The sequence below is a fragment of the Pan troglodytes genome, chromosome 20, assembly GCF_028858775.2.
Source record: "Pan troglodytes isolate AG18354 chromosome 20, NHGRI_mPanTro3-v2.0_pri, whole genome shotgun sequence".
Taxonomy (NCBI): Eukaryota; Metazoa; Chordata; class Mammalia; order Primates; family Hominidae; genus Pan; species Pan troglodytes.
The window spans coordinates 40,040,525-40,288,229 of NC_072418.2; the positions used below are offsets into that span (position 1 = coordinate 40,040,525).

At 41.7% G+C, this 247,705-nt stretch overlaps 6 protein-coding genes, 1 long non-coding RNA gene and 2 pseudogenes across 35 annotated transcripts; 5 read left to right on the top strand and 4 right to left on the bottom strand.

Moving 5' to 3' along the window:
* Positions 1-4,730: 4,730 nt before the first annotated feature.
* Positions 4,731-29,454, bottom strand: ZNF382 (zinc finger protein 382). Of its 7 annotated transcripts, XM_016935797.4 has the most exons (6): positions 28,921-28,997; positions 26,643-26,713; positions 24,761-24,794; positions 24,209-24,335; positions 23,519-23,611; positions 6,036-8,186 (listed from the first exon to the last, which is right to left on the bottom strand). In XM_016935797.4, exons 4-6 carry the CDS (start codon positions 24,240-24,242, stop codon positions 6,766-6,768), a joined length of 1,548 nt encoding a protein of 515 aa, XP_016791286.1. In that variant the 5' UTR covers positions 24,243-24,335; positions 24,761-24,794; positions 26,643-26,713; positions 28,921-28,997; the 3' UTR covers positions 6,036-6,765. The 7 variants fall into 7 exon arrangements, with proteins under 7 accessions (XP_524236.2, XP_003316392.1, XP_009433717.1 ...); XM_524236.7 differs by lacking the exon at positions 24,761-24,794 and having other exon boundaries at positions 4,731-8,186; positions 24,209-24,360; positions 28,921-29,053; XM_003316344.7 differs by lacking the exon at positions 24,761-24,794 and having other exon boundaries at positions 4,731-8,186; positions 28,921-29,005.
* ZNF529 (zinc finger protein 529) lies at positions 28,862-88,148 on the top strand. Of its 9 annotated transcripts, none has more exons than XM_063801558.1 (7): positions 29,025-29,142; positions 43,042-43,128; positions 76,607-76,700; positions 77,692-77,818; positions 80,531-80,631; positions 83,166-83,288; positions 84,199-88,148. In XM_063801558.1, exon 7 carries the CDS (start codon positions 84,276-84,278, stop codon positions 85,650-85,652), a length of 1,377 nt encoding a protein of 458 aa, XP_063657628.1. In that variant the 5' UTR covers positions 29,025-29,142; positions 43,042-43,128; positions 76,607-76,700; positions 77,692-77,818; positions 80,531-80,631; positions 83,166-83,288; positions 84,199-84,275; the 3' UTR covers positions 85,653-88,148. The 9 variants fall into 9 exon arrangements, with proteins under 9 accessions (XP_063657629.1, XP_063657628.1, XP_016791278.1 ...); XM_063801557.1 differs by lacking the exons at positions 29,025-29,142; positions 43,042-43,128 and adding exons at positions 59,450-59,602; positions 60,351-60,410; XM_016935789.4 differs by lacking the exons at positions 80,531-80,631; positions 83,166-83,288 and adding an exon at positions 60,351-60,410.
* LOC104003366 (uncharacterized) lies at positions 54,823-59,393 on the bottom strand. Of its 4 annotated transcripts, none has more exons than XR_010153842.1 (4): positions 59,217-59,393; positions 57,852-57,924; positions 55,512-55,608; positions 54,823-54,947 (listed from the first exon to the last, which is right to left on the bottom strand). It is a non-coding gene; the product is annotated as an uncharacterized LOC104003366 (long non-coding RNA). The 4 variants fall into 4 exon arrangements; XR_010153844.1 differs by having other exon boundaries at positions 54,823-55,235; XR_010153843.1 differs by having other exon boundaries at positions 59,187-59,393.
* Positions 88,149-103,447: 15,299 nt separating the features above from the next.
* On the top strand, positions 103,448-121,247 carry ZNF260 (zinc finger protein 260). Of its 5 annotated transcripts, none has more exons than XM_524237.9 (3): positions 103,448-104,266; positions 107,117-107,335; positions 116,570-121,247. In XM_524237.9, exon 3 carries the CDS (start codon positions 117,031-117,033, stop codon positions 118,267-118,269), a length of 1,239 nt encoding a protein of 412 aa, XP_524237.2. In that variant the 5' UTR covers positions 103,448-104,266; positions 107,117-107,335; positions 116,570-117,030; the 3' UTR covers positions 118,270-121,247. The 5 variants fall into 5 exon arrangements, 4 of the variants coding, with proteins under 4 accessions (XP_524237.2, XP_016791287.1, XP_003953529.1 ...); XM_016935798.4 differs by having other exon boundaries at positions 103,794-104,266; positions 107,117-107,339; XM_003953480.6 differs by having other exon boundaries at positions 103,802-104,266; positions 107,117-107,316.
* Positions 121,248-135,257: 14,010 nt separating this feature from the next.
* Positions 135,258-136,744, top strand: LOC134809108 (C-terminal-binding protein 2-like; annotated as a pseudogene).
* LOC134809019 (uncharacterized) lies at positions 136,067-142,954 on the bottom strand. The gene is made up of 3 exons (XM_063800404.1): positions 142,810-142,954; positions 139,939-142,313; positions 136,067-136,376 (listed from the first exon to the last, which is right to left on the bottom strand). Exons 1-2 carry the CDS (start codon positions 142,952-142,954, stop codon positions 141,553-141,555), a joined length of 906 nt encoding a protein of 301 aa, XP_063656474.1. The 3' UTR covers positions 136,067-136,376; positions 139,939-141,552.
* Positions 142,245-184,521, top strand: ZNF566 (zinc finger protein 566). 5 transcript variants are annotated; one of them, XM_063800244.1, is made up of 6 exons: positions 142,245-142,385; positions 155,225-155,292; positions 158,388-158,514; positions 158,837-158,935; positions 173,909-174,030; positions 180,421-182,456. In XM_063800244.1, exons 5-6 carry the CDS (start codon positions 173,931-173,933, stop codon positions 181,443-181,445), a joined length of 1,125 nt encoding a protein of 374 aa, XP_063656314.1. In that variant the 5' UTR covers positions 142,245-142,385; positions 155,225-155,292; positions 158,388-158,514; positions 158,837-158,935; positions 173,909-173,930; the 3' UTR covers positions 181,446-182,456. The 5 variants fall into 5 exon arrangements, with proteins under 5 accessions (XP_063656314.1, XP_063656313.1, XP_009433639.1 ...); XM_063800243.1 differs by having other exon boundaries at positions 158,840-158,935; XM_009435364.5 differs by lacking the exon at positions 173,909-174,030 and having other exon boundaries at positions 180,421-184,521.
* A 22,919-nt stretch (positions 184,522-207,440) lies between these two features.
* On the bottom strand, positions 207,441-208,779 carry LOC129138063 (peroxisomal succinyl-coenzyme A thioesterase-like; annotated as a pseudogene).
* A 2,859-nt stretch (positions 208,780-211,638) lies between these two features.
* Positions 211,639-237,962, top strand: ZFP82 (ZFP82 zinc finger protein). Of its 4 annotated transcripts, none has more exons than XM_524462.8 (5): positions 211,639-211,843; positions 220,443-220,529; positions 222,303-222,429; positions 224,321-224,413; positions 235,820-237,962. In XM_524462.8, exons 2-5 carry the CDS (start codon positions 220,521-220,523, stop codon positions 237,187-237,189), a joined length of 1,599 nt encoding a protein of 532 aa, XP_524462.2. In that variant the 5' UTR covers positions 211,639-211,843; positions 220,443-220,520; the 3' UTR covers positions 237,190-237,962. The 4 variants fall into 4 exon arrangements, with proteins under 4 accessions (XP_524462.2, XP_009433737.1, XP_054529362.1 ...); XM_009435462.5 differs by having other exon boundaries at positions 211,670-211,843; positions 224,318-224,413; XM_054673387.2 differs by having other exon boundaries at positions 211,677-211,833.
* The last annotated feature ends 9,743 nt before the right edge of the window (positions 237,963-247,705 follow it).

Below are 247,705 nucleotides of genomic sequence, written 5' to 3' on the forward strand. Positions count from 1 at the left end.
ATCTGGATGGAGTTTACAAATACGGGCTAACTGTAATGTGTTACTTGTGTTGTGAGTTGACCTGCGGAACAATGATGAGACCATGTGGCAAGGCCTGTGTGTTTGTAGGCTGACTACTACTGGATATGTAATTCAGAAGCCAGTCTAAAGATATCTTTGAAGACACAAATCAGGAGGTACTGCTGCTGATGAAGCAGAGCTAGGGATTTTTATTTATTTAAAAAAATTACAGACAGTACAATTCACTTTTTTGTATGTATACTTCTATTTTTTACACATGCATAGATTTTTTATCTATGACCACAAGCAGGATACAAAACAATTCCAACACCTCAAAGAATTCCCTCGTGCAACCCCTCTGTATTCAGACCCCACCCCACCCCAGACACTCAGCAACATTTGATCTGTTTTCTGTTGTTATATTTTCACCTTTTCCAGCATGTCATATAAATGGAATCATACAGTATGTAACTTTTTGGGACTGGGTTCTTTCCTTTAGCGTAATGCATTCGAGGTTCATCTATGTAGTTGCATGTTTCAGTAGCTCATTATTGTTATCGTTGAGTAGAATTCCATCTTGGCAATGTACCACAGTGTATCCATTTACACACTGAAGAACATTTGCTTGTCTCTAGTTTTTTTTTTTTATTATAAATAATACTTACAAACACTCATGTACAGGTTTCTGTGTGCACATAATTTTTCATTTCTCTAGGATAAATACTTATAAGTGGGATTGCTGGGTCATATTGGATGTGTAACTTTTTGAGACTGGCATATTGTTTTCCAGACCGGCTTTACCATTTTGCCTTTCCTATTAGCAATGTATGAAAGTTCCAGTAACAAATCCGCACCTGTACTCCTGAATCTAAAACAAAAGTTAAAAAAGAAAGAGTTCCAGTTGTTCCACATTCTTGTCAGCACTTGGTATTGTCACATATCTAGGGTTTTGAAAAGTCCGATTATAGGCCGGGTGCGGTGGCTCACGCCTGTAATCCCAGCACTTTGGGAGGTCGAGGTGGGCGGATCATGAGGTCAGGAGATCGACACCACCCTGGCTAACACAGTAAAACCCCGTCTCTACTAAAAATACAAAAAATTAGCTGGGCATGGTGGCAGGTGCCTGTAGTCCCAGCTACTCAGGAGGCTGAGGCAGGACAATGGTGTGAACCCAGGAGGCGGAGCTTACAGTGAGCCAAGATCGAGCCACTGCCTCCAGCCTGGGCGACAGAGCGAGACACTGTCTCAAAAAAAAAAAAAAAAAGCCTGATTATAAACTGATGAATATCTAGAACATCCCAGGTGAATGTTGTAGACTAGTGTTGGAGCCTGTGCTTTTGCTGTTGCACATTACTTGTGAAGCAGGACATGGCAAGCCTGGCTCTATTGCTAGACCAGAAACTGAGTGGAGAAATTCAAGCATTAGCTGACAAGAAATGATCACATTTGAGATGTACTGTGCACTATCTGACACCGGGGACACAGAGGGTGAGGAGATATGCTTGTTCACATACATTATCAGGAAATACACAGCAGTTATAGGAACCATGTTTATAAGATGGAGCTGATTTACAGTCAGACTGCAAAGCTCTAAAATTATCTCCACGATGCCCGGATGTCTGGCTCTGACTCTTGGTTGGGATAAGGCCAGTGAGCTATACAAGGTACTAGTTAAAGTCTGATATTCCCTGGGAGACTCCCAGAGCCAATTTGTTTATGATGGCTTTTTAACTTTTTTAAACTTACATAACCAGTTAGATAGCCTGGCTTGACTATGTAACCAGTGAACAGAGAAGCATAAATACCCATGCAGTGGCTGGGCACGGTGGCTCACGCCTATAATCCCAGCACTTTGGGAAGCCGAGGTGGGCGGAGGATTGCCTGAGGTCAGGACTTCGAGACCAGCCTGGCCAACATGGAGAAACCCTGTCTCTACTAAAAACACAAAAACTAGCTGGTTGTGGTGGCACATGCCTGTAATCCCAGATACTTGGGGAGGCTGTGGCAGGAGACTTGCTTGAACCTGGGAGGCGGAGGTTGCAGTGGGCTGAGATTGCACCATTGCACTCCAGCCTGGGTGACAGAGCAAGACTCTGTCTAAAAAAACAAAACAATGACAACAAAAAAACCCATGTAGAGAAGTTCTGCTGTCAGCTCTCCCCAAATCAAGTTTGATACAGGTCTTAGTGCTTCAGTTCAGAGACAGTGTGCAGTCTGTGTGTGAATAAAACCACTGAGGAATGTGCAGCTAGATGATTCTGAGCCCTAATGCTTACCTTCCCTTTCTTTTGCTGAGCCACATCCTTTGCTTCTAAGTAAAAACATTTCCTGGGTATGCTCTGTGGAGTCCTGTTAGTCCTCTGAACTGATGAAATCATTTTGCATATGCCTTATGACCTTGCAGTTAGGTCTACAAAATATGAATTTGTAAAATCACTCCTATTTTGTCATATATGTTTAGGTCAAGTTGACTTAGATTCTATAAACATGTTTGCTCCTTAGAGTTGCCCAAACTTCATTGAGCAATATATAAGTTAGATGAAAAATACTCATGCACCACATGACATTTTGGTCCATGATGGACTGCATATATAATGGTGGTCTCATAAGATTATAGTACCAGCCAGGCATGGTGGCTCACGCCTGTAATCCCAGCACTTTGAGAGGCCGAGGTGGGTGGATCACGAGGTCAGGAGATTGAGACCATCCTGGCCAACATGGTGAAACCCCGTCTCTACTAAAAATACAAAAATTAGCCGGGTTTGGTGGCGTGCACCTGTAGTCCCAGCTACTCAGGAGGCTGAGGCAGGAGAATCACTTGAACCCAGGAGGCGGAGGTTGCAATGAGCCGAGATCACACCACTGCACACCAGCCTGGGCGACAGAGTGAGACTCTGTCTCAAAAAAAAAAAAAAAAAGATTATAGTACCATATTTTTACTGTACCTTTTCTGTGTTTAGATAGGTTTACATATACAAATAATTACCATTGTGTTACAATTGCCTATAGTATCCAGCACAGTAACATGCAGTACAGATTTGTAGCCTAGGAGCAACAGGTTCTACCATATAGCCTAGGTGTTTAGTAGGCTGTACCATCTCGGTTTGTATCAGCACTCTGTGATGCTTGCACGATCATGACACTGCCTCATGATGCATTTCTCAGAATGTATCCCTATTAAGTGATGCAATGCTGTATTTATCAATTCATAAAGTGAAAATCTCTAAAGTGAGTGAAGTGGCTCACACCTGTAACCCCAGCATTTTAGGAGGCCGAAGAGGGAAGATTGCTTGAGGCCAGGAGTTCAATACCAGCCTGGGCAACACAACGAGACCCCATATGTATAAAAAATAAAAACATTAGCTGAGAGGAATGGCGCCTGCCTGTAGTCCTAGCTACTTGGGAGGCTGAGGCAGGAGAATTGCTTGAGTCCAGGAATTCAAGTCTACAGTGAGCTATAATGGCACCACTCTACTCCAGCCTAGGTGACAGACTGAGAACCTGTCTCAAAAAAATAAAAAAAAATGCAAAGAAAATTTCTGATTTCTTCAAAAGAAATCTTCAAGCAGGATTCTGGAATACAGCCCAATGCTGTTTCATGCCAAAATATAAACCACAGGACCAAATTTTCCTAAGGAGCGGCAGCTTATATGTAAATAGCTTTAGAAAACACAATTTCGGCTGGGTGCGGTAGCTCACACCTGTAATCTCAGCACTTTGGGAGGCTGAGGCGGGTGGATCGCCTGAGGTCAGGCTTTGGAGACCAGCCTGGCCAACATGATGAAACCCCGTCTCTACTAAAAATACAGGTGGGCGCCTGTAATCCCAGCTACTTGGGAGGCTGAGGCAGGAGAATTGCTTGAGGTAGAGGTTGCAATGAGCCGAAATTGCGCCATTGCACTCCAGCCTGGGAAACAAAAGTGAAACTCTGTCTCAAAAAAAAAAAGAAAAGAAAAGAAAACGCAACTTTATTTAGACTTTCTTTAAAGCATTCAAAAGTACCTCCTTCACGGACATTCATTAGATTCCATACCTTGATTTCTCTCTGCGCCTTTGTTGAGAAATGACAGCACGGGGTCTTTTGAGGATAGATCGCATTATCCTGCCTTTCTTTTGGGGGCTATTTTCATTTTTTGTGTGTGCAAAATTGGGACGTATATGATGAATATGATTTACTGCCAGAAAATGAGAAAGAATATATATGGACCCCTCAATTGAGTTGTAATTATTAAGGTATGTAATCGTAAGGCAAAAATGCAGCCAAATCTTCAACTGTATTTTATGGCCAGTTTTTCTTCATTCCAAAATCACCTATTAGTAACAACAATACCTTTGCTCATTGACTCTAGAATCCATATATTTACACCTTTATGTATTTATTTATTTATGAGACAGGGTCTTGCTCTGTTACCCAGGCTGGAGTGCAGTGGTGCTATCCTGGCTCACTGCAACCTCCGCCTCCCGGGCCCAAGTGATCCTCCCACTCAGCCTCCCGAGTAGCTGGGACTACAGGCATGTGCCACCATTCCTGGCTAATTTTTTGTAGAGATGGGGTTTTGGCATGTTTCCCAGGCTGGTCTCGAACTCCTGGGCTCAAGTGATCCTCCCAACACCTCCCAAAGTGCTGGGATTATAGAAATGAGCCACCAAGCCCAGGCTTATACCTTTATTTTTATTATATATTAACAGATACTAAAAAATTACTTTTCCCTTTTAATAAAACAATCAAGTTAAATAAAAACTTTTTTATTAAATAAAAAATAAAACTGTTTGTAGTTAAAAAGCCTGATGATTTTGTTGGCCAGGAATTTGGGAAGGCCTCAGCTGGGCAGTTCTTGCTTGAGGTCTCATTTGTGGTACCAGTTGGGTGTTAGCAGCGTCCACAGTCATCTGAAGGCTTGACTGGATGTCCAAGAGGCCTCACTTACATGGTTGGCAGCTGATGCTAGCTGATGGCTGGGAGCTCAGCTGTAGCTGTTGACCAGGGGGCCTACACATAGACTTCCTAGCATTATGGTCTCGGTATGGCTAGATTTCTTTCATGAAAGAGAGCTTTCCCCAGAGTTAAAAGTCCTTGTAATCCTAGCACTTTGGGAGGCCGAGGCAGGCAGATCACCTGAGGTCAGGAGTTCGGGACCAGCCTGGCCAACATGATGAAACTGTGTCTCTACTAAAAATACGAAAATTAGCCGTGCGTGTGGCGCGTGCCTGTAATCTCAGCTACCCGGGAGGCTGAGGCAGGAGAATCACTGGAACCTGGGAGGCAGAGGCTGCAGTGAGCCGAGATCATGCCACTGCACTCCCGCCTGGGTGACAGAGCAAGATTCTGTCTCAAAAAAAAAAAAAAAGTCCCAAGACCTATTTGTTTCCTTGTAATCTTCCTTTCTTTGGTATTAATTCTTTGATGGTGTAAAAGAAATGAGCAACAGTTAAAGTCATTCTTACAATCATTTCATTTGAAGAGTTCTCATCCTATGTGAATTCCCTGGTGTAGTATAATATATGAACGATGGCTATAAGCTTTTCCATATTCATCATTTGTACCTGACCAGTAGATACAGACCATAGGTAAAGACTATATTCCTCCCCACGCCCTAACTTCAACACAGTCACAGGACTTTTCTCTAGTTGGAATTCTCTGATGTTGAACAAGGGAAATGCTGGATGCCTCTCCTCTAGTAGACTTTTTGATTTCAAATAAGGCATTTACTGTGGCTAACGGCAATGTCACGTTTATTACATTTGCCTGGAAGATTTGGGCTGTGGCTAAATGTTTTTCTACATATATTACATTCACATTACCAGTTTTCACAATAACATTGATTGAGTTTCCCTGCAGCATGAATTCTCTGGTTTGAACCAGCACCATATTGATAAAATTTATAGCTGTTTCCCTTCAGTGTCAATTATCTCATGTGGTGAAAGTTCTGAATTGTCTGCCAGTATCTGACTGAATACACACATGCTCTAAGACCCAGCGATTCCACTCCTAAGTATATACACAAGAGAAATACATGTATGTACACCAAGACAAGTATGTTCTCAGAAGCATGATTTATTATGACCCTAAGCTGTAAACAATGTAAAAGTCCATCAACAGTAGAATGGATAAATTGTGATATAATCATATAATTGAATTCTATACTGGATAAAAATAAATAAACTTCTGCCACATGTACTAATGATTAGACTCACGGACATGATGAAGGTAATAAGCTGTATATGAAAGAATACATGATATATAATCCAATTTATAGAAATGTTTATAATAGTAAAAACTAATTTGTAATGTTAGAAGTCAGAATCGTGGTCAACTGTGAGGAGGTAACAACTAATTTTTATTTTGTATTTGCAATGAGAAATACAGTTCATACCTCCTTCTTTTAAAGAACCTCTACTCACTGTGTAGTCCATGGACCACAGTCAGTTGGCCAACTAGTTATTACTGATGAACAAAAAGATATGTATGGAAATGGAAAATGTGATTTTAAATGTTTATAACACCTTGACAGAGGAAGTTTTTGTCTGCTGAAGCTAGTAATAAAAAAAGTTTGGACTTCTTAATGATTTTTGTCATGTAATTTGTCTAATAATATTTGTGTGTGTGTGTGTGTGTGTGTGTGTGTGTGTGTGTTTTACAGGCTAGCAAACAGTAGGTTACCATGTGGTATAGTACCTTAAACTGTTGGATATTACGCTTGCAAGCAACATCGTCTACAGGGTTTACTATGACTTAACATTTTTTTACAAAAAAAGTCACATTACTTACTGAATTCCCGTGGTTTCTACCTTGTGAGTTTTCTGATGGACAATGAGGTTTGACTTACAACTGAAGAACTTCCCACACTGTTTACATTCATATGGTTTCTCGCCTGTGTGAGTTTTCTGATGGCGAATGAGGTTTGATTTCCTACTGAAGGCTTTCCCACACTGAGGACACCCATTGGATTTTTCTCCTGTATGTATTCTGTGATGAACAGTGAGGATTGCCTTCTGGCGGAAGGACTTCCCACATTCATTACAAATATAGGGTTTTTCCCCCGTGTGAATTCTCTGGTGGAGAGTGAGGGTTGTCTTTTGGCAGAAGGACTTCCCACATTCATTGCAAATATAGGGTTTCTCTCCTGTGTGAGTTCTCTGATGAACAGTGAGGGTTGTCTTCTGGATAAATGCCTTCCCACACTCATTACACTGATACGGTTTCTCTCCTGTGTGAGTTCTCTGGTGATCAATGAGGTATGACTTCTTCCTAAAGGCACTTCCACACTGAGGACATTCATAGGCTTTCTCCCCCGTATGTGTTTTGTGATGTCTAGTGAGGGTGGCCTTCTGGCGGAAGGACTTCCCACAATCGATACAAATAAAGGGTTTCCCCTCTATATGTGTTTTCTCATGAAGGGTGAGGGCTGTCTTCTGACGGAAGGCCTTTCCACATTGATTGCAAACATAAGGTTTTTCACCTGTGTGAATTCGCTGATGTTCAATGAGGTATGACTTCCTTCTAAAGTTATTCCCACAGTAAGGACAGTGAAAGGGTTTCTCTTCTGTTTGAGGTCTCTGAGGCATAATAAAAACAGGCTTTCTGCAGAGGAATTTCCCATATTTGTTGTAGGCAGAGGGCTTCTTTTCCATAAGATTACTTGGATGGACACTGAGGCTTGACTTTTCTATGAAGGCAATTCCATCTTTATTGTATTCAAAGGTTCTTTCTCCTCTGTGAGCTCTAGTATGTGTAAATAGCATTCCTTTCATCAGGAAGGATTTTTCACATTCATTATGGTCAAATGGTTGCTCTGGAGCTTGAACCTTCTGATGCTGAATAAGCTCCTGTTTACCACTGAGAACTCTTTCTGTTTGTTTATGGAGATTCACTGCAGGATGAATTTTCTCATGCTTGGTATTGAGGAGTGATTTCTCCCATCCAGTACTGTCACCAAACTTCTCTTTTATGGGGCTTATATTTCTAATGACTAGTTCTGAAATATTTTTCAAAACTTTTCCATCAGGTTTATATTCACATAGTATTGTTTTTGAAATACGGTTCCTGCCTAGAGTAAATGTTTTACCATAAATATTACTTCTCTCCTTAATTAGTTTTTTGTGGTTGATTAATATGAGGGGTCTAGAATGCCTGTCTTGGTATTCTTTGAACTTCACTAAGACATCTTCAGTTTTCCCATCTTCTTCTAGAAAAGAATACCATTAACACTGTGAGTCTTCACATAAATGCTATGGATTGGGTATACATACAGACAAGCTATGGTGGAACTATCTCACTACTGTGATCTACAAAAAGGCCAGAATAAATTACCTCTTGGTAGGGAAAATGTATAAACATAAATACAAATCTTGCTACTCTGTTAAAATGAAGAAAAACTGGCATAAGCAAAAAACACTCATATCTTTGGCATGTTATAAATATAAGCTGCACTGAGAAGGTATAAGAAACACAAGGATGGCCGGGCGCAGTGGCTCATGGCTGTAATCCCAACACTTTGGGAGGCCGAGGCGGGTGGATCACCTGAGGTCAGGAGTTTGAGACCAGCCTGGCCAACATGGTGGAACCCTGTCTCTACTAAACATTCAAAATTAGCTGGGCATGGTGGTACATGCCTGTAATCCCAGCTACTCAGGAGGCTGAGGCAGGAGAATTGCTTGAACCCGGGAGGCAGAGGTTGTAGTGAGCCGAGATTGTGCCATTGCACTCCAGCCTGGGCAACAAGAGCGAAACTCTGTCCCCCCGCCCCACCCAAAAAAAAAAAAAAGATAAGTGAGCAGAAGAGAAAGAATGAAGAAAGAGGGATTCTACTTGGAATGGAAGATTCAAAGCTGCTGAAGTGAGCCTACCAAGGGTGCTGAACAGTAGGCAATGTGACAAAAAATTATTTAGGAAGAGATGAAAAGCTATACATTTATCCCCTCACGACTAAATGTGTTATAAGTGCTTCCAATTCTTTCTTCTTCACTTGCATTTAGCCCATGAATGGTAAATGAACTTTCTCAGCTCATTTCCTAGTGTTTACAGAAACATTAGTCTACAGTCTAGGCCCTAGATGTCCATATAACCGTAATTTATTTTCTCTTGAAAGCAGAGAATCTGGAAAACATATTCCCATGAGGAATTATAAAATACAGCAAAAGACAAAATATATTTCCAACATGAATATAATCACTGTTGTGTATACATTATATATATATATATATATATATATATATTTAAATTCATTTTTATTTTTTTGAGAAAGGGTCTCGCTCTGTCCCCCAAGCTGGAATACAGTGGTTTGATCCTGGCTCACTGCAGCCTTGATCTCCTGGATTCAAGCAATCCTCCCACCTCAGCCTCCCAAGTATCTGGGGCTATAGATGTGTGCCACCATATCCAGCTAATTTTTGATTTTTTTTTTCACAGACGGGATCTTCCTATGTTGCCCAGGCTGGTCGCGAACTCCTGGCCTCAAATGATCTTCCAAAAGTTCTGGGATTATAGGCATGAGCCACAGTGCCCGGAAACTGTAGTATTCTGATTGCTGTTACCATCAATTTATTCAATTTATTCTGCCAGAGATGGTCAATAATGAAATTCTCCTGACCAACAATTCTAACTTCATTCCTTAAATTTGCCAAATTACTTTTTTTCAGCTTTAGGGAAAGGTAGGTTTGAGTTTTCCTCCCAATACATCACCTACCTTAACTCTGCTATTCCCTACTGGAGCTGTAAAGGACTGGATTCTTCAATGTATGTGCAGAGCACTGATTAATCTTAACTATTTAAAAAAAATTATTGTATATCTTACTATTGTTGCCTTACTACCATCCATATTTGGGAGGGCAATTTAAAGATGGATTCATCTTACCTATGATTAACATTGTTATTTATAATAGCCCCATACTGGGAACAGCCCAAATATCCATCAAAAGATGAACAGGTAAAACTGTGTCATGTATTACACAATAGAATACTACCTCAGCAATAAGAAGAAACAATGCTGATACACAATGACAACAAGAATGAATCTCAAATATTTTGCAGAGTGTAAGCTTTATGAAAAAGAATACATATTATACAATTCCACTTATGTGCAGTTTGAACATGTAAAACTAATCTGTATTGGTAATTGGAGTTACATTGCCTCCCTAAGAACTTCAAACACCTCCAAGTATATGCTACTATCCGATTTTTCGTAAAGTTTTCACATAGTCCTTCCTTTTTTTTTTTGAGACAAAGTCTCACTCTGTCACTCAGGCTGGAGTGCAACAGCGTGGTCTCAGCTCACTGCAACCTCCGCCTCCCAGGTTCAAGTGATTCTCCTGCCTCAGCCTCATGAGTAGCTGGGATTACAGGTGCCCACCACCACACTTGGCTAATTTTTGTATTTTTAGTAGAGACAGGGTTTCACTATGTTGGCCAGGCTGGTCTCGAACTCCTGACCTTGTAATCCACCCACCTCGGCCTCCCAAAGTGCTGAGATTACAGGTGTGAGCCACCGCGCCCGGCCCCTTTTTTTTTTTTTTTTGAGACAGAGTCTCACTCTGTCACCCAGGCTGGATTGCAGTGGCACAATCCCGGCTCACTGCAACCTTAGTATCCCAGGTTCAAGCGATTCTCATGCCTCGACCTCCTGAGTAGCTGGGACTATAAGTGTGTGCCACCAAATCTGGCTGATGTTTTTTGTATTTTTTAGTGGAGATGGGGTTTCACTGTGTTGGCCTGGTGGGTTTTGAACCCCTGGCCTCAAGTGATCCACCTGCCCTGGCCTCCCAAAATGCTGAGATTACAGGAGTGAGCGACTGCTCCCGGCTAAGCTTTCACATAGTTTTTCTACCTTTCAGTATCCCGTCTGTCTGAAATTGTAATATAATTATGGTCTGGAATATTCACTTCCAGATATTTTCCAACAGCCTAAGATTTTAACACGATCATTCTATGTAAAGTCCTCGATTTGATAATACAGTATTGCTTTCCCAACTAAAACTCATGTTTTTGGAGGTCAACATTTTATTGACAATTTTCTCTAAAATCTTCTGAGTATACGTTTACACACTGTTATCTGAAGTTAGGGGATAAAATGCTGGCAGGTACACCTAAAAAGAACTTAGTAGTAAATGATTTCTAAATGGATGAGAAAGACATTTTCGCTTGCATGGCACGACAATCAATAAGATAACTACTGGATACATGGCCTCTGTTACAAGTTGCAGTAAGGAAAGGCAAAAGAGAGGACCTTATTTTGGGGAATGATTATAACCAAATAGAGAAAGAAGTGTCATATAAAACAATGTTGAATTAGGTACCAAATTACTAGATCATATCAGAGGACATGTCTGCTCACATGTTACAGATGTTAAGTACAATGGAATGCATAAAAAACAGAAATAGACATAGTCTATACAGTAGTCAAGGTATTTCATGGAGGAAATGAAACTTGATTTTTTAGCTAAATGATATATTATATAGTATTGTGTGGTAAAGAATTTAACCCTGCCAAATGAGAGGCCGAACCTTTAACTTCAGTTTCAGGGTGATAATTTTTAAGGCCTTTGAATGTCATGGCTAATAGGAGTTTATTTGTTTGCTGGGGAGTCTTTGGCTGGCCAGACAGTAACAATACGATTTAGGGTAGGGGCTTTGAGTCATGCAGCAAGCATCAGCTCAGCTTCCTAAGGCACTGGAAACTGAGCTCAGCCACATGGGCAATCAGGCCTATTTGATGGAGCCCCAATAAAAACTTTGGACACTGAGGCTGTGCTGAGCTCCGCTGGTTGGTGGTACTCTGTATGTATCGTCACATAGTGTTGCCAGGATTGATATCCATGACTCCACGGCGATAGGGCGACTAGAAGCTGCATGTTTGGCACTTTCCCAGACTCTGCCCATTTCCTTCTTCCCTTGATTGATTTCAATCTTTTCCTGTAGCAAACTGTAACTGTGAGTATAACAGCTTTCACTGAGTTCCATGGGTCTTTTCAGCAAATTATCAAACCTGGCCGGGTGCGGTGGCTCATGCCTGTAATTCCAGCACTTTGGGAGGCCGAGGTGGGTGGATCACTTGAGGTCAGGAGTTTGAGACCAGCCTGGCCAACATAGTGAAACCCCGTCTCCACTCAAATACAAAAATCAGCAGGGTGTAGTGGCACATGCCTATAATCCCAGCTACTTGGGAGGCTGAGGCATGAGAATCGCTTGAACCTGGGAGGCGGACGTTGCAGTGAGCCAAGATCACGCCACTGCACCCTAGCCTGAGTGACAGAGTGAGACTATCTCTCAAAAAAAAAAAAAAATAATCGAACCTAAGGGCAGTCTTGAGGATCCCTGAATTAACAGCTGCTGTCAGAAGTAAAGGCAGTCTTGGATGGATTACTGTACCCTCTAACTTCCTAGTTGGCTAATTTTGCAAGTATATATGGAACATATAGTATCCATCATATAAGGAAAGGTCCAGCTGTGATGAATAAAACCAATTACAGTTTTCCCTCATTATCCAATCTAAGGGGACAGGTTCCGAAATCCCCAAGGATACTAAAATCCAAAGATGCTCAAGTCCCTCATATAAAATAGTGTAGTATTTGCATATGACCTACACATATCCTCCTGTATACTTTGAATCATCTCTACATGACTTATACCTAATACAGTGCAAATGCTATGCCAACAGTTGTTATACTATACTGATTTTTATTTGTATTTTGTGTGTGTGTGTGTGTGTGTGTGTATTTTTTTCTATTTACAGTTGGTTGAATCTGCTGATGTGGAAGCCATGAATTCGGGGGGCTGACTGTATATGAAGTATATTTAGTAGTCTTGAACAAATAGAGATTATCAAAAGTTCTTAGTCACAGACAGAAATACATTTGGAATGACCAAATCGGGTATGATCCTGTCACCCTTGAAAACAGAGGGATTTAAATTTCATATTAAAAAGTGTTATCTTTTTAGCATAATGACAGAAAAAACTGAAAAAAAAAAAAAAAAAAAAAACTAGGGAAAAATCATGGCAAATCCAAAGATTAATTACAGTAGCCCACACCTGAAATGATATGGCTCTCATTTTGGAAGCTGTCAATGGCAAATCAGAATATAAGAAGATGTAAAGATATTTTACAGAGTGAGATAATATAACACATTGTGGAGAGATCATTAAGAAAGTATAACAGAGATGATGGACTCAATTTTATACTACTTGGGCTGATTATGGGAACAACAGAATACAGAAACAAACAATAATAAATAAGATTATGGGAACAGGCCGGGCGTGGTGGTTCATGCCTGTAATCCCAGCACTGTCGGAGGCGAAGGTGGGCACATCACTTGAGACCAGGAGTTCGAGACCAACCTGGCCAACATGGTGAAACCCCACCTCTACTGAAAATACAAAAATTAGCCAGGCGTGGTGGCACGTGCCTGTAATCCCAGCTGTTCGGGAGGCTGAGGAGAGAGGATCACTTGAACTCGGGAGGTGGAGGTTGCAGTGTGCCCAGATCATGCCATTGCACTCCAGCCTGAGCAACAGAGTGAGACTCCATCTCAATTAAAAAAAAAAAGATTATGGGAACAAAAGAATAAACAAATAAGAGTAAAGATAGCAATTATTATTTCTGATATATTGGAAACCAAAAAGGATAGGACAATTGATAGTCATATTTCTGTTGGCAGATTAAAATATACCACTACAGTTGACAAGGGAGAAATGGGCTGAAATGTCTATTTGAAAGCAATTCACATAAAACAAGGAAATCAATTTGAGAATTCATCAGATGATTGTAGCTTGCAGGACTTTCATAAAGTCAAGAACTGAGAGTGAATAAAATGCTTTAAGGACACATCAGAAAGGACCAATGAGAGGCCTAATGAAACAAGATTCATTTAGTCAACAAATATTTATTGTCCTAGACAAGGTACATAAAGGGGATAAAAGCAAACAAGATGTGAAAAGGTACTCAGGGAAATAGGATGAGAATGAGTTAGTATTTTTCACCCAAATCCCACAACTATCCCTGGCAGATATCAAGAATGATGCTCAGCATTATGATATGAAACACAAAAGTTTACTGGAAAGAAATTGTGATCTTCAAATTACCATTTTGGTCCCAGGCATATGGATTTTGGAACCTGGTGGTAGGTCTCATGGTGAGAATGGGATGTGAGACTCAGGCAGGAAACAAAGAAATAATCTTTCTTTGCCCAGGGAAAGAGAAGAAAGTGAAAACTATGAGGAAGATAGATATTAAACAATGATTTTTATTTTTCTGATAGGTTTAAGAAGGCTCTCTCAGGCCAGGCGCAGTGGCTCACTCCTGTAATCCCAGCACTTTGGGAGGCCGGGGCGGGCAGATCTCGAGGTCAGGAGATAGAGACCATCCTGGCTAACACGGTGAAACCCCGTCTCTACTAAAAATACAAAAAAATTAGCTGGGCATGGTGGTGGGTGCCTGCAGTCCCAGCTACTCAGGAGGCTAAGGCAGGAGAATGGTGTGAACTCGGGAGGCGGAGCTTGCAGTGAGCCGAGATCGTGCCACTGCACTCCAGCCTGGGCAACAGAGCAATACTCCATCTCAAAAAGAGAAAAAAAAAAAAAAAACTCTTTTAATTTCTGAATAGTGTAACCAAGTAACCCAGCCTCAAACATACTTTAAAACGTTTTTTCCTTTCTTGCTTTCAACCTTGAGACACTTTAAAACGCTTTGTCACCTTCTCACCTGGCACTTCCATGTGAACAGTGTTTACTTATCTAATTATGTGCTTGCTTAGGAATTCCAGGGGCCAATTTTGAAACAAACCAGGCAGAGACACCCAGCTGCAGAATCCTCCCCACTTAGTGGGGGTTACAAATAGTTAGCCCACCACTACCAGGCCAAAGTCAGAATGATGCAAACTGGACCTCCGGAAGAGCAATTACTCAAGATAAGCATCGGAACAAGACACACAGGCCTGTGCCCTCCTGCACCACCCTTTCCACATCCTTTCCTTCACAACCCCCTTCACTCAGCCCAAAAGGTAGAGATGGCTTCTTTGAGGCAGAAGCCTTGCCAACTCCCATCTGCTGGCATTTAATCAATCAAGTTGCTTTCCTTTCACCATTCCTCACTTCTCATGTTTTTGGTCTCTAAGCAGTGAGCAGCTGGACTTAGGCCAGTTACAATGCCATACACACAGACATATGCGCACAAAGTTCTTCTAAGTTCTTAATAACTTTAAGATTTTAAATATGTCTAAGACTAGAAAGTTTGAGAACTGCTGGTCTGGACATCTAGATTTATTTATGTATTTACTTATTTATTTTTGGAGACAGAATCTTGCTCTGTTACCTATGCTGGAGTGCAGTGGCGCGATCTACCTCCACCTCCTGGGTCCTAGCAACTTGTGTGCCTCAGCCTCCTGAGTAGCTGGAATTACAAGTGGGCGCCACCATGCCCAGCTAATTTTTGTATTTTTAGTAGAGATGGGGTTTTGCCATGTTGGGCAGGGTGGTCTGGAACTCCTGGCCTCAAGTGATCCTCCCATCGCAGCCTCCCAAAGTGCTGGGATTACAGACATGAACCACTGTGCCCGGCTGACATCTAGATTTTGGTAAGACAAAGAAGTTTGTATCAAAACAATCCTCCAGCTGATAAAAAAAAAAAAAACCCACTTATTTGAAGGCACTAAAGAATGACCAAAAGTAGCCAGAAGCTGAAGTGGATGCAATCTTTGAAAGAAAGAAACCACACTGCATAAGAGCTACATTTAGCCAGGTATATGTTCTCAGTAGTTCAGGCAGCACAGAAGAGATAGATCTCCAAGAGAAAGCACAAGTCATCTGTATAGGGGAATCAGAGGTTAGAGTTCAGAGCTACCCTAACTTGACAAAATCTGGGAATGGAGAAGTCAAAAAAGCAGAGCCCCAAAGTTGGCATAAGCCATCCTCAAAGCCTTGGTTAACTACATTGCTGCAGGGCAAGACTGCAAGGAGCCCAAAGAGGAAAGAAAGCTAGAGCCCTGAAGGAACTGAGCAAAGAGTTCAGCGGCTGTTTAGCTCTGAAAAAGAGTTTGCAATTCTAGCCCTGTGCCAACAAGAACCTTGTTAAAACCTTGGTCCCAATATAAGCAAACTGGAAATGTTATATTAAAAGAGAGTAGTTCAGCATGGATTCATGAAGACCAATATGGGGCAGTCCCTTTCTGGTATTTTTAAATGCACTGAAAATTTTAAAGCAGAGTGGAAAAACAGGCAAACAAAACAAAACAAAAGAACAAAAAATCCTGGTCCATTCATTTTTGTCCTGGGCTAGGTGAAAACAAAACAAAACAACAAAGCACAACAACCTTGGTCTTTCCATCGAGACTCCAGAAGGGCCACATTTTAGGAGTAAAGACTGCATCCCAGGACTCAGGACAATACCATAAAACTTTAACCAATTAGGCCCAGTCCTTGGGCATGTCCACCGAAGGGCCCAGTTTTAGCGAGAATTCTGTCAAGTCGGTTTAGCTGGAATCCCCCACTCTCAATATCTGATCTCTCTTCTCACCAACCCCTCCAGGTGATATCTGATCACCATGACCTGCTTTCAGTAGGAATCCTGGTAGGTCAGCTAAGCAAGATTACCCTATCCACTCAGTAATTTCCCATCACTGCCCCCTCCCACAACTATAAATTTCCTCTCTTCCTTATCGTATTCAGAGTTGGCCCATTCTCTCCCCAGTACTTCAAAACCCCATTGTAGCAGTCCCTGAGATCTGCCTTACAAGTGTCAGGATAATGTTTTTCTTTAGTATTTATAGTAACACAGCTTGGATAGGAACAGATTGATTATTGGACCCCTTGGCATCTCACCCAGGACCCCAAGTGCACACCTTTTGAGCCTTGGTCTTCACTCCTGACTGACTGGGGACCCACTGGTGAGTCAGACTCCTGGTCCACTACTCTGGACAAACTCCCATTGAAGCTGGTACAACATTTTGATTCCTTAGATTCTGAGCATACTCTAGAGGCTGGGTTAGAATCCTAGGCTCCTCTTGTTTATATGAAGTTGGGTTACAGGCACCGGCTTCTTTGTTTAAAAGGTACCTGCTGGGCTAGAAGTCTTTCTTCCTGGGTTTTTCTTTTGGGTGGGAATTTACTTCCTGACTCTCAGGGCTAGAAAATTCCTGACTCTGTGAGGCCTGTTTGATCCTGTTTCTCCCATGGGAACTTCTCAGTTGATTGATGGTGTATGTTCCCCTGTTGGTATACGCTCTGCCAACTCCCTCTACTTCCTTTCTTCTTGGCATTACTTTACTAAGGATTCTCTACACTGGCTCCTGTAAGACCTCTCTTTTCCCACTGCTCCACTCCTCCTTCCTCCTCTCACCACCTCTGATTGTCCCTTCAGTTCCCCTGAATCCTTTGACAGGTGGCCCTTCAGAACTCCTCCATCCCTCTGTCCACCCTGCTGACCTTTCCCTTCCCACTCTAGCCCCTACAGTCACTTGAACTTTAGGTGCCCTGCCCCACATTGGGGGCACTCAAGGGGCCCCTAAAAGAAACTACCTGCGGCTGAGAAGGACAAAAGGGCTAACTGGAAACAAAGTGGATATTTTATTCACTCAGCCAAGCTTTGGAGACATCCAGATAGCTCAGTTGCTCACCTAAAATTTAGTCCACAGCTTCCATAAGATTATATAACAGGGCAAATGAAAATCTGAAAAACTCTACAAATATTGGCTAAAAAGCATTAGCCCACATATTGAACAGCTAACCTTGTTCCATGTGTCAGAAACACTATTCAGATAAAAATATAAAGTGGAGCAAAGATGAGAGTGTAATACTATTTTACTGACTCCTGGCTAACATTTTAGAATGAAAGTTATAAGATCTCTGTTTGGGTCTGTCCGCCTATGTATGTCTATGTATGTATGTTATGTATATGTGATATTTTCTTACCTCTAGATGGTATTAATTAATTATTTAAACATTTTAGTTATTTAGAGACGAGGTCTCACTCTTGCCCAGGCTGGAGTGCAGTAGTGCATAGCTCACTGCAGCCTTGAACTCCTGGGCTTAAGTGATTCTCCTGCTTCAGTCTTCTGAATAGCTGGATCTACAGGTGCACACCACTGCACTGGGATACATTTTTTCAGAGACTGGGTCTTGCTATGTTGCCCAGGCTGGCCTCACACTCCTGGCCTCAAGCGATCCTCCTGCCTCAGCCTCCTGAGTAGCTGGAATTACAGGTGTGAGCCACAATACTTGGCCAAATTAATTTATAAACTCCCTTAAAGAGTTTATTCAAATTGTTTTAAGAGAAAAATGAGTGTTTATATAAGTGAAATGTTCCTAACACCCCCAGAAATGTAGGAACTAACCCAAAGGCCTTTCAAGTTCATGTGACTTGGGGTAAAATTTTGATAACTAAGATGAGTTTAATATTGTTGGTTTAATAAAAAGAGGTGCATCTATGAGCACATATTTTTATTCTACTTGGCTTTACTAGTCAAATAAGTTACTATTATATTTACTATGTTTAAAACTATAAAAACTATAAATTCAACTTAAGAAAAAAATGCACAAATAAACATATAGTAAAAATGAATTGTCTGATATCTATTATTTCATATACATCAAACACAGCAGGAAAACAAAATAAACAAACCTATGTATTTAACTTTTCAGGTTTTCTTGATTTGCCTTTAATTGCCTTTTACTTGTATGTGCTATAAAAACAGTTAACAAGGAAATGACTTGAGAGGATGGCTAGTTTTGTTTAATGTATTATGAAATTTTCATGAACAATCCAAACATAATAAATACTATCTGTGTAGGTCAATATAAGTGGAATAAGAGTTTTGGATAAGCTCTTTGGATCTGTTAAACACTAAAAAATTGTACTATGAGGAAATATGTATCTATAAAGTTGTAAGATGATGTATTCATAACATTTGCCAATCTGTTATAGAATGCTAGTATGTAGCAGATAATTCACAACTATCTACTTCTTAGTTTACTCTGTTAAAAGGTTACTAATGGTTAAAATTATAACTACTATATGTAATTAAAACTACTAAAAATAGTCGGGGGGCAGTGGCTCATGCCTGTAGTCCCAGCACTTTGGGAGGCTGTGGCGGATCACCTGAGGTCAGGAGTTCGAGACCAGCCTGGCCAATATGGTGAAACTCAGTCTCTACTAAAAAAATACAAAAATTAGCTGGGCATGGTGGTGCCCACCTGTCATCCCAGCTACTCCTCAGGAGTCTGAAGCACAAGAATCATTTGAACCCGGGAGTCGGAGGTTGCAGTGAGCCGAGATCATGCCACTGCACTCCAGCCTGGGCGACAGAGAGAGACACTGTCAAAAAAAAAAAAAAGAAAGAAGGAAAGAGAAAGAAAGAAAGAAAAAGAAAGAAAGAAAGAAAGAAAGAGAGAAAGAAATGGTTCATTGCAACCTCCAACTCCCGGGTTCAAGCAGTTCTCCTGCCTCAGCCTCCTGAGTAGCTGGGATTACAGGTGTGTGCCACCATGCCCAGCTAATTTTTGTATACTTTTAGTAGAGACAGGTTTTTGCCACGTTGGCCAGGCTGGTCTTGAATTCTGACCTCAGGTGATCCACCCACCTCAGCCTCCCAAAGTGCTGAGATTACAGGTGTGAGCCACCATGCCCAGCCACTCTTACTATGTACAATAGAATCAGAAATATTAAAAGCTTAGAGAGAAACTTAATGAGCAATATGTAAGATTTCTATATCAAAAATAGGAATTGCTTTCAGGAATTAAGAGAAGCTAACTAAAATGGAAAGTTATAGCATTGTCATGAACCACAGGACTCAATATTGCTAAGACATTAGCTCTCACTAATAAAAAACCTAGCACGTTTATCTAAAGAAATCAAGAAGTTGATTCCAAAATGAATTTGAGAAGAAAATGACATAGAATAGCTAAAAGTTGTTTTCATTTGTTTGTTTGCTTTTTTTGAGATGGAGTCTCACTCTGTTGCCCAGGCTGGAGTGCAATGGCACGGTCTTGGCTCACTGCAACCTGTGCCTTCCGGGTTCAAGCAATTCTCCTGCCTCAGCCTCCCGAGTAGCTGGGACTACAGGCATGTGCCACCATATCCGGCTAATTTTTGTATTTTTAGTAGAGACGGAGTTTCACCATGTTGGCCAGGCTGGTCTTGAACTCCTGACCTCAGGTGATCCGCCCGCCTCAGCCTCCCAAAGTGCTGGGGTTACAGGCATGAGCCACCATGCCTGGCCCTAAAAGTTTTTAAAAAGCATAAAGTTAGAGGACTTACTCTAACTGACTTCCAGACTTATTATAAAGTTACAGTAATCAAAGACCAGGTGGTATTGTCAATGTGACTTAAAATATGTCCAAGGAAACAACAGATTGTCCAAAAATAGACTGATACAAATGTGATCAATTTTCTCTATGATCATCATAGTAATTCAGTCAATAAATACTGATGGAACAAATTGATAACCATATAGAAGAATAGACTCTCGAACCCTACTTCACATCATAAACAAAACATGAGGTGGACCACAGAACTAATCTTAAAAAGCAAAATATACAGCCGGGCACAGTGGCTCATGCCTGTAATCCCAGCACTTTGGGAGGCTGAGGCAGGTGGATCACCTGAGGTCAGGAGTTCAAGACCAGCCTGACCAACAAGGATAAACCCCATCTCTACCAAAAATACAGAATTAGCGGGGCGTGGTGGTGCATGCCTATAATCCCAGCTACTCGGGAGGCTGAGGCAGGAGAATCGCTTGAACCTGGGAGGTGGAGGTTGCAGGGAAGCGGAGGTTGCGGTGAGTTGAGATCACACCATTGCACTCCAGCCTGGGCAACAAGAGCGGAACTCTGTCTCAAAAAAAAAAAAAAAAAAAAGCAAAATATACAAAGAAATTACAGAGCACTATCCTCATCATACCTAGAAAAGAGAACTATCCTCACTATACCTAGAAAAAGACAAATATTTGTTTGAGAGGTCAAATAATTAATGATAAAAGAAACAATGATTAAGTGAAATTCAACAAAGTTAAAAACTTTTGTTCATCAAAAGACACCATTAAAATGAATATGCAAGTCATAGACTAGAGAAAATATTTGTAATACATACATTGAACAAAAGATTTCTATCCACAGTATGTAAAGAATTCCTACTACTCAAGGAAAAATACATACTACCTAAATAAAAGATGGATAAAACATTTGAACAGGGCCAGGTGCAGTGGCTCACGCCTGTAATCCCAGCACTTTGGGAGGCCAAGGTGGGCGGATGACAAGGTCAGGAGTTTGAGACCAGCCTGGCCAAAATGATGAAACCCCGTCTCTACTAAAAATACAAAAAATTAGCCGGGTGTGGTGGCGCATGCCGTAATCCCAGCTACTCGGGAGGCTGAGGCAGGAGAATTGCTTGAACCCCGGAGGCAGAGGTTGCAGTGAGCCAAGATTGTGCTACTGCACTCCAGCCTGGGCGACAGAGTGAGACTTTGTCTCAAAAATTATCAAACAAACAAATGAACAAAGAAACAAACAAAACACTTAAACAGATGCCTCTGATATAAAATGCACTTGAAAAAGTTTTCAACATTATTAGCTGTAAGATAAATCTAAATTAAAACTGCGAAGTTATACAACCAGAATGGTCAAAATGACCAGAATGGACAAAATGAACATAAAATGTAGAAAAGAACGTGGGGCAATCAACATTCTCATACAGTGCTGATGAAAGTCTAAAATGGTATAGTAGTTTTAGCTACTAAACTACCAAACCAAAATGGTAGTTTCTAAAGAAATGAAATACGCATCTGCCTTATGAATCAGCGATATCGCTGCTAGGTGTTTACTGAAGAAAAATAAACATGTATGTCCACAAAAATATTTTTACAAGAATTATTATAGCAGCTTTGTTCATAATAGGTCTAAACTAGAAACATCCCAAATGTCTTTCAACAAGAGATGCATAAACTGGTATACTCGTACAATGGAAAACTGTTCCACAGTTAACAAACTACTTATGCATGCAGTAACATGTATAAATCTCTCAGACATGAAGCTGAGCGAAAGAAAGCAGACATGAAAAAGGTTTGCAATAGACAAAATGAATCTATGTTGGTAGACATCACAACTGTGATTATCTTAATGGGAGGGACTGAGTTGGAAGAGGCCTGGTGGAACTTAATGGGTTAATGAAACTGTCTTTTATCTTGATTGGAGTGTGAGATACATGGGTTTATCCTTCTGTCAGGATTCAAAGAACTTTACACTTTACATCTCTATGTACATTATACCTATAAAACATGGAATAGATTCTTGGTAAGGTAATAGCAGCAATATTTCCACAAACCCAGGCAAACAACGAAAAGATTTACATGGGGAGTGATATTCATACCTAGAATTTACATTTTAGAGGCATGAAAGTCAGCCATGTATAGGCACTTTACAGATCTCAGGTCTTTAAAAATAGATCACTAATAGGATGGATACTACGAAAATACAGAAAATAACAAGTGCTGGTGAAGAAATTGTAACCTTTGTACACTGTTGGTGGGAATGTAAAATGATGCAGCTGCTATAGAAAACAGTATGGTGACTCCTTAAATATAAACACAGAATTACCACATTATTCAGCAATTCCACTTCTGAGATTATACCCAAAAGAACTGAAAGCAGGGACTAAAACTGATATTTGTACACCCATGTTCATAGCAGCAATATTCACAATAGCCAAAAGATGGAAGGAACCCAACGGACCACTGATGGATGAATGAATAAGCAAAATATAGTATATACATACAACAGAATATTAATCAGCATTAAAAATGAAGGAAATAGATGAACCTGGAGGACATTACATTAAGTAAAATAAGCCAGTCAGAAAAAGGATAAATACTATGTGATTGCACTTACAAGAGGTACCTAGAGTAGTCAAATTTACAGAGACAGCAAGTAGAATGGTGGTTGGCATGGCTAGGGAGTAGGGATAAAGGGAAGTTATTTTTATTTATTTATTTTTTTTTGAGATGGAGTCTCGCTCTGTCGCCTAGGCTGGAGTGCAGTGGTGTGATCTTGGCTCACTGCAACCTCCGCCTCCCAGGTTCAAGCAATTATCCTGCTTCAGCCTCCTGAGTAGCTGGGATTCCAGGTGCCCACCACCATGCCCGGCTAATTTTTTTGTATTTTTAGTAGAGACAGGGTTTCACTGTGTTAGCCAGAAACGGTCTCCATCTCCTGACCTCATGATCCACCCACCTTGGCCTTGGCTTCCCAACGTGCTGGGATTACAGGCGTGAGCCACCTCACCTGGCCATGGGAAGTTATTGTTTCATGGGTACAGAGCTTCAGTTTTGCAAGATGAATAGTTCTGGAGATGGATGGTGGTGATGGTTGCACAACAGTGCGAATGTACTTGATGCTACTGAACTATATGCTTAAAAAGTTTAAGATAGCATATTTAATGTTATGTGTATTTTACCACAATAACAAAAATAGATCCCTAAAAACATTCAAAGGCTTCAACTACTTGACATTTAATGTTCACTAGACTTCATTTATAGACTCACCTAGGTAGCTGTAACTTGGAAAAATTCTCTGTGTCCATAGCTCTTCTCCTTGTTCCAACTTGCGGATCATATCAGGCTTAGCCATGTGAAACCCTGATGATGGAAAATGAGACTTTTGGTCTAAGCTGTTTCGACTTTAAAACTATTGAAGTAAGATAAAGATACAACTTCAAGGTAGTAAATGAGGTATACATTAATGTCTTACCAAAGTTAATACCTTACACTACACAAGTGATGATATAATCATATTTTCTTTTCTTTCTTTCCTTTCCTTTTCTTTTTTTTTTTTTGAGACAGTCTCACTCTTTCACCCAGGCTGGAGTGCGGTGGTGCAATCTCAACTCACTGCAACCTCGTCTCCCAGGTTCAAGTGGTTCTCGTGCTTCAGCCTCCAGAGTAGCTGGGATTACAGGCATGTGCCACCACACCCAGCTAATTTTTGTACTTTTTAGTAGAGACTGGGTTTCACCATGTTGGCCAGGCTGGTCTTGAACTCCTGGCCTCAAGTGATCCACCTGCCTCGGCCTCCCAAAGTGCTGGGATTACAGGCGTGAGCCACTGTGCCTGGCAATATAATATTTTCTGCCAAAAAAATAATCACCTCTAATCTCTGAAATTCAAAGTCCTATATGTTTCAGGAATTCTTAGAAGGAGATGCATGACAGTGAAAGATTCAGGAGTGTTTCTTACCCACAGATACGAAGTGGCAATAGTTTTCCAACATCACATCCCTGTAGAGCGCCTTCTGAGCAGGGTCTAGTTGCTGCCACTCCTCCTGGGTGAAGTCCACAGTCACATCCTTGAATGACACTGATCCCTGTAAGGGCATACTCTAGTTCATCCTGAAGTGATCGGAAATGTGTGAGAACTAGATATTGGAGACCTAGTACTGACAATGTTTACTGGTCAGACTAGTTTCCTTATTTATGTTTTATATTGCATAAAATTCTCTCTGAAAATACATCCATTTGTATTTACTTATAATCTCATGCTAAACATACTGAGATCACACTATTTGTCCTGAATGTGACTGGTTGCCTGGTAGACCAAAATGAACAAAACCCTGACCCTGCTCATGAGAAGTTATAGGCTAAGAGAGGGGCATACATGTAAATACATGCACTTAGTAGGTTTTACAGATGCAATGACAGAAATACGTACAAGGTAAAGTGTCACAAAACAAGGAAAAATTTCATTTTGTACTCCGAGGCTTCATTGAGGACATAAAAGTTTTGTACTCACAACGAATTTGTTTTGTAGGAATACAGGGCATCAGCTTTTAAAAATTCATGGGGAGAAAAAAACCAGTTAGTAAATCAGGAAATAGCAAAAGGCACAGTATGTTAGGAAACAGTCTTTGAGCTCTAAGAAGGAAAAGGTATATGGAGATAGGCAGTGGGGATATTATGACATGATACTAGATTTTTTTTTCCTACAGAACAGTGGTCTTAAAGATATACTGAACACATTCCCAACATTGTAGCTATTTATAAACCATCAATAGGCATTTATGAAAATCTACATTGTTAATGAATACTGCTGTCGAATGTAAATTGTTAGTATTTTATTTCCTTCCAATAGACCATCTTATACATTCTACTGTGAGGCATGCCCTACTTTGGGTCTGTTGCTTTAAGGAATGTAAAGAACATCAATAAACATAAGTTGACACACGTTATGTGATAAAAGTTTTGAGGTAATACTCCTGAAGACTGGAAAAGGCTTATCACATGTTAGGTGGAAATGACAATTAAGTAACCATGGTTAGAAATGTCTCCTAGATTAAGGAAGTGTCAGCGGGCTGACAGAGGACAACTGCTCCTACATGACCACCATTACAACAGAGATGGTCGTAAATTGGCTGTAGAGTGGAAAAGATACAGGCATGTTATCTGCATAGGCAAATGCATGGCTGCTGGGACTAGAAAGTGAAAATGGGAAACAGAAGAAAATGTAAGCTGGACCAAAGGAAGTAATGAGGTAAGCTTTGGAAATGTACTTTGTCTGTGGAACATACAGGTGGTGATAGCTACTGGAGGTTGGATATTCGGTTCTGACACTCTGGACAGAGGTCTAGAGTGGAGAAGGGTATTTGAGAGTCACTAGAATCACACTAAGTGTAGCCTTCAGAGTGAATCTGATTGTGCGTAGAGAAAAACGGACTGTGAAGAAGAAGAGAACCAATTAGCATCTGAGGAAAACCAGTATTTTAAAGGTTGGTGGATGAGCTAAAGAGGAATTTTCTGAAAGATATGAAAAGAGGACAAAATACTGTTTGATCAACAATAGAATATTTCAAAAGTGGCCTGGCATATGGATTTCCTTCTCCTGCACCCGCAAATAAAAAATTAGAAGAAACTAAAAAGAAAATAACAAATCTCTAACAGCATTGGAATACTGGAAAGGTTTTCACTGGCAGCCCACAATTTGTAGGAATGGCTAGCAGACATGAATGAAAAAAGAAGATCAGAGAGGAGGAACATAAAACCCGTTTCCTTTACAAGCCTGCAATCAAATTGCTATCCTAAACACCTCACAAAGCAGGACATCTTTCCAGAAACGAATGCTGGGATCTACCACTTCTATTTCCCAACGTATCATTGCAAAACCTAGGCTAGCGGAGATAATCAAGGTTTTTCCACGTCTGCTCCATGACTACTCACAGCTTAGGTCTCAAATCAGCATCAGGACAAGTTAAATTCATTCAAGCCATATATTCCCATTTAAATCAAGACAATACCTTTCTATTCCAGCAGTTTGTTTGTGAGAAGACTGAGAAAGGAGATGATGAATGATATACCCAATGAATATGTACAACCAGAAGGTACACTTGGGGAAGGCTTAAGTTGATTTGGTTGGAATGGAGAAATTGTGAACCGGGCTGGATATAGGGTGAGGCAGGTGAGGCACCTAGAATGCAAAATTTAGGAGGGCACAGCCCTGAGGGTACCCCTTAAATATTTCACCTCATGCCACTTGCCTGCCTCAGCCTAATCTGGCCCTGACTGAAGACTAATTTCATGGAAGCAAATCCCAATATCAGGGAAGGTTAAAGGACAGTGAAGCTCATGTTCATACACCATGAAAAAAAGTTATTTCAGAAAGAGAGGAAACATCATCTCACCTGAGACATGGCTTTGAGATTTCTAGATGAACTTTCTCTTTTGAGCTCCTCTTTTGGAAAAAGAAACAGTCCTGAGAAAGCAAAGATGGAGGATATACGTATGTGAGACCATACTTGACTCAGAACTCCCAGAATTAACTCAGTTAAATCTGCATGAATGTTCACTATTTCAGCACTTGTCCACCCTGTGTACCCTTCAGATGTCCAGGATGGTAGTTAGTGAGAAAACAGACAAATCAGGCTCCCTCACAAACACCAGAAACCCAGTCTCTTGGTAAAGTATACAGGATTCTGGGGAACCTGTTTTAGCTTGAAGAGAGGGAACACTGTGTTTTTCCCTCTGCAGCTCTGCCTTCCATCTACCTCTAACCACAGGTTTACTGTGTATTTCCAAATGGTTCTTCTTGGACTTTTTGCCAATTTACACTGATAGTAGTGGATGAGAATACCTTCCCAAGCCCTGATGAAGACAGTTGACAACTTTTAAATCTTTGCCTATCTGGTCTATATTGTAGTTGAGAATAATCTTTTTTTTTTTTTTTTGAGACAGAGTTTCACTCTTGTTGCCCAGGCTGGAGTGCAATGGTACAATCTTGACTGAGCGCAACCTCCACCTCCCGGGTTCAAGCGATTCTCCTGCCTCAGCCTCCTGAGTAGCTGGGATTACAGGCATGCACCACCATGCCCGGCTAATTTTGTATTTTTAGTAGAGATGGGGTTTCTCCATGTTGGTCAGGCTGGTCTCGAATTCTCGATCTCAGGTGATCTGCCCACCTTGGCCTCCCAAAATGCTGGGATTACAGGCATCAGTCACTGCACCAGGCCCGCAAAATAACTATTTTAATTACTACAGTGAGACTGGACTTATTTAAAATCTATCAAATACTTTTTATTATCTTAGCAAGCCTAAGGGAGTAGGAAACCTCACTCATATACAAGTGTTGAAAGTGGTAGTTATGCCAGGCACAGTGGCTCACACCTGTAATCCCAGTACTTTGGCAGGCCGAGGGGGCGGGGGGAGGGGATCACTTGAGGTCAGGAGTTCAAGACCAGCCTGGGCAACATGGTGAAACCCCATCTCTACTAAAAATACAAAAACTAGCTAAGCGTGGTGGCACAAGCCTGTAGTCCCAGCTACTCAGGAAGCTGGGGCAGGAGAATCACTTTAACTTCAGAGGTAGAGGTTGCAGTGAGCAGAGATCATGCCACTACACTCCAGCCTGGGCAAAAGAGCAAGACCTTGTCTTAAAACAAACAAAAAACAACAAAAAAAGTGGTAGTTATGGTAAAAAAAAAAAAAAAAAAAAAAAAAAATTTCCTGCATATCCCCAATGGAATGCTATTCATTTCAACATATTGGTTTTAGTTAATATGGTGTTTCCAGGAAATGAATCTGGGAATTATGAAAATCATCTCTTCCCCTCTGATACTGTTATCTCTATTTTATTTGCTAAATTGCTACTTAGTTACAATTTTGGAGGCAGGCTTAATGGCTACTATTCAGATAATCAAGTCTTACATAACCAACTAGCCATGGTCATAACAGAGTTCCTCAATCATTCAAATATTTAGGTCACCAAGGCCACAAAACCACCAGAAGTAACAGTAGGTTACAAACACATGCAGAGTCACAGTCAATCAAACATCCTTCAGAGAACCACCAACCTACAGGCCCCACTTGTCATTCACAACCTCAGACAGCAGCTAACACGACTCCAGGCAGTCACAACCACATCTACAAATCACTTGCAATTCTCCACATTCAAAGGCAGTCTCAAATGCGACTCACACCTAATCTAAAAATAGACACACGCAGAGGAAACCTCGCGCAGCAACACTACTCCGTTCACTTTTCACACACAATCGGCCACAACATCCCAAAGAGAGGCAAGCACCTAAAATGCAGCAGGTTGGGCGCAGGAGGCCACCCCTATTCAGCGCGCGCCCGCGCGCGCGAACACGCAGCGCCCGCTCCGCGCGGGGACCCGCCGCCAGCGATGGCGCTTCCGCGGGATTAGAACGGGCAAAATCCCCCTTCGCGGAGCTCGCTCCGGGTCACCCTCAAGGTCACGCCCACGGACCACGCCCGAGGCCCGGCTCGTACAGATCGGAGCGTCTGTATACCGCGGTCCCGGTTCCCTCCTCAGAATTTCCAGGCCCGGCTCGGACTCTTGGTTACCTCCCCGGCCTCCCCACCCGGTTCCGCGTCCTTAGACAGCTCTCCCGGAACGGAGCTCCCAGTGCCCTCCTTGGCCTCCTCAGCACCCCTGGCACCCACCAAGCCTCACCCCCGGCCCAGGGTGAGTCGTCTGCGCCTGCGCACTCGCGCGTGGGCCTGAGCTCCCAGGAGTCTCCGGGGCGGCCCGTTAGGCGCCGCGCGGTGCTAGCTGCTGGCGCTCCCCTCCGTTTGCACCCACGCCCGCCCTATTGCGGCTGGCACTACGCTTCTGCCAGGACCCCGGCTCCCTTTTCCGTTGACCTGGTGTTCGTTTTCCATGTGGTGAGTTGAGGTGACCCGGGTCTGGATGCGAGAAGAGCTCACGGCAGGGGACCTGGGTTCATGGGACGCGGAGAGGGTTTGTGGAGGCAGAAGCCCCAGGCCTGTGTGCAGGTCACCTGCTGGGGAGGGAGACTGTGTGATTGTGTTTGTGTGTGCCGTACTGTGGCTGCGTCCGTGTGTGGTGGTGTGAGTGGGCGCGCCTGTGATGGTCCCGGGGGGGCGGGGGGTGTGCACAGCAGGGGGTGTGTGTGCACAGCAGGTGCACAGCCGGGACAGCCCTGACTGTCCCCGATTGGGCCCGCGGGACTGAGTGGGGGCGGGGCCGTTTGTGTGACGGCGCTGAGCAGTGACTATGAATGTGTCATGCTGTTATCAGTGATCCTGTGACAGCGCTGTTGTGACCCACTGGAGACTGTGATCAAAACTGGCCTGGTGCAGCTTTTGTAGAGTTTGATTTCTGCAGTTCTGGGGCTCAGGAATACGTGGACAAGGTCCCCGTATGGCTCGATCTGTGTCTGTGGAAGACACTGAGACCTTCTGTTCTAAAGCATGGCCCCTGTCGCTTTCATAATGCATAATACACAGTGGCATGCAGCCTCGCCAACCTCTGGGGCCAATTTTAAGTTACGTGGTTTCTTGGAGTTTGTTATACTGGGATTTCTTTCACTGCCTCAGTCATTTCACCTTATAACCACGTTGCACAGTGTGCAGTCAAATGGCTATCGAAAAGGAAGTTGGATATTTGAGATCCAGAATGAAGTTTCCAACTGAAAAAGCACAGCCTTGTGTTTCACATGGACAAGGCTGTGTTCTGATATGCACAGCCTCGTGTTTGATATGGAGATGTTAGAGCTGGAATTGCTCCCAAGGCAAGGTTCTGGGAAGATATGATATTGAGGCCCCAAGAGTAGGATTCGTTTCTCCAAAGATTTTTTGTGTGTGTGTGAGATGGAGTTTTGCTCTTGTTGCCCAGGCTGGAGTGCAGTGGCGCAATCTCGGCTCATTGCAACCTCCGCCTTCCGGGTTCAAGCAATTCTCCTGCCTCAGCCTCCCGAGTAGCTGGGATTACAGGCATGCACCGCCATGCCCGGCTCATTTTTGTATTTTTAGTAGAGACGGGGTTTCACCATGTTGGTCAGACTGGTCTCGAACTCCTGACCTCAGGTGATCCACCTGCCTCGGCTTCCCAAAGTGCTGGGATTACAGGCGTGAGCCACCGTGCCTAGCCAAAAGATCCCTTTTGGAAGCTCTGTGGGGGCAAGTTGAATATTGCAGATCCACAGCATTTTCATAGCTGTCTAAAGGAAATTATTGTGAATACAGAAACATTTCAGTCCCAGGCTTTGGTGAACCTGACTTTTCTTTATGAAGGGAAGAGTCAACAATATTCCAGTCTTTCTCATACTTCCATCTGGGCATGTTCAGCATGGGTTATGGAAGCTTGCCGGTGGTGAAGAATGTGTTCTTATTTAGCCTGTCTGGGCTCCAAGAAAGGCTGAGTATATTGTGATTCCCTTTCTTTCCACATTTTGCTGTATTCCAAGAGAAGAGCTCTGAGAGAAGAAAAGCATTGTAGTTGCACATTTTAAAGCCAAGCTGGAGGTCATTTTGAATTTTTTCTTTGTTTTATGAAATGCATTTTTGTTTTTCAGGATGTGGAATAACTTCATTTGAAATGCTCACCAAATAGTGACTTATCTATTTACCTAGTCTCTAGTCCTTCTCTTCCCAGTTACTGATGACATTGTGAAGACAGATCTCCTTCTTTCCAGTACCTCATCAGATGCCCTTCCTAGAGTTAATTTTCATATAACACCTTGACAGTATGTTCACTTCTCCTGTGTGCTCTTTTTGTTTAAGCATTCTCATGACATAGAAATAGTCTTCCTTCACACGGTTATTTGTTACGGAGGAGACCAATTGCTTAGGTAGAATTACACATTAGATAGTTTAGATTTTCTTCAGAGACATGAGTGGAAAAACAGCAAGATAGGAGATCGTTTGAATGGTTATAGTAACTTTTTTTGTTTTAGAGGACCTTAGGAGTTAGAATATTATTGCAGAGTATGTGCAGAGAGAGCTGTTAAGAAGGGCAGGAAGTTTTTCCTAGGGGATACCTTAGGATATTTATATGGTACCAGCTAGTTCTTGCATGAGGTTTGGCCACATCAGGTGTTTTTTTTTTTTTTCTTTTGAGACGGAGTTTCACTTTTGTTGCCCAGGCTGGAGTGCAATGGTGCGATCTTGGCTCACTGAAACCTCCGCCTTCTGGGTTCAAGCGATTCCCCTGTCTCAGCCTCCCGAGTAGCTGGGATTACAGGCATGCGCCACCATGCCTGGCTAGTTTTGTATTTTTAGTAGAGACGGGGTTTCTCCATGTTGATCAGGCTGGTCCTGAACTCCCCCCACCTCAGGTGATCCACCTGCCTCAGTCTCACAAAGTGCTGGGATTACAGGCGTGAGCCACCGTGCCTGGCCAGGTGTTTTTTTCTTTTTTTTCCCCCAAGTCACATAACTGTGTAGACTGTGTGAGTATGGTATAATGGTCTCTGGGTCTAGAACAGGGGTTTGCAAACTATGGCCCTGTGGGCCAAATCCAGCCTGTAGCCTGTATTTTTGTATGGCTTGTGAACTGATTGATTTTAACTTTTTCAATAGTTGACAACAAATCAAAAGGAGAATAATATTTCATGACGTGAAAATTATATGCAATTCAAATTTGTGTCCATAAATAAAGTTTTGAATTTGGTCAATTAAAAATTTGTGGAGTTCAAGTGCAGTGGCTCACAAATATGCTCTGTCTAGAACAGGGATACTTCACCTGGAATAATTTGCCTTGGAATTATATACCTAATTATTGTATGTTTATTTTATTCATGCATATTTTTTCCTCGGCAAAAGTCTCTAATTTTATGAGAGTATTAAGGGTATATACAACCCAAAAATGTTTTGAACCACTGATCTATAACACCTGGAAATGAACTTTAGGAGGAGTTTGTCCAAAAACAATTTCCTGTATTATGTAAATATTAAGTCAGTCAGTTTACATCCAAGTGATGTAATACTACATAGATAATAAGAAATAGGAGATACTAATATAAAAAATATAAGATGGAATATCATATAACATTCATATTTGTGAGCAAAAGTACACAATGAATTGCTAAATTATAAATCAGTTGAACTATGATAGGCGTTTATTAGCAGCTTTTCAAGGATTATATTAACTGGTCATTCAGTAAAGAAAGGCAATGATAAAACCATATTTGTTAAGCCTCCACTGTGGCCCAAACAGTATTTATTCAGTGTGAAAGGGCCACTTACCTCAATTTTGCACATCTGAACAAAAATCTTAATATTGGAAATGTCTCAGTACATTGATGAAATATGGGAAGAGAATGTACAAGACTTGGTCAGGCACGGTGGTTCATGCCTGTAATCCCGGAACTTTGGGAGGCCGAGGTGGGTGGATCACCTGAGGTTAGGAGTTCGAGACTAGCCTGACCAACATGGTGAAACCCTGTCTCTACTAAAAATGGAATAATTAGCTGGGCACGGTGGCACATGCCTGTAATCCCAGCTACTCGGGAGGCTGAGGCAGGAGAATCACTTGAACTAGGGAGGCGGAGGTTGCAGTGAGCCAAGATCATGCCACCACACTCCAGCCTGGGCAACAGAGTGACACTCCTTCTCAAAAAAGGAAACAAAAAAAAAAAGAATGTGCAAGACTTGGTAGGCTTGTTTACTTTGGTCAGTTTGGTTTTAGTGCTGCTCTATGTCATTTTGCCAGCCTGTTTGCTCACAGTTTTCTTAATAAGTAAAAGATAGCTTTCCCTCCCAGCTCTTTAGAAAAATGCTTTAGGTTTTATCATTCCTGATGATGGAATTAATGCAGTCTAATTGAAAAAAATTCAGTAACCTAAGTTGACTTATAAAATAGAAAGTTGTAAGTACTCATAGTTTTATTATCTAGAAAATGTTCACTATTAATATTTTGGTGTACATTCTTCTCAATTTTTCCTTGTAGATATGTTAATATGTTCTTGTTTTTTTCAGAAAGATTCACATGAATTAGTCATTTGAATGAGAGAAGACCTCTCTACTCTTAGCTTGAAAAAGAAATTCAAATCAGTCATGCTTTTGTTAGACTTCCACGTGTGTAGGGATAAAAAGGAAGTGTCATTGATGCCCAACTGATTTGACAAACATTCTGAGTATTTACATCTTTTAGAATTATATACATATCAATTTATGCATAATTACCAGGAGAACAGGTAGGCAGCTAAGTAAGGTAGCTAGTCAGAATTATGTATGTATGTATGTATTTGTACAGATTTAGGTAACTTTCACAAGACAGCATTAATCTTTCAAGACCAGAAGTCTTAGGAGACTTTGTTATATAAATCACACTGCTGAGGATGGGTTTATGATTTCTGATAACAGAATTAGATGTTAGTAGTTACAAATAGGCATAAAAGACTGGATTGGCCAAGGAACAAGACTGATCTTTGGTTAATATTTTCAATTTGTTAACTAATTGGGTCAGACTCTCTGAGCTATGTTTATAAGCCGAATGATTTCTCTCTAGCCGCTGTCCTTTTCTTTTTGAAAAAATCTGTGGGTAATGTTGTTAGTGAAGACTAATTACATTTGCAGGCTGTGCTTTGTAAGATATTAGCTTTATAAGAAAGAGCAGGCCTCAGAAAGCATGTTAAGGACAGAAGACACTTTTCTTTAATACTAATAGATTATATGACATGACATAGTCTTTTCATCATCAATACAAATAGATGATATTTATTAGGTGATTTTTAGGTACCTATTATGTGCCATGGAAGTGATTTGTTGTTAGTTTTTTTTCCACTTAATTCTGACAACTCTGTGAGGTACAAGGTGCTGTTGTTTTTCTAATTTTATTGATGAGGAAATCTAGTTAATGCCAATAAAATACTTGTCAAAGCACAGAATTAGTAACTTTCAGAGCTAAGATTAACATATTGAAAGTTTTAATCACATCTTTTGTTCTTATTTGCAACTGTACATAACCTCCCAACCATTTTTTTTTTTTTTTTAAGAGACAGGGTCTTGCTCTGTCACCCAGGCTGGGTTGCAGTGGTGCAATCAAGGCGCACTGTAGCCTCAAACTCCTGGGCTCAAGCTACCCTCCTACCTCAGCCTCCTGAGTAGCTGGGACTACAGGTGCGCATGTCACTCGGCCCGGCTAATATTTTTTACTATTGTAGACACAGAGTCTCACTATGTTGCCTAGGCTGGTCTTGAACTCCTGGTCTCAAGTGATCCTCCACCCTCAGCCTCCCAAAGCGCTGGGATTACAGGAATGAGCCACTGCACCCAGCCAAGAAGTAGTCTTAAATGAAAAGAAAACCATAGAGAATACAGAGAAGCAATGCTAATATAAGGATGCATAACCAGTCAGCTATTACTAGAGTCAAAGCTGAATCCTACCCAGGCAATTCCTTGTACTGGCTGTGCAGCTCTCGTGACCTGACCAACTTTATACCTGCTTCCAAGACCCTCTAGGAACGTGTGTCTTTGTCATTTTAAGTATAGATATCTACAGGAATGTGGCATGGGCTTTTGGTGGGTGAACAGATTGCAGCCTGCTCAAATCTACCTGTTCAGGCAATAATGTAGGATCTGGATAATTTATCCAGTCTCCTGGGGTCCCACTGAATAAAAATATTTCCTTCATGTACCTCTCCTTTTAATATCTACCTATTTTAACTTCTCATAAGTAAAATAATGTTCTACTCAATATCTGTGTAAAATTCATCCATGTTGTTCCATATAGCAGGTACCTGTTCCTTCCTTTTGCTGTGTAGTATTCCATTGTAGGATGTGGCACAGATTATTTATCTGTTCTATTGTTGGAAATTTGAGTTGTTTCAAATTTTTCTATAGAAATACTGCTAGTATGACCATTATTGTCAAAATATGGACAAAGACATGCACATAAGTATTAATCCTCTCCCCCACCCCTGCACACAGACATTATGGAGATAAACAGGGGTAGAATTGCTGGACTGTATGATGTATGTATGTTCAGTTTTCGTAGATACTGCTAAACAGATTTCCACTGTGGTTGTACTTATGCTGTCAGAAGGACTGCATGAGAATTTTAGTTGTAACAAGTTAAGCACAGTATTATAATCTTTATGGTAACTAAAATAATAGTGCATGACAGTATGAACTAATATGGCAAACTAGAATAATAAAATTATTTGACCAATAAAATAAAAGGTAAGAATGGGGGAATAAAAGAACAGCAAAAAAAGAGGGGGACACATAGAAGTAAATGTTGATGAACTTACCTCCAACGTAGTAATTAAATTAGTAATTTACATTACATTAAAGAAATTTAATGAAACTGGACTAAACAATAAAAAGATTAACTATTGGCTGGGCACAGTTGCTCATGCCTATAATCCCAGCATTTGAGGGGTGAGATGGGAGCATTGCCTGAGCTCAGGAGTTTGAGACCAGCCTGGGCAACATAGTGAGACCCCATCTCTACAAAAAATTAAAATTAGCTGAGTGTGGTGATGCATGCCTATAATCCCAGCTACTCAGGAGGCTGAGGCGGAAGGATCACTTGAGCCTGTGAAGTCAAGACTGCAGTGAGCTGTGATTGAGCCACTGCACTCCAGCTTGGGTGACAGAGCGAGGGACGAAAAGAACAAAATCAACCATATGCTTTTAGTAGCTAACACACTTTTAAGTATAATGACATAGAAAAGTTGAAAGCAAGGCTGGGCGTGGGGTCTCACGTCTGTAATCCCAGCACTTTGGGAGGCTGAGGCGGGCAGATCACTTGAGGTCAGGAGTTCGAGGCCAGCATGGCCAACGTGGTGAAAACCCCATCTCTACTAAAAATTAAAAAAAATTACCTGGGTGTGGTGACACACACCTATAATCCCAGCTACTCTGGAGGCTGAAGCATGATAATTGCTTGAACTGGGAGGCAGAGGCTGCGGTGAGCTGAGACCAAGTCACTGTACTCCAGCCTGGGTGACAGAGTGAGACTCCATCTCAAAAAAAAGAAGAAAAAAAAAGTTGAAAGCAAAAGTATGAAAGAGGTAATGCAAACACCAACAAAAGCTGATGTTTATTTATGTCAAAAAAATAGAGTTTAAGGCCAAAAATATTATGAGAGATAACATGGAGGCAGCTCATAATGATAAAAGTTTATACCCAAGGCTGGGTGCGGTGGCTCACGTCTGTAATCCCAGCATCTTGGGAGGCTGAGGCAGGTGGATCACGAGGTCAGGAGTTCGAGACCACCCTGGCCAACATAGTGAAACCCTGTCTTTACTAAAAATATAAAAATTAGCCAGGTGTGGTGGCACACGCCTGTAGTCCCAGCTACTCAGGAGGCTGAGGCAGGAGAACCTGGGAGGTTCTTGAACCCAGGAGGCAGAGGTTGCAGTGAGCCAAGACCATGCCATTCCACTCCAGCCTGGGTGACAGAGTGAGACTCTGTCTCAAAAAAAAAAAAAAAAAAAAGAGCTTCAGGATATAAAAAGGTCAATAAAAGAGAAAGGATGAATAGACAAATTCAGTCATCATTGGGGATTTTAGCACACCTTTCAGTAACTGTTAGAATAAGAAGACTAGAAATTATTAATGATAGAGGTGAGCAAATGACCTAATTGACATATATAGAATACTGTATCCAACTAGATATAGTACCATATATATTTATTTATACTTCTATATAGATATGTATAATGTAGATATATGCTATCTCCAACTAGACAATATTATATGTATATTGTAGGTATATGCTACATCCAACTAGAGAATATAAGTCTGACACTTATTGAAATTTAGGCAAATTACTTGCCCTCTTTGTTTTTTGTTTTTTGAGACAGACTCTTGCTCTGTCATCCAGGCTGGAGTGCAGTGGCACAATCATGGCTCACTGCAGTCTCAAACTCCTGGGCTCAGGTGTTCAAGTAGCTCAACCTCCAAGAAGCTAGGACTACAGATGCACACTACCACACCTGGCTAATTTTTTAATGTTTTGTTGTAGGGACAGGGTCTTGCTATGTTGTCTAGGCTGATCGCGAACTCTTGGCCTCAATCCTCCCACCTTGGCCTCCCAAAGTGCTGGGGTTACAGGCATGAGTCACTGCACCTGGCTTACTTGCTTTCTTTACCTTTTGTGTCTTGCTCTGTTGAATGGAAATAATGTATTAAATTATAGAGCTGCAATGAGGATTAAGTGACAAGGTTTATAAAGCACTTCTCAAGAGAGTTCTTTGTAAATATTGTCAAGCTGCAGAGGTCATAAATTCACTCTTCTTCAACTTGGATACTGAGAAAAGAGGTAGTGACCAATGCTACTGAAGGAAGTTGTGTAGTGATTGTGATTGAGAAATAGGAGGCCGGGCATGGTGGCTCACGCCTGTAATCCCAGCACTTTGGCAGGCCAAGGTGCGTGGATCACAAAATCAGGAGTTCGAGACCATCGTGACCAACACGGTGAAACCCCGTCTCTATTAAAAATACAAAAATCAGCCAGGCGTGGTGGTGCATGCCTGTAATCCCAGCTACTCAGGAGGCTGAGGCAGGAGAATCACTTGAACCCAGGAGGCGGAGGTTGCAGTGAGCCGATATTGCACCACTGCACTCCAGCCCGGGTAACAGAGCAAGACTCCATCTCAAAAAAAAGAAAAAAGAAAAAAGAAATAGGAAGTGCTGAGCTAGAAGCAGTTGGGTTGGCTGGGAGGCAGGATTCCATGTGGCCCAATGCCATTTTGAAATGGCATTGTTTTCTGCTTTTGTGTGTGTGGTGTGATCAGGCAGTTCCAGTTGCTGCATGACAAACCACCCCAAAACTTCGTGGCTTAGAACAATAACATTCTTTTTAATTATGAATCTGCATATTAGAGCATTGGGGGACAGCTAGTCTCTGCTCTACTTGGCTTCAGCTGAGGTGGCTTGAAGGTTGGGAGTCGGAATCATCTGAAGACTTGCTCGTTTTCACGCGTGGTGGTTGATGTTGGCTGTTGGCTGGAGCTTCAGCTGACTACAGCTGGAATATCTAGTTGTGGCCTTTCTATGTAGCTGCTTGGATTCCTCACAGCATGATGGCTGGATTCCATGGGGGGCATCTTGAGAGAGATTAGGATGAAGTTCTGTTGCCTTTTTTAACCTAGCCTTGTTAGATACACAGTGTCATTTCTGTTGTATTCTGTTTATCAAGGGAGTACCAAAGGCCTACCCAATTTCAAGAGAAAGGGAAATAGACTGTACCTCTTGAAGGGGTTAGTGGCAAAGTTTGGAAGAGCATGCAGGACCAGAAATGGTGTTATTGGTCTCACTGGAATTTATGGTCTCTGATCATTCCTGATGCCATTCATGCAGTTCTGGTGTGGATGGTGTCATCCCTTTGCAACCCTAGAAAGTCAAATGGAGGGAGCATTTTCTCCCTCTGTTATCTCAAGATAGGGTTGAGTGGCTTAATTTTAGGTCCAGGTCAGCATTAGCAGAGTGGGGGATGGGCCAGAAACTTGCTGTCTGGACCCTACTTTTAGATTATGAGGATGTCTGCTTGGTGTCTACATCTGTCTGCTGGACTCCTTGTGGGTGCAGGGTTTCATTTTGTCCAGAATCCCTCTTACCTCCCCGATTTTGGAAGCTGAGAGGCACATCTCATCTCATGGGCAGTTTTCCTTCCCCAGCTCTTGCCTCTGTGGTCTCAGTGCTTCTGCAAAGAGAGGACCCCTGAGGAAGACTGACAAGTTCTTAACCATTTTTAGCCATGGTTTTGGTGAACTGTTTGTCTCTACTTCTTAAACACAGTCATATTTTAGATCACGTAAACATTATCTTATCTTGAAATGTCCTATGTAACAGAGATCTAAGAAGTTGTCCCCAGTTCCAGTGAGTGATGATGCCAAACAGCCCAAGATTCTCCTAATGGATCCCTCTATTTTCCCATTAATATTTAGCATCCACTATCGGTTCAGCCCTTTTTTTTCGGAACAGTAAAATGAAAGCTCTTGAAGAGGTATTGGACCGTCCAAAAGATGGTGGATGGATGATTAAAAGAAGCTGATTTCATTCGATTATAGATTGGGACCTATCCAGGCACAGTGGCTCATGCCTGAAATCCCAGCACTTTGGGAGGCCGAGGCAGGCAGATCGCTTGAGCCCTGGAGTTCAAGAGTAGCCTGGGCAACATGGTGGAAACTCCATCTCTATAAAAAATTAGCCAGGTGAGGTGGCGCATGCCTGTAGTCCCAGGTACTCTGGAGGCTGAGGTGGGAGAATCACCTGAGCTGGGGAGGTCGAGGGTGCAGTGAGCGGTGATCGCGCCACTGAACTCCAGCCTGGGTGACAGACTGAGACCCTATCTATAAAAAGAAAAAAGAATCTACTCTTTAGGATTTTTAAGTAAATACTTGAGTCATCTACAGAGGAAGTTTTCTTCTTTGCCGGTATTTATAGGTTTCATTTATTTTGTTGCCTTATTGTAATCGCTAGGACTTGCATTAGTAGTCATAGATAGGCATTGTTGCCTTTCTTATCATAGGAGGATTGTATTTAATATTTCATCACTATATTATAGCTGGAAGTTTTCATAGACTATTGAATTGAACAAGTTCTCATCTACTTCTAGCTTGCTGAGAGTTTTCATCATGAAGGGATATTGTATTTTGTCCGATAATTTTTTGTATACTAAAGTGATCATATTTTTTTCTCCTTTATTCAACTAATATGAATAAAATTGATTTTTAAAACTGTTAAGCAGAAAACAATGCCATTTCAAAATGTCATTGGCCTACATGGAATCCTGCCTCCCAGCCAACCCAACTGCTTCTAGCTCAGCATTTTCTATTTCTCTTTTTCTTTTTTGTTAAATCTTGTATTAGTGGTTTATTTTGTAACCTTTTTACATATTTCTAGATTAAATTTGCTACCATTTTCTTTTTTCTTTCTTTCTTTTTTTTTTTTTTTTGGAGACAGAGTCTTGCTTTGTTGCCCAGGCTGGATTGCAGTGGTGTGATCTCGGCTCACTGCAACCTCCACCTCCCAGGTTCAAGCGATTCTCTTGCTTCAGCTTCCCGAGTATCTGGGACTACAGGCACGTGTCACCACGCCCAGCTAGTTTTTTGTATTTTAGTGGAGACGGAGTTTCACCATGTTGCCCAGGGTGGTCTTGAACTCCTGAGCTCAGGCAGTCCGCCCGCCTTGGCCTCTCAAAGTGCTAGGATTACAGGTGTGAGCCACTGTGCCAGGCCTTTCTTTTTTTTTTTTTTTTTTTTTTTTGAGACAAAGTCTTGCTCTGTTGCCCAGGCTGCAGTGCAGTGGCATGATCTCGGCTTACTGCAACCTCCGCCTCCCGGGTTCAAGTGATCCTCCCACCTCAGCCTCCCAAGTAACTGGGAGTACACGCATGCACTGCCATGCCTGGCTAATTTTTTTTTTTTTTTCTGTATTTTTAGTAGAGACAGGGTTTCACCATGTCGGCCAGTCTGGTCTCCCAACTCCCGACCTTAAGTGATCCACCCGCTATGGCCTCCCAAAGTGCTGGGATTATAGGCACGAGCTGCTATGCCCAGCCAAATTTGCTACCATTGTCTTAAGAATTTTTGCATGAGGTTTTTGGTCTGTCATTTCTTTCCTTGTAATATCTTTATCAGGTTTTGGTATTAGGGTAGTACTGGCCTCAAAAAATGAACTGTCCTCTCCTTCCCTATTTTCTGGAAAAGTCTGTGTAAGATTGGTATTATTTGTTCCTTAAATTTCTGGTTGAATTATCTGGCAAAACCATCTAGGTCTGGAGATTTCTTTTTTTGATGTAATAAATTAAATTTCCTTTTTTTTTTTTTTTTTTTTGAGATGGAGTTTCGCTCTGTCGCCCAGGCTGGAGTGCAGTAGCATGATCTTGGGTCACTGCAAGCTCCGCCTCCCGGGTTCACACCATTATCCAGCCTCAGCCTCCTGAGTAGCGGGGACTACAGGTGCCCGCCACCACGCCCGGCTGATTTTTTTGTATTTCTTAGTAGAGACGGGGTTTCACCGTGTTAGCCAGGATGGTCTCGATCTCCTGACCTTGTGATCCGCCCGCCTCGGCCTCCCAAAGTGCTGGGATTACAGGTGTGAGCCACTGCGTCTGGCCTCAATTTCCTTAATGTATCTGTTTCATCTTGTGTGTTTCAGTAAGTTATATATATATTTTTAGAAATTTTGTCCATTTCATCTGAATTCTCAAATTTGTTGACTTAAGTTGTCTATAATAATTATTTTCTTTTTTTTTTTTGAGACAGAGTCTCACTCTGTCACCAGGCTGGAGTACAGTGGCACAATCTTGGCTCACTGCAACCTCTGCCTCCTGGGTTCCAGCGATTCTCCTGCCTCAGCCTCCCGAGTAGCTGGGACTATAGGCGCACACCACCATGCCCAGCTAATTTTTGTATTTTTAGTAGAGATGGGGTTTCACCATGTTGGGAGGATGGTCTCAATCTCTTGACCTCATGATCTGCCCACCTTGGCCTTGCAATAATAATTCTGTTAGACTTCTAATATCTAAAATGCTCCTTAGTGATAAGTTCTTTCATGTAATTTGTCTTTGCAGTTTTTAAATTGATAATTCTAGCTAAGGTTTTTATCAACTTTTTTTTTTTTTTTTTTTTGAGACGGAGTCTTGCTCTGTTGCCAAGTCTAGAGTGCAGTGGCACTATCTCAGCTCACTGCAACCTCCACCTCCCAGGTTCAGGTGATTCTCCTCCCTCAGCCTCCAGAGTAGCTGGGACTACAGGCGCATGCCACCATGCCTGGCTAATTTTTGTATTTTTAGTAGAGATGGGGTTTCACCATGTTGGCCAGGCTGGTTCCAAACTCCTGACTTTAGGTGATCTGCCTGCCTCGGCCTCCCAAAGTACTGGGATTACAGGCATGAGCCATCATGCCCACCCAAGGTTTTATCAATTTTGTTGATTTTTCAGAGAATTCACTTTTAGTTTGGCTAATTATATATCTATTTCATTTATTTTTTTCTCTCATCTTATTTCCTTTCTTCTGGGTACCGAGGGTTTACTCTGCTTTTCCTTTTCTAGCCTTTTAAAGTACAACCTGTAGTTATTGATTCTAGGCCTTCTCTTCTAATATAAGCATTTAAATCCAGAATCCCTACTTTAACTCCATTCCACAAATTTTCTTTTTATTTATTTATGTATTTACTTATTTATTTTTGAGGTAAAGTCTCACTCTGCCACCTGGGCTGGAGTGTAGTGGTGCGATCATGGCTCACTGCAACCTCGACTTCCCGGGCTCAAGCGATCCTCCTGCCTCAGCCTCCCACATAGCTGGGACCACAGCCATGCAATTGCACACCACCACATCCTGTTAATTTTTGTATTTTGTAGATACGACGTTTCACCCTGTTGCCTAGGCTGGTCTGAAACTCCTGAGCTCAAGCGATTCACCCGCCTTGGCCTCCCAAAGTGCTGGGATTATACATATGAGCCACCATGCCTGGCCCCACAAATTTTTATATGGTGCATTTTCATTATCAGTTAGTTCAAACTATTTTCATTTTCCCTTTGATTTCTTCTTTAACCTATGGATTATATAGAAGTGTGTTTAATTTCCAAACATTTGTGGGTTTTCTAGGTACTTCATTGTCAGTGATTCCTAATTTCATTTGACCGAAGAACACATTGTGTATGATTTTGATCCTTTGAAATTCACGGATGCTTTTTTTATGGCCTAGTATGTGGTCTGTCTTGAATATAACATGTGCACTTGAAAAGGACATGTATTTTACAGTTGTTAGGTGCATTATTGTGCAAAATATTAATTTTATCAAATTGGTTGATAATCCATATATCTTCACTGATTTTTTTGTCTTTTTTTTTTTTTTGCCAGTTGCTGAGAGGTGGATGTTAAAAATCAACACCAGGACTACAGTAAGGCTGAAATCATTGAAGTGCTTGGAGTGCAGAACTGAAAGAGGTACTTACTAACTTTTAGGGCTGTGTAAGTGTAGTGTTGTTTGAAGCTCTGTGTGTGTTTCTGTAAAGACTGGTCTGGAAAACTGACCAGAGGAAAACATTTCCTTGCTTTTCCTCTGCTCTCACATGAAAACAACAAACACAGTAAGAGTCAACACCAAAGACTTCAATGACCCCCAGATATGTGGGGATTTCCCCCTACCAGCAAGCAAGCAATCAGTTCTAACTGCGTATCCTCCAATTTAATTCTGACACTATCTGCCTGGAAATAGCATCAGATCCCTCAGGTTGAGGGCTTAGTCCCCAAGACTGCCATCCCTTCAGACACCAGTTGCAAGTCTGGGCCTCTAGAACTTCTGACCAGCTGGGCTTCAAGTTGGCATTCCCAGACATTTACAGTGGCTCATGGCTGGAGGATCACTTGAGGCCAAGAGTTCAAGACCAGCCTGGGCAACAGAGTGAGACCTGTCTCAAGAAAATAAAAAGTAAAATTAGCTGTGCCTGGAGGTACAAGCCTGTGTAGTCCTAGCTACTTGGGAGGCTGAGGTGAAAGGCTCACTTGAGCCCAGGAATTCAAGGTTACAGTGAGCAGTGATCTGTGCCATTGCACTCCAGCCTGGGCGACAGAGCGTGATCCTGTCTTAAAAAAAAAAAGAAAAAAAAAAAGATGGGGTTCTCACAACCCCCTCTTTGGGTTCAATTAATTTGCTGAAGTGCTCACAGAACTCAGGGAAACACTTATGTTTGCTGGTTTATTATAAAGGATATTACAAAGGATACAATTGAAGAGATTCGTTGGGCAAGGTATGGGGAAGGGGCATATTGTTGGAGGCACAGAATAGGCAAGACTTCAGAGAAAGTTTCTCTTCTCTCCCCACTTCTTGCTGCCATTGTCTGTTAGGTTTGATCCACAATGGATGGATCTCATTCTACTTTTCCATTTCCCTAATATTTGTCATGGCCCCTTTGAATCTTGCCATTCACTGTTCTGATTTTCACAGTGCTGGGGGTCATCAGTATGTTCCTGAGGTGGAATAGCACTCATTTCAGAACAAGGATGACAGAGGTGTGGGGTGCAAACATACACTTAGGGAACAGGGCAGACCAAGTGAATGACAACTCTCTTTCCATCACACCTATCCTCAAATCATGAGATACTTATCCACTTTTACCTCTGAATACAGGACTGTGGTTCTCCTATGCAAAGACAGCAGGGAGTGGACACTAGGAGGGTAAAACAACGCTCTGAATAAAGCTCAAGAGATCTCCCACGGAATTTCATTAAACCACTACTGGAGGCCATATACTAAACTAGTAATCCCTTAAGGCATGAGACACATTAAAACCACTTTATTGAGCCATAATTCATATACAATTCACCCATTTAAAGTGTACAATTCAATGGATTTTTGTATATTCACAGTTATACATTCATCACCACAATTTTATTTTATTTTGAGAGAGTCTTGCTCTTTCACCCAGGCTGGACTGCAGTGGCATGATCTCGGCTCACTGCAACTTCCTCCTCCCGGGTTCAAGTGAGTCTCCTGCCTCAGCCTCCCAAATAGCTGGGATTACAGGCACATGCCACCACACACAGCTAATTTTTGTATTTTTAGTAAAGAAAGGGTTTCACCATGTTGGCGAGTCTGGTCTCAAACTCCTGGGCTCAAGCATCACCACAATTTTAGATCGTATGTATCTCCCAAAGAAATCTGGCTCCCCCTAGCTGTCACTTCCAAACCCCCATGCCCTCCAGCCCTAGGCAACCGTTAATGTGCTTTTTCTTGAGAGATTTTCCTGTTCTGGACATTTCATATAAATGGAGTCATGCAGTATGTAAATCCTTCATGACTAGCTTAACTTACCATAATGTTTTGAAGGTTCGTCCATGTAACGTGTATCATTATTACTTTCTTTTTATGACTGAATAATATTCTAAGGTGTGGTAAGGATATGACATCTTGCTTACCCATTCATCAGCTGACGGATGTTTAGATTGTTTCCATTTTTTGGCTACTGTGAATAATGCTGCTGTGAAGATTTATGTGCCTGTTTTAGTGTGGAAATGTTTTCATTTCTGTCAGGTAGATCTGAGGAGCAGAACGGGAGATTACATGCTAACATTATGTTTAACCATTTCAGGAACTGCCAGATTGATTTTCACAGCAACTGGACCATTTTACATTCCCACTAGCAGGGTAAAAGAGTTTTTATTTCTCAACATCCTTCCCAACACTTTAAAATAAATTATAGCCATCGTAGTAGGTGTATTCATAGTATCTCATTATTGTTTTGTTGTGCATTTCCCTAATGGGATTTTTTTTTTTTTTTTTTTTTTTTCCTGAGACGGAGTCTTGCTCTGACACCGAGGCTCGAGTACAGTGGCATGATCTTGGCTCACTGCAACCTCCGCCTCATGGGTTCAAGCGATTCTCCTGCCTCAGCCTCCTGAGTAGCTGGGATTACAGGTGCTCGCCACCACGCCTGGCTAATTTTTGTATTTTTAGTAGAGGGGGTTTCACCATGTTGGCCAGGCTGGTCTCCAACTCCTGACCTTAAGTGATCCACCTGCCTCAGCCTCCCAAAGTGTTGGGATTACCGGCGTGAGCCACCACGCCCAGCCACTCATGGGATTTTATTATACCTTTATGCTGATAGAAGTAAACAGAAACAGCATACTCGTCTTTTTTCTTAATATAGAAACCTTATACATATTTATGTCTTTTAGAAAAACAGAGATGAGTTTAAGCATTATCAGGGCAGCGAATTATGACATAAACAACAGGATTTAGGATTCCTATTGAAATATGAGGTCTTAAAGACTTCTTTGCACAAATAATACAAATAAGCAAATTATAGACAGGAAAATAGCTGAGGAGGATGATCAGAGTTATCTCTCTACTGAACAGGAGAGTAATGCTGATATTCACTGAGTGTTCTCAATTCAATACTTTATCATATCAGGTTCTTTTAAATAGCTTTTTTTTTTTTTTTTTTTTGAGACGGAGTCTCGCTTTCACTCTGTTGCCCAGGCTGGAGTGCAATGGCATGATCTCAGCTCACTGCAGCCTCCATCTCCCGGCTCCAAGCAATTCTCCCACCTCAGCCTCCTGAGTAGCTGGGATTAGAGATGCACACCACCACGCCCGGCTAATTTTTGTGTTTTTAGTAGAGATGGGGTTTCATCATATTGGTCAGGCTGGTCTTGAACTCCTGACCTCATGATCCACCTGCCTCGGCCTACCAAAGTGCTGGGATTACAGGGGTGAGCCACCGCGCCCGGCAACCATTTAAATAGATTTTATGACACAGAGTGGTGTCTTTTCCCCTGTAGCTCCATAGGGAGAAGACATCTCCATATTTTTTAAAGATTCCTTTTTAGTACTATTAGGTGGGTCTGCATCCTGAAGAATTTTACTTGTTTGCATGATGACAAAACAGGACTGAAAAGCTCAATACATATTGCAAGGAAATGGAAAATGGAGTCGATAATTTCTGAAGTTAAAATGTAATAAACAGCATATAATGTTTTATGTCAGGATGGGATTTCATGTTCCACACTGGACACTCCTGTCTTTGCCTGACCTTTCATTGTCACCTCTTCTGCCTCATGATCCACAGTTGGAACCCCTTAAATAATCAATGTGGCATGTAAATCAAGGAACAGTACATACTTAGCTTAGCAGATGTAAGCATAAATGTTAAGACATTGCTTAGAGATCCATAGTTACTGAGCCAGCTAGGGAATGAGCTGTGTGGTGGCGTTAAGTATCGTTAACCATCACATCCAGTCCTGGAGCTGGCCAGAAACCAGAGTCTCCTCATTATCTTCCATCCCACCAAAATCCAGCCTCCCAATGTTGCCACTGCTGAGGAGTATGGAAAGGAGTCATGAGTTAATCACTTAGGAAAAATTCATAGTAATCTCTTTTGTATGCAGAGTGCCTTATGGTTTACAAAGCAGTTTTCCAGCTTTTATTTCAGTTTTGTGAGAAACAGGTAGAAAGACACTAATTTATTGACTGCAATGCAGACACTGAATATACTTTGTCTCATTTCATAAAGACTTATTCCATTTACAGATGAAATGGGTTGAGCAGAAATGCCTGTGTTCATTTCACATCAGAAGAGAATGAGGTTCAGTAACATTAAGGGATATACACAACTAAAAACAGTGCAGGTGGGGATTGTAGCTAGATCTGTGAGCACAGGGCTCTGGAACACTGACTGCCCTGCAGCCCTGTTACTCCACATGAGGATGACCCTGGGGCTCTCTGCTGGTCAAGAGGCAGCTCATTTCTCTATCAAACTTCACAAAAACTTCCCACTCATCCATGAGCCCCTGTAAGCCTTTAAACTGGGAGTAACGGGAGGGCAGGGAGTGGAAACTGATAGGCCTGAGTCTTTAATTCTTTCCTCCATGTTTAGTGTTGGGTTTGTTGTTTCTCCCCACCACAAACTCAGAGAGGCAAGGACCATGCACTTTGGCCACAGCAACCTGATTGACTTATGTGCTATTCTGGTCAGACTTCATCTTCCAAGAGCTGTCACCAGGCCTCCCCTTAGCTCAATGACCCATCTCTTTCCCCACTTTCTTTTTAATCAGGCTTATACTTGCTGCTTCTTTTATGTTTTATTGACTTCTATGAGATCAATTAAGTGCTCTTTATTCTACTTTCCCCTGCACTGGATTAAAAATAAGATATTGTATTGCTTTACTATCGGAAGTTACTCTTAACCTTGCATCTTTGACTTAATGACTAATTGGTATCTCCTTCTTGAGCAATAAAAAAGACCTTAGAATGCTGTAGGTACACTTTCTTTCTTTCTTTTTTTTTTTTTTTGAGACAGTCTCCGTCTGTTACCCAGGGTGGAGTGGTGCAGTGGGGCAATCTCGGTTCACTGCAACCACCACCTCCTGGGTTCAAGCGATTATCTTGCCTTAGCCTCCTGAGTAGTTGGGATTACAGGTGAGCGCCACCACACCCAGCTGATTTTTGTATTTCTAGTGAAAATGGGGTTTCAGCATGTTGGCCAGGCTGGTCTCCAACTTCTGACCTCAAGTGATCTGCCCATCTTGGCCTCCCAAAGTGCTGGGATTACAGGTGTCAACTATTGCATCCGGCCTCTTTCTATTTTTGTCTGGTGCTTTTGATCTAATTTGTTTTGAAATTCCGTAAAAAGTAATCATCATTACTTAGTAAACAGAATCCCCAACATATTTACCAATTTCCTTGCTCATCATTTAAAATTTTATCTCATTCTGTCTTTCTGGGTTTTTCTTTTTGCTGATTCACATCCTTTAGAAATTCTTCCAGTGAGTCTATGAAAAAAACCTTATCTTTGTCTGAAAATGTCTTTATTTTGCCCCACTCTTAATTGCTACTTTTCCTCTATCAGTTTGAAGGTATTATTCTCCTGTCTTCTGACATCTTGTGCCCAATCATCTTTCCTTTTAGGTAGCATGTCTTTTCTGTTTTTCTTTTCTTTCCTTCCCTCTCTTCCTTCTTTTCAGGATTTCTGTTTTGCATTATCACTGTGATGTGTCTAGGTGTTAGATCCGCTTTCATTATCCTACTTGACACTCATTTTGATTCCTCATCTTAAAATTGAGTTTAATTATGAAAAGTTGTAAACCACTTTTTCTTCTGATGCTTCTCCTCCTTTTTCTCCTTTTATGACATTTATTAGATGTGTCTTGGGTGCTTTTATTTTCTTCCATGTCTCAGTTTCTCATCTGTATTTCGCTTTTTATCTCTGTGCTGCATTATAGGTAATCTCTTCAGATATATCTTTAAGTTCATTAATTTTGAGCTGTGCTTGTTATGTTCTCTATACTTAAGATCTTTTTTATTTCTAGAAATTTTCTCTGGTTATTTTTTAAATCTACTGATTCTTTTTAAGTATTATGCTTTCATTATGAGTTTTTTTCCATTTAAAACATTTCATATTCTTTCATATTGTCATATTATATGCAGTTCTTGTAGGTGCCAACTTTATTATTTATTTACTCTGCTGACCCTCCTGTGATGGTTATTTCCTCGTTGTTTGTAATGTTTGTTTTTGAGCTCATCTCGGTGGGGCAGAGGTATGCTTTGTTTTTGTTTTTGTTTTTAAGGGTTTTTCATGTGCCCTGGATTAAGACAGCATTCAAAACCATGTTACATTTACTTTTGGCTGAGTTGCAGGGGTTTCAGTGGAGCTGAACCTGGTTCTGTATGTATGGATTTTTATTTATTAAAACTTAAAATTTTAGGCCAGGTGTCATGGCACATGCCTGAAATCTCAGCACTTTGGGAGGCCAAGGTGGGAGGATTTCTTGAGCCCAGGAGTTCAAGACCAGCCTGCACAACAAAGTGAGACCCTGTCTCTAAATTTTTTTTTTAATTAGCTGGCCATAGTGGTGCCCACCTGTAGTCCCAGCTACTTGGGAGGCTGAGACAGAAGAATCACTTGATACTGGTAGGTTGAGGCTGTAGTGAGTCATGATCATGCCACTAGCCTCCAGTCTGGGTGACAAAGCAAGACCCTGTCTCCAAACAAACAAAAAATTAGATACACACTTTCTGTTTTTCTATTTCATTTTGAGTCAAGAGTTTTGAGAAGCTGTGCTTTTAAAGGAATGGATGAATTTCATCTAAAATGTCAAATTTGTTGGCATAAAATTGTTCATAATATTGCCTTATCATTTTACTGTCCATAGGATCCGTAGTGGCATCTTCATTTTTATTCCTGACATGGGTAATTTGTGTTTGCTCTTTTACTAATTATGCTTACTAGGGATTTATCAATTTTTAAAATACCTTCAAATAAACTTTTTGTTTTGTTCATTTTCTTAATGGTCTGCTTTCTATTTCTACTTAATTGATTTATGCTCATCTTTTTTTTTTTTTTTTTTTTTTTTTTTTTTTTTTTTTTTTTTTTTTAAGATGGAGTCTCGCTCTGTCACCCAGCCTGGAGTGCTGTGGTGCGATCTTGGCTCACTGCAAGCTCCTCCTCCCGGATTTAGGCCATTCTCCTGCCTCAGCCTCCCGAGTAGCTGGGACTACAGGCGGCGCCTGCCACAACTCCCGGCTAATTTTTTGCATTTTTAGTAGAGATGGGGTTTCACCGTGTTAGTCAGGATGGTCTCAATCTCCTGACCTCGTGATCCGCCCGTCTCAGCCTCCCACAGTGCTGGGATTACAGGCGTGAGCCACCGCGCCCGGCCGATTTATGCCCATCTTTATTTCTTTTTTTTGACTTTTGGTTTAGCATATAGCATGTTTATTATTCTTGTTTAAGCCTTTCCTCATTTTTAAAAATTGTGGCAAAGTATACATGTAACATAAAATTTACCATCTTAACTATTTGAGCATACAGCTCAGCAGCATTAAGTATATTCCCATTTTTGTACAACCAACATCCACAACTTTTTCATCCTGTAAATGTGAAACTATATCCATCAAATAATAACTACCCTTTTCCCCCTGCCCCCAGCCCCTGGCAACCACGACAAGAAACCTACAAACTCTCACTACAAGCGTTAATAGCCTAAAAGTGGGAGACCAGTAATACTTTCTGATTTTATGAGGTGGACTACTCTAGATACTTCATATGAGTGGAATCATAAGTAGTTATCTTTTTGTGATTGGCTTGTTAGAATATCCTCAAGGTTCAGCCACATTGTAGCATATGTCAAAATTTCCTTCCAAGGCTGAATAATATTACATTGTATGTATATGCCACATGTATTAGTCTGTTTTGTGTTGCTATAAAGGAACACCTGAGGCTGGGTAATTTATAAAGAAAAATGGTTTATTTAGCTTATGGTTCTATAGGCTGTACAAGAAGCATAGTGCCAGCATCTGCTTCTGGTGAGGCCTCAGGAAGCTTACAATTATGGCAGAAGGCAAAGGGAGAGCTAGCATATCACATGGCAAGAGGGAACAAAAGGGGGAGGGAGGAGGTGCCAGGCTCTTTTAAACAACTAGCTATAGGGTGAACTCATATCCACGTGGAGGACACCAAGCCATTCATGAGATCCACCCCATAATCCAACACCTCCCACTAGGCGCCACCTCCAACATTGGGGGTCACATGTCCGTGTGAGATTTTGAGGGAACAAATATCCAAATCATATTACCACATTTTGTTTATCCATTCATCCACTGATGAACATCTGGGTTGTACGTATTTCTTGGTTATTGTGAATAATGCTGCTATTAATTTCTCCTTTTTTTATTTAAGTACTTAACATTCCTCTCAACTCTGCTTTAGCTGTATCCTTCCAATTTTGATATGCTGTGTTGTCACTTTTTCATATTTCAAAACATTTTCCCCTTATTTATTCAATGATCTGTAGATTTAGAAGTGTGTTATTTAATTTCCATGTATTGAAGGACTGTATAGGTTTCTTATTACTGGTTTCTAATGCTCATTCCCTGTAACGTGGCAATCTTTTGAAGTTTATTGTGACTTATGGTCCAGCTATAGTCTATCGTGGGGACTATTCAGGTACATGAAAAGAATGTAATTTTTCAATTGTGGGTATGGTGTTCTGTAAACAACAATTAGGTCATGTTGACTGGTGTGGTTCATATCTTCTATACAGTTGTCCCTTGCTATCCACAGGGGACTGGTTCCAGGACACCTTGTGGATACCAAAACCTATAGATGCCCAAGTTTGTTATATAAAATGGTGTAGTAGTTGCATATAACCTATGCACAACCTTCTGTATACTTTAAACCATCTCTAGATTTTTTATAATACCTAATACAATGTAAATGCTATGTAAATAATTTTATACTGTATTTTAAAATTTGTATTTTTTTACTGTCATTGTGTTTTTTCTGAATATTTGTGCATTGCTATTGGTTGAATCTGCATATATGAAGAGCTGATTACATATACTACTGAATTTCTTGCCTACAAGTGCTATCAATTACTGAGATATAATTGTGGATTTCCAATTATGCTTGTGGATCTATTTCTTTTGTTCTGTTAGTTTTTGCTTCATAAAATTTAACACTCTCATTATAGGTTCATACTAGCATACATATTCCTGATGAACACATACAGTCATGTGTCATGTAATAACATTTTACTCAATGATGGACACATATACAATGGTGGTCCCATAAGATTACAATGGAGCTGAAAAATTCCTATCACTTGTGGACGTTGTCATGCAACATATCACTCAGGTGTTTGTGGTGACGCTGGTGTAAATAAACCTACTGTGCTTCCAGTTGTATAAAAGTATAGCACATGCAATTATGTATAGTACGTGATAGGTGATAATAATAAGTGATTACATTACTAGTTTATGTAATTTATTGTACTATTTGTATTATTATTTTAGACTGTACTCCTTCTACTTATTAAAAAAAAAAAAAGTAACTGTAAAACAGCCTCAGGCAAGTCCTTCAGGAGGTATCCAGAAGAAGGCATTGTTTTCATAGGCGATGACAGCTCCATGCATATTTTTAATCCTGAAGACGGCATTCCAGTTGGACAAGATATGGCGGTAAAAGACATATTGATACTCTAGACCCTGTGTAGGCCCAGGCTAAAGTGTGTTTGTTTTTAACAAGAAAGTTTAAAAAGTAACAAACATTTTTAAAACAAAAAAATTTTTAAATAGAAAAAAGCCTATAGAATAAGGACAGAAATATTTTTGTGTTGCTATATAATGTGTTTGCGTTTTAAGTGAAGAGTTACTACAATTCAGAAAGATAAAAAATAGTAAGTTTATAATGTAAAAATATTACAGGAAGCTAAGGTTAATTTATTATTGAAGAAAACTTAAAAAAATAAATTTAGTGAAGCCTAAGTGTACTGCTTGTAAAGTCTACAGCAGTATATAGTAATGTCCTAGTCCTTAGCATTCTCTCACAACTCACTCACTGATGCACCCAGAAATTCAGTCCCGCAAGCTCCATTCATGGCAAGTATCTTATACCGGTGTGCCATTTTTTAATATTTTATACAGTATTTTTACTGTACCTTTGCTATGTTTAGATACACAAATACCACTGTGTTATAAATGCCTACAGCATTCAATACAGGTATGCTATATGCTATATAATATGCTATACAGGTTTGTAGCCTAGCAGCAATAGGCTATACCATATAACTTAGGTATGTAGTAGGCTGCCCCATTGCTGTTTGTGTTAGTGTGCTCTATGATGCTTGCATGATGCAATCACCTAATAATACATTTCTCAGAATGTATCCCTGTAGTGACAAATGTATATGCAAATTCCTAACGACCTGCTCTTTTATGACTGTTACCTATCTCCTGCCATATACATTGTTTTGAGGCCTATTATCTGATACTACTATAGCCATGCCAACTTTCTTATACTTAATGTGTATCTTTTTCTTGACCAATTTTAAGTAGCTTTCTCAGCTTAGAATTTCTAATTCACATATGTCGTATTTTTTTTTTTTAGACGGAGTCTCACTCTGTCTCCCAGGCTGGAGTGCAACGGCGCAATCTCGGCTCACTACAACCTCCACCTCCCGGGTTCAAGCAATTCTCTGCCTCAGCCTCCCGAGTAGCTGGGATTACAGGCGCCCACGACCATGCCTGGCTAATTTTTAGTGGAGACAGGTTTTCACCATGTTGGCCAGGCTGGTCTCGAACTCCTGACCTCAGGTGATCCACCCGCCTTGGCCTCCCGAAGTGCTGGGATTATAGGCATGAGCCACTGCTTCCAGGCGCAAATACACAACTTAATACTACATGTTGCCAGGTGCAGTGGCTCACGCCTGTAATCCCAGCACTTTGGGAGGCCAAGGCTGGCAGATCACTTGAAGTCAGGAGTTCGAGACCAGCCTGGTCAAATGGCGAAACCATCTGTACTAAAAACACAAAAATCAGCCAAGTGTGGTGGCATAATCCCAGCTACCAGGGAGGCTGAGGCAGCAGAATTGCTTGAACCCGGGAGGCAGAAGTTGCAGTGAGCCAAGATCGCACCACTGCACTCCATCCTGGGCAACAGAGCAACACTTCATCTCAAAAATAAAAATAAAAAAAATTCTCCCCCAGTGGAGTGCAGTGGCTCATGCCTATAATCCTAGCACTTTTGGAGGCTGAGGCGGGGGATCACAAGGTCAGGAGATCGAGACCATCCTGGCTAACACGGTGAAACCCCATCTCTACTAAAAATACAAAAAATTAGCCGGGCATCGTTGCGGGCACCTATAGTCCCAGCTACTCGGGAGGCTGAGGCAGGAGAATGGCGTGAACCTGGGAGGCAGAGTTTGCAGTGAGCCGAGATCACGCCACTGCACTCCAGCCTGGCCAACAGAGTGAGACTCCGTCTCAAAAAAAAAAAAAAAAAAAAGGAGATCAAGACCATCCTGTCCAACATGTTGAAACCTCGTCTCTACTAAAAATACAAAAAATTAGCTGCATGCGGTGGCGCGGGCCTGTAGTCCCAGCTACTTGGGAGGCTGAGGCAGGAGGATCGCTTGAACCTGGGAGGCGGAGGTTGCAGTGAGCCGAGATAGCACCACTGCACTCCAGCCTGGGCGACAGAGTAAGACTCCGTCTTAAAAAAAAAAAAAAAAAATCTCCCCCACACTCTTTGTTCTTGCCCCTCACTTGAAGGATAGAAAAAAAAATAAGGGATTGAGTTCTTCATTTTATAAAAAAAATGTAAGGGAGGAATGGACAAGAGAAAAAGAGTGGGTAGTACTGAATTAATGTCCAAAGGAAGGCTTAGAATACCATTTATTTTTTCACCAAGACTGAAGGCCTGCTCTATTCCTAGGCTCCTGTCACCATGGACCTGTTTCTCTTGTCTTCTCTCTTCTCCAGTGCTTTCCTGAACATAAAGAGTAGAGTTCAGCTGAGTGTGGTAACTCATGCCTGTAATCCTAGTACTTTGTGAGGCCAAGGCAGGAGGATCACTTGAGCCCAGGAGTTTGAGACAAACTGAGCAACACAGTGAGACCCTGTCTCTACAGAAAATTTAAAAAAAAATAGCTGCATGTGGTTGCATGTGCCTCTAGTCCCAGCTACTCAGGAGGCTGAGTGGGAGGATTGCTTGGGCCCAGGAGTTTAAGACTGCGGTGAGCCATGACCATGCCACTGCATTCCAGCCTGGGTGACTCTGTCTCAAAAAAAAAAAAGAGAGTACAATCTTCTGTCTTATCTTTCAATCAGATTACTCCCATTCCTCTGGTGACCACTAGAATGGAGCTGTATAAATGGGACAAGGCCCCCTGGGATATGACTAGAAGGGAAACAGTGGTGCAACATGACCCAGAAGGTGAAGGGAGAACAATGTAACATGGGAGGACCTCCCTCTTCCCATATACTGTTAATAATAACGTGATCTACCTATTCTACTTCGATAGAAAGTAGGGCCGGGCACGGTGGTTCACACCTGTAATCCTAGCACTTTGGGAGGTCAAGGAGGGCGGGTTGCTTGAGCTCAGGAGTTCGAGACCAGCCCAGTCAATGTGGCGAAACCTTGTCTCCACCTAAAATACAAAATACAAAAATTAGCCAGGTATAGTAGTGGGTGCCTGTGGTCCCAGCTACTCAGGAGACTGAAATGGGAGAGTCACTTGAGCCTGAGAGGTCGAGGCTGCAGTGAGCCAAGATTGTGCCACTGCCCCCCAGCCTGGGTGACAAAGACCCTGTCTCTAAAAAAAAAAAAAAAAAAAAGAAAAACTAGAATCACTCACTAGTAAACTGAGATATGTGGACATGATGAGGCTTTCCCTTGTATGGGCTCTCCTGACTACTCACTACATAGACATCAAATCACTATCTGTATAAAAAAGGTTTATGAAAGGAATATATGCTTATTTAATTCAAGGGAATATGTTTCTGTTTATAGGAGTGAAAAGGAGTGCTGAGTGATATAGCCAATTATTATTATTATTATTATTATTGTTATTATTTTGAGATGGAGTCTTGCTTTGTAGCCCAGAATGGAGTACAATGGCACGATCTTGGCTCACTGCAACCTCCGCTTCCTGGGTTCAAGCAATTCTCCTGCCTCAGCCTCCCGAGTAGCTGGGACTACAGGCGTGGGCCACCACGCCTGGATAATTTTTGTATTTTTAGTAGAGACGGGGTTTCACTATGTTGGCCAGGCTGGTCTTGAACTCCTGACCTCGTGATCCACCTGCCTCAGCCTCCCAAAGTGTTGGGATTACAGGCGTGAGCCACCGTGCCCGGCCGAAATATCCAATTATTAAGTGAACAGTAGTTACAATTAGAAGGGTAACTTGGAGAAGGCAACATCGTTATCTGACTAGAATAAAAGAAAATGGAGAATCCTATCTCATGGAAGTTTCATGGTAGGCAAATGCTCAGTTATCCTGGGGGAAAGATATTTCAGAAAGGAGAGAAGAAACATTCTCAGCCATAGCTTTTATAATTTGCAGGAAAGGACCCTTGCTCTTTTGGATTCTTTTTTTTTAAAGGTGAACAACACAGAGAGAAGGGAGGCAAAAGAAGCCACGTGAGGCCGGGTGCAGTGGCTCACGCCTGTAATCCCAGCACTTTGGGAGGCGGAGGTGGGTGGATCAAGAGGTCAGCAGTTGGAGACCAGCCTGGCCAACATGGTGAAACCCCGTCTCTACTAAAAATACAAAAATTAGCCGGGTGTGGTGGCGGGTGCCTGTAATCCCAACTACTTGGGAGGTTGAGGCAGGATAACTGCTTGAACCCGGGAGGCGGAGGTCACAGGGAGCCGAGATGACGCCATTGCACTCCCACCTGGGTGACAGAGTGAGACTCCATCTCAAAACAAACAAACAAAACAAAACAAAACAAAAACACATGTGAAACCTCTTAGAGTTTCTATAATAACTTGGTTAAACCTGCCTAGTTAACTAATAAGCATTTACTATTAAATCCTAATCATTATGCGAGATAGTAACTATTTAGTAATACAGGTTGGGGAAGTAGAGAAGAAAGTAATTACACTGTAGGCTCTAGACAGTTGAAAGAAATTTTTCTTTGAAATGAAGTTTGAAATTTGATTTTTACAGTAAATATTTTAATTAGAAAATGACTATTTTAATTACTACAAAGCTGACTTTGTGATTTTTAGTATTTCAAGTACTTTTACTTGGCTTAAAGTGATTTAGGAGGGCATTAAATCACCCTCAACTTCATCCAGGGGCAAGCAGGAGGCGGGGGGATGGGTGGGAGGGGACCTCAAATCTATATAACTATTCAAAGTGGTAGGGATGAAAGTATTTTACTTCTGTGCTACATATGGAGTCCTCCTCATTTCAACATATTGGATTTAGTTTGTATGATGTTTCCAGGTAATGCAACCCTGTCATCTAGAAATTATAATTTTACCTCCTAGTTTCCAATGCTTGTGATATTTTAGTTATTAGAAACTGTCATAATTCTGCAAGCAAAATGAAATACACCAGACACACAGAGTTCTTCAGTCATTAACATCACTTACATAGTGATCCATTTTCAGTTATCATGGAATGTACACACAAAACCATGATAAATAACAATTAGCACAGACACATTCAGTTTCCTGTGATCTTACCTACTCCAGAAAGCCACAATCCTATGGACCCTACATGACATTGACAACCCTGTTGAGCCCATCTTATAATTCCACACAAACATAGCAAAGCAAACTCAGAAACTACTTACTCCAGTTACACAATCACACACACAAATCACAACTAATCATTCTAAGAGGCTTATCAGCTTCTTGGAAAGTTAAATGTAAACTTACCAATTACCCAGCAACTTTTCTTCTAAATATTTGCCCAGGAGAAATGGAAACGTGCCTTCGTAATGTATAAAACCTGTAAATATGCCAAATGTTCAACAACAGAAAAATGACTACACAAATTGTGGTATATTTGCACAATGGAGTGCTGTTCAGAAAAAGAAAAATGAACTACACATGAAATCTCACAGACATTAGGGTAAACTAAAGGAGAAATATGGAATTCCGGAACTGACAGTTACAGTGACACAAATCAGAACTATGGCTGTCTCCGCTTTGAAACTGACTGGAAAGGACACCAGCAAACTCCGGTGGTGCTGGTGTTGTAAACCAAAAATAAAATCCTAAGCACACCCAGACCATCTTGAATGGACCCCTCCTCTTGGCCAGGGCATTCCTAACCTGAAAAACTAGTAAAGCCATGATGGAAAGGCGGGGGTGGGCGGGTCGGACATGCTTCATTATACCCTCCTCCATTTTGGAATTACTGATAGAAAAGACCCCAAGTCTGAAAAGAAACATTTACAATCTATTCTCTGTGAAGCGTGCTACCTGGAGACATTCCTAAGTCTTACGTCAATAACTCTTTCAACCCATTGCCAATCAAATAATCTTTGAATCTACCTATGACCTGGAAGGCCAGCCACCTTCCAGCTGTCCCGCCTTTCCGGAGGGAATCAATGTACATTTTACATGTATTTGATTGGTGTCTCATGTTTCCCTAAAAGGTATAAAACCACATATATCCCGACCACCCTGGGCACAGGTTCTCAAGATCTCCTGAGGGCTGGGCCACCGGCCATTGGTCACTCATATTTAGCTCAGAATAAGTCTCTTCAAATACTTTAGAGTTTGAGTCTTTTCGTCAACAGTGTAAAACACGCCCTAAGGCAGACACACACACACTGAACCGCCGCTACCTGCCAGATTCCATTTGGGGCCTTTCTCATGGTGCAAAACGGACAAAAACTCCAAGTCACCCTCAGGTTTACGACCACGGGTCACATCCTGAGGCTCCCACACTTAGAAGCCAGAGTGGAGCAAAACCTCGCCCGACTCAGGCTCCGAGTTCTCCCCTCGACCCTCTCCAGCCTAAAGGCTGTACTCGCTTCAGGCCTTCCCAGCCCGGCCCTTCAGTTCCTTCTTCGGCCTCCCTCAGCCTGGGGTCCGGGTTTCCTCCGCTGAGCAGCCGGGTCCGCGACTCCTTTCACCCTCCCCGGCCCGGGCTTCCGGTTCTTTCCAGAGGTGAGGCAGGGGCCACCTAGAATTCCGCGGCCCCCCACCTCCCCCAAGACCACCCTCGCCCCAGCTTCCTGTTCCCCATTCTGTCCTCCCAACCTGGGTTCCCGATTACTGCCTCGACTTCACCTTGCCATCAGGGACCACCAGCCGCCTCTTCCGCGCCTAGGGGACGCGCAGCGGCAGCCTCTGCTGACGACAAGGGTCTGCGCACCCGGAAACTCCAGGGTCTGGGGCGTGGTGCGGCCCCTGCGGCCAGCGGGCTCCGCTTGAGCTTCAGGGCTCTTTCGTTGTTGGACTACGTTTCCCACAGGCCCCAGGGCCGCGGATGAACTTCGACCTTTGCTTCCCTTTCCGGTGTTGTGGTTATTGAGTTAAGCCTGGTGAGTCGAGGTGACCCGTACCGGGCTGCGGGAGGAGCTCGCGGTGAGGTGGCCCCGCGCTGCCGGGCGAGGTCGGTCCACGTGGAGCCGGGAGCCTGAGGCCTCTGTACGCGGGAGCTGCGGACGATGGTGGTTAGTGCTATTGTTTACGACGTCATTGTGGTGTGTGTGTGTGTGTGAGAGACGGAGACCCTAGTGTGTGCCGTGGGTGCTGTTTGATCGGACTCAGGACGGTGAGTAGGGGCGGGGTCTATCGTGTGACCCTGGTCTACGGTGACGTGATCGTGTGACAGCACTGTTGTGACCAACTATAAGTGTGAACGGGGTAGAAGTGTTTTTTTGTTTTTTTTTGTTTTGTTTGTTCGTTTTTTTCCATGAGCCTGTAGGAGTTTGTTTTGGGTAAAGCGTCATTTTTCCGACTCTGTGATGTCTGTGATGGAATCTCTTCGTGAGGTCTTATACACACACACACACGCATATAGATAGATTACATAGATGATATATAGAAGATAGATAAATGATAGATAATAGATAGATAGATAGGTAGATAGATAAGATAGATAAATGAAGTTTCCTGGGAAGACGTGAAGGGGAGGGCATAGGTGTAGTATTCATTCCTGGGATAACTCCCCTTGCATGAATTTGGAGGCCATTTATACATTAAAGAACTACAGTATTTCCTGAGCTGTGTTCCCTAGAAACTGCTAGGCATTGGTCGTACCTTTTTCTCGGATGTGGGGAGGAGTCTACAGTATTCTAGTTTCCCTCTTCGATCTGGGTGTGTTTGTTGTGTGTGATGGGCTTTTCTGGTGGTGAACAGTGTGTTCTTATTTAACCCGTCCAGGATGTCATGAGTCCTTTCTCCCTCTTGGTTATGTAGTTCTGCAAGTGAAGGCCCCCTGAAGTGGAAGACAGCGTTGGTGCTAATGGCCAACTCAAGGTTAGTTTTTTTTTTTTGTTCATTTACTTTGTTCATTTACCTGGTCCCTTGGTTTTCCCTTCCCAATTAACAACAAGACTGTAGAGATGGGTCCCCTTGTCCTCCATTGCCTTTCCAAATGCCCATTTCCTTTTCATTGATTATTCACATACCCATTAGGTAAATCGTTCAATTCTCCCATGTGCTTCTTTTTTTCCAAAGGATTTTTGTGGTATAGAAATACAACTCCTGGAGGAGAAGTTAAAACTTTTTTTTAGAATGTAATTTGTTAAGGAGGAGACGAGTGATTAAGTAGAATGGCACACTAGATACCTTTGATCTTATTTACAGACTTGATTTGCAAACAAAGCAAGCTAGGAGATGGTAGGTATTAATCAGTAAGTGACAAAGTTGGCTTTGGAGACATTTAGGAGTGGGAATATGATAGGAGTTTTATGCAGAGAGGCTATGTCAACAAGGGCAGGGAGTTTTTCCAGAACATTCATGAGGGGATTTAAGTGGTGACACCCAAATCTTCTTTGAGATTTGGCAGTGTGACATTGGTGTAGATTGTGAGAGGCAGCCTGATACAGTGGTGTCTGAGTCTAAAGCAGCACAGTCTAATGCAAATATAATATAAAGCCACTTAGGTAATTTAAAAATTTCCATTAGACACTTTTGTTTTGTTTTTTTTTGAGACAGAGTTTCACTGTTATTGCCCAGGCTGGAGTGCAATGGTGCGATCTCAGTTCACTGCAACCTCTGCCTCCTAGGTTCAAGTGAGTCTCCTGCCTCAGCCTCCCAAGTAGCTGGGATTACAGGCGCCCGCCACCATGCCCGGCTAATTTTTGAATTTTTAGTAGAGAAGGGGTTTCATCATGTTGGCTGGGCTGGTATCGAACTCCTGACCTCAGGTGATCCACCCACCTCATCCTCCCAAAGTGCTGGGATTACAGGCGTGAGCCACTGCGCCCGGCTTTAAACACATTTTAAAAAGAAAAAGAAACAGCTGAAGTTAATTTTGGTAATGTATTTTATTTAAATCAATATATCCAAAATATTATTTCAACATGTAATGATATGAATACACTGAAATACTTTACACTCATATCTTTATACCAAGTTTTCAAAATCTGGTATATGTTTTATTGTTATTGCATGTCTCAATTTGGATGCTAAATTTTCAGTGTTTAAGGTGAATTATAGTCCTACCAAAACAATAAAGTTGTGTTTAATAGAAAAACATTTATATCCCTTTTGTATTTAAATTTAAGTTAATTAAAATTAAAGGTAATCCTGTGTTAATTAGATTAGGAAAAGTGAAAAAATTTAAAATTCAGTTATATGTTCACACTACATTTCAAAGGGGTTAATAGTTACTCATTTTTCTGCTTTACAGTTTCTTGTTGTAGAATGTAGACAATAATTATATCAGTGCTTTAGGGTCTTTATGAGGCCTGGATACATTAATATGGACATAAACCTAGAGAATTTAATAAAGGCCTGGCACTTTAAGTCCTTATCTGCAAGGGAAGAAAAAAAGCTGGTTTGTGAAGATTCTTAGTATTCCCCATACATTTTCTGTAAATCAAGAGCAATGAAAATATAAAGTTAATTTTGATGGGCACTTGAAATGAATTTTTTAAAAGCCAGATTTGCAAATGTTCTATTAAGGCAATTTGACTGTCTTAGGTTCAATGATTTGCTAGAAGGACTCACAGAACTCAGAAAAGCTGTTATGCTCATGGTTATTCTTCATTACAATGAAAAGGTACACATTAAAATCAGCAAAGGGAAAAGTTGCATAGGGCAAATACCGGGAGAAACCAGGTGCAAGCTTCCAGTGCAGTTGCACAGGCAGCACCTAATTCTCCCAGCAACAATGTGCGAATACAAACGTGAAGCGTGGCCAACCAGGGAAGCTCTCCTAAGCCGTGGTTTCCAGGGTTTTTTGTTTTGCTTTGTTTTCTTGTGGGTTTTCTTTTTTCTTTTTCTTTTTTTTTTTTTTTTGAGATAGGGTCTTGCTCTCTCACCCAGGCTGAAATGCAGTGGTGGGGTCACAGCTCAATGCAGCCTCTACTTCCCAGCCTCAAGGGATCCTCCCACCTCAGTCTCCCAAGTAGCTAGGACTACAGGCACACACCACAACACGCGGCTAATTTTTGTATTATTTGTATAGATGGGGTTTTGCCATGTTGCCCAAGCTGGTCTTGAACTCCTGGGCTTAAGTGATCCACCTGCCTCTGCCTCCCAAAGTGTTGGAATTACAGGTGTGAGCTACTGCCCTGGCCCGTGTCCGGGGTTTTTATTGACGATCAGTCATGTGGGCATGAAGGTTCTGTGCACTGACCTTACCTACTTAGTCAAGCCTACCCAGAAGTCAGATGGATACAGGTATTTACCATAAACCACATTGTTAACAAAAGCTATCTGGCATGGCTAAGACCTCAGATATACATAGACTCTGTTAATCAGGCAGGATACTCTTAACTGCTCAGAGATTATCTCCCAGGAGCTGGTCAAGGACAATTTCTTCTTTGGAATGTGCAGGGTTTGAGCACTCTGAGCCAATTCTTCGTTTTTTTCTTTTTCTTTTTGTTTTGCAACAAGAGTCTTGCCCTGTCACCCAGGCTGGAGTGCAGTTGTGTGATCTTGACTCACTGCAACCTCTGTGCCTCCCAGGCTCAAGCAATTCTCATGCCTCAGCCTCCTGAGTAGCTGGGATTACAAGTGTGCACCACTGCACTCAGCTAAATTTTTTTTTTTTTAGTAGAGACAGGGTTTTACCATGTTGGCTAGACTAGTCTGGAAATCCTGGCCTCATGTTGTTTGCCCGCCTCAGCCTCTCTAAGTGCTGGGATTACAGGCATGAGCCACCACACCCAGCCAGTTTTTTAAAAAGTAATTATTTCTCTTTGTTGATATCTCACTTATTTATATGTCATTTTCGTGATTTCCTTTTTAGTTCTTTCTCTGTTTTCCTTTAGCTCTATGAGCATATTTAAGACAGTTTTTACAAAGCCTTTTTCTAGTTACTCCAATGCTTTTGTTTCTTCAAGTGTAATTTATTTTGCTCCTTTGATTGGACCCTGTTTTCCTGTGTCTTTGTATGCCTTGCAGTCTTTTGTTGAAAACTGGGCATTTGAAGAAACAGCTACTTCTCCTAATTTTTGCAGACCCTTGGAGAAGATCTTCACTAATTAGGGCCTTGGGATCATCTCAGGGTCAAAGTCTAAGGTCTTAACGTTTTTCCTGGGTCTGAAGCGTGCCTGTGCCTATACCTGTGTATGTGCTTTTACCAGTTTCCCCAATATGCATAGCTGCTTTCAAATGCCTTAATTTCATAGGGTCTCACCCTTGCTTCTTGGGCCCTAGATGTTATATTTTTCCACCTGTAATCGTTTGCTCCATGTATCCACAGGTGTCCAGGCAATTAAAATATCATTGAGTTTTGCATATTGATCTTATATCCTGCAGTGCTGCTGCACTTATTTCTAGTTTTAATAGTGTTTTAGCTTTGATGCACCACAGTGCCCACCACTGTCCTTTGTGGCCTTTACCTGCCTGAGATCTGAGCTGTGCAGCCTTTTACATGTTGAAACTCAAAAGTCAGAGTGGCTCACACCTGTAATCCCAGCACTTTGGGAGGCCGAGGCAGGCAGATCACTTGAGGTTAGGACTTCGAGACCAGCCTGGCCAACATAGTGAAACCCAGTCTCTATTAAAAGTACAAAAATTTGCCAGGCGTGGTGGTGTGCACCTATAATCCCAGCTGCACAGGAGGCTGAGGCAGGAGAATTGCTTGAACCTGGGAGGCAGAGGTTGCAGTGAGCCGAGATCATGCCACTGCACTCCAGCCTAGATGACAAAGCGAGACTGTGTAAAAAAAAAAAAAAAAAATGAAAATCAGACAGAACAGAAACCAGTACCTCAAGGAGCCCACAGACAGATTAGCATGTTCCAAATAAGCTCTGCTTTGTTCCTTCTGGCCTGAAGGAGGGAAATGGGGACTGGGCTGCTTCTTCCAGGCTGCACTAGAGATGGAGTAAGGGTACAAGTAACATAATCAACAAATTCACTACCATTTTGAATGTGACTTTCTCCTGACTGGGCATTTGTTTGATAGTTACAGTCTTTGAGTGATTTCCAGACCCTTACAAAGATATTTTAGCTAGTCTCTAGTTGTTTTTTAAGTGTTTCAATAGAGAATAGGGAATTGAAGCTTCCTCAGCTGCCGTCTTGCTGATGTTATTCTCATGGTTCTGTTATTATTTTCCTATTGTCTAATGATTTTCAGCATCTTTCCATGTACTTGTTGACCATTTGTTCATCTTTTATGAAGAAATGTCTACTGAAGTCTTTTGCCAGCTTTTAACTTGGGCTGTTTGTCTTTTTGTTGGGCTGAGTTGTAGGAGTTTTTATGTATTCTGAGTGTTAAATGCTCATGAGATATATGATTTGCAAATATTTTTTCACATCGTGCAGGCTGTCTTATCAGTTTCTTCTATAATGATTTTTTGATGCACAAAAGCTTTTAGTTTTGATACATCCTAATTCATCAAAATTTTCTTTTGCTGCTTATGCTTTTGGTGTCATCATTTAAGAATCCATTGCCAAATATAGGCCAGATGCAGTAGCTCAGACTGTAATCCCAGCACTTTGGGAGGCAGATATGGGTGGATCACTTGAGGTCAGGAGTTTGAAACCAGCCTGGCCAGCATGGTGAAACCCCGTCTCCTACTAAAAATACAAAAGTTAGCCAGGCATGGTGGCAGGCACCTGTAATCCCAGCTACTCGGAAGGAGGCTGAGGCAGGAGAATCACTTGAACCTGGGAGGTGGAGGTTGCAGTGAGCTGAGATGGCGCCACTGCCCCCCATTCTGGGCGACAGAGTGAGACTCCATCTCAAAAAAAAAAAAGAATCCATTGCCAAATATAAGTTCATGATGACTTACCCCTACATTTCCTTCTAAGAGTTTTATAGTTTTAGCTCTTATATTTGGGTCATTGATCTGTTTTCAGTTACTTTTTTTATGTGTTATTAAGGAGTGATGCAATTTCATTCTTTTGCATGTGGACATTCAATTTTTCTGGCACCATTTGTTGAAAAGACTGTTCTTTCCTCTTTTTCATTAGATTGGCACCCTTGTCAAAAATCGCTTGACCCTAGCTACACTGGTTTAAATTTTCACTCGGTTCTATTCCATTGATGAATATATCTATCCATATTCCGTGCCCCACAGTCTTGATTATTGTGGTTTTATAGTCAGTTCTGAATTGGGAAATATCAGTCTTCCAGCTTTGTTTTGGCTATTCTGAATCTGTTGCAATGTCATATGAATTTTTTTTTTTTTTTTTTTTTGGAGACAGTCTCGCTCTGTTGCCCAGGCTGGAATGCAGCGGCGCGATCTCGGCTCACTGCAACCTCCGCCTCCTTCAAGCGCTTCTCCTGCCTCAGCCTCCCAAGTAGCTGAGATTACAGGTGCCTGCCACCACACCAGGCTAATTTTTGTATTTTTAGTAGAGATGGGATTTTACCATATTGGCCGGGCTGGTCTGAAACTCCTGACCTCAGGTGATGTACCTGTCCTGGCCTCCCAAAGTGCTGGGATTACAGGCATGAGCCACCAGGCCTGGCCCTTTTTTTTAAATTTTTTTGAGACAAGGTATCACTCCATCACCCAGGCTGGAGTTCAGTGGTGCAATTGCAACTCACTGCAGCCTCAACTGCCTGGGCTCAAGTGATCCTCCCACCCCAGCCCTCACACACCCCTGCCCCCCACCTCCCCAACAGCTGGGACCACAGGTGAGCACCACTATGCCTGGCTAATTTTTTGTATTTTTGGTAGAGACAGGGTTTCACCATGTTGGCCAAGCTGGTCTTGAACTCCTGTGCTCAAGCAATCTGCCTGTCTCAGCTTCCCAAAAGTGTTGGGATAAGTGGTATGAGCCACTACGCCTGTCTTTCTTTTGTTTTTAATTGACTTATTGTACTGTACCATTTTAATTCCCTTGTCATTTCTTTTATATAAGCTGATTGTTTTCTTAGCATGTGTTCTGAAGATTACAGTGAATATTTTACATTTACAAATAACTGGTTTGAATTTATAGACTTTGGTCATGGAACTCCAAGACCACTTTCAGGTTCACTGACTGCTAGATGGACTCACACAACTCAGAAAAGTGTTGTTGTTGTTGTTTTCCCACTAGTGAAAGGATCACATTAAAATTAATAAAAGCTGGCTATTCCGGGGCCAGAATTTATCTTCTAGGTGTTAGTCAAGGGCTACAGCTTTCTTTGGAATAGGCAGGGTTTAAATATTCCAGACACTACTGCACTCCAGCCAGGGCAAAAGAGTGAGACCCTGTCTCAAACAAACAAAATTCCAGACCTGTTGAGTCAAAACTGTGCTGCACACTCCTTAGCTTTAATACTATATCCAAAACTCTGTTCCTATACAGTTCTGCTCCTTTTCATGTTGTTTTGTCACAGGTTACATTTTTATACATTGTGTGCCCTTTAACATTGGTTTATAATGATTGTTTTACACATTAGTCTTTTAAATCATATTGGGGAAATAAAGAGGACCTACAAGCCCAAGATGCAATAGACTTTTGTATTTGCCTATTTAGCTACCTTTATTGTTTTCTTTTTTTTTTTTTTTCTTTGAGACAGAATCTCACTCTGTCACCCAGGCATGAGTGCAGTGGCACGATCTCTGCTCACTGCAACCTCCGCCTCCGGGGTCAAGCGATTCTCCTACATCAGCCTCCCAAGTAGCTGGGATTATAGGCGTGTGCCACCATGCCCAGCTAATTTTTGTATTTTTAGTAGAGATGGGGTTTCACCATGTTGGCCACGCTGGTCTCAAACTCCTGACCTCATGATCCGCCTGCCTTGGCCTCCCAAAGTGCTGGGATTACAGGCGTGAGCCACCGTGCCCGGCCTGTTCTTCATTTTTGTACATGGCTTTGAGTTACTTTCTACTGTCTTTTCATTCCACTTGCAGGGCTCGCCTTAGCTTTTCTATTATGGCATGTCTTCGAATGAGGTCCCTCAGTTTTTGTTTACTTGGGTATGTTTTAGTTTCTCCTTCATTTTGTTTTTGGTTTCTTTTTTCAACTTTTATTTTCGATTCAGGGGGTACATTTGCAGGTTTGTTAACATGAGTATATTGCATGATGCTGAGATTTGGAGTACAATTGATCTTGTCTTCCTAGTGAACCTAGTACCCAATAGTTTCAATGTTTTTCAACTCTTGTTTCTCTCTCTTCCTCCCACCTCTAGTAGTCGCAGTGTGTATTTTTCCCATATTTATGTCTATCTGTACCCAGTGTTTAGCTCCCACTTAGCAGTGAGAACATGCAGTATTTGATTTTCTTTTTCTGCATTAATGCTTTTAGAATTAATGAAGCACCTGCATCCATGTTGCTTCAAAGGACATGATTTTGTTCTTTTTTATGTATGACACTCCATGACATATGTATACCACATTTTCTTTATCCAAGCCACTGTTGAGGGGCACCTAGGTTGATTCTGTGTCTTTGCTATTGTGAATAGTGCTGTGATGAACATGAGTGCATGTGTCTTTTTTGTAAAATGATTTTGTAAAATGATTTTCTTTTGGGTATGTACCTAGTAATGGGATTGCTGAGTCAAATGGTTGTTCTATTTTTAGTTATTTGAGAAATCTCCAAACTGCATCCCACAGTGGCTAAACTAATTTACACTCCCACCAACAGTGTGTAAGCATTCCCTTTTCTCCACAGCCTCACCAACATCTGTTACTTTTGACTTTTTAACAATAATCGTTCTGACTGATATGAGGTGGCTAACTCATTGTGGTTTTGATTTGCATTTCTCTGATGATTAGTGGTGTGGGGCATTTAAAAAAGTATGTTTGTTGGCTGCTTGTATGTCTTTTGAGAAGGGTCTGTTCATATCCTTTACCCACTTTTAGTGGGATTGTTTTCCGCTTGTTGAATTGTTTAAATTCCTTGTAGATTCTGGATATTAGACCTTTAAGTGCGTAGTTTGTGAATATTTTCTCCCATTCTGTAGGTTGTTGTTTACTCTGTTGATAATTTCTTTTGCTGAGCGGAAGCTCTTTAGTTAGGTCTCACTTGTCAATTTTTGTTTTGTTTCAGTTGCTTTTGAGGAATTAGTCACAAATTATTTGCCAAGGCTGATGTTTACAAGGGTATTTCCTAGGTTTTCTTCTAGGATTTTTAGTTTTCGTTCTTACATTTAAGCCTTTCATCAAACTTGAGTTAATTTTTGTATATGTTGAAAAGTACGGGTCCAGTTTCATTCTTCTGCATATGCCAGTCATCCCAGCACCATTTATTGAATAGGGAGTCCTTTCCTCATTGCTTATTTTTGTTGACTTTGTCAAAGATCAGTTGGTTGTAGGTGTGTGACTTTCTAGGTCCTCTATCCATTGGTCTGTGTGTCTGTTTCTGTACCAACACCATTGCGTTTTGGTTACTGTAGCCTTGTCGTATAGCTTGAAGTCAGGTAGTGTGATGTAACCAGCATTGTTGTTTTTGCTTAGGATTACCTTGGCTATTCAGGCCCTTTTTTGGTTCCATGTGAATTTTAAAATAGCTTTTTCTAGTTCTGTGAAGAATGTCCTTGGTAGTTTGATAGGAATAGCATTGAATCTATAAATTGCCTTGGGCAGTATGGCCATTTTAATGATATTGATTCTTCCTACCATGTTTTTCCATTTGTGTCATCTGATTTCTTTGAGCAGTGTTTTGTGGTTCTCATTGTAGAGATCTTTCACCTCCCTGGTTAGCTGTATTCTTAGGTATGTTATTCTTTAGTGGCAATTGTAAACAGGATTGTGTTCCTGATTTGGTTCTTGGCTTGACTGTTGTTTCCATCGTCTTACTCTCAATCTCCTTGCAGCTTTGCAGCTGAGTCACCCATAGACAATTTTCTTTCTTTTCTTTTTTTTTTTTTGAGACACAGTGTCATTCTGTTGCCCAGGCTGGAGTGCAGTGGTGTGATCTCGGCTCACTGCAACCTCCGCCTCCTGGGTTCACGTGATTTTCCTGCCTCAGCCTCCTGAGTAGCTAGGATTACAGGCACACACCACCATGCCCGGCTAATTTTTGGTGTATTTTTAGTAGAGACAGGGTTTCACTATGTTGGCCAGACTGGTCTTGAACTCCTGACCTTGTGATCCACCCGCCTCAGCCTCCCAAAGTGCTGGGATTACAGGCGTGAGCCACCGCGCCCAGCACCCATAGACAACTTTCTTGGTCTGTTTGTGCTGTTATAACAAAATACCTGATTTGTAAAGAACAGAAATATATCACAGTTCTGTAGGTTATGAAGTCCAAGATCAAGGCATCATCAGGTTCAAATGTCCTCTTCCAAGGGTGCCTTGATGCTGCATCCTCCAGAAAGGACGTGTGTCCTCACATGCAAAAGGGAGGACAAGGAAGTCTGCATTGAGCCTCTTTTATGAAGGCTGTAATTCCATTCACAAAGGGAGGAGCCCTCATCACCTCTTAAAGGCTCCACCTTTTTTTTTTTTTTTGGAGACAGAGTGTTGTTTTGTCGCCCAGGCTGGAGGCACAATCTCAGCTCACTGCAAGCTCCGCCTCCCAGGTTCATGCCATTCTCCTGCCTCAGCCTCCCGAGTAGCTGGGACTACAGGCGCCTGCCACCATGCCCGGCTATTTTTTTGTATTTTTTTAGTAGAGACGGGGTTTCACCATGTTAGCCAGGATGGTCTCGATCTCCTGACCTTGTGATCCACCCGCCTCAGCCTCCCAAAGTGCTGGGATTACAGGCATGAACCGCCCGGCCAGGCTCCACCTTCTAATACTATCACATTGGTAACAACTGAATTTTGGAGAGGACATGGTACATTCTGCCCCTGGACCCCCACTATATTCATGTCTTTCTCACATACAAAATACATTCGTTTCATTCCAATAGCCCCCAAAGTATTAAAACTCATTTCAGCATAAACTTTAAAGTCAACTTAAAGGGCAAAGTCTCATGTAGGTATTATCTAAATCATGTGGTGATTCATCCTGAGGCAAATTGCTCTCTAGTCCTGTACCTGTGAAACCAAACTAGTTATGTGCTTCCAAGCTACAATGGAATAATAATGGAAAAAGACAGACAGTTCTTTTTTTTTTCCCCAGGCTGGAGTGCAATGGTGCGATCTCAGCTCACCGCAACCTCCGCCTCCCGGGTTCAAGCGATTCTCCTACCTTAGCCTCCCAAGTAGCTGGGATTACAGGCATCCATCACCATTCCTGGCTGATTTTTTTGTATTTTTAGTAGAGATGGGGTTTCTCCATGTTGGTCAGGCTGGTCTTGAACTCCCGACCTCAGGTGATCCACCTGCCTCAGCCTCCCAGAGTGCTGGGATTATAGGCATGAGCCACCACACCCGGCCAGGACAGACATTTCTATTCCAAAACAGATAAATAAGAAAGTATGGGTCACTGGTCTCAAGTAGGTCCAAAACTGAACAGGGCAAACAACAGTAAACCTTTAGCCTGGAGAATAATCATCTTTGACTCCTTGTCGCATGTTCCAGACACACTGGGATGGGGGTTGGACCCCAAAGGCCCGAAGGGACCCTGCCACCATGGCTTTGGTGTGCACAGTTCATACTGCAGCTCTCATGGGTTGGAGTCTGGTGCCACTGGCTCTCCCAGGCCCATGTTGCATGCTGCTGGCTCTACAGGTCTAGGGTTTGGGGAGTGGCACAGCCTCTATGACTCCACTGGACAATACCCTGGTGGGGACTGTCTGCAGTGGCTCTGCCTCTGTAGTAGGTCTCTGTCTAGGCCCTGAGGCTTTCCAAGGCATTGTGTGCCTGTAATCCCAGCTATTTGGGAGGCTGAGGCAAGAGAATTGCTTGAGCCTGGGAGGCAGAGGTTGCAGTGAGCCAAGATCGCACCACTGCACTCCAGCTTGGGCAATACAGTGAGACTCTGTCTCAGAAAAAAAAAAAGAAATCTCTTTGAAGGATGCCATGCTTCCACATCTTGTGCACTCTGCACACTTGCAAAATCAGCACCATGTGGATGCTGAGGTTCACCACTTTGCCCTCCAGAGCAGGGACTAAACTGCACCTGGGCCCACTGGAGCCACAACTACGGCAGCCAAGGAGCACTGTGCCAGGATGTGGGGAGCAGAGACTTGAGGCAGCCCCGGGCAGCAAGCCCCAAAGTTCCATGAGTGTTCTACACCCTTCCCTTGAAACCATCCTGCCTTCAAGGCCCTCACACTGTGGGCCTGTGATGGGAGGAGCAGCCTTGAAGCTCTCTGAAGTGCCATTGGGTTCATTCTCCTATTGTCATGATGAAAACACCTGGCTTCTTTCTAGCCACACTCTGATCAGAAAGTCACTTGGTCACACCCTTGGTTTACTTTCCTAAATACCTTTTTATTTACATGCTCAGGCTGAGAATTTTCAAATCTCTATATTTTGCTTCCGTGTTATAAATCCCATCTTTGTATTGTTTCTTCTCACATTTTACTCTGAGTAGTTAAGAGAAGCCAAACAGCACCCTGAACACTTTGCTGCTTAGAGATTTATTCTGCCAAATATCTTACTTCAGAAACAGCTTCTGATTTATATTGGCTTAATTCAAGTGAGACAGAGAAATTTACTCCTATATAACTCTTATTTCCTTTCATCTTCTCTTATAGTAATATTGGTCTTCACATTATATCTACAGATGTTTCGAACTCAACCAATCGTTGTTGTAATTTTTACCTTATATAAATCTATGTTTTTAAAAAAAATGAGAAGAAAGGAGAACCTTTATACATTTATAACTTTTATTTTATCAATCTGATTTCTCACTTTGGGTTCTCCTCATTTGGTCCAGATGGATTCGAGTTACCATCTGGATTCATTTCCTTAGCCCAGTACAACTTTGCTTTCCCCTGCCTTCTTTGTGTTATTATTAGCAAATATATTACATTTCTGTATGTTATGGGCCCAATAAATACATAAGTACATGTTTCATAAAATTTGTATATCAGTTAAGAGGAGAAGAGATATATATGTATACTGTCTTTTATAATTACATAAAATTGTCTTGCTTCTCTCTTTTTTTTTTTTTTTTTTTGAGACGGAGTTTCGCTCTTGTTGCCCAGGCTGGAGTGCAATGGTGTGATCTCGGCTCACCGCAACCTCTGCCTCCCGGGTTCATGTGATTCTTCTGCCTCAGCCTCCCGAGTAACTGGGATTATAGGCATGCGTCACCACACCCGGCTAATTTTTTATTTTAGTAGAGACCAGGTTTTTCCACGTTGATCAGGCTGGTCTGGAACTCCCAACCTCAGGTGATCCTCCCACCTCAGCCTCTCAAAGTGCTGGAATTACAGGTGTGAGCCAACGCACCCGGCCACTTCTATTTGTTTTTTCATATGGATTTGTATTACTGCCTGGGATCACCTGTTTTCAGCCTAAAGAGCTTCCTTGAGTACTTTTTAAGGTCAGTCAGCTAGCAATAAATTCAGTTTTTATCTGGAAATGTCTTTTCATCTTAAGTTTTGAAATGTTCTTAAGTTTTGAAATGTTCTTAAGTTTTGAAATATAGGTTTGCTGCATAAGGATAACCACCCCCCTCTGTTTTACTGATATATAATTGACACATACATATATGTATGCACATACATAAAAACACACTTTTATCTGTCCATCCATTGATGGACACTTAGGTTTCCATACCTTGGTTATTATGAATAATGCGGCCATGAAAAGGACTGCAAATATCTCTTCAAGTTACTGACTTGGCCATGTGTGGTGGTTCACGCCTGTAATTCCGGCACTTTGGGAGGCCAAGGTGGGTGGATCACGAGCTCAGGAGTTTGAGACCAGCCTGGCCAACATGGTGAAACCCCGTCTCTACTAAAAATACAGAACTTAGCCGGGCATGATGCCACACGCCTGTAATCCCAGCTACTCAGGAGGCTGAGACAGGAGAATTGCTTGAACCCGGGAGGTGGAGGTTGCAGTGAACCGAGATTGCGGCACTGCACTCCACCGTGGGTGAAAGAGCAAGACTTCATCTCGGTGCAGGGGGAAAAGAGTTATTGACTTCATTTCTTTTGGCTGTATCGCCAGAAGCAGGATTGCTGGATTGTATGGTTGTCCTATTTTTAAGTTTTTGAGGAGCCTCCATACTCTTTTTCAGAAGGACTGTACCAATTTACATCCCCGACAGTGTACAAGGCTTCCCTTTTTTCCACATCCTTGTCAACATTTTTTTTCTTTCTTGTCTTTTTGATAACAGCAGTCCTATCAGGTGTGAGGTGATATTTCATTGTGGTTTTGATTTGCATTTCCCTAATGTTTAGTGATATTGAGCACCTTTTTATATACCTGTTGACCATTTGTATATCTTCTTTGCAAAAATGTCTATCAGGTTCTTTGCTCATTTTTTTAATTGGATTTTTTTTTTTTTTTTTGCTATTGAGTTGAATGAATTTCTTATATGTTTAGATATTAACCCCTTGTCAGATATATAATTTGCACATATTTTCTCCCATGCTGTAGAATGTCATTTCACTTTTTAAATTGTTTCCTTTATTTTGTAGAAGCTTTTTAATTTTATTTGGTCCCATTTCTTTGTTTTTGCTTTTGTTTCCAGTGCTTTTGGTGTTATATTTTAAAAAATCATCGCAAGACCAATGTCAAGAGCTTCACTATGTTTTCTTCTAGGATTTTTATAGTTTCAGGCCTTATATTTAAGACTTTAATCCATTTTGAGTTAATTTTTGTAAGTGGTGTGAGGTAGGGGGTCACTTCATTTTTTTACATGTTGATGGATTTAGGATTCTGGGTTGAAGGATTTTGTGTGTGTGAGTACTTTGTATATATCATCCCACTGCCTTCTGGCCTTCATTTTTTTCTGATGAGAAATCAGCAGTTAATACTTTTGTATTAGTTTCACTTCTAGCCTGCAGTTTCCTTTTACTGCTTTCAAGATTTTCTCCATTTCTTTCTTTGGATTTCAATGCCTTTATAATGATGCATCTATGTTTGGATCTCTATGCATTTATCCTGCTTGGCGTTTGTTGAGCTTCCTGGATGTGCAGTTTAATGTTTTTCAATAAATTTGGGAATTTCAAATCCATTATTTCTTTGTAAATTTTAAATCCTTTTTTTTCTCTCTCACCTCTCTTCTGGTACTCCTGTTTATATCAGTGTGGTTAATGGGGTCCCACATTTCTCTGAGATGTTAATTTGTCTTGTTTTGTCTGTTCATCAGATTATACCATTGCTATTAATCTGTCTTCAACTTTGCTAATACTTCTGCCAGTTCATATCTACTATTGAGTCCTTCTAGTGAAAATTTCATTTCAGTTATTATACTTTGTAACTTAAGAATTTCCATGTTTATTTTTAATAATTTTTATCTCTGTTGATATTCTCCTTTTGATGCAACATTATGATCATACCTACATTTACTTCTTTATGGTTTCCTTTGTCTACCTGAATATGTATTATAATGTATAATTTGAAGTCTTTGCCTGTTTATAATTTGAAGTCTTTGCCTGTTAAATCTGGTTGCTCTCACGAGCAGTTTCTGTTGTGGGCTTCTTTTCCAGTGTGTGAATCATACTTTCCTGTTTCTTTGCCTGTCTCTTGTTTGTGGAAAGTGGACATTATAGACAATTGTCGGAACTCCAGTACTTTTGTCCACACCCTCTGCCTCAGGGCTTGTTATTGGTACTTGCTTATTTACCTGCTTAGTGACTGTAATATGGTTTGGCTCTTGTATCTCCACCCAAAACTCACCTTGAATTGTAATAATCCCCACGTCAAGGGCAGGACCAGGTGGAGATAATTGAATCATAGGGGTGGTTTACCCCATACTGTTCTTGTAACAGTGGGTGAGTTCTCACAAGAGCTGATGGTTTTATAAGGGGCTTCCCCCTTAGCTCAGCTCTCATTCTGTCTCCTACCACCCTGTGAAGAGGTGCCATCTGCCATGATTGTAAGTTTCCTGAGGCCTCCCCAGCCATGCAGAACTGTGAGTCAATTAAGCCTCTTTCCTTTGTAAATTACCTAGTCTTGGGTATATCCTTATAGCAGCATGAGAATGGACTCTCTGGATTATTTTAGTGAAGTCTATTCCCACCATGTTGTAAAATCTCTGATGTTGCTCATTGGGAGTACAGCCTCGCCTACTTTTACAGACAGCATTAGATGATAGTGGTTTTGACAGGGCTGTCTTTGAGCATCTCCCTGACCACCCCCAGCTGTTAAGCACCACTAATTGCAACTTATGGCAGTATTGCTTTCATAAGTGCCCTGGAGTATACATTGCTTCACAGGCTAATGTAATCAAACTGGGGCTTTTTTGAGGTCAGTGTTTGAGATTTGTTCTGACAATAGAATGTCTTCCCAGGTGTGTCTCAGTTTCTGTCTGGCAAACAAGCCATCCTACAGTATAATATACATCTCTAATCTATCAACCTCCTCCCAATTGCCCTTCACCAAAATTTTCAGTTTTTGACATTGCCCTTAGGTTTAAACTCCACATTCTGTTGCAAGTCAATTCAGTTCCTTTGAGGAGCAATACAGAACTCTCTGTTCTATGGCCTGCTTCTCCCCCTGGACAAAATCTCAGAGCCACCATTCTAGTGCTGGAGGTAGGGACAATGGCGTGCATCTCTCTGAGTGATTCCCCTGCTTTAGGAGCTGAGTGCTTGGTAGATGGCAGATGGGGCAGCAGCCAGGTCTCCCTGGCTTGCCTATTTGGGCATGGAACACTTGCCCTGGGAGCCAGGACACAACAGTTGGAAACCTCAGTATGCTCAGCAGTACCACATCCAAGTTAAAGCCTACATTTCATGTTTTGGGGCTAGGCAGAGGAAGGGAGTCCTCATTCTTCAGCTGTGCAACAGGTAACTGGGGCAGAGTGAAAAGTGATGATGTCTTACCCCACCTAGGAAGATAGCTATCCGACTGGGGCAAGGGTTGAGAAGTGGTGAAGAAGCCCCGTGCCCTTGGCTATCCTGTCTGGAGTGGAGTCTTTCTCACCAAGATAGAATGGACAATGGAGGGCTCAGGTTTGGTTCACGGAGTCTAGACTCTAAGAGTTCTTAACATGTTTTTTGAGATTCTCTTAAACTAATGTTTCTTCATTTGCTGTACATTCCTAGCACCATTTCCAGAGACTTTAAATGGCGGTTCTTTCTTAAAAAATAATTTTTACAGTTTCACTGGGGATCACGTCCATGGAGCTCCTCATGCTGTCATGCCAGAAGTGGAATTCCCTGACCAATTCTTTACAGTTCTAACCATGGACCATGTAAGTTAACTATTTCTCTTTTCTTTGTGATATTTCCTTTTTCTGATTCTTCCTACCAAACACCTCTGTCAAAGAACCTGTACCACAACCCCATACTTCTTCGCTTTCTAGTAAGGGCTGGAGTCTAACAGCACAGTGTCCCTCCTGTGTGCCTCTATTCCCCAAAGAATGTTCAACACTCCTATGTGTTCAGTCCTTTGTCAAGAGCAGATATAAAGCAAAAGTTGAATCCCTAGACTTTTCCTTGTCATATTCTTGGATAGGGAAAAAGCAGATGGATCTGTTTGATAATTGGGCATACTCTGACCTTCTCCACAGACTTGAGTTTCCAGGTAGATTGATTTGATGTTGAATGGCCTCAAGTCGTATAAAATGATGATGATTGTAGACACAGAATTGGAGAAGACCTTCTCTAACCTAAACGTTGGAATATAATTAAGGCTATTATATTTTTAACAAGAAAACTACTCTGTAGCCACTAAAAAACACTTACTAAAAACTTTATCGCTGGAAGTAATAATTGTTATTATATAATGTGAAATAATATGTCACATAGTAATGAACTTGGAGCTACAAGAAATCTTTAATTTTGTTCATACCCCATTTTCAAAGTTAGATATTTTTCTCCTGTACAGGGGAATGACAGTACAGAAACTTACCTTTATTGATGATTCATGAGGCAGGCACATAGCATGAAATGTGCTTGTATATAGTACTTCTTTTAATTTGTAAACTGGTTATTAATTTCCAGACATGGTTAGCTAAATAAGAGATCCCATAAGTATGCAGAAAGATTTCAGTGGATCAAAGGGAGTCTTGAAAGATGATAGTCTGGTTTGGAAGCACTAATTTCCTTACTTCCCATGTCACAGTCTTCTTTTGGCCTCCTTGTTTACTGTCCAATCCCCTTGCTATAAGGCAACTCCTTTTGTCTTTTTCTCAAAAATATTTCCTTAAATTTTACCTGTATTGTACGGGTTTGTTGTTTTAGGAACTGGTGACACTCAGGGATGTGGTCATCAACTTCTCTCAGGAGGAATGGGAATATCTGGATTCTGCTCAGAGGAACTTGTACTGGGATGTGATGATGGAGAACTACAGCAACTTACTCTCACTGGGTAAATTTATCTGCCTCAAATAACTTAGAATATACTCTCTAGACTATCAGCTGATATTCAGTGAACTCAAGGCTATGTTTTGTTTTGTTTTTGAGATGGAGTCTCACTCTGTCACCCAGGTTGGAGTGCAGTGACATGATCTTGGCTCACTGCAACCTCTGCCTCCCGGATTCAAGCGATTCTTCTGCCTCAGCCTCCCGAGTAGCTGGGATTACAGGAGCCCACCACTATGCCCATCTAATTTTTTGTATTTTTAGTAGAGACAGGGTTTCACCATGTTGGCCAGGCTGGTCTTGAACTCCTGACCTTATGATTCACCCACCTTGGCCTCCCAAAGTGCTGGGATTACAGGTGTGAGCCACTGCACCGTCCTCAAGGCTATGTTTTAAGAAACTAGGTGAACTTCTGATTTCAAAGGCATGCTTTCAGTATTGTTGTGTTGCAAATGACATCTCCATTAGTCTTTAACATTCTTCATGATATTCTTACCTTCTTAGGCCCTTCGTATAATTTCTACCTTCTTTGATACCAAGGACCTGGACTTGACTTATGGGACACATACAGCATATCATTGAGACATTACAGGTTGAGTATCCCTTATCCAAAATACTTGGGATGAGAGTGTTTTGGATTTGGGATTTTTTTTCAGATTTTGGAATATCTGCATATACATAATGAGACATCTTAGGGATGGAACCCAAACTGAAACACAAAATTCATTTATGTTTCATGTACACTTTATACACATAGACTGAAAGTAATTTTATACAATGTTTTTAATAGTTTTGTGCATGAAACAAAGTTTGTGTTAAGTAGTTATGTGTATTTCACTTGTAGCATCATGTCAGTGCTCAAGAAGTTTAGGATTTTGTAGCTGAATTTCAGATTGTAGATTTGGCATGTACAACCTGTACATTGTGTTTGAGGTCAGAATTGCTATAAATACTTTATATTCTTACCTGCCTTCTGGGAGAACTTTTAACATACTGTGTGTCCTGATTTGTTATAATTGTTAAAATAATCTCTACAATTTATATATTGATGGATTGATAAAGAGTTCATATTTATTTCCTCCCACCTGCTTTATGGCTAAAGAACTTTACATTTAACATTAAATTAGTATTCCACCAAGTACCTTTTAATAGCTCAGAAAGTTACTAACTTTCCTCTCAGCTTCCATAGTTCTTGCCTTCTACTTGGCCCCGTCCTAAGCACTTTACATAATTGACTCTTGGCTGGGCGCGGTGGCTCATGCCTATAATCCCAGCACTTTGGGAGGCCGAGGTGGTGGGTGGATTGCCTGAGCTCAGGAGTTCGCGACCAGCCTGGGCAACACGGTGAAACCCCATCTCTACTAAAATACAAAAAAATCAGCTGGGCATGGTGGCATGTGCCTGTAGTCTCAGCTACTCAGGAGGCTGAGGCAGGAGAATTGCTTGAACCTGCTTGATCTCGGGAGGTAGAGGTTGCAGTTAGCCAAGATTGAGCCACTGCACTCCAGCCTGGGCAACAGGGCAAGACTCCATCTCAAAAAAAAAGGACTTGTTTAATTCTTACAATAACTCTGTGATATAAGTGCTATTTCTATTATTGTTGTACAGAAGAGGTTGCTTATAACAGAGAGTATTTAGGTACTTCTGCAAGGCTACACAGCCACTTAATTGCAGAGGTAGGCTTTCTACCCAGGCAATCTGGCACCAAAGACAGTATTTTTTAACTGTTACACTGCTTCTCCAGACAAAGAATTAGTATGGGTTTAAATAACATAAGAGCTTTCTTTACCCATCTAGTCTCTTTATACTTGATAATTCTGTGGTTACTCTAAGGTGAATGTTTTTCCAGTTCCCTCACGTTTCTCTTTTCTGACATCTTTATCAATATAATTTTGATTTTATTTAGTAAAACTTTAGCCAATTCTCAAAGCTGTATTTTAAAAATTGGCTATAATAAAAAAAACATTGTTACATTTCTTTGTTGTAAGCAGTCTTCCATTTCTAATCCAATTGGGGTCACCTTACTGGAGGAAGGGAAGTTGCTCTATAGAGTTTATGGGATGTGAAAGAAGACAGGGCCAGGTGAGTGATGGCCAATCAGTGATAGGAAGTCATTGCCAAAGCACAAAGCCCATCTGGTCCAGGAGGGAGATTAGCCCCTGTGATTCTGTTGGGAAAATCCCTTCAAAAGCCTGTGGGTTTTTATTTTGATGTTGTTGTTGTTGTTGTTGTTGTTGTTGTTGATGATTTTATTTATTGATTTTTTTGAGACAGTCTCGCTCTGTCACCCAGGCTGGAGTGCAGTGGCACAATCTCAGCTCGCTGCAACCTCTGTCTCCTGGGTTCATGCCATTCTGTCTCAGCCTCCCAAGTAGCTGGGACTACAGGCGCATGCCACCACGCCCGGCTAATTTTTTGTATTTTTAGTAGAGATGGGGTATCACTGTGTTAGCCAGGATAGTCTCAATCTCCTGACCTCGTGATCTGCCCGCCTTGGCCTCCCAAAGTGGTGGGATTACAGGTGTGAGCCACTGCACCCAGTCCAGACTGTGTTTTTTTTGTTTGTTTGTTTTAAAAAAAGAAACAAAAGCCTGGCACTTGGAGGAAATTAAGATCTTCAGTGCCACCAACTGTTTTCCAGTTCATCTTGTATTTAGACTTATGTATGTATATATTGACCAAAAAAAAATGCTCATTCATATTCTCAATATTTATTCAGGTCTACATTGAGACAGATATCAGTACAATGGTGAACAAGACCAATACAGACCCTGCTCTCATGGAATTGACATACTAGTTCTTGAGATGTATAATAAACAAGTAAACAGATAAGTAGAGAATATATATAGTGATATGTATAAGAATAAAGGGATGGCGTATGATGGAGAAAGAGCTAATTCAGACAGTGTGGTCAGAAACCAATCTCTGTGGTCTTAATTTGGCATTTTATAGATATACAGTTCCTTTTCAGTGATTCACCTAATGTTTTTGCAATTGGAAGTCCTCATTGGAATCAACGTGTTTCAATTTGTCATTCCTTTTATATATTAGTTGCTGTCATGTTCTTTGGTAAACTTTTGTAATTCTAGTAGGAAAGGCAAAGAGGCTTTTTTAATTATATGTCTTTTATATTACTGTAAGTAAGTAGCCACCTCAAATGGTGCACTAGAAATTTTCATACCTTCTATTAAGTCTCATTATGTTTATTGATTTTATTGGTTCAGTATACATTAGCCCACCAGAGTCTGATTTTTGATGTCCAGCTGTATGAATATTGGATGAAATTTTGATATACTGATACCATGTTTCTTATGGTGATTTCTGTGTTCTTTGGCTTTATCCTTTAACCTTTGAATTTATTCTCACTTTTTGTCAAAAGCTTATCCAAGGCTCATTCCATACCCTCCCTATCCCAGACCCAGCATTGAATTGGATATGAGTGCATTTTTCTGGTTTTGTTTAGTTTAGCATGTTTCAGTACATAAACTTTTTTCCCCTCATTTGACTCTTGTATTGTCAAAATGGTGGCACTTTAGCTCCCGCAGACTATTTTTGTGTCCCTTTGATGTGACCCACTGTTGTAAAACTTTTTTCTTTCTGGGAAAACATTACAGGTTATATCTCATACCTCCCCCCCTGGTCCAGATCATGATTCAGGTCTTTGTTCTAGGATTCCTGGCTTATTATCTGGTTTATTTCAATAACAAGGACAATAAGGCATGGTTATGATTTTTCTGTTTCATGGAGTGAGTGTTTGAACATTTTATCTCATTCCAGGAATTTGTTTTTTTCCAACTATTGTTGCTTTTTGGGTTGGTTTTAAATATTCCTTTACCAAGAAATTCATTCATTAGTCTACATTTTCAGCTTTATTAGCATAGGAGTCTTAATAACATTTTGTGTATGTTTTCATCACATAGTGATTGTTTGCTAATTCCTCACCTTTTCTTTAGGTCACTGTTCTTTTGTCTTTAGTAGGATATATACATTGGTTATTTTTACTTTTTTAAAGAAAAGCATTTAAGTTTTTACTTTTTATGAGACAAATGTATTTGCGTTCCATAGATGTCAGTTAGAAATGTTTTCAACATCATGGTTCTCTACAAACTTTGTGATTTCAATTACATTTCCACATTGACTCAACAGTTATTTAATAGTGAGCTTCTTTTTTTTTTAAGACGTAGTCTCACTCTGTTGCCCAGCCTGGAGTGTGGTGGCGCAGTCTCAGCTCACTGCAACCTCCGTCTCCCAGGTCTGAGTGATTCTCCTGCCTCAGCCTCCCAAGTAGCTGGGATTACAGGCATGTGCCACCATGCCCAGCTAAGTTTTTTTGTATTTTTAGTAGAGGCGGGGTTTCGCCATGTTGGCCAGGCTGTTCTCAAACTACTGACCTCAAGTGATCCGCACACCTTGGCCTCTCAAAATGCTGGGATTACAGATGTTACAGCCACTGCACCCAGCCTAGTAGAGAGCTTCTTTATTTCTAACTGAAACTTCTTTTGATTTACTGATACTGGCACTCAAATCTGGTTTTAATGTTGTCATCAGATATTGATGCCTGCATTATTTCATCTTATACATAATTAAGTCACAGAAAATTATTCTTGCCCTTTATCATGCAGTGTTTATGTGTTGCTCTGAGTTTTCCTCAGGCATTCCCTTCTCTCATTGTTGGCCTCCAGATGATGTCCATAAAATCCTTTGCTACAAAGTGCCTTCCAATCTTGTCTACCTAGACCACCTTCTTCATATGATTCTGTTAGCATATTCTCCTTTTCACACATAAGCCCTTGCTCAGAACTGTGTAAGTCTAACAGTAGTTATAATTATATTCAGATATTATTTTAATATCTGAAATATATTTTTGGAAAGTACAGCATTAGTTGACTTTTGCTATAAGAAAATGGAAAGGAATATCTGTAAAAGAAGATAAAAGAAAAAATAGAGGAAGGTTTTAGGACGGCAGAGTAAATGTAAATATGCTGTTGAAGAGAAGTAAATAACACAGCCCGATTGTATTTCTTCACTCCACATGTCAATCATGGCTCTGCATAAGAGGGAATAAGCAATAGTGGTGGACAATATGTGTAGGTGGAGAAGCAGTTGGAAAATAAATACATATGAATGTTCGCCATATTTATGTATCTTACTGTATTATAAATATACATATGTAATCACTAATACAATGTGAGGGTTGGGAAGCATTGATAACTGGCATTATTCTTATAGTTACATAATTTTGATAATTGTTTTCTAGTGACTTATCTTTGTATATATACTTTTATTTTTATTTAGATTCATTCATACAGTGATTTACTTTTCCTCTAATTAATTATCATATACTATGTCCTTAGGTCTTGTTATACATTGGCACATGAAAATTTATTACATTTGTCCTTGTGGAATTTAACGAATAAGGAAGTAAATGGTGTAAGAGAAAAGTACTGAATACACAACTGAAAAATATATATATGAGGGTAAGGCACTAGATATGGGATTAGAAACAGAAATGAAGTTATTTAGGGTCAACTAATATGCCCTTTCTGAGGGTATCTTGAGACTTTAACAAAGAAAAGAAGCTGGCATACAGAGACCATTTATGTGAAATGAAATGTCCTGTGGATAGCTCTAAATGATAGGAAATTTGTTTTGATCTAGGAGATGAAAAATGATTAGGAGAATGGGTTAAAATGAGATGGTTTTTTCTGAGACAGACTCTCGCTCCGCTGCCCAGGCTAGAGTGCAGTGGTGCGATCTCAGCTCCCTGCAGCCTCCACCTCCTGGGTTCAAGCAATTCTTGTGCCTCAGCCTCCCGAATAGCTGGGACTACAGGTGCATGCCATCACGCCCAGCTGTTTGTATTTTAGTAGAGGCAGGTTTTCACTGGTCGCAAAGTTCTGAGCTCAGGTAACCCACCCACCTTGCCCTCCCAGAGTGCTAGGATTACAGGCATGAGCCAACACGCCCGGGCAAAATGAGGTCTTAACAAACTGCACCTTGTTATTATCCTCGGTAAAGTTTATTTTTGGGGAGGAAAACCACAAAAGTGTTAGTATATATGGATTATCAAATTTTGATCTGCATTAGCATTACCTCTACAAGATGCTAATGACTAGTTCTACATCTACAGATTTTGATTCTGTTTAACCAATGAGCTTACCAGGTGATGACCAACACACAAATTTCAGATCCACTGACTTAATCTGTTACCTTTATCACAATCCTCATAATCTTTATGTTCTGCTGTTACTCTGTGAGCTCTCTTTATCTTTCATGACAGTATTTTAACCAATTCATGTATATGGTGAATTATTCTTAAATTGTCTCTTCTTTCTGTAACTGTTTTATTTTTGTAGTACATGAAAATTCTTTTTTCCTTTCTTTCAGATTTGGAGTCCAGGAATGAGACTAAGCATTTATCTGTAGGAAAAGATATTAAAAACACTGGTTCTCAGTGGGAGGTAATGGAAAGTAGCAAGTTATGTGGCCTTGAAGGTTCCATTTTCAGAAATGACTGGCAAAGCAAAAGCAAGATTGAAGTACAAGGACCTGAAGTGGGATATTTCAGTCAAATGAAAATCATCTCTGAAAATGTGCCCAGTTACAAAACTCATGAATCTCTTACTTTACCTCGGAGAACTCATGACAGTGAGAAGCCCTATGAATACAAGGAATATGAGAAGGTCTTCAGTTGTGACTTAGAGTTTGATGAATATCAGAAAATACATACTGGTGGGAAAGACTATGAATGTAATCAATGTTGGAAAACCTTTGGGATAGATAACTCCAATATGTTACAACTGAATATTCATACTGGTGTGAAACCTTGTAAATATATGGAATATGGGAATACATGTAGTTTTTATAAAGACTTTAATGTATACCAGAAAATTCATAATGAGAAGTTCTATAAATGTAAGGAATACAGAAGGACCTTTGAAAGAGTTGGAAAAGTTACTCCACTTCAAATAGTTCATGATGGTGAGAAACACTTTGAATGCTCATTCTGTGGGAAATCCTTTAGAGTGCATGCACAACTTACTCGACATCAGAAAATCCATACTGATGAGAAAACTTACAAATGTATGGAATGTGGCAAGGACTTCAGATTTCATTCACAGCTTACCGAACATCAGAGAATTCATACTGGTGAGAAACCCTACAAATGTATGCACTGTGAGAAGGTTTTTAGAATTAGTTCACAGCTCATTGAACATCAGAGAATTCACACTGGTGAGAAACCTTATGCATGTAAGGAATGTGGGAAGGCTTTTGGAGTATGTAGAGAACTTGCTCGTCATCAGAGAATTCATACTGGTAAGAAACCCTATGAATGCAAAGCATGTGGAAAGGTCTTTAGAAATAGTTCATCCCTGACTAGACATCAGAGGATTCATACTGGTGAAAAACCCTATAAATGTAAAGAATGTGAGAAAGCATTTGGAGTAGGTAGTGAACTTACTCGACATGAAAGAATTCACAGTGGTCAAAAACCTTATGAATGTAAGGAGTGTGGAAAGTTCTTTAGACTTACATCAGCCCTTATTCAACATCAAAGAATTCACAGTGGTGAGAAACCTTATGAATGTAAGGTATGTGGGAAGGCCTTTAGACATAGTTCAGCCCTTACAGAACATCAGAGAATTCATACTGGAGAAAAACCCTATGAATGCAAGGCATGTGGGAAGGCCTTTAGACATAGTTCATCCTTTACCAAACATCAGCGCATTCATACTGATGATAAACCCTATGAATGTAAGGAATGTGGGAATTCCTTTAGTGTTGTTGGGCATCTTACTTGCCAACCGAAAATTTACACTGGTGAGAAATCATTTGACTGAAATAAATGTATAAAGTGGTTTTTTATTTCTGATTTTCACAGGAAAATACTGTGGATGGATTTAATAGGTAATCAAGGCAATTCAGTATCTCCCTCTCTTAAAGTCTGTTTTTAGACTTCATGGTCATTCTGTATGTAGACATAGAATTGCTTAGTCATAGCTGATATATACTTATAGCTTTGTTAGATGTTGCCAAATATTTCTCCTTTTTATGTTAAAAAGTTTTTTTCATGAGTTTCTCATCCTGGCATGTTTTGTTTACAATAGCTTTTGATGTTTGTATTATTGCTCTTTTGACTATTCAGCTTTTTAATTGTAGTATTACTTCAATATCTTTTCTGCATTGTAATTCTTTGCTTGTGATACCTATACTTACTTATTTTCCTCCAGAGAGTTAGAACTCCTAGTCAGATACAATGTATTTTTACAGTCTTACAGCTCATCATTTTGTGTAATGTTCTTGTTTTGTTTTGTTTTGAATGATAGAAGTGTGATCTCCTTTCCATTTTCATCAAATTGTTGACTTCTCTTTAAATTTCTACTTTATTTTGATACAACATATTCCCCCAAAAAAACCACATACATAGGAACTGGTTATATTCCACCAAAACACACACACACACACACACACACACACACACACACACTATATACATATAGTGTATATACACATATAGTGTATATAGTGTATGTGTGATGTATACTATATATATCACATATACTATATGTGTGTACATAGTGTGTGATGTATATGTGTGTGATGTATACTATATATACTCACACATGCACTACATAACACACTATATATACACACACACACAATATATGTATATATAGTATATACACTATATACTGGGCACTATATATATATATATAGTGTGTATGTGTGTTATATTGGAATATAACCAGTTCCTTTAAGCAGTCTTTTTACCTGCAGGCTATACCAACCAGGATCCAAATGAAGAGAACTCTTTTAAATATTTGATAAAACTACTCACCCAGTAAGTCTCTTAAAATTTATCATTCTCTTAAAGTATCACTCTAAAATTTGTCAAACACCTTTAAAAGGGGAGAAAAAATGACCACTGAACTTACATTAAGAGAATTCACAACTATATATTAACATGGCTTCAATTGTTTTTTTTAATCTATTATCATTATTTTTCTTTTTATTCCCTCTCAGAGTTGACTTACTAGGTTTGGGCATTTCAACAATCAGCAGACCTTCTTTGGTTTAACTAATCTCATTTAACTCCAAAATCATCTCTCTCTTAGGACTGCTGACTTGGTTATGCAGTCAATGAGATCACGAGCCACTGGTTATTGGATTTTTTTTTTTTTTTTTTAGACAGAGTTTTGCTCTTGTTGCCTAGGCTGGAGTGCAGTGGCGCAGTCTTGGCTCACCTCAACCTCTGCCTCCTGGGTTCAAGCTATTCTCCTGCTCAGCCTCCTGAGTAGCTGGGATTACAGGCATGCGCCACCACGACTGGCTAATTTTATATTTTTAGTAGAGACGGGATATCTCCGTGTTGGTCAGTCTGGTCTCGAACTCCCGACCTCAGGTGATCCACCCGCCTCAGCCTCCCAAAGTGCTGGGATTACAGGCATGAGCCACCGCACCCAGCCTGCTTATTGGATTTATTTATTTATTTTGAGATAGAGCCTTGCTCTGTCACCAGGCTGGAGTGCAGTGGTGTCATCTCAGCTCACTGCAACCTCCACCTCCTAGGTTCAAGCGATTTCCCTGCCTCAGCCTGCCAAGTAGCTGGGATTACAGGCATGTGCCACCATGCCCAGCTAATTGTATTTTAGTATTGTATTTTAGTAGAGATGGAGTTTCACCACGTTGGCCAAGACAGTCTCGATTTCCTGACCTCGTGATCCCCCTGCCTCAGCTTCCCAAAGTGCTGGGATTACAGGTGTGAGCCACCATGCCTGGCTGGTTATTTGATTTTTATAAGAAAATTTTACTATTATTTTCAGATAAATTTATGTCACTGTCATTCATTAATTTTAATTTTTGAAACTGATGTCTTTCCCAGAATTTATGTACTCTATAACGGTGTGAATGATTACCAGTATTAAGCCATTTTCTCATCTGATATATTGAGCTATGTTTTATGTAAGTATTGCTTATTCAAGTAGTTTTAAAAGATATGTAATTGGTTGTTGTTTCATGTCCTACACAGTAAGAACAAGAGTATGGTAACCTTTTTGTCAGGATATTTGCTATTTCATATCTTTGAAATAGAGTAGTAGCTCTATTTCTAACTAAATTCTATTTATGTAACAACACAGCTAATTTACTCTTGGATCTCATTCTACCTTTTTATCCTGAGTTACCATCAGTGCTAATGTTCCTCTTTTGGGTATAGTTCTCCAGGAGAACTTGTCCTATATTTCTTTGTGTGTGTTTTTTTCCTTCCAGCTTAAACAAATTAAAACTAAATGTCTAAACCTTGTATACAGACATTAAAATTAGTGAGAGAAACAAAATATCCTTGTGTCTTGGCTTTTACTTTTTGAAGTCATTAACAAATAATAAATTAATGAATAAAATGTATCCTTATTATGTTTTCCTTGTTTGTAGTTACAGCTATATTTTTATCATATTAACATTTTTCACTTAACTTTGTAATGAACTTATGGCATTTCACACTTACTTGAAACCATAATATAATTATTATTGGTGGTATTACTGTTTGGTTTTTACTATTTTTACTCAAAAACATAAAACTTCACCATTCTTTCCATTTTCATTTGCCCCTTTATTCTTTCTGACTTTTCTCTAGCCTGCATAGGAGCTTTATTCTCATATTCAATAGGATAGGATATTGCAGTCTCATCCTGTTTTCTGCTGTCCTGCACCATTAAATTTTATATGTCCTGAAGGAATTCAATTTAATGGTGACTAATATATGTATGTTAGGGACAGGTAAAGAGTCTGTGACTGAGATTTCTGGAGTTATATAACCCACTGCACCACCCCCGTCCCCAACTCCAACTTGCCAGAATTCACCCCTTAACCTGCAATGTGATTGTATTTGGACATAGGGCAATGAGGACATAAGAATGTGATTCTAATTTGATACAAATGGTGATCTTAGGGGAAGAGGAAGGAGAGACATCTTTCCCTATGCTCACACACAAAGGAAAGTCCACATGAGGACACAAGGAGAAGCCAAGAGAGCCCTTACCAGGAATTAAACCTGCTAATCCCTATTTTAATTAGAACAGTGAGAAAATAAATATCTGCATTTAAGCCTCACAGTCTATGGCATTTTCTTACAACACCCTAAGCAAACTAAGACAGTTGTTGGTACTGAGAAGTGGGGTGCTGCTATAACAAATAACTAAAAATGTGCAAGTCCAAGCTTTGGAACTGGGTGGTGGGCAAATAGGCTGGAAGAGTTCTGAGGGTGGATGCTAGAAATATGGATGTAAAAATGATTCTGGGGAGGACTCAAAAAAAAAAAAATAGAACCACTGGAGAGAAAGCTTCCATTTTAAAGAATACTGTCATGAACGGTATTCATGTTAAAGAAACAATCATGAACAAAATGTTGGTAGAAATGTGGGCATTTAAGGCCATAATGTTTTAGTCTCAGAAATGAGAAACAGGTTATTGTAGCAAGGAACTTGGCTGAATCATGTTCTAGTGTTTTGTGGAAGGTAGCGCTTCCAACCAATGAAAACTGAATAGTAGCGGAGATTTCTAATTATTGAACTTGTGGCTTGGGTTCCCTTTATTGCGCATATAAAACAGGAAAGGAGAGAGATGAATTGAAGGAGGAATTCTTAAGCAATAAGAAACTGAAATGTGAAGATTTGGGAAATTCTTAACCATACTGAGAAAAATGAGGAAATGTGTATTTTGCTGTTTTGGGGTAGAGTGTTGTGTACATGTTAGGTGTTGTTAGTTGATAATCTTCCAGTTTTCTATTCTTGATCTTCTGTGTAGATGTTCCATCCATTATTGAATGTGAAGTTTTGAAGACTCCAACTATTGTAGAACTTTTTTTTTTTTTTTTGCCTGCAACTTTTTGTAGTGTTTGCTTCACTTCTTTTGGGGCTGTTTGGTGCGTTTGTGTTTATAACTATTATATCTTTTGATGCATTGACCGTTTTATCAATATATAATGTCTCTTTTTTTGTCCCTTGTAAAAATTTTTGACTTAAAGTCTATTTTGTTTGATACTAGCATAGCCACTCTACCTCTCTTTTGCTTAACTATTTGCATGGAATCTTTGTCCACTCCTCTCACTTTCAAACTATTTACACTTTTGGATTTATACTGAGTCTCTTGTGGACAGCATATAGTTGGATCATTTTTTTTTAATCCATCTGGCAATCTCTGCCTTTTAATTGGAGAGTTTAATCAATATACATTTAAATTAATTGCTTGTAAAGGACTGACTTCTGCCATATTTTAATTTGTTTTGTGTATGTCTCTTTTTGTTTCTTAATTCTCCCAATATTGCCACCTTTTGTGTTTAATGGAATTTTTTCTTTTTTCTTTTTTTTTTTTGAGATGGTGATCCGCTCTTGTTGCCCAGGCTGGAGTGCAATGGCACAACCTCAGCTCGCAGCAACCTCCACCTCCCAGGTTCAAGCGATTCTCCTGCCTCAGCCTCCTGAGTAGCTGGGATTACAGGCATGTGCCACCACGGCTGGCTAATGTTGTATTTTTAGTAGAGACAGGGTTTTTGTGTGTTGGTCAGGCTGGTCTCAAACTCCTGACCTCAAGTGATCCGCCCGCCTCAGCCTCCCAAGGGGCTTACAGGCGGGAGCCACCATGCCTGGCCCGAATTTATTTTACTGTATCATTTTGGTTCCTTTATTTTATTTTCTGTACATTTTGTATTCATTTTCTCAGTGTTTGCCTTGGAGTTAACACATATTCTACTTTGAATTAATACTATCTTAGCTTCAATAGTTTACAAAAATTCTGGTCCTATACATCTCTGTCCTTCCCCATTTATATTATTATTGACAGGAATTACATCTTTACACATTGTGTGCCCATTTACAGAGACTTATAATTACTGTTTTATGCATTTACCTTTTTGTTTTTTTAGATGGGAGTCTCACCCGGGCTGGAGTGCAGTGGTGCGATCTCGGCTCATTGCAACCTCTGCCTCCTGGGTTCAAGCGACTCTCCTGCCTCAGCCTCCCGAGGAGCTGGGATGACAGGTGCCTGCTACCACACCCAGCTAATTTTTGTATTTTTTGTAGAGACAGGGTTTCACCATGTTTCTCCAGGCTGGTCTTGGAACTCCTGAGCTCAAGTGATCCATCCACCTTGGCCTACCAAAGTGCTGAGATTACAGGATGAGCCACCATTCCCAGCTACATTTTTCTTTTAAATCATATAGGAAGAAGACAGGAATACATGCCAAAAATACAATATTGCTGGCTTTTGTATTTACCTATGTAAATACATAGTTATGTAGTTATCTTTACCAGTGTTCCTTATTTCTTCCTGTAGCTTTGTGTTACTTTCTAGTATCTTTTCATTTCTGCATGAAACATTTACATTATTTATTTTTACTTCATTATTATTATTTTTAGAGACAGGGTCTCACCCTGTTGCCCAGGCTGGAATGCAGTGGCACAACCACAGCTCACTGCATCTTCAACCTCCTGGGCTCAAGCAATCCCTCTTGACTTAGTCTCCTGAGTAGCTAGGACTCCAGGTACCATGCCTGGACTTTAAGCTGTAGCATCAGAGAGATACACCCTTATAGAGACTGCTTAACCAACCCCCATAATTGCACAAGCCAATCCCCTCTAATAAATCTCTTAATATATAGATACAGTATGTATATATCTCTTATTGACTCTGCTTGTCTTATTCAAGCCTGACTGATACAATACCTTTCATCAGGATGAGGAAACTCCTTTATTTTCCTAGTTCTATTCCTAGCATTTCAAAAGTTTTAAATCAGGCATGTATGTGGGACTGTATCAAATAATTTTTTGTGTCTATTGAAATCATATATTTTCAACTTATTTGTATGTTGAGAGCTTATCAATGGGTTTGGGATTCTGTCAGATGCTTTTTTTCAGTGTTTTTTGTTGTTGTTAAGGACTTTTTTCTTTTTTGAGACAGGGTCTCACACTGTTGCCAAGACCAGAGTACAATGGCGCGATTGTGGCTCACTGCAGCCTCGACCTCCGTGGGTTCAGATGATGCTCTCACCTCAGCCTCTTGAGTAACTGGTACTACAGTGACGCCACCATGCCTGGCTAGTTTTTTACTTTTTGTAGAGACAGGGTTTCACCATGGGTCCCAGGCTGGTCTCAAACTTGTGGGCTCAAGCAATTTGCCTGCCTTGGCCTCGCAAAGTGCTGGGATTACAAGTGTGAGCCACTGCGCCCGGCCTTCTTCAGGATTTTTGTGTCTGTGTTCATGAGAGTCTGTAGTTCATGGTCTGCAGTTTTTCTATTGATATTTATTTTATTTTATTTTATTTTTACTTTTTTTTTTTTTAAGATGGAGTCTTGCTCTTGTTGCCCAGGCTGGAGTGCAATGGTGTGATTTTGGCTCACTGCAACCTCCACCTCCTGGGTTCAAGGAATTCTCCTGCCTTAGCCTCCCATGTAGCTGGAATTACAGGCACCCGCCACCACACCCAGCTAATTTTTGTATTATTTTATTTTATTTATTTATTTTGAGATGGAGTCTCTCTCTGTCGCCCAGGCTGGAGTGCAGTGGCACCATCTCAGCTCACTGCAACCTCTGCCTCCTAGGTTCAAGCGATTCTTCTGCCTCAGCCTCCTCAGTAGCTGAGACTACAGTTGCAAGCCACCACGCCCGGCTAATTTTTGCATTTTTAGTAGAGACAGGGTTTCCCCACGTTGGCCAGGCTGGTCACAAACTTCTGATACCGTGATCCGCCCGCCTCGGTCTCCCAACATGCTGGGATTACAGGCATGAGCCACTGCACCTGGCCTTTCTTTTGATATTTAAAATCTGCCTTTGGTATAGGCTTAATACTGGCCTCATAGTATGACCTCAGAATTGTTTCCTTCTCCTTGTCTGTTTCCTGAAAGAATTTGTGAAGTATTGGTATTATTTTTTCTTTAAATATTTCATAGATTTCTATTTATGGACTATTCTTCATGGAAAATTTTAATAAAGTCCTTTTTTAGTTATAGGTCTATTCAAGTTTTGAAATTTCTTCGAGTTGGTTCTCATAGTTTATGACTTACCAGAAATGTTTCCCTTTTATCTAGTTTGCCTAATTTGTTAGCATAAAGTTTAAATTTTGTAGGTTTTTGATAGTGATTTCCCTTCTTTCATTTCTGATTTTGGTAATTTGTGTTCTTTTTTGCTTGTCAAGTTTGCTTGTCAAGTTATCTTTTCAAATAACTACCTTTTGGTTTCAGACATTTTCTAGTATGTGTCTTAATGTCTTGTTTCTTTGATTTCCATTGTGATCTTTATTGTTTTTCTTTTGCTTGCTTTGGATTTAGTTGCTTTTTTCTAGTTTCTTTAATTTTCTAACTTGGCAGTTTTAAAAAGTTAAAATCTTTTTTTGTGTGTGTTTTTGTTTTTGTGACGGAGTCTTGCTCTGTTACCCAGCCTGGAGTGCACTGGTGCTATCTAGACTCACTGCAAGCTCCGCCTCCCCCTCACACCATTCTCCTGCCTCAGCCTCCCAAGTAGCTGGGACTACAGGTGCGTGCCACCATGCCTGGCTAATTTTTTGTATTTTTAGTAGAGACAAGGTTTCACCATGTTAGCCAGGATGGTCTCAATCTCCTGATCTCGTGATCTGCCTGCCTCGGCCTCCCAAAGTACTGGGATTACAGGCGTTAGCCACCGCGAAAGTTAAAATCTTAAACTTTACCACTATACAATTCATCCACATAACCAAAAACCACATGTACCTCAAAAGCCATTTGTATTACTTCATTCTTCACACTGCTATAAATAAATACCTGAGACTGGGTAATTTATAAAGAAAAGAGATTTAATTGGCTCATGGCTCGACAGGAAGCATGGCTCGGGAGGCCTCAGGAAACTTAAATCATGGCAGAAGGTGAAGGGAAAGCACGCACGTCTTTCGTGGCCAAACCAGGAAGAAGACAGAGTGGGGACGTGCCACACTTTTAAACAACCAAATCTCACGAGCATTCACTCAGTATCATGAAAGCAGCACCAAGGAGGAAATCTGACCCCATGATCCAATCACCTCCCACCAGGCCCCACCTCCAACACTGGGGATTACAATTTGACATGAGATGTGGGTGGGTACACAGACCCGAACCATATCACTATTGGGGATAAAAGGTGGCTGGAATGCAGTGGCATGATCTCAGCTCACTGCAACCTCTCTTCCTGGGTTCATGTGATTCTCCTGCCTCAGCCTCCTGAGTAGCTGGCTCCCGGCTAATTTTTGTATTTTTACTATAGACAGAGGTTCATCGTGTTGGCCAGGTTGGTCTCGAACTCCTGACCTCAAATGATCTGCCCACTTGGCCTCCCAAAGTGCTGGGATTACAGGCATGAGTCACCGCGCCTGGCCTTACATCTGAAAAAATCTAGTTCACATTAAACTTTTACTAGGTAAAAATTGTAGGTTTAATTTATATTTTATTCCTATCAGCGAGGATAATTATCTTTTCCCATTATTGTACACTGAAATGTGTCTACCTGTATTTCATGTTAAAGCGCTAATGACTGATGGAACTGGATTTGGAGATAGGACCTTTAAGGAGATATTAAGGTTAAATGAAAGTTGTAAGTGTGGGAACCTAATCTGATAGTGTTCTTACAAGAAGAGGAAGAGACACCAGAGATTTCTTTCTCTCCTACCACACGCAGAATAACAGCCATGTCAAGACACAAAAAGCAAGTGGCCATCTACAAGCCAGGAAGACAGCCCTTCACCAGAAATCAACTGTACTGGCACCCTTATCTTGAACTTCCAGCCTTCAAAACTATAAGAAAATTAATTTATGTTTTTTAAGCTACTCAGTTTGTGATATTTTGTTATGATAGTCCAAACAGATGAAAACATGCATACCAAAAGGCGATTTTTTGTTCCTTTTCTATGAACCATCTCTGTATCCCTTGCTTATTTTCTTTTTGATTATTTTTCCTCCTTATTAGAAATGCAGTACTTTCATTTCATTAAAATTAACTCTTTCTGGGATATATGTTGCAGGTAAGTTTTCCCAGGCTATCAATTATCTTTTGGAATTATAGCATTTATAATTTTTGCCAAGTAAAAAAATTAATTTAGGCCGGGCGTGGTGGCTCACACCTGTAATCCCAGCACTTTGGGAGGCCGAGGTGGGTGGATCATGAGGTCAGGAGATCGAGATCATCCTGGCTAACATGGTGAAACCCCATCTCTACTAAAAATACAAAAAATTAGCCGGCGTGGTGGCGGGCGCCTGTAGTGCCAGCGACTCTGGAGGCTGAGGTGGGAGGATGGCGTGCACCCGGGAGGCGGAGCTTGCAGTGAGCCGAGATCGCACCACTGCACTCCAGCCTGGGCAACAGAGCGACACTCTGTCTCAAAAAAAAATTTATTTATTATTATTTTCAATTATGGGTTCTAGGATTTGTGTTAGACTTAGAATGATTTCCATGTCCTGAGGCTAACATTTTTTCCACATTATTTCGAGAACTTTTATGATTTCATCTTTCACATTTGAATCTCTGATCCACTTGGAATAATAGATATGAAATGTTAACGACCTACTTTCTTTCCCTCCACAATGGTTACAATATACAGTTGTATATTATAAACGAAGTACTAAATCCATATGTGTGCCCCTAATTAGAAATGCTGTCGTTACCATGTGAAGAATACTGCACTACCTACTGGGTCTGGAGTTTCTCTTCCACTCCACTGATCCGTCTGCTCATCTGTCAGAACCATGCTATTTTAAGACTTTTATTTTATTTTATTTTATTTTATTTTATTTTATTTTGAGACAGGGTCTCACTCTGTCACACAGGGTGAAATTCAGTAGTACAATCACAGCTCACTGCAGTCTTGACCTCCCAGGCTCAAGCCATCCTCCCGCCTTAGCCTCCCAAAGCATTTGGGAGGATGGCTGAGACTATATGCATGTGTCAACATACCCAGCTAATTTCTGTATTTTTTGTAGAGATGGTGTTTCATTATGTTGCCCACGCTGGTCTCAAACTCCTGGGCTCAAATGATCCGTCTACCTCAGCCTCTCGAAGTGCTTTTAGTGATTACAGGTATAAACCACCACACCCAGCCAAGGCTATTATTTTATGTTTAAACATATGGTAGAGTAAATGTTCTGAATTACTCTTTTTCAGAATTTTCCTGGCTATTCTGCCATACTGACTTTTCCACATGAACTTCAGAATTAACTTGTCTTTAATAAAACAATTATTAATTTATTAATAAAATAATTATCAGATTGGGATCACATTAAATTATTACAAATTAAGTTTTAAACCCTTAGGAGTTTGAGGCATCCTATACTATGCTTTTTCACTTGTTTTCTGATTAGTCCCTCCATATTCAAGTTCTCTGCATAAGGTATACCAATTCTTGCTAATTGTATTCCTTAGTAACATATTTTTATGTCTATCATTGCTGGGGTCTTTTAAAACTTTCTCAATTGAATCTTCTATTTGTTGTTTTCATATATATATATGTATATCATATACATTATGTGTACTATTTTGGCGTATTTTATATCTAGTCACCTTCTTGAAATTTCTCATTGTTTAAAATTGCTTTCTAGGCCGGGTGCCGTCTAGGAAAAAACTATAAAAATTAGCCAGCTGTGGTGACATGTGCTTGTAGTCCCAGCTACTCAGGAGGCTGAAGTGGGAGGACTACTTGAGTCCAGGAGGTTGAGGCTGCAGTGAGCCAAGGTTGCCTGGAGTACAGAGCAAGACCCTATCTTTTTTTTTCTTTTCTTTTTTTTTTTTTTTTGAGACTTGTCGTCCAGGCTGGAGTGCAATGGCATGATCTCAGCTCACTGCAACCGCCGCCTCCGGGGTTCAAGCAATTCTCCTGCCTCAGCCTCCTGAGTAGCTGGGATTACAGGCATGTGCCACCATGCCTGGTTAATTTTGTATTTTTAGTAGAGATGGGGTTTCTCCATGTTGGTCAGGCTGGTCTCAAACTCCTGACCTCAGGTGATTCCCACGCCTCGCCCTCCCAAATTGCTGGGGTTACAGGCATGAGCCACTGCGCCCAGCTGACCATATTTTTAAAAATTAAAATTAAAAAAAAGAAACTGGCTATAAACAATTTTTGCTACAGTTCAACATACCTCAAGGACATGTGAGAGGCTGGGGAGGCTGAGGAAGAGGACTTTTTGTGAGGTGGGACTATTTTTGGGAAGAGCTGTGGGTGTGTTCTCAGCACCCTGAGGAAAGGAGGTGGGTGTTTCCTCCTCTAATCAAACCAAGCAAGTTGACCCGATCCATCCCAGTCCCTCTAAGATCCAAAGGGGAGTGTGTTAAGAGAGTTCTTAGGAGAACTTTACCTTTTTTCCTGCCATTTAGGAGAAACAGAGATAGGAACTTAATTCCCACGTGGTGACAGGATATGGACCATACGGAGTGAGCTGACCTCAGGAGATCTTGGATCCTGATCTAGAGAACTTCTGGAGGGCCAATGTGACCCACCAGAAAAGGATGACAACAGTATGCCTAGGGTTAACGTAAGGATTTTAAGTGGCCTCTGTAAACAGGATGTTCTGGCAACATGCCCTCCCCTGCAGTTGAAGATCTGCAGCAAGGTATTTGCTTAGAAACCCGGAAAAACACCTAACAATAAGAAAAAGGGTCAGCTTTGACTATCCATGAAGGCAGAAGAGAACCAAACACTGATTATAACAATCCCAGTTAAGTAAGACCTTTACTGTCTCTTACCTTCCTTCCCCCTCCTCTTCTCCTGCTTTAGGGAGGCTGAACAATCTACTGTTGGAGGAAGCTGAGAAGACCATGGAAGGGAAATGGAAGCTGCTCACATATTCCTTCCCTCATGCAGGTGTCCATCTTTACCTAAGATTCAGTTGTAGGAAGAAGTCTTAATTTTAAACAGTTCAGAGTACTAATTATTGTAATATACCAGGTATTTCATTTAGCAAATTAAGGCTGATCTTGTCTACTGGATTTTTTATTACTTAAGAATGACTATAATGACACTTGACAGACATTTCATCCAGAGGCAGGAAAAAATACCATCTCACAGAGAAGGGCTGAAAGAGACAATTATGGGAGAATAGTTTTTTTTTGAAAATACAAAATTTTACTCTGGAATAGGTTAAAGACCTAACTGTGTAAGGTAGAACTACAAAGTCAAGAGACAAAAATGTAGAAGAATTTCTTTGTGACCTTAGAGAAGAAAAATGTTTCCTTTTTTTTTTCTCTCTTTTTTGAGACAGAGTTTTGCTCTTGTTGCCCAGGCTGGAGTGCAGTGGCACGATCTTGGCTCACTGCAACCTCCGTCTCCTAGGTTCAAGAAATTCTCCTGACTCAACCTCCTGAGTAGCTGGGATTATAGGCACCCGCCACCACGCCCGATTAATTTTTGTATTTTTAGTAGAGATGGGGTTTCACCATGTTGGCCGGGCTGGTCTCGAACTCCTGACCTCAAGCAATCCGCTCACCTTGGCCTCCCAAAGTGCTGGGATTACAGGCGTGAGCCACCATGCCCAGCCAGAAAAATGTTTCTTAAATAATAATACCATAAGCCACATACATATACACAAACACATAACAATAATATTAAAATAAGTATTTCTGTTTAATAAAAAGTATAATAATACATAAGAGGGTATCAGCAGCGTCTAAAACTATCAGAGAGTTAATATCTAGAAAACATAAACATTTGCAAATTAACAAGAAAAAGACTAATCCCAATTACATTTTAACAAAAGGTACAAAAGGCAATTTACAAACAAGCTGAAAAAGCTAACAAGCATAAAAGCTATTCAAAATCACTGGCAATCAGAGAAATGCACATTAATGCTACAAAGAAATACTACTTTATACCTTTTAGACTGATAACTATGAGACAGCTACACAGTGCTGTGTTCATACAGATGTGGGATATGGAAACTCTCATTCCATACTGGTGGGAGTCTGGACTCCTACAACCAATCCGGAGAGAATCTGGCACCACTTAGTCAAGTAAACTCATATCCTATGACCCAGAAATTCTGTGGCCTAAGAAATTCTCAAACTGGCCCATAAAGGGATATGTATGAGATTATTAATTTCAGCATTTCCTGTGGTGGGAGGGTATGGAGGCAATCTGCATGTCCATTCCCTGGAAGAGTAGGTAGGTAACGTGACCAATGCCTTGAAATAAATGTTTACATAGTAACAGATAATTGTAAAAACATTGTGATTACTGAAAAAGAATAGGAGACATTTACATATATTTTTTAATACATGTATGTAAAATATATGCTTTGTAAGAACATTTTCAAGCATAAAGATAAAATTAATTTTTTTTTTTTTTGAGTTGGAGTCTCACTCTGTCATCCAGGCTGGAGTGCAATGCCATGACCTCGATCACGGGAACCTCCATCTCCCAGGTTCAAGCAATTCTCCTGCCTCAGCCTCCCGAGTAGCTGGGATTACAGGTGTGCACGACCACGCCTGGCTAATTTTGTATTTTTAGTAGAGACGGGGGTTTTGCCATGTTGGTTGGGCTGGTCTCAAACTCCTGAACTCAGGTGATCCGCCTGCCTCATCCTCCCAAAGTGCTAGGATTACAGGCGTGAGCCACCGCGTCCAACAAATTAATCATTTTGAATGTGTCTACAGCAGAAGGAGAATGGAAGTAGAGTATGGTGTTGGAAGCAGATCAATAGAGCCCTTTTAAAGATTAGTGATAAATGAGTCTGATTAACTCAAGTTCAGGTTCAGAGGGTGATTAAAAATATATACATAAACATTTATCTTCCAGACATACTTCCTATGGAATTATGCATTTAATGTCATTGTTATTTCCTCTTTTCAGAATTTTTTTGCCTCTAAATCTTTTTACTTGTTTAATTACTCTACCAAGCATCTCTTAAAAAAAAAAAAAAGTTAAGGGCCGGGCGCGGTGGCTCAAGCCTGTAACCCCAGCACTTTGGGAGGCCAAGGCAGGTGGACCACCTGAGGTCGGGAGTTGGAGACCAGCCTGATCAACATGGAGAAACCCTGTCTCTGATACACATACAAAATTAGCCAGGCATGGTGGCGCAAGCCTGTAATCCTAGCTACTCGGGAGGCTGAGGCAGGAGAATCACTTGAACCTGGGAGGCAGAGGTTGTGGTGAGCCGAGATCGCACCATTGCACTCCAGCCTGGGCAACAAGAGCAAAACTCAATCTCAAGAAAAAAAAAAAAGTTAAATAGTAATGGTGATATATGTATTCTTGTCTCTTTCCTTATGTAATGGAAATGCTTCTAGTATTTCCCTGTTAAGAACTCAATTGGCATTTAAGAATCCAAATCTGGCCAGGTGCGGTGACTCATGCCTGTAATCCCAGCACTTTGGGAGGCCAAGGCAGGCAGATCACTTGAGGTCAGGAGTTCGAGACCAGCCTGGCCAATATGGCGAAACCCCATCTCTACTAAAAATACAAATTTAGCCGGGAGTGGTGGTAGGCACCTGTAATCTCAGCTACTCGGGAGGCTGAGGCAGGAGAATCGCTTGAACCTGGGACACAGAGGTTGCAGTGAGCCGAGACAGTGCCACTGCACGCCAGCCTGGACGACAGAGTGAGACTCCGTCTCAAAAAAAAAAAAAAAAAAAAGAATTGGCCAGGTGCGGTGGCTCACTCCTGTAATCCCAGCCCTTTGGGAGGCCAAGGTGGGCGGACTGCTGGAGGTCAGGAGTTCAAGACCAGCCTGGCCAACATGGTGAAACTCCGTCTCTACTAAAAATACAAAAAATTAGCCAGGCGTGGTGGTGTGCACCTGTAATCCCAGCTACTCAGGAGGCTAAGGCAGGAGACTCACTTGCACCCAGGAGGTGGAAGTTGCAGTGAGCCGAGAGTGTGCCATCTTCTCCAGCATGGGTGACAGAGCAAGACTCTGTCTCAAAAAATATATATATATATTAATCAAAATTAATAATCAAGTTTAAATGTGAGAAAAATTGGTTATATTTTATGCTTTACAGAAACTTAATAATCAAAGTAAACAATAAATAATCAAAGCAGTGAATATCTTTCGCCCAACATCAAAAGTCCTATGGATGATGAAGAACTTAGACCCAGTTTGAAGAATGTTGGCTTATAACACCCCTTGGCATACCTCTTCCCTACCCCAGAGGTAGAGTTAACACAGAGTAATCTCAGAGAGTAACAGAAACCTAAGGCAATCTGGGCAAGTTTCCTCTGTGCAACCAAAAAGAAACTAAGTAGCACTGCTATCATTTATTAACTACTTACTATTCTTTCATTAATCAAATATTTACTGAGAGCCAACTATGTGCTAGCCATTGTAAATGGTGAAGATGGAACAACTAAACAAAAAGACAAGTCCCTTCTTTCACAAGTTGAGTCTAGTTACAATGAAGAAAATTAAAGTGCAACTACACATTTCATGCATAGATAGGTAGAATATACATATCTTCTAATCAAATTGCTTTCACACAACATATATAACTTAAAATCCTCTATTTTCATTTAATATGACATTGTAAACTCTCATCTCCTTCCTTCCATTATAAATGCATGGTTATGGCCGGGCATGGTGGCTCACACCTGTAATCCCAGCACTTTGGGAGGCCGAAGCAGGCGGATCACCTGAGGTCAGGAGTTTGAGACCAGCCTGGCCAACGTGGTGAAACCCCATCTCTTCTAAAAATACAAAAATTAGCCAGGCATGGTGGTGCACGCCTGTAGTCCCAGCTACTCAGGAGGCTGAGGCAGGAGCATCACTTGAACTCAGGAGGCAGAGGTTGCAGTGAGCTGAGATTGCGCCACTGCACTCCAGACTGGGCAACAGAGCAAGTTTCTGTCTCAAAAATTTAAAAAAAAAATGCATGGTTATGAGACAGCTGCTCTGCATGTAGCACAATATCCACATTCCAGACAGAAAGGGGAAAAAGAATGCATGCACACTGAGCCTGCCCCACCCCATCCCCATACCTTTAAAGAACTGCCTGAGTGGCCAGGTGCAGTAGCTCATGCCTGTAACCCCAGCACTTTGGGAGGCCTAGGCGGGCAGATCACCTGAGGTCAGGAGTTCGAGACCAGCCTGGCCAACATGGTGGAAACCTCATCTCTACTAAAAACACAAAAATTAGCCGGGCATGGTGGCAGGCGCCTGTAATCCCAGCTACTCAGGAGCCTGAAGCAGGAGAACCGCTTGAACCCGGGAGGTGAAGGTTGCAGTGAGCTGAGATCACGCTACTGCACTCCAACCTGGGTGACTGAGTGAAGACTCCATTTCAAAAAAAAAAAACTGAGAAGCCCAATCTAAGAACTTTAACTTACATCAACAGGAGAAGCTAGAACATGTACAGTTTGGGTTTTTTGTTTTCTGTTTGTTTTTCTTTAAGCAGAGCAAACAAGATCAGGACTTTTATAGCAATAAAGAAGGGAATGGATATTGAGTTAGCCACATATGTGGCAAAACAATTAACAGTATCTACAACTTAATATATTCTCAAATAGCTTTCAATTATGTAGGAAGTTAAAATATCACTTAAAACATGAGATACATTTCAATATGTGCATATACAAATATGTGTATGTATGTATATGCATATATATCTACATATGTATATAGGTAAAACCAAACTAAGCATACATGATAAACTGAACCATCTGCTATATTAATAAGACAAAATTAGGAAGATTTTTCCAAAGAGTAACAGAAGATTCCAGGTTACTCGATAAGTCCTTTTAGGCATTTGCTAAGAAAAAAAAATCAGCCGGGCGCAGTGGCTCATGCCTGTAATCCCAGCACTTTGGGAGGCCGAGGTGGACGGTTCACGAGGTTAGGAGTTCAAGACAAGCCAGGCCAACATAGTGAAGCCCCGTCTCTACTAAAAATACAACAACAAAAAAATTAGCCGGGCGTGGTGGCCGGCACCTGTAATCCTAGCTACTCGGGAGGCTGAGGAAGGAGAATCGCTTGAACCTGGGAGGCGGAGGTTGCAGTGAGCCGAGATCGCGCCACTGCACACCAGCCCGGGCGACAGTGCGAGACTCCATCTCAAAAAAAAAAAAAAAAAAAAAAATCAGGTCCTGGAAAAATAAAGCATTTCAGGAACAAACAGAAAACCTCAAGGCACCTTAAACATGGCTTTTAGATATCACAACCGTTATTTCCTCTCCTCTGGGGAACCTCTCTTGGAGGACAGAAATGAGAAGGGAGACAATACACTTCCCCTAGGGCCCAAATGACAAGGCCAGAGCTTACTCTGCCTTCCCCTCCCCCGCCGTGGGAGGGCTATCAGAGGAAACTGGGGCTTCTAACTCAAAACTCAGTGTCACAGAAAAATCCCCTTTACTATCACGGGGCCGAGCTGTCTTCTGCTCTCACATATGACTATGTGTGACATTTGGTCAAAGACACACACAGTCTCAACTCCACGCACACCCAATGCTTCACAGTCACACACCCACCACTGTACACAAAGTCACAAGCACCCCCCCCCATACTCCCACACAAGGACACAGAGTCACAACTACATAAGTACAAAGCTCCCTATATCTGCACACAAACGAACATATGGTCACAGAGTCACAATCACACACCCACCGCGGGCACACAGTCACAGCTAACCCACACCCTCACACAGCGTTACACAGTCACACAATAACAGTCCTAACACAGGGACTCACGGGACACCCGCAGAGTCCTCCCCACATCCGTACACAAGGTGTCACACACAATCACAATCACACACTGTGCTAGGACATACAGTCACAAAATCACAATTTCACAACCGCCCTTCTCGGCCCGTTCCGCCTGAACAGACTTAATACTCAGTCTCAACCTCCGCACCGGATTCCAGACGCTTCACCTCCAACCTCCTCCTGATCCTGTAGTCTCCGAGGCGACCCGCTCAGAGGCCAGCACCTGGGTCGCGTGCAGTTCTCCCCCGAGCCGCGGGAGTCGCGAGGGGAGGGGGGCCGAGGGCGCGGCGCCTTCTGGGAAATGTAGTTCAGCGCCACGCCCGCGATGAGCAAGATGGCGCCCGGCTTGAGCCCAGCCAAAGGGATTACCCTCATTCCCGAACCGTGTCTGAGAGTCTCGTGGGGGTCCTGGCTTAGTATCGCACCGTGGCTGTTACATAAAGTCAGCACAGCGTGTTTAAGCTGATGTTACACCACTACCCAATCCCAGGGATAGAGTAAACTAAGACTAAGGCCTTACACCCCTGCCCCGGCCAGGGAGACAGTCCCACAAGCTCTGGCGGAGGAAAAGTTCGCGCGAAAAGCTGACTCAAACCGCTGAACCTTCTGGGAAATGTAGTCTACCCTCAAAAGAGTGGCACGGAGGAAGGGCCAAGATCTCTCGATTCCGTCCGGTTCTGAGCCGGGGCCTGGCCCAGCCCAGGAGACCTCTGGGAGCGCTGCCCGCGGAAGGAGTGCGCAGGCGCGGAATCTCCGACTCGCCATGGTCGTCTTTGTCTGCTGGTGAGTTGGGTTTCGGCCCTGTGGGACTTGGGTTTCTGGACAGTGAAACGGGCCAGGGACGCTGGAGGGGAGGATTTGCAGTGCCTGCGACGGGGCTGGGAGTATGGAGGGGAGGAATCGCCTTCTATGATGTGCGGTGATCCGAGCTTGTGTGGCTGGGGGCAGGGGTACAGTACGGGTGGGTTCGCGGGTGGGTGACCGAGAGTGTGAGGGGGTGTTGAGGGTGCAGTTAGTGAGAAACTGGTTCCAAGTTTGTGAGGATGGACGGATGGCTTTGTGAGGTAGCAACCTCTAAGCCTCACTCTTCTCATTTCTAAAATAATAAAGATGCGTTTTCTGGAAAATAGGAAACGGAAAAGGCTAAGGAATTGAGCGGATAAGTAATTTTAAAGTTGATTTTTTATATAAAAGCAGACCTATTGTGGAGTAGAAAACAAAATCAGCATTACCTTTCCATTATTTTTTTAAAGAGGAAAGATTTCGGAAAAACTTGTTACTGGATGCCTGTACACCCAGTAGGCATTGACTTTTCTTAATACTTTGGAGAAACTTTGGTGCAGTTGCTTGGAGAAACCCTGAACTAAGGAATATCTTTAAGAGGTAGTTTCCAATAGTGCAGACGGCACAGAATTTGGAAGCTACTTGTCCTGCCTTTAGCGCAGAGGTCAAGAAACTCCCTAGTTCGTCAGTGAGGGCAGCAATCTCACTCCTAATTTAATCAGGGTTCCCCCAGCCTTTTGTAAATATAGGGGAAATTCTTTTCTTGTGTATACAAAGGTAGAAGTATCCTATCTTCAAGTATCTTGTCACACTTATTCTTAACATATCAACATATTCAAGTATCTTGTCACACTTATTCTTAACATATTTTTCAATAAAATAAAAAAGTAACAGGGTTAATAGTTTTGAAATATACAGAAAAAGTAAAAGATACAAAGAAGACAGGACTTAGTTTCTGCTTTTCCCCTAACTATTGGTGTTTCTAAGTTTCTGGCCTTGATCATCTAAGTACTCCTATCAGCAACAACATTACACTGCCATCCATGGCTTCATCTAATACAGATGACTAATAAATGTCTGTTTCTGCTGGAGGCTTGTCCTGAGCTCCTAATCCATATTATCTAATTGCCCAATGTGCAGTCCACCTGGAAGTTACAGGGAACTTCAAGCTCTTTATGTCTAAAGGGCTCCTTCTTCCTGCAGTCTGCCTCCATCTATTTCCCCTCTGTACCTGTTTCAGCAATTTATAGCACTGTCTAGCCAGGTTCTAAGGCACTTACATCTTAGAGAAGGTTTCTAAGTAAGTTTGATCCTTTGATTTGTTATATCCCATTACAAATTGTAAACCAAGGTTTCTCAGCACACATAATCATAAATGTATATGTTTGCTGAATCAGTGAATGAACATACAGTCAGCCCTCTGTGTCTGTAGGCTCTGCTTCCACGGATTCAACAAACATGAATCATAACTGTTGTTAAGCTTGCGATGGTTGTGTCTGTACTGTACATGTACAGATTTTTTTTTCTTGTCATGATTCCCTAAACAATACAGTATAACAACTATTTACCAGACATTTACGTTGTATTAGGTATGATAAGTAATCTGGAGATAATTTTAAAGTATATGGGAGGATGTGCATAGGTTATATGTAAATATACTTCCATTCACTTTATTTTTATTTTTTTGAGATGGAGTCTCACTCTGTCACCCAGACTGGAGTGCAGTGGTGCAATCTCGGCTCACTGCCACCTCTGCCTCCTGGGTTCAAGCGATTCTCCTGCCTCAGCCTCCCAAGTAGCTGAGGTACAGGTGTGTGCCACCATGCCCAGCTAATTTTTTTATTTTTAGTAGAGACAGGGTGTCACCATCTTGGCCAGCCTGGTCTCGAACTCCTGACCTCAGGTGGTCAGCCTGCCTCAGCCTCCCAAAGTGCTGGGATTACAGGCGTGAGCCACCGTGCCTGGCTTTATATTTGAAGCATAAGGGACTTGAGCATCTGAAGATTTTGGTATCCGCAGTGATCCTGGAACCAATCTCCTGTGATATCAAGGGAAGACTATTATTATAGGACACTTACTATATTTAACTTCTCCTAGTTAATCTAAGTAAAATTTAGTCCTCTAAATTTTTTAGAGCTCTGACTTATAAATACCATCAGAATAATTTCCTGTATTTTTTTCCATATCACTCAAGGTTGGTTACTTCATATTTATGAGAAAAGTGTTATGGGGAAAAATTATATGCAAAGATGTGACTTCACTCAGGAGCAAGGTCACAAGTGACACCTGCTCGAAGGAACCTGTACAGGTTGTGATTGTGGATAACTCTGGCATCTTAGTCTCTCATAGTTTCTCTGTGTAACCTAAATTCTGAAAATAAGGTCCCTTCCGTTTCTCATTTTTGAAATGTTTAGAGCTTTTTTTTTTTTCCCTTCCTTGAGATGGAGTCTCCACTGTCGCTTAGGCTGGTGTATAGTGGCGTGATCTTGGTTCACTGCAACCTCTGCCTCCTGGCTTCAAGTGATACTCTTGCCTCAGCCTCCTGAGTAGCTGGGACTGCAGGCATATGCCACCACGCCTGGCTAATTTTTGTATTTTTAGTAGAGACAGGGTTTCACCGTGTTGGCCAGGCGGGTCTCGAACTCCTAATCTCAAGTGATCTGCCTGCCTCAGCCTCCCAAGGTGCTGAGATTACAGACGTGAGCTTCCATGCCCGGCCATTGAAATGTGTAGAGCTTTTGAATGGCATAATGGGGCTGGCCTGAGGTGCTATGTACAAATACTGTTTTTCCATTTGCTCACATGTGGGTCAAAGCCAAAGAGTCATCATTACTTTGTTCTTTTTCACAGGCCTGCTTCCTTGTACATCCACAGGAGCTGCAAAACCTCTTAGAGTTCTAAGGGCCCTCCCTGAATTTTGGGATGCTGCTTTGTTCCCCAACCATAACATCCAAGTCCAGTGTCATTTTTCTGCTCACAAGTTTAAAGTCAGCACTTAAAAGAACAGCAACAGATGATTGAGAAAGAAATGTAAAGAAGGTTCTCTTTGTGTGAGTAAGCAAGAACCTGGTAGGTATGAATGAGATAAAGACTTATTGCAGTTATTCAGTGAGAATTTGCAGCCTCTGAGTTGTTGTGGGGTTTGTTTGTTTGTTTGTTTGTTTGAGATTTTCGTACTAGCCTTTGTCTTTTAGAGTGACTGTTGCTGGGAATTCTTTAGATACCTAAATGACATTTCCAGACTGTCTTCCTGAATCTATGCATCCCTTTTATCAGATTCCAGAGGACCGATTGCTCTTCTAAAATCTATTCTGGATGCCAGTCATTCTACATCATTTGCAGCCTCAATTTTATGATTTTTTTACAGCCTCAATTTCACTTTTCTTCCTTTCACTAACATTCTCCATTTTTCACTTTTCCCTGTATGCCTAGATGCGTTTCCTTAAGCATTCAGTCCTTATAGATCTGTTAGTTTTCAAAAACTAGCATGAAAGTTATTTTCTTTAAAATGTAATCATTCTGGCCAGGCGTGGTGGCTCACGCCTGTAATCCCAGCACTTTGGGAGGCCGAGGCCGGCGGATCACCAGGTCAGGAGATCACGACCATCCTGGCTAACACGGTGAAACCCCGTCTTTACTAAAAATACAAAAACAAAATTAGCCAGGTGTGGTGGCGGGCGCCTGTAGTTCCAGCTACTCAGGAGGCTGAGGCGGGAGAATGGCGTGAACCTGGGAGGTGGAACTTGCAGTGAGCTGAGATTGTGCCACTGCACTCCAGCCTGGGCAACAGAGTGAGACTCTGTCTAAAAAATAATAATAATAATAATAAATTAATTAATCATTCTATGTACAACTATTATGTATCAATAAAAAAACTTTCAAAAACTAGCAAGTAGATTCTTTTCTTTACATTTTAACTTTCTATCATTCTTTGTCCTTCCATTGTTATATTCCTCAGAATTGAATTTTGCTTCCTTACTCTTGTTTTCTATTGTCTTCCTACCTCCAGCCATCATAGTTCAACACTATGTCACCTCCTGCTTTTTAACAATATTACAGGCTTGGGGATTAGTGCTGACTTCCTATTAGTTCATTACCCTGTTAATTTTAAAAAGAAATAATAATGGCCGGGTATGGTGGTGCACGCCTATAATCCCAGCACTTTGGGAGGCTGCGGCAGGTGGATCATGAGGTCAGGAGTTCAGGACCAGCCTGACCAACATGGTGAAACCCCGTCTCTACTAAAAATACAAAAATTAGCCTGGCGAGGTGGCGCACGCCTGTAATCCCAGCTACTCAGGAGCCTGAGGCAGAAGAATCACTTGAACCCGGGAGGCGGAGGTTGCAGTGAGCCGAGATCATGCCACTGCACTCCAGTCTGGGCGACAGAGTGAGACTCCCATCTCAAAAAAAAAAAAAAAGGAGAAGAAATAATACTATTATTATCAAAATTTAATATGTATACTTGATAGAAAATTAAAACAATCGGGTATGTCTCTTCATTCTTGGCCCTCAATCCCCTGTTTCCCAGAAGCAGCCACTGTTCACAGTGTCTGCTGTATGCTTCTAAATGTTTTTATGAGGATACAAAAAGGCTTTCAAGTAGAGCAGTGACATGATTGGACTGTGACAAGATTACTGTGGCTGGTGTGTTGAGAACTGTAAAGAGGTGAAAGATAAAGTAGCAAGACTGGTAAGGAGGCTGTTAAATAATCCTGGCAAGACATGTGGCTTAGACCTTGGTGGTCACAATGAGGATTGTCCAAAATAGCCAGTAAGCTATGAGGTTGTAAAGAGTGTGTAATCTGACTGAAAGAGAAGTATTGTTTGAGCAACAAGGAGAATGAGATTGCTATTTAAAGAGATGAGAAGAATTTGAGAGGAGTTGGTTTGGGAGCTGGAGAAAGAGTTTGAATAGGGGCAGGGTAAGTTAGATCACTATTAGACATCCAAGTGGAAATGTTGAGTCGTCAGCTGGATATTTGAATTGATTGTTGAGGAGAGAGGTCCAGGCTGGTGATTAGTATTTGTTAGGCATCTCAGATTCATGATATGTAAAGCAATAAGAAGTGTACTAATCACAGTAAAGCTAAGTGACTATAATAAACTTCAAAGTGCCAGTTTAAGGAATGTAGGAATTGATTTCTTGGTCACATAACACTCATGTGGTGAATAGTCCAGATTTGCATGCTAACTTTGGTGCTTATGGTCCCTGAAGCATATGGATTCCTCCCAGGTTCTCTCTTTATTATCTGGTTGTGGTTGGAGCTGGATCAACAATGCAGCCTGGTTTCAGCCAGATAGAAGATGGAGGAATTGCTACTCTAGGACAGGAGTTCAGCAAGCTTTTTCTGTAAAGGGCCAATGGTTAATATTTAAGTCTTTGTAGGCTACAGGGTCTCCATTGCAGCTACTCATCTCAAGCATTATACTGTGAAAGTAGTCATGGACAAGAAAATAAATAAACATGGCCATGTTCCAGAAAAACTCTTTTAGTTTGCCAACCTTGTGGTGTTTTTTTTTTATTTTATTTATTTATTTTTTTTTTTGAGATGGAGTTTCACTCTTGTTGCCTAGGCCAGAGTGCAGTGGTGCGATCTCGGCTCACTACAACCTCCATCTCCCAGGTTCAAGCGATTCTGCTGCCTCCACCTCCTGTGTAGCTGGCATTACAGGAACATGTCACCACGCCCAGCTAATTTTTTGTATTTCTAGTAGAGACAGGGTTTCGCTATGTTGGCCAGGCTCGTCTCGAACTCCTGACTTCAGGTGATCCACTCACCTCGGCCTCCCAAAGTGCTGGGATTACAGGCGTGAGCCACCGAGCCTGGCGTCAACCCTTGTTTTAACAGGTCACTATTTACACATAATACAATTAAGAGTTTGCTTGCCATTAGAGCATTTTGACTTATATTTTGAAAGCATTTTTTATTTTATTTTATTTTATTTTTTATTTGTTTGAGATGGAGTCTCACACTGTCACCTGGGCTGGAGTGCAGTGGCGCGATCTCAGCTCACTGCAAGCTCTGCCTCCCAGGTTCAAGCGATTCTGCTGCCTCGTCTTCCCAAGTAGCTGGGATAACAGGCGCCCACCACCAAGCATAGCTAATTTTTTGTGTTTTTAGTAGAGGCGGGGTTTCACCATGTTGGCCAGACTGGTCTCAAACTCCTGACCTTGTGATCTGCCTGCCTCCACCTCCCAAAGTGCTGGGATTACAGGCGTGAGCCACCGCACCCGGCCTTATTTTATTTTTTGAGACAGAGTCTTGCTGTGTCACTCAGGCTGGAGTGCAATGGCACAATCTTGGCTCACTGCAATGTCTGCCTCCCGGGTTCAAGCGATTCTTTTGCCTCAGCCTCCCGAGTAGCTGGAATTTACAGGTGTCCACCACCATGCCTGGCTAATTTTTGTATTTTTAGTAGAGACAGAGTTTCACCATGTTGGCCAGACTGGTCTCGAACTCCTGACCTCAAGTGATCTGCCTGCCTCATCCTCCCCAAATGCTGGGATTACAGGTGTGTGCCACTGCACCTGGTCCTGAGAATATTTTTTAAACCGTGGGATAAATGTTGAAAGAACCATTTTACTTGTTCTGATTATGTTTTCTAGTTCAGTTCAGCATTGTCATTTACAGTGTTAAAAATTCAATTCTGATAAGTGTGTGAAGGATGTAGGGTTTTAATTACAAAGGAGATGTAATTTTTAATTTTCTTTTGGATTGTTTGGAATATAGTAGCATAAGTCCTGATCTGTTATGCATCCTACCAATTTTCATGAATTTTTAAAAAGTAATTGGAAAACTTAAAATAAATAATACCATTATCTAATCAAAGTTTAGTAAAATTCACATGCTAAGCCATCCATGCCTTGGGCTTTAAGGGGCAAGAGCTCTATTTTTTCCTTCTTCTTTCTTTCCTTTTTTTTTGAGACAAGGTCTTACTCTGTCTCCCAGGCTGGAGTGCAGTGGCATGATCACAGCTCACTGCAGCCTTGAACTCCTGACTCAAGTAATCCTCCTACCTCAACCTTCTGAGCAGCTGGGACTACAGGCACCTGCCACTACGCCCACCTAATTTTTTAATTGTTTGTAGAGACAGGGTCTCACGGTATTGGCCAGGCTGGTCCTTTTTTTTTTTTTTTTTGAGACGGAATCTTGCGCTGTCACCCAGGCTGGGGTGCAGTGGGGCGATCTCGGCTCACTGCAACCTCTGCCTCCCAGGTTCAAGTAATTCTTCTGCCTCAGCCTCCAGAGTAGCTGGGACTACAGGCGCCTGCCACCACGCCTAGCTAATTTTTTTTGTTTTTGTATTTTTAGTACAGATGGGGTTTCACCATGTTAGCCAGAGTGGTCTCGATCTCCTGACCTTGTGATCTGCCTGCCTTGGCCTCCCAAAGTGCTGGTCTTGAACTGCTGGGCTCAAATGATCCACCTGCCTTAGCCTCCTAAAGTTCTGGGATTACAGGCGTGAGCCACCACACCCAGCCCTATTTTGTACTATGTTTATGTTTCTGTTTAGGTTTTCTGGTTTCAGTTTGCATCGGTTATACTTGCTAAGTTTTCTGTTTGCATGGGGTTTAACAAAATAGTCTGTACTATCCATATTTCCTATCTATAGTTATTTCCAAATATCTTTCTTTTTTACTCTTACTTCTTTTAAGTTTTTCCTTAAGAATCCACTCATGAATTTATTATTTCTCTTTTTCTGTTTGTAATACATTAATTTCTTTTTCCTATTTTTACTAATTTTCTGTTTTTCTTTCCTTTTTCTTTTTTTTTTGAGACAGAGTCTCACTCTGTTGCCCAGGCTGGAGTGCAGTGGCACAATATTGGTTCACTGCAACTTCCTCCTCCCGGGTTCAAGCAGTTCTCCTGCCTCAGCCTCCCGAGTAGCTGGGATTACAGGCGCCCACCACCACACGCGGCTAATTTTGTATTTTTAGTAGAGATGGAGTTTCTCCATGTTGGCCAGGCTGGTCTCGAACTCCTAACCTCAAGTGATCTGCCCACCTTGGCCTCCCAAAGTGCTGGGATTACAGGCGTGAGTCACCACACCCGGTCTGTTTTTCTTATATTTACTTTTTCTTATGTTAATTACTTTGAGTGCTTATTTTATTACTTTTTTTAAAATGATGTAAGCTTTTATGCTAAAACTTCATTCTCCAAGCATTAATTTTCCCTGGCCAAAGGGTTTGTTCAAACCAATAGATTTTGAAATTTATAAGTGAAAGGTTTTGTTTTTGTTCTGTCATTTCTATGTGTTGGGTTTTTTGTTTTTTTGGTCAGAGTATTTTGTCCATCCTTTACTACTTTGTGGAATAGGCTACTATATGGGCTGATTTTGAGAATGTTCTTTGGGCATTTAAAAAGGTGGTTTATAATCTATTTTCAAGATATAGGATAAACTGATTAATAAAATACGTTATAAATGTGTATACATTTTTCTTTTTATTTATATTGTATTTTATGGATTTGAATTCAGAGGTTGAGAGTGGTTGTTTTCTCAGTTACTAATGGGGTTCTGAAATGTTACCCCCAGTATGTTACAGTATGTTATACCCATACTTCCCCTTCTGACTTCTGATACTAGTAAGATCACTGCTTTTTTATTAAAGCATTTGTAAGCATTTACATAACTATAACACTGTAAGCATTGTTGACTGGTAAACCAAATGATTTGCTATGACTCTGTTTGATTTCTTGTATAACCTTTTGCTTTTCTTTTAATTAATATTTGCTTCTTTGTTTTGTTTGCTTAGTTTTCCATTTTTGTGTTTTGATTCTTCCCAAGCTTTCAGACAGAACTGTAAAACCTAGAAGTCTAGGTTGGAAGTAACTTATGGTTAGGATTATCCATTGTCTTGCAATCTGATGCCTTTTTGATGTGGTATGTCTTTTTCTTTTATTTCCTTTTATATGATAAATGTTTTGGAACATTTAGGATTTTTTTGTTGTTGTTAAGACAAGGTCTCACTCTTGCCCAAGCCGGAGTTCAGTAGTGTAATCATAGCTCACTCTCCTGGGCTCAAGCCATCGTACCATCTCAGCCTCCCCAAGTAGAAGGGAGTACATGTATATGCCACCACACCCAGATAATCTTTTTTATTTTTAGCAGAGACAAGATCACACTGTGTTGCACAGGCTGGTCTCCAACTAGGATCCTCTTTTTATCCCTAGCTGAAATTTTGTATTGATGTGCTTTCGCCGGTATCTTTTTAAATGGAATGTTCTTTGTACTCAATGGGCCTGCTAAGTATGTGGACTCATGATTTGTAATTCTGGGAAGTGTTCTTTATTAGCTCTTTGAAAATGTCCTGTATTCATTTTTCTTCGTACTTTCTTTGGAACTTCTTTGGTAGATGCTGATCCTTCCAGATTCTTCCACTAACCCACTAATGTTCCAACCATTACACTCTTTCTTTCTCCCTTCTTCCATTCTTCCTTTTTTTATTCTAGGAGATTTTCTAGACTTTCTTTCCCCAACATACTGAATTTTTAAGATCAATTTCATATTGTTTATTTCTAAAAACACCTCTTTATAGAACACTGTTAATATTTCATTGCAGTGATAATAGTAATCTCCTCACTTTCCATGATATTAATTGTAGTATTATATGGGTGAGTTTTTCTGCTCTTTGCCTTGTATTTTGTTTGATCTGCCTTTGATGTTAGGGCTTTCATCAAATGTTTTCTGATCTTTAGCTCTACATTAATTTGTGTATGTAAGCGGGGCTTATGAGATGGTGGTTTTCACTGTGCATCAATCAGTAATATAGATGTGTTTCGTTAGATGATTCCAAATGTTAGCATCTGTAGGTGTTCTCATGCTCTTCTCATTTTTTCAGAAAATAATTCTTCCGGGCCGAGTGCGGTGGCTCATGGCTGTATTCCCAGCACTTTGGGAGGCCAAGGCGGGTGGATCATGAGGTCAGGAGTTCAAGACCAGCCTGGCCAACATGGTGAAGCCCCGTCTCTAACTAAAAATACAAAAATTAGCCGGGCATGGTGGCAGGCACCTGTAATCCCAGCTACTCAGGAGGCTGATGCAGGAGAATCCCTTCACCTGGGAGGCAGAGGTTGCAGTGAGCCAAGATCGCACCACTGCACTCCAGCCTGGGCAACAGAGCGAGACTCCGTCCCAGAAAAAAAAAAGAAAGAAAGAAAAAAGAAAATAATTCTTCCATCATCTGACACCTAGTAACCACCAGCATTCTCGGAATCTAACAGTAGAAGAGCCTCTGTTATGTGTATAAACTTTTACTCATTCTTCTCTTACTAGGATGCTCTCATTACTTTGCTGGTCATCACTAAATTTGGAGCCTCTTGGTTTTGTCTGGATGATAAACTTCACATTTCTGTCCAGCTAGGAGAGTTCAGGGCATTAGCTGGTCCTTTCACAGTCATTTTGTAAGCCCTGCCTTCCACTCTTGCCCAGTTTCTCCACTGACAGAGCGTATCTGTCAATATCTGTGTTACAGACCTGTGAAGGTGGCCCCCACGTCTGCTGGCTTTTCTTTAAACCACTCAGTTCTGCTGTTAATTTACAGTTCTCTATTTGCTTTCTTTCCAAAATTTCCTAATACTTTTTTTTTTTAGAGACAAGGTCATACTCTGTCACCTAGGCTGGATTGCAATGGCATGATCATAGCATACTGCAGCCTCGAACTCCTGGGCTCAAGCGATCCTCCTACTTCAACCTCCCAAGTAACTAAGACTACAGGTGTATGCTACTGCACCTACCTAATTTTTAAAATTTTTGTAGAGATAAAGCCTTGCTGTGCTGCTTAGGCTGATCTCAAACTCCTGGCCTCAAGCAGTCCTCCTGCCTTGGCCTCCCAAAGTGCTGAGATTACAGGAATGAGCCACTATCCCTAGTCCCCCTAATACTTTTTGTCCACTGATATCTTCTTAACCTTTTAGTTCTTATGTGTCCCTCTTCACCCTTTTACTGTCATTTTAATGGTGTTTCGGGAAGACATAGAAATAAGCACCTTATTTAAACTTTTCTGTTCATTTTATTTTTGCCCTGTCTTCCTATGCACTCCCAGTCTTTTAAGTATTTGTCCTTTCATCCTGTTTCTCACCGATTCCTTATGTTTTAAAGACCAAGTCGGCCAGGCGCAGTGGCTCATGCCTGTAATCCCAGCACTTTGGGAGGCCAAGGCGGGCAGATCACAAGGTCAGGAGATCGAGACCACCCTGGCCAACATGGTGAAACCCCGTTTCTACTAAAAATACAAAATATTGGCAGGGCATGGTGGGGGGCGCCTGTAGTCCCAGCTACTCAGTAAGCTGAGCAGGAGAATGGCGTGAACCCAGGAGGCGGAGCTTGCAGTGAGCCGAGATCACGCCACTGCGCTCCAGCCTGGGCGACAGAGCGAGACTCCGACTCAAAAAAATAAAATAAAAGACCGAGTCTTGCACTGTCACCCAGACACTGGCACGATCATAGCTTATTGCAGCCCTGAAATCCTGGGCCTAAGCAATCTGCCCACCTCAATCTCCTCAGTAGCTAGGACTACAGGCACCATGCCTGGCTTTTAATTTTTTATAGAGTTTTTAAATTTTTTATAGAGACGGGAGTCTCGCTGTGTTACCAAGGCTGCTCTCAAACTCCTGGCCTCAAGCAATTTTCCTGCCTCACCCTTCCAAAGTGCTGGGATTATTGGTGTGAACCACCATACCTAGCCTTATTTTCTCTCATTTTACTGATTTATGAAGTGTGCTGGGTTACATTTAAAAGCAATTAAAATTACACATACCTGGGAATGTTATTTATATTTGAACTTTGTTTTATAATGAGACTAGGCTTGGATAAAAAATCTATTTTACAGCCGTGCGCAGTGGCTTATGCCTGTAATCCCAGCACTTTGGGAGGCTGAGGCGGGTGGATCACCCGAAGTCGGGAGTTTGTAACCATCCTGGCCCACATGGAGAAACCTTGTCTCTACTAAAAATACAAAAATTAGCCAGGCATGGTTGCAGGCTCCTGTAGTCCCAGCTACTCGGGAGGCTGAGGCAGGAGAATTGCTTGAACCTGGAAGACAGAGGTTGCGGTGAGCCAAAATCGCGCCATTGCCCTCCAGCCTGGGCAACAAGAGTGAAGTTCCATCTCAAAAAAAAAAAAGAATCTATTTTACAGTAACACATTTCTGAAATTATATTAATAATGGGAAACTTCAAAGGTGTTAGTGATATTATGTTGATGATAATGATAACCTAATTTATTGGACGCTTATTACATGCCAGGCACTATATATTATATTAACTCTTTCAATTATGATTTTTTTGTACTTCCTTTTAGAAGAAGCCTGGGAAGTTTATAAACAGATAAAGACGCAACATGAAAGACTTGTAAGTTAAGTCTCATCTTTCTCTGTGAAAATACAGACTGAGGGAAAATTTAGGAAACAAAGTATTTCCTCTGAACAGTCATTGATTCTTCAAGACTACCCTTCTGTGTATGGAACTCAGCTTAAAAGAATTTGAAACATAATTTATACACAATTTATACCTAAATATGAGAGAAGCTGTATAAGAACCATTAAGAATATAAAGAGAATGTTACATTTTATCCCTTTTTGTAATCATCTCATCTCAGGGTAATCAATGTGAGAAAAGTCTTCCATCATAAATTTAACTTCATTAGATACCCAAGAATTAATATTGAAAATACACCATATGAATTTAGTGAATGTGGGAAAGCTTTCATCCTTATTACATCTTATTTGATACTAGGGAAATCTCCTGATTAAATTCACATGCATGATAGGCATGTTGGAAAGTCTTCAGCATGAATCAGATCTCCTTCAGCATGATCAAATTCATACTGGAGAGAAACCTTATGAATGTAATGAATGTAGAAAAACCTTTAGCCTGAAGCAAAACCTTGTAGAGCATAAGAAAATGCATACTGGAGAGAAATCTCATGAATGCACTGAATGTGGTAAAGTGTGCTCTCGAGTCTCATCCCTTACTCTACACCTTAGAAGTCACACAGGAAAGAAGGCATATAAATGTAATAAATGTGGAAAAGCCTTCAGCCAGAAGGAAAACTTCCTTTCTCATCAGAAACATCACACTGGAGAGAAACCTTATGAATGTGAAAAAGTTTCTATTCAGATGCCAACCATCATCAGACACCAGAAAAATCATACAGGAACCAAACCCTATGCATGTAAGGAATGTGGCAAAGCCTTTAACGGCAAAGCATATCTCACTGAGCATGAGAAAATTCATACTGGAGAAAAACCATTTGAATGTAATCAGTGTGGAAGAGCCTTCAGCCAGAAGCAATACCTCATTAAACATCAGAACATCCATACTGGAAAGAAGCCCTTTAAATGTAGTGAGTGTGGAAAAGCTTTTAGCCAGAAGGAAAACCTCATTATACATCAGAGAATCCATACTGGAGAGAAACCTTATGAATGTAAAGGGTGTGGGAAAGCTTTCATTCAGAAGTCAAGCCTCATTAGACACCAGAGAAGTCACACAGGAGAGAAACCTTATACATGTAAGGAATGTGGGAAAGCCTTCAGTGGCAAGTCAAATCTCACTGAGCATGAGAAAATTCATATTGGAGAGAAACCCTACAAATGTAATGAATGTGGAACAATCTTCAGGCAGAAGCAATACCTCATTAAACATCACAATATTCATACAGGAGAGAAACCCTATGAATGTAATAAATGTGGAAAAGCCTTCTCTCGAATCACATCACTTATTGTACATGTAAGAATTCATACAGGTGATAAGCCTTATGAGTGTAAGGTCTGTGGGAAAGCCTTCTGTCAAAGCTCATCTCTTACTGTGCATATGAGAAGCCATACAGGTGAGAAACCCTATGGTTGTAATGAATGTGGGAAAGCCTTTTCTCAGTTCTCAACCCTTGCTCTGCACATGAGAATCCATACTGGTGAAAAACCTTATCAGTGTAGTGAATGTGGGAAAGCTTTCAGCCAAAAGTCACATCACATTAGACACCAGAGAATTCATACTCATTAAAGTTCTCTATGAATGCCTTGGATTTAGCAAAACGTTCAGCAGATTTTACACTTAATAGTGTATTGGAAAATTCATTTTACATTAAAGTGACATGAATGTGGGAAGTGCTTCAGCAGCAATTCAAAACTTAAATACTATGATGTTTAATAAGTATTATAGTATAAAGAAAACCCATACCCCCAAAACTCCCGCAACAAGCATTATGGATGCTGTACTTCTAGGAGTATACTCATTAAAGTTAGGATCTAGTCATGGACGCTACTTAATGTGTTCCTGGAAGGCCTACAGATGCATTAAGAAATAGATATGAGACGTATGAGGATTTGAAATTAAGAGACAAAATTATCATTTTTGTGATGTTTTGCTACATATATGAATTGTAAAACTAGAATCATCAAAATTATTTGTTGTTGAAGCCGTCATAAAACTGAGACTGAGACAGAATATTGAATTCAGAAATGTGTGCATGAATATATGGGGAATTGGTAATTGATAGAGGCGGTATCCCAGATTGGTGGGGAAATCATGGATTACTTAAAAATTAATTGACTCTTCATATGGAAAACTAATATCTCCCATCATAATATAAAATATTTTTCTTATGAATTCTTAAAGTACTGAAGACTAAAATGCAAAAAGCAATACTTAATAATATAACAGTTTTATAAGAAGATGTTTTTAAAACCTTAGGGCAGGAAAGAACTTCTAAAACATTCCAGAATACCCGGTAGTTCCACTCTTGAGTATGGTAGTCCCCTATTTTCTGCAAGAGATGGACTCTAAGACCCCCAGTGGATACCTGAAACCCAGATAGGACCAAACTCTATGTCTATGTTTTTTTCTTATATATACATACCTATGATAAAATTTAGTTTACAGATTAGACACAGCAAGAGATTTAAAACAATAATAAACATAATATGGAACAATTATAACAATATACTGTAATCATAAAAGTTATGTGAATATGATCTTTCTCTCAGAATACCTTATTGTACTGTTCTCAACTATTTATGAACTGTGGTGATCACAGGTAACTGAAACCATGGAAAGCAAAGCTGTGGATAAGGGGGAACTACTATATATATGCATCTACCCAAGAAACATGAACACAGGGAGTCATGTACTGGTCTGTAGCTGTATAGTTCATTGCACCATGAGTTATAGTAGCCAGAAGTTGGGAAACAAATGCTGTCTCTTGTGAAATAGATGAATAAAATGTGATATAGTAACATAGTAGAGTACTCTCTATAGCAGTTAAGTGACAAATTAAGTCTATATATTAACAGAAATATTTTTAAAAATTTGAAGAAAAATGATGAACATATTGTAATGATGCTTCTATGAATTTGAATAAAATCAACACTAACCAGCCCTAGTACTAAGAATTGGTTATGGATAAATTATGTAAAACTAAAGAATGGATTGAAAGCATATGTATGTACTCAGTTCCCAAAAGTGGAGTGGTTACCTCTAGGAAGAAAGGAGGTGGAAGGGAAATGTTACCAAGCATGGTAGTTAAAGGATACTTCAATTTTGTATCTATTTCTTATTAAAAAGAAATAAACATTCTAAGTAAACATAACGAAATATTAATTCTGGGTGGTGGTAATATTTGTGTTCATTCTATCATTCGTGCTATTTATTTCCTTAAACTTCTGAAAGTTAAAAAGTCCAGATAGGAGTGAGGAAGCTGTACATGAAACATAATGGACTTACATTCCTAGTCAGATACTAATATTCTGTAGAAGATATTTCTAAAATCATATCTTTAAAATATGAAATAATTTTAAATTGGGGTGGCAACTTAAATTCAATTAAACTAACTCGTGTCACAAGAGTAAATTTTACATAATCTGTACGTAGTTCTAATCTGTATATAGTCTTGGAGGTTATGATTTGCCGCAGGTTGGTTGGATCACATACATTTAAGGATCATATTATTAAATAATATATGCACAGACATGGAGAGAATTAGTTTTTACTAAAACATTTATCAGAAATTTTAATACTCTGCATAACCAGTATTAGCATTAGAAATTAGCCACTTTTAAAATGAGAAAACTGTGTCACTCTTCAATTTTTTTTATAAGCCATTGAGGAAAACATTAACTCCTGGATTTCAGCTTCACTTTTAACCTGCAGACTAAATTTCTTTCTCAATTATGTCAGACACACCCAAGTCAATCCCAACCCCCTTGTTACCTTGGGAAGACCGTGCTGAAAAAGGAGATCTTCCACCTAAACAGTGTTCTCTTATTTGAAGCAAATCTTTTTGAGAATTTGTTTACTTGATTTCTTTCCACAATAAACTGACAGAGAAAGCTACTAATGATTTTTTTTTTTTTGAGACGGAGTTTTGTTCTTGTTGCCCAGGCTGCAGTGCAATGGCACAATCTTGGCTCACTGCAACCTCTGCCTCACAGGTTCAAGTGGTTCTTCTGCCTCAGCCTCTTGAGTAGCTGGGATTACAGGCATGCGCCACCACGCCCGGCTAATTTTGTATTTTTAGTAGAGACGGAGTTGCACCATGTTGGCCAGGCTGGTCTTGAATTCCCGACCTCAGGTGATCCACCCGCTTCGGCCTCCCAAAGTGCTGGGATTACAGGTGTGAGCCACCATGCCTGGCTAATTTTGTATTTTTAATGGAGATGGGGTTTCTCTAAAGGCTGGTCTTGAACTCCCGACCTCAGGTGATCCGTCCACCTTGGCCTCCCGAAGTGCTGGGATTACAGGCGTGAGCCACCGTGCCCGGCCTGATGTTTTTGAATGATTATGAAAATGGGTATAAAGCATTAAAACCTTAGACTGATTTTAAATATATTAATTTCTTTTAAACTCAATATAATGTTAATATTACTATAGCACTTATTAGCATTTCTGAAGTTTGGTCTTGAGATAAGATTGAAAATGACAGTTGTTGATTTTCTGAGGTAATATACCCAAATAAAATATATGTATGTGTACATGAATCTAAACTGTCTTCTTCTGTTCCTCATTTTGCTTTACTTAAATAATCTTTCATATTTTTTAAGTGTTTTGCCCATGTGCTTGGGTAGCCTTGAAGTCACCAGAATAACTAGGACTCAAATTCAGACCAAACCAGGACTATCTTTTTGTGCCATGAGTTAGCCATGGTCCTGGACCCAGCAAAAAGAATGATTATGATGGTCAGAGTAAGATGAGCAATTGCAACATAATATTCTCTAATATTGTATACTGTAAATTTATTCAGCTGCCCTCGTTTACTCACAGTTTGCTTATTTGCCACCATAAGAAATGCTACAATAAAAATTCATGTAATCACCCCTTAGATTTCAGTTGTTTTTATTTATGTGGGTCAGATTACAGGGAAGGGATTGGTAGATCAAAGGATTGATGTTATTTTAAAATTTTTAATAGATGTTTTCAGAGTCAGGTCCAAAAGAACAACATATCCTCTGGCCCTACAATAGATCCTATGATGCTACTTAATTGTATGCTTCTTTGATGAGTATAAACCTCACTTGCTCCCAGATTTGCCTCTGAGAGTTTTCATATTGTTAGCTCATTTTTCTATAGGATTATTTGTCTTTTTGCCTCCCTTTTTCTTTTCTTGAGATAAGGTCTGGCTCTATTGCCCAGGCTGGAGTATTGTGGCACAATCTTGGCTCACTGCAACCGCCACCTCCCAGGCTCAAGCCATCCTCCCACCTCAGCTTCCCAAGTAGCTGGGACTATAGGCATGCGCCACCATGCCTGGCTATTGTTGTCTTTTCTTTCTTTCTTTTTTTTTTTTTTTTTTTTTTGTTGAGACAGTGTCCCACTGTTGCCCAGGCTGGAGTACAGTGGCACGATCTCGGCTCACTGCAACCTCCACCTCCTGGGTTCAAGCGATACTCTTGCCTCAGCCTCCCGAGTAGCTGGGACTGCAGGCGTGCACCACCACACCCAGCTAATTTTTGTATTTTTAGTAGAGACTGGGTTTCACAACGTTGGCAGGATTGTCTCAATCTTTTGACTTCATGATCCGCCCACCTCAGCCTCCCAAAGTGCTTGGGATTACAGGCGCGAGCCATTGCGCCTGGCCATTTTAGTGTATTTTAATATCAAAGCTAAATATTTAGACAAATAATTGTCTTCTAATTATAGCCAACTTGGTCACACACAAAATTTCTTGCATAAATTTATCCTTCATGAATTTTATAGTTACATATAGTTAGGCCTGAGCAAGGCAGGTGAGGGCTCTCTGCCCACCCACTAGGAATGTCAGGTAATAGTATGGCAGTTTAGACATTGCCTCTTTAAAAATGATAATTCTGCTGGGCGCAGTGGCTCACGCCTGTAATCTCAACACTTTGGGAGGCCAAGGCAGGTGGATCATTTGAGATCAGGAGTTCAAGACCATCCTGACCAACATGATGAAACTTTGTCTCTACTAAAAATACAAAAATTAGCCAGGCATGGTGGCGTATGCCTATAGTCCCAGCTACTCGGGAGACTGAGACAGGAGAATCGCTTGAACCCGAGAGGCAGTGAGCTGAGATTGCACCATGGCACTCCAGCCTGGGTGACGGAGTGAGACTCCATCTCAAAAAAAAAAGAAAATTCCAAGGAGGGACAATCTCCTGATGGTCCACACCTGTTAACATTAAAAGTGTTAATTGAGTGCAGACCCAGGGAGAAGCAGATTCTTGGCCATGTGTGTTAAGAGACAAAATGGCGACATGACGTTCCAGGGCCACATGCTACCAGATAAAGGAAAAAAGCCTCAGATGGGCATGTATATAACTCCCTAAACATGCTGTGTGTGCTCAATTCCCAAGGGTAAGGAAAGCACTGTGCATTTGGGGAGCCCACCCTAAGGGAAGAATCATGGGAAAGAGGTGAATGTATAAAGTCCTAGGATCAAGGTTAAAGTCTTTTTTTTGTTGTTGCTGAGACGAAGTCTTGCTCTGTCACCCAGGCTGGAGTGCAGTGGTGTGATCTCGGCTCACTGCAACCTCCACCTCCCAGGTTCAAGCGATTCTTCTGCCTCAGCCTCCTGAGTAGCTGGGATTACAGGTGTGTGCCACCACGTCCAGCTAATTTTTGTATTTTTAGTAGAGACGGGGTTTTACCATGTTGGCCAGGATGGTCTCGATCTCCTGACCTTGTGACCCACCCTCCTCGGCCTCCCAAAGTGCTGGGATTACAGGTGTGAGCCACTGCACCTGGCCAAAGACTTTTTTTTTTTTTTTTTTTTTTTTTTGGTCTTTTCTTTCTTGGACCTTCAGGCATCTGCTTGGCTCTCTTCCAAGTGAATTTTCCTTTCTTTACTGTTCTAAAGCCTTTTAAAATAAACTTCCACTCGTGCTCTGAAACTTGCCTTGGTCTCTTTTTTCTGCTTCCCCTCAGTTGAATTCTTTCTACTGAGAAGGCACAGGCTGAAGTTGCTGTGGTCTCGTATGAATACAACACTGTTAACGGGGTAATTCAGATCTCTGTCACCACTAACTTTATCACAACTTATTCAGACCTTTGACAACATACTTTGACTTTCCGCTTTGTCCTATGCTTTCTTTTAAAAAAAAAATCACTTTAGGACAAATATTTATCACATAAAATTCTTTCTCATACAAAGTTATTCTCTTTTGCTTTTAACTTGCCTTACCAAAAATGTATCTTCATATTAATAACTTTCTTTACATCTCTCTGTCCTATTGGTTCTTTTCCTTTTTTTTTTTTTTGAGACAGAGTCTCACTCTGTCCACCAGGCTGGAATGCGGTGGCGCCATCTCAGCTCACTTCAACCTCCACCTCCCAGGTTCAAGCAATTCTCTGCCTCAGCCTCCCGAGTAGCTGGGATTACAGGCGCCCGCCACCACACCCAGCTAATTTTTGTATTTTTAGTAGAGACAGGGTTTCACCATATTAGCAAGGCTGGTCTTGAACTCCTGACCTCGTGATCCACCCACCTTGGCCTCCCAAAGTGCTGGGATTACAAGCGTGAGCCACCACACCTGGCCTATTTAGAGTTTTTATAAGATTTAAAATGCCAAGAACAAACATTTGTGTTCAACAATTCATATTTTGGTTTTTTAATCTTATTTGGTACCAACCAAGACATTTAGTAAGTATCCAGTAATTAAGTAACATAATGGTACGATGTCAAATGACATGAAAAGTCTTTTTATGTCTATCCCATTTACATTTACCTAATTGATTTTTTTTTTTTTTGAGACGGAGTCTCGCTCTGTTGCCCAGGCTGGAGTACAGTGGCGCAATCTTGGCTCACTGCAAGCTCCGCCTCCCAGGTTCATGCCATTCTCCTGCCTCAGCCTCCCGAGTAGCTGGGACTACAGGCGCCCACCACCATGCCTGGCTAACTTTTTTGTATTTTTAGTGGAGACGGGGTTTCACCATGTTAGCCAGGATGGTCTCAATCTCCTGACCTCGTGATCCACCCACCTCAGCCTCCCAAAGTGCTGGGATTACAGGCGTGAGCCACCACGCCTGGCCCTAATTGATTTATTTTTAACAATTATACTGAAATTCTGAAAACTGAGATATTAGACAAAGTCACTATTTGAAGTTATTTGTGTATCTGATGTGTGATCAATATCCAGAATATATAGAAAATTCCTAATACTCAAAATGAAAGCAAACAACCAGATCAAAAGGGTAAATGACTTAAATAGCCATTTATCCGAAGAAGTTTTTTGTTTGTTTGTTTTTTGTTTTGAGACACAGTCTGGCTCTGTCGCCCAGGTTGGAGTGCAGCAGCACAATCTAGGCTCACTGCAACCTCCGCTTCCCGGGTTCAAGCAGTTCTCTGCCTCAGCCTCCCGAGTAGCTGGGATTACAGGCGCACACCATCGTGCCCGGCTAATTTTTGTATTTTTAGTAGAGATGAGGATTCCCCATGTTGGCCAGGCCGGTCTTGAACTCCTGACCTCAGGTGATCCGCCTGCCTCGGCCTCCCAAAGTGTTGGGATTACAGGCGTGAGCCACTGCACCCGGCCCAAGATTTTTTCATGCGCCAGTGCTTTGCAAATCAAAACTAAAATGTGATTACCAACTCGCCCATTAGGATAGCTATTAAACAAAATACAGAAAATAAAAAGTGTTTACAAGGATAAAAAGAAATGGGAACCTGGCCTGGCGCGGTGGCTCATGCCTGTAATCCTAACACTTTGGAAGGCCAAGACAGGCAGATTGCCTGAGCTCAGGAGTTTGAGACCTGCCTGGACAACATGGTCTCTACAAAATACAAAAAAATTAGCCACTGCAGTCCAGTCTGGACGACAGAGCAAGACTCCATCTCCAAAAAAAAAAAAAAAAAAAGAAATGGGAACTCTTATGCCCTGTTGATGAGGGTGTAAAATGGTGCAGCCACTGTGGAAAAAAATAGAGTAGTTCCTCAAAAAATTAAACATATAGCACTTTGGGACGCTGAGAGGAGGGGATCTCTTTTTTATTTTATTTTTTTGAGATGGAGTCTCACTGTGTCGTCCAGGCTGGAGGGCAGTGGCGCGATCTCGGCTCACTGCAAACTCCGTCTCCCGGGTTCACGCCATTCTCCTGCCTCAGCCTCCTGAGTAGCTGGGACTACAGGCGCCCGCCACCACGCCCAGCTAATTTTTTTGTATTTTTAGTGGAGACAGGGTTTCACCGTGTTAGCCAGGATGGTCTCAATCTCCTGACTTCGTGATTCGCCCACCTCAGCCTCCCAAAGTGCTGGGATTACAGGCGTGAGCCACCACGCCTGGCCCTAATTGATTTATTTTTAACAATTATACTGAAATTCTGAAAACTGAGATATTAGACAAAGTCACTATTTGAAGTTATTTGTGTATCTGATGTGTGATCAATATCCAGAATATATAGAAAATTCCTAATACTCAAAATGAAAGCAAACAACCAGATCAAAAGGGTAAATGACTTAAATAGCCATTTATCCGAAGAAGTTTTTTGTTTGTTTGTTTTTTGTTTTGAGACACAGTCTGGCTCTGTCGCCCAGGTTGGAGTGCAGCAGCACAATCTAGGCTCACTGCAACCTCCGCTTCCCGGGTTCAAGCAGTTCTCTGCCTCAGCCTCCCGAGTAGCTGGGATTACAGGCGCACACCATCGTGCCCGGCTAATTTTTGTATTTTTAGTAGAGATGAGGATTCCCCATGTTGGCCAGGCCGGTCTTGAACTCCTGACCTCAGGTGATCCGCCTGCCTCGGCCTCCCAAAGTGTTGGGATTACAGGCGTGAGCCACTGCACCCGGCCCAAGATTTTTTCATGCGCCAGTGCTTTGCAAATCAAAACTAAAATGTGATTACCAACTCGCCCATTAGGATAGCTATTAAACAAAATACAGAAAATAAAAAGTGTTTACAAGGATAAAAAGAAATGGGAACCTGGCCTGGCGCGGTGGCTCATGCCTGTAATCCTAACACTTTGGAAGGCCAAGACAGGCAGATTGCCTGAGCTCAGGAGTTTGAGACCTGCCTGGACAACATGGTCTCTACAAAATACAAAAAAATTAGCCACTGCAGTCCAGTCTGGACGACAGAGCAAGACTCCATCTCCAAAAAAAAAAAAAAAAAAAGAAATGGGAACTCTTATGCCCTGTTGATGAGGGTGTAAAATGGTGCAGCCACTGTGGAAAAAAATAGAGTAGTTCCTCAAAAAATTAAACATATAGCACTTTGGGACGCTGAGAGGAGGGGATCTCTTTTTTATTTTATTTTTTTGAGATGGAGTCTCACTGTGTCGTCCAGGCTGGAGGGCAGTGGCGCGATCTCGGCTCACTGCAAACTCCGTCTCCCGGGTTCACGCCATTCTCCTGCCTCAGCCTCCTGAGTAGCTGGGACTACAGGCGCCCGCCACCACGCCCAGCTAATTTTTTTGTATTTTTAGTGGAGACAGGGTTTCACCGTGTTAGCCAGGATGGTCTCAATCTCCTGACTTCGTGATTCGCCCACCTCAGCCTCCCAAAGTGCTGGGATTACAGGCGAGAGCCGCCGCGCCCAGCCACTTACGAGGGGATCTCTTGAGCCCAGGAGTTCCAGACCAGCCTGGGCAACCTCTACAAAAATTATAAAAATTAGCTGGCTGTGGTGGTGTGCACCTGTACTTTATGCCCCTAAGTCAAACTTTTGTGTTTTTTTTGAGACAGAGTTTTGCTCTTGTTGCCCAGGCTGGAGTGCAGTGGCATGATTCTACTGCCTCAGCCTCCCGAGTAGCTGGGATTACAGGCATACACCACCACACTCGGATAGTTTTGTATTTTTAGTAGAGACAGTGCTTCTCCATGTTGGTCAGGCTGGTCTCGAACTCTCAACCTCAGGTGATGCACCTGCCTCGGCCTCCCAAAGTACTGGGATTACAGGCATGAGGCACCGCGCCTGGCCAGACTTTTTGAGTCTTGCACTGTTGCCCAGGCTGGAGTGCAGTGGTGAGATCTCAGCTCACTGCAACCTCCACCTCCCGGGTTCAAGTGATTCTCCTGCCTCAGCCTCCTAAGTAGCTGGGATTACAGGCACCTGCCACCACACCCAGCTAATTTTTGTATTATTGGTAGAGACAGGGTTTCACCATGTTGGCCAGGCTGGTCTTGAACTCCTGACCTCAAGTGATCCACCCGCCTCAGCCTTCCAAAGTGCTGGGATTACAGGCGTCAGCCACCGCTCCCTGAATTCTTGATAATGTCATGATAATGTTAGCAGTGACACAGATCCAAGTTATCCCAAGTTTCCAGCAGTGTATTCACATCAGTCCACAGCAACTTCAGCCCTTGCCACCTCAGAAGGCTGCTCAGGAGGTTGAGGTGGGAGGATTGCTTGAACCCTAGAGATTGAGGCTGCAGTGAGCTGTGGTCTCACCACTGCACTCCTGTCTGGGCAACAGAGAGAGACCCTGTCTCCAAAAGAAAAGAGAAAAACATTAAACCTACAACTACCATATGATTAAACAATTCCATTTCTGAGTATATACTTAAAAGAATTGAAAGAAAGGACTCAAACACTCATGTTTATAGCAGCGTTATTCATAATACCGAAAACATGGAGGCAACCCCAGTGCCTATAGATAGATGAATGGGTAAGCAAAATGTGGTATATACATACAGTGGAATAGTATTAGGCCTCGAAAATGAAGGACATTCTGTAATAGGCTACAACGTGGATGAACTTTGAGCACATAATGCTAAGTGAAATATTCCAGTCACAAAAAGACACATACTATATGATTCCACTTATCCAAGGTACTTAAAGTAGTCAAAATCATAGGGACAGTAGAATTATGATTTTTAGCAGAAAAGAAGAATGGGGAGTTAATTGTTTAATGGGTATAGATTTTCATTATGACAGGATGAAAAGAATTATAAAGATGGGTGGTGGTGATGGTTGCACAACATTATGAATGTATTTAATACCACTGAACAGTACACTTTAAAATGTCTAAGATGGGGGCCGGGCGCGGTGGCTCACACCTGTATTCCCAACAGTTTGGGAGGCTGAGGTGAGCTGATCACGAGGTCAGGAGTGCGAGACCAGCCTGGCCAACATATTGAAACCCTGTCTCTACTACAAATACAAAATATATATATATATATATATAGCCGGGTGTGTTGGTGGGCACCTGTAATCCCAGCTACTTGGGAGGCTGAGGCAGAAGAATCGCTTGAACCCAGGAGTCGGAGGTTTCAATGAGCCAAAATTGCACCACTGCACTCCAGCCTGGGCGACAGTGGGAGACTCCATCTCAAAAAAGAAAAAAAGGGCCAGGCGCGGTGGCTCACGCCTGTAATCCCAGCACTTTGGGAGGCCGAGGCGGGCACATCACAAGGTCAGGAGATCGAGACCATCCTGGCCAACATGGTGAAACCCCGTCTCTACTAAAAATACAAAAAATCAGCCGGGCATGGTGGCAGACGCTTGTAGTCTCAGCTACTTGGGAGGCTGGGGCAGGAGAATGTCGTGAACCCAGGAGGCGGAGCTTGCAGTGAGCCGCGATAGTGCCATTGCACTCCAACCTGGGCAACAGAGCAAGACTCCATCTCAAAAAAAAAAAAAAAAAAAAAGTCTTAAGATGGCAAATTTATTTTATGTGTCTTTTGCCACAGAAGGGGTTTCCCAGAACACTCCTCCAGTTGCTGCGTGACAGGCTTCTAACCAGCCTACATCTAACAGGGTATAGACCCTTGGGAGTCTAAATGGAAGTTTGGCACTTTCCAAGTCTCCCCGTGGCTTACTCCATGTCTACAGATTCTTCCAAACAACAACAAAAAAAAGATTTCCACACATAGAGTGCCCCGGTTTTCACAGCTCCCAACTAGGAGGCTCCATCCTAAACCATCTAAAATTGGGAACGAAAGGACTTGGCATTCACTAGTTTCTCTAGATCACAGAATAAAGAGGTGGGTTTTTTGTTTGTTTTTGTTTTTGTTTTTTGAGACGGAGTTTCGCTCTTGCTGCCCAGGCTGGAGTGCAGTGGTGCGATCTGGGCTCACGGCAACCTCTGCCTCCCGGGTTCAAGCAATTCTCCTGCCTCAGGCTCCCGAGTAGCTGGGATTATAGGCATGTGCCACCACAGCCTGCTAATTTTGTATATTTAGTAGAGACAAGGTTTCTCCATGTTGGTCAGGCTGGTCTCGAACTCCCGACCTCAGGTGATCTGCCCGCCTCAGCCTCCCAAAGTGCTGGGATTACAGGCATGAGCCACTGCGACTGGCCAAGAGGTGGTTTTATACTGATACACGAACATTGCCATTGTTTACATCTCAGGATCAGTGCAGAGAATGGTCTAAAGTGCACACCTCTCAGTTTCTCTCTGGAAGTGTCCATCTGCACACTTTTTCAACTGCGGTTTGAGAATCTATCCTGCACCTGGAAACCAGTGGGGTAGAAAAGCAATAGACATATGGGAGCCTGAACAGGAGCTTAGGCATTTCCTGCACTTTTCCCCCTCAGTTTGCTCGAGCAATAAAGCCAGGTATGTAGATGCTCCCTGAAGGAGTTTGTCCATGCATTGAGTACCATAACTTCTACAGCTCCCTTCCATGGGGTTGCCTCTATAACCATCTAGCTCTGTAAGTTGATTGAGCTCAGCATTCCCGAGCCTCCCTAGACCACAGAAAATAAAGATGTGGACATTCAATGATCCCATGTCCAGCAGAGGATCAGAACATGCAATCTGAAGAAGGCATTTGCTACAGATACACTCCCTGACTTAATGCAGAGAGACTTGGAGATAAACTCCTCTCAGCTTCACCCTGAGGATAAAATGAAGTGGAAGACCTATCTAATGCCGCAATCTTTCCAGCTGCATCTAGAGGGACTGGTTTCTATCTTACCTGACTCAGAGTACTGCCAGGTCTTGGCACATCCTAATCTCCTAGGGGTCACTAAAAACAGAGACTGCAGTTTGGACAAACACAAAAATGTGAGAGGAACCTTAGACTTATTGATTAGGCTCTTCTATGTGAGGCCAGTGTGAAAAAACTGAGACTGTTTTCTTATTAATACACAGAAACCAACACAGAGGTACAAGGAAAATGAAGAAACGGGGAAATATGTTCCAAATAATAGAACAAAATTAATTTCCAGAAACCAACCCTACTGAAATGGAGATAATGTGATTTACCCAACAGGCAATTCAAAAGAATCATCACAAAGATGCTCATCAAGGTGAGGAGAGCAATGCGTGAACAACCTTGAGAATTTCAATAAACAGAAAATATAAAAAAGTACCAAACAGAAATCTTAGGGATGGCCAAGTAGGGAGGTTTATGCCTGTAATCCCAGCACTTTGGGAGGCCCAGGCAGGTGGATCACCTGAGGTAAGGAGTTTGAGACCAGCCTGGCCAACATGGTGAAACGCCATCTCTACTAAAAATACAAAAAATTAGCTGGGCGTGGTGACGTGCAACTGTAATCCCAGCTACTTGGGAGGCTGAGCAGGAGAATTGCTTGAACCCGGAGGCAGAGGTTGCACTGAGCCAAGATCGTGCCACTGCACTCCAGCCTAGGGGACAGAGAAGACTGTTTAAAAAAAAAAGAAAAGAAAAGAAATATTAGCGCTGAAGAGTACAACAACTGAACTGAAAAATGCAATAAAGGGTTCAGTATCAGACTAGATCAAGCAGAAGAAAGGATCAACAAACTCAGAAACAGGTAATTGGAAATCATCCAATCTGAGGAGCAAAAGAACATAAAATAGTGAAGACAGCATAAGGGACTTTTGGAACACCATCAAGCAGACCAATACACACATTGCCAAAGGGTCAGAAGGATAAAAGAGAAGGAGACAGAGAGCTTAGATAAAGAAATAATGGCAGAAAACTTCCCAAGCCTGGGAAAGGAAATAGAAATCCAGATCGAAGAAGCCAAAAAGACACCAAATAGGAGAAATCAAAAGAAACCCATACAGATGTGCAAATTTTCAAAAGTTAAGCACAAAGAGAGAATCTTTAAAGGAGCAAGGAAAAAGTGACTTCTTGTGTTCACATATGTACAAGGTCACCTCAATAAGATCATCAGTGGATTTTTCAGCAGAAATCTTGCAGGCCAGAAGGGAGTGGGATAATACATTGTTAGAAAGAAAACAACTGCCATGTGAGAATACTATACTCAGATAACCTGTATTTCAAAAATGAAGGAGAAATTAAGACTTTCTCAGACAAACAAAAGTTGAAGGTGTTTAACACTCCTATATCTGCCCTACAAGAAATGCTAAAGAGAATTCTTCAAGCTGAAGGAAAAAGTCATTTATTAGTAACATGAAAACATGAAAGTATATAAAACTGGCCAGGCGAGCTGGCTCACGCCTGTAATCCCAACACTTTAGAAGGCCAAGGCAGGCAGATCACTTGAGGTCAGAAATCCGAGACCAGCCTGGCCAATATGGTGAAACCCTATCTCTACTAAAAATACAAAAATTAGCTGGGCATGGTGGCACATGCCTATAATCCAGCTACTCGGGAAGCTGAGGCAGAGATTCGCTTGAACTCGCAAGGCAGAGGTTGCAGTGAGCAGAGATCGCACCACTGCACTCCAGCCTGGGTGACAGAATAAGACTCCATCTCAAAAAAAAAAAAAAAAAAAAAAAAAAACGAAAACGAACTTACAGGTAAAAAATAAGTACATTGTGAAATTCACAACACTCTAATACTGTAATGGTGAGGTGTAAATCAATCCTCTCTCTAGTTTGAAGATTAAAAGACAAAACTGGTGGCCAGGTGCGGTGGCTCACGCCTATAATCCCAGCACTTGGGAGGCCCAGGCAGGGGGATCACGAGGTCAGGAGTTCAAGACCAGCCTGCCCAGCATGGTGAAACCCCATCTCTACTAAAACTACAAAAAATTAGCCGGGCATGATGGCACGCACCTGTAGTCCCAGCTACTTGGGAGGCTGAGGCAGGAGAATTGCTTGAACCTGGAAGGTGGAGTGTGCAGTGAGCCGAGATCACGCCACGGCACTCCAGCCTGGGCAACAGAGCAAGACTCTGACTTAAAAAAAAAAAAAGACAAAACTACTACAAAACACCCATAGCTACAATAATTTGTTAATTGATACAAATTATATGTAAACTGTGATATCAAACTTAAAACTTTTCTTCCTCCAAGATGGCAGATTAGAGCATGCCTCAGCCACTTGGGGATAGCATGATAGTGCATAAAGATAAACTCCATGTACTTTATTTCAAGAAGAAAAGTGGAAATCCACTGGAATCATGAACGATAACCCAGAACCTGGGGAAGGGAGTGGGAGCAATCAGCCCCTGCGGCAGTGTCCAGCTGATAAAAGTGAGTGAAACCCAAGCACATGAAAGAGAGCCTCCCTCTGTGACTCAACTTTCCACTGGGAACCAAAGCGACCCAGTTTAAGGGAGAGCACTTTGTTTCTCTCAAGGCCTGGGGTTAACTTGAGGAGAGGTTTGGAGGTGCTGAGAAGGAAACACACTTGGAAAAGCTGATTCAATCATTCCACAATGTACACGTGTCATTGTGTACACATCACGATGTATACAATGTACACATCAAATTGTACCCCATAAATACATGCAATTATTACATCTTAATTAAAAATAAAATGCAAATATAAAAAATATATAGTAGATCCTGGAAATGTAATATGAGGAATAATTAATAATAAATGTTTGGGGCTGGGCGCGGTGGCTCACGTCTGTAATCCCAGCACTTTGGGAGGCTGAGGCGGGCAGATAACCAGGTCAGGAGTTCGAGACTAGCGTGACCAACATGGTGAAACCCCGTCTCTACTAAAAATACAAAAATTAACCAGGCATGGTGGCACATGCCTGTAATCCCAGTTAGTCAGGAGGCTGAGGCAGGAGAATCGCTTGAACCCAGGAGGCAGAGGTTGCAGTGAGCCGAGAGTCCGTCTCAAAAAAATAAAAAATAGCCAGGCGCAGTGGCTCACGCCTGTAATCCCAGCACTTTAGGAGGCCGAGGCAGGCAGATCACAAGGTCAGGAGTTCGAGATCAGCCTGGCCAATATGGTGAAACCCCGTCTCTACTAAAAGTACAAAAATTAGCTGGGCATGGTGGCGGGCACCTGTAGTCCCAGCTACTCTGGAGGCTGAGGCAGGAGAATTACTTGAACCCGGGAGGCAGAGGATGCAGTAAGCTGAGACTGTGCCAGTGCACTCCAGCCTGGGCAACAGAGCGAGACTCTGTCTCAAAAAAGAAAAAAAAGAAGAAAAAATAAATTAAAAAAATAAATGTTTAGACCAGGCTTGGTGGCTCATACCTGTAATCTTAGCACTTTGGGAGGCCAAGGAGGGTGGATCACCTGAGGTCAGGAGTTCAAGACCAGCCTGGCCAACATGGTGAAACCCCGTGTCTACCAAAAATACAAAAATTAGCTGGGCGTGGTGGCAGGTGCCTGTAATCCCAGCTACTTGGGAGGCTGAGGCAGGACAATTGCTTGAACCCAGGAGGCGGAGGTTGCAGTGAGCCGAAATCGTGCCACTGCGCTCCAGCCTGGGCGACAACTACAAGACTCTGTCTGAAAAAAAAAAAAGATAATAATAATAATCCAAATTCAGTGTGTCATTTTAAGGTGGCTTGGGAGCGGCCCGAGGAGCGAAGGACTGAACCAGGAGCCATGTTGCACTGAACTGAGGCAGCACAGCCTCCGGGTGGGGTGGGAGGGGCGGGAGCCCTTCCGCTGTGGATGCTGACTGCCCAGGACGAGGGTTTCATCACCTTAAATGTTTTTGAACTAACGAAGCTGCATTCCCTTAAAAAGATGGACAGCTAGTGGCTCACACCTGTAATCCCAGCACTTTGGGAGGCCAAGGCAGGTGGATCACGAGTTCAGAAGATCGAGACCATCCTGTCCAACATGGTGAAACCCCGTCTCTACTAAAATACAAAAAATAGCCAGGTGTGGTGGTGTGCACCTGTAATCCCAGCTACTCAGGAGGCTGAGGCAGGACAATCGTTTGAACCCGGGAGGTGGAGATTGCAGTGAGCTGAGATCGTGCCACTGCACTCCAGCCTGGCGACAAAGAAAGAAAGAAAGAAAGAAGGAAGGAAGGAAGGAAGGAAGGAAGGAAGGAAAGAAAGAAAGAAAGAAAGAAAGAAAGAAAGAAAGAAAGAAAGAAAGAAAGAAAGAAAGAAAAGATGGACAGCCCATCCTGTGAACTATAGAGTTTGTGGACAGATATGTATTGGGTTCATAGTGGCGTCATGCACACACATTCCTGCGAGTTTCCGTAAGTTTTTAGAGGACTGCTTTGCCTTTTGTTTTGTTGTTGTTGTTTGTTTTGGTTTGGTTTTTGGAGACAGAGTCTCACTCTGTCACTCAGGCTGGAGTGCAGTGGCATGATCTCAGCTCACAGCAACCTCTGACTCCCAGGTTCAAGTGATTCTCCTGCCTCAGCCTCCTGAGTAGCTGCGATTACAGGAGCGCGTCACCATGCCCAGCTAATTTTTATATTTTTAGTAAAGATGGTGTTTCCCCATGTTGGCCAGGCTGGTCTCAAACTACTGACCTCAAGTGATCTGCCTGCCTCGGCCTCCCAAGTGCTGGGATTACAGGCATGAGCCACCATGCCAGGCCTGCTTTGCCTTTTGATCTGAGAGTTGCAAAGTTCCATAAAGAATGGCCCTGGTGGATAAGCACGAAATCACGAGACAGCGATTGCACAGAATTTGTGAAGCTATCCATCCCCAGATCACGAACAGCCCCCTGCACCCCCTCCTGCTGCTCGCGCCGCTGGATGGCTGTGACCGCACCGTGGAGATGCCCATCCTGAAGGACCTGGCCACTGTGGCCTTCTGTGACGCACAGTCCACGCAGGAGATCCACGAGAAAATTCTAAACAAGGGAGGACCTGGAGAAGTTCAAGGCCCTGAGAGTGATCGTGTGGATAGGCAAGTGGCTACGACAACGTGGACATCAAGGCTGCCAGCGAGCTCCGGATTACTATGTGCAACATCCCCTCCACAGCCGTGGAAGAGGCAGCCGACTCCACTGTCTGCCACATCCTCAATCTGTGCCAGAGGAACATGTGGCTGTACCAGGCACTGTGGGAAGGCACGCGGGTTCAGAGCGTGGAGCAGATTCTCGAGGTGGCCATGGGAGTGGCCCTCATTCGTGGGAGACGCTAGGCCTCATGGGCTTCGGTTGCACGAGGCAGGCGGTTGCAGTTTGAGCCAAGGCCTTTGGATTCAGCGTCGTATTTTATGACCCTACTTGTAGGACAGGATAGAGCGGTCCCAGGGCATGCAGAGGGGACCCTGATACACCCTGCAGGGTTTCCTGTATCAGAGTGACTGTGTCTCCTTGCACTGCAATCTCAATGAACATAACCACCACCTCGTCAATGACTTTACTATAAAGCAGATGAGACAGGGAGCATTCCTTGTGAACGCAGCCCGTGGTGGCCTGGTGGATGAGAAAGCCTTAGCACAGGCCCTCAAGGAGGACAGGATAGGAGGGGCAGCCCTTGGCTTGCACGAATCGGAGCCCTTTAGCTTTGCTCAGGCTCCGTTGAAAGATGCACCAAATCTCATCTTCACTCCTCACACTGCCTAGGACAGCATGCAGGCGTCGCTGGAGATGAAGGAGGCAGCTGCCACCGAGATCCGCCGAGTCATCACAGGTCGCGTCCCAGAAAGCTTAAGAAACTGTGTGAACAAGGAGTTATTTGTCACATCAGTGCCTTGGTCAGCAATAGACCAGTAAGCAATTCATCCCGAGCTCAACGGTGCAACATACAGATATCCGCCAGACATCGTGGGCGTGGCTCCAGGAGGACTTCCTGCAGCCGTGGAAGGAATCATCCCTGGAGGCGTCCCAATGACTTACAACCTCCTGAGAGTGACACATCCTTCCCAAGCTCCCCCTCCCAACCAGCCCACAAAACATGGGGACAATAGACAGCACCCTAATAAGCAATAGCAGAGAATGCCCAAAGGTAATCATTCAGATACACTTGGGACCATGAGCCAGTGAAAAATAGATGAACTAAGAGAAACAAATTATGGTCTTTTTAACTGATTCTGGACATAGGCATCACTGATGTTGCCGTGCTAAAACTACAAGAACTAGACAACTGAAGATGTCGTCTCTTATGGAAGTGCTGAAAGACTAGGATGTGATTTACTAACAACCGACTTCCGTTATTGTATGTTAAGTTTTTCATCTGTGCATCAAATCCCAAATAATAAATGGAGCTTTTTTCTTTATCGGTCCCTTGGGCACAGGAGGTCCCGAACACCCTTCTCTAGAATGCTGCATTGAGAGTTCAAACGTCGGGCCATGCGCGGTGGCTCACGCCTGTAATCCCAGCACTTGGGAGCCCGAGGTGGGTGGATCACCTGAGGTAAGGAGTTTGAGACCAGCCTGGCCAACATGGTGAAACCCCGTCTCTACTAAAAATACAAAAATTAGCTGGGTGTGGTGGCGAGCGCCTGTAATCCCAGCTACTCCGGAGGCTGAGGCAGGAGAATTGTTTGAACCCAGGAGGTGGCAGTAAGCCAAGATCGTGCCACTGCACTCTAGCCTGGGCGAAAGAGCAAGACTGTCTCAAGGAAAAAAGAAAAAGAGTTCAAACATCAAATTAAAAAATATTAAGAGGAAAGCTTCATTCTGTGACTCTAGTCCCGTGACTCTAGTCCCTTGATTCTACAGAGGCTGTTTACCTCTTTTTGCTAGTAGCAAGATCATATAACTACAAAATGCGGAGAAACTGTTTGCCTGTGGTAGATACCTGCACACATAGGATTGAAGACAGTACAGGCTCCTGTGAGACACCTCTGTCCTCTCACATCTGTTTTTTTTGTTTTGTTTTGTTTTGAGATGGAGTCTTGCTCTGTCACCCAGGCTGGAGTGCAATGGAGAGATCTGGACTCACTGCAATCTCTGCCTCCCAGGTTCAAGCGATTCTCCTGCCTCAGCCTCTGGAGTACCTAGGATTACAAGTGTACACCACCACGCCCAGCTAATTTTTGTATTTTTGGTAGAGACTGGGTTCCACCATGTTGGCCAGACTGGTCTCGAACTCCTGACCTCAGGTGATTCGCCCGCCTCTGCCTTCCAAAGTGCTGTGATTACAGGAGTGAGCCACCGCGCCCGGCCCCTCACTCACATCTGAATTGCATACTGAGTGGGCAAGTTGGTTATAAGTTCAGTAAAACCTGATGATGATGCAAAAAAAGTATTATGTTTCATAAGCTGTTTGTACTCAAATACATTTTCTCAATTTCAGATCCTTTCCTATTTTATTGAGTGGAAAGTCTTGAACTAAAAGTGTTCAGGAAGAATAATGTTGCATTTCCTTATGTCTCCTGAAACACCTTTTTTTTTTTTTTTTTGAGACGGAGTCTCGCTCTGTCGCCCAGGCTGGAGTGCAGTGGCACGATCTCGGCTCACTGCAGGCCCCGCCTCCCAGGTTCACGCCATTCTCCTGCCTCAGCCTCCCGAGTAGCTGGGACTACAGGCACCCGCCACCACGCCCGGCTAATTTTTTGTATTTTTAGTAGAGATGGGGTTTCACTGTGTTAGCCAGGATGGTCTCGATCTCCTGACCTCGTGATCCACCCGCCTCGGCCTCCCAAATTGCTGGGATTACAGGCGTGAGCCACTGCACCCGGCCGTCCCGAAACACTTTTAATGGTAAGTTGTCATATTGTCTATGAAGAAACCCATTTTTTAAAGACACTAATAAATTCTTCTTTTCTTCACGTGATATTTTATACAAGAACACTTCAGACATATTAGATTTGACTGATTTTAAACAAATCCTATTAGATTTGTATCAACTAGTTACATGTTCTATTCATAGACTTTTGTGAATCATTGCCTTTTTGTTTAAAAAGATGGCCTATTTTCCAGGCACAGTGGCTCATGCCTGTAATCCCAGCACTTTGACAGACTGAGGCGGGCAGATCACCTGAGATTAGGAGTTCGAGACCAGCCTGACCAACATGGAGAAATCCTGTCTCTACTAGAAACCCAAAATTAGCCACGCGTGGTAGTGCATGCCTGTAATCCCAGCTACTTGGGAGGCTGAGGCAGAAGAATCGCTTGAACCCAGGAGATGGAGGTTGTGGTGAGCTGAGATCGCGCCATTGCACTCCAGCCTGCCTGGGCAACAAGAGCGAAACTCCAACTCAAAAAAAAAAAAAAAAAAAAAGATGGCCTATTTCAAGCCTTTGCATAGGTACATTCCTGTTTTTGTGACAAAAGAAAAACTTTAAAATTGCCCCAAACAGAAAAATAATGGCTACATGTTTTATTTTAACTTTTTTTTTGAGATGGAGTCTTTGCTCTGTCACCCAGGCTTGAATGCAGTGGCATGATCTCGGCTGACTGCAACCTCTGCCTCCCAAGTTCAAGTGGTTCTCCTGCCTTGGCCTCCCGAGTAGTTGGTATCACAGGTGTGTGCCACCATGCCTAGCTAATTTTTGTATTTTTAGTAGAGACGGGGTTTCACCATGTTGCCCAGGCTGGTCTCAAACTCCTGACCTCAGGTGATCCGCCCACCTCAGCCTCACAAAGTGCTGGGATTATAGGCGTGAGCCACCGTGCCTGGCCCAGTTGATAGTTTCAACTATGTAAATCATTACACTGATTCCTACTGATCATTCTCATTGCCAGCATTCCTGAACTTAAATTGGCTCGGAAATTCTCCAACCATAGTGAATCCTATTTTCTATGACCCCATAAATATTGGGCATTGTTGCGGTATGTTAGAATACAAGCCCGTGGTTGGGAAAGGCAGTATCATATATGCAGTCTTTCTACCTCTATGTGGCCACATAAGAATGACATCTGACCTGCAACATTTCCTTACCAAGAGATACGGATCCCACATGGGCTGTGCAATGTATTTGTGTTTTAAGCTAAGCGATATTACAGAAAAGTCAAAAAGCTTTTAAAAATTTGAACATTTATAAAGTAAAAAAGTTACAGCAAGCAAGGGTTAATTTATTATGGAAGAAAAACTTTAAATACATGTAGTGTTGCTTAAGTGTACAGTGTTTATAAAGTCTAGAGTGTTGTACTGTAATGTCCTAGCCTTCACATTCACTCACCTCTCATCGACTCTCCAGAGCAACTTCCAGTCCTGCAGCCTCCATTCTTGGTAAGTACCCTATACAGGTGTACCATTTTTTACTTTTTATGCTGTTTTTTTTTACCGTACCTTTTGTGTGTTTAGATATGTTTAGATACATAAATACTTACCATTGTGTTCTGTGGGCAGCAAGCCACCCAGGTGCCGAGGCAAGAGACCGAGGGCATGAGCTGTTTCAGTATAATAAAATATATAAAATAACAAGAGTTACACTAGATACAGATCACAGATATGATTATACACAAGTATCACTAATCATTAGTTTGTAGTAATTACTCTTTATTCAAATATTATAATAATCCTCACTCTACAATCATAACCTAGGAAAAACCAGGCCATACAGAGGTACGAGCTGAAGGGACATGGTGAGAAGTGACCAGAAGACAAGTGTGTGAGCCTCTGTTATGCCCGGACAGGGCCACCAGAGGGCTCCTTGGTCTAGCGGAACGTCAGCGTCTGGGAAGACGCCTGTTACCAAGCGGATTATGGCCTAGCAGTAGCGTCAGTGCCAAGGAAAAGCACCCGCTACTTAGCAGACCAGCAAAGGGAGTCTCCCTTTCCCCGGGGGAGTTTAGAGAAGACTCTACTCCACCATGTCTTGTGGAGGGCCTGACATGAGTCAGGCCCGCCTGCAGTTATCTGGAGGCCTAACCGTCTTCCTGTGATGCTGTGCTTCAGCGGTCACACTACTGGTCCGCTTTCATGTTCCATCCTGTACACCTGGCTCTGCCTTCTAGATAGCAGTAACAAAATTAGTGAAAGTACTAAAAGTCTCTGATATGCAGAAATAATGCGTAAGCTGTCTTCTCTCTCTCTCTCTCCACTTCAGCTGCCAAACAGGGAAGGGCCCCCTGTCCAGTGGACACGTGACCCACGTGACCTTACCTATCATTGGAGATGGCTCACACTCCTTACCCTGCCCCCTTGTCTTGTATCCAATAAATAACAGCGCAGCCTGGCATTCGGGGCCACTATCAGTCTCTGCGTCTTGGTGGTAGTGGCTCACCCAGGCCCAGCTGTCTTTTCTTTTATCTCTTTGTCTTGTGTCTTTATTTCTACCACCTCTCTTCTCTGCACACGGGGAGAAAAACCCACAGACCTTGTAGGGCTGGTCCCTACAGTGTTCCAACTGTATTCAGTACAGTAACATGCCATATAGCTTTGTAGTTTAGGATCAACAGGTTATACCATATAGCCTAAGTGTTCAGTCAGCTATACCATCTAGGTTTGTACACTCTATAATGATGAAATTATTACACGATGATGAAATTGCCCAACAACGCATTTCTCAGAATGTATCCTTTTTTTTTTTGAGACCGAGTCTCACTGTCGCCCAGGCTGGAGTGCAGTGGTGCAATCTTGGCTCACTGCAACCTCTGCCTCCTGGGTTCAAGCGATTCTCCTGCCTCAGCCTCCCGAGTAGCTGGGACTACAGGCGTGCACCACCACGCCTGGCTAATTTTTGCATTTTTAGTATAGACGGGGTTTACACCATGTTGCCCAGGCTGGTCTCGAACCCCTCAGCCTCCCAAAGTGCTGGGATTTCAGGCGTGAACCACCGCACCCGGCCAGAATATATCCTTATTATTAAACTATGCACGACTGTGTATACAATACCTTTATAGGTCAAAAGCAGTCAAATACTGGCCATGAGATACACTTAGTCCAAGTACACAAATAATTGCAGAAGGAGAAAGTGAAACTCCTCTTACTTCCTGTCCCACTCATTTATCACAAAGCATACAGAAGTCAGAATAACACCTGCCCTTTGCAATTTCAGACTCCTCTCTTTCTGCCTCTCCAAACCCGTCCCACGTTTGGCGATTCCTTTCCCTTTGACCTCCCCCCATCAGGTCGCAGGTTCCTGGTCTACACCCCTTCTGCGTCCCCAACCAGTTTTGAGTCTCACAACCTCTGGTCCCATAACCCCTCTGCACTAAGGAGCAATAAACAAAATTCACGCCCGAACAAAGAGGCCAAAACAGCAACCCAGGATGTTTGCGCCTGCGCACTCTGGGCGCACAGTAAGGCCGGCAGCCCAGCGCCGGCTTATCTGTGAGAGCAATTAAGATGACTTTCGGAGGGTCCAACCGCCTTCCCAGCTCCGAACTACATCTCCCAGAAGGCTCAGTTGTGCGATTATCTTTCCATGCAGACTTGTCCTCTTTCTGAGGCTGTCCAGCGCCTGGGGGCAGTAGGACGGGTCCGGGAACTAAGCCCATCTCAAACACGTCGGAGTGGCTTTCTTTGGGGGCCAAGGCCCGAGCCTGAGGCGGGACTCCATGAGGCCTCTGGGGCGCGAGCGGTTTGACTAGGGGGGCGATCCTTTCGGCGGGGCTGACGCAAGGCGCGGACAGGAATTCTGACGATCGGGAGCCATCTTGTCCGGCCTTGATACGTCTCTGACTACGCTTCCCAGAGGTCTCCTCCGCAAGACTGTACTTCTCGCGGTAATTCAGCTTCCAAGTCACGCGCTGGCGGGACCCTCAGGGCTTTACCAGCAACTACCCCAGTGCCGGGGAGGGTTCTGCTGCTTCGAAAGCTCGTAAGGCCTGAGGTGAGGATCCCGGGAGAGGGCGGGGCCGGGGGCCGAGCCTCGGCTTTGTGCGGCGGTGGAGGTGAGATTGAAAGTGTGCACTTGCGTCTGTGTGGAGGTGTGTGGTGAATGATCGCGCGATTGTGACAGGCTGCTCTTGTGATGAGTGTGTTTCCAACGCTCACACCGTGTGCAGCACGGCCTCGGAGACTGTGGCTGCTGGTGTGTGTAAGAAGGAGCAGGACCACGTGCGGCATTGTGTGTGCGGCTGTGGGGAGCTTGTGTCTGGTTGAGTGTTATTGCGTTTGTCCCCGTAGTGGTGTGCGACTATATGCTGTGTGACTGTGTGCGGCAGAGTTCAGGTGGGGATACCTGCGAGTAACTGCATGTTTCTATCTGTGTGTGTGGCTGTGGTTAATGTGTGATCGTGACTGTGACCCGGTACAGGTGTGCGCCGACTGTGACAATGTGGTTGTGACTGTGACTGCCTCCTCGGTAAGTGTGCACTTGTGCTTATGTGACCGATAGAGGCCCTGCGTGTGCGACCCTGTTGCTTTGGGCGTGGATTGTCTGTAGCTGAATGTCCCCATGGTGGGAGTGTGATCAGGTTTGTGTGGCTGGGTAAGTCACACAGTGTGAGGTTTTATCACTTATGTATACTTCTCTAGGCATTATACTCCAGTTTTCCCCCGTTTTAAAACTTTATATGAATGTTGTCATACTGTCTTTGGTTTATTTTTACAATTCTGTGAATCATCCCTATTAGATAAAATCGCGGTTAATTCAATTTCTTTGCTATATTGTATTCTCCCTTCTGAAGTATACCACAATTTTTCATCCTTCTAGTAATGATGCCCTATTAGTTATTTATAGCTTTTTATTTTATAAACAACACAGCCACAAACATTCTTTCACATGGGGTACACATGCTTGAGTTTATTTACCAGCAGAATTGCCGGTTCATATATCTTCCACTTTACTAAACAGTGTCAAAATATATACCCGAGTGGCTGCACAAATTTGTACTTGAACAGCAATGTTTGAAATATCTTATTGCTCCATATCCCTACCAAAGCATAGTTCCAAGAGTTAAAAAAATTTTTGTAGGCCAGGTGTGGGGGCTCATGCGTGTAATCCCAGCACTTTGCCAGGCCAAGGTGAGAGGATCACGTGAGGCCAGGAGTTGGAGACCAGCCTGGGCAACATAGTGAGACCCTAACTCTACCATAAATACATACATACATAAAAAATTAGCCGGGCATGGTGGCTGGCACCTATAAGTCCTAGCTACTCAGGAGGTTGAGATGAGAGGATCGCTTGAGCCCAGTGCTTTGTAGCTGCAGGAAGCCATGATCATACCACTGCCCTTCAGCCTGGGCAACAGAGCAGGAGGCTGTCAATAGATACATAGAGCCTATATAAAGTATGCAAATCTTAAGTGTACAGCTGTGTAACACTCCTAGATCTATACAAAGAACTTTGCCAGGACCTGAGATGCTTCCCTCATACCACTTCTCAGTAATTTCTCCCCCACACAATCTATTCAGAATTCTATCATTAACTAGTTTTACCCATTCTTTTTTTTTTTTTTTTTTTTTTTTGAGACAGTCTCGCTCTTGTCACCCAGGCTGGAGTGCAGTGATGCAATCTTGGCTCACTGCAACTTCCGCCTCCTGGGTTCAAACGATTCTCCTGTCTCAGCCTCCTGAGTAGCTGGGATTACAGGCACCCATCACACCCGGCTAATTTTTGTATTTTTAGTAGAGACAGGGTTTCCCCATGTTGGCCAAGCTAGTCCTGACCTCAGGTGATCCGCCCACCTTGGCCTCCCAAAGTGCTGGGATTACAGGCATGAGCCAGTGCATCTGGCTGTCTTACACATTCTTGAACTTCATGTATATATGCAATTATACGGCATGTACTGTTTTATGCCAGGCTTCTTTTGTTATATATTATGTTTGTGAAATTCATTCATGTTGTTCAGTGTAATTGTACTTAGCTCTCACTATACTGGGGATATATTGTAGTATATTAGTCGATTACATTGTTGATGGATATTTGGGTAGCTTCCAATTTGGGGCTGTTACAAATGATGCTGCAGCTGTGAACACTCTACTGTGTTTTTGGTGAACACGTGAAGGCTTTTCTCCCGGGTTAATACTTAGGAGTGGCATTGCTAGATCACAGGGTAGGCTAATGTTTAATAGATACTACCAAGCTCTCATGTGGTTGTTCCAGTTTACACTCCATCCAGCAATGTATGAGAGTTCCAGTTGCTTCATATCCTCTCCGTAATTTGGTATGGTTAGTCTTTTAACTATTTTATTGGTTGTGTGGTGCAGTTTCATCATAGGTTTTTGTTTTGTTTTGTTTTGTCTTGTTTTGTTTTTTGAGACAGAGTCTCACTCTGTCGTCCAGGCTGGAGTGTAGTGGTGTGATATCAGCTCACTGCAACCTCCGCCTCCCAGGTTCAAGTGATTCTCGTGCCTCAGCCTCCCGAGTAGCTGGGATTACAGGTGCGTGCCACCACGCCCAGCTAATTTTTGTATTTTTAGTGGAGACAGAGTTTCACCATGTGAAACTCCCGCCCGCCTCAGCCTCCCAAAATCCTGGGATTATAAGTGTGAGCCACTGCACCCAGCCTCATCATAGTTTTAATTTGTATTTCCTTGATGTGAAATGATGTTCAGCACCTTTTTGTATGTTTACTGGCCATTTGTATATCCTCTTTTTTGTGTCCATTTTCCCCTTCGTAAATTTTTTTAAAATGTTCTTTTCTTTCTTTCTTTCTTTCTTTCTTTTTTTTTTTTTTTTGAGACAGAGTTTCACTCTTGCTGCCCAGGCTGGAGTGCAATGGCACGATCTCAGCTCACTGCAACCTCCACCTCCCAGGTTCAAGCATTCCTCCTGCCTCAGCCTCCCATGTAGCCGGGATTACAGGCTTGTGCCACCACGGCCAGCTAATTTTGTATTTTTAGTAGACACAGGGTTTCACCATATTGGTCAGGCTGGTCTCAAACTCCTGACCTCAGGTGATCCAACTGCCTTGTCCTCCCAAAGTGCTGGGATTACAGGTGTGAGCCACTATGCCTGGCCTAAAATTTTATTTTCATGTTGTGAACATAGTATAAGGAATTTGCAAATACTCTGCAGGTGCCCACAGTGCAATGATGAAAACCAGGAAATTTATGCTGATAGAAGACTTTTAATTAAGTTAGAGCCCTTTTTCAAATTTTGCTAAATTTTCTTACTGTTTCAGGATCCAATCCAAGGTCCTGCATTGAATTGTATTGTTTCATTAGTCTCCTTCCATCTTTGAGTGTTCTTTAATCCTTTTTATCTTTTAGGACTTTGACACTTTTGAAGAGTACTGGCCAGTTATTTTGTAAAATATCTTTTTCTTTTCTTTTCTCTTTCTCTCTCTGTCTTATTCTTTGAGACGGAGTCTCTGTCACCCAGGCTGGAGTGTAATGGCACAATCTTGGCTCACCACAACCTCCACCTCCTGGGTTCCAGCGATATTCTTGCCTCAGCCTCCCGAGCAGCTGGGACTATAGGAGCGCACCACCACGCCCAGCTAATTTTTGTATTTTTAGCAGAGACAGGGTTTCACCATATTGGCCAGGCTGGTCTCGAAATCCTGACCTCTTGATCTACCTGCCTCAGCCTCCCAAAGTGCTGGGATTACAGGCGCGAGCCACCGCGCCTGACCGCTTTTTTTTTGAGATGAAGTCTCGCTCTTGTCCCCCAGGCTGGAGTGCAATGGTGCGATCTCAGCTTACTGCAGCCTCTGCCTCCTGGGTTCAAGCGATTCTCCTGCCTCAGCCTCCCGAGTAGCTGGGATTACACACACCTGCCACCACCCCCGGCTGATTTTTGTATTTTTAGTAGAGATGGGGTTTCACCATGGTGGCCAGGCTGGTCTCGAACTCCTGACCTCAGGTGATCTGGCCGACTTGACCTCCCAAAGTAGTGGGATTACAGGCATGAGCTACCGCGCCCAGCACCGGCCACTTTTTTTTTTTTTTTAATAGACAAGGTCTTGCTCCGTCATCCAGGCTGGAGTGCAAATGCAGTGGCATGACCATGGCTCACTGCAGCCTCAACCTCCAGGGCTCAAGCAGTTCTTCCACCTCAGCCCCTGAGTAGCTGGGACTACAGGTGCACACCACCACTCCTGGCTATTTTCTTTCTTTTTTTTTTTTTTGTAGAGATAGCATCTTGTTATATTGCCCAGGCTGGTCTTGAACTCCTGCTTTCAAGCCATCCTCCTGTTTTGGCCTCCCAAAATGCTGGGATTGCCACACCCAGCCTGCAGAATATCTTTCAATTTGCGTTTGCCTGATGTTTCCTTATGGTTAGATTTAGACTGGGCAGTTTTGGCAAGAAGATCACAGAAATGATGTTGAACTCTTCTCAATGTGTCATATCAGGAAATATATATATTAGTATATCTCATTATTAGCAATGTTAACTTTGAGAACTTGGTAACAGCGTTGTTTGCCAGATTTCTCCTCTGTAAAATCACTGTTTTTCCTATTTTATTGAATAAGTATCTTGTGGGGAAATAATTTGAAACTATGTAAAAATGGCTGGGCGCGGTGGCTCATGCCTGTAATCCCAGCACTTTGGGAGGCCGAGGTGGGCGGATCACAAGGTCAGGAGATCAAGACCATCCTGGCTAACATGGTGAAACCCCATCTCTACTAAAAATACAAAAAATTAGCTGGGCGTGGTGGTGGGCACCTGTAGTCCCAGCTACTCGGGAGGCTCTGGCAGGAGAATGGCGTTAACCCGGGAAGTGGAGTTTGCAGTGAGCTGAGATCGCGTCCCTGCACCCCAGCCTGGGTGACAGAGCGAGACTCCATCTCAAAAAAAAAAAGAAACTATGCCAAAATCCTATTTCTTATCATGTTTTCTCACCCATTAGTTTTAACATTCATTGATAATTTTTACCTGTAACAATTATTACTGTGATGTTTGCCTAGTGGTGATTTTCTCCTTCTATCATTTCTTAAGACTTTGATAATTTAAATTCTACTATAAGGAAGAGCTGTCTCTTCTTGCTCCTGTTAAAAGTGAACTAAATGTGGCCTGAGAAGGACTTTGTACTTCTATATTTGAGTCCTTATGGACGAACTGTAACCTAATAGGTAGACAGAATTGGAAACCTAACTTGTGTGCCTGTAACAGTGTATGTGCCTGTAACAAGCTGAGTCTTGGCTAATCCCAGCAGCAGTACTTCAACCACTCATACACTGCTGAGTGTTCAAACTGTGTTAAGTAAGGCAAACACTGTCCGGGCACAGTGGCTTGCGCCTGTAATCCCAGCGCCTTGGGAAGCCGAGGCAGGCGGATCACCTAGGTCAGGAGTTGGAGACCAGCCTGACCAACATGGTGAAACCCCATTTCTACTAAAAATACAAAAAATTAGCCAGGTGTGGTGGAGTGCACCTGTAATCCCAGCTACTCAGGAGGCTGACACAGGAGAATTGCAGTGAGCCGAGATCATGCCGTTGCACTCTAGCTTAGGCAACAAGAGCAAAACTCCGTCTCAAAAAAAAAAAAAAAAAAGGGCAAACAAGAACTTGTAACCAGTTGAGCTGTTTCTCCACCTCACTTCTGATTTTTGTATGTCACTTCCCTTTTTTTTGTCTATAAATTTGTTCTGACCACGAGGCATCCCTGGAGTGTCTCTGAATCTGCCGTGATTCTGGGGGCTGCCTGATTTGCAAATCGTTCATTGCTCAATGAAACTCCTTTACATTTAATTCAGCTGAAGTTTTTCTTTTGTCCCCATTTGTTTATTCAATTATTTACCTATGGACTCATGGATATTTATTTTATTCTATTTTCTATTATTATTATTTATTTATTTTGCTGTTCAAATTTTCCCATATTTGGCCATCAGAAGCTCCTTAAGTTGGCTCTTGTGTCCTTTCAACGTGTGATCATTTTTTAAAGCTTCCCCCCGACCCCGCTTTCTGGGACATAAGATGTTCCAGGTTCATCTTGTATTTTCCCTCTTCCATCTCTGGGCTCAGCAATTTCTCCAAGCAGCATTAATTTCTTTTATTGGAGAATGAATTTATAAACCAAGATCTGGGCACTTGGTGTGCTTATTGCTACTGGCGTCTTTGCTCTGGTTCTGGTCAGTGGAGAGAGTGAGAAAATACACAAATGTCTACATGCACATTTATGTCTATTTATTTGTTTATATATTAAAAACACACCAGTTTACACTCATATGTTTAATTCTATTCCAGTACCACAGGGTATTTTCTTTTCCCAAGAACTATGAACTATCTGAAATTTTACGCTAGTTGTAAGCTAGTAAGTTGGCTTGTCAGTTTCACAGATACGTTCAGAAAACATGAGACTTCTGAGTCAGAGACAAAGGATGCTTTGTTGCTCATGGCAATCTTCAGAATATCTACATTCTCATGGTACTGATTCAGTCATACACCCAGGATTATGCAAAATACACAGGTATCTGTGTGTTCCCTTGACCTTAGGAAACCTGAATTTTTTATAATGGATAGTTAGAATGCCTACCCTTTGCTGTAGAAGGAGACCGACCCTGTCTTCCAAGGCTGTTCACTGTATAAACAACTTGGTAAAATAGTGCAGAACAAAAACACTTAGTACCTCTTCTTGCAAGATACGCAGAAACATGCAAGACCCATGGAGAATTGTCTCCCATCAAATTTGGTCATTTCCTTGTTACTTCATTTTCCAACAGAGAGAAACCTGCTTCTCAGAATCAATAATTAGCTCTATCCTAGAATACATGCAAATTAGTTCAGAGTTGCCAACCTGGACCTGTGTAAAAAGTATTTACTAACTACAGTAGAGAATCTCTGTGTAGCTCTTTTTCTTTAAGCTTATAGTATATAGTAAACAAACATCTTCCAAAGTTACTCAATTTAGTTCTTTTCTTTGCCACTCTTTTCAGTGTGTTTTTTTTTTCTTACATTTTTCTTACATTTAAGGATCATTTGTTGCATTTTGGGTTCCCCCACATCCTGGTTGATTGTAGCAGGCTACACTATTTTGAATGTGAAAACATTCGCAGGGGACAGTGGCTCACTCCTGTAATCCCAACACTTTGGGAGGCCGAGGCCGGCGAATCACGAGGTCAGGAGATCAAGACCATCCTGGCTAACACGGTGAAACCCCGTCTCTACTAAAAATACAAAAAATTAGCCGGGCGTGGTGGCGGGCACCTGTAGTCCCAGCTACTGGAGAGGCTGAGGCGGGAGAATGGCGTGAACCCGGGAGGCGGAGCTTGCAGTGAGCCGAGATCGCGCCACTGCACTCCAGCCTGGGCGACAGAGCGAGACTCCGTCTCAAAATAAATAAATAAAAATTAACTTAGTTCCCACAGACTCCTTGTATATATTCAACTTCATTCGTTTCTGCTTTATCCTTGCTGTGTTTCTCTTGCACAAATGAAGAGTTACCTGTATTCTTTTTACATTAAAGATAGCATTCTCTAGGCACTCTTTTGTACATTGTTTCTTTCTCTTAATGATACATTCTGGATAACACTCAGGCAGTTAAAGAGATATTCATAATTCTTTTCTAATTGTTACATAATACTGCAGCCTGTGGATTTATCATAGTTTATTGAACCACTTTCCTACATATGGATATTTAGGTCATTTACAATATTTTGTTACTAGAAACAGTGCTGCAATAACCTCGTATATATGTATTTTTCTATTGCTGGAGGAGTATCTTTAGGGTAGATTCCTAGAAGCGGTATTGCTGGGTCAAAAGGTAAGTGCTTTGTAGTTTTGTTAAGTATTGCAAAATTCCTCTCTAGAACTGTTGTACCAGTTTTTATTCCTACTAGCTATGTATGAGCATGTCTGTTTCCCTTCACAGCCCACCTAACAGAATATGTTGTCATGTTTTTTAGTTTTCACCAGTCTAATAGATGAGAAATAGTACCTCAGTGTTATTTTCTTTCTTTTTTTTTTTTTTTCCGAGACAGAGTCTTGCTCTGTTGCCGGGGCTGGAGTGCAGTGGCGCGATCTCGGCTCACTGCAACCTCCGCCTCCTGGGTTCAAGTGATTCTCCTGCCTCAGCCTCCCGAGTAGCTGGGACTACAGGCGCGTGCCGCCATGCCCAGCTAATTTTTGTATTTTTGGTAGAGATGAGGTTCCACCATGTTGGCCAGGCTGGTCCCAAATTCCTGACCTCAGGTGATCCACCAGACTCGGCCTCCCAAAGTGCTGAGATTACAGGTATGAGCCACTGTGCCCAGCCCTCATTGTTTGTTTTCTTATTTCTCTCATTATGAGTGTGTTTGAACATTTCAGAGTCTTTTTAAAGATTGCCTGTTTATGTCTTTCCCCATTTTTGTAGCAGATATTTATTTAGTGCTTTGTCTTTTATGACTAGTGCTTTTTTTTGAAACGAAGTCTCACTCTTGTTGCCCAGGCCGGAGTTCAGTGGTGTGATCTCAGCTTACTGCAACCTCTGTCTCCCGGGTTCAAGCGATTTTCCTGCCTCAGCCTCCTGAGTAGCTGGGATTACAGGCGTCTGCCACCGTGCCCGGCTAATTTTTTTTGTATTTTTAATAGAGACAGCGTTTCAACATGTTGGCCAGGCTGGTCTCGAACTCCTGACCTCAGGTGTTCCGCCCGCCTTGGTGGGCCTTGCCCTCCCAAAGTGCTGGGATTACAGGCATGAGCCACCACGCCTGGCCCCGAAGCTTTTAAACATTCACATTCACACTTAAGTCTGTGATCCCTCTTAAATTAATTCTTATGTATGGGGTAAAGGTTAATTTTTTTTTTTCCAGTTGGGTGCCTAGTTGTTCCGGCACTGTTTATTGAAAAGATTGTCCTTGCCCATCTAAACTGCATGGAGGCTGGGCAAGGTGGCTCATGCCTGTAATCCCAGCACTTTGGGAGGCCGAGGCAGGCAGATCACCTGAGGTCAGGAATTTGAGACCAGCCTGGCCAACATGGTGAAACCCTGTCTCCACTAAAAATACAAAAATTAGCTGGGCGTGGTGGCAGCCACCTGTAATCCCAGCTACTCCAGAGGCTGAGGCAGGAGAATTGCTTGAACCTGGGAGGCAGAGGTTACAGTAAACCAGGATCGTGCCACTGCACTCCAGCCTGCGTGACAGAGTGAGACTCTGTCTCAAAAAAAAAAAAAAAGAAAAAAAATTGCATGGAGTCTTTGTCATAAATCAGGTGACAGTATATACATGTGGTTATGTGGCTCTCTTTCTGGACTCTATATTCTATTTGGTTTTATTGTTTTGTCTGTACTGCTGTCTTGAAATCCGTAGTTTTAGTCCTCCTACTTTTTTTCTTTTCCAAGCTATCTTGGCTATTATAAGCTCTTCTAATTTCCGAATAAATGTTAGAATCAACTTACTAATTTTTACCTTATTCCCCCCAAAGCCTTGCTGGGGTTTTGTTTACAAATATATGTGTTCATTTTGGGGCCTGATGCAGTGGCTCACACCTGTAATCCCAGCACTTTGGGAGTCCAAGGCTGGAGGACTGCTTGAGCCCAAGAGTTTAAGACAAGCCTGGGCAACATAGTGAGACCCTGTCTCTACCAAAAAAAAAAAACAAAAAAAAAAAACAAAAAAACAGAAAAACAACTAAAACCAAGCAAACACGCAAACAAACAAAGAAACAAAACCCCAAACATGTAGCTGGACTTGATGGCGTGCTTCTACTCCTCGCTTCTCAGGAGGCTGGGGTGGGAGAATCCCTTGAGCCCCACAGGTTGAGGCTACAGCGAGCTTTGATCGTGCCACGGCACTCCGACCTGGGTAACAAAGCAAGACCCTGATTCAAAAACAAAAACAAAAACTGTGTTCATTTTGGGAGAATTGACATCAATATTCAATCTATAGTACATATGGTATATGTCGACATTTGTTAAGATCCTTAATTTCTCTTACCAATTTGTCATTTTTAGTAACATTTTTGATAGCTTTATACCTGAGTATTTGATGTTTATTATGGAAACTGTGAATAGTATTTACATTTTAAACAATTTTCCAATTACTTGTTACTAGAAATGCAATTGATTTTTATATATTGTCCCTATATGAGACCATGTTGTTTAATTCACTTGCTAATTTTAAGAATTTATTATTTAGGATTTTCTATGTCTGCAACTTATCATCTGTGAATAATGATAGTTTTCTTTCTTTCCTACCAATCTTTATACCTTTTATTTCTTCATCGTGCCCTATTATACTGGCCAAGCCCTTTATATTACATTATTAAAAAGAAATGATGATAATGCACATTATTCTTTTTTTCCTGGATTCAGGGGGACATTTTTCAGTGTTTCAACATTAGTTATAACATTAGCTCTAGGATTTGATATTTTCCTACATACAAGCTCATACATTAGCCTGTTAGTTTCATGAATGCTGGCAGAAAACATGAGACTCCTGGATCAGAGACAAAGACTTTATTACTCATGGCACAGCAAGCAGCATAGGCATCAGTGTTCATCAGTTCCTGTTTCTCTCAGCTCCCATGGGGACAGCATGTGGGTCTACATGGATGCTATTCATGCAGTGCATGGGCATAGCCACTGAGGAACACTGAGCCTGGATAATCCATTGCTTTTATAGTCAGCAGTAAGAAACCCTGCTGTTCGTGCTCTTATCTCAACTCTCAAGGTTATCAGCTGCATAAATAACCCTGGGAAATGAGTAGTTAGAATCTTGCATTCTAGGCATACCCAGCAAGACGCCTAAGAATGTGGAGACCCATCATAACTGTCTCTCCCAACAGTAGGTATTTCTTAGATGCTACTCATCAAGTTGAGAAAGTTTTCTTTCTTATTTCGTGAGACTTTTTTTTTTTTTTTTTACATTAATGAGGGCTGAATTTAAAAGAGAGGAGCAGATCCCCTGATGTAAGAATTCAGCATGGGAGGCTGCCCTCTGGGGCAAAGATGAGGAGTGTTGAGAATGCAACAAGCATGGTATGGAGCTGTTGAAGTGGGAATGTTTCATGCCATCCTGCTTGGAAGGTACAGCATTTGAAGACATCCCTTTAACCAGAGGAAGGCCAGGAGGAAAGACCAGAAAGGAGGGCTTAAAATGAGGAATATAGAAGAGGGAACTCTGTTTCCAGATCTTTCTGGATTATTTTTGACTCTTTAGTATCTAGCACAATGCCTGGCTATTATATATCATAGGCTATTTGGTTGATAAAAGAATACTAAGAGCTTAATATGTAGTAGTAATAATAATAATATCAGGGTGCATTTAGGTTTTAAAGAAGAGACACTTGTATTCCTTTGGTATTCATCTGGGGAAATGCAGTGAGTGAGTGCCTATGGGTAGAGGAAGCCATTAGATAATTGATAACATGGTGCTACTTTCTGGGTGGTCAGTTTTATATGAAATAATTGATGAATTGTTTAATGATCAAGAAGCTTGGTGCATAGAGAATAATAGTGCTCTTTATAGTTTGTATAATTTTAAGTTTATTAAGTTCTTGTAGCTAATAAGCAAAACACCAAAATTTTCTTAAACATTTAAACATTGATCACTAATTCAGTTCTTCCCCTTAAACAATGTAGTCTTCCTTTAGTATTTTAGTATAACTTATTCTTTTGGGCACTTTAAACATCTTAAAGTGAAGATGTTTATAAAGAATACACACAAGGCTGGGTGTGGTGACTCATGCTTATAATCCCAGCACTTTGGAAGGTCAGGATTTTGAGACCAGCCTGGCCAACATGGTGAAACCCGTCTCTACTAAAAATACAAAAATTAGGCGGGCGTGGTGGCGGGAGCCTGTAGTCCCAGCTACTTAGGAGGCTGAGGCAGGAGAATGGCGTGAACCTGGGAGGCGGAGCTTGCAGTGAGCCAAGATCGCGCCACTGCACTCCAGCCTGGGCGACAGAGCAAGACTCCGTCTCAAAAAAAAAAAAAAAAAAAAAAAAAACAGAAACAGAAAACTGGTTTGACCCAGGTATATCCAAACTTAAAATGTGTATAATCTCTGAGCAATTATACTTTTAGGAATTAATTGTGAAGAACTCATATACAGGTAAAATGACATGTGCACAAGGATATTTATTACAGCATTGTTTGTTACAGTGAAAAACTAGAAAAAGCCTAAATGATGATTGGCCACAGATTGGTTAAATAAATAAAGTTATGGCCAGGCGCGGTGGCTCATACCTGTAATCTTAGCACATTGGGAGGTGGAGTCGGGCGGATCATGAGGTCAGGAGATCGAGACCATCCTGGCTAACAGAGTGAAACCCCATCACTACTAAAAATACAAAAAATTAGCCGGGCGTGGTGGCACATGCCTGTAGTCCCAGCTACTTGGGAGGCTGAGGCAGAAGAATCGCTTGAACCCAGGATGCGGAGGTTGCAGTGAGCCAAGATTGCACCACTGCACTCCAGCCTGGGGGACAGAGTGAGACTCTGTCTCAAAAAGAAAAGAAAAAAAAATTAAGTTATATCCATTTAATGGACTACAATGTAGCTATTAAACCAGTTATGTAACACAATATGTGCTAATTGGGACTTCATTCCAAGATATATAAAGTAAAAATAGCAACGTGTATAAGTAGTGTGTATAATATGAGTTAAAAAAATCTATATGTATGTATGTGTGTGTATATAAACATATATTCTCCAAGCCATATTGAGTTGCCCTAATCCATCCTGCTCCAGTTACAGCCTGGTATCTTTGAAGCTAGGGATGATAGAGACATTTGCCCATTCTCCTCACTGATACCCCATAAGCATTTCTGAAGCATGAACAGAAGGGAAATGATCATTCTGGGCCAGGAGCTGTGAGGAAAGTGGGGTCTTATCTATCTTCTTTTGCCTCTCCCAGCTCTACCCTTCTCCAAAAGAAGAGCGAAGAGAAGATCCTTTTCTACTAATATCAGAGCCATGGCTCAGGTGAGATACTGTTTCCTTTTGCTCAGATAGAGTGATTTTTACTTCTAGTAACTGTAAACATTTGCTTTCCTCGTGATGATGCTTTTTGATGTTAGAAAGAAAAACAACACCTTTCAAAAAGTTTGGTTATGAGCAATGTCAGAATTTTGCTGTAAAGGAAAGGATCTCTAACAGGCCAATTCATAGAAAAAAAAAAAGAATTGATTACATAATCATTGTTAGAAAATTTACCCTTTTTTTTTTTTTTTCGAGATGGAGTCTCGCTCTGTCTTCTAGGCTGGAGTACAGTGGCACGATCTTGGCTTACTGCAACCTCTGCCTCCAGGGTTCAAGTGATTCTCCTACTTCAGCCTCCTGAGTAGCTGGGATTACAGGCGCCCACAACCACACCCAGCTAATTTTTGTATTTTTAGTAGAGATGAGGTTTTGCCATGTTGTCCAGGCTGGCCTCGAATTCCTGACCTCAAGTTATCCACCCGCCTCAGCCTCCCAAAGAGCTGGGATTATAAGCATGAGCCACTGCGCCCAGCAAAAAATTTATATTAATTCACTGTTAACTGTTAGTCAGCCAAGTGGTTGAATAACAAATTTCTCTGAAGAAGTTTTAATTTAGATTAATGTCCATCAGAAAATCCCCTATCAGTTTCATCAAGAATACTTATTTCTTTCTTTCCATAAAGAGATTTAAGAATTATGTAATGTAAAAATTATGTAATGTAAAAACCTGACCCAGATCAGCTTTGGAATAATTTTTTTTACACTGGTTTCCAGGGTCCCCTGTCAGGAAAAGGACATGCGTTTCCTCCTAAACAACCCCAGTCTCCTCTTCAGTTCCCCGCCGCCCCCCGCTTTTAAACAATGTTTACATACTGGTTTACAAGTCCTTCAGCATCTCCTATCTCAGATTTCTATCAAAAATCCTGATAGGGCAGAAATGTGTTCCCCACATTGAATTAATATGAATTTAATTTGCTTGGACAGTGATTTGATGGGATGAAAATAAGTAATTAGGGGCACCTTATAGGGAAAAGCCCTCATTAGCTCTGTAGACCTGGGTTTTCCAATAAGAAAATACATGCTGTGGTTTTGTTTGATTTCAGTCCTAGTACATGGCAAGGTCTCCTGGTTAACGAGCCTTTTATGTTTGAGAGTGTGACTAGTGGTTGGTACAAATCTCTCACACCTCACTAAGCATCCATGAAAAATTGATGTCAGTGGCCAAATGTGGTGACTCACACCTGTAATTCCAGCATTTTGGGAGGTTGAGGCTGGTGGTTTGCTTGAACCCAGGTGACTAGCCTGGGCAACATGGCAAACCCCATCTCTACAAAAAATGCAAAAATTAGCCAGGCATGTTGGTGCATGCCTGTAGTCCCAGCTACTCGGGAGGCTGAGGTGGGAGGATCACTTGAGCCCAGGAAGTCATGGCTGCAGTGAGATGTGATCATGCCACTGCACTTTGGCCTGGGTGACAGAGGAAGATCCTGTTTAAAAAACAAAAGCAATGATGTCAGTAATACCAACGGTGAAACTGGATCATCCTTCACCAGTTTTCTGTAGCTTAGTTATAAGGAGAATTTACAGCTGGGCAGTAGGTGGTTATAAATAAGATTGGGCCAATGTTGGCGAGGTCTTTAAAGATCACCTCTAGCCTGAATTTCTAAAGGCAAAAGGATAGATGTCATTTATAGCCTTATAATAGAATATTATTCAGTGAGAAACATATGAATAGCATTTGTTGTAACAAGGAATATTTCTTATTATATAATAGTCTGGCATAGGAATGGATCAGAGTCTTAAATTATATGGAAATTTAATTTTCTAAGATACAAAATTTTTAAAAGTAATTTTACACATGTCTACAAGGGAAATAGTTCAATTCTGGTTTTGTCCCGTTACCAGACCCACTCCAAGAGGCCACTGCCCTCAACTCTTGAAAATTGGTTTACTACCATTTTTTGATAAACCCACTTTAATCATTATCTCTTGACTGATTGCAAAGTTAAAGGGAACATTGTATTCCCATACTGCACTTTCGTTTTTCCTGACTGTTACCATATCACCATTTTTGGTTAAATCAATAGTATACACCTTATCATGGCTGCAAATATTATTCTCTGCCAAGCGAGCTCATGGCTTTGTTCTATACAACCCTTCATTTTCCTGGGGTTTATTGCTTCCCCCACCATTTGCCTAGTCATTTGTGTGTTTATATCCAGAATCTCCAGCATCACTGCCACAGGCCAATCAATACGTTTTCCCTCTGGTCAGACACATCAGTTCCTTTTGATGTAGAGACTTGATTCCCCATTTCCTGTTTCCTTGTTCCCATCTGCTCTGGTTTACTCTCTCAGTCACAGCTTTCCTGAAACTTTACCTACTTCCTGAATCCTATGTTGTCTTCTTTTTTTGTTTACTCCCTCGTTTTTGTGGAGCACATCCTCTAGAAGTTTCTGAAGAAACTCTTCTTGAGTCCTTGGATGTCTACAAATGTCTTTTCTCAACACTCAAAACAGAATGATAGTTTGTTTATGAAAGTCTAGGTCAGAGTTTATTTTCTCCATCAGAATATTGAAGAATCGTTCTTATTGTTTCTTGCTTTTAGAGGTGTTCTTGAGAATTCCATTGCCCCTCTAATTTTTGATGCCTTTTATATGACCTGCTCTTCTCTCGGCGGCTTTTAATGTCTTTATCCCTTATTCTGAAATTTGACTCTCAGCTGTTTGGGAAAAGAGAGGGAGAAAGATCACATGTATTGTTGATTTATTATATGACAGGTATAGTGTGAGGCATTGCATATACAATTTCATTTAATTGGAAAAGCCCTCTTAGCTGAATTTTTGTACCTTCCCAACCTTGTTTGGATAATGGAGGTATCCTAGCATACTCAGGCAGTTTCATTTGGAGGAAACAGAATGACCTGGAAACCCAGTGATTCAGTTGTGCTTATTTGTTTATAGTCCTCCACTGCTTCCCAGACATTCATATGCTCACTATATTTTACTTCCTCTACCTTAATCTTTTTCTTCTCTCTTTCCTTCACAAAAATACTTTTTAAAAAATTAATCAAGTCATATACGTGGTTATTGTTCCAGGAGTCAGTGATGTTCAGTGATGTGTCCGTAGACTTCTCTCAGGAGGAGTGGGAATGCCTGAATGATGATCAGAGAGATTTATACAGAGATGTGATGTTGGAGAATTACAGCAACCTGGTTTCAATGGGTAAGGACATCTGTCCATAGTAATTTAGATTCTGCCCTTGGAAGGCCTACTTCCTCCAATGTGAAATGCTCACCTGGCTTTCAAAAACCAGTCGAATTTTGACATCCTGTTCCACAGGAATGTTCTGAATATGGTAGAGTTAGAAAAAGGAAGCTGCATTGAGTTTTTGGGGATGTTTTACATCTTCCGTTATGTTTCATAAGTCCATTGTACCTCTCTTTGACTCTTCTCATAATGCCATGTCTTTCTTTATAATGAAGGGACTGGATTTGAATTCTAGGATATTCTCATGATAAATTTGTTTTGTTACTTCTTTTGTAAGCAGGGCATTCTATTTCTAAACCAAATGTGATCTCCTACTTGGAGCAAGGGAAGGAGCCCTGGTTGGTTGACAGAGAGCTAACAAGAGGCCAGTGGCCAGGTAAGTGAGGCACAGCAGGTAATGCGTGATTTGGCCAGTAGAGAGACTGCATCTTTTAGATGCTATCTGGGAAACTCTCCTCACAGGCTTTTGGCCTGTTGTGCAAATGTAAGACCTTTTCTACATGAGCTTTCAAATGATCCTACCTTTCCCCTTTACCTAACACACTTTGCCTGCTTTTCTCCTCTTATCCTTCTCTCTCAGTTCTAACCAGCTGGTGCCCTCCTCCACCCTTTCTAGTGATATTCTTTTCTATCCATATTTTGGATCCATTTCCTTCCTAGCTTCTCATCCTCCTTTGTATTTAGTCTAATAAAAGCATCACTGTCTCCAGAAATAGATTTTTTTCCTACACTGCCAAAGACTTATTTTCTTTTACTAAGTTTTTTGGGATAGGGGTTTATGCCCTCATTGATTCATTCATATTTTTTACCAACATTTACTGATTTTCTAACATGTATAAGGCACTCAGCTAGGTGCTGCAGAGTTTAAAAAAGGAATAAGCAATTTCAGAACTTACTGCCTAGTAGAAGTACTAGAACATGTCTACAAATAACACCACCATAAGGAAGTTAAAATAGGGAGCTTAGCAGAAAGTGAGGGCTAACAAGGTAGAAGAGGGGTTGATCCACATAGAAGTCATAGGGGGAGATTTTTGGTGTGAGCATCATTGACTTTATATAGAGGGTTGGAAATAAAGGGCCTGTGTCTCCATGGAGAAGGTAAGAGCTGGCAAAGAGAGATTTGGTATGAAGGAGGAGGAACAGAACAGCACATTCATTCATTTAGTTTATGTTTCTGGAGTGCCTATGGTATGCCCAGCACTATTCTCAACACTGAGGTTACAGTGATGAATAGAACATGCGTGATTGGGTGCAGTGGCTCACCCCTGTAATCCCAGCACTTTGGGAGGCTGAAGCAGGAGGATTGCCTGAGGTCAGGAGTTCAAGACCAGCCTGGCCAACATGATGAAACCCCCATCTCTACTAAAAAATACAAAAATCAGCTGGGCGTGGTGGCATGCGCCTGTAATCCCAGCTACTCAGGAGGCTGAGGCAGGAGAATCACTTGAACCCGGGAGGTGGAGGTTGCAGTGAGCCAAGATTATGCCACTGCACTCCAGCCTGAGTGACAGAGAGAGACTCTATCTCAAAAAAAGAAAAAAAAGAACATGCATAATCTCTGTTCCCAGAACCTACCCCACAGTGTAGGGAGAGATATGAAAATAGGTGAATATATAACATACCAGGTAATAGTAAATACTAAAAGAAATAAGAAGTAGAGGAAGGGGATAAAGGATGATATTTTATGTGAAGAGGCAAGAGAAATTTACCATATCTTACTAAATGATATGGTAACGTTTGGGCAGAGACCTGAAGAAGCACCATAGTAAGTTACTGTATATGGGTACTGGGCGGAGGACCACTCCAGATGGAGGAATGCAGACCTTCAAGGGCCTGAGGCAGCTGTGCGTTGGCTGTGTTTGAGGAGCAGCCCCAGAGGCCAGTGACTGGAGGAGTGAGAGCAGAGGGGTACGTGGGTGGGAGATGAGATCAAAGAGGCAGGAGTGGGAAAGAGTGGGTCAGTTTACGTACTGTCTGCCATACAGGCCATGGGAAATCTTTTCATTCTAAGACAAGAAGTCATCAGAAGGCTGTGCACCTAGAAATGGCTTGATGCAACTCATTATTTTTTTTGTTTTTTTTTGAGACAGAGTCTCGCTCTGTTGCCCAAGCTGGAGTGCAGTGGCATGATCTCGGCTCACTGCAACCTCCGCTTCCCAGGTTCAAGTGATTCTCCTGCCACAGCCTCCCGAGTAGTTGGGATTACAGGTGCGTGCCACCACGCCCGGCTAATTTTTTTGTATTTTTTTTTTTTTAGTAGAGATGGGGTTTCACGGTGTTAGCCAGGATGATCTCAATCTCCTGACCTTGTGATCCACCTGCCTTGGTCTCCCAAAGTGCTGGGATTACAGGCGTGAGCCACCACGCCAGCCATGTTTTTGTTTTTGTTTGAGATGGAGTCTTGCTCTGTCACCCAGGCTGGAGTGCAGTGGCATGATCTTGGCTCACTGCAAGCTCCACCTCCTGGGTTCAAGCGATTCTCGTGCCTCATCCTCCCGAGTAGCTGGGATTACAGGCACCCGCCACCATGCCCAGCTAATTTTTGTATTTTAGTAGAGACAGTGTTTCACCATGTTGGCCAGGCTGGTCTCGAACTCCTGACCTCAGGTGATCCACTTGCCTTGGCCTCCCAAATTCTGGGATTGCAGGCGTAAGCCACCGCGTCCCACCACAAATAATTTCAAGTAAATCCAGGACCTCATGTCATTTCACCCTTGCATAATCTCATTATGTAATTCTAAAAAATACTGATATTTTCTCCCTTATATAACCTTAATGCAAAGTTATATAAATTTTACAGTGATTTCTTTGTATACTGGACTGCTTTATTGTCATTATATTGAGTACTTGTAAGAGTGGACATTTTCACCATAGCATGATAATTAACTTGTTCATTTCTATATTTCATACTTTTAATCTATTACTGTGTTGATTTTTTCAGTTTTTATGGACTTTGCAAAATAATAACATTTACCTGTCTATTGGTTTCCAGAGGGTGCTTTTACTTTTTTTTTTGGAACAGGGTCCCACTCTTGCCCAGGCTGGAGGGCAGTGGCACTATCACGGCTCACTGCAGTCTTGACCACCTCCTGGGCTCACGTGATCCCCCCACCTCAGCCTCCTGAGTAGATGGGACTACAGATGCATGCCACCACACCTGGTTAATTTTTTGTATTTTTTGTAGAGACGGGGTTTTGCCACGTTGCCCAGGCTGGTCTGGAACTCCTGGGCTCAAGTGATCCCACCACTCAGGCTCCAGAAGGGCTGAGATTACAGGCATGAGCCACTGCTCCCAAACTAGCTGCCTAATTTTTTAGTTTTTTTGAGACAGAGTCTAGCCCTGTCGCCCAGGCTGGAGTGAAATGGCGTGATCTGGGTTCACTGCAACTTCTGCCTCCAAGATTCAAGTGATTCTCATGCCTTAGCCTCCCAAATTGTGAGAATTACAGGCATGCAGCACCACACCCAGCTAATTTTTGTATTTTTAGTAGAGACAGGGTTTTGCCATGTTGACCAGGCTGGTCTCTAACTCCTGGCCTCAAGTGATCCTCCCACCTCAACCTCCCAAAGTGTTGGGATTACAGGAGCGAGCCACTTCACCCAGCCGAGCTACCTAATTTTAACTTTTCTTCAACACTTGTATTTGTTTACAATTTCACCAGCAGTGTATGAACGTTCCCATTGTTGCACATGCTTCCTAATGTATGGTATTGTCAAACTTTAATTTTTTTTTTTTTTTTTGAGACAGAGTTTCGCTCTTGTTGCCCAGGCTGGAGTGCAATGACACGATCTCGGCTCACCGCAACCTCTGCCTCCCGGGTTCAAGTGATTCTTCTGCCTCAGCCTCTGAAGTAGCTGGGATTACAGGCATGCGCCATCACACCTGGCTAATTTTGTATTTTTAGTAGAGATGGGGTTTCTCCCTGTTGGTCAGGCTGCTCTCGAACTCCTGACCTCAGGTGATCGGCCTGCCTCAGCCTCCCAAAGTGCTGAGATTACAGGCGTGAGCCACCATGCCCAGCCCAAACTTTGATTTTTATCAATTAGTGAGTGTATAATAATAATTCAGTGTGGTTTTAATTTGCATTTCCTTCTTTTTTTCTTTTTCTTTTTTTTTTTTTTTTTTTGAGATGGAGTCTCGCTCTGTCACCCAGGCTGGAGTGCAGTGGCATGATCTCAGCTCACTGCAACCTCTGCCTTCCAGGTTCAAGCAATTCTCCCACCTCAGCCTCCCAAGTAGCTGGAATTACAAGCACGTGCCACCAAGCCCAGCTAATTTTTATATTTTTCGTAGAGTTGGGGTTTCACCATGTTGGCCAGGCTGGTCTTCAACTCCTGACCTCAAATGACCCACCCGCCTCCCAAAGTGCTGGGATTATAGTCTTGAGCCACCATGCCCGGCCTGATGAGTTTTAGCACACATTTTCAAGTGATTAGTTTTTTGAAATTCTTTTTTTTTGAGACAGAGTCTCACATTGTTGCCCAGGCTGGAGTGCAGCGGTGCGATCTTGGCTCACTTCAACCTCCGCCTCTCAGGTTCAAGTGGTTCTTCTGCCTCAGCCTCCTGTGTAGCTGGGATTATAGGCGCCCACCACTATGCCCAGCTAATTTTTTATATTTTTAGTAGAGATGGGGTTTCACTGTGTTGGCCAGGATGGTCTCAAATTCCTGACCTCGTGATCCGCCTGTCTCGGCCTCCCAAAGTGCTGGGATTACAGGCATGAGCCACCACGCCCAGCTGAAATTCTTTAGTGAATTGCCTGCTCAAATCTTTTGCCTGTTTTTCTGTTGAATTGTCTGTATTTTTCTTTCTTTTTTTTTTTTTTTTGACGGAGTCTCGCTCTGTCACCCAGGGTGGAGTCCAGTGGCGCTATCTCGGCTCACTGCAAGCTCCACCTCCCGGGTTCACACCATTCTCCTACCTCAGCCTCCCAAATAGCTGGGACTACAGGCGCCTGCCACCTCGCCCGGCTAATTTTTTTGTATTTTTAGTAGAGATGGGGTTTCACCGTGTTAGCCAGGATGGTCTCGATCTCCTGACCTTGTGATCCACCTGCCTCGGCAAAGTGCTGGGATTATAGGCATGAGCCACTGCGCCTGGCCGAATTGTCTGTATTTTTCTTAATAATGTGTAAGAGTTCTTTATATGTTCTGCTTATGGGACTTTGCATGTTCTACGAACTACAAGTATCTTTTTCTACTCTGAATTGAATTTAGCTCTGTTTACGGTTTTCTTTTCTGTGAGTAGAAGTTCTTAATGATTACTGTAGTCAAATGTATCCATCTTTTCTTTTATGCTTCACACTTGTAGGGACTCAGTTAAGAAATTCTTCCTTAGCCTATATTTGAATCTTACATGAATGGAATCATCACATATGTATAGTCAGCCCTTCGTATTTGTGGATTCTGCATCCACAGACTCAACCAGTCTTGGATGTAAAATACGTATAGTTGGCCCTCTGTATTAATAGGTTGAGACTCACAGTTGGTTGAAACCAACTTACTGTGCCATTTTATATAAGGGACTTGAGCATCCGCAGATTTTGGTGTCTGCCATGGTCCTGGAACCAAACCTCAACTGTCCTCACCCCTCCCACCTGGTACAGAGGGCCAGCTGTACATTGTTGTCTTTTTTAATATATCTTTGCCTGCCACAAGGCCATGAAGATATTCTTAACTGTTTTCTTTTTGATAGATGATTCTTGTTCCTTTCCATTAGAGAAAAATGTTTCCCTCTAATAGGCTAAATTTTTACTGTGATAAATTCAGATATGGTTACCTTTATTCCCATTATGCCTTGCTCCTGGTAGTATTTTTCAATCTGAGGACTTACATCTTTTTTTTTTTAGTGATAGGAAATTCTTAGTAGTCATCTCTTCAAATATTGCCTTGTTACCCTTTCCTTTTTTCCTTCTATTAAACTGACATAAAACGTCTGTGTGTTTCTTACTCTTTATCTGTTTTTCCATTTATACTGCCTTTATATATATTTATATTGCCTTTATATATATTTATTATATATATTTCTTTGGCCTTGATTTATATTGATTTGCTAATATATTCTGTAACAATGACCTTTATGCTTTTCAACCTATCCATTAAATTTTTCCCTTAAAATAGTATTTATAAGCCGGGCATGGTGGCTAACACCTGTAATCCCAGCACTTTGGGAGGCCGAGGTGGGCAGATCACGCGGTCAGGAGATCGAGACCATCCTGGCTAACATGATGAAACCCCGTCTCTACTAAAAATACAAAAAAAATTGGCCGGGCATGGTGGCGGGCACCTGTAGTCCCAGGTACTCGGGAGGCTGAGGCAGGAGAATGGCGTGAACCTGGGAGGCAGAGCTTACAGTGAGTTGAGATCGTGCTACTGCACTCCTGGGCTACAGAGCAAGACTCCGTCTCAAAAAAAAAAGTATTTATAAACATAGTAGAATATATAGAATGTATATATGTAAACATATAATTATGACAATAATATTTACATCTGCAGACTTACATGTGCAAGAGATTTGTTAGGAAATACACTTAGGAATACCATTGCGGGATCTTGGTGTACATACTTACTCAGCTTTGCAAAGTGATGCCAAACTGTTTTCCAAGTGTTGTATTAGTTTACGTTGGAAGTACTTTCGTTCCACCATCTTACCTTATGATATTATAAGATTTTTTCATCTTTTAATAATCTGATTGATGAGTATGAAATCTTATTTTATAATTTTAAATTAAATTTCCCTGGTCATTATTGAAGATGATTACCTTTCCATATGTTTATTGGTCATTAGTGTCTCTTCTGTATAATGTCATTTTGATCCATTTTGTATTAGGCTAATTTGTCTTTTTCCTAAGATTTGTAGGAATTCCTTGTATAAATTCTAGATACTCATTTTTGATCAATCACATGTTTTATAGATATGTTTTCCAGTTTATGTCTTTTTTATTCACTTTCGTTATGATATCTTTTGAAGAACAGTAATTCTTTGTGTTAATATTGTCAAATTGTATGTTTAGTGGTTAAATTATAGATTGCTTATAAACATTTTTATCTTTTTCCTGTATGCTTTATACTTTTTGGATCTTCAGAAACCCCTTCCTAGCCCAATTTTCTACTTTAATTCCAAAAATTTTTTTTTTAAGACAGAAAAAGTCACCCAGGCTAGAGTGCACTGGAACAATCACGGCTCACTGCAGCTTCTACCTCCTAGGCTCAGGTGATCCTCCCACCTCAGCCTCCCAGGACTGCAGGCGCGTGCCATCACTCCCAGCTAACTTTTCATATTTTTTGTAGAGACAGGGTTTTGCCATGTTGCCCATGCTGATCTCGAACTCCCAAGAATTTTTATGTTTCCGCTTTCTTATTAAAGACCTATTAATGCAACTTTAATTGATTTTTATGAATAGTATGAGATGGAGATCAGTTATTTTTCCTGTATAGAAAACGAATTGGCTGGGTGTGGTAGCTCATGCCTATAATCCCAGCACTTTGGGAGGTTAAGGCAGGAGGGTTGCTTGAGCCCAGGAATTCAAAACCAGCCTGGGCAACAGAGGGAAACACCGTCTCTTAAAAAAAAAAATTATGTTCCCCTCTCAAATGAAAACTCCATCTATTCTTCATTGATCAACAATGCTCCTCTGTCATATATTCAGATTTCATATATGCATTGGGTCTTTCTTGTTACATTGAGCCTTTTTATCCCTGCCTTAATTACTCTTATTTATATAACAAGTCTTGATTTCTGATAGGACACATCTCTCCACCTTTTCTTTAGGCATATTTTGGTTATACTTATCTCTTTGATCTTTCATATAGTATTAAAAATTACTTTATGTTTTATTTAAAATGTTGAGTTTTTAATATGTATAATTACATTGAATTTGGCCGGGTGTGGTGGCTCATACCTGTAATCCCAACACTTTGGGAGGCTGAGGTGGGCAGATCACTTGAGGCCAGGAGTTCGAGACCAGCCTGGACAACATGGTGAAACCCAGGCTCTACTAAAAATACAAAAACTAGCCAGGTGTGATAGCACACAACTGTAATCCCAGCTACTCGGGAGGCTGAGGCACAAGAATTGCTTGAACCCGGGAGGTGGAGGTTGCAGTGAACCGAGATCGTGCCACTGCACTCCAGCCTGGGTGATGGAGTGAGACTCTGTCTCAAAAAAAAAAACCCAACAAAAGCAAACACAAAAATTAGCCAGGTGTGGTGGCGCACACCTGTTGTCCCAGCTACTCGGGAGTCCAAGGCATGAGCATCACTTGAACCCAGGAGGCAGAGGTTGCAGTGAGCCAAGATGATACTACTGTGCTATAGCCTGGGCAACAGAGCGAGACTCTGTCTCAAAAAAAAAAAAAAAAAAAAGAAGAAATTACATTGAATTTGTAGATCACTTTAGTAGTAACTGATATCTTTATTATGTTAAATCATGTTTGCCATGACCACAGTACTTTTCTCCATTTATTTAGGCCTTCTTGATGGTATTTCAGTGTATTTTTATAAACATCTCAAAAAAGGGCTTATAGTTCATTTGATATTTTATTTCTAGGTATTTTCTATATGTTTTTTGGGGTCTACAAATGCAGTTGACTTGTTTATTGCGTAGGATATAGACAGAGATAATTCCAGCTGGAGTGTAGTGGTGAACCCACAGCTCACTGCAGTCTGGACCTCCTGGGCTCAAGCAATCCTCCTACCTCAGCCCCCGAGTAGCTGAAACCGCAGACATGTGCCACCGTGCCCAGCTAATTTTTAAAATTTTGGTAGAAACCAGGTCTCCCTGTGTTGTCTAGGCTGATTTTGAACTCCTGGGCTCAAGCAGTCCTCCCATCTTGGCCTCCCAAAGTGCTGGGATTACTGCGTCTGGCCCAAGATAAGCCTTCTAGTTTTGGCAGAAGGCACAGGAAATGGGATTCTTTTTTTTTTTTTTGAGACATAGTCTCGCTCTGTCACCCAGGCTGGAGTGCAGTGGCACAGTCTTGGCTCACTGCAACCTCCGCCTCCTGGGTTCAAGCGATGCTCCTACCTCAGCCTCCCGAGTAGCTTGGATTACAGGCACCCCCACCACGCCCGGCTAATTTTTTGTATTTTTAGTAGAGGCGGGGTTTCACTGCGTTAGCCAGGATGGTAGGAAATGGGATTCTTAACACCAAGAGAGACTGGGGCAATCTCTTGCTTGTGTGTATATGCACATACATATGTCCATATATACATATATGTATATATACAGAAATATATGTCTATATTTTCCCCCCTGTTTTTGCATGTCCCAGCCTCCAGACAATCTCACAGCAGCAGCAGCAGCAATAGTGGAAGCAGTGGGGGCCTGCAGGTATCTAAAACTACAAGGAATAGGAACCTTCTTTTCCTGTTAGAGTTGCTGTGGAGTGAATCCCTATTACTTTTTTTCTCTGTTTCCTCCTGCCATACCCAGGCATAGTTGCAGAAAGTACATAGCAGAGGGAGGTAACTAAAGCCCCAGCCTTATGACTAGAGAACTGAATAGGGGAGCTCCAGGGAACTAGAAAGTATTAAGAAGATCCCAGAAAGGAACAACTTCAAAAAAGCAACCCATGTTCAAGTTCAAAAAACCCAAAGTTGGCCCCGGCATGGTGGCTCATGTCTGTAATCCCAGCACTTTGGGAGGCCGAGGTGGGTGGAACACCTGAAGTCGGGAGTTCAAGACCAGCCTGACCAACATGGAGAAACCCCATCTCTACTAAAAATACAAAATTAGCCAGGTGTGGTGGTACATGCCTCTAATCCCAGCTACTCGGGAGGCTGAGGCAGGAGAATTGCTTGAACCTGGGAGGCAGAGGTTGGGGTGAGCCGAGATCGTGCCATTGCACTCCAACCTGGGCAACAAGAGCAAAACTCCATCTCCAAAAAAAAAAAAAAACCCAGAGTTCAAAAAAACTCAGTTTTTATGAACTCTTAGGCTCATTTTTGCCCGAATATACGTGGATCTGTCCCTAAATAACATATCAAAGACTTTAAGAACTAAAGTGTAAGTTCAGATTGGATTGGGTGGTGCACACACAGGACAAATCCAAATAACACTGCAAAGGCCTTGAAAACTGACACTGGAATCACAGTCCACACAAGGCTTGTTGGAACTTGCAGCCTGTACCCAACATGGTCAATACCTGTTAAAACAAAATATCAACCATCTCCATAGGATTTATTTTATTTTTTTATTTTATTTTATTTTATTTTTTCTGAGACAGAGTCTCGCTCTGTCACCCAGGCTGGAGTGCGGTGGCGCGATCTTGGCTCACTGCAACCTCTGCCTCCTGGGTTCAGGGGATTCTCCTGCCTCAGCCTCCCTGAGTAGCTGGGACTACAGGTGCACGCCACTAAGCCTAACTGATTTTTTTTGTATTTTTAGTAGAGACGAGGTTTTACCGTGTTGGCCAGGTCTCAAACTCTTGACCTCAGGTGATCCACCCGCCTCGGACTCCCAAAGTGCTGGGATCACAGGCGTGAGCCACTGTGTCCGGCCAAGAGTTTTAATTAGATGTATCTTGGTATAATTTCTGAAGTTCAAAGAAACAGAAAACTCCATTGAAGTAACAACCTAGTAACTCAGGGTGTATCCCACACATGTTTGTGTTTGGTGCTGCCCCTACAGTTCTCTAATGTTCTGAATTAGTTACCAGCCTCAAGCTATCAGGGGATTTAATATAGAAATCTGGATTTCTAGTTTTCCTTGGAGAGCTGGAAAGCAGCACTGGACCTTCATTCTCACATGACAGCTGTCTCCTGGATTTAACAAGCACTTAACCCCTTTGAGAAGGGGTACAAGCTCTTTTAGTAACCACTGTCCCCACTATTGCCTACTCTCACACAGACTCTGAGGGCACAGCCTGAGCTGCAATGTACATTTGCGGTATTACTTTTCTTAATCTCACCTTCATTACTGAAGGATATTTTTGGTAGATACAAAATTCTGGATTCACAACTCTTTTTTTCAGCACAATAAATTATCGTTCCAATTTTTTTCTGGCCTCCAGAGTTTATGAAGAGCAATCCAGTCATTCAAATCATTGTTCACCCAGAAGTAATATATTTTTTTTTACAGTTCTTTCACTTTTTATTTTGTCTTTCATTTTAAGCAGTTTGATTATGATGTGTCTGAGTATGGATTTCTTTGGGTTTATCCTATTTGGGGTGGCTGAGCTTCTCAAAATGGCTTTGCTTGTTTTATCTTTCACAAAATTTGTAAGTTTTCAGCCATTATTTCTTCAAATCTTTTTTGAGTCCTGTACTATCTCTTCTCCTTCTGAAACCCTGATGACACAAATGTTAAATCTTTTCTTGTTCTACATTCCCAGAGGCTATGTTCTTTTCGCATTTTCCATCTTTTTTCGCTGTTATTCATATTAGCTAATTTCTTTTGAACTATCTTCAAGTTTTTTGACTTTATTACCTCTATTCTGCTGTTGAGCCTAGCCAGTGGTTTTTATTTCGGCTACTGCACTTTTCAGTTCTAAAACTTGTTTATTCTTCTTTATATATTCTACTCTTTTGCTGAAACTTTCTATTTTTATATTGGTTTGCAGAGTGTGCATGATTCCTTATTCAAGCATTTTTAACATAGCTGCTTTAAAGTCATTATCTGATCATTCCAACATGAGTCACCTTTATTTTGGTGTCTGTTGTCTTTTGCCATGTAAGTTAAAATTTTCTTCATTCTTCATATGTTGAGTGATTTTGGATGGTATCCTAAGGCATTCTGAATATTATTCTATGAGACCCTAGGTCTTTCTTTAAATCCTGTGGAAGCCAGGCACAGTGGCTTATGCCTGTAATCCCAGCACTTTGGGAGGTCAAGGTGGGCAGATCACTTGAGGTCAGTAGTTCGAGATGAGCCTGGCCAACGTGTTGAAACCCCGTCTTTACTAAAAATACAAAAAAAAAAATAGCTGGGTATGATCTCAGCTACTTGGGAGGCTAAGAGGCAGGAGGATCTCTTGAACCCAGGAGGTGGAGGTTGCAGTGAGCTGAGATCACGCCACTGTACTCTCACCTGGGCAACAGAGCAAGGTTCTGTCTCAAAAAAAAAAAAAAAAAAAAAGTAATAGGTGGCCAGGCACGGTGGCTCACGACTGTAATCCCAGCACTTTGGGAGGCCGAGGCGGGTGGATCACCTGAGGTTGGGGTTCGAGACCAGCCTGGCCAACATGGTGAAACCCCGTCTTTACTAAAAATACAAAAAATTAGCCGGGCGTGGTGGTGCATGCCTATAATCCCAGCTACTCAGGAGGCTGAGGCAGGAGAATCGCTTGAACCTGGAAGGCAGAGGTTGTGGTGAGCCGAGATCAAGCCGTTGCACTCCAGTCTGGGCAACAAGAGCAAAACTGTCTCAAAAAAAAAAAAAGTAATAGGCTGGGAGCGGTGGCTCATGCCTGTAATCCCAGCACTTTGGGAGGCCGAAGTGGGTGGATCACACGGTCGGGAGTTCAAGACCAGCCTGGCCAAGGTGATGAAACCCCATCTCTACTAAAAACACAAAAATTAGCCAGGCATGGTGGCTCATGCCTGTAATCCCAGCTACTTGGGAGGCTGAGGCAAAAACAAAACAAAACAAAAACCTCTTTCCTCATATATATTGCTCAGCAAAAAGGGAACCATCTGAATACTAAGAGTTTTCATCAACCCTGGAAATTTGTTTTATTAGGGTTCTATATCATTGCCATATTTTCCTTCCAGAATTCATATTTGACATTCATTTTATTTCTTACATCAATTTTTCTTCCCTATGACTTATTATTTTCTGTCATCATTTTCATCCTTCTCTGAAAGTTTTTTAAACAATTCATTCCAGCTTTTTCCCTAGCTTTATTGAGGTATATTTGGCAAATAAAAATTATATATATTGGCCAGGCGTGGTGGTGCATGCCTGTAATCCCAGCTACCTGGGAGGCTGAGGCAAGAGAAGCACGTAAACCCAAGAGGCAGAGGTTGCAGTGAGCCAAGATCGCGCCATTGCACTCCAGCCTGGGCGACAAGAGTGAAAACTTTGTCTCAAAAAGAAAAATTATATATATTTACAGTATACAGTTAGGTATTTTGATATATGTGTATACATTGTGAAATGATTACCATAATCAAGCCAATTAATGTATCTATCACATCACATAGTTACCAATTTGTATATGTGTGTATGTGGTAAGAACATTAAGATCTACTCCTATAATAAATTCCAAGTATACAATACAGTATTATAAACTATAGTTACTATGGTATACATTCCGTACTGGTATTACTATTAATGGTATGTACTTACATGGCAGTACATACTATTAATATATAATGCTGTATATTAGATCTCCAGAAATTTTTTATTCTGAGTAACTAGAACTTTGTACCCTTTGACCAATGTCTTCTTTCCTCTGTCCCCCAACCCCTGGTGACCTCCATTCTACTCTCTTCTTCTATGAGTTCAACGTTTTAGAGTTCATATATAAGTGAGATCACTGCAGTATCTGTCTTTCTGTGCCTGGCTTATTTCACATATGTCCTCCAGCTTCATCTATGTTGTTGAAAATAACAGGATTTTCTTCATTTTTAAGTCTTAATATTCCAGTGTTTGTGTATTTGTATATATACACACACATTCCATTATGTGTGTGTATATGTGTATGTGTGTGTGTATACATATATACACCCACACATCACATTTTCTTTGTCAATTTATCCATTGATTCCATATCTTGGCTATCATGAATGATGCTGCAATGAACATAAGAATGCAGATTTTTTTTTCCCCATACTGATTTGATTTCATTTGGATATATACCCAGAAGTAAGCTTGCTGAGTTATAGGGTAGTTTTGAGAAACCTCCATGCTGTTTTCCATAATGGCTGTTTCAATTTATGCCACCAACAGTGCACAAGGATTCCCTTTTTGCCACATCCTTTCCAACACTTGTTATTTTTTGTCCTTTTGATAATAGCAGTTCTGACAGGTGTGAGGGGATTTTTGTTTGTTTGTTCATTTTTTTGAGATGGAGTCTCACTCTTGTTGCCCAGGCTGGAGTGCAGTGGTGCAATCTCAGCTCACTGCAACCTCTGCCTCCGGGGTTCAAGCGATTCTCCCACCTCAGCCTCCCAAGTAGCTGAGATTACAAGTGCCCGCCACTAAGCCCACATAATTTTTGTATTTTAGTAGAGATGGGATTTCATCATGTTGGTCAGGCTGGTGTCTAACTCCTGACCTCAAGTGATCCGCCCACCTCGGCCTCCCAAAGTGCTGGGATTACAAGCCTGAGCCACAGTAACCATCAATGAGGTGATATTTCATTGTTTCAGTTTCCATTTTCCTGATGATTAGTAATGTTGAGTGTTTTTTCATATACCTATTGGCTGTTTCTATGTCTTCTTTTGAGAAATGCCCATTTTTTAATTGGGTCATTTGTTTTCTTGTTATTGAGTTGAGTTCCTTATACATTTTGGATATTAGCATCTTACCAGATACAAGGTTTGAAAATATTTTATCCCACTCTGTGGATAGTCTCTTCACTCTGTTGTTTCCTTTGCTGTGCAGAAGCTTTTGAGTTTGATGTAATCATATTTTTCTATTTTTTGCTTTTCTTTTCTGTGTTTTTAGTTTTGTGTCTCATGTTTAAGTCTTTAATCCGTTTTGAGTTGACTTTCGTATATGTATGCAATAGGAACTCAATTTCATTCTTTTGCATGTGGCTATCCAGTTTCTCATCACCATTTATTGAACTGTCTTTTCCCCATTGTGTGTTCTTGGCATCTTTATTGAAAATCCAATGACCATAAATGCATGGGTTCTGTATGGGTTCTTAGTTCTGTATTCTGTTCCATTGGTTGATGTGTCTATTTTTATGCCAGTGCCGTGCTGTTTTGATTACTGCAGCTTTGTAATCTATTTTGAAATCTATCAGATGTAGTGATGCCTCCAGCTTTGTTCTTCTTGTTCAAGATTACCTTGACTCTTCAGGGTCTTTTGTGGTTCCATATGAATTTTAGGATTGTTTTTGCTATTTGCGTGAAAAGTACCTTTGGAATTTTGCTAGGGATTCCACTGAATGTGTAGATTGCTTTGGGTAGTATGGACATTTTAACAATATTAATTCTTCCCATTTATGAATGCAGAATATCTTTTCATTTATTTTTGTCTTCATTTATTTTTTATTATACTTTAAGTTCTGGGATACATGTGCAGATTGTGCAGGCTTGTTACATAGGTATACACATGCCATGGTGGTTTGCTGCACCCATCACCCCATCATCTACATTAGGTATTTCTTCTAATCCTATCCCTCCCCTAGCTCCCCACCCCCCTTTTTTATTTAATGCAATTTTTTTTTTTTTTTAGATGGAGTCTCACTCTGTTGCTCATGCTGGAGTGCAGTGGTGTGATCTCAGCTCACTGCAATCTACGCCTCCCGGGTTCAAGCAATTCTTCTGCCTCAGCCTCCCGAGTATCTGGGACTACAGGTGCATGCTGCCACGCCCGGCTAATTTTTTTTTTTTTTGTATTTTAGTAGAGATGGGGCTTCACTGTGTTCAAGACCCAGGCTGGTCTTGAACTCCTGAGCTCAGGCAATCCACCTGCCTCGGTCTTCCAAAATGCTATGATTACAGGCGTGAGCCACCATGCCTGGCGTGTCTTCATTTTTTTCATCAGTGTTTTATAGTTTTCCATATACGGATTTCCTTTGTTAAATTTTTTCCTAAGTATTTTATTCTTTTTGATGTTATTATACATGGGATTGTCTTCTTGATTTCTTTTTCTGATAATTTGTTGCTAGTGTATAGAAACAACCGATTTTTGTATCTTACTGAATACACATACATTTATTACTTTTTTTTTTTTTTTTTGAGATGGAGTCTCGCTCTGTCACCCAGTCTGGAGTGCAGTGGTGCAATCTTGGCTCACTGCAAGCTCGGCCTCCCAGGTTCACGCCATTCTCCTGCCTCAGTCTCCCTAGTAGTTGGGACTATAGGCGACCGCCACCACGCCCGGCTAATTTTTTGTATTTTTAGTAGAGACAGGTTTCACCGTGTTAGCCAGGATGGTCTCGATCTCCTGACATCACGATCCGCCCACCTTGGCCTCCCAAAGTGCTGGGATTACAGGCATAAGCCACCGCGTGAGGCCTTATTACTTCTTTTTTTTTGAGACAGAGTCTCGCTCTGTCACCCAGGCTGGAGTGCAGTGGTGTGATCTTGGCTCGCTGCAACCTCCATCTCCTGGGTTCAAGCGATTCTCATGCCTCAGCCTCCTGAGTAGCTGGGATTACAGGTGCCCACCATCGCCCGGCTAATTTTTGTATTTTTAGTAGAGACGGGATGTTGCCATGTTGGCCCGGCTGGTCTCAAACTCCTGACCTCAAGTAATCTGCCCGCCTCGGCCTCCCAAAGTGCGGGAATTACAGGTGGGAGCACACTGAGTTGTAAATAAATAACATTTATTACTTCTAACAGTTTTATGGTAGATCCCCTAGGGTTTTTTTGAATTTGGATGCCTTTTATTCCTTTTTATTGCCTAAAAGGAATGAAAAGGACTTTTGGTACTATGTTGAGCAGAGTGTCAAGAGTGGACATCCTTGTCTTGTTTCTGATCTTAGGGGAAAAACCTTTATCTTTCCAATGTTGAGGATAATGTTAGCTGTAGGTTTGTCATATATGGCCTTTATTATTTTGAAGTAAATTCCTTGTACACCTAATTTGTTGAGAGAGTTTTGATTATGAAAGTATGTTGAATTTTGTAAGATGACTTTTCTATATCTACTGAAATGATCATATGGTTTTAGGATGTGGTGTATCACATTGATTGCTTTGCTTATGTTGAAACATCCCTGCATCCTAGGAATAAATCTCACTTGATCATGGTGCATGATCCTTTTAATGTGCTGTTGAATTCCATTTGCTAGTGTTTTGTTGAGGATTTTTGTATCTGTGTTCATCAGGGATATTGGCCTGTAATTTTCTTGTAGATTTTTTGTCTGGTTTTGGTATCAGGGTAATACTATCCTCATAAAATGAGTTTGGAAGTGTTCCGTCTTCAACATTTTGGAAGAGTTTGAGGAGAATTGGAGTTAATTCTTCTTCAAGTGTTTGATAGAATTTACTAGTGAAGCCATCAAGTCTTTGTCTTTTATTTGTTGGGAGGTTTTTGATTACTGATGGAACTATCCTACTCATAACTGGTCTGTTCAGATTTTCTCTTTCTTCATGATTCAGGCTTGGTAGTTTTGTTTCTAGGAATTTATCCATTTTTTTCCTAGTTTATCCAATTTGTTGGCATATAATTATTCATAGTAGTCTCTTATGATTCTTCTTTTGTGTTGTTGTTGTTGTTTTAGAGATGAGGTCTCCCTCTATTGCCCAGGCTAGAGTATAGTGGCATGATCATAACTCACTGCAGTTTTGAACTCCTGGGCTCAGGCAATCTTCCTGCCTCAGCCTCTCAAGTAACTGGGGCTATAGTCATGCACCCCTCTGCCGAGCTAATCCTGACTGTTTTATAGTGTCTTTGTTCCTATCTCACTCTTTCTTTTTGATTTGATTTTTTTATGGTGGTATGATTTGATGTCTTTCTCTTTGTCTTCAGTGTATCTACTAGAGAGTTTTTCTCTGTGGTTACCATAAGGCTTACATATTTAAAACATCTCATAGTTATAACAGTCTATTGTAAGTTAATAATAACTTAACTTTAGGCTGGGTATGGTGGCTCACACCTGTATTCCCAGCACTTTGGGAGGCTGAGGTGGGAGGATAGCTTGAGCCCAGGAGTTTGAGACCAGCCTGAGCAACATAGTGAGACCCTGTCTCTACCGAAATGTTTAAGGATCACTTGAGGTCAGGAGTTGGAAACCAGTCTGGCCAACATGATGAAACTTTGTCTCTACTAAAAATACAAAAAATTAGCCAGGTGTGGTGGCAGGTGCCTGTAATCCCAGCTACTTGGGAGGCTGAGGCAGGAGAATCACTTGAATCTGGGAGGCAGAGGTTGCAGCGAACCGAGATTGTGCCACCGCACTCCAGCCTGGGAGACAGAGCAAGAATCTGTCTCAAAAAAAGATTAACCAGGTGTGGTGGCACATGTCTAGTTTCAGCTACTCAGGAGGTTGAGGTAGGAGGATCCCTTGAGCCCAGGAGGTTGAGGCTACAGTGAGGACTGTGGCCTGGGCTACAGAGCAAGACCCTGTTTCTCAAAAATGTAATAGTAATAGTAATAATAATAATAATAGCTTAACTTTGACCACATACAAAAAGTCTACACTTTAACTTCTCCACCCACATTACATTATTGATGTTACAATGTACATCTTTTATATATTGTGTATCTATTAGCAAATGATTGTAGGTTTATTTATTTTTATTTTATTTTAATTAATTTATTTATTTATTTATTTATTTGAGATAGAGTCTCACACTGTCACCCAGGCTGGAGTGCAGTGGCGTGATCTCGGCTCACTGCAACCTCTGCCTCCTGGGTTCAAGTGATTCTCCTGCCTCAGCCTCCTGAGTAGCTGGGAGTACAGGCGCACACCACCACAGCCAGCTAACTTCTGTATTTTTAGTAGAGACGGGGTTTCACAATGTTGGCCAGGATGGTCTTAATCTCTTGACCTCGTGATCTGCACACCTCGGCCTCCCAAAGTCCTGAGATTACACATGTGAGCCACCAGTGCCCGGCCAGTTTATTTATTTTTAGTACCTTTGTCTTTTAACTTTTTTTTGTTTTGTTTTGTTTGTTTTTTTGTTTTTTTTTGAGACAGAGTCTTGCTCTGTTGCCCAGGCTGGAGTACAGTGGCAAGATTTCAGCTCACTGCAACCTCCACCTCCCGGGTTCAAGCAGTTCTCCTGCCTCACCCTCCTGAGTAGCTGGGATTACAGGCACACGCCACCATACCCAGCTAATTTTTACATTTTTAGTAGAGACAGGGTTTCACCATATTGGGCAGGCTGGTCTCGAACTCCTGACCTAGTGATCTGCCCGCTTCGGCCTCCCAAAGTGCTAGGATTACAGGTGTGAGCCACCGTGCCCAGCCTTGTCTTTTAACTTTTATACTAGAGTTAAAAGTGATTTATGCACTATTATTACATTATCAGAGTGTTCTCAATATAACTATATTCCTGCCTTTACAGTGAGTTTTATATTTTTATATTGTTAGTGTCCTTTTCTTTCTACTTGAAGAACTCTTTTTGATGTTTCTTACAAGTTAAATCTAGTGTTGATTTCCTCTCACGTCTTTTGTTTGTTTAGGATTCAGTGATCAGATTAAATGCCTTATAGCTATCAGAGAAAGATTGCATGATGTACGTTTTTACCATATGATCTAGTATGATTTCAAACTATCTTCCCTACTTAATTCATAACACTATTCCACTAAAATATTGAGTACCTACTAGTGTCATACACTTGACAGATTTACAGATGATAAAAACAATATTCATTGAGGTTTCATAATTTGGTTATGGCCTCTCAGCTAGTTAAAAAGTCCGGAATTCAGACCTCTTTTACAACCCTAAAGCCTTCAGTTTTCTCAACCACCTTGCTATACTCATTTTTTCTTTTCATCATATCTCATTCCGTAGTCATTTCTTTCTCTATGGGTAACTGATAAGAATACTAGATGAGATCCTGTCCCTCTGTAACCAGACCAAACTATTTCTTTTAAAAATTTATTTGTATTACATGTGTATTATAATAGTTTACAAAGCTGTACCTTCCTTACCCCTCCATTTCCTTGTCTAAGAGTCAGTGACTTTCAAGTCTTCTAACTATTCTCCCTTTTTTTTTTTTAACGAGTCAAGGGGTCGGGCCTAATGTCCCCATTTTTGTATGGAAATTCTTTTTTTTGTTGTTTGCTTGTTTTTTTGAGACGGAGTCTCGCTCTGTTCCTAGGCTGGAGTGCAGTGGTGTGATCTTGGCTCACTGCAATCTCCACCTCCTGGGTTCAAGCAATTCTTCTGCCTCAGCCTCCTGAGTAGCTGGGATTACAGTGCATGTGCTACCACACCCGGCTAATTTTTGTATTTTTAGTAGAGATAGGGTTTCACCATGTTGGTCAGGGGGGTCTCAAACTCCTGACCTCGTGATCGGCCCGCCTCGGCCCCGCAGAGTGCTGGGATTACAGGCGTGAGCCACTGTGTCTGGCAGAAATTCTTCCATAGTATTTACAAACATTAATCCCAATCCTCACAACAGTTGTAAGGGCTATCATTCCTATTGTATTAGACAGAGAACTGCAGGTTTGGAAGGTTGAACTCATTTGCCCAAGAAAACAAAGCTTATAATTATTCAAGTTTGAGTATAAAACGCATGTAACTGAATCTAGTATCTCTGATCTGTCAGTACCATACACTGCCTTCCATTTTACTCTCTCCCCTTCTCTTGAACCTACAAATGTCTTTTCTGCCAGTCAGTCATTACTACTATAGTGCTCATGTACTTGTTAAGTCCCCTCTTCTCTTTAACAAAGGTCAGCATCTCAGAATTACACGACAAACACTATTTTCATCAAACCCCAAACATATACCATATCTGTCCACAAATGAGTCCTATCTACCACTCATACTATGTTCATTCCACACTTGACTTTTCTTAAGCTAGGCTTTTTTCTGGATTGTCACCCTCTAGTTCCTTATCATTTTTTAAAGTGCTCTGGCCCTCCAGTTACAGAATCCAGACCAGGGCTATCCAAGAGAACATTCAGTGGTGATGGAAATGTTTTATATTTGTGATATTTAGTACAGACTTCCAGTACAAAAGCTACCAGCCACATTTGGCTGTTGAACATTGGAAATGTGAATAATGTGACTGAGAAACTGAATTTTCAAATTCAGCTGTTTATTTCAAAATAAAATGCACATTTTACTTACATTATTTGAAATTTTAAAAGCCACATGTAGCTAGCGGCTACTGTATTAGACAATGCATATCTAACCAGGGGCTGGCAAACTTTTTCTTGAAAGGCAAATAGTAAGTATTTTAGGTTTGCAGTTCACACATTCTCTATCATAACTACTCACTTCTGCCCTTTTAGCGCAAAAGCATCCATAGACAATACGTAACAAGTATGGCTAATAAAACTTCATTTATAAAAATAGGTGCAGGGCCATAGGCCATAGTTTACTGATCTCTGGGAATTTTCCGTCAGGCATATTCATTTCATCCGACAATAGCCCTGTTAACAGTGTGATCATTCCTTTATTTATTTATTTATTTATTTATTGAGACAGAGACTTACTCTGTTGCCCAGGCTGGAGTGCAGTGGCAATCTTGGCTCACTGCAACCTCTGCCTCCCGGGTTCAAGCAATTCTCGTGCCTCGGCCTCCCCAGTAGCTGGGATTACAGGCACACACCACCATGCCCCGCTAGATTTTTATATTTTTAGTAGAGACAGGTTTCACCATGTTAGCCAGGCTGATCTCAAACTCCTGACCAAGTGATCTGCCTGCCTCACCCGCCCAAGGTGCTGGGATTACAGATGTGAGCCACCATGCCTGGCCATTTCCCTTATTTTATAATTCATACTATGGGATGCTATTATATGTCTGTGTGTATATATGCAATGAGATATTTTGTGTGTGTATGATTAGAGTCATCCTTTAACAAGGGAGATAGGACTAAGGCATGTGTATATTTAGCAAGCTTCCCAAAGTAATTCTGATCTATAGCAATGTTTGGGAACCAGTGACTTACTTTGTTTTCCTAATCACTGCCCTCATCTTATTATGTAACCTGTCTTCTAACTCTCTTTTTTCCTCATCCATTTGTAAAAAAAATTCAGTTAAATTCTCCCATATTGATTGAAGTTTCATTTCTCCCAAACAAGAAAAATGTGAGTGATTACTTTCATATTTTCTTTCAGTCCTGGAATCAAGATGTGAGACCAAGAAATTATTTCTGAAGAAAGAAATTTATGAAATAGAATCAACCCAGTGGGAAATAATGGAAAAACTCACAAGACATGATTTTCAGTGCTCCAGTTTCAGAGATGACTGGGAATGTAATAGGCAGTTTAAGAAAGAACTCGGCTCTCAGGGGGGACATTTCAATCAATTGGTATTCACTCATGAAGATCTGCCCACTTTGAGTCACCATCCATCCTTTACATTACAGCAAATCATTAACAGTAAAAAGAAATTCTGTGCATCTAAAGAATATAGGAAAACCTTTAGACATGGCTCACAGTTTGCCACACATGAGATAATTCATACCACTGAGAAGCCCTATGAATGTAAGGAATGTGGAAAGTCCTTTAGACATCCCTCAAGACTCACTCATCATCAGAAAATTCATACTGGCAAGAAACCCTTTGAATGTAAGGAATGTGGAAAAACCTTTATTTGTGGCTCAGACCTTACTCGACATCACAGAATTCACACTGGTGAGAAACCCTATGAATGTAAGGAGTGTGGGAAAGCCTTTAGTAGTGGTTCAAACTTCACTCGACATCAGAGAATTCACACAGGTGAGAAGCCTTATGAATGCAAAGAATGCGGGAAGGCCTTTAGTAGTGGCTCAAACTTTACTCAACATCAGAGAATTCATACTGGGGAAAAACCCTATGAATGTAAGGAATGTGGCAATGCCTTTAGTCAGAGCTCACAACTTATTAAACATCAAAGAATCCATACAGGTGAGAAACCTTACGAATGTAAGGAATGTGAAAAGGCTTTTCGTTCTGGCTCAGACCTTACTAGACATCAGAGAATTCATACTGGGGAGAAACCCTATGAATGTAAGATATGTGGGAAGGCTTATTCTCAGAGTTCACAGCTTATCAGTCATCATAGAATTCATACTAGTGAGAAACCCTATGAATATAGGGAATGTGGAAAGAACTTTAATTATGACCCACAACTTATTCAGCATCAAAATTTGTACTGGTGATGAAACAGAATATATGAAATGTGTAGTGAGGCTTTTAATTATGGCTCAAAACAGAATTTATCTTGTTAATAATTCCTCTAGATAGAATAATGTAGAAACATTTTATTTGTGGACTACAGCTTATTCAGCCTGGGAAAAATAATGTTGGAGAAATACTCTATGAATAGAATATACTTTGGAAGCCCTTAACTAAACGCTCACTTCTCTTGACATCAGATAATTCAGTCTAGCAATATGATAGATAATTCAGTCTGTCGTACTGAAAATGACAGCACTTTTAACACCTTTCTAACCTTCTTAACGTCAGAGAATTTTTGTAGAAATGTAGTCCTGTGATTGTCATTTTTTCCCCTAATTTCTCTAATTGTTACATTCTTAGTATTTTAATCCATATTAAATTTATATGGCTATAAATTTAATCTGTTTACATCCTGATTTGTATACTATTTTAAAAATACCTTTAGTACCTGGGAGAAGTGACCTCTTTATTTTTGAAGATGGCTTATTCTTTTTGTTCTTTATAACATTAAGGCTTTCTTATTATAAAAATGTTCATGAACGACATTTTACTCAATAGAGATTCTTCATTATCTTCATGGTGTTTTGTTGTGTTACTGTAATATCACTTATGAAATCCTATTGGTGGATATCGTAGTCTCCTCTAGATATTTTGCCATAATACATGCCAAAATACAAGTCCCTGCTGGACATTCTCCCTAAGCACATCTTTGTATCATATCTTTTAATTGCAGAAGTAATGTGTGAATATATTTTCCTTATAAAAGATGCAAACATTACAAAAAGGCAAATGTACCCTTTGACCATATCCCAAAGGATAGTCTTTATCAGTTCATTATTTATTGCTGATCATTTTTCTGTTCATATATACATGCGTGTCTCAGTAAAAATTATAAAATGGGGGATAATTATAATACCTACCTCATAATGCTTTGTGAGGATTAAATGAATTAAGATCCATAAAGTGCTTAGAATTGTGCCTGACATGATAAATACATACTCACTGAATGTTAGTCATCGTTATTATATTCATCATCATCAGTATTATTATTTGTAGAAAGGCTTTTTAACTTCTGCAGAACTTAGTCACCATTAGGCAGGGTGTTTGACTGAAGAAAGACCCTTTGAAGGTAACAAGTTAAGAAAATTTCCCATCATCATGTACTTACTATTGAACATGAAATAATCCTAGGTGTTGGGGGGGAAAGTACTGTGAATAATGTGTGTGAAGGACTTTATTCCGACTAATACTCTTTTTGTCGCATTATATACCCAGTAAAAAAGAAAAGAGAACATAAACAAAATATTGGTGCACTAATGAGGAAAAAAAGTATGAAAAGAGAAACAGCATCATATTTTAAAAATGGACAGAGATAGAAACATAGTTACAAATTTAAAAGGTTCTGTTGAATATAATGCTTTTTTCTGATATGTTTGAAAATTTAAACAAAATGATTTTTAAGGAAAATATACATCAATATTGACTCCAAGAAAATTAGGACTCTTCAAAGACTCTCATAAACACAGAGAAAAGGGAAAAATTAGCATGTGATCAGTTAACTATTACTAATGAAGCACCAAATCCAGTTTCTTTCTAAGGAAAACTTTATCAAATGTTCAAGGAACTATTTCAGTTATATAGAAGTACACATCTTGGCTCACGCCTGTAATCCCAGCACTTTGGGAGGCTGAGATGGAAGGATCATTTGAGGCCAGGAGCTTGAGACCAGCCTGGCCAACATGTTGAAACCCCATTTTTACTCAAAAATACAAAACTTAGCCAGGCGTGGTGGCACATGCCTGTAATCCCAGCTACTGGGAAGGCTGAGGCAGGAGAATCACTTGAATGCAGGAGGTGGAGGTTGCAGTGAGCCAAGATCACGCCATGGCACTTCAGCCTGGGCGACAGAATGAGACTATTAAAAAAAAAAAAAAAAAAAGTCCACAGTGTAGCTTTGTTTAGGGTTAAGTTAGTGTTTTGAAATGGGCCTTCCCTGTGCTCAAAACATGCTCAGCAAGCAGCTCCCCATGCTGGACAGATCGCATGTGTGAAAGGATGAAGTTTATGTCTGTAGAACTGTTATTTTATGCCCCACTTCCTTTTTTCTTAGATCCTGTGTAGACGGGTCTCTCTGAACATTGTGTTACTTTACTTTACTGGCATAAGGAAGTAAAATATTTCATAATAAATTTGAGAAAAGTAGAGTGAGCAAAAATACCTGCAAATGAGAGAATTACTAAAAATGGACTGTTGTAATGTTTTGCGTTATCAAAATGAAAACTGCCAAATGAAATTTTGTTTACTTTCTTTTCTTGTGTGCTTATGTCTTTTATAAAATTCTTCATCTAAAATTATAGAGATAGTGCATTTGCACCCAAATTAATGAAACAATACCATTAAAGAGAAAGAAAAGGGGCTGGGCACAGTGGCTTACGCCTGTAATCCCAGTGCTTTGGGAGGCCAAGGCAGGTGGCAGCCTGGCCAATATAGTGAAACCCCATCTCTACTAAAAATACAAAAATTAGCTGGGCGTGGTGGCATGTGCCTGTAGTCCCAGCTGCTCGGAAGGCTGAGGCAGGAGAATCGCTTGAACCCGGGAGGCGGAGGTTGCAGTGAGCTGAGATCCTGACTGCACTCCAGCCTGCATGACAGAGTCTCAAAAAATCTGTCTCAAAAAAAAAAAAAAAAGAAAGAAAAAATGATTATCTTTGCCCTTCTCCGTTCCTCATTCCCTCCCCTCTGTCAATTTTCTTCTAAATAATATTTAAAGGTTGTGTATATTACCCATATATTTCTTCATGCTAAAACATTAACACACAATTATTTTATTATGTTTTTACAGAAAAATGGATAACTATACATTTCCCTGAAATTTGCTTTTTTACATTCAACTGTACATTTTGGATTTTCCTTCAATAGATGATGATCTAACAGTCTTTCTGATGGTTACAGTATGTTCCACAGTGTTATTTACCAATGCCTTTTCAACCACTTTCCCAATTGTGATATTATGGATTGTTTGCGTTTTTTGCCATCTAAAAGTAATGCTGCAACAAACACTTCGTATTCTTGTCTGTTTTATTTCTATAAAATAAGCTTCCCAAGTCATTTCCAGTGTTTTTGTTTTGTTTTGTTTTGAGACAGAGTTTCACTCTTGTTTCCCAGGCTGGAGTGCAATGGCGCAATCTTGGCTTACTGCAATCTCCGCCTCCCAGGTTCAAGAGATTCTCCTGCCTCAGCCTCCCAAGTAGCTGGGGTTACAGGTATATGCCACTACGCCTGGATAATTTTGTATTTTTAGTAGAGACGGCATTTTTCCATGTTGGTCAGGCTGGTCTCGAACTCCCGACCTCAGGTGATCCACCCTCCTCGGCCTCCCAAAGTGCTGGCATTATAGGCATGAGCCACCGCACCCGGTGTCATTTCCAGTGTTTTCTATGTTTCCTAGGAAGGTTTTGCTTCTAGAAGATTTCAGAGGGCAAGAGAATAAAGGAGTGGAGTGCAGTTTTTCATATATGTGATTCTGTAAGTGTGTATACACAGAGATTTAATATTTTAATACATCAGGAATTGATTATACAATATAATGCAGGATGTCAGACTTGTTTCTATCCAGGAATAAAACCAGTTATGCCAGAAGTAACTATTATTCACCTTTCTCCTACTGAATTAAAATACTATCAGTTGTATATTAAATGCTCACATACATCTATTTCTGTTCTCCATATTCTAGCAATCCTTGACACTTTTCAATAGCTTTTATTACTTGGAAATAAAGATGTATGTATATATTATTAATATATAGTTTATTATTTGGAAATAAAGATGTTTCTTCATGAGAATTTTTGACTCATTTATTTTCCAATGAAAACCCCATTAGGATTATATTTTGAATTTCATTCAGTTTAAATGCAGAGTATCCTACATGAATAAACAACTGACACTGAATGGAATTCATTAACACATCTTGAGGTTTCTTTTATAACTCTTCATCCTCCTGACCCTCTAATATCTAATAATAACACCATCTACTGTGATGTCTCACAATACTTAAAATATGCTAGTAATATCTGAAAATTTATTAGGGTTCTGCTTATAAGGTGATAGATTCTTTTGGGCTCTATAGTTATATAATCTGCAGATAAAGGTGACATACCTATCTCACAATATTTTTTATATCTATTTTATTTTGTTTTATTTGAGACGGAGTCTCCCTCTGTCACCAGGCTGGAGTGCCGTGGCGCGATCTTGGCTCACTGCAACCTCTGCCTCCTGGGTTCAAGTGATTCTCCTGCCTCAGCCTCCTGAGTAGCTGGGACTACAGGTGCACACCACCACGCCCAGCTAATTTTTGTATTTTTAGTAGAGACAGGGTTTCACCATGTTGGCCACGATGGTCTCGATCTCTTGAACTTGTGATCCGCCCGCCTTGGCCTCCCAAAGTGCTGGGATTACAGGCATGAGCCACTGCGCCTGGGCCATCTTATTTTCTTATTGCATATGCAGACCACAGACCTGGTGAGAGTGGGTATTGGGCAGCACTTTTTTTTTTTTAACCATATTTTACTCATTTTTTACAGAAGAGCCAGTTTTTGAGATTTTGTTTTCTTCTTCCTATTTTTAGCCCTACTCTTGTTTGTGTGTTATAAGAGAAATGACTTATTGCCTTGGTGAAATGTGTTAAAACTGTGTGTATATTACCTCCCTTCATTGGACCCTTAATTTCTCCATGGTCTCTAGTACAGGCTATGATTTTCTATTCCTACTTTATAGAAAATAGATTTTCTATTCCTATTTCCATCCCATTTTCATTCAACTGAAAATGTGATGGGCAATATCTATACTTTATATCTGTGAGGATTCTGTGTAGACATTCTGTCATCTTACTCTTAAGTGTAAACTACAGAAATAAACCACAGTTTCAATGCAATCCCTATAAAAATACCAATGACATTATTCACAGAAATAGAAAAAATAGCCCTAAAATAGCCACAAAAGACCCAGAATATCCAAAGCCATCCTAAGCAAAAAGAACAAAACTGGAGAAATCACATTACCTGACTTCAAATTATACTGCTGAGCTATAGTAACCAAAACTGCGTGGTACTGGCATAAAAACAGACACATCAACCGATGGAACAGAATAGAGAACCTGGAAATACATCCGTACATCTACAGTGAACTCATTTTCAACAAAGGTGCCAAGAACATAACATTGGGGAAACAATAGTCTCCTCAGTAGATGGTGCTGGGAGAACAATATCCACATGCAGACTGAAACTAAACCCCTACATCTCACCATATACAAAAATCAAATCAAAATGAGGCCAGGCATTGTGGCTCATGCCTATAATCCCAGCACTTTGGGAGGCAGAGGCAGGTGGATCAGCTGAGGTCCGGAGTTTGAGACCAGCCTGGCCAACATGGAGAAACCCCGTCTCTACTAAAATACAAAAATTAGCTGGGTGTGGTGGCATGTGCCTGTAATCCCAGAAACTCTGGAAGCTGAGGCAGGAGGATCGCTTGAACTTGGAAGACAGAGGCTGCAGTGAGCCAAGATCATGCCACTGCACTCCAGCTTGGGCAACAGAGCAAGACTCTGTCTCAAAAAAAACAAAACAAAACGGCCGGGCACGGTGGCTCACGCCTGTAATCCCAGCACTTTGGGAGGTCGAGGCGGGTGGATCACGAGTTCAAGAGATCGAGACCATCCTGGCCAACATGGTGAAACCCCATCTCTACTAAAAATACAAAAATTAGCTGGGCATGGTGGCACGCGCCTGTAGTCCCAGCTACTCTGGCGGCTAAGGCAGGAGAATCACTTGAACCCAGGAGGTGGAGGTTGCAGTAAGCCGAGATCACACCACTGCACTCCAGCCTGGCGACAGAGCAAGACTCCGTCTCAAAAAATAAAAAATAAAAAACATTAGCCAGGCATGGCGGTGCGAGCCTGTAATCCCAGCTACTTGGAGGCTGAGGCGGGAGAATCACTTGAACGTGGGAGGCGGAAGTTGCAGTGAGCCAAGATCGCGCCATTGCATTCCAGCCTGGGAAGAAAAAAAAAGATTAAAGACCAGGATATTGGTCTGGACAAAGATTTCTTGAGTAATAAATACCCCAACATCCCAGGTAATGAAAGCAGAAATGGATAAATGGGATCACATCAAGTTAAAAAGCTTCTGGAGCACAGCAAAGGAAACAATCAACAAAGTGAAGGGACAACCCACAGCATGGGAAAAAAATTTGCAAACTATCCATCTGACAAGGGATTAATAATATACAAGGAGCTCAAACAACAGGAATAAAATCTAATCTGATTTTTTAATGGGCAAAAGATCTGAATAGACATTTCTCAAAAGAAGACATATAAATGGCCAACAGATATGTGAAAAGGTGCTCAACATCACTGATCCTCAGAGAAATGCAAATCAAAACTACAATGAGATATCATCTCACCCCAGTTAAAATGGGTTTTAGGAAGCTGGGCCCAGTGGCTCATGCCTGTAATCCCAGCACTTTGGGAGGCCGAGGCAGGTGGATCACCTGAGGTCAGGAGTTCAAGACCAGCCTGACCAACATGGAGAAACCCCAATCTCTACTAAAAATACAAAATTAGCCGGGTGTGGTGGCGGGTGCCTGTAATCCCAGCTACTCAGGAGGCTGAGGCAGGAGAATTGCTTGAACCCAGGAGGTGGAGGTTGCAGTGAGCCGAGATCGCACCATTGCACTCCAGCCCAGGCAACAAGAGTGAAACTCTGTCTCAAAAATAATAATAATAATGAAATAAAAACAAAATGGCTTTTATCCAAAGGACATGCAATAACAAGTGCTGGTGAGGATGTGGAGAAAAGAGAACCCTCATATGCTGTTGGTAGGAATGTAAAGTAGTACAGCTACTATGGAGAAAACTATGGAGGTTCCTCAAGAAAATAAAAACAGAGCTACCACTTTGGGAGGCTGAGGCGGGTGGATCACGAGGTCAGGAGATCGAGACCATCCTGGCTAACATGGTGAAACCCTGTCTCTACTAAAAATACAAAAAAAAATTAGCCGGGCATGGTGGCAGGTGCCTATAGACCCAGCTACTCAGGAGGCTGAGGCAGGAGAATGGCGTGAACCCGGGAGGTGGAGCTTGAGTGAGGGGAGATCGCACCACTGCACTCCAGCCTGGATGACTGAGCAAAACTCCGTCTCAAAAAAAAAAAAAAAAATAGAGCTACCATATGATCCAGCAATCCTGCCACTAGATATATACCCAAAAGAAAGGAAATTCATATATTGAAGAGATATCTGCACTCCTATGTTTATTGCAGCACTGTTGATAATAGCCAAGATTTGGAAGCAACCTAAATGTCCATCAATCAATGAATGGATAAAGACAATGTGGTATACATACACAATGGAGTACTATTCAGCCATAAAAAGCATGAGATACTGCCATTTGCAACAACATGCATGGAACTAGAGGGCATTATGTTAAGTGAAATAAGCCAGGCACAGAACGACAAACTTCACGTGTTCTCACTCATTTGTGGGAGCTAAAAATTAAAAATTGAACTCATGGAGATAGAGAGTAGAATGATGGTCACCAGAGGCTGGGAAGGATAGTGGGCAGGGGAAGGGGATAGTAGGGATAGTTAGTGGGGACAAAAATATAGTTAGATAGTATGAATAAGATATAGTATTTGATAGCACACCAGGGTAACTACAGTCAACAATAATTTATTGTATATTTAAAAATAACAGAGTATAACTGAAATGTTTGTAACACAAATAAGTGATAAATACTTGAGGTGATGGATATCCCATTTCCCCTGACGTGATTATTACACATTGTATGCCTTTATCAAAACATCTCATGTACCCCATACATATAAGCGCGTGAAAAGCTACATAAAGGAAAAAGGGAAGTAAAAAAGAAGTAATCAGTAATAATATATAACTATATGTTAATCAGATAGATGCTCCAGTCTTTTTTTCTATAAATCATAGTTGTGACTCATTCCCTTTTACTTAGCAAATTGGGAGGGTTTGTTGTTGTTGTTTTGAGATGGAGTCTTGCTCTGTTGCCCAGGCTGGAATGTGATGGCTCAATCTCGGCTCGATGCAACCTCTGCCTCCCGGGTTCAAGCAATTCTCCTGCCTCAGCCTCCTGAGTAGCTGGGATTACAGGCACCCGCCACCACGCCTGGCTAATTGTATTTTTAGTAGAGATGGGGTTTCACCATGTAGGCCAGGCTGGTCTCAAATTGCTGACCTCTTGATCTGCCTGCTTCAGCCTTCCAAAGCGCTGGGATTACAGGCATGAGCCACCTTGCCTGGCCAGCCTTTCTTTTCTTCCCTCCCTCCGTCCCTCCCTCCCCCCCTTCTTTCTTTCTTTCTCTCTCTTTCTTTCTTTCTTCTCTCTCTCTCTTTCTTTCTTTTGTTTTTCAGACAGGGTTTTAGCTCTGTTGCCCAGGCTGGAGTGCAGGGGCACGATCATGGGTCACTGCAGTCTTGATGTCCTGGGCTCAAGCCATCTTCCTACCTCAGTCCCTGCCAAGTGACTGGGACTACAGGCATGTGCTGCAATGTCCAGTTAATTTTTTTTTAGCACCAATGTGTCACTATGTTTCCCAGGCTCGTCTTGAACTCCTGGGCTTGTGATTCTCTTGCCTTGGCCTCCCAAAAGCTGGGACCACAGGCATGAGCCAGCCACCACACCCAGCTGTGATTGGAAGTTTTTAAAATGACTCGAATCTTCTTTCATAGGATCTGAATTATTATTAGTTACTATAGTTTTCTATTAACTTTTTTTATTGTAAAAGATAGAGGTAGGAGTTGGCCCAGGGGAATCTTTGCATTCTATCCATGTTACATTTAGAAGGTTCAAACCTATTTCCCCCTTGAGAGCCAGGATCAATCAGCCCAGCAAACACCAACCTACTCTCCCTTACCTCTCCCACCCCAACCTTTCATCTGTTGCCCATGGTCACAAGGAGCACCAAATAGCTGGATTACATTCTCACTTTCCATTTTATTCGAACCACAGTTGTGTCTCTGGTGAAGGTGCTCTTTCATCTATTCTCTACATTATTTTTAGATAAAGTTTCAAAATCTGGCAATATTTTTGATATGTAGGTTTGATTTTATAATTGGTCATTGAGAGAATGCTGAGGTTTTTATTACATTTTATGGTCTGGATATTACAAGGGGAGCAAGAAAAACAATAACACCCTTGCAAGGTAACTACCTCAGACAAGATCATTATAGGATTTTGAAGCAAGATATGTCTCACAGTGCATTTTGTCTTAAAGTTTCTGTTATTGGGCCGGGCGCGGTGGCTCACACCTATAATCCCAGCACTTTAGGAGGCCAAGGCGGGCAGATCAGCCTGACCAACATGGAGAAATCCTGTCTCTACTAAAAATACAAAATTACCCAGTCGTGGTGGTACATGCCTATAATCCCAGCTACTTGGGAGGCTGAGGCAGGAGAATCGCTTGAACCCGGGAGGCGGAGGTTGTGGTGAGCCGAGATTGCGCCATTGCACTCCAGCCTGGGCGACAAGAGTTAAACTCCGTCTCAAACAACAACAAAAAAGTTTCTGTTATTTTAAGTAGTATAGTTACATGAACTTGCTTGTTTATTGTTAGTTTTTCCATCTTTAATTTCTTTTTCTTTTTCTTTCTTTTTTTGAGACAGTGTCTCACTTTGTCACCCAGGCTAGAGCGCAGTGGTGCGATCTCGGCTCACTGCAGTCTCTGCCTCCCACGTTCAGGCAATTCTCGTGCCTCAGCCTCCTGAGTAGCTGAGGTTACAGGCGCACACCACCATGCCCGTCTAATTTTTTTTTTTTTTTTTTTTTGTATTTTTTTTTTTTAGTAGAGACGGGGTTTCACCATGTTGGCCAGGCTGGTCTCAAACTCCTGACCTCAAGTGATCCGCCTGCCTCGGCCTCCCAAAGTGCTGGGATTACAGGCATGAGCCGCTGTGCCTGGCCTCCATCTTTAATTTCAATGTTTCTGCATTCTTAAGGTAAAGATGGCTTTTGAAAATACGACATGCCTGAATTTTTTTTTTTTTTTTTTTTTTTTTTTTTTTTTTTTGAGACGGAGTCTTGCTCTGTGGCCCAGGCTGGAGTGCAGTGGCGCGATCTCGGCTCACTGCAAGCTCTGCCTCCCGGGTTCGGTTCATGCCATTCTCCTGCCTCAGCCTCCCGAGTAGCTGGGATTACAGGCGCCCGCCACCATGCCCGGCTAATTTTTTTGGATTTTTAGTAGAGATGGGGTTTCACCGTGTTAGCCAGGATGGTCTCGATCTCCTAACCTCATGATCCGCCTGCCTCGGCCTCCCAAAGTGCTGGGATAACAGGCGTCAGCCACTGCACCCGGACTATACTTGAACTTTTAAAATTCCAGTCTGACAACCTTTGTCTCTTTTTTTTTTTTTTTTTTTGAGACGGAGTCTCGCTCTGTTGCCAGGTTGGAGTGCAGTGGCGCGGTCTTGGCTCACTGCAACATCTGCTTCCTGGGATCAAGCGATTCTCCTGCCTCAGCCTCCCAAGTAGCTGGGATTACAGGCACGTGCCACCACGCCCAGCTAATTTTTGTATTTTTAGTAGAGATGGGGTTTCGCCATGTTGGCGAGGCTGGTCTTGAATTCCTGACCTTGTGATCCGCCCGCCTTGGCCTCCCAAAGTGCTTGCATTACAGGTGTGAGCCACCGCGCCCGGCCCAACCTTTGTCTTTTAAGTAAAGTATTATATTCACTTTTATTCCATGTGATTACTAATATATTTGGTTTTAAATCTTTGTTCGTTTGTTTATCTTGTCAATTATATATATATATATTTTTTTTCCTCCTTGTTTTCTTCAGGAGCTTTAATAATTATGTCGTTGTTTAGGGTTACTAGCTTGGAAATTCTATATATTATTTCTATGCTTTAAGAATTACCTTAGAAAATACCATGCATAACAAAATCCATCAAAGTCTAAAACAGTTATGTCAAAAGCACAACAGAGTGATTACAGTCGACAATAATTTATTGTGCATTTAAAAATAAAAGTATAATTGGGATGTTTATAACATAAACAGCAAATGCTTGATGTGACAGATACTCCATTTACCCTGGTGATTATTATGCGTTGCTACCTGTATCAGAATATCTCATGCACCCCATAAATATGTACACCTACTAGGTACCCATAAAAATTAAAACTTAAAATAAAAAGGTTGTGTCAACGTAAAAAGACATAGAGACGAATCGCTAAGTAAAAGGTTTTATTTGGGAATAATATACAAGAAGTAGAATTGCAATTCAGGACATACATAGACGCGTGGTGTCTGGTATGTCTAGAGAACAAATGAAAAGTTTAGAGTTTATTGGGTAAAGAGGAGGTTATGTGAGTTGTTTTTAAATAAAATTTACTTGGCTGGGCACAGTGCCTCATGCCTATAATCTCCTAGCACTTTGGAAGGTTGAGGCGGGTGGATGCTTTGAGCCCAGGAGTTTGAGACCAGCCTGGGCAACTTGGTGGAATCCTGTCTCTTCTAAAAATACAAAAATTGGGCCGGGCTTGGCGACTCACGCCTGTAATCCCAGCATTTTAGGAGGCTGAGGCAGGTGGATCGCAAGGTCAGGAGTTTGAGACCAGCCTAGTCAATATGGTGAAAGCCCCTCTCTACTAAAAATACAAACATTAGCCAGGCATGGTGGTGAGTGCCTGTAGTCCCAGCCACTTGAGAGGCTGAGGCAGGAGAATCGCTTGAACCCGGAAGGCGGAGGTTGCAGTGAGTTGCACTCCAGCCTGGGTGACAGAGCAAGACTCCATCTCAAAAAAAAATAATAATAATAATAATAAAAACCCAAAAAACAAAAAAATAGCTGGGCATGGTGGTGCACGCCTGTAGTCTTAGCTACTTGGGAGGCTGAGGTGGGAGGATTGCTTGAGCCTGGGAGGCAGAGGTCTCGCCACTGTACTGCAGCCTGGGTGACAGAGCCAGACTCTGTCTCTAAATAAATAAACAAACAAACAAATAAATAAAATGTATTGGTGCTGCCAGCGTTTTACAAGAGCTGGAGAGTTCTGATTGGTGTGTGTCATTAGTTGCCAGGTAGGATTTGTAATCTCAGAGTAATGGTTAGGTCCTTGCGGTTTTGGATTGGGTCTGTGAGCCAATTTTGAAATAGGCAAGTGTTTTTGTATAAGCAGGTAGCTGGGCTTGTGTGACTCATGCTGCAGTCTGGAAAAATTTCTTGTGAAATATTTGCCTGTTATCAGTCAGATTGTGTGTGAGAGCTCTCTCTTTATGGCCTTCCCCTGGCTTAATTTGCCAGGGTTTGACACAAGTGACCCTATTTTGAATGTTACAGCTTTCGCAGTTCACACCTTTTTTCATTCCCACGACAATAGAAAGTACTTAGGCTACTCTAGCTACATGTATTCACCTACTTTCAATGTGGATTATTGTTCTCTTGTATTTTTATTATCTCTTTCTCAGGCATGTGCCACTATGACCAGCTAATTTTTGTACATTTTGTGGAGATGGGGTTTCGCCATGTTGTCCAGGCTGGTCTTGAACTCCTGGGCTCAAGCAATCCTCCTGCTTCAGCCTCTGAAAGTGCTACTACAGGTGTGAGCCACCGTGCCTAGTCAACATATATTGCTTTCTATAATCAATATTCATTCACATTTGCCCCCACAATTCCTATATTACTTTCCATTCCTCCTTGCATAACAATATTTCCATTTGACCTCATTTTCCCTATGTCCATTGATGAAATTCTACATTGGGCTTTTTTTCCCAGTACATTGAAGCTATCGTTTCATTCTTGACTTTCATTACTGCTATGAGAAGTCAGCTGTCAGTCTAATGACTACTTTGAAGGTAATTTATCCTTTTTACTTTTGCTGCTCTAAGATTTTCTCATTATCTTTGGTTTTTCTGCAGTTTGTCCATGATGGGTCTAGGTTAAGGGATTTGAGTCAATGGTTTAGGGACTTTCATGATCTTTGGAAATTGTTCGGCTATTGTTTCTTCTTCTTTTTGTTTTTGAGCCGGAGTCTCACTCTGTCGCCCAGGCTGGAGTGCAGTGGCACAATCTCGGCTCACTGCATCCTCTGCCTCCGAGGTTCAAGCAATTCTCCTGCCTCAGCCTCCTGACTAGCTGGGATTACAGGCACGCACCACCGTGCCCAATTAATTTTTGTATTTTTAGTAGAGCCAGGGTTTCACCATGTTGGCCAGGCTGGTCTTGAACTCTTGACCTTGTGATCCACCTGCCTCGGCCTCCCAAAGTGCTGGGATTACAGGCGTGAGTCACCACACCCAGCCAGCTATTGTTTCTTCTAATATTGATGTTTAAATGGAACTCCAACTAAAAATGTGTTTGACCTTCTCACTCTGTCCTACATATCTTTTTTTTTTTTTTTTTTGAGAAGAGGTCTCACTCTGTCACCCAGGCCAGAGTGTAGTGGTGTGATCATAGCTCATTGCAGCCTCTACCTTCCGCCCCAGCCTCCTGAGTAGCAGGCATGCACCACCATGCCCAGCTAATTTTATTTTATTGTATTTTAGCTTCATTTATTATATTTTATTTAGAGATAGGGTCTTGCCATGTTGCCTAGGCTGGTCTCAAACTCCAGGGATCAAGCAATCCTCCCACCCAAAGTACTGGGATTACAGGTGTGAGCCACTGCATTTGGCCAATATTTAATTTTCATTATTGTACTTTTCACATATGAAAGTTTTATTTGATTCTTTTGAAAATCTATGTCATTTTTACAGGTCCCTATACATATTTTCTTCTTCTTCTTCTTCTTCTTTTTTTTTTGAGATGGAGTCTCACTCTCGCCCAGGCTCGAGTGCAGTGGCATGATCTCGGCTCACTGCAAGCTCCGCCTCCCTGGTACAAGTGATTCTCCTCCCTCAGCCTCCCCAGTAGCTGGGACTACAGGCACCTGCCACCACACCTGGCTAATTTTGGTAGTTTTAGTAGAGACAGGGTTTCACCATATTGGTCAGGCTGGTCTCAAACTCCTGACCTCACGTGATCCACCCGCCTCGGCCTCCCAGAGTACTGGGATTACAGGCGTGAGCCACCACACCCAGCCTCCCGATACATATTTTAAGGAGATAAATTCAGCACTGACCTTTATGCCTCTTCCTTTCCATGTTTCCATGTTTTGAGGGAGGGGAAAGGTGACAATTCCTAAGACTCGGGTTTTTAAACTTTTTAAATTGTAAGAATAAAACATAGATATAGAAAAACAAAACTATAACAAAAATATAGCCGAATGAATTGTTACAAGACAAACACCTGTGTAACCAGAACTCAGGTCAAGAAATAGAACTTTGCTAGATAATCTAGAAGTTCCTCTGTGTTCCCTGTCCTCAAAAGTAACCAGTTACACTCTCCTAACTTTTTTTTATTTTTTATTTTTTTGAGACAGAGTCTTACTGTGTCGCCCACGCTGGAGTGCAGTGGCACAATCATGGCTCACTGCAACTTCTGCCTCCCGGGTTCAAGCAATTCTCCTGCCTCAGCCTCCTGAGTAGCTGGGATTACAGGCATTCGCCACCACACCTGGCTAATTTTTATATTTCTATTAGAGACGGGATTTCGCCGTGTTGGCCAGGCTGGTCTCGAACTCCTCAGGTGATCCACTTGCCGTGGCCTCCCAAAGTGCTGGGATTATAGGCGTGAGCCACTGAGCCCATCCCTCTCCTAACTTTTATAGTGATCACTTCCTTGTGTTCCTTTATAATATTATTATCCATTTGCACATCCCTAAATGCTTTTGCCTTCCCTTTTTTATTACTTGACATATCTTTTAAGTCTTTTAACCAACAAGAGTCCCTGACACTCATATGTTGATAAAAGTATTTGATTTTGCTATGCTGGATATAAAATATTTGCCATATCTTTTCTTGCACTGAGTATGTAAAATATGTTACTCCATTTTCTTTTCTTTCTTTTTCTTTCTTTCTTTCTTTTTTTTTTTTTAAAGACAGAGTCTTGCTCTGTTTCCCAGGCTAGAGTGCAGTGGCATGATCTCGGCTCACTGTAACCTCTGTCTCCTGGGTTCAAGCGATTCTCCTGCCTCAGCCTCCCGAGTAGCTGGGATTACAGGTGCTCGCCATCTAGCCAGGCTAATTTTTTTGGATTTTTTTTTTTTTTTTAGAGATGGGGTTTCACCGTGTTGGCCAGGCTGGTCTTGAACTCCTGACCTCTAGTGATCTGCCCACCTCAGCCTCCAAAGTGAGCCACCGCACCTGGCCTGTTACTCTATTTTCTGCTTACTATTTACAACTGTCAGAAGGTAAATGACAACCTGATTTTTGTTGCTTTTTAAGTCACTTATACCTCTCACTAGTGATACACATATTTTTTATTTCAGAAAATGTTTTATTATAATTATAACATTTTAGTATTTGTTCTTTTGCTTTGGCTTGGTTCTTTAGAACCTTCTATTTATGTATTTGATCTTCTTGAACTATCTTCTATGTCTCTTTCTCTCAGGTCTTTTTTTGTTTTGTTTTGTCACTTTCTTCATTTCCATCCAATTTTAGAAATTATCCTCATTTTGGCCAGGCGCAGTGGCTCACACCTGTAATCCCAGCACTTTGGGAGGCCAAGGCGGGTGGATCACGAGGTCAGGAGTTCGAGACCAGCCTGGCCAACATGGTGAAACCCCATCTCTACTAAAAATACAAAAATAAGCTGGGCGTGGTGGCGGGCGCCTGTAATCCCAGTACTCAGGAGGCTGAAGCAGAAGAATCGCTTGAAACCGGAAAGCAGAGGTTGCAGTGAGCCGAGATCTGCCACTGCACTCCAGCCTGGGCGAAAGAGCAAAACTTCATCTCAAAAAAAAAAAAAGAAAGAAATTATCCTCATTTTTCAGTTAACAAGTTTGCTCCAAACGAAAGAAATTTTCCTCATTTTTACCTTCAGTTTCTCTTAAACATTTGTTGTGTTTATTCTTTGTGGTGGTCCTTTTAGTTTAGTTTTCATTTCTGAAATGATTTTTATTTGAATTATTTTCTGAATTATTACCTCATTTCCCGCATTTTCTGATTCTAACTGATTTTGTTCTTTCATATCTTGTATCATTTTGTTAATGAAATTTTAGCTCAGTCTGAAATAGCAAGTTCCAGTTCTGATCTCCTGTGGGCATGGCTTTCTGATACGCTTTTATTGTCTGGAGGAATGTTATTGTGTTCCTTATTCTCTCTCTCTTTTAAATTGTAACTTTTAGGGAATTCATGCTTGATACTTTTCTGTTGTTTTTTAAAAATTTTATTTATTTATTTATTTATTTATTTATTTATTTATTGAGATGGAGTCTTGCTCTGTTGCCCAGGCTGGAGTTCAATGGCACGATCTCGGCTCACTGCAACCTCCGCCTCCCAGGTTCAAGCCATTCTTCTGCCTCAGCCTCCCAAGTAGCTGGGACTAAAGGCATATACCACCATGCCTTTTTGTATTTTTAGTAGAGACGGGGTTTCACCATGTTGGCCAGGGTGGTCTCGAACTCCAGACCTCGTGATCGGCCCACCTCTGCCTCCCAAAGTGCTGGGATTACATTTAATTTTATTTTTTAAGACAGAGTCTCACTCTGTCACCCAGGCTAGAGTGCAGTGGTGGGATCTCAGCTCATTGCAACCTCCACCTCCAAGGCTCAAATGATCCTCCTGCCTCAGCCTTCCAAGTAGCTGGGATTTAGTGCGCCAACATGCCCATCTAATTTTTTGTGTGTTTGTAGTAGAAACGGGGTGTCACCATGTTGGCCAGGCTGGTCTTGAACTCCTGACCTCAAGTGATCCACCCACCTCAGCCTCCCAAAATGTTGGGATTATGGGCATGAGCCACCATGCCTGGCTGGTGTTGCTTATTATTTATTTATTTATTTAGAGATGGAAAGGAATTTTGGCTGTCAGTTTTAAGAGCTGTCACAGCGAAGAGTTCTCTGGCCCCTTCAGGTCTTCCCTTGTGGATCACTTGCACTCCCCTCCTGTTGGTGTAGGAAAAGCCTCAACCCCTCTCTGCTGCTGCTGTCAGCATGGCCCTCTGTGTTTTTTTGTTTTGTTTTGTTTTGTTTTTCGAGATGGAATCTTGCTCTGTCACCCAGGTTGGAGTGCAGAGGCACAATCTTGGCTCACTGCAACCTCCGCCTCTCGGGTTCAAGCGATTCTCCTGCCTCAGCCTCCTGAGTAGCTGGGATTACAGGTGCCTGCCACCATGCCCAGCTAATTTTGTATTTTTAGTAGCAACGGGGTTTCGCCACGTTGGCCAGGCTGGTCTTGAACTCCTGACCTCGTGATCCGCCTGCCTTGGCCTCCCAAAGTGCTGGGATTACAGGCATGAGCTACCACACCCAACCCCCTCTGTGTGTTAATACTCGTTTTGAGGCTCTTCTGTTTTCAGATGATTTCAGATGCCCTATCACTTCCCCTCGCTGCCTCCTTCACAGATGCTCAGGTCCACCATGCAGGTATTGTGATGTTTATGATTGTTCTCATCTGCTTATATTTGGGGGCTCATGGGGACATTTCCTGTATTAGTTTGCTGGTACTGCTGTAACAGATTACCACAGCTGGGTAGCTTAAACATAACTTTATTTTCTCACAGCTCTAGAGGCTTTTCGTCACAGATCAAGGCGTTGGCAGGTCTGGTTTATCCTAAGGCCTCTCTCCTTGGCTTGCAGACAACTGCCTCCTTGCTGGATTTTCACACGGCATTTACGCCGCGTGTGCACATCCTTAGGGTGCCTCAGCATATCCAAATTTCCTTTTTTAAAATAAGGACACCAGGCTGGGCATGGTGGCTCACACCTGTAATCCCAGCACTTTGGGAGGCTGAGGCGGGTGGATCACCTGAAGTCAGGAGTTGGAGACCAGCCTGGGCAACATGGCGAAACCCCTTCTCTACTAAAAATACAAAAATTAGCCAGGCATGGTGGTGCGTGCCTGCAGTCCCCGCTACTTGGGAGGCTGAGGCACGAGAATCGTTGAACTCAGGAGGTGGAGGTTACAGTAGCCAAGATCAAGCCACTGCACTCTAGCCTGTGTGACAGAGTGAGACTCTTGTCTCAAAACAGCAACAACAACAAAAAAGATAAAATAAGGACAACAGTCATATAGGATTAGGACCCACCCTAACTACCTCATTTTAGCTTAATCATCTCTTTGAAGGCTGCACCTCCAAATACACTCACATTGTGAGGTACTGGGGGTTACAGCTTAAACATATGAATTTTGGAAGCATGCAATTCAGCCCATCACATTATCTCACGTAGTTTTGTTTGAATGTTGTCAACAAGCTTTTGGTTTTGCTGTCTGATTGCTCTATTTTTATTTGGGGATTTTGGAAGATTCAAAAACTACTGCTGGAGACACAATTTTTCTAGAATCTTGGTGCTTCTGTTTTTGTTTTGTTTAATCAGCTTTATTGAGGGAAAATTTGCATGCAACAAAATTTATCAATTTTAAGTGTACAATTTGATGAGTTTTGACATACATGTAATCATGTAATTATTACCAGTGAACCTCGAAAATTTGAGAGAGGTCTCAGTTAATTTAGAAACTTTATTTTGCCGCCGGGTGCGGTGGCTCACGCCTGCAATCCCAGCACTTTGGGAAGCCGAGGTGGGCGGATCACGAGGTCAGGAGTTTGAGACCAGCCTGGCCAACATGGTAAAACCTCGGCTCAACAAAAAATAAAAAATAATAAATAATAAATTAGCCAGGCATGGTGGTGGGTGCCTGTAGTCCCAGCTACTCGGAAGGCTAAGGCAGGAGAATCACTTGAACCCGAGAGACAGAGGTTGCAGTGAGCCGAGATCTTGCCACTGCACTCCAGCCTGGGCGACAGAGTGAGACTCCGTCTCAAAAAAAAAAGAAAGTTTATTTTGCCAAGGTTGAGGACATGCGTCTGTGACACAGCCTTAGGAGGTCCTGATGATACGTGCCCAAGGTGGTCAGAGCACAGCTTGGTTTTAAACATTTTAGGAAGATATGAGACATCAATCAATATATGTAAAATAAACATTGGTTCGGTCCACAAAGGTAGGACAGGTCATAGGTAGGTGAGAGACAAACGGTTGCATTCTTTTTATTTATGGCTTTTTTTTTTTTTTTTTTTGAGACGCAGTTTCACTCTTGTCTCCCAGGCTGGAGTGCAGTGGCATGATCTTGGCTCACTGCAACGTCTGCCTCCCGGGTTCAAGCGATTCTCCTGCCTCAGCCTCCTGAGCCCACCACCACGCCTAGCTAATTTTTTTGTATTTTTAGTAGAGACACGGTTTGGCCATGTCTCGAACTCCTGACCTCAGGTGATCCGCCTGGCTTGGCCTCCCAAAGTGCTGGGATTACAGGCATGAGCCGCCGTGCCTGGCCATGGTTGCATTCTTTTGAGTTTCTGATGAGCCTCTCCAAAGAGGCAATCAGATATGCATTTATCTCAGTGAGCAGAGGAATGACTTTGAATAGAATGGGAGGCAGGTTTGTCCCAAGCAGTTCCCAGCCTGACTTTTCTCTTTATTTTAGTGATTTTGGGGGCCCAAGATGTGTTCCTTTCACAACCACAATCATGATATACAGAACTTCCATCAACTCAGAAAGCTCCCTCATGCCTTTTTTTTTTTTGAGACAGAGTCTCGCTGTGTTGCTCAGGCTGGAGTGCAATGGCATGATCTCATCTCACTGCACCTTCTCTCCCCACCTCCAGAGTAGCTGAGACTACAGTGCCACTGCGCCTGGCTAATTTTTGTATTTTTAGTAGAGACAGGGTTTCACCATGTTGGCCAGGCTCCTCTTGAACTCCTGACCATAAGTGATCTGCCCACCTCGGGTTCCCAAAGTGCTGGGATTACAGGCATAAGCCACTGCACCCACCCCCTCATGTTGCCCAGGCTGGAGTGCAGTGGCACAATCTCGGCTCAATGCAACCTCCACCTCCCGGGTTCAAGCGATTCTCCTGCCTCAGCCTGCCAAGTAGCTGGGATTACAGGTGTGCACAACCATGCCCAGCTAATTTTGTATTTTTAGTAGAGATGGGGTTTCTCCATGTTGGCCAGGCTGGTCTCCAACTCCTCACCTCAGGTGATCCGCCCGCCTCAGCCTCCCAAAGTGCTGGGATTACAGGCATGAGTCAGGGCGCCCGGCCACTCCTGCACTTTTGCAGTCTGGCCCCTCCCCAACCCCTGCCCCAGCCCCTGAGGGCCACTGTTCTGCTTCCTGTCCACAATAGTTGTACTTTTTCTAGAATTTCATATAAATAGAATCATACAGTATGTAGTCTTTTATGTAAAGCTTCTTGTATTTAACAGTGCTTTTGAGATTCATTCATGTTGTTGCATATATCAGTAAATTATTCTTTGTTTTCTGAGTAATATTGCATTTTTTGGACATCTTCCAATTTGTTTATCTGTTTACCAGTTGATAGAGAATGGGTAGTGTCCAGTTTTTGGCAGTGTGAATAAAACTACTATGAACATTCAAGGACAAATCTTTATTTTTTTTTTTTTTTTTGAGACAGAGCCTTGCTCTGTCGCCCAGGCTGGAGTGCAATGGCCAGATGTTGGCTCACTGCAACCTCCGCCTCCTGGGTTCAAGCATTTCTCCTGCCCCAGCCTGCTGAGCAGCTGGGATTACAGGCGTGCGGCACCACGTCCACCTGATTTTTGTATTTTTAGTAGAGACGGGGTTTCACCATGTTGGTCACACTGGTCTCAAACTCCTGACCTCGTGATCTGCCCACCTCAGCCTCCCAAAGTGTTGGGATTACAGGCGTGAGCCACTGCGTCTGGCCAATAATTTTTTTTTTTAAAGGAAAATAAGTGCTAGTGAGAATGTAGCGAAATTGGAACTATCATACATTGTTTATGGAAATGTAAATGGTGTAGCTGCTGTGGAAAAAAGTTTGGTGGTTACTCAATAAATTAAACATAAAATTACTGTATGACTCAGGAATTCCATATATATATATATATATATGTATGCTTTGTGTGTATGTGTGTATACATATATATATATATATATATGCTATATATTATTTTTTAAAGACTTTTTTTTCTTTAAGACAGAATCTTGCACTGTTGCCCAGGCTGGAGTGCGATCTTGGCTTACTGCAACCTCCGCTTCTTGAATTTAAGTGATTTTCATGCCTCAGCCTCCCAAGTAGCTGGGATTACAGGTGCACGCCACCACACCCAGCTAATTTTTGTACTTTTAGTAGAGCAGAGTTTCACCATGTTGGCCAGGCTGGTCTCGAAATCCTGGCCTCAAGTGATCTGCCCACGTCGGCCTTCCAAAGGGCTGAGATTACAGATGTGAGCCACCATGCCTGGCCCACTTGTATATATTGAGTATATACCTAAAAGAATTGAAAATGAGTGTTTAAACAAAAACTTGTCCATAAAGTTTATGGCAGCAATATTCACAATAGCCAAAAGGTAGAAACAACGCACTTCTATCTACTGACGGATCAACAAAATGTGGTACATTCACACAATGGAATAGTATTCAGCTAGAAAAAGAAATAAAGTATTGATGTATGCTACAGCATGGATGAATATTCAAAACATTATGCTAAGTGAAAGGAGTCAGACATAAAAGGGCTCATCTCGTATGAAAGTATCTAGAACAGGCAAATCCATAGAGACAGAAAGCAGATTAGTAGCTGCCATGGCTGGAGGAAGTAAGGAATGGAAAGCAACTTAGAAGATATGTAGGTATATTAGTTTGTTTTCACACTGCTATAAAGAACTGCCCGAGACTGTGTAATTTATAAAGAAAGGATGTTTAATTGACTCACAGTTCCGCATGGCTAGGGAGGCCTCAGGAAACTTACAGTCATGACGGAAGGGGAAGCAAGCACGTCTTACATGACAGCAGGCGAGAGAGAGAGTGTTAAGGAGGAACTGTCAAACACTTATAAAACCATCAGATCTGGTGAGAACTCACTCACTATCACAAAAACAGCATGGGGGAAACTGCCCCTATGATCCAATCACCTCCCATCAAGTCCCTCCTTCAACACATGGGGATTATGGGGATTGCAATTTGAGATGCGATTTAGGTAGGGACACAGAGCCAAACCTTATCAGTGGCTTTTATTTTTATTTCTTTTTTTGGGGGGGTGGTGATTAAATATTCTGGAACTAGATAGTGGTGATGAAAGAACACTGTGAATTCAGCCGGGCGCGGTGGCTCACGCCTGTAATCCCAGCACTTTGGGAGGCTGAGGCAGGCGAATCACGAGGTCGGGAGTTCGAGACCAGCCTGGCCAACATGGTGAAACCCCATCTCTACTAAAATACAAAAATTAGCTGGGTGTGGTGGTGGGCACCTGCAATCCCAGCTACTCAGGAGGCTGAGGCACGAGAATGGTTTGAATCCAGGAGGCGGAGGTTGCAGTGAGCCAAGATCGTGCCGCTGCACTCCAGACCCCAGCCTGGGCAACAATGCGAGACTCTGTCTCAAAAAACAAAAACAAAAACAAAAAAACACTGTGAATTCACTAAGTGCCTCTAAATGTTACGCTTTAAAAATGGTTAAAATGGTGACTTTTTATATTATGTATATTTTGCCACAATAAAAACATTTTTATTGCTTTCCTGGTGTTATGACATGGAACTTTTAACTCTAGCTCACCCATCCTTTATCCAGTTCTACCTGAGCACCAGAGCCCTCTTACATCTTATGTCCCTGCTGACTTGGCTCTGTCTTATTAGCCCCATGGCTAAAGCTCTCGTCCTGCTGGTCACCAACTCTCCTTCGTTACCTTCCCACAATAGACATTTCTCCTATCTTCAGGCTATCCACAATTGCGAACCCACTTGTAATCAAATCCACAAAGGTACAAAACATACAAAAGGGAATCTGGCATACAAGAACTATAGGTAAGACCAGCTGGAATTGAGAAAGAGATTACTGTTCCCCGAACTCATTGCTGTTCCCTGAAGGGTGGAAGGTGGCCTTTTCCTTGGCTTCAGGGAGATATTTATTATGTGTTACACTGAGTAAACTATGAACCAAGATACCTAGTGTGTGGCTTTTTTGGCATAGAAGTTTTTGGAATGACTATCAGCAAACAGCATCCCAGAAAGAGAATTTCAGTTCCAAATGATTTAATTGAAAAGTTCTACCAACCCATTCAAGTTAAGAAGAATTCCAACCTTACATAGTAAACTTTCCCAGAGAATAAAAAGGCAGAAACAGTGACTTCTTTAATGAAAATATGATCACCTGTAATCGCAACACTTTAGGAGGTGGAGATGGGTGGATCACGAGGTCAGGAGTTCAAGACCAGCCTGGCCAACATAGTGAAACCCCGTCTGTACTAAAAACACAAAAATTAGCTGGGCATGGTGGCATGTGCCTGTAGTCCCAGCTACTCGGGAGGCTGAGGCAGGAGAATCTCTTGAACCCAGGAGTTGGAGGTTGCAGTAGGCTGAGATCATGCCACTGCACTCCAGCTTGAGCAACAGAGAGAGACTTTTTCTCAAAAAAAAAATAAATAAATAAAAAGCAAAGAAAGAAAATATCACCTTGATTTCAAAATCTCTCAGACAGTATGAGAAAAGAAAATTATGGGGTAGTTGTATTCATGAAGGTAGATGCAAAGTTCTTATCTAAATCATTAAGGAAACAACTTTATTAATTTTTAGCCAACTAGATTATGACCAACTTGAGATATTTATTCCAGAAATGCAAGTTTGACTTATTATTTAAAAATCAGTTAATATGATTCCCCACATTAACGTATTAATTTAGAAAGAACCCCAGGATCATCTCAAAAGATACAGAAAAGATGATAGAATTTCAAATCCAATTATCATCAAGCCTCTTGGAAAAATAGAGATACAAGGAAACTTCTAAGAAAGGATATCCAGGGAGAAATTTAAGCGCATTTTTTGATGGGCATGGTGCCTCACACCTGTAATCCCAGCACTTCGGGAGGCTGAGGCAGGAGGATTACTTGAGCCCAGGAGTTTGAGACCAGCCTGGGCAATATAGTGAGACCTCATCTCTACAAAAAATTTTAAAAATTAGCTGGGTGTGGTGGTACTTGTCCCAGCTACTCAGGAGGCTGAGTCAGGAGAACTACTTGAGCCTAGGAGGTAGAGGCTGGAGTGAGCCCTGATGGCACCATTGCACTCCAACCTAGGCGACAGAGGGAGACCCTGTTTCAAAAAACCAACAACACATTTTTTACTTAGTGATGAAATACCGAAATCTTTCCCTTTAAGATCAGGACCAAGGCAAGAAGGCCTGCTACCATCACTGCTAGTCAACACTGTACTGGCTGCGTCACTTGGTGACCAAAAAAGGCTCTATCATCTGCAATGCTTCTCGTTCTGTGCTAATGATAAAATGTTACTCCAGCTTCACACTAATAAAGTCATTCCAGTGTGAAGACACTGGTTGGGTCTGACATATTAATGTCACATGTCTCTTTTCTGGAGGGTCATGTATTGTGAACTCTTTAGTGATAAATGGAGGTGAGACAGGAGAATAGGTCCGGAGGCAGGGAACCTAAGGCCATTCCCGCTGACTTCTTAGAACTGAATCGAAAGGAAAACCCCGTCTCTCCACACCCAAATAACAAAAGGATCAGAGGTTACTACCTTTGCACTGTGTGGCGGATGAAAAATGGAAAGTACCTCTGATTGGTCCCCTCCCGCAATCAATCAGACATTTGCATAGGGCGTAACTTTGTAACTACCTTTTAGTCTCTGATTGGTCCTGTCTTCTGCAACCAATCAGACTGGTTGTGGGCCACTCCTTCATTTACATAGGGTGTAACCAAGTAACCAATGGGAAGCCTCTAGAGGGTATTTAAACCCCAGAAAATTCTGTAACCAGCACTCTTTGAGGCTTGAGCCTGCTCCCACTCTGTAGAGTGTACTTTCATTTCAATACATCTGTGCTTCCGTTGCTTCATTGTTTTGTTGCTTTGTGCATTTTGTCCAATTCTTTGTTCAAAACATCAAGAACCTGGATGACTACTATGAGACAAGAACTTAGCTTAAATCCCTACTACACTAATAACAGTTACCAGATTTCTCTACCTCTGTAAAGATTTCAATTGCTATAAAAACATTTACATTTCTAATATACATCTTTTCTCTTATGGAAATGCTTTGGTGAGTGTAAAGATTTGACTTTCAATGGAAATATTTACCACACAGTAATATGTGTATGGCTTCATTTTTTCCATACTCTGCATTTATTTGGTTCCTTCCCTGTGAAGACTTTTTGAGTATCAGGAAGCATTGATTGAAAGCCAAACACCTCAATACATTTATCACATTTACTTAGTTTTTCTCCCATCTTGAATGGATGAGAATTTAAGCTGTTTAAATTTATTATATATAAAACATGTATTAGGTTTCAGACTGACGTGAACACTCTGTCTATCAAGTCTTGACATTGATAACTACATTTCTAAAATGTCATTTAATTTCCAATTGCAAACATCCCCAGTGTTATATCTCTTAGATATCTCCTCTGTGGCCTCTCCAGGCGGCTACCTTGTGTTTTGAGGAGATGGCTGTGCTAGATAGAGGCTGTAACTCAACAACTTCTCTTTACCTGTATCTATGGGAAAATTAAGTTACATGTATGATACTTTGTTCAGAGATTTCTAGTTTACTAATTTTTTTTTCTTGAGACAGAATCTTGCTCTTATCTTCCAGGATGGAGTGCAATGGCATGATCTTGGCTCACTGCAACCTCTGCTTCCTGGGTTCAAGCGATTCTCCTGCCTCAGCCTCCCAAGTAGCTGGGATCACAGGTGCCCGCCACCACTCCTGGCTGAGTTTTGTATTTTTTTGTAGAGATGGGGTTTCGCCATGTTGGCCAGGCTGGTCTCGAACTCCTGACCTCATGATCTGCACGCCTCAGCCTCCCAAAGTGCTGGGATTACAGGCGTGAGCTACTGCGCCCGGCCGATTTTTTTTTTTTCAATGACAAAGACATGGCTTTAATGTTATCCAGGAGACAGCTGATTCACATAGGGTTATTGAACACTAGAATCTGATCTTGACTCTCTCATGTCAACAACAGACAAATGCATTACAATTTAGGGAAAGCTGTTTTCTGGGTACCTCCCAGGTGTTTGCAGAAGGCGGCTAGAATTTGCTTCCAGGCATCTACCTGGGCCTTAGAATGAGCCCTGGCTCCCCAACCCACATCACGTGTTTGTTCAGTAATTTGTGAAGGGAAGCTGGGCACAGGGGGAAGTAAGGAGGCTCAGTGTAAAGCCCAGTCCCAGGGTAACAGATGATCTGGGGTTTTTCCTTTCCATGGGCCTGTAACCGTTCAGAGACTGGGCATACAACTCACTCCTCCAGTTATGGTCATCCTGACCAACAATGAAAAGGATGGGGCCCTGGGCCTTCTCCATTGAAATCATGCTGGGGTTCTCATACCCTCCTACAAGATCATTCTTTATATCCACGACGTCCACGAGGCCTGAGAAAGCTACCTTGATTCTCCTCAGGTCATAGCCCAATGGTGGAATGCTATTCTGCTTACAGTTTATGCCTCTGTTCCCACTGATCCCGGATCCATTGATGGAAACTGTGTCTGAGTCATTCTTCAAGAATGAGGCCATTGAGAGACAAATATCAGCTCCTAGAGAAATGCCCCAAAGCCCAGTGCCTGGGCCTTTTACCTGGGGATGTTGAAGCATGTAGCATAGGGCTTCTTCGAAGTACTCCAGGGGTATGTTGTCCACGTTCTTGGGGAGATCTTCAAAGTTATAACAAGCTAGAGCGAACGTGGCAAAGCCATGGCCAGCAAGGAGGCTGGCTCGATATTCCAACAGGCTCCCTCCAATACCAAAGATGCCAATGATCCCTAGGAAGGGTCCAGGTCCTGGCGGCAGGAAGAGCGTGGCGCGCACCCGGCCCGCGCGCACCGAATCGCGCCGCACCCCCTGTGGGAGGAAGTCGCCCTCGTGCCGCGCCTGTCACAACAGCCGTCCAGGCTCGGGGTCGTGGCCGTCCAGCACCTCCAACTCCACGATAAAGGGAATCTGTACGTCCCGCTTCAGAAAGTGCCAAAAAGGTTTCTTGGATTCCAGGGCCCAGAGCAGCCCCATGGACTCTAGCCCCCTAAAGCTGCCGCCCAGCACGGGCGCGCGCTCCAGGTCCAGCTCGCCGCGGGCGTCGGCGCAGTAGCGGAAGAGCCCACCCTTCTCGCCGCGCAGGGACGCGCGCGCAGCGTGTCCAGCTGCTCCGAGGCCAGGCCGCGCATGGCGATGTGCACCGGCTTGTCTCGGCAGCCGCGGCCCGCGGGCTCCAGGATCAGCGTTGCTGACATCTCGGAGCTGGAGCGGGGAATCTTAAGGTCGAGGCCCGAGGCCCGTCCAAGATCGTGGCAAGTGCGCCGATTGTCCAGAGGGCGTCCGGCGTCCCCTGGTGCCGGGAGCGGCCGGTGGCTGAGCAGTCCCAGAAGGCGCCTGGGACTTTAGACCAGTTAACCCGGCGCCCTGGACTCGTCTGAGGCAAAAGGAGCCAGACTCCTCTCCTGGGTCCTCTCCTTGGGCCCCGGGGAGCGCAGACTTTTTTTTTTTTTTTCCTTTTTTTTAAATTTTGAGACAGGGTCTCGCTCTGTCGCCCAGGCCGGAGTGCAGTGGCCGATCCATAGCTCACTGTAATCTCGATCTCACAGGCTCAAGCTATCCTCCTGCCTTGGCCTTCCGAGTATGTGGGACTACAGGCATGAGTCATCACGCCTGGCCTAAGCCATCACGCCTGGCCTGACTTTTTTTTTTTTTTAACTTGGAAAAAATATATACTTCACTCCCACAAAAATTATTTTAGACTCCTGCCCCATTATTCCTAGAGAATTACAATTTCCAAGTAAAGTAAAAACAAAAAAGTAGTGAAGACAGAAGAGTATTTAACCATATCGCTGTAGAAAATTGTATTGAATATTCTAAGGCATGTGCTTGTCCTTTTTGTGTCTGTTGGTAGAAAAAGAATAAACATTAAACTCAGCTTAGTATTTCCAAAGTAGTAAGAAACACTTTTGCACATAAGGATACTTTGGGAAACCTTGCCTCCCCCACTGTCTTTACGCTGAGTGAGTAACAAGGCTCTGTAAAGACGCAGGGGAATTGGTCACTAGCAGGCAAGGCAGGCATCAAGCACTGTAAGAAATCAGAGACTGACTTCAAAGAAAACTCAGCGTTTACTGATAAATTGTGTTATAATATTACCCCATCAATGGCTAGCCTTCATGCCATGAAAATGCATCCATGTTAATGATGTCACTGTCTTACCTAACTGCAGGTGACAGCTGCCATGACATAGAAATGACATTGAACTTAAGGAAAACACTATACTGTTGCAAAATCCTTGTTAAAACCAAACATCTTAAATGCATTTGAAGCAGCGTGTCTAAGCCACGTAAAATCAAACCCTTGATAGTTATTAGCTGGCCTTCTTCTATAAAGAAAGCTTTCTTTTTTCTTTGTGCTTATTTAATGGGGTACAATCAATTATAGACATAATTGGTGGCACAGGGAAAATAATTATTTCAAGTAGTTTTTAAACACTAGCTGTATAACTAAGAGGGACATATAAAAACAGGGATTGGCAAACTTTTTCTTTAAAGGGCCTGATAGTAAATACAGTCAATCTTCATTCACAGATTCTGTATTTGTGAATTCATCTACTTGCTAAAACTTTTTTATAAACTCAGAGTCAATATTTGCAGCACCTTTGTGGTCATTTGTGGACATCCGAAGAGCGGTGAACATTTTTGAGTCCCTTAACAGGCATGTTCTCAGCCAAAGTCAAACAAAGTGACCCTCTATCTTCTTATTTCAGCTCTCATACTGTAAACAGGTACCCTTTTTGCAGTCCATTTAGTACCTTGGCTTCTCATATTTTTGTTTTTTGCTGGTGATTTTGCTGTTTCAGAGGGACCCCAAATGTAGTAGTGCTAAAGTGCTGTTGATATTCCTATGAATGAGAAAGCGGTCATGTGTCTTACAGAAAAAATACATGTGTTAGATAAGCTTCATACAGGCATGAGTTATGGAGCTGTTGGCCATGAGTTCAATGTTAATGAATCAATAATATATATTAAAGTGTTTAAATAGAAACACAATAAGGCCAGGCGCGGTGGCTCATGCCTATAATCCCAGCACTTTTGGGAGGCCAAGGCGGGTGGATCACCTGAGGTCAGGAGTTTGAGACCAGCCTGGTCAACATGGTGAAACTCCGTCTCTACAAAATACAAAAATCAGCTGGCATGGTGACATGCATCTGTATTCCCAGCTACTCTGGGGGCTGAGGCAGGAGAATTGCTGGAACCCGGGAGGCGGAGGAGGTTGCAGTGAGCCAAGATCCCACCACTGCCCTCCAGCCTGGGTGACAGAGCAAGACCCTATCTCAAAAAAAAAAAAAAAAAAAAAGAAAGAAAGAAAGAAAAAAAGAAAAGAAACACAATAAAATAAGCTTATGCATTCATCGGTTGACTAAAATGTGACCAGATGCTTACAGGAAACTAACCCTGTATTTCCCCTAGAAGCAGTGGAATGGTATTCACTAATTCCGTGTTTGCAGCAAGTTTATAGATCATAACTACTGTGAATAGTGAGAACTGACTGTATTTTAGGCTGCGTGGGCCATCTGGTCTGTGTAACTACTCGAGTCTGTCCTTGTAGCTCAAATATAGCAATAGACAGTACACAATCAAACACGGCTATGTTCCAATAAAACTTTTATTTATGGACACTGAAATTTGACATGTATGATTTTCATATTTCACAAAATATTATTCTCCTTTTCATTGTTTTTACCATTTAAAAATACAGAAATGGAAAATATAGGAACTGGCTTCCCCGAATCTCCGGAGTCACACGGTCTCAAATCCCAACCAGCCACACCCAGTGAAAGAATCCCACCCAGGACCGCGCCAGGGACAGACTCGCAGCGCCGTCCTCGCTCACAGGGCTCCCTAGTTGGCACTATAGAGAGGCGGTCGCGGGCGCCCCTCTTTAACGCGCCAGCCATCTGTCCCCGCTCCCCTCCAGGCCCTGCCGCGCCGTCCCCAGGCGCTAAGGGACTCGAAGCGCAGCCTCGCTGGGACGGACCTAGCTCCGGCTCTGGGTTCACGCAGAGCAGGGACTGCACCAGCGAGCGGACCCTTGAGACTGGCCGCGCCTGCGCACTCCGTGAGCGCACCCGGCCCTCCCAGCAGCCTCCGCGCGCAGCCCGTTAGGCCCCGGGGATTGTGGCCCGACCCGGCAGCGGCTCCCTCCGTTCGGGCATCGCTGTGCCTCGGGTTCGCGCCCCGAGTGAGCAGTCCTGGCCCGGAGCGTCGGTCCTGGTAATCCGTAGGAAAAGCGCTGCGGCCCAGGGGGTAAGGAGAGGTAAGCGGGGCCACTGCAGTATCGCAGAGGGGCGGGAGCCCGCGCCTCAGGCCCGGGTGTGTGTGTCGTGGGCGTGACGGGGCCGGGGCTGGGACGTGACGGAGTCTGTGCGGCTGACTTGGGTGCAGAGACTATTGTATGAGCGAAGGTTGTTGTGGCCATGGAGTGCGTGACTGACCCCAGCATCCCCTGCCCACACCGGGCCCAGCTGCAGAGAAATGGCCCTCGGTCAGTTTCTGCGCGCCAAAGACTCCCAGCAGAAACGCGCAGACTAGGCCGGACCAGGTGGCTCACATCTGTAATCCCAGAGCTCTGGGAGAGCGAGGCGGGAGGATCGCTGGAAGCCAGGAGTTCGAGACCAGCCTGGGCAGCAAAGCGAAACTCCCATCTGTAGCAGAAATTTAAAAAATGAGCCGGGTGTGATGGCGTGCTCCTGTGGTCCCAGCCACTCGAGAGGCTGAGGCGGGAGGATGGCTTGAGCCTAGGAGGAGGTCGAGGCTGCAGCGAGCTATGATAGCACCACTACTCTCCAGCCTGGGCAACAGCGAAACAAGGCTCAGACCCGACCTTGGGATAGGAATATTAGAACTGAACGAGCCCCCGCTCCCGCCCAGGCTTGCTCCTGGAAGGGACTCCCACACCACCTCCTCGCGGACCCGGACCCACGCACGTGCACTCACAGCTCTGAAGAGTCCAGCTGCAGGTTTCAGAACCACAGCATTGCTTCCAGGAAGCTATTGTGAACTTCAGTTCTAGCCCCGGGCATCCATGACCCTGGCCTTTCTTTGATACTGGGAAGAGTTAACAACACCATCTCTCTTATGTTACTCTGGTTATGTGTGGGTGGGCGGTGGGGGCATTGTGCCCTAATTTAACCATGCGAGGCTGGGCTGCAAGAAAAGCCTGGTTCCCTTCTTAGCCAGTCCTGCCCAACTCTTTAAGAAAAGGGGTCTGAGCGGGAGGAGGAATGAATTGCTGTTGCCTGTTTAAGTCAAGGTCGAGGCGAGTGGGTGTTTCTGCTTTCTTCTGTGAAATGCATTCTTATTTCTTAGGACATGAGAATATTTGTTTCATTCTCCATAAATGTCCTGTCCATTGAGCTGATACCTAGGTCCCCTCCCTAGAGCCTGTATGCACATACCCATTTGGTAGATGTTTTTCATTACTTCTGTGGGCCTTCTTTTAATTACTATGTGTAAAATTCTTAGAACAGTTCCTGAGACCTCGTTAGTACTTAATAAACCTTAGTTATATATTCTTAAGTAGTGATTTGGAGCAATTCTACATCAGCCTTCTATAGATGGGGGGAAAATGAAAATACTAAGCCAATTGTGATGAGTATTTCCTAGTAAAAAATAAATGAGCCAGATCAGATGCTTAAATAGTCTAAAACAGGAATTTTTTTTTTTTTTTGAGACAGGGTCTTGCTCTGTCACCGAGGTTGGAGTGCAGTGGCACAATCTCAGCTCACTGCAACCTCCCTCTCCGTGGTTCAAGCGATTCTTATACCTCAGCCTCCCAAGTAGCTGGGATTACAGGCCTGCACCACCACTCCTGGCTAAGTTTTGTATTTTTAGTAAAGACCGGGTTTTACCATGTTGGCCAGCCTGGTCTCAAACTCCTGGCCTCAAGTGATCTGCCCGCCTCGGCCTCCCAAAGTGCTGGAATGACAGGCATGAGCCACCGCGCCCAGCCTAGAACAGGAATTCTTTTTTTTTTTTTTTTTTTTGAGACGGAGTTTCACTCTTATTTCCCAGGCTGGAGTGCAATGGTGTGATCCCAGCTCACTGCAACCTCCGCCTCCCAGGTTCAAGCGATTCTCCTGCCTCAGCCACCCTAGTAGCTGGGATTACAGGCATGTACCACCACGCCTGGCTAATCTTGTATTTTTAGTAGAGACGGGGTTTCTCCATGTTGGTCAGGCTGGTCTTGAACTCCCGACCTCAGGTGATCTGCCCACCTTGGCCTCCCAAAGTGCTGGGATTACAGGCATGAGCCACCGTGCCCGGCCATAGAACAGGAATTCTTAACCAGAAGTAATTTGAATTCATTTGAGGCTTTCAGGGGACCAGATACTCTTTGAAATTGTACATAAAATTGTTATAGATATCTGTTAATATGCCACTTTTATGGGGAGAAAATATGTAATTTAATGAGATTATCAAACATGATCCATTAAGATTCAGATCTACTGGCCTAGAATCAAAGTCTGTAACCTTTGAGAATGTTTTTCAATGTTAGACACAAAATTCGTGTCTAATAGTAGGAAACGATTAAATAAGCCACACTCCATGTGATGCAGCTTTTTGCCATTAATAAATACTGTTAATTATGAGAAGGAAAAAAAGCTTGTGATCGATGTTGTCTAAGCAATAGTTTTGAACAAGCTGACTCACGAAACCTTTAATCATGTATGAATCCCTCTTAATAAGCTAGAGATTTATAAAACATTTTGCAAGGATTATACATAATATAAAACTAGTTTCTTAGTGGAGAAAAAAAGATAAACTGTTGTTTACCACACTGTTCTGTCTGCTTTTGTATACTTTTACTGAATTTAGGAATGTTGCTTGATTGTGTTCATTCATAGAAGAATCTTGAGAGTGAAAATAGCCCATCGTTTTGATGAAGAACAGTTAAAGAACTGATGGGTGTTACTTATTTGTGCCACGCTGTTGTTTATTTTCCCAAAACCCACTCATGTCACAGGCTTATAGAATCACAATTTTCTTAACAACTAAAAGATATTCCCTCTTCACAACTCTGTTTTTAATTTTATGTGTATGAAAATAGTTTAATTGGCTGGGTGCAGTGGCTCACGCCTGTAATCTCAACACTTTGGGAGGCTGAGGTGGGCAGATCACCTGAGGTCAGAAGTTTGAGACCAACCTGGCCAATATAGTAAAACCCTGTCTCTACTAAAAATAGAAAAATTAGCTGGGCACAGTGGCGCCTGCCTGTAATCCCAGCTATTTGGGAGGCTGAGGCAGAAGAATTGCTTGAACCCATGAGGCAGAGGTTGCAGTGAGCCGAGATCCTGCCATTACACTCCAGCCTGGGTGACAGAGTGAGACTCTGTCTCCAAAAAAAAAAGAAAGTCCTGGTTTAAGCTGCCAACTATATTTAGCACTATTCAGAACAGATTTTCTCCATCCCCTACCACCCAGTCATCTTCACTCTATAAGAATAAAATTTAAGTTGCCCGTAGTCTCACCATCCACAATAAATGTTACTATTCTAATGTTTGCTTTTCCATTTTTTTCTGTGCACTTGTGCACATGTGTTTGTTTTCCAAAATAGAATCACAACAATTGATCATTTTAGGAGACAAAGACTCTGCAACACTTTGTTTGAAAAAGGAAAAAGAGGTTGGGCCTGGTGGCTCACGCCTGTAATTCCAGCACTTTGGGAGGCCAAGGCGGGCGGATCACCTGAGGTCAGGAGTTCCAGACCAGCCTGACTAACATGGTGAAACCCTGTCTCTACTAAAAATACAAAATTAGCCAGGCGTGGTGGTGCATGCCTGTAATCCCAGCTGCTTGGGAGGCTGAGGCAGGAGGACCACTTGAACCCAGAAGGTGGAGGTTGCAGTGAGCCGAGATCTTGCCATTGCATTCCAGCCCGGGCAACAGGAGCGAAACTGTCTCAAAAAAAAAAAAAAGTATTTAATATGATACCTTATCAAAGCAAAATTCTTGAGCTGGTTTTATGATATGGAATGGTGTCCCTTTGGAGCTACTAGGGATGGAAAGTAACAGGGGCCTTGCTCTACTTTTTGATTTCTGTGAATCCTTTTTCGATAACATTATTAAGAAGAATTACATAGGCCAGGTGCGGTGGCTCATCTCTATAATCCCAACACTTTGGGAGGCCGAGGCAGGCAGATCACGAGGTCAGGAGATCAAGACCATCCTGGCCAACATGGTGAAACCCTGTCTGTACTAAAATACAAAAAATCAGCCGGGTATGGTGGCATGCTCCTGCAGTCCCAGTTACTTGGGAGGCTGAGGCAGGGGAATCACTTGAACCCGGGAGGCAGAGGTTGCAGTGAGCCGAGATCATGCCACTGCATTCCAGCCTGGCAACAGAGCAAGATTGTGTCTCAAAAAAAAAAAAAAAAAAAAAAAAAAGTAGAATTACATTTTCAAGCCTAGTTCTAACATTTATCAATGTTTTAAGAGCAATGCTGAAAAATCTCAAGAAGTTTTTAGAGAAAGGGACTACTATTGAAATTGTTAAAGATAATTTATCAGCAAATACCAAATTTTTAAATTGAAAATTATTGAAGCCAGGTGTGGTGGCTAACGCCTGTCATCCCAGCACTTTGGGAGGCCAAGGCGGGCGGATCACGAGGTCAGGAGATCGAGACCATCTTGGCTAACATGGTGAAACCCCGTCTCTACTAAAAATACAAAAAATTAGCCGGGCGTGGTGGCGGGCGCCTGTAGTACCAGCTACTCGGGAGGCTGAGACAGGCGACTGGCCTGAACCCGGGAGGTGGAGCTTGCAGTGAGCCGAGATCACGCCACTGCACTCCAGCCTGGGTAACAGAGCGAGACTCCGTTTCAAAAAAAAAAAAAAAGAAAATTATTGAAGATAATTTTTAAAATAATGGAATGAGGGGTATGTGATGTTTTTCACTGAATTTAGTGCTTACAGTAAGCCATTTTAAGTGCTTTATGTATTATGTTCTTAACCTTCACAACAACCCTATAAGGTAGGTACTGTTTATTCCTTAGTTTATATCTGAGGAAACTGAGACACTGAAAATTAATGCGTCCAAATTCTCACAGTTAATAATTCTCAGAGCTCTGTTCATATCCTGAATCTTGATAACAAAGCCTGTATTTTTAATAACTGAGAGTCTGCCACCTCCCAACATTGTACATATTCTTTTAGTCTGACTCCCATAGCTAGTAATTTATCATGAATATCTTCCTTCTTTAATTAATGTGGGCCAATGCCATCATTAATAATTGCATAATGTGCTATAATATAGTAGAACATCATTTATTCAACTTGTTGCCTACTGTTAGGTATCTGATTTCAGGTTGTCGTAAATTATTCTTTTTTTTTTTGAGACGGAATCTCACTCTGTTGCCCACGCTGAAGTGCAGTGGTGCAATCTCGGCTCACTGCAACCTCCGCCTCCCAGATTCAGGTGATTCTCCTGCCTCAGCCTCCCAAGTAGCTGGGATTACAGGTGTCTGCCACCACACCCAGCTTATTTTTGTATTATTAGTAGAGATGGAGTTTCATCATGTTGGCGAGGCTAGTCTCAAACTGCTGACCTCAAGTGATCTGCCCGCCTCGGCCTCCCAAAGTGTTGGTTACAGGCATGAGCCACTATGCCCAGCCAATAAATTATTCTTTGATGAACTCTCTTGCAATACATCTTTGTATATTTTTACAAATATTTCCTAACGATAAATTCCTAAAAGTGGAATTTCTGGGTTGAATTATGAGACATTTATAAAATACTCACAATATGCCAGATCCTGTGCCAGTCCTTGGGGGAAATACAGTGACCAAAATGACATGGTTGGTATCCTTACGTTGTTTGTTGTCTTTCAAGGTAGATAAGCCTATGCAAGAATAACACTGAGATAGGTGAGGTAAAGTCATTGAAGAATTCATGTGGCATGGCTTGAGAGGTCATGGGAAGCAGACAGCTGATTGTAGCAAGCATTGTCAGGTCACAACCAAATAATACCGAACTCATGGGATTCCTATGGGGTAATGGATTTTATGTAATAAGCATGTTCCTTATAGTTTTTATTTTCATGATGTCGATGCAAATGAACAGGACAAGAAGATTCAGCAGCTCCTAGGTGGGCCTCATGGCTAAAACAACTCTTTCAGAAACAAAACAAAAGCTTGGTCAAGAAGTCATGAGAAGTAGCAGCAGTGAAACAAGGCATTAATTGAAGATGTTTAGCTATGTTTATGTAGGCAGAACTCTGACATACATGAACACACTTAGAAATCATAGAGTCAGTTCAGATTTTGGGAGCTGAAATCAACAAAAACCAGTAAAAACATAGAAGCTGCTTTTAGGATATTGAATTTTTTTCTCCAAGTTCAAGGGATGACTACTTTAAAAACTATCTCTTTAACCTAGTTAAAGAACGTTTTCCGCTATGTGAAGTTAAAATATATATTTCAAGTATATATGGTCATGTAGAATTATGAAATAAATGTAAGCGAAAAGGAAATCAAGATCAATATCTATTGATGCCTGTCAGTGTTTCTTTGTGCTGATTTGCATGTATACTTTACAGATGTCCTCATAATGTTCATTTTATTTTTCTAAGAGATTATATATCTTGAATATTTTATATGTCCTTGTGTATTTTCTAAAACTTAGCACTTAGAGATTAATACACACGCACACACACTCTCTCTCTCTCTCTCACGTCTGTTTTTGCTGTACCTTAACAGGATCATACTACTCACAACTGTTAGTTACTGCACTCTTCACTCAACAAACTGTACTGAACATATTTCCATATTTCCAGTTAAAGAGCTGCATTATCATTTTTTAAATGGCAACAGTTTGTTTTACTCTATGGATGCTTTATGATTTATTTAATCTGTTTTCTTTTTTTTTTTTTTTTTGAGACGGGCTCTTGCTCTGTTGTCCAGGCTGGAGTGCAGTGGCATGATCCCGGCTCACTGCAAGCTCCGCCTCCTGGGTTCACGCCGTTCTCCTGCCTCAGCCTCCCAGGTAGCTGGGCTTACAGGCGCCTGCCACCATGCCTGGCTAATTTTTTGTATTTTTAGTAGAGACGGGGTTTCACCATGTTAGCCAGGATTATTTAATCTGTTTTCTATTGAAGGACATTTAGGTTCTTCCCAGCTTTTTTCCATTATGAACAAGGTCAACATACTCTTACACATACCTTTGATCATATGTACAATTTTTTTTTAATCCCCAAAGTAGAATTTCTGAATCAAAGAGTATGCGTGGTTTAAATGCTGCTTGTACATACTTTAAAATCTATGCAGTCTGCAGTATACTGGTTAGAATGTTCATTTCCTCTCATGCTTGCAAATATGGGTATCGGTACTCAGATACCTGTTGGTGAGCTGATGTGTTATTTTTATTTTATGTTTTTTTTAGTGAATCATGCATGCCAGTTTTCTCTCACTGGAATAGAAATTCTGGGTTTCAGAGACAAGAGCTAGAGTTGAAGGAAAGCTGACTCTATGGTTAGATAAATGATTCCAAATGCAGCTTTGCTACTCATAAACTGCATTTCTACAAGTGATTTTATTTCCTTTTTTTTTTTTTAGATGGAGTCTTGCTCTGTCTCCCAGGCTGGAGTGCAATGGCGCAATCTCGGCTCACTGCAACCTCCGCCCCACTAGGTCCAAGCGATTCTCCTCCCTCAGCCTCCCCAGTAACTGGGATTACAGGCGTCTGCCACCACACCCAGCTAATTTTTGTATTTTTAGTAGAGACAGGGTTTTACCATGTTGGTCAGGCTGGTCTCGAACTCCTGACCTCAGGTGATCCACCTGCCTCGGCCTCCCATAGTGCTGGGATTATAGGCGTGAGCCATCTCGCCCAGCCCAAGTGGTTTTATTTCTCTTCATGTGAATTTCTGATCCATTGCATGGATAGAATAATTATTGGGCTAAAGAGCAATCCTGAGGATATAGTTAATATATATAAAACAGGCCGGGTGCGGTGGCTTAGATCTGTAATCTCAGCACTTTGGGATGCCGAGGTGGGCGGATCATGTAGTCAGGAGTTCGAGACCAGCCTGGTGAATATGGTGAAACCTGGTCTCTACTAAAAATGCAAAAATTAGCCAGGCGTGGTGGTGCGTGCCTGTAGTCCCAGCTACTTGGGAGGCTGAGGCAGAAGAATTGCTTGAACCCGGGTGGCGGGGGTTGCAGTGAGCTGAGATCGTGCCGCCGCACTCCAACCTGGGTAATAAGAGCAAGGCTCCATCTAAAAAAAACAAAAACAACAAACAACAACAAAACAACAAAAAAATATATATATACACACATACACACACATACATATATAACACCCAACATACTGGAATTCTTGATAAATAGACATTTGTTATTGTCAAATGACCAAGAGCATGAATCCATGCCTGTTCAGCCTAGGTTGTAAGAAAGAGAATGGCAAATGAATTAATTCCAGAAAACAATGTGGATGATTCTGATTCTGACTGGAAAGAGAGAGTGATGAGCCCAGAGGATTTTGAAAGTTGTTCTGGCTTCAAGTAGGGCTGCCAGTGCGCAGTTTTGTCGTCGTAATGGCTGCCAGGCTTGGTCTTTATGAATTTCTCTCTTTGTGTCTGGTGAATCTAAACAGGCCTATGAAACTTTGAAGGAGGAAGATTGTGGTTTAGATGATACAGCCCCTTATCAGCCCTGGAATTAGCAAGGGATTAGACTCGTCCAGACTCCCTCAAATTTCTCTCTCTCTCTCTCTCTGCCTATGTGTGTGTGCGCGCATGTGTGTTGGAGGAGCTGTGGTGGAGAGATCAGAAGAGGGGAAAGGTCACAGTAACTCAAGTCATTTGGGGATTTCTGAGGTCCATCTGATCTCATGGCCTTGTTTTCCTCTCCCTAGATCAGCCTCTGTGGACTTGGTGCTTCTTCTGGCAAGTAAACCCCAAGGAGGACTGACCAGTTCTTGAATTTCTATACCATGGCCCTTGTAAGTTTTTTTCTCCTCCTAGGAATATTATCATGTTAAGGTTCTGTGACCATTTTTTTATTCTGAAACTTCCTTACTATCAGAGCTCCATCCAAGAACCTTCTTCCAGTTCTTCCAAATCCAGTGGGGGGTGAACCACAATGCTTGTCCTATGAACACTCTTTATTCTAGTCATTGTTCTTATATTTGTTGAACAAATTATTCAGCGTCTCCTATATGTGCTCAGTCTTCTGCTAAATGCTGCAATGGAGGAAAAATGAAATCTCTTAAATATTTGACCATGGGCCCATTTAGCCACTCATAGGAAAACTGAACTTTGAGTTTTCCAAGTACGTAAGATAAGGGTCATGGCTGGGCATGGTGGCTTGCACCTGTAATCCCTCCGATTCAGGAGGTTGACATGGAGGATTGCTTGAGCCCAGGAGTTTGAGGCTCCAGTGAAGCTATGGATGTGCCACTGTACTCCAGCCTAGGTGACAGAGGGAGACCCTGTCTCTTAAAAAAAAAAAAAGTTATAAAACAAAAAGGTAAGAGTTGCTGTTAGTTGGCCTCAGCCTCAGTATATCATAAGATCTCATGTTTTGTGAGGCTTTTAGGACTGAGTAGGGGTGTGGCTAGGTCTTACAGAGAGATCTGAGATCTTCTTTTGGAATTCCTGAGTTACACTCAGGAACAAGATTCCATTTTTGGTTGAACAGGATGTGCTGGTCTAGAATGACATCTTTGTGATTCTGGATTATGCTGTATCAATATCCTTTAACTCAGGAACCAGGAAGGCATACAGTGAGGGATGGAAAGTGATAGCATGTGAGAAGGTAATCCAGGTACATAAGTAGTCACGTTGACTCCCAGAATTGAGGAGGATCTTAAGGTTTTGTCCAACCAAAATATCTAAGTATAAAAGAATGATTAAATCTCATATATGCATTGTATAGACTATTATATAACCAATTTTTTTTTTTTTTTTTTGAGACGGAGTTTTGTTCTTGTTGCCTAGGCTGGAGTGCAATGGTGTGATCTTGGCTCACCACAACCTCTGCTCCTGGATTCAAGCGATTCTCCTGCCTTAGCCTCCTGAGTAGCTAGGATTACAGGCATGTGCCACCAGGCCCAACTAATTTTGTATTTTTAGTAGAAACAAGGGTTCTCCTGTTAGTCAGGCTGGTCTCGAACTCCCGACCTCAGGTGATCCTCCCACCTCGGCCCCTCAAAGTGATGGGATTACAGATGTGAGCCACTGCGCCTGGCCTATACAACCAATTTTTAACAGTCGTAATTAGAAAAATGCTTATGATATGATCTGCTTCTAGGATAAACTTAGAAGACATTCTCTAATTGCATTTAGATCCTTTTCTAAGATAAAGATATTGTAGGGAGGGAGACTTTAAAAAAAAATCTGTTCTTTAAGAAGAAAGGGGCGGAAGAACTCACCTTCCTTGGGAATTGATGAGGGAGACATAGTAGGCAAAGGCTTATATACAGTATTTCATTTAATTGGAAAACTGATTTTTTTTTCTTTCCCAGGCGTATCTAGATTATTAAGATTTGCCAGAGTATAAGAGTCTGTGTCTGTAGCAACAGGATCCTTCGGGAACCCAGGCACTTTGCTTCAGGCACACTCATTTCCTGACTCGCTGTGTTGCAGGCTTCCAGCCCAAGCCTGTTTTCTTGCCATATGATCCACTTCCTGCAATATCTCTTCCCTCTTTTCTCCTTCTACCTTAAAATACATTTTCTTCCATTTCATTTATAATGTGTGGTTTGTCCTTTCAGCGATCAGTGATGTTCAGTGACGTATCCATAGACTTCTCTCCGGAAGAGTGGGAATACCTGGACTTGGAACAAAAGGACTTGTACAGAGATGTGATGTTGGAGAACTACAGCAACTTGGTCTCACTGGGTAAGGTTATCTGCTTCTAGGAATTTAGACTGTGTTCTCTGTAAATCAGCTTTTTCCTGGGGAAATTTCAAGAGTATCTTTTAGGAAGCTATCTAAATTTTTGCTCCACTTTCTAAAGGGAACACTTTGAGCTTTATTTCATTGGAAGTGAGCACCTTCATTAAGCACATTCACCTTCCCCATCCTTAAGTAGCCCTTGGGTCTTAATAATGAAGAGGCTGGGTTTGAGATCTTTGTGATTTGTAGCCTCACCAGCGTCAAAGAAAACAAGTTTCACTTTGTGTTTGAATTCAGAATTGCTTTAGATGTTTTGTTGCTTGTTGGTATATTTTGTAAGGGAAATAGCTAGATCCTGTTTATTGAATTAGCTCTATCAAAATAATACATATGATTTATGTAGTGGTAAAATGGATCAACAGCATGTATTTACAATTCAAGAGAACTCATTCCTTCCATTAATAAACAAACATATTCAGTTTTACCTACTTTTATGATTGAAAATTAAAAATCTAAGAATTGTATTCATGTGTTTTATTGCACAGCAAGATGAGTATAGTTAATAATAATGTGTTGTATATTGTATATTCCAAAATAGCTACAAGAGAGTATTTTTAATGTCCTCACTACAAAGAAATGATAAATATTTGAGGTGATGGATATGCTAATTACCCTGATTTGCTAATTCCACAATGACGTGTATCAAAACATCACATTGTAGCCTATAAATATATACAATTATTAGTCAAAAGACAAAATAATTATTAGTGAGTATATGGAAAAACTAGAACCCTCATACATTGCAGTGGGAATGTACGATACTATAGATATGACCCTGTAATACTTCTCCTAAATGTTTACTCAAGAGAAATAAAAACGTGTCTATACAAAGATGTATAAGTATTCACAGCAGCATTATTCACATTATCTAAATAAATGGATAAATAAAATGTGGCATAGTCATACAATAGAATATTCATTGAAGGAACAAACTACTGATACATGTTATAGCATGCAAGAATATAAAAAACACTATGCTAAGTGGAAGAAGCCAGATGCAAAAGATTACATATTATATGATTCTATTTATATGAAATGCCCAGAAAAGGCAAATCTATAGAGACAAAAAGAAGATCAATGGTTGTCTGGGGCTGGGAGTAGAAATGAGGATTGACTGCCAGTGACCAACAGGGATATTTGGGGGATGATGGAAATATTCTAAGTTTGGGTTATGATGATGTTTGCACAACTCTGTAAATTTACTAAAAATCACTGAATTGTACACTTAGGTAGGTTTTATGTTATATAAATTATATTGCAGTAAAGCTGTTAAAATCCAAGAACTTTACGTTTAATTTAACATTGTTTGAATATCCAAGAAATAATAGTACATGTCCCAGGAAGCTTATTTTTCCTCTCAGCAAAATAACAATAACCAATAGCTAATGAAATATAAATAGTGTTTGGTATATACTCTAGGCAATGTTTAGATACAGACATATATTAATATAATCTTAACAATAATCATATAGGTACTATGATTATCCCTATTTTATAGGGAAGGAAAAGGTAGCATGGAAGTAACTTGCCCAAGGTCATACAACTAGGATGTGGTTCAGGCAGGATTTGCACCCAGCAGTCTGTCATCTCAACCACTATTGCCTCTGAAAAAGAAACACTTATATGAATATAGATTTTAAAAAGATTTTTTCATTCCCTCTCTAGTCTCTATTTGTTGTGTAACCTTAATGTAAATGTTTTTAAAACATCTTTCACTTATTTGTTTTGCCTTATTAATTACTGTTTTGACATATACTTTAACCAAGACTGAATCAAAGTAATTTTGATTTATTTTTTATTTTCATGTACCTTATATTCCTTTTCTTCTAAGCAGGATGCTTCATTTCTAAACCAGATGTGATTTCCTCATTGGAGCAAGGAAAAGAGCCTTGGAAAGTTGTGAGGAAAGGAAGAAGACAATATCCAGGTGAGGGCTAGTTGGGCAGGAAGAAGCCATCACCACAGGGAACCCCAGATCACTGGGGAAGAGGCACATCCTTATGTTGTTTAGAAAGCCCTCTTGAAAGGTCTGTGGCCCAAGGAGGAAAGGTCTGTGACATGGGGAGCAAATTAAGGTCTCAGCTGGGGCATACTAAAAGAAGCACTTATTTGTCCCATTTACCACTCTTCTTTTTTATTATTGTTCTCTCTAGTTTTCCTCCTCCTTAATGGAGCTGAGGGGTAAGGTGGTGCTCTCTTTGGCTCACTGTTGACAACCATTGTATATTTTGATTCAGTTGCTTTCCTCCTTTGCATTTTTTTTTTTTTTTTTCTGAGATGCAGTTTCGCTCTTGTTGCCCAGGCTGGAATGCAATGGCACAATCTCGGCTCACTGCAACCTCTGCCTCCTGAGTTCAGGCAATTCTCCTGCCTCAGCCTTCTGAGTAGCTGGGTTTACGGGCAAGTGCCACCACACCCGGCTAATTTTTGTATTTTTAATAGAGACGGGGGTTTCACCATGTTGGCCAGGCTGGTCCTGAATTCCTGACCTCAGGTGATCTGCCCGCCTCAGCCTCCCAAAGTGCTGAGATTACAGATGTGAGCCACTGCCCAGCCCCTCTTTTGCATTTATAGTGTCAGCTGAAGAATGACAAAGTTCATACATTTGGAAAGGAGAGCTTTATTTTTCATAAAGGATTGCAGCCTGCAAGGTGGTTATTCTGACAGACTGGGAAGTGTAGCCTAGGCTTCTGCCAAGAGACGGGCATTTCGAGGGAGGGAGAGGGTAAGACAGAAATGTATGCTGAATGTTAGCCAAGTATACATATTCAACAGGCTACAGGAGGAGCTATGAATACTCAGGAAAGAGACTGTGCACATGCATATTAGGTTAACATAAGTCCTATGGCCACTTTAGGGTAGAGATTTAACATTTAAATGCATTATAACTAGGACCTATGCATTAAAAGGGTAAATGTAGGACACAAGTCCATGATCTGTGTATCCTTGGGAGACCAGTCAAAACCAGTCCAAGGCTGGAAGTCGTTTATCAAGAAGAAGCTGTGGACTGGAATAGCTGTCATGTTGGAACCATAAAAACAGGAGTGTGGAGTGGTGGGGGAGTGTTCTGATGAAGTAAGCAAAAGGGTCTTTCAGCCTTTTATTTTCTCTAGCTGACTTTTGAGAAAATCTAATGATCAGAAAGGTGAAAGGGATTGGAAGCAAATGGGTCATGACCAGCCTTCTTTCCTGCCATGTGCCATGACTAGGAACTTAAAGTTTGGGGGTCTTTAGCCAAAAGAGGGTCCTTCAGTCTGTCGGGGTTTAGGACTTTTACTTCGGTCTTTAATAAATAGATAGGTGGCCTTGGAGCTGGGCACTGTCACAGACACTATCAATGTAGTGGTAAACAACCAATCAAGTTTCCATCCCCACGAAATTTACCTTGTAATAAGAGAAACATAATAACTATAAATAAATAGGAAATACAATGTCAGGTAATGAGAGTGCTATGAAGAAAAGTAAGCAGAGTAAGGGGATGGAGATGTTTGCTGGGAAGACTCTTTTAGTTGTCAGAGAAGCCTTTTTTCCCCCAACTTTTCTCATAAATTATTAAAGGGAAATAAAAGACTACAAAAATGATATGCTTGATAGTATAATCATATATGTTTTATCAGCAACTAAAGTTTCATATGAATTATTCTAGAAGATAGCTCCTAGTTCACAGAATATCATTCTTATTTGATTTTTCTATCTATGTATCCATCTATCTTCACATTAAGAAGAAACATGGATATAATAGACTCTAGAGAGAATGATCTCATGGTCTTTTGTTTACCTTGTCTGTGCTGTTTTCATCTCTCTTTGCAGCTCTTGTTTCAAAAGGTTTTTTTTTTTTTTTTTTTTTGCGACGGAGTCTCACTCTGTCGCCCAGGCTGGAGTGCAGTGGCGTGATCTTGGCTCACTGCAACCTCTGCCCCTCCAGGTTTAAGCAGTTCTCTGCCTCAGCCTCTGGAGTAGCTGGGATTACGGGCGTGTGCCACTATGCCCGGCTAATTTTTTGTATTTTTTGTAGAGATGGGGTTTCACCATCTTGGCCAGGCTGGTCTTGAACTCCTGACCTTGTGATCCACCTGCCTCAGCCTCCCAAAGTGCTGGGATTACAGGTGTGAGCCACCACGCCTGGCCTTTTTTTTTTTTTTTTTTTTTTTTGAGATGGAGTCTTACTCTGTTCCCCAGGCTGGAGTGCAGTGGCGTGATTTCAGCTCACTGCAACCTCTGCCTCCCAGGTTCAAGTGATTCTCCTGACTCGGTCTCCTGAGCAACTGGGATTACAGGTGCCTGCCACCATGCCTGGATAATTTTTTTTGTTGTTGTTATTGTTTTTTGTTTTGAGACGGAGTCTCGCTCTGTCACCTAGCCTGGAGTGCAGTGGCGCGATCTTGCTCACTGCAAGCTCCGCCTCCCAGGTTCATGCCATTCTCCTGCCTCAGCCTCCCGAGAAGCTGGGACTACAGGCACCCGCCACCACGCCCGGCTAATTTTTTTGTATTTTATTTTGGTAGAGTCGGGGTTTCACCGTGTTAGCCAGGATGGTCTCAATCTCCTGATCTCGTGATCCGCCCGCCTCAGCCTCCCAAAGTGCTGGGATTACAGGCGTGAGCCACCGCGCCTGGCCATGCCTGGCTAATTTTTATATTTTTAGTAGAGATGGGGTTTAACCATGCTGCTGAGGCTGGTCTTGAACTCCTGACCTCGTGATCCGCCCATCTCGGCCTCCCAAAGTACTGGAATTACAGGCATGAGCCACCACACCCAGCCACAAAAGGTCTTAAAAAATGTTTTTATTCAGAGACATATGTTGTAATTTTGTATTTTGTTCTCTGTATATTCAGGTCTGGCTGAGGACACTTATTTTAGGGTACCAGTTCTTATTTTATAACCATAGGACCATTTCAGTGCCTACAATGTTTGTAATGTTCTATCTTCTGACTTAACCTTCTACCAAAAGAAAGAAAAACATGCTTTTTCCCTCTCATCCCTAATCTTTTTTTTTTTTTTTTTTGAGATGGAGTCTCGCTCTTCGGTCCAGGCTGGAGTGCAGTGGCGTGATCTCAGCTCACTTCAAGCTCCGCTTCCTGGGTTCACGCCATTCTCTTGCCTCAGGCTCCCAAGTAGCTGGGACTACAGGCGCCCGCCACCATGCCCGGCTAATTTTTTTGTATTTTTAGTAGAGATGGGGTTTTACTGTGTTAGCCAGGATGGTCTTGATCTCCTGACCTTGTGATCTGCCCATCTCAGTTTCCCAAAGTGCTGGGATTACAGGCGTGAGCCACTGTGCCCGGCCCCCTAATCTATTTTAAAATTCACATTCAGGTAATTAAATGACATTTGCAATTATTAACACTCAAAATGTAATGCAGAGGTTCCAAGTGAATAAGATAATATCCATTTAGTCAGGAAGCATTTAGCCAAAATAGTAACTGTTGGCTCAGAGTTAGACATCTTAAACAAGACCATGTATTTTTTTTCTTCTTTTCTATTCTTCCTTTAAGAAAGTTTGATTAAAGTATAAATAACATGCCTTCAGAAAAGTGGACAAATGACTTTCTTGAGGTGATATTTGAGAAGAGACATGAATTAAGCGCTCAAGACATGTCATTTTCTGGGAAAAGAGCATTATGAGCTGATAGAAAAGGTCTGAGTGGGGCATTAGCCTTGCTAGTCTGAGGAATAACAAAGATGGCCATTATGGTCAGACCAGGGAAAGGGAAAGTAAGAAGCTGAGATCAGAGTTAGGCAAGGACGCGGTAATGTAATCACTAAGAGAAATTGAAAGCCACGGGCTGCTTGTATTCTAAAATGATTTCTCCGGTTGAGTGCAAAAGCAGGAAGCACCGATACTGAGGCAGTTTCAGTTGTTGAGTTAGACAGGGTGGTGGTTTGGATAAGAATGGCATTGTTAGGAAGTAGTAAGAAGCTGTTAGGCTCATGATGTGTATGAAGGCGCTGTCAAAAGAACATGCTGATAGGATTATAAGTGAACTAAGTGGGAAGGAGTGATATAAAAGGAGAAGAAATGAGTGTTGGCTTAAACAACTGGGTGAATAGAAGCAGAATTTACTGAAGTGAGGAAAATAGGAAGAGCAAGTTGGAAAGTTGACACTAAGAGTTTCAGTTTAAGATATTTTAAGTTTGAGATGATTATTATCTGTCCAGTTTGAGATGTTGCGTAGGCAGTTGAATATGTACACCCGGAACTCGGAGCGATTACAGCCTGGTTTATGTTTGGCTGTCTGTATGATTGGAATTTACATTCATGGATCTGGATGTGACCAACTAGGGAAGGCAGGCAGGCCGGAGAACTGACTCATGGGTCACTCCACCCTGTAGACCTTTGAAAGAGGGAAAGAGGGACAACAAAAGAGATAAAGAAGGAGCAGCCACTAAAAAAATTAAAAAAAAAAAGAAGGAGCAGCCATTGAGATAAAATAAAAATAAAGGAAATGTTTCACCATGGAGGGAGTAGAGAATGAGGACTGAGAATTGACCCCAGGTTCCAGCAAGATGGAGAATCCTGGTAAGCTTGTCAAGAAAGATTTTCAGTGGAGTCAGGATGAAAGCCCGAGTGGAGTGACTTGATGAGAGAAGGGTTGGTGAGGCAGTAACAAGAATGAGTATAAGACAAGTCTGGAGGAATTATGTATGAAGGGAAGCTGGGAAATAGGGTTGTCAGTTACACTGGGGATATGGGTTAAAAAGCAATGTATTTTATGACATTAGGGCATGTTTGTGTGCTCATAGGAATGATTCTATCGGTGGCGGAAATCAGTGCAGTAGAGAAAGGCATAATTGTCCTTGAGACTGGAGTAAGAAGGGATCCAGTGAGTAAGGGGGAATAAAAGGGAAAAACAGTGTAGTTATGTGTGCAGGTAGGTTGCTCAGGATGGTGGAGAGAAGATAGCATATTCTTCTGTTGCTGTTTTCTCAGTGAAAAAGAAGATCAATAGAATGTGAGAGCATCAATGGAATATTATTAGCATTCAGTATGGGCTTATTCAGGATGTGATTAAAATTGATTCTCCGAAGTACAGTTCCTTAGATGTCAGGTTTTACTATTTTCAGATCTTTGTACATTATCCCTATGTTGAAATGCAAATAGGACTTCCCTGGAACCAAATCTTCTATATCCCAGAACTTCTTGTATCAACAAAGTAAGATGGTTGATACAGTGCCCAAATAGAGTAAGTCTAAGTGATTTATATGACATTTTCTGTTTAATTAAAGGTGGTTCTCTGCAAAGAGGAATCACATTTATGATTTTTTATATTTATATATTTTTACCTGATCAAAAAAAGGACTTTTCTACATTCTCATCAGAAGTGTTTAATGGACTAGAAATCCTTTGATCCAACAGATTTAGGACTGGTAATAGGTCTGTTAGTCATAAAAAAATGGGTCGTATATTTTATGTACATACCATAAAAGTATTATTTTAACTTAAAACATTCAAATGTGTGTCTGTTTGCCAGTATTTTTGATAGTGTCCAAGTCTTCCTTTCCATTGTCTCATTGTATTTCATTTTTCCTGTAAATCACACACATAATATGAAGTCTATTATTTCCAGTTTTATTTATTTTTAAAGTAGAATAGGAACCAAACTTGCAGTATGAGTACAGAATACGTCTTGATTGTTATGTTTTCTTTCATTTTTTACTATTGTATTTCCCACACTTAATTTTCGACAGCTGAGATTTTTAGCAATCTGTATTTATCACCAGTTTTCCAAAATGTTCAATTTTGTTTTCATAGAATCAGTTGTTTTCTCATTGTTATTCATGAGTTTACACTCATGAATTTATTTAACATTTATTAAATTAAATTAGATACTTTCAGGAAAAAAGTGAAACGCACCTAAATTTGTTTGGAACAAACATAGTTGCCTCTTGTGAGGTGGGGTGCTTTGTCACCTGGGCCTGCGACTGTGGCTGTATCCCCAGGACATGACCAGCCACTGACCCATCTCTGATACCCTAACCTCTTGTCTGTTGCCTCCTCTGGAGGTAAACAGTAGTAGTTGCTGTCTGGCCTTGGAGAGGTAACCTGAGGGTTAAGTTTATCTGACCACTTTGAACACAGCAGTTACCCTGTGTATTGCCACTGTCTCCACACCTGCTTCTTGCTCAGCAACTTCTTAGTATGACCACCCTTGGTGGGGCACCCTTAGCTTCTGTGCAGGAATCTCTTCCTTGTGATTTGGTATATGATTTCTTCAGTATACACAATGCTAAATACTTCATGAGTGTTTCGAAGTTTTCCTCATAAAGGTTATCCATATATTTTAAATTTTTGTATTATGAGTGAGATCTTTCCCCTCATATTTTATTGTTAAATGTATATTCAAAGGATATTGTTGTTTGTATTTTGATTTTATATCCTGCTACCTTTCTAAATTTTGTTGCCATTTATAATATTTAAACCTTTGAGTTTTCCAATTAGACAGGCATATCCTTTGGAAATAGAGTTTTACCTCTAATTCTTCTACCTCTGATTTTTTTTTCTGATTTTTTAATTATGTTGACTAATAACTCTAATACTACATCATTAATAGTAGTGGTAATGTTAGGCAAGCTGCCTTTTTGGTAAGATAATATATACTTTATCATTTAGGGAAGTATCATTACAGTTTCACTGAGCTTTTTAAAAAAAAATCAGGAACATGAAGCAGGAGGATTGCTTGAGCCCACGAGTTAGAGGCGGCAGTGAGCTGTGATTGCACCACCGCACTCCAGCCTTGGTGACAGAGGGTGACGCTGTTTCTTGGGAAAACAAATTCAGGAACAGTTTTGGTCTTTTTTTAGTTACCTTTTCAGCATCTACGGAATTGATTGTGTGATTTTTTTTTTCTCCTTCACTCTGTTGGTATATTGAATTGTCTTAATAGATTTCCCCATATTGAACCATTGAAACATTTTTTTTTTTTTTTTTGAGATGGAGTTTTGCTCTTGTTGCCCAGGCTGGAGTGCAGTGGCGTGATCTTGGCTCATTGCAACCTCTGCCTCCTGGGTTCAAGCGATTCTTCTACCTCAGCCTCCCAAGTAGCTGGGACTACAAGCATGTGCCACCACACCCCGCTAACTTTTGTATTTTTAATAGAGACAGGGTTTCACAATATTGGCCAGGCAGGTCTTGAACTCCTGACCTCATGATCCACCCACCTTGGCCTCCCAAAGTGTTGGGATTACAGGTGTGAGCCACTGCGCCCGGCCTAAAACATTCTTGTAATAAACACCCCTTGGGTCTTTCAATGTGCTGTTTTATTAGATACTTAGAATTTTTTCCTCAGTGTTCAGAAAATTGGTGTGTAGTTTTCTTTTTGTGAGCGATCTTTATATCAGTATCACTTTATGAAAACAATTTGGAAGTCCTGATCTTCTTAGTTGAAAAAGAATTTTGATAGCCTGTCTTTAAAGCTTAAATAAGTTTTGTAAAGCTTTATTCTTGGGAAAAGGGATGGTAAGTCTGATCACATTCTCTATTTGCTCTATGGGAATTGATCTATATAAACATTTTATTAACATCTATCTCTTCCATGATCAGTTTTGATAAATTATATTCTAAAAAATTATCCATTTTAGGCTGGGCACGGTTGCTCATGCCTGTAATCCCAGCACTTTGGGAGGCTGAGGCGGGTGGATCACAAGGTCAGGAGTTCAAGACCAGCCTGGCCAAGATGGTGAAATCCCGTCTCTACTAAAAGTACAAAATTTAGCCGGGTGTGGTGGCATGTGCTTGTAATCCCAGCTACTTGGGAGGCCGAGGCAGGAGAATCGCTTGAAGGTGGTGGGGCGTGGCGGGGAGCCAGCAGGTGGAGGTGCAGATTGCAGTGAGCCGAGATTATACCACTGCACTCTAGCCTGGGTGACAGAGTGAGACTCTGTCTCAAAAAACAAAAAAAAAAAAAACAAATTATCCATTTTAGCTGTGTTTTCAAATTTATTAGCATAGTCATCTGTCCTCTGTATTCATGATCATTTTCATTTGTTCTTTCTTATTTCTATGTCTGTGCTTTCTTGCTGTTTTCATTATCTTAATCATGGTTTACATTTTGTTGATTAAAAAATTGGTTTATGAGGCCAGGCGCGGTGGCTAACGCCTGTAATCCCTGCACTTTGGGAGGCCGAGGCGGGTGGGTCACCTGAGGTCAGGAGTTTGAGACCAGCCTGGCCAACATGATGAAACCCGTCGCTAGTAAAAATACAAAAAATTAGCTGGGCGTGGTGGCGTGTGCCTGTAATCCCAGCTACTCGGGAGGCTGAGGCAGGAGGATTGCTTGAACCCGGGAGGCAGAGGTTGCAGCGATCCAAGATTGTGCCACTGCACTCCAGCCTGGGCAACAAGAGCAAAACTCCATCTCAAAAAAAAAAAAAAAATTGGTTTATGCTTTATTACTTCTATTTCTGTATTCTAACTAATTCTGCTTTTATATCAGTTAATATTTTTCTTCTGCTTTGCTTCAGCTTAATTTTATTTTCTTTTTTTGAGTGAGACTTTTAATGATGTTTTTCACTTTTATTGCTGTATTTTAGTTTGCAAATTTTCTTATAAGCACTATGGTTATGTTTTATAGATACTTATATGCAGGTTTTCAAAATGTAGGCTTAATTTTTTTTTTTTTTTAAAGAAACAGAGTCTTGCTCTGTCACCCAACCCAGAGTGCAGTGGCATAGACAGAGCTCACTGCAGCCTTGACCTCCTGGGCTCAAGCACTTCTCCTACCTTAGTCTCCCAAGTAGCTGGGACTATAGCACACACTACCATGCCCAGCTAATTTTTTAATTACTTTATTTATTTATGTATTTTTTTTTTGAGACGGAGTCTCGCTCTTTCACCCAGGCTGGAGTGCAGTGGCGTGATCTCGGCTCACTGCAAGCTCCGCCTCCCAGGTTCGCGCCATTCTCCTGCCTCAGCCTCCTGAGTAGCTGGGACTACAGGCGCCTGACACCCCGCCCAGCTAATTTTTGTGTGTGTGTGTAGAGACGGGGTTTCACCGTGTTAGTCAGGATGGTCTCGATCTCCTGACCTTGTGATCCACCCATCTCGGCCTCCCAAAGTGCTGGGATTACATGCGTGAGCCACCGCGCCCAGCCAATTTATTATTTTTAGAGATGAGGTCTTGCCATGTTGCCCTGACTGGTCTTGAACTCCTGGGCTGAAGAAATCCTCCTGCCTTGGCCTCCTCAAGTGCTGGGATTACAGGTGTGAGCCACCACACCTGGCCTCCCATTATTTTCAAAAAAACAAAAATACAGCCAGGTGGCCTGGCTCATGCCTGTAATCCTAGCACTTTGAAAGGCAGAGGTGGGAGGATCACTTGAGGTCAGGAGTTTGAGACTAGCCTGGCCAACATGGTGAAACCCTGTCTCTACTAAAAAAAAAAAAAAAATAGCCAGGCGTGGTGGCACACGCCTATAATGCCAGCTACTCAGGTGGCTGAGGCAGGAGAATCGCTTGAACCCAGGAGGCAGAGGCTGCAGTGAGCTGAGGTCACACCACTGCACTCCAGCCTGGGTGACAGAGTGAGACTCTGTCTCAAAAAACAAACAAACAAGCAAAAACCAAAAACATTGTTTCAGATCTTATTTTCCTATTGACCTAAGAGTTATTTAATATAGACTTTTGAATTTTCAGGTAGATTTTACTTTTGTTTCTTTTAATTTTATTATTAATTTCCAGTTTTAGTAGAAAATGTCTATATAATTTCAACCTTTTTTTTTTTGCTAACTCCTAGTTTTGTGTCTAGATTTCAGCTTTTTAATAGAGGCCACCTCATCATAATTGAAAACCTCATCCTGTTTCTCTCTCATACACAACTCATTCAGCATGTAGATTTTCCTCTGGCTGTTCCTGTTGCTGGCCTGCCATCCTCTGGCCTACATGTAACGTGACTTCTGTTAGCAAGTCCTTCACATTCAGATGACTGCAACATTTGAACATGCACATTACTTTTTTCCACATTTCTGAGTTACAAGCATATCCTGTCTTTTTGTGCCATGAATTTCATAAGAACTTCAATAAGATATAGACATGTTTTCCTGTCTGAAAAATCACTGATACACATTTCCTAAAAAAACAGGAATGGCCTTGACTATGAGGGAATGGAAAGGAGAAAACCTGAGCAATGGGAGGAAAGAACAAAACCAGTTGAACATTTGTCAAATGAATGAGTAATAGAATAAGTTGAAGGGGAGATTGAGTAGGTAGAACTCCTCAATACCTTTGTTATGGTGTAGAGACAAAGAAAAAGTTACCCATAGCTATGTGAAGGGGCAAATGGGCAGTGCACTGCATAGGTAAAGGCATAAGCAGTGGCGGATGCATAGGAATATACAGCCACCTATTTCCATTCTTGTATTTAGCTGGGCTACCCTGGATGAATAAAGAGAATATTTAATCACTGTAGTAAGGCATGAGAGACTAGAGGCAGAGAGATACATTTAGAACAAGTATGTAGCTATGGGAATTAAATGAGTAAAACCTATTACATGCTTAGCATTTATTACTTAATGTAGCGTTAACTAGGGATTGTTTCTGTCCTTGAGGAGGTTTATAGGTAAGAATAGGCAGTATAACAATTGGAGAAGTTAATAAATATATAATTTTTAAATTGAGAGCTATTATAAAGGCAAGGAATAGAGAATAGCAACATGGATTTAGGTACTATCAATAGGGTCAACCTTAAAGGAAATGACTTTTAATCTAAGATCTCAGGATGAAAGGAGCCAGCCATGCAAAGAGCCCAATCAGGAGATTTGTGGGAGATAGAACAGACTGTGAAGAGTCCTAAGAGATGGAAGTAAGTTAGGATGTGTGAGGTCTGCAAGGAGGCCTCTCCAGGGAGCAGTAAAGGGGACACTGGTTTGAGATCATATGATGTAGGTAAGCAGAGGCCTTCTTAACCACAGTGAGCTTGACTGGATTCTGAAAAAGATGAAAAAAATTTAAGTATAGATTCTCGACCTCTCATCTTCATCAGAATTATCATGTAGAGAATATTAAATATCCTTCCAGGACTGCAGAGTCTGATCCAGGTGGTTTGGGTGGTGTCTAAACCTCAGTGTTAGTAACAAGCTACGTGGTGATTCTGATCCACACCTCAATATGAGAACCACTGACTTAAAATGTTTACTTCATCACCAATCTTGCTATTTTGTATGAACTCTCATTTTTCCTGATGTTCCCTTTGGCTTTTTTTTTTCTTTCCAAATTGTATAACAATATTTTAGAGTTTTGGTTAAGGATTACTTTTGTTGTCTTTTATTTCTACATTAGAAATGTTGCTTCTTTTAGTAAAAGAAAACAGCATGTGTTTGCTTTCTTGTTTTATTTTAGATTTGGAGACCAAGTATGAGACCAAGAAGTTATCTTTAGAAAATGACATTTATGAAATAAATTTATCCCAGTGGAAGATAATGGAAAGAATTGAAAACCATGGCCTTAAGGGTCTCATTTTAAAAAATGATTGGGAATCCACAGGAAAAATTGAAGGACAGGAGAGACCTCAAGAGGGATACTTCAGTAGTGTGAAAATGCCATCTGAAAAGGTGTCCTCTTACCAGAAACGCACATCTGTTACTCCACATCAGAGACTTCATTTTGTTGATAAACCCTATGAATGTAAGGAATGTGGGAAGGCGTTCAGAGTGCGCCAACAGCTTACTTTTCATCACAGAATTCATACTGGTGAAAAACCCTATGAATGTAAGGAGTGTGGGATGGCCTTCAGACAGACTGCACACCTTACTCGACATCAGAGACTTCATTCTGGTGAAAAACTCTATGAATGTAAGGAATGTGGGGAAGCTTTCATATGTGGTGCAGATCTTAGAGTACATCAGAAAATGCATATTGGTGAGAAGCCCTATGAATGTAAAGAATGTGGGAAGGCTTTTAGGGTACGAGGACAACTTACTCTGCATCAGAGGATTCATACTGGTGAGAAACCCTATGTGTGTAAAGAGTGTGGAAAGGCCTTTAGACAGTACGCACACCTGACTCGGCATCAGAAGCTTAATAGTGCTGACAGGCTCTATGAATGCAAAGAATGTGGGAAGGCCTTTTTGTGTGGCTCTGGTCTTAGAGTACATCACAAACTTCATACTGGTGAGAAACCCTATGAATGTAAGGAATGCGGGAAGGCCTTTAGAGTGCGACAACAACTAACACTCCATCAGAGAATTCATACTGGTGAGAAACCCTATGAATGTAAGGAATGTGGAAAGACCTTTAGCCGTGGTTATCATCTTATTCTCCATCACAGAATTCATACTGGTGAAAAACCTTACGAATGTAAGGAATGCTGGAAAGCCTTTAGTCGCTACTCACAACTTATTTCACATCAGAGTATTCATATTGGTGTTAAGCCCTATGACTGTAAGGAATGCGGGAAGGCCTTCAGACTACTTTCACAACTCACACAGCATCAGAGTATTCATATTGGTGAGAAACCTTATAAATGTAAGGAATGTGGCAAGGCCTTTAGATTGCGCCAAAAACTTACTCTACATCAGAGCATTCATACTGGCGAAAAACCCTTTGAGTGTAAGGAATGTAGGAAGGCCTTTAGACTTAATTCATCCCTTATTCAACATCTGAGAATTCATTCTGGTGAGAAACCCTATGAATGTAAGGAATGTAAGAAGGCCTTTAGGCAACATTCACACCTTACTCATCATCTGAAAATTCATAATGTAAAAATCTAAGAAAGTCTTTTCAACTTCTGTGTTATAGAACATTCTATGAATGTAGTAATTAATCTATTTTGCTCCATACATGCAACTGCCTTGGCATTAGAGGTTTTATACCATTAAAAGAGTGTGATAATGTATTGTAGTCCATCATCACTCAAACCTGAAACTTCAGCATATTTGTTCTAAAAACTAATCCTGTTATAAGAATGAGAAAGACATTTACCGTCATCCCTATCCCATCACTTTGTGTCATACTGGACAAGACGCTTAACTGCTCTGTGCTATAATTTTTTAATTTATGACGTGGTCATATAAGAATGCAGCAGTTTGACACTCTTTCAATCAAGAGGTGGAATTTACATCCCTCTGTTGTATACAGGCAGACTCTGTGACTGCTTCGCCCAGTAGAATATGGTAGATGTACTGCAGTGCTGGTTTCTTGACTCAGACTTTACCGGTAGGGTTACTTCATCTCATGAAATGACAGAACTGTCTTGTTACAAAGTCTGGCTACTTTGCTGAAGAGACCACATGAAGAGGCCCTGAAACTACGTAGAGAGGGAGAGGCACCTGCTGAACCCTGTCTTCTTGACATCCACCAAGATACCAGACATTTGAGTGAAATTTTGGATCCACCAGACCAGCCACCAGCTAAATGCCAGTGAGCGACTTGGTAACCTGAACTGATGCCACGTAGAATGGAAGAATTGACCAGCTGAGCCCCTGCCCAAATTTCTGACCCACAAAAACATGCGATATAATAAAATGGTTGTTGTTTTAAGCCACTAAACTTTCTTTTATTATCATACTTAATATTTCTTTTTACATAATTCATACTAAAGGCTGTGGGCATAATGAGTATAGAAATGCCTTCCACCAACATTTAACCTTCATTGAACTTGAGATATCTTATTCTCGTTAAAATATTGAAAGTAAGGAATTCCTTTCCAGTTTGTTCATTAAAAAACAGATACCCTAGACCAGGTGAGGTGGCCCATGCCTGTAAATCCAGCACTTTGGGAGGCCAAGTAAGGACGATTGCTTGAGGCCAGAAGTTCGAGACCAGCCTGGGCAACATCGTGAGACCCTGTCTCTACCAAAAAACTTTAAAAATTAGCTGGGCATAGTGGTGCATGTCTGTAGTCCTAGCTACTCTGGAGGCTGAGGTGGGAGGATCATTTGAACCCAAGAGTTGAGGCTTCAGTGAGCTGTGATTATACCACTGCACTCCAGCTTGAGTGACAGCAAGACCCTGTCTCAAAAAAAAAAAAAAATCTACAATCAGCTTTCTCTGGCCCCAGTCAATATTAAAAATTGACAAAGGATAACATGAAACTTTGGAAATTAAAAGTCACCTGTATTATGAAGCCCCATTAATTTTTTTAATTACTTCATTGTTTTTTAAAAATGCTAAATTGTCAATTTAGCATTTTGAGCAATCCCCTCAAATTGGCTCCTATGTCCTTTTATCATGACCACTCCAACCTTTGAGCTTTTTTTTTTTCCTGAACCAAATGCATTGATTAGTTATGGAGCATACTAGAGCATTATTAACAAATAAAGGAAAAGAATGGAATATTTACCTTGCCTATCCTTTACAAACTATATTTCAAGACAACCAAAAGTTGGTGAAGGAAAGTTGTTTATTATTAGAGAATTCCAACTGGTTAAAAGGTCAAAGGAGGCCAGGCGCGGTGGCTCAAGCCTGTAATCCCAGCACTTTGGGAGGCCGAGGCAGGCGGATCATGAGGTCAGGAGATCAAGACCATCCTGGCTAACACGGTGAAACCCCATCTCTACTAAAAATACAAAAAATTTGCCGGGCGTGGTGACAGGCGCCTGTAGTCCCAGCTACTCAGGAGGCTGAGGCAGGAGAATGGCTTGAACCCGGGAGGCGGAGCTTGCAGTGAGCCGAGATCGCGCCACTGCACTCCAGCCTGGGCGACAGACCGAGACTCTGTCTCAGACAAAAAACAAAACAAAACAAAGATCAAATGAATGATAGAATTTGAAAACTACGCTCTTTAATTTTACAAAATCATGGATTTTCGTGGTGATAGCAATGGATGCGAAGACCATTAGGTGAAAAATGGATAGGAAGCTTATAATGTGTGGAGCAGAATGACAGGACACTAATCTATATTAACATCTCTAAATGAGATCAGCCAGATGAACTTGATATGATGAAATGGATACACACAGTGGACACCTGTGAAGTTTTCTTGGCCCCCCCCCTTCAAAACTGAGAAGTACAAGTTGGTCTCCAAACCTAATTACCAGTTTACAGGAAACATGGGGAATAAAAGAACAAATTAACAACACAAAGAAGCAAACAACCAAATGCACAATTTGGGAAATTCTGCAGAAGTAATGGCCTAGTTTTTTAACCAATACATGTCAAAAAAAAAAAAAAAAGACAAAAATGGAATCCTACACTTTAAAGGAGACTAAGAAACGTATCCTTCAAATACAGTGTATGGAGCATTTTAGGATCCTTGTGTTAAAATGCGCTTGGGATTTGTTTTAATCAATCATGGTGAGACAGGCAGACATGGAAATGATTGTCATGAAGGAAGAAGTTTATACTCAGATCCCAGAAACGGGAGGCATGGCATGGCATGCAGGGTCACATAAAGAAGCACCTGGGTGTATCAGGAGGCAGAGGGGGTGAGGGCAGAGCATGGCCCAGAGCTTTTATTGGGGATTTTCAAGGGAAGGAATGGACAAGGCAGGGGTAGGCACACTGGTAAGCTTAGGATTGGATAGTTTGAGTAATTTTGTTGGTCTCTGGGCTCTAGGGGTGATTCCTAATTGTCTAGTTAGGGCAGGGGAATATTGAATTGGTGTATGAGAGTTTGGTAAAGGAGATAGTTGGGAGTATGGGCTCTGGATTGGTTGGTTTGTATATGAAAGGCATGCTTGCAGTGGAGTTTATCATCTATGCATTAGCTTGCCCTGGGAGGGGCAGTCTCTCCAGGATCAAGGTCTCAAGTGGCCAGAGCATCAGGAATACAGAAAATAAAGAAAACAGTCAATACAAGATTTGAAGGAATAAAATGTCTCTACATATTGTACAAATGTAAACATGGATTGGTTACTAAATGATACAAAATAATTTATTGTTCATATGTTAGGCATGACTATGGCATTATGGGTATATGTGTGTGAGTCCTTAAGTGTTAGAGATTCATACTGAGGTATTTAAGGCTGAAATGTTATGCCTGTGATTTACTTTTAAATACTTAAAAACAAAAGGTGGGAGGGATAGATGAAACAAGATTAGCAAAATGTTGGTAAATGTTTAATCTGGATCATTAGGTACACAGGGTTCATTGTGCTGTTCTTACTATCTTTACATATATTTTAAATTTTCCATAATAAAGTTTTTTAAAGTAGAAAATCAAGTTTGGGCCAGGCGTGGTGGCTGATGCCTGTAATCGCAGTACTTTGGGAGGCCAAGGTGGGTGGCTCATTTGAGGCCAGGAGATCAAGACCATCCCGGCCAACATGGTGAAACTCTGTCTCTACTAAAAATACAAAAATTAGCTGGACATGGTGGCATTCCTGTAGTCCCAGCTACTCGGGAGGCTGAGGCAGGAGAATCGCTTGAACCCAGGAGGCGGAGGTTGCAGTGAGCTGAGATCACACTGCTGCACTCCAGCCTGGCAACAGAGTAAGACTCCATCTCAAAAAAAAAAAAAAAAGAAAAGAAAATCAAGTCTGAAATTGTAGACTATTTAGTGATGAATGATCACATGTTGCCTACAGATAACTTGGGGGAAATCACCAACCAAAGCTCTACTTGGTAGAAAATTTAAAGCAATGCATTTAGAACATCTGGATTGAGAAATAAGTATTTGTGTTGTTCACCATTCTGTTCACATACCTACAGTGCCTGTCACATAACAGGCAATTTATGGGAAAAAATAAGGATTAACTTAAGCCAGAAATTTTTAAAAACTAAGGTGAATAACAACAGCAAGTAGTTTATATGATCAAATAAATTAATGGAATAGTTAATAAAATAACAGACTAAGGATATTCTCTTTGAAAAGAACATTAATATAGAATTGGCAGTTATTGAGGGAAAAACATGACTCACAGCTTTATGTATGGAAAAAGTGAAATAGCTACATAATAAGGAGATTTTTTTAAAAATTTAAGTTACATATTACTATATACATATATTTATACATATATTTCAATGTTTCAGTATTACTGTATACATATATTTCAATATGTTTCAATCTAGAGAAACCTAAATGATCAAAGTTGGCCCCAGATACCAAAAAAAACCCTGAACGAATCCATAAATAAAGGGGAAAATGTACAGTTATGATCTTGTTTTTTAAAAACTAGAATCTATAGATTTACAGGCAGTAAAAAGCTTTAAAGAATATATAACCCATAACAAAATTTTACTAGATCATTATATAAGGCAAATATCCCAATATAAAATTAGATGAGGATAAATACCTCCTAAAAAGCAAAATGTGGGCCAATTTTACTTAAGATATATGCAAACATTCGCAAAAAAGTATCAGTAAATTGAACTCAATAGTCTATTAAAACAATTATAAAACATAAAATGATTTACTAGGAATACCCTGGGGCCTGGCCTGTTCTCATTTAAATATGTATCCAGATTTTAGGTTTCCTGACTTGAACAATGCAACAATGTTATAAAAAATGACATGATTCAGTCACAGTATCTTTTAGATGGTTTCTATTCTCATTTATCTTAGTTTCATTGAGTTTACAAAAGGAATGAACAATACATATAAAAATAGGAATTCAACACAAAAATTATTACCTTTTTTTTTAGTCTGTTTTGTGTTCCTATAAAAGAATACTGGCTGGGTGTGATGGCTCATGCCTGGAATCTCAGCACTTTGGGAGGCTGAGGCGGGTGGATCACTTGAGGTTAGGACTTTGAGACCAGCCTGGCCAACATGGCGAAACCCCATCTCTACTAAAAATACAAAATTAGCCAGGCATGGTGGCGCATGCCTGTAATCCCAGCTACTTGGGAGGCTGAGAAAGAATTGCTTGAACCTGGGAGGTGGAGGTTGCAGTGAGCTGAGATTGCACCATTGCACTCCAGCCTGGGCAACAGGAGCAAAACTCCATCTCAAGAAAAAGGAAAGAATACCACAGACTGGGTAATTTACAATGAACAGAAATTGGCTCGCAGTTCTGAAGGGTAGGAATTCCAAGATTAAGAGGCTGGCATCTGATAAGGACCTTCTCGCTGCGTCATCTTATGGCAGAAGGGCAGAGAGGATGAGAGAGAGAGAGGGCAAGAGGGAGCCCAACTCATCTTTTGATAAAGAACCCACTCCTGTGATAATGGCATTAATCCATTCATGAAAGCAGAGTCCTCATGGCCCAATCACTTCTTAAAGGTCCCACCTCTTAATACTATTGCATTGGGGATCAAGTTTTTCCCTAAAACTTGGGGGTGAGCATTGGGGGACTCATTCAAACTATAGCGTGGCTTCTCTGGCCTCCCAAATTCATGTTCTTCTCACATGCAAAATACATACACTCCGTTCTGATTGCCCCAAAGTCTTAACTCTTTCCAGCACAAACTCAGAAGTTCAGTCTCATCTAGATCAGCTATTGTGAGACAAGGCATGATTTATCCTGAGGCAAATTTTCCTCCAGCTGTTAGTCTATGAAATCAAGCAAGATATTTACTCCCAAAACACAACAGTGGGACAGGCATAGCCTAGACATTCCTATTCTGAAAGAAATGGGGAAGAAAAAGGAGATAACTGGTCCCAAGTAAGTCCAAAACCCAACAGTGCAAACAACATTAACTCTTTTTTTTTGAGACGGAGTCTCGCTCTGTCACCCAGGCTGGAGTGCAATGGTGTGATCTCGGCCCACTGCAACCTCTATCTCCAGATTCAAGCGATTCTCCTGCCTCAGCCTCCCGAGTAGCTGGGATTACAGGCATCTGCCACCATGCCCAGCTAATTTTTGTATTTTTAGTAGAGATGGGGTTTCACCATGTTGGCCAGGCTGGTCTTGAACTCCTGACCTCAAGTGATCCACCCGCCTCGGCCTCCAAAGTGCTGGGATTACAGGCGTGAGCCAGCGCACCCAGCCAAACAACATTAACTCTTAAGGCTCCAGAAGACCCTTCCTTAACTCTATGACCTACTTGGACACACTGGGGTGGGGGCTGGTTCTCAGACAGCCTTGCCCCCATGGCTTTGCTGGGCTTATGCCGTACAGCATCTGTCACAGGTTGGAGTTTCACACTGGTAGGTCTTCAGTTCTGGGGTCTTGGGGATGGCCTCTCCCCATTAGGCACTGTCCTAGTGGGGACTCTCTGCAGTGGTTCTGCTCATGGACAAATCTGACTGGGCCCCCAGGCTACCCAAGGCATCCTTTGAAATCTAAGTGAAGGAAGCCATGCCCCCATGACTCTTGCATTCTGCACTCCTGCCAAATTAGCACCACATTGATGCTGGCACCACAAGCTTACAGCTTATGCCCAGTGGCAGGTTGAGCCACACCTGAGCCAGCAGGAACCAATGGCTGGGGCAGCCAAGGGCACTCTACTGGCACATGGGAAGCAGAGTCATGAGGCAGCATGAGCCAGTGAATGCTGTCTGTGACGGAAGGGGCAGCCTCAAAGAGCGCCAGAATGCCTTCGGGGTCATTCTCCCACCGTCTTGATAGCTCCTGTCTTCCTTCTATTCATACTAATCTTTTCAGCAGTCTCTGGGGATACAACCTTGGTTTGCACTCCTAAACACACCTTTTCACTTCATAAATGGCCAGGCTGCAAATTTTCCATATCTTTTTGTTCTGCCTTCCTTTTAATTATGTTTTATCTTTAAATCATTTCTACCTCTCACATCTTACTATATGCAGTTAAAAGAAGTCATGTAGCTCTTTCAGTATTTTCCTTAGAAATTTCTTCCACCACATATTAGTTCATTGCTCTTAAATTCTGCCTTCCAATAAAGCCCAAGGCATGGACACAAATTCAGCCAGATTCTTTGTTAATTTCTAATAAGGATGGCCTTTATTCCAGTTTCCAATACCTTGTTTCTCATTTCCAGCTGAGACCTCATCAGAATTGCCTTTGCCATCCCTATATTTATCAACATTCTGATCACAACCACTGAAGTAATCTCTAAAAAGTTTCAGACTTTCCATACAGCTCTTCTGAGCCCTCACCAGAATCACCCTTTAACATTCCACCCACAGCAATAGTCTTTTTCTGACATCCAGTTCAAAACTTTTTCAGCTCTTACCCATTACCTAGTTCCAAAGCCACTTCCACACTTTCAGGTATTCATTATAGCAACTGCGTACTTTTCCAGTACCAATTTTCTGTCTTAGTCTGTTTTGTGTTGCTATAACAGAATACTACAGACTCAGTAATCCACAGCAAACAGAAATTTATTGACTCATGGTTCTGGAGACTGAGAAGCCCAAGACTGACAGGCTGACATGAGTGGCCTCTTGCTGTGTCATCTCATGGCGGAAGGGCAAAGGGGGTGAGAGAGAGAGCAAGCCAGCAAAAGGGGCCAAACTCACCCTTTTATAAGAAACCCACTCATGTGATAACAAACCCATTCCTGTGGTAACAACATTAATCCATTCATGAGGGCAGACTCCTCATGGCCTAATCACCTCTTAACAGTCCCACCTCTTAATATTGTTGCATTGGGGATCAAGTTTCTCCCAAAAACTTGGAAATGAACTTTGGGGGACACATTCAAACCACAGCACCTTCCACAAAATAAAAGTAAGTATTGCCACAACTCTTTATTTTTAACCAAATCTCTGTAATGTCACTCTATCCATAGATTAAGATTTGTACCTCCAAGTCCAGTTTGCTCAGATTGGGCAGAGGTCATTAATTAGTCATTAATCATCTAGAATAATACATCTTGTCCACCCAAGATTTCACATGGTTTTTAATTTGTAAACAGTAAAATGTAACATGAAGAAGACTATTTTAAGTTCTATAATAAAATTAGGTTTTGCTAATAGGACAATGTGTTTCTCCTCTTAGGTAACATTTTCACATTAACAGAGGTCTTCTGGAGACAGTACATTTACTCAAAATTTCTGAAACTATGTTCCATAAACACTAGTACTTAATCCTACTTGAAGGAAATGATTTTGTGAAACATGTATGAGAGCTCTGTATACTATATTTCTTGGGGGAAAAAGTCACATTATGTGCCTATCAATATGAAAGAAAATGGAGTTTTATTTTATTTAACTCAGTGTAATTCAGACTTCACCATAGAACTCCCATTCCCAATACCTATTGCAGATGTGATTCTACTTTGGCAGATGCTGCGATAACCAAAAGGACTTCGAAGATGAAAATGTCAGCATTATGGCAGATGTGTGGTTACTGGTATGGTGAGGAAAGCAACTCCCATCATGCTTTGTAACCAGCTGCTTGCTTTTTTTGAATGATACTTTTCAATAGAATAGAAAGCCCACTAGCCCTATCTTTTATATATACACTATATGTATTTAAACTTTCTTATTGATCAATATTTAGATGATAAGCAATTTCTCACTGTGAAAAATACCTTATTGAATAGGTCTGTGTTTATTACTGTACATAAGCAAGAGTTTCTCTAAGGTATTTATCAAAAGTAGGATTGCTCAGTCATAGTTAATATTTACTTTCAACCTCACTAGATACTGTCATAGAAGTAGAGAGCATCAGTATGCTCCCAGTGCACAATCCCTTCAACCAGTGAAATATGTTTTCCTTATTTCCTTATATCCTTACTTCTGGTATGCATAGTAATATTTTCCTGGTTAATAGTGAGTTGGGCATATTTTCACATCTGAATATTGGCTAAACGCTGTAACTTGCCAATTCATGTCTTTGCCTGTGTTCCTTTAAAAAAGCTTTTAAAATATAAGAATTATAAGATTCTTAAAAAATAAAATTCTAGATAGTAGTCCTTTGTTATAAATGGACTTACCTTCTCCCATATTGTATTTATGTTGATATTGTCATATGAATACGTTAAGTGTGGATACAATCATAGCTTTCATTATTACCTAATAATCTTTTAAATTTTATTTTTTACTAGACTCTTGGTTTTCTAGGCAATCAGGTGTGTCAACTGCAAATAGATATAATTTTGTTTTTTTCCTAAATATTTATAGTGATTATTTTTAAAATTATTGTTATTGTAATAGAGTCTCCAAAACAAGGTTTAGTATTCGTGGTGATAGCAGGCATCTGGTCATTTTCTCCAATTTAATGAAAATTACTTGGTGTAATGTTTACTCTAGGTCTGAGATAAATAGATTTTGTAGCTCAGATGTCTCTTTCAGTTCTTGTTTAACTTTTTTTTTTTTATTAGAAATATCTGCTAAATATAGTCAGATGCCTTTTTGGCTCATTGATATGATGTTTTTCTCCTTGAGTTTGTTAATGTGACAAGTTGTACTGTAGTCATTAAGGCAGGTATGTTAGAATGAACCAGAATGTTCATTCATGTATGTTAGATGAGCAAGAATGAACAAATAGACCAATGGAACAAAATAAAGAGCCCTGAAGTAGATCTCTCTCTCTATATATATGTGGTTGTCTAATTTGTGATAAAGTTTCCTCGGCCATGTGGTTGGGAAATGGTGGTCTTTTCAATAAAAAGCACTGGATCAGTTGTGTATCTGTTTTGATAAAAAATTCGTCTTGACCCTTACCTCACACTATACATAAATCAATTCCAGATGCATGAGTGATCTAATCGTAAAAGGTAAAGCAAGAAGGGCTTCAGGAGAAAATGTAGAGTATCTTTCTAGCATTGGGGTAGCAAAACAAATTTTTTTCTTTTTTTTTTGAGAAATTTTGAGAAAAAAGCCAAATTTTAAATGATGATATTAAATTGTTTAAAAAACCGCCTGGGCGCGGTGGCTCACGGCTGTAATCCCAGAACTTTGGGAGGCCGAGGTGGGTGGATCACCTGAAGTCAGGAGTTCGAGACCAGCCTGGCCAACATAGTGAAACCCCGTCTCTACTAAAAATACAAAAAAAAAAAACAAAAAAAAAAATTAGCCAGGCATGGTGGCACGCACCTGTAGTCCCAGCTACTTGGGAGGCTGAGGCAGGAGAATCGCTTTAACCTGGGAGGCAGAGGTTGCAGTGAGTTGGGATTGCGCCATTGCACTCCAGCCTGGGTGACAAGATGAAACTTCGTCTCTAAAAAATAAAAATAAAAAATTGTTTAAAAAACCAAGTGTGCTGGATATCATTTGTTGTTGTTGTTTTGTTATAAGTATTCTTCTGTGCCCCATGCTCTTTTTTGTGCTACAGAGGCTGGAAGCCTCAGCACTACAATTTTTAGACCCTCTTGCTTCTAGAATTCCAGATGTGATCTATGTTCTTCCAGTGAGATAAACTCATGCAAGATTAGGAAGACAGAAGAAAGCAGAAAGCAATGGCTTTCTCCTTCACCAGTGCTGATGGTGTGAGGTTTTGCAGCAGCTTCTGATAGTGCCTTTGCCATAAAGGTATTTAACA

Coding starts and splice junctions, on each gene's coding strand:
- ZNF382 (XM_524236.7), bottom strand. CDS start 24,347: ATGCCCTTACAGGGATCAGTGTCATTCAAGGATGTGACTGTGGACTTC. Junction 23,612..24,208: donor TTGCCACTTCGTATCTGTGG/GTAAGAAACACT, acceptor TTCCATCATCAG/GGTTTCACATGGCTAAGCCT. Junction 8,187..23,518: donor TCCAAGTTACAGCTACCTAG/GTGAGTCTATAA, acceptor ATTCTTTTCTAG/AAGAAGATGGGAAAACTGAA.
- ZNF529 (XM_016935789.4), top strand. Junction 76,701..77,691: donor CAGTTCTAACCATGGACCAT/GTAAGTTAACTA, acceptor TTGTTGTTTTAG/GAACTGGTGACACTCAGGGA. Junction 77,819..84,198: donor CAGCAACTTACTCTCACTGG/GTAAATTTATCT, acceptor CCTTTCTTTCAG/ATTTGGAGTCCAGGAATGAG.
- ZNF260 (XM_524237.9), top strand. CDS start 117,031: ATGATAGGCATGTTGGAAAGTCTTCAGCATGAATCAGATCTCCTTCAG.
- LOC134809019 (XM_063800404.1), bottom strand. CDS start 142,954: ATGGGGACATTCAGCTACAGACAATCCACGCCCAAAGCAACAGGGTCG. Junction 142,314..142,809: donor GTCACAGTCGGCGCACACCT/GTACCGGGTCAC, acceptor TAAAGCCCTGAG/GGTCCCGCCAGCGCGTGACT.
- ZNF566 (XM_009435364.5), top strand. Junction 158,515..158,836: donor CAGCAACCTGGTTTCAATGG/GTAAGGACATCT, acceptor TTCTTTTGTAAG/CAGGGCATTCTATTTCTAAA. Junction 158,936..180,420: donor AACAAGAGGCCAGTGGCCAG/GTAAGTGAGGCA, acceptor ATTTTCTTTCAG/TCCTGGAATCAAGATGTGAG.
- ZFP82 (XM_009435462.5), top strand. Junction 222,430..224,317: donor CAGCAACTTGGTCTCACTGG/GTAAGGTTATCT, acceptor TTTTCTTCTAAG/CAGGATGCTTCATTTCTAAA. Junction 224,414..235,819: donor AGGAAGAAGACAATATCCAG/GTGAGGGCTAGT, acceptor GTTTTATTTTAG/ATTTGGAGACCAAGTATGAG.